The following is a 288358-nucleotide window of genomic DNA, read 5'->3' on the forward strand; positions in this document are numbered from 1 at the left end:
ATCTGAGTAAGTTAGCTATCTGGATTAAGGCTGTCTGTGTTTATGCATTCGGTATGTTTATACATTATCCTGGATGCCGAGAGCGACCCCTTAGTGTTGTGGGTTTGTGTTATGGTGACGAGCACGCCCTCTCTCGACCAATGAAGCCACCTCGGCCGTAAGCCACATCGGCCATAAAGCAAAACAGCTGTTGCCGCGCGTCGAGGAAGTCCGCGTGGCTTGCCGCGGCAAAAAGCGCGTGCAGGCAAGCTCACGTGACTGAAGAGAGAAGAACAAAGGGGCGTAGGAGCGAGGAAGCTTCGCACGCGCTTTTGATAACGACTGGCTTCGTTGGTCGGCGCGGTTCGGCGTGTTTTGGCGCGCGCACACGCGCGCGCGAACGCCTACGGTGCTTGCGGAATGGCTGGCGGTGAGGGAAGCGGCGCAGCGCGTCTGGTCTGCGTGTAGTAGAGGGAGCTCCATTCGACAGCTGGAGCCTTGGATCTCAACGCGCAGAAAAGACGGCAGAAAACGTACGTATTCGACGTGCGCGCGTAGCTCCGTATGTGGTTGCTACGAGACGTTGTATCTACGTGCAAAAGAAAGATATAGGACAGGGGGAACTCAGTTGACACTGTTGCGAGTGGAGCCTCTTGCGAGATAACGTACAGCGATGGCCGCAATCTTCGCAGTTCCGCTTTCGGAAGCCACGCTCGAACATTAGATACGCTCTGGTTTGTGATTGTAAAGGTGTGTTGCTGCAAGGCTTCACTGAGCGTAGGTATGCAGACGTAGCGCGTCGTACGAACCGCGCCTCAGAGCGCCTGATGAATTGATATGCTCCTAGTGTTGCAGGTGTTACGCTCAGCGAATGCTTCGTTCTATGTGACACAATCGTTGGTCACAGCTGGACTCTCTTAAGCTGACCTATGGGCCGCCCGTGCTCTGGAAATCGGCCTAGTTGTAACACGCTGTATACTTGTGAATAGCATCACTCACTAACGAAATTCCAGAAAATTGCACAGCATAGTACTGTGCGTGTTACTCCAAAATCACTATATACCCTTGTTGTATCGACTTCTTTCTATTAGTGAGAGCCGCCTATAGAGAGCCGCAGAGCAACGCGGAGCACAGGATTTGAATCGTCTCTGAGGTGTAGTCAAAAGTAATCAAAGATGTACGTGCAGAACACTAGTCAAACTAATCGGATTCATGAGTAGATATCCAACAATGGCAAGGGAGGATGGCCATTTCGGCGGTGATCCATTCATTCGCTGAGCGTAACAAAAAAAAAAAAAAAAAATCTCGTCACCAGCACATTTTCTTGCAGCGCTCTGGCGGTGAGTGAGATGGTGCCGGAAGCTTTCATCGAGAGGAATGTGTAGGTAACACGTGTCAGCGTAACACATATGTTACACTGACACAAATGTTAGAAATCAGCAACGTTTCCGAGAACCGCATGAATTTGAGCTCTCAATTCTTCGCGCTAGCATCAAGGCAGAGACTAATACGTGCAAATGTTGTCTACAAGACCAACATCACATGCAATATTGGTGCTCTTGTGCACGCGTGCCCATCGTAGCACGTAATGGCATTCTATTAGACACTTCCTAAAACAAGGGTTCTGTATATAAAGATGAAAGATGTAGAGAATGCAATGTCGACCGCTTTTAGAGACGGGAAGGAGCACTACCTGTCACACTTCACTGTGGGCACCTGAACCGTAAAGGAAGCGAGGATAGTGGGAGTAAAAGAAGAGAGAAATAGGTGCTGGTGGTGAGGGGCTTCGAATTTGACCATTTGAGAATCTTTATTATGTTCTCACAAAGCATATAACTCGGACGGCTTTGCATTTCGCCTCCATCGAAACGCGGCCGCCGCGGTCGGGTTCGAACCTATAGGCACTCCGATTCATTAGCCGAGCGTATTACCCACTGAGCCACCGCGGCGGGCTACTCTTTACTCTTTGGCACACTATGTATTATTGACATATGCTAACAGTGCATATGCTGCACCTAGCAGATGAGTCTCGCATCCTTCGTGTTGCAAATTCGGTGGTCTTCAATGTCATACAGCAAACTCGGTAAATATTATTTCATGAAACAGGGATTGGGGCTGGCATGACGTCCGCCATTTTGTGAGACATATAATGTCAAAAGCAGTAACATCATTTTTTTTTTCGCAATTTCAAGCGCAATACGCGTAAGCGTAATAATTTCCGCGATCCTTCGGGAGTTTAAATGAGGAGTCGCGAAAATTCCGAGGCTTTTTTGTTTTAATGAATTATACCACTCGGAATAAAATTTTGCGCACAATTTCAAAACAATCACCGCTGGTGTTTTGCATCTCAAATCCAGCTAACTGCCTTTTTTTTTTTTTGAGCCACGAATACACTATTAAGGTAAAAAATATTTACTTTCGACTAAAATAAAAAATAGCATCTGAAAGATTCCTTCAAACCTGAATATGTTACTAGTCGACGAGGCGTTTATCGTCCTACTAAGAGGATTCCCTTTGGCCTTTCGACGACCCCGTAAAGCATTTTCCCCAGCTGTTTTTGCTGCTGTTTCACCCGTACACGGCCAGCGTTGTTTTCGATTCTTGTATAAACGAGGCGGCACGCTGCTGCTGCTACGTCTAAAAGTTGCGTAATATGGTGAAAGGACTCCCGGCAACTGCGGCTTCTCTTTACATCCTCCCGCTTTATGCGATGACCGAGCGACGCACGATGGCTGGGCAGCAGTGAAACAACGCTTACGAAAGCATCAGCTGAAAATATAGCAAGCACAGAGTGCGCGAAACGTTCCCAAGTCACATGATATTGTTTTCAGCCGCGAAGTCAGAAATTTATGACTCCTATAAGTCTCAGAATCTTTGGACGGGGCAGCGGAAGTATCCTTCGAACACCTCAGTGCCGTGGTATAGCGTTAAAGGTGCCGTAAATGCAAAAGTGTAGATGTACTTCTTTGAAAACTGCCACTGTTGTCTCTCGGCGCATCTTTTTCGTATAATGCAGAGACGCGGCAAGATGAAAGAAACGCTGGAATATATTTAGCAGGTTTTATTGAAAGAGAGAGAGAATTAGCTTTATTGATACAAAGTGATTACGCGGGTGGTTCACCCAGGTCCGGGAAACCATTGCCCAATACGGCCCTCCAGGCCTGACCGATCAGCTGGCGCTGAAGGGGGAGCTCTGTGTGAGCCAGCTTCGCCTCCCACTGCTCATGACTAATTTTCTGTAAACCGTGTGATTTAACTTGTTTGAGGCAGTTCCAAACCATGTGGAGGATGTCGGACGTCTCTCCGCAGGCCGGACATGCATTTGTGGGGTATTGCGCGGGCCAAACCTTATTGTGTCGGGTTGGGTTTGGTAGAGTGCGAGCTTGCATGTTTCGCCATATTGCGGCTTCCTGACGGGTGAGGTCTTTGTGGGGATCTGCATATGTTTTGCGATAAAGTCGGTGGTACTTCATTATTTCGCTTTATGTTAGTGGAGATGAAGGGTCAGAGGTGGACGTCGACGGGGCTCGGAATGTATGACCTCGAGCTTGTCTGTCAGCCGCCTCATTGCCCTCTATGTCTTCGTGTGCCGGGATCCACATAATACTGTGGCGAATGTGCGTACCAGGAGCGTGATTTGTCATGATATGAGCGCCCGCATGGCATTGTTCCCCATTTACGTACGCCTTGCAGGCTTGCTGCGAGTCGCTCAAGATTGTATTTATTTGTTCGGTATGGGCGTGCTTGATGGCAAGCGCGATTGCGACTTCCTCAGCGTCATCTATGCTTCGGCTTTGGACCGTGGCACTGGCTATTTCGTCTCCGAGGTCGGTTGTGACGGTTGCTACTGCAGCCGCCCGACCTTGATAGCGGCTGGCGTCAGTGTACAGAATGTTTGTTTTGCGTCGTATGACATATTGTTGAATTTGCTTGGCTCGGGCCTCTCGCAGACTAAAAACAGCAATGAAAGGCTCAGTCCATTGGTCTCGGCCCTTACTATATTTTTTTTCTTGCGGCCACTATTTGCTCTCATCACACCAAGGTTAAAGGTTAGGGTGTGGGAAGAAAATAAAGCGGAAGGAACGGTAAGAAAATTGTGGTAAAGTAATTCTCCTGGAATTGAAAAGCAGAGGTCCGTTAAGAACCAACTGTTCTAGACATGCGAGGAGTTGAGAGCAGCGTTTGAGAAGGAAACGAGAAAAAAACAGTCGCATCAGGACACCTTCCTCTTATTTCGAGTTTCGGTATGTTTCGGGATTGTGTTTTCTCTGGAGCCGTTTACCCTATAGGTTGTCAAACAGACAGAATAGATAATGTGGCGACGAGCTGAATGTATAAAGGACTACAAACAAGTATACGTCGAGATATGTCATGCACTGCGGGTGACCGAGCGTTCTTATTCTTCTTCGTCTTCGTCTTCTTCGCGGCTGTTTAAAGTCATTCGTGACTGCGGCCACGGACTACGCGATGGGCCGAAACCTGGCGTAGTGTTGCTTTCACAATAAAAGTTCGTGTCTCGCAGAAGCATAGTAAAGATGTAGGGAGGAGGGTGGCTGCTCCTGCCCGGCGCTGGGAATGGTACGCCATCGTCATTTGCAGCGGTGGCTCACCTGCCACCAGCGGTTGTATCTGTTGTAGGCCGTCATTGCGCCCGCCATCGTGGACGACGGCTGTTGCGACGCGCGTCTTTCTCGCTCCTCTCTCTTTTTCTTTCTTTCTTCTCTATGTTCTCCTCTTTCCGCGCGAGGCGGCGGAGGTGGCTCAGTTACAGAGCCAGTAGCACGCCCGTGTATTTTCTTTTCATTTTCATTTTCGTGCATTTTCAGTGGCCTCGTTCCCCCTCAAGCCCTCGTGGCCTGGGGCCCATATGATTCGTTTTAATGCACGAGTGGAGAATTTCGCTAGCGAAGGGGAAACCTCGCCTGCTGGATATTTCTCACGCACTTTGCGAGGGACCGTGACAACGCTTCAGTATGCATAAAAAAAAAAAAGAAAAAGCAGCCAGTGCAATGGCAACCTCCTGGAATGCGTCTACTGAATTAGGAGCACAGCACATTGGCCCCTTGCGTTACGCCTTAATCGAGGGTGAAGGTTCGATCCTGGGACCAAATGGGCGTCCTCGGACTGAGCAGCCAAGTGCGCTGGGCTGGTGAATGATGGAGTATACGGTGAAATGTAAGGGCATGAAATAAAGTAATAATAGTAAACCAGGTGGTAGAAACTGACTCGAAGCCTACCACTACTGCTCCGCTTTCTCTAAACGCGCATTGTGGCGGTTACTGCGTAGTCTTAACTACGATACTCAGTACCAAAGCGTCCCTCAAGTACACCATAGCTCCAAGACTTAGACCCGATCTTGATACCCTTCCGCGGGCTCTGCGATGTCCGTGCACACTGAAGATTCCCAACTTGTCCAAATAGGGAAATGAGAGAGCTCATAACCTTGCCCGCGGTCTCACCTTCCGGGTATGCTCTGATCCTCAGTACACTCTTAGCAGGGACAGGCTAGTCAGCTACAAAGAGGTTGCAGATCACTATCGGCTAAATACCCACCGGCAGATAGGACACTAAATAATATCCAAGAAAGCATTTGAAGGCGCTTACAAACAAGGACTTCTCCGAACCCAGCTACCCTAAGTCAGTGGTACCCGGCGCAATTCTCAGATAGGTGCAAACTATGTCAGGATAAGACGGATCTGGTACATATTATATGGACGTGTCCAGAAATCGAAAATATAAATGAACAGAGAAAGACGGTAGAATTTCGGGAGACTCTACTGTTGAGCTCACACCCCGAGACTCAGCTAGGTGTAACCCGACTGGCCGAACACGCCGCCCGGGTCCAAGGACTCCAGGCCGTCGTGTGGGCGGAGAGGTTGACGCCTATCCTGTATCTGTTGGAAATTAAACATTTACCACCACCACCTCAGCCCTCCAGTACGCCGCGTAGTCTTTGCCGCGCCCTTCATTTCCTCCTCAATTCTATTCCTCCTTATTTTTTCGTCTTCACAAGTTGCGCACTGTTTGCAACGCCTTCTGTAAAATCAACACGTCCAATGTCTCACGTACCCGAATCTGTCTTTTGGCAGTAGGCAAAGGAGAGAGCGGAATACTCTCAGTGGTTTCTGATAATTTCGCCAGAGAATTTCCCTTTGAACTTGTCACAAAATGCCTCGGCAATCGTCTCTTCCGCCTTCTCCGGAATCGACACACCTCTCACGTCTTCGCTTTTGTCTTCTGCCATCAAGTTATACTCAGTTTTGGCAATTTCTAGGAATTCACTGAAACCTTTTGAACCCAGAGCATTGACTAGCGGCTTTTAAAGGCATTTGCACTAAATGCAAAATTAGAAACAAGCCCCACACAAAAGTACTTGGCCCTCCTGCCGCATGAAAGACAAGTGCCTTCGCGAGTGGAAAAGGGGAAAAATGTAAAAAAAAAAAAAAAAAAAAAAAACATTCATTTGGCACAACACAGCCCCACACTGCGCAACGATGCACCTAGAGTTAGGTGAATCGGTTGTCAAACACTTAAACGCAGCAGCCAAGAAGGGGGCGGTGTAGTAAAGTTGGGCTTTTTTGAGAAACCGCTCAGCAAATCAGGCAAGACACGCTTTTGCGTCGAACGCACCGTCCATCAAACAGCTGTCAGTGCTGAATATACTTACTGTTCGACGTTTGAAATCTTGCCTGCGAGCTCTGCCGTAAACAAAATGGTGTCTTGGGGGCAACCTGTGGAGGGTGGGCGTGGCTGCAGGAATCGATGAAATCTTCTGCGAGGACAGACAACAACCCGCGCTGTTAGACGACATAGGTCAAAAACGAGGGGACATACTTCAACTACGCTTCAGACAAATGGTGTTCGTGCATCATATTTATCACCTAAGTGTCCCATCGGTTACTGCATCATGATACTATTAGCGTACGAATGAGATATATCGCGCGGGAACAGCCATTGCTCGTCTATGTCGCCGACTGGAAGACTAGAACAAGTGATGAAGTCGCAGCATTGTGTCCCAGAATCTCTATGTGATGTTTACCGTCACGAAGCTGTATGTAGAGCAATGAATTAGTTCAGTATATAGTGCTTGGGACTGGGATCTGACCATCTGGGGTTCTTTGTGTCCTGATGTTTCAAAACACAAACGAGCATGCTCACACTGCGCCTCCATCTTCGCGCAAATGGCGCGCTTTTCTGAGGGCTCCAGCGGCTGCCGGTCATGTTCAGAAGTGGCAACGATGCCGCTGCTTGGAGACCGCGTGCGTGCGTGATGTGCGTGCGTTTTTGTGTTCTTCTTGTCTTTTTCACATGCGTGGCCTCGGCATTACCAACATGCGCGCGCCTGGCGACAAACTCGGTGAGGCATCATCATCACAATCATCCGGACTACACACACTGAAGGACGAAGGCCTCTCCCATTTTCCTCCAATTAACCCGGTCCTGTGCTGGCTGCATCCACTTGCCCCTGCGAACTTCTTAATCTCATCCACCCACCTAATTTTCTGCCGTTCCCTACTAGCTTGCCCCCTTGGAATTCAATTGGTCACTCTTAGAAACCATCCGTTAACCTCTCTTAGAACTTGCAAGCAGGATGATGCTATACCTGTAATAAAAATATATAGGGTTAATTTACCATTCCCAAGCAGTCAGTTCATAACAAAAACAATTTGCGCATAGCATTGCAATGCTTGCCATAAGCTTTTGTTCGCTCTTGCATAAACTGCATATCCTGCACATGCTCGTTTCTTCTTGATTTCCGTTAGAATGTCAATAACTTGAGGTATTTCTCTGACCCACTCTGTACGCTTCCTATCTCAACATTACACCTATGCATTTTCCGTTCCATGGCCCTCTGCGTAGTCCTCAACTTGAGCAGAACCCTTTATGTTTTGGAGACGCATTTTCGAACAATGAATGCATCGTGCGTGGCGTGTGCGCCCCCCCCCCCCCCCTCCTTCCCCCTCTTTCGCACTTCCACGATACTCAGCGTCAGCGTGACGCGCCGGAAGGACAGAATGGGCAATCCTGCAGATTTATGCGCCCGCGCGTTATGTCCGCGCTGACTCCTTCGCCTAAGACAATCGCTGACCAGCGTCGTGGTCATGAACATATTTTATTGTTCTTTTTTGCATGTTCTTACTCTGTCCTTTCTCAATCTGTCTCTGAGTTTCCCTCGCTGTCTTCTCGCTGTTCCTATATTTAAGTCGCCGCCGCTCAAGTGGCTGAGTGCTGAACGGCGAATGCCGCGGCCGACAAAAATATTTCCTTCCTCGTTATGAGCTAATAAAATAGCGACTTGCTACGACTATTACACTCCTATCGAAACGTGGCCGTGAGGTCCGTGGTTCGGATTCACGGCTTCGGGCTCACTAGCCAGTCGCCAAAGCCATCACTATGCCGCCACGGCAAATCCATATCAGCCGATGTTCTCTGGTCGAACACATGGCAGCGTTTCTTTGGCGCCGCGTCAGCGTGCGCCGGAGATGGTGACCAAACACATGACGGCATACAAACTGGCGTCTGCAAGTCGAGACAAAGGGGAACCCTGGTCCGCAGCTAAAATCGTCCTATTCAGCGACGACGGGAACTTACTGATGAGGGTGGCGAAGGCAAGGGGAATAAAAGCGCAGGAATTCTAGCGGACAAAAGAGGAGCTCTCGCTTTCTCGGAAATGAGTTGCGCCAGTGGCGGTGCGTCCTGCACCTGCCCATGGGTGGCTTGTCATTGGTCCCGCCTGAGAAGAATTTCCGGCATCGACGCTAATATCTGGCATTCCAGATACCTGCGTCTTTCAGCATCGCCTCGATTCAATGGACACAATTGCGCCTCCGGCGACGCCGATAGCCGAGACGCTGACGAGGCGCCGAAGAAATGCTGTCATGTTGTTCGGAACGAAGACTGCTGCTAAGCCATTGCTCGCCTAACGATCATGTGTTTCTAGAGACATATCGTATGGCTCGTATGGCTGAAGAGGAAGGGGGGGGGGGGGGGGAAAGAAATCGAGTATTGATGGTTTTTAAACGCAACGTAACCTGAGTCTGCATCGTTGTGCTGCACGTACACTGCCCCGGATGCGACCCACTTGGCGAGGTTTCAGGAGTGTGTCCTTCGGCGGTAAACGGGCGAGGGCTAGTCGGCTGGCCGTCGTGCGCGCGCTCACATTGCTGCACAATGGATGACCTCGTCACGCGAAAAGTCGCCCCCCCCCCCCCCCCCCTCCCCCTTCCGCTCGCTTGCCTTCCGCCTTTCAGAAAAGTAAACTCGACACTCCGAGGTCCCTGCAGACCTCCTTTTTAAAAGCACACAGAACTCCTTCCGTGGCGACAAATCGGTATGATGGCAGGGAAAAACTAATGGTTGAATCGTGAAACGTGTATGGCACCTTGTCAACCAAACTTATACTCGCTGCAATCAGGCTGGAACTATAGCGACATTGATACTCTGGTAAGGGCAGGCGAGTAACATGGCCGCTGATCCAATGCATTCACTAAGGGTTGTGCCGATGGCGGAAACGATATCTGCTATCAGACGCGATGTGGTGTGTTATCTTTATAGTGCGTCCTTCCTGAACTGACCGCTGCGGCAACGGCTGCTGTCGGGGCGACCCGCAGTGCTACGGCGCATGCCAGTCAAAGCTGCTATTGCTCGCGTCGCTAGTGAGAGCGGCGAGGATTTAGGCAACCAATTTTTTTTCCTCCAAACTGTTTGGTGAGTAAATATTTCCACTCCATTCCCTCATTCTCTTTTGGACCGTTTGTGCACGCTGTAATGCGGGAAGCGAAATAGGTCATGAGGTGCTCAGTGACACCACTAATACTTACAAATGAGACTGTGGTGGCTTCGTAAGCAAAGAAAAAAAGGCGTAAGCGATTTTCCCAGAGTACACGGCTGTAAAAGCGAAGTTTCCTGCGCAAACCTGTGTGTGATCGGGATCGATGTTTTTATAACGCGCCCGCAGCGTAGTGACCATGCCGAAAAAAAAAAGGGGGGGGGGGGGGGGAAGGGCAAGGATCAGGTGACCACCTTGCGCACAGCTCGTCGTCCCTTGTACCTTCTTCTAACTCTCCCGCAACGAGTGGTACGAAGATTGCCAGAAAATTCACCTTTGAGTACGTACTCATGCAGTGAATGCGTAGATCGATGAAGTGCCACGGCCGCAACTTTGCACTGGCGTCAAGTACAAGCTGCATCTTCCTGCTCTGCGCAATCGTCATCGCATATCAACTAGATCCGAGTTTCCGCACTGCCACTTCCTTAATCTGCATGCACTTTTTTGCTCGCCAATTCCACGAGTGAAACGAACTGACGCTGTACATATATCCACGCAAAAGTCTTGTTTCGTTGTAATATTAAGCGTGAAACATTTCCTCGGTTGGTTAACCAAAGCCTATTGGTCCGTGAGCATGGTCCGAGGCTACGCAAGCCCACCGTGATCGGGGAGGAAGGCGTGTAAAATGAGGGACTGAATGGCAGCAAGGGAATAAAATATGAAAAGTTCTTTAAAAATCAAGTGCCGTATACGACACATAAAAGAGCGAAGACTAAAAGCTACGAGGTGGAACGAAAAGGCACTATCGACGGCGATAGAGGAAGAAGAGAAGAAGGAGGAAAATATATTTCTCCATTAAGCTCTTAAGCGAAGCAAAGTAAAATCCTGCCATTTTTTTTTTTTTAATTTTGATCTTGAAATACCTTCATATCAGCCCTGAGAAGTGGCTTGAGATGTCGATCAAAAGTGTTAGCAAATCGAAATATGATTTAAAAATTCCTGCACAGTAACGAAATGAACCATAAAATGCGCGTGAGGTGAGCAGTCTTAGCTCTCGTCTCTAGCATGTGGATCGGAAATTACTTGGTAATAATGTATGCGCACAAAGTGCCTGGACAATGTACTCGGATCTTCGCGTTGCCATGAGGTTAAAGCGAGTTACATCCGAGATGATAGAAATTGAGTCATTTTAGTTGGACGCGTTTCAGTTTGACCATCCTAATATTAAAACATATCCACAGATTTCAAATATCCTACTTGAGTACACGCTTTATGTTGAACAAAAATCATGCCAACTTTCATTAAAATATTTCTATACATTAAAAAGATATGTGTTCGCGTAGTAACGCGGGACATCCAAAACGAAACTTTGAGAACAAGGTTTCAATCGTGCACCCGGCCTGTATACAATATCAGATTAGCTGAAACTCGCCATGCACATATCAGGCTCCCTTCGTACCTTTTGCGAGTAAATTTCTTGCTCGTTTTGCAGCTATTGTGTTTCACTGCCAATCAAATCATGTTATGCCCTTATGTCCTTTTGACGGTCCCTGTTGATGCAAGCAATTGGTTTGTGGTAGCGAGGGTCAACTGTAAGTTACCCCAAGATAATCGCTGTGCCTCCCTTTCCGTCACTGAAATTAGGAAGGCCTGCACTGTTCTTGCAGCGTCATGTACTCAGTGATGTCGCGTGATTGAACACAAATCATCTTTTATAAACGAGCGGGCACAGGTCAGGCCTTAAGTTTCATCGATTCAGCTGCACTGAGGGTTAGGAAAAAAATATGGCTTAACTTTTGAACGAAAGATGACATAGACATAATTCGTTCTGCAACATATCTCTTCAATGCCACAGGATGGGAGAGACATCAAAAACAATTTAAAATATTTCAAAAAAAAATATTGTTCTCAATGCTGGCCACATATACCTCAAGGTATGCATCAAACGTATTTACCTGTGTCCCTTCTCAGTGCCATACTAATGCATGTCACAGATATTAAATTTTACTGAGCTGTATGCAGCATTCGGTTGCACACATGAACCCCTTTGGAAACTCACTTCTCCTTTGTCACCTCTTACGTATCCTGTGTCTAAATTAAAACCATTCCTTCAACGTCACTCTGCTGCTGCGTGGCGAACTAATCTAAGAAAGTTATCAGCGGGTGAAATCATACCGTCTTCTTTGTTTCGGGAGCGTGTTCGTGGATAAGCCTGCACGCTGCGCTCGAAAGTTTCGCCATAAAAGATGCATAATAATGAATTAAAATTATTGCTACATTGGTGATTGCATGTTGACGTGGTACACGAGGCAGCAAGTGCTACTGCGCGAGTTTTACGATGTTAGCAATACAAATGGAGCATCGGTTCAGTTCAGTCGTTCAGTCGTGTCCGACTCTTCGTGACCTTATAGACCATGTCACGCCACGCTTTCCGGTCTCTCACTATCTTCGTAACATCACATAACTTCATCTGCAGCGCCTCGAGGATGCCATCTAACCATCGCGTTCGCTGCCTACCCCTTCTCCGTCGACCCTCAACCTTTCCCAACATCAAATCTTTCTCCAGCGACTCCTCTCCTCATCAGATGACCAAAGTAGCTGAGCTTTAACTTTAGAATTTGACCCTCCAATGAGCAGTCAAGGTTTATGGTCGACAATATCGACTGATTGATCTTCTGGCAGTCCAAGGAACTATCAAGAGTCTCCGCCAGCACCACAATTCAAACGCGTCGATTCTTCGCCGGTCAGCCTTCTTCACAGTCCAACTCTCGCATCCATACATCACAACCGGAAAGACCATAGCATGAGTCAGGGGCAGACAATTTCCCCGTTTTTTGGTGAAGCGCTTGTAGGACCGCGAAAGTGCAGTTCCTCTCAGACACAGCTTCTATTTCTAAAGATGAATTGTTTCGGCCTGTGCGAGTACAAATTATTTATTAACAACTGTCACTGTGCACCCACAGCTGAAGTAAATGCAAGGAGTATTATGCATGAGTACCCCTGTAATGGCAGGCCTTATTATGGCATGTCTATGCTGATTTCTTACCTACGGAGGAAACAGAGAGAGGAAGAGTGTGTGTGTGGGTGAGGGGAGGGGGGCAGGGAAGGGGGAAGTGGCGAGGTATATATTGATGATATATAATAATGATTAGCTCGAACTCTATTTAGTTGCCATTCTTTTTTTTAACTTCTTTCCAGCCTTTCATGCTTTCGCTATGACTGACAACATGCGGTAATAAGAGTGGATGGTAGGGTTCGAAAAGACTGTCATGGTGGACGTAACTTTATGTTGCGCCTTCCACTGAACAGAAACAGATCACAAGGTGCGATTGATCTATACCGCGCGGAAAAGGCGGCGCGCTATATTGTTCTCGCTCTCCGCCAAAACATACGATTCTAAATCTACATCTAAGAGACGCTTGATTATAAATTATTGAGCGCAAAAAAAAAGGAAACGAAAAACCAGGGGACGTTTACCAGTTCATTAATAAAATAATACAACGGCGCTAACAAGGCTCAAGGCTAAGTCAAATGAACAGGAAGAAAAGGACGAGCTCCGAATGCGCTTTCCTGTTGATGTACGTCCGCTGTCCTTTCGCCGCAGGCCATGCGAAGGGAGTGTTGAAAGAAAGTAGCTTGCCGCCATCACTATGACCTTGCGGAACGGCGCAACCCTTAACACTTTGAGGGTTGAATTTAAAAAAAAAACAGCTTTCCCAGATGGTCAAATTACTTTATTGCTGATTTTGAAACTTCAATATGAGTTAAGTCAAGGAAAAGTTGCAGAAAAATATTAGGAACCGTATTTTGGTGTCAACGTTGCTCCACACTGCAAATTCAGGAACCTCAGGACACCACAAGGAGAGCAGGAATACCTCGTGAGCGTCGATGATAAACAAGCTAACAGCAGCCCCTATAAAGATGGAAGTCGGGTTCTGTGGCCCCTGCACCGGGAGTGGCCATAAAGATAAAAGTGAAGTTTTGTGCGCCTCCATTGCGATCACGGGGGGGGGGGGGGGGGGGGGGGGGCAACCGAAACCATGCAAGGGCATTGACGCGGACAAGCTGCAGCTAGGTATCAGTTCTGTTTATCTCTCAAGATCAAGTTTTGCGCCTCTGTTGCGATCACGTGGCAAAAGGGAAACCGCGATAGGGCGGCGGTGTTGCCGCAGGCCGGGAGACACGCTGCAGCTAGGAATCACTTCTTTTTATTTTCGCAGGAAGGCAGCGCAATACATTTCAAGCGCTTCTTGTAAGTCCTAGGAGGTGGCAGCACCTCCCATAAGCATGCATCGTCATTAAGGCGCGAAATTTCAAACGGAGGATTGAAACCGTACCGGTACGGCAAAAACCTTGCGGCGCGGAAAACAGCCGCCGTACATTTACAGCAAAAACTCCCAAAGGGTTAACGGCCCATGGCAACTTGCAGAAAGCCGAAGAGCGCTTTCGTGCATATACAACTGCGGGTGCCGTTCTTTCATTTCCGAGTCTTTTATTTCCGATACGAGTCTTGAAGAATTAATGTTTAATTACCGATGCTATACATGCAGAGAGAGACCACGGAGCCCGGCTGCAGAAGGAATGTACTGTAGTAAGGCAGCAAGTTGGGCGCATTAATGTTGCTTTATTACCAAAGGAACATTTCGCACTAACAAGTCATGAGTCAATACCAACTCGCTCTTTGGCTGCCTTAATATTCATACCCAGACGTTCTAAACGAATTCCCGGAAAGAGCTCTTGAATGTGATTTTTTCAGATACTCAGCTACCATAGGGATAACAGTCTATATAACCCCAGATCCTCCCGCGGAAGGGTTATAGTTTTCGCTATTTAAAAAACATACTTTTTCTGTGGCAGTCCTAATTAACATTTCTCAAGCCGCAGGACAAACTTCAGAAACAGATTTTGCCTTCACAACTGAAGCTTAAACCACTCCGGTCAGCATGAGAGTTCAGCATGGGCGTTATAGTATCTCACAGTATTTCAGAGTTGCTTCACAACTGTAAGATGTCTCTGAAAACTGAACTAAAAAAATAGAAGGATAATAATTTTTCTAACTTCTTTTCTGCGAGTATTTGCTTGCTTGCGTCTGAATTTGCTGATTATCACTGGCGTGCTGAAAAGAAAAAAAAATGATTTGGCTTATGTGATTTAAGATTTGCGTGAGGCTTTGGGATTATATGGCGACAAAGAGCGGGAGTGCTGCAGTCGAAAATGATGTCGACAATGGGAGTAGGAGCAGAAACAATAAATCAAGAAGGTACTCAGGGAAAAAAAGAAAAGAGAACACCGGTTAGCATGTGAATTTGCATGACCTCGCTAGAGGTCATGATACGATGAGACCGAAGGAGAGGGGGGGTGGGTGTAGTATCGTTCCATATGAGTGCCGAGTTGCACTATTGAAGTCTTCCTTTTTTAAACCAGACATAACTACGTAACTGGGCTCTGCACTGAAACATTTTAGTACGCTCTGCTGGCTTGCGTAATCCGCTGACATTTTTTTAATTTCCAAGCGTAAGCTGATTTTAAAAATCGTATGTGGAGTATAAGTGCGCATGCGCTGGGGAGTTAGGTGACATTTCAGTGCGAAACCAGCGCGCATAGATGCAGAAAACGCATTGTTGATTGTCCATTCTTCGCCCGGCGCTGAAGGCTTAGTGCGTCTAGATATTCCTCGAAAATCTCGTAACTCTTATTGAATTTCAGTGGTGTATGTACGACTGTGGGTTAACTCGATTCGAAGATTGTCCGCGATGACACTGACAAGCATCTCATACCGCGAACATCCATGCCCATGCAGAAACACAGCCGTCGCCTGCTGGCGCCACCTGGTGACGCCTGCCGGTGGTGATGTCCGAGCTGCACGGGGTGGCATCTAATTTGGGGTCCACCAACAGTGACCTTGCGTGGGATTTCGAGAGTGGCGCATTATTGGAAAGCGACGCTTCCGAACCCCTCATCAGAGGCAACGCACGCAGGATGCTGAACCACCGTTCACTCTGGGCCAAGCTCAAGGAGAGGGCATGGCTCCTGCCAGTCATCTACACGCAGTTTTGGTCTGCGGCCGTCGTCTCACTCGTGGCGCCTTTTTTTCCGCCCCTTGTAAGTATTTTGCTGATATGTGTTGATTAAACTGAGTTGCTGGTTTAAAGAGAAATCAAGGTCAAAGCCACCCACCTTTTTTTTTTTTTTTGGTAGTAATACTAGATTATAGGGCTCTTGCTTGCTATGATGATATTTCTCCAGTAGCAAAAGCCATTCTTTTTTGTAAATGTCTGAATTTAACAATGGAACAGTACTGCCGGCACTTAACTCACACTGGTTACCTCTTGACCGAACAGGACTCCATGGCTGCCAATTTCCAAGAGAATGGGTGCATCAGAGTCATCAGAGCTTAAGTGCGGACATTGATACAGAATGATACATTGATAGAGAGTGATACAGATACTGTGCCCTCCTTTCACCAGAAAATTAACTCAAACAAAAACATAAAAGAAATTCGCGGAATGAAAAGGAGGTGTTAGAGGAACTATCGCACCTAACTTTAAGACGAATCTAGAATGTGCCAAAATTTTTAAATACATTCTTCTGGTTTCTAAAAACATCGTTTTCAAAAAGAGTGCCACATTCCTTCATCACAAAGCAGTAATCAATCGATAGAAGCCAATTTCAATTTGCCCTGACTATCTTAAAGGTAAACCATGGAGCTTAAAAGCGTGTCTAACTTAGCGAGCGCCAGGATAAACATCGGTAAGAAAAACAGTGTAGGTGTGCAAAGTCGCCAGCGAAAACGACTATAGAGATGCGACTAAAACGACCAACGGAGCGGAGCGCTTATGTATTTCGGCTCGTTTTTCCTGGAAAACGCCTCGAGCGTTTTGCAGCTTCATACGGCAAGCGCGCGCCCCACCAGATGACGTCAAGGTCGTGAAACGTGAGCCATGTGTGTCGTGCTGAGGCTCACCATATGATCTCGGATGCTGGAAGTATTAAGCGAAACGCCGGAATCATACCTGCTACTGACAGCTAACCATTTCAAATAACTCACTTCTGAAATAACAGTGGCATTTACGATGCTGCCAGCCATTGTTTTGCCGCGCCTCAGTTTGCACTGCACGATATGCTATCAGTATGCCTCGACATAAAGCACGGATTTTATGTTTGTGCGACAGAAATCTGATGCTACGAAAAAAAAAAAAAATGCGTATGAGGTTCGTTAGAGTTTGATATTTTCTTTTGTTTGCCAGCACGCGGAAGTAACAAAGGCAGCAGAGTCCAAGCCCTATAATGAACAGCGGACGCTACAAAAACGGCCGCTATTTTGGCCTTAATTACTGCACACGTTGTTGGCTATAATGACAAAAAAAAAAGATCAAAAACTGGCCAGGAATGGTATTAGTTCTGCGGGCTCTTTTGTTCACACGCTGCTTTTCGGGTATTGAGCTCACTTATCTGCTAGCATTTGCTGCAACAGATAAGTACTGAAATATTTTCCTTGCTTTATCTATTCTACCTTCCTTTTTCTATTTTTTTTTTTTGCTTACTGTTGGCTCAAATTATGTCTGGTGACATGCAGTGGTCAAGTATACTAAGCGAGGCTCTGCGCCCCTTGCGGCCCTTGCAATACCGCTGACTGTCGAGGCACTAAACAAGCAAAGGAGCATGTAATCAAGTATCATGCGTCATTCTCTGCAGGCTGACTCCAGAGGCATATTGGCTTGGGAGTACGGCTTTTTCTTCTCGACCATGAAACTGATGATGCTACCAGGAGCTGTGATAGCCGAAAAAATGGTGAGCGCGGAAATATGCAGGGACGATGTCTCGCTGCTAGGTTTTTCATACCCGTAATCGGGCGGGAAGTGTCGTATGGCTTGTCTGTGTACGTTTTATGAAAGTGCTGTCTCTGTCTTCCTGCCATTTAGGCGCCGTTGATAATAGAAAAGAGTGGGGTACAGTGGCCGAATTAAACTATTTCTCAAAGAAGGAAGACCTTCGTAACTGGAAAAGAAAAATAGCACACTCGGACTTTCATCAGCTTTCCTCAGCAAGATAACATGCCCGACTGGCCTAATTGCAGGTGGTGTTTTCTTACGTTGGCTTAGGATCCGCTTTACATGGACAATGCAAACAAATATCGGCACTCATTTTCCTCCTGCAATACATATGAACCAGGTACATTTGTTCGGCATTTCTTTTTCTTTTTTTGTTGTTGTTAATTGTTTCTATTTACACAATTTCTTTCGCGAACGCTGGTACCCCCCCCCCCTTTTTTTTAACCTTTTTTCGGCTGTTACGCCGCCATGACATAAAAAAAAGAGTTGCTTCTCGGCGCACGCCATTGGATGAAAGTATAAAATTATCCGGCGTCAAAACTGAAGCTAACAGATATAAACTACATTAAATGCATGCCAGTACTAAACATAAAGCAGCACATTCGTCTACTGGGCAAGTTACAACTTAATATCAATGTCCACAAAATTAATGGCAGAAAGGAACGGCCAAGACATCGTACTGTAAGATATTGTAAGGCTGTGAGTGTACGTCACCTTCATCTGCACGTATTCGTCATCATTGGTCATCTGGCTCTAAGAGGAAGACGAAGTGTGGATGAAGTGTGTCTTATGATAGCTGCTGCTTCGGCTCATATCTGGTGAATCTGCCAGTTAATTGTTAATTGAGCATAATTGACAGCATGAGCTTGCGGAGAACGATGGTTTAGCTGGAGAGATATAGGTGTGGTATGAGGGGTTAGACGTACCAAAGCAACTCAGGCTATGAGAGACGCCGTAGTGGAGGACTCTGGAAATTTCGACCACCAGGGTTCTTTAACGTGTACAAACGTCGCACAGCACACGGGTGCCTTGCTTTTCGCCTCCATTGAAAAGCTGCCGCCGAGGCCGGGAGAGAAATAGGAAAAGCAAATGAATCCACACTACAGGTGCTCAGTAAAAGACAAAGTGCAACAATATCATGAAACAGAGTTGCACCAATCGTACGATTTCCCAGGCAAGCAAACGTTTGCACTTCCAGCAGTGTTCCATCATATGCTGTCGGTCACGTGACGTCATACTGACATGATCCAGATTCGAGAAGGAGCGCTCCGCTTGTGGGGTGTATGTTCTGGATCATAATGACCGGATGAATAATGCAATACGAAAAAAAATTGCAGTGTCATAAGTGGCGAATGTAAACTTCTTGCTTGATTGGCACGACTACAGAAAGGAAATCGAGTGTCAGTTGCCAAAGACACAGATAATAAAAGAATTAATACCTCAGGTGTGGCCTCTTCGCCATACACATCCGCACATGTTTTTTTTTTTTTTTTTTTATATAACCGTGGTGCCAATCACTATAGTAACGCTTATTCACGCCCTGCATGCACAGCGCGTACTGATCTGCCAGCATCAACCTCTAATCACTTGATTCTAAACGGTTTGGTATGGTATGGTTTATAGGGTCCAAAGCATCTCAGACTATGAGCAATGCCATAGTGCAGGGCTCCGGAAATGTCGACCACATGGGATTCTTTAAAAAGCACTGACATCACACAACACAAGACGCCTTCTTTCCGCCTCCATGGAAAAATGGCCGCTGCAACCGGGTTTCCAACCTGCATGCTTGAGCACAGCAGATTCTAAGCTGTATCGCATTTCCTTTAATTACTATTACTGTGGTTATGGTTAGCTTTGGTAGCTGTGGTTAGCGAGCTCGACTGTGCCCAAGGACGCGAGATCATATCCCAGACGTGCCGGCCGCTTTTCGGTGGAGGCGAGAAGCTATGGCGCCCGTTTGATGTGAGATGCCAGTGCTCGTTAAAGACCCCCAGGTGGGCGAACTTTCCGGACCCCTCCACTTCGGCGTCTCTAATAGCCTGAGTCGCTTTGGGAAGTAAAACCCCATAAACCAAGCCAAACCATTACGAAAGTTACAGACATTTCTTACACTGTTTTTATGACAGGCCGTTGAGAAGCGGGAAGAAAATGTATTTTAGTAAAATACTGAAGCAGCCCACCTATAACTCCTGTACCACTTCGCTTTTGAAGAAAATAAATGTGTTGGCCACCGTTTGGGCGGCAACAAGATCACGTCGTGTTGCCGTCACGTCTATCATAGCTTCTTCGCTCTCCAGTCAAGAACACTTGATTAAAAGTACTTATAGTCATACGTTTCACTACTTGCCGCTTAAATCATTTTCCAACTTTTCGATTCGACCATTGTTCATTATAAAAGCATCATGGAGTCAGGATAGCGTGTAGGAAACTGGTAAACCATGTCTTATGCCCTTATTTTATTTTATTTCAGTTAAGCTCCTCCGTCGTCACTTTTACAGATTGGGCAAGGGTGGCGCGTCTGGAGAACTTGACTTATTCGCCAAGCTACCAACAAACAACGCCTAGCTGCCTCTTTTTTAAATTTTTCCTAGTACCGGCACAAGCTCTTTCGTGCTGTCTCAAGAAACGAGAGCTAGGAAAACTGAAAGGCCTTTGTCGCACGTCATCATTTAGGCTTGTTTTCGATCCCACGTTGACGCCAGAGTCCGAATGCTGTCAGGCGCTTAGTGATGATCAATGTTCATCGCTCGAATTGTGTTGCTAGCAGCAAACGAGGCTTTTTTATTTGCATCCATTTTGCACCTTTACCCATATAGTTTTCTTTTTCTTTTTTGATATGTACACCAGTACAAAAACAAAAGAAAGAAACTCTCTTAAATCGTTGTCAAAGAAAACGTTTTCTGATTTACGTTACCTGAAGCAGCGCTAATTTCCAAATTTGATATGCGGAGACCTAGCGCGCTAGCTATCTTGTTGCACATAGTATTGCTCGCGGCAACTTCCTTAACGAAGTTCCTTATGGACCATTCCGGCCTGTGTCATTATGAGAACGCCACACAGACAATGTTATCACAGGTGCTTCTATTTTTACCACATTTAAGCTAACGTTGAGCTTATTACAAGGAGTAAATAAGGCACCGACGTACTGCGACACTGCGCGTCGCTGGCCAATCCCTGCAGCGATATTACGAGGCTTATTTCACATGCTGCCTCCCGCATCGTGCAAAACGCTCATCCCCATTATTTTCCTAGCAGCTTATCCGACAGTCTGCCGCCTCAAGTGGTGCATATATCAGTGCTCCTGAAATGAAAAACAAAATATGCGAAAACGTACAGATATCCCTATCTTCTCTTTGCTCTCTGCGTGATCTAGTCACAGGCGTTCGCAAGTGACCACTACAGGAGACGCATTAGACAGCTACCTGGGCCTGTGAAGGAAAGAAAAAAGGCAGAGAGTGACCAATAGGAAGGGTTGCCACTGAGTTTTGGGCCAATGTCGCCAGATGGCGGACAAAATGTCGCCAAAATAGCCATTCTTCATTGAAATGTCGCCTAAAATGTAAAAAAGGTTTAGAGCACTTGCTAAGTATGGACAATTGCATGCGGCGTGTGTATTACTCCGCTCTACAGTAAAATAACTCATTTTTGATATTTGACTATTACAAACAAGGCACATGCATCTAACTTTTCGAGCTTATAATTTGGTATGATGATTAACTTTGTATTTAAGTAGCTAGAAAAGTTTAAACGGGCAACTATATGTTGTTTTTTGTTTTTTGCCACCGGAGAATTGTGTGTGGCGTATGCGGCAGACTTGATTTGTATCTGACTCTAGTAAGAACTATCAGTAAGATGAAGTCCAAAGTCAGACTCCTCTCAAACATTAATAATACAATCCAAATTATGTACAAGACCGTTTATCAAACGAACATGTCAAATGCACCCGCGACGGCGACGCCAGTTTAGCGCTGCTACTGAGAGCGCTTTTGTCAACTGATTTCTCGTGAATGCCACGTCCTGAATTTGCTGCCCTCTGTACCCTTATTCTTTTCATCAAAAGCGATATTCTTTAATGGCTTTTATTGCAGATAACGTGCAAGCGGCCTTATGACAGCAAAAGGTGAAATATAATACAAAGAGTGCGTTTGATATGTTACATTTCTTCGGCTGAAATGTACACTGTAGCTAAGGCGCACGACTCCTTAGGCACACCGTCTCCTTGTCGGTGAGCAGGATTTATCGTACGTCAAAAACAGCATTTGTAGAACATTCCTATGTAAGTCAGGCGAGTGTGAAAAACACTCGTGCCGTTAAACTTTATGCGTTCTTTCTCCGGGACCTTGGAGTATTGGCAGATCTCGTTACCCACCATTTGTACCTTCGTACAAATGTAACGAGGGACGACAGCGCATGCTCGCGAGATGCTATGATTGTGGCGGTTCAGCTTTGTAGGGCACCACACCAGCACAAATAAATTTTTGCTGCTATTGCTACAAGATGAAACATTTATTTCAGATGGGCCAATTGATACGCTTCGTCTCTTTTTTTTTTTTTTTCTCGATCTTCGTCAAAGTTTTATCTCAGTCATTAAGAGTGAAACACCGCTACACTGAGAAGTGCATCTGTCAGCAATCGCTGCACGAAGGGATTTTACCACGCTCCACCACGAGGCAGCCACGGTGCGTGGCACTCGGTTCGAACATGTCCCAGCTGCAAGTACGGTACTGCAAGAGTGGCGGCCAGCCGAACGCGTGGCAGCGCATGAGCACGCAGAAACAAGTGCCGTTGAGTCGGCTGAATTCATGGAGCCAAAGCAGATATGTGACCCCACAATCGCATTCTTACAGCCCTAAAAGCGTGAAGAGAACGTTGATATTCGTAAGTTTGGAAGATATTGGGCTTAGAACCCACATCGCGAGACCTTATTCGAAAATCGCCAAAAATTCGCCACGTCGCCAATAATAATATTGGTTGCCACGGACCTCTGAACTTCGACAATTTGGCGAAAATTAGCCATCAGTGGCCACATACCCACTGACGAAAACTCGCAACGCACAATTCTTCTTCGGCCATAAAGCAGTATTTGTAGTGGAAATGACAAACTGCAGCTTCGGCGGAGAGGGTAAATAGCGCGCTTCAGACAAGGGGAGACGTATACTAAGCTCGACGTATGCGGGCATACCGAATGCTTACTGGGTACGCACAGTAACAAGAGCTGCTTCGCGGTCCGCCAACTGCTCGTGCTCAGTAGACATACACTATACGCCTACACTTGTACGCCTCCTCTATGCTAAGCTGTCCGATGTAGAGATTAAGCATAGTGGAGGTCCATTACCAGGGATATATACCGCGAACGAACACGTCTACTGCACAGGTGCAGTTGAATACTCAGGTACGGAATGCCGCTGCCACTACATGGGTAGATGTATCACTCATGCCAGAGGCGGAATATTTGCGCTTGCCATTTCGGAACTCGAATGCTATTTTGCGGGCTAGCTTTCGCGACGTTTACGCACGCACGACACACACACACACACACACACACACACACACACACACACACACACACACACACACACACACACACACACACACACACACACACACACACACACACACACACACACACACACACACACACACACACACACACACACACACACACACACACACACACACACACACACACACACACACACACACACACACACGCACGCACACACGCACACACACAAATGCATACATACATACATACATACATACATACATACATACATACATACATACATACATACATACATACATACATACATACATACATACATACATACATACATACATACATACATACATACATACATACATACATACATATATACATACGTACGTACGTACGTACGTACATACATACATACATACATACATACATACATACATACATACATACATACATACATACATACATACATACATACATACATACATACATACATACATACATACATACATACATACATACATACATACATACATACATACATACATAGTTTACCCTATAGTGCTATGTAGTTTTCGAAATGATTCGCCTCCTAGCACAAGACTGCACGCACTTACGTTCGTAAAACCTTGATGGTAAATGGAAACTATATATATATATATATATATATATATATATATATATATATATATATATATATATTAATCAGGGAGGAATAAGTGAATGTTACAGCAGGGCGGACATCATATACGTGGCAGAGCTAATAATAAGACAAAAGATGACTCAAATTAACTAATGAACTTGTTTGCTTTAGTGAACGAGGTCATACTGCGAAATTAGAGGCCGTCAACATCGAGTGAGAAGCCCAGTCTATTTCTTTCGTTATTGTTTTGTTTACATGATTTAACATCCCAAAGTGACCCGCGCTATGAGACACGCCATAGCGAAGGGCTCTGGTGTTCTTTAACGTGCACTGGCATAGCAGAGCACTCGGTCGCCTTGCTTTTCACATCCACCGGAAAGCGGCCGCCGCAACTGGGATTTGGTCCCGCGTCCTTGGGGGAAGCAGTCGAGCGTCTTAACTACCAAGCCACCGGGGCGGAACTTAAAATTTTTGCAATCGGCAATGTGGCCGGAAATATCGAATGTAAAATCTACGCATTTCAAAGCTCACCGTGTTGGTTCTCTCTCGTCACACACCTGTAAAATGATGTCGTTGTGCGTTGTGTATCATGTTACCTGTTTCACCGGCATGAAAACTCATATAGAAGGACCGCATTCGGTGCGTTATAATTTCAAGAGACGCCATAAGTATGAAGTGTTTTTAGGCCCTGTTCAGCTCACCCGCTGCTGTCTGCATGTTGTGCTGCCGCACAGCAACGTCTCTGTAATCTGGTACGCTGGCTACTGCGCATTGTTGAGTTCGTGGACCCCGCTGTTTGCCGGACAAATTCCACCCGGAAATCCGAGCGTTCCCAGCAAGCCATACCGTCGATGCCGCTGCCTCGAGGCGACGACGCGGCGCCAGCAGCCGGCATTTGTGGCTGCAGCGAAAACACCATTCTTCATGGCTACGTTCTCCAGCAGCGCATCCACAACGCCATCCGAGACGGGTGTACAAAGGTTGGAACGATGTGTACCGTCGCGGCGGAAGCGGTAGAACACATCCCCCTCTCCCTTCGTTTTGGACCTACGAAACTCGGATACTTGCCCGAGCAGCGATTGCCTCCCTGCCTGAAATGCTTGAGACACATGACGGCTGCGCGTCTGTTCGTGTCAGAACAGCAAATTCTAAAGAAGAGCCCCCAGCAACGGGCTTGGACCTATCCGCCTCTTCGACTGTTTGCAGCGTCAACGCAGAAGAGAGAGCTCCGCTGATTGGTAGAAAAGGGCGTGATCTGAAGGACTGAACTCTATATAAGAGCGCCCGACCCCATTGTTCTTCTATTTCCCCTTTGTGGTCTTTGTCGTTGCCATGTGACGTCTACTTCTATGCTACTCTTTGTGTTAATAATGAGAATACAGTTTTCTGAATGCTCTCTGTTCCTGAGCCCATGTCTCTTCTTCACTTCTGCTGGTCAGCCCCCAGAGGACCCGAGCCACAGCCAATACAGGGCCCTCGACACGCAACAGCATGCTTGAGTCGGACAGCTGATCGCAGTGTTCGACATGAATGCATAGTGTCGCAGCAACCCCGCTAATCCAAACGATTGCTGCAGCAACCCCCATCGCCGCCCTCTCTTTGTTTTTTTTGTTTTGTAAAAAAACAAATGGAGAAACTGGGAAGAATAGACTCGCAGTAGCAACCACGTGTGAGATCGTTGGTTAGGAAAAGCGGTTGATTGCCCCTCAAGATTCCAGTGCAGCTCCTTCCATCTGTGGGCCACTCTGCAACTTCGTACGCCTTTCCTTCAGTGCATTTCAGGCTTTTATTTACTCTCGGCGATGAGATGTACTGTCAATTTTTGAAAACTGAGAACGCAGGAAAGCTAACTCAACGACCTTTCAAGAACGCAATTATGATCGTCGACATCTCGAATCACACTGCCCTCCTAAGAAAATTTCAACTCAGCTCACGTGACTTCGATGTTAAGGCCAATTTATTTCGCAATATTAGCGCTTGCCCACTAAAATTAAAGATAATAGCAATCCTTAATAATGTTGAAGCACTTGCGCATGGCTAAGATTATTCGAGATAAATCTGGTCGCATCTTGCGTCACAAGCATAAAGCCCCGCCCTGGCGGTGCAGTGGTTAGGGCTGGGCTCGTACATCCTTGTGTACTACTGTACACAAGGATGTGAGATCGAATCCCGTCTGCGACAGCCGTTTTTCGATGAAGGCGAAAAGTATAAGGCACCCTTGTGCTGTGCGATGTCAGTGCACGTTAAAGAACCTCAGGTGGTCGAAATTTCCGGAGCCTTCCACTACGGTGTCTCTCATAACCTAAGTTGCCTTTTGACCTTGAGCTTCACGAACCATGACAAATTTATAAAGCCGCGAAGTCGTGGCTTTTAGCGCCAGCAAACAAACAGTACAAAGTTTCGCACTAATAATATCCGCCTTACCGCAAAAGACTTCTCCGGTGCATTTCTCGAAGTCTTTACAAAAAATATCTGTAAACTTTAATTACAGTCGCTGGGTATAATGTAGATGGAGGATAATTTGTGTGCCCAGATAAATGCACTCAAAGTCACTTGCGATGCAAGATTTCCGAGTATTTTCAGCTTGAAAAACGACAGGATGCATACCTTAGAAAGGGAAGAGCTCAGGCTAGTTAACGTGAGGTTCCATAGCTCGAAAAACAGAGTAACAATAAATAAGCGCTTTGTGTGTTGTCCCCTTGCGGTTCGCGTTATGGGACCTCCCATTGAACGCAGTCCTCAGACGAAGGAAGCAAGGATTAGGTCAGGGAAAGGTTTGCCTAAAATGTAATAATGGTATATCACAAATTTACTACAACACATGCAGTGAAGTATATCCGCAGTTTTGCTTGCACGTGATGCCTGTCCTTCAAGAATTGGACCTGTTGGAGAATGTTGCTATTGTTTTAACGCCCGCTATAGTGACGTCCGTACCTCACTTGAGATAGGAGCTCATTATCAAGGGGATAAGGAGGCCGCGCAACTGATACCGATTGCGCTGCACGTCGCTGACGCACGTTATTTATTAACCAGAAAGGGATATCTTCTTTTTGTAGCGCTTCTTTCGACTAAGGTTATTGAAAATGAACTGTCATTGAATACAATCGTCATAATATTCTACTTGGAATAGGTCTAAAAAAAAAATGCGCTTAAAGGAGTCCGCGTCTTTATACGCGGAATAAATAATATTGGACGGTATATATTTTGCGAAGATTGACCGCCAAATTATCATATCAACAACTGTACTGTTATTATTTTTTCATTTTGATTCATTCGGAACTTTCTTGGCTTTTAATTCCTAGAAGACTTGGCGGCAAAGTGTTTTATTTCTCCCGCTTTGCATTCTTATTGTTGCGATAATCAGTGACGCTGGCATATGACGGTCCGCAACACACATAACTTCTCTTTTCCTCCTCTGTGGCTGCAGATCTCAAATGTCTCGGCCAGGGCAGGCTACCTGGGCGGACAGGTGACCACAGTATTGTTCTCAGTCACGTGCGGGTAAGATAATTATTGTTTCTTTTGCAGCTATCAGTGAGGAGTGCGTCATATATTAAGGCAAACTAACGTCGAAATGACTAAGCATTTGTTTTATCGTTTCTTCCTTGCCGCTTATCAGTGTATCCCTGCTATTTTCGCCAAGGTTCCTTGTTGCGTATCATTGTATGCCCCTGTGAATTACACCACAGGGACACAAGGACTGCGTTCCTGGGAGAGATAAAAAAAAAATGAACAAATGAGAAAAGCTGCGTAAAACGCGCAGAGAGGCGTGTTCGCGCTGAGCAACAGTGAATTATCCGGACGAGGCTACTTTGACGGTTGATCAAGTTTGTTTCCAAACATATTAATATAATTCTTTGGTCGGCGAAAGCATGTTAGCATGTTACATTAAGCTTCTATTGTAGACGGTGGAAAGCATGGCTTCGGAACCACATAACTTTACGAAGGCAGATAGGTCACTTGGTGAGACATTGGCAAATAGAAAATGCAGCAGACACAGGAAAGAGTGACACATGACCGCCCTGTGACTTTTCCTTCTTCCGTCCTGTGTCTGCTGCGGTTTTTAAATTTTCAAAATCACCATTTATAAATTATGATCACCATTTATAAATTATGCTAGCTGTCATTTCTGCTTTTGTAAATTTCACGGTATACTGCTAGGTGTATACTTTTGATCTTTGTACAAATGCCCTGTGATGTGGCGATCATAAATTGCGTTGTCTTGATGTGTCAAAAATAGAAAACCAAACTTGTTCTAAGTACCGCAACGCTAAGAATAAGCAAGAAATATGTCTGGTTCTGCGGTTTTCTCAAGTCCAGTTTTTTTTTTATCTTTTTTGCCCGCTTTGTCAGCATATAGTGCTATACCTGCAACTGAGCATATTTACTAACAAGTCTTTTTTTTTTGTTTCTAAATCGCTAACTAATTGTTGAGTTAGATTCCTTTCGTTACTGCTGCTTAAGGCTGCATTCCGTACCATAAGCAGTCTGTAATATACGAGCCATTGCATGACAACATCTTCGCAGCTTCCTCTACTGGGTGAAAGGCGGCAATCTTCTGCTCGGATTGTCCCTGGCGGTGGCTGCTTTGGGCGGCTGCTCCAGCACAGTGTACAGCGTCTGTCTATACACACTACTTACCTCACGGTTTCAAGATGACGGTGGCATGTTTATAGTGAGTGCGAATTTCTGTTAATTCCATAGGAGCACACTTTAATTCACAAATTTTTCATAGTTTTCCTTTATGCTAATAGAGACGCCTTGTTTTATATTCATTGGTGTCATGATGCCTCTTTTATTTCTATGGAGCATACTTTTGGAATTCGCTTAGTGCCTTCAGAGCAAATTTGACTCCCATGTCTTTAATTATCATGGCTACAATGCTTAAAAGAGCATCAATTGCGATTTCATTCGTGTTTTTGCAATAATGCATGTTTGAAGCCTTAATTTGAATTTATGTTAATGCCTTTGGAGCACATTTTGATTCACAAGTTTCTTATAGTTTGCCTTTATGCTTATAGATACCCCTTGTTTTATATTCCTTGGTGACATGATGCCTCTTTAATTTCTATGGAGCATACTTTTGGAATTCTCTTAGTGCCTTAAGAGCAAAGATGAAATACACGATATGTTTCATTATATGCTGCGGTTTTGTGAGTACATGTCATAGACAACGTAAGTTCCGCGTAACTGGAATTAACCTGCAAAAGAAATCGCTGCTGCGCAGGTCATTGCTGGTTTCGCTGGCTCTGAATAAAAGTAATTCTTTGTTTTTATTCTGTTGCAAATCGGCATTAACATTTTGCGTAACTTATACAGCACATTGTAAACAGCACCTTCGAGGCTGATGTGTTTGGCAGATATACGTATAGCCCTCTTATGCTACCCATACATGGCAGTAACTGAAATATAGTAATGAAATTACGGTAATTCCTTGCTTTGTCCAGTAATTTTCATGTAATAAATTACTTTTTGGGTCTCGTAATTTATTAATTAATGGATTACTTTTGGCACTAATCTTGCAGCAAAAGTAATTATTTGCTTTCAAAATTGTTTTTTTTTTTTTTTTTTTTTTCAAAGTGCATCACTGCTATTTCACTAGACAACACTGTAGAGTACCGCGAAAGCACGGCAAGCCTGGGCCAGCTTAACGGATCTGCAAAAAGAGACTGGATTGAGCAGAACTATGCGTCTGAGACCTCCTGTGTCCTGGGTCACTTGCGTGTGGCTATCCTATGAGTAGTTGCGAACACTTCTTTTAGCACCGTTGTTGCAACCATTCCCCAAGCTTCAGGATGTAAGGCGTCAAGGGGCTGCTGAAGGATACATGGTGCAAGACGGCCGGAGTTCAAATCTTGTTGGGAGAGCGCAGTGGCACTTCCTGTTGCGTCGGCTAGGACAAAGTGGTACCTGGTTACGCTCGCTGCCGTGGGGCGAGGGAGGGTGCGAGTGGGGGAAGACAGTCGGAAGGGTTCACGGCGTAAGCATGACATAGCGGAAGGTGCCGAGGTCGATTCTTTGGACCAGGAAAGCAATAAACAACCTAGCTTTTTCGGGGCCTTCAAATGATGGAGACAGGTCTGAACCAACAACACGCTCGATGCACCCCTCATTTCAAGAGTGTTCAATAATGCATCAGTTTTTGTTGTTTTGTTGCCGTTGTCTTATTTTTGTAATGACTGGAGGCAAGAGGGGGGGAATACTTGTCTGCGGTGGAATTTGGCGGGAACACGAAATAATATGTGCGTCGAGTCTGGAGTGAAGTTGTTTTGTTTACTAGCTTTACTTGGTTTTTGTATAGATGAAAATTAGAAAGTATTTTCAAAGTCCTTGAATTACTCAGCATAAGTGATTTATTAAAATTTCATTACTTCTAGGGGGGAAATATCTAGGGATTGTAAAGAAGACAAAGAACAGAAAACGCTGCGGCATCGCCATCACCATCGCTTGTCTCCGGCGCCCATCTCGCTCGCGCTGAAGCTGTGCCCTGCGGCTGGTAATTCGATCCCTTGTGCCCAAAGTACTGCCAGCGCTAGACGTTCCAACCAACCATTAAATCCACATTTCACTTGGTGGAGGTCAATCTGAAGTTCCCTGTACCCATCTCGCCCTGGAACTTCGCAGCAGAACATTGACCCCAATGACGGAGCCGACTTCATTGCACCTGCCTCCGCCCGTCACCTGCACAGGTGCGCTCCGTCAACGGGACCCGACTACCTTCAGCGGAAGCAGCGATGACGACGTCGACGATTGGCTGACCACTTACGAACGGGTCAGCCGTCACAATAACTGGGACGACAACCGTAAGCTCACCAATGTCATCTTTTACTTGAGCGACGTCGCTAATCTGTGGTTTCGAAACCACGAGTCGGACTTTTCCACCTGGGCGAATTTCAAGACTAAATTTTCTGATGTCTTTGGCCGCCCCGCCGTCCGAAAACTCCGCGCGGAACAGCGTCTTCGATCGCGACTACAGCTGCCCGGTGAAACGTTCACCAGTTATATTGAGGACATTGTTGATTTGTGTCGCCGCGTTGACCCGACCATGACCGAGGCCGTTAAGATACGTCATGTCCTCACAGGAATTGATGCCGGCGCTTTCAACATGCTTATCGCCAAAGGTCCCAATACGGTCAAGGAAATATACGACCTATGTCAAAGCTACGACGAACTCCGCAAGGAGCGTGCTTTGATTCGCCAGCCTGATGAATCACTCGCTGGATTAGCCGCGGAGAGGGAGTCATCTAGCCTCTCTGAAGACATCAAGGCTTTTATACGTCAGGAGGTCGCGCGCCAACTGTCCCTACAGCCATATCTTAAGGAGTCGTCAACAACAGGCCTTGTTCCGGAGCTTCGCCATGCAATCCAGCAGCATGTCTCTGAAGTCCTCCCTAATCCTGTTCCTCAATCAGCTCCGGTCGCACCCTCAATGCCGTTACTCACGCCCACAGTTTCATCGTCCGGCGTTGCGCCACTGAGCTACGCTCCAGCATTCGCGCCGGCTCCTCCTCAAGTATTGCGTCGCACGTATGCCGAAGTCACTTCAAGTCCACCGCCTGAGCCAGCATATGCCTATGCTTCGCCCCCCATGCGGTCCGCACCAACAGCCTTTGCTCCCCCCTTGCGTCAGACACCATCTCCATGGCGCACTGCGGACAACAGGCCTATTTGCTACCACTGCGGCATCCCCGGACACACTACACGCTACTGCCGGCGCCGAATAAATATGGCCTTTGCTGCACGGCCTGCGCCACCTTATTTGGCCCCCCAGTTCCCAGTCCCATCGGGTCCTCCAACAGCACCCCCTGAACCTCCGGACTTCCGCCCTCGTCGTTCGCCATCACCACGTCGCCGCTCCATTTCGCCAATGCGCCGACGACCCGCTACCCAGCCGGAAAACTGCCCGCCGCAGTTCGCGAGGCACGAACTGCGTATCCGACCGAATTTCAAAGTCCTCGTCTTAATCCCGCGAATGTTATTCCTGTCATCGTTGAAGGTGTTCATACTCTTGCGCTCGTCGACACCGGTGCCGCTGTATCAGTTATCAGCCAAAAACTCTGCCGCTCCATCCGAAAGGTGACTACGCCTCTCGAGGGACTATCGCTTCGTACCGCATCCGCTCACAGTATACAGCCGACAGCTATCTGCACTGCTCGCGTCGTCATTGCTGCAGCCTTGTACATCATCGAATTCGTCGTTCTCCCCACATGTTCTCATGACGTCATTCTCGGCTGGGATTTCCTGTCCCAGCATCATGCTATCATTGACTGCGCCATTCCTCAAGTAGAGCTTATTGAATCGAGTGATGCACCGTCTGATGCCCTGCTCCACGAGCCGTGTCCTCGTTTTGCGACCAAACTCCTCGTAGCACATGACACAACCATCCCACCCGTTAGCGCTGTTCTGGTTCCCCTCACTGCCTCTTTTACCACCGCCGCGACAGTCCTCTTTGTGCCCTCTAACGTTGTCTGCCGCCGCCGCCACTTACCGCTGCCGTTTGCCGTCCTTGACATGAAAAACGGCGCTAGCACACTTCTGGTATCCAATCCTCTTCCCTCTCCAGCTATGTTGATCGAAGGGGAGTGCCTCGGCCGCATCGAGCCCGTGGACCTTCTGTTCACCTTTGATGATGTGTCATTCCCTGTTTGCCAAGTTGACGCCTTGACTCCAACTCGTGTGGCTTCAGATCCGCTACAGCGGGACCTTTTTGACCATTCCGTGGACAGCGCTCTAGAACCGCGCCACCGCGAGCAACTTCTTGACCTTCTACACCAATTCCGCGCCTCCTTCGACATTCCGCAATCTTCCTTGGGCCGCACGACGACCGTTTCCCACCTCATCGACACTGGCGCTCACCCACCTCTCCATCAGCGGCCGTATCGGGTGTCCCCGACTGAGCGCCGTGTTATTGCCCAACAAGTCGATGACATGCTGCAACGCGGAGTAATTAGAGAATCCTGTAGCCCATGGTCGTCTCCTGTGGTTCTAGTTAAAAAGAAGGATGGCTCCATACGATTTTGTGTTGATTATCGCCGCCTCAACAAAATCACTCGTCGTGATGTGTACCCCCTCCCACGAATCGACGATGCCCTAGACTGTTTGCAAGGCGCAGAATTCTTTTCCTCACTCGATTTACGCTCCGGGTATTGGCAGGTGCCCATGGCAGAGGCGGATCGTCCTAAGACCGCCTTTATTACTCCAGACGGACTATACGAATTTAATGTTATGCCATTCGGACTCTGTAACGCCCCAGCCACATTTGAAAGAATGATGGACACTGTACTGCGCGGCCTGAAATGGAACATCTGTTTATGCTACCTCGATGATATCGTCGTCTTTTCAACCGACTTCCCGACCCACCTGACTCGACTTCGCCAGGTCTTCACCTGCCTAACCCGCGCCGGTCTTCAACTCAACCTCAAAAAGTGCCGCTTTGGTGCCCGCCAGCTCACAATACTCGGACATGTTGTGTGTAAAGATGGAGTTCTGCCTGATCCTGAGAAGCTGCGCGCCGTCGCTGACTTTCCGAAGCCGACCACTTTGAAACAACTGCGAAGCTTCGTGGGCCTCTGCTCGTACTTTCGTCGTTTTGTTCGGAATTTCGCAACCATCATAGCCCCCCTTACACAGCTCTTGAAAGGCACCCCTAACCTCTCCTCTTGGTCGCCAGCCTGCGATGATGCATTCGCGACACTGCGCAATGTTCTCACGTCACCCCCAATCCTTCGCCATTACGACCCTACTGCACCTACAGAACTTCACACCGATGCCAGTGGTGTCGGCCTCGGCGGCGTATATCTGATCCCAACAAACGGATGCGGCGCGAGGGGGAAAACGAAGATGGAGAGGGAGAAGAGGCCGTCGGCTGGCTGTTACGAGCTGCGGCCGGCACCCCCATTCCATGATAGCGACGCAAGGCATGGTAGGGACTCTAGCATGGGCCTCGGATAGCCTCGGCGACCGTGTTGTGGCAGCGTGCAATGCGCGTTGTCGCGTGGATGTGTGTGCGCGCTCTTGTGCTATACTTGTGCCGCGAGTCTTCTCCAAAGACCGCATGAGGCTAGTCGTCTTGTCTTGCCCCGGATGAACTAAATGCGATTTGTGCATTGGCCCTTCGTGGCTCAGACGCAGGTTTGGTACATACCGCTTGCATGCAAATCGGCCCCGAAATGCGATCTATTTTATGAGGGAACGCAAGCCTTGTATTTCCGCAAGATCCCTCGTGCTGACTGCTAGAGTTTGTTCTAGTAACGTTGCTGCTAGCCGTTGGATGTGCGTGCGTGATGTGCCGCGAGACTACCCCCAAAGACTGCATGAGGCTAGTGCTCTAGTTTCAATCGCTGGCGCACGGCCGCGCCATGAAACCCGTCGTGGCGCTCAGACGCAGGTTTGTGTTACATATCGTTAACATATGCAAATCGGCTCCGAAATGCTATCGCACGCCTTGTATTTAGGTGAGAACCCCACCTAAACCGTCCGGTGAAGCAAAGGCCTGCATCAAAAAAAAAAAAAAAAAAATAGAGAAAAAAGGTGACCGTCCGTAGCTGTGCTTCAACCCCAAAAGCTGATACATTACTTTTCTGAGTGCCTCTTCCGCCGTGCATGTAGTGAAAATGGTTTGTGTATTTTGCAAGTGGCTTTAAACAGCTCTTGCAGCTGTTGCTTAGGTATTGCAGCAATGTGGCACTTTTCAAAGCTATCTTGTTTGCTTCTTAGTTTCGCAGGGTAGTAGATAAGAGTGAAAGGGTGCTCACAGTGTCATAAATGGCAATATAGCATCAACAAAACCTGCAGATGTTGCCCTTCATCAACAATTTTCTTTCAAGAGATTTACTTTCAGATTAAAACAAGCATTCATTGAATATCCATGCCCAGGTGGAAATTGCCACCACCAGCTGCTGCCTCTGAATATACTTTCTTTCCTTCAACATCAGGGTTAAAGGCCAGGGCAATCGCGAGTTTTGTTTCTTTTTCATTTATTTGGTCAGTAAAGTAAGTGTTGTTCCTCCTTCGGTGTGGTATATGGTGTTTAACTTCCATAAGTAATATAGAAAAACTGCCTATAAGAGATGTCATAGTGGACAGCTCTGCATTAATGCCATTGATTTGAGGTTCTTCGTGTGCACTGACATTGCAAGTGTGCCTTGCATTTCACCTTCATTGATATGTAACGACCACTATGGCTGGAACTGAACCCAGGTCCTCGGCCTAGCATGTCTTAATATGAGTACTATTTTCTTTTGCAAATGCAGTCCTTAGAAATGTAGTCTGTTGATTGCAGACAGCAGCAGAAACAAAGCCTAGCACAAACACAGACTAGAAATCACTTTTTTCACTGGTACACACTATGTTACTTTATCTGTGTCAATGTGATGTGGGCATTAACAAAATCAGCCTTGCATGTTACACACATTTGCAAAAATGTTTTTTTTCTTGCAAACAAAGTGGTAAAAGTTTAATAATAATTTATTGGTACAATATATTAATCCATTTATTTCTGCTACCAGCCCGAAGTGCAATGTCTGGTGAAGGTATGTGTCTAATACTGATCAGTTAAGCGAGGCAAAATGCATGAAACAAAGTCTATTACTGTTTTCACATAGAGGAGAAGTAATTCATTTGTAGTCAGTGTGCACGAAGCAAGAAAGGTATTAACTTTGGCATGTTTTAACCTTGACAGTGTATTCCCTTGCAGCATACTTGCGCTCTTGCTGCCCATGCAGTCATGAGGGAGCTGCACTAGTTGCTACTGTTATCATATGGGCAAACTGTCCCGATGAACTAAAATGCTGGCAGGGGTATGTCGCTGTAGGTCGCTGTATGTGAGCAATCCTTCCATTTCAAGTTCCTCGGCATTAGGTCTCACCGCTCGGCCGACAAAACCTCGAGCGTGTTGATGAGCAGCCTCATTGCCTCGGTACCCTGAGTGGGCAGGTGTCCATACGAGTTCTATCTCTCTGTCGAGTCTGATATCCGTGAGGTTGTTTCTGGCAGTATTTGATATTCTGCTACGCGAGAAGTTACGTATAGCAGTTTTTGAATCAGTAACAATTATGTCCGCATCTGCTGTAGCGATGGCTAAAGCGATTGCGGCTTCTTCCTCCTGGTCCGAGTAGCGGACTTTGACCGAAGCGGCTGATACGCATTTACTTACTGTACTGCTTAATTACAAAGATAGCAACGGCACCGTCAGCCATATAGTAATCCAAGGCGTTGGTATACACCACCCCATCGTGATTTCGGTATTTTCTGTTTAAGGCCCTAGCTCTAGCTTTCCTCCTGCCTTCATGGAAGGAGGGATGCATGTTTTTGGGCACAGGTTTGGAGATAATTTTGTCGCCAGCTCCTCTTGGTAGTGGTCCTGGTGGTTGGCTAGTGGTTCGGCATTAATTCCCATGCGGTTGAGAATTTGTCTGCCTGCTTTAGAGTTTGTTAGTCTTTGTAGCTGCAATCAGCTCCTCTACATTGTTGTGCATCCCAAGTGAGAGAAGTTTTTCGGTTGCAGTGTTTCTGGGTAGACCTAGCCCAGCCTTGTAGGTGCTTCTAATGAGTGTCTAATTTCTCCTCGTCAGATTGAATGAGGCGGAGATAAGGGACAGAGTATGTGAATCGACTTAGTACAAAGGCATGGATAAGACGACAAATGTCAGCCTCTTTCTTGCCGTTACTCTGTGTATCAGTCTAGTGATTTATCGCACAGTCATTTCCAGCCTGTTGATAGTAACATTGCTCTTCCTATTGCTCTGGATGTAGAGCCCGAACACTCTAATAGTATCGACTGTGGGTATGGGTAGTCCGTGCAGGCAGACTTTTATCTCTACTTTGTCTTGCGTTTTCCTTCTCACTGCTAGTAGTTCAGACTTATGTTGTGAGCATTTCAGCCCAATCTGGTTAGTGTATGACTGGACTACATTCACTGCTTCTTGAAGCGTTTCCTCTATGTGAGCGTCCGAACCTTTTGCTACCCACAAGGAGACATCGTCAGCATTTAGGGAGTGTTGAAGATCTTGGATTTCTTCAAGTTTGGGAGGCAGACCTATCATTGCTAGGTTGAACAAGGGAGAGAGGACTGATCCTTGCGGGGTTCCTCTGTCTCCTATTGCTATTTTGTCCGATGCAAGTCCTGCGATACTTAGCTCCGCAGTCCTTCCCGAGAGAAAGGAAGGAATGTAATTAAAGGTTTTGTTCCCTGTGTTTATGTTGGCGAGGGTTTGGAGAATGGCTTCATGAGAGACATTGTCGAAGGCTTTTTCCAGATCCAAGGCAAAAATCGCTTTGGTTCCGGTTTTGTTAGGGGGATCTATCACTTCTGCATGCAACTGAAGCATTACGTCCTGAGTAGAGAGCTGAGTTTTGAAGCCAATCATTGAGCTGGGCAGAAGGTCATTCTCTTCTGCGTAGTTCTAAAGCCTATTTAGAATAACATGTTCCATAAGTTTACCTAAGCACGACGTAAGAGAGATGGGCCTTAAGTTCTCTATGCTTAGTTTCTTTTTGTGTTTAGGAATAAAGACAACCTTCACGTTTTTCCACATCTGCGAAAGTTCACCTTTGTTCCAATATTCATTCATTAAGTCGTTAATTGCTGAGAGTGACTTTAGGTGTAAGTTGGCATTTTATTGGTTACGCCATCTGGCCCTGGCGCCAAGGTAGTATGTAAATGGCTAATCGCGGCCCAAATTTCCGCTTCCGCGATCTCTCTGTCGAAGTCTTCATTAAGAACCCCTTTGTACTCATAGGTGGCATTGGGGTTGCTACCGGTATTGAGATATCTGCTTCGGAGTTCGCTTAGCAGATCTGCATCTGTACTTGGGTATTCTTGTATGATTTGATTCATAATAGCATAATAATAACATAATAGCAGCGAAATGGCTGAACACAATCACTATAATATTTGGCTTCTGCTGTGCCTTGGTTGTATAGTCCTTCCCCCTAGCAATAGCAACACACTTTCACCACTAGTGCAGTCGTCGGCACGTCTACAATGCTGGAGAGGTGTGCTGCGGAGCGAACAAAGTGAAATTTTGTCTGGGCTGCTCTATTAGTGGTAAAGTGTAGTTGTCAGTGCAAGTAGTATGCCTATGCACCTTCAGTATAGCGCCATCATTGTTCCTAGAATTGGGCCCCTGCTCAAAAATTTCATTTTCTTTGTGCGACAGGTTGGTGTTCGAGCACTCCGGGCAGACTTGCTGACGTCTGTACATCAGTCTGTACATCAAAAGTTGCTGGTTTACCTCGTGCCCCCCACAGTACCAACTTTGTGCCATTGAACTTCTAGCTGCTTCCTAGACTAAATTAAATCATCAACTGCTGCTCACTGATAGTTTAGTCAACAGATGCACCAGTAACAGTTAGCGTGCTGCCACCAGTGAAGACTGAATCAAAATGTGTGAAGTAGGACTGAGCTCATGAGTCATTTCTAAGCGTTATTTTAAATGTAAATTCTTTCAGTTCCATCATGTAATGAGTTACAGGACAAAAAGCAATACGTTTTTTAATGCACACTGTATTAGGAACAAAAGTGTTCCTTTGACACAAACAGCCAGTGGTTAATAAAGCCATTCGGAGCTGCCTAGCTGTGTCATCGTGCGGAAGAGTTAGACTTTTTTCTATGGCTATAGTGGATAATATGATGGGCTTTCGAGTTTTTCCTCCTCAGCTATTTATATCTCTCATTTTTTTTGTTTACACCTTAGTGAATTTACGTCCTATGAGAACTGCAGATTGCAAACTTTTTATGGCTGCAACGTGCAACAACAATGGCTTTGCAAAATGAGTACATTTCTCACACCTTACAACACCTAATCTTTTCGGCACAACGAAAAACATACTTCTAAGGTAATCATTCCATGAAATTTTTGTTAGAAATGCTGTAGAAAAGTTTTTACCAAGAATATTTTCATCAGTAGATATTACTGATGTCTTTTGTTTGTACGAAGAAGCTGGAAACCATGATAAATGAGCACAATGTCATTCACAGGCCGGCAAAAAGGATGTATTGAAAGCTAATATAAAAAGAAAGCTCTGCTGCCAGACATTCATTTTTTATTACAGAAGAGAATAATATATATATGAGTTCCCGCACCCAACCGTTATGGCACTTTGACAAACACCTAAGTCTATGCAAGCATTAAATGACCGTGGTCGCCGTTGCAGCCAAAAAATGCAAAACGTGGTTCCACTGAGTGACAGAAGCTAGACGCACTTCACTGGCGAAGTGAAGGGAGCATTTATAATCAGCAGAGTGATGGCCAGAGAGTGCATAAACTAAAATAGAACATGAACACTCGTGAAAGAAAAAAAAAATCATGTGCACTCTAATACTCCACCGAGATGCGGTCATATGGTGGGATGCACCGGTAACGGCAAGGTTTTACAGCAATGTGACACTCTAGCTCATTTGATAAGATTTTCAGTGATAAATAAATCCTTTTGCTTCCTATACTGCTGTCCTCAATTGCAAGGCAAGAGCTTGCCATTTCCATCATAATCTATGACACATTTTGGTCTGTTAGTCTCTTGAATGTGAATGTGAAGAAACCATCTACACATATTTCAGCCACTTTGTGATTCTGCCAAAAACAAATTCCGATAAATGAAGAATACAATCAGTTCGCAACTGCGTTTAAGATAGTTAGTGTATAGTGAGAACTCGGTATTTTCCTGTATTTCTACCCAAGCATGCTTCGTGAATGTGCGGACAAACCCAATCATTATCCGAAAATTCTCTGCATCAACTCAGCTGCGTTTTCAACTGTTGAGGACGGTATAAAAAAAAAATCGGAGTGAGAAAAGCATAACAGAGAGATTGCTGGCAGCACTCCCAGGCTTTTCACATTAGGTGTGCTGTAGATGCAAGATGTGTAGTGCTGAATGACCCTATAATTTGTCTCTTGTGCTTGATTGTACAAGTGCAAAACTAAAGGAAGTGCAAGTTGCTTTAAGGTCATTCATAAGGCAAAGCCACTTGCCTATGTCGCAAGGAACCCATCACAGAAAGAGCACAATACAGGAGCCTCGGAGGCACAACATACACTGACACGTGACCAAGAGAAGATGGTTTGTACTTATCGTGTTAATACAGTTCTTTACAGCTTTTGCTTAACAAAACTTTTCAGAGTTGTATATAATTCATCATTAAAAACTACCTAGCACTAGTTTTAAGGAAAGTTCACACTTTTACAGCCATCTTCTACAAAATATAACTTGCCACTACAATAATCTCAAAGCAGTGCACAAAAGCAGCTTTTGATAACTGCATCTCCCGAATGCAATTTCAGCGATTTCAGAGAAAGTTGCAAATTCCCTGCAGTATACCTTTAACAGTGGCCCTGGCTAGAACCCTTTGGTGCTCCTAGAGGAGGACTAAAGGGTTCTGGTACAGCTGCTACTCTCACCACTCAATCGCATTCCAAGTGGCACTTGTGGTATTAGACCTATTGCCGCTTTGGTTGGGGGTGACCCTTGTGAGCAATCTCAATATTCGGCTATGCACAACCGAATTAGTATACTCTCTCCTACTTCCACCGTAATCTTTCAGGTAAAAAACGATTAAAGTAATAATTTTCCATTGAATATCCTGTGAAACAACAATAATAAAAATTTCCATATGCTTTACTTGATTTCAATCACTTTTGGCTTTTTTCATATGCATGTCGTCACGAGCCATTCATTTTCCTACCCTTGTCTGTGCACGAAAGGAATGAAGTTGTTATAAAACTGCAGCATGGAAACCACAACAAAGAAGGAACAAATAGATGAAAGCAAAGCTGCATACATTTTTGTGATAATGAACGAACTAGTTCAGCTCGATTAAAGGAACAATGAAAAGATATTTGCTGTGGCTAGAAAAGGTGCACTAACGATTAGTATTTCATCACTCATTTCCACAACACAAATTCTTAAGCTGGTTTTACTAACATAGATGCCGGTAAAAAATAATGCCCCTCCTTTCCCTTCAACTCGACACATGCCGATTAGAAAAGTAAAGAAAATGTCACAAGCATTCCCCACTGTGGCCCATTTTGCCTGCATCATTTGGTCCCAGATGGCCAAGTTTATGTCAGTAGGGGGCAGCTAAGAGTAGGCCGTGAGATGATGTCCAAATAGACTGCGAAAAGCAATTTTGAGAAATTTGTAAATTAAAGGGGGTATGCAGAGACATCTAAAATTTGACTTGAATACCAACAAAGAAAATCCTAGAAATGTACTGCATTACAATGACAATAATTACCTTTATAGGTTCCTTTTAGCATATTTCCTCAAAAATAAAAAAAAAATCAAACCTTAAAAAAAACGCAAGAAATGAGAAAAAACCTGGAAGACATCAGCCCTAATGCAGATCCTCATTACTTAACAACTCGCTGAATCACCAATTGCTGAATTTGTGACACTATCATCCCACACCTACTCATTAGCTTATACTCGTGAGCTACCACATTACGTGAAACACCAACAGCCATAGCTAAAAAGACCTGCTTCAACCAAGAACGTGCCTGCATGGCATAGGAGTAATGTGCTTGACTCGTTATCTGTTTCATGCCTGTTTAGTACGGATGAATTACTCGAGCAGTTTTTAAATGGGCATAACAGGTTCAACTAGTCTAGGCTACACAGGTGTGGGCCTGCTGTGTTGCAGCTAGAGAAGAGACCATGTAACGTCAGTTGTCTGCTCTGTGTGAGGAGGGAGACAATGGCTGCCAACCACTCCACTCGGCGCACGGCACTCAGTTGGGGCTCCCAGCTGGCTGTTCCGATCGATGCGGATACGATGCATCGCTGTTGTAGCTTGCGCCATCAATGGGAGCTTCTTGTTACAGTATAGAAGGCTTCCGGTGGGTCCGATTCTCATTTCCCCCTCCATCTCAAAGGAGCTGCTTGAGTCAGGAGTTCCAAGTCGGCCATGTCTTGTGGCTTCGTGGCGACAGACAACCTGCTGACCAGTCAGTGCACGGCCTTCTCACCTGCCAACTGCTACCTGCCAGAGGCATGCCCATGATTTTTCGCTCACATCAATATTGCTGCTGTTGCTGGATTTTCTGGAAAACGAAGTCTTTAAGCTATCATATCAAAACAATGCCGCAGAAGCTAAATGCTACTTGGGCTCGAGGCAAGGCTGGCATTATGCAAAAAGGAACAGGGGCCGAATACATTGTAGGCTGAAGACCTCGGGAGCGAAGGACGAGACAGCTGATAAGGATCTAGACTAGAACAGACCAGCCAACTGTGGTTTCACGTGCCACTGCCAGCCTGCGTCCTTTTTCATTTTTCCAGTGGCTATGCTTTGGCTGCAGTCTTTGCGCAGCCAAGGGAAGGCGCTACACCATAAAACTTTGATTTGGAACTGGCTCGCTTTGCCGCAATGCCATTTTGACATTGGCATAGGTGAGCAAACATTTTGGTAGGACAAAAAGGCAACAGCAGCCAATCGGCCATCGAGCGAGCTTTATTCTGCACTCACGAGAAGGTACCACTCAACTGAATTTGCGTGGGAAGCCTGTAAAACTTTTAACACAACAAAATTTTTGCAGTGTTTTGCAGAAAATCTGCTGTCAGCGTTATGGAATGTGTCAGCATCATGAGCGAAAAATCACATGCCATTGCCAGAAAAAAATATGCATCTCAGTGCAAAAAACACAGGGCGAAGAAAGGAGACAGACGCAGGGCAAATGCTTCAAAGGATCGAGGACGAAGCATTCATCCTGCGTCTGTCTCCTTCCTTCATCCTGTGTTTTTGCACTCGCAGTCGTCATACCAATACCAACTAGCCCGTCTTTCCACTTTAACTTTGTCAGAAAGTAGTTGGCAGCTGTCATGGCCGGGCGCTTACTGGGTATCAGGTTGTCTGATGGCAGAAGACTATATATACGGCATGGCCACTTTGGCAAGTGCTGCAAACTCAGACTTTGCCTTTGAGATAAGAGGGTGAGATCGGAATCCAGCCCTCCAAGACTCTTGGATCTTGAGTAGGACACACTGCTTCTAGGCCCAGGTAGGACAAAGGTCTCTCCCATATTTCTCGAATTAACCAGGTCCTGCACTAGTTGAATCCACTTGACCCCTGCAAATGTCTTAGCTTCATCAGTCCACTTAAGGGCAACGCTTGGCATCCATTGGAAAAAGAAATTGTTACCTTTGCAAGTGGAAAGGACTATTCCAGTTAATGCAAGAAGGAAATGACCCCGAACTAAACATTGTCTCTGTTATGTCAGGCCCGCTGTAATGTTAATACTTTGTGGAAGTGGTGCTGTTGAACACATAAACAAGTGTGATGTGAGTGGTGCCCTAGGAGACCTAGCATATCATTGAAAAATGGGGGTGAATGTGCGTCAGTGCTTGAGAAAGTAGGCTTTGACATGTGGCAAACGCAACGACAATCAGGAAAATTTGTGAAGCATTTAACACAGCCCAGAAAGGCATTTTCATAGGTCCTTTATGACTATCATTCAACAGGAAAGAATTCATGTTCATTGCGGGCACAGGCAAGCAAAAGAATGAAGCAGATGGACATGCTCAGAGGTATCGTCGCACCCCTCACAAAGCTTCAAGAATTGCTTGATTAAGCTAGTACAGTCACAGTCTACAAAGTTGTCCTACCTGCTTGAAGCTGATAAACATGCTGAGCTGATGAGTGCTTCAATGGTCTCTGAAATGGTACCTATGGTAATATTCTAATGCAAGAAGTTCACGGAGGTGGTCTTTGTGAGCACTCAAGTCAAATTTCAAGCTTTGCAGATAATGTTTAAAAAGTGCTCCTGGCAACTGCTCGCAATCAATTAAGGTGACGCCTCTCATGCGCTCACTCTTCAATGATGTTATTGGGGTCTGCTGGGTGCACAAAATAACTGGACACTCCCAGGTGATGCAGGCAGGCAGGCGGGACAGGGCATAGTGGCATGCGCTGAGTTGATGGGGACAAGAGTAATTTTTTGCACCGATACGATCAGTGCTAATGCAGGTAGCTTGAAAATGTTTGCATTGCTTGCACGCGTTTTCTAGTTTTAATAAATGGCTTTTCGTGGGCCCTTTCAGTAACAATTCCAAAGCAATTATGTGTGAGACGAGACACTTATTTAACAAACACAGTTCCACTGTAAAGATATAAGAATGTAGCCTATACCATGTTTTGTCATAACTCACTAGGCACGTCAAGGTGTTAAATCATTTGCATGAAATGTCAACCACGATATTGCACATGAAAGAACTGAGCAATTGATTGCTACAAACTTGGCTTGACACTGCATTTAATCTTTGTTTCATCAAGATTTGTTATAACAGGAAACTTTTTATGGGGCAGTTTGAGTCTAGAATCAATGTGTACCTGATAGCAAGGTATTACTAATTGTACTGGTGTTATCAAATGCTTTGGAAGCAATAACAGGCACACAATGCATGCTCATAACTGGGAGCTGAAAGAAGCTTGCTTGTGAGAACTTTATGCAAAACTGTGCAAAATATGAGCGCTCGTTACATTTGTGCAGTTGTGGAAGATGGTGGCTTAATTATTTCTTCCTTGTCCCTATATTTCACGCAATTACCTTTGAATCAAGATTGCTGAATAATTCAGCTATAATTCAGTTTGCAGCATGAAGTTCATACTTACCTAGAGAGCATGTGTACCATGGTTGCATTATCTAGCTCTCTTATTTTGCGCATTTTGAAATGCAGCTTTTGAAAATTTGCACAAAGCCATGGCAGCACTCGCGCATCGTCAGAGTATCACCAACGAAACAGCCGCAGGCATCTGAAAAAAGCTGCAGTACGCTAGTCTTTTTAGGACAGCAGGCCCCGTCTCAAATATTAGGTTGTTTACAGCCTTGCCAGAGACGTGTGCTTCGGAATAAGCCCTGAGCTGCGTTCTAGCTACAACACCCGTATGGAGTCCTAAACGAAGGGTCTTCTTTTAGTTATCACTGCATGGAACACATCGCGCCTACGCTGCTCGTCGTCCTCGGGTCTCCGTCCGCTGGTCCGAACCATGATCCACTGCCGAAGTTTACAACGTTCCTGATGATGGAAGCTCTATGGCTCCACTTTGATGATGTCCGAATTCAAAACCACCGTGTACAAGTTTCTTCCCGTGCTGCGCCACAATGCGCCATGCTGCTAATGTCGCTGTGGTTGCGTTGTGTTGCTACGCTGCTTACTGCTACTGTTCACATACAATCATGTGCCTTTAGAAACATTACAAATTATTTTGTTTACTCCTCATAACACAAAATACAATATAATTCACTACTTTGCGTGCATGGTTTGGAACAGTTAAATGTGGCTATATTTGACACATTTTGTTTTTTCTCCTAGTGTCATTGATGTTATTTTGCAAGATGGCTGCGCCCAGTATAGCGAGCTCGCTATCTCCTCAGAATATCTCAGAGGTTTGTTTTGCTCCTCCCGGTTTGCAAAGCATTTCTTGTGAAATTAACCTTAAACGAGTGTGGAAACAGTTGCGCTGCAAGTTCACATTTTTTCCCAGCAATAGTGCTGAAGCGATGTTGGTTTTCTGGTGACCACTTCAGGCACCGTCTGCTTCCACATTAAGCCGGATTTTAAACTATTGGCTTTCGTGAATTGTCTTGTGCTTACGGAAATGGACTACAGATATTTATGTTCTGAATGTATGCGGTTTTCACGGACGCGGTCCGCTGTTACCATAGGGTGTCTACGGCTGTTGCCGCATGTGTTGCCCGCAAATACTTGGCTCTGGCTAGTAGCATAATGTTAATCCGAGTTTTAAAGCGTCTGCCTGTCTGGTTTGACTGCACTGGCGCTAGATCCATATAGTTCTTTGGTGGTGCCACGAAATGTGCGTCATTAATTGAAGTTTCTACTGTTATACTTGTACTACTGCTTCGAGATTTGAGCGCTCATGCTTCAAACTGTGCGATTGAGACTTGTGCTGTTGGGCAAGTTGGTTCGACTTCAAGGCCAAAATGGACAACACACACGACTCAATTTCGTCGTTGCCTTGGCGCTGGTTGCCTAAATCATTATTTTTTATCCTTTACTCTGTAAGCGGTCACACATCGATAATAAGTATTTTTGTGGGGGTTTGGTATGTCGTTGCTATCTTTATTTGTAGCTGTGGGGCCGACCAGTTGTAACTTACTGCCTCCCCCGTTAGATATCCACTGCAAGGCAGTACAAACTACAATCGAAACATGCATATTCTAGCTTTGTAAAACATATGTACACTTGGTTAACGAGCCTGGCTTTTTGCTTGATGGTAATAGAGTGTTTGTTTGTAAATAGATGAAGAGCCGCAAAGCGGTTCGCTCTCCCTAAGCCAGGGAAGCCACATTTTGGTCAAAGTGTTTTTTTCTTTAGAAATAGCTATACAGCATACCCTACATACATATACCTGAGCAGATGCATGCAACTTTTTTTTTTTACCAAATTATAACAGCTCGTGCGTGCTGTTCAGATGTCATTGCCGTGCAGTAAGCAAATTGAAGGAAATTGCCTGTCTTTGTTGAAATTGTGTGTTCTTGTGTTTTTCACCGGTACATTAGCAAATCAATAATGCTTCAATCAGTTTGACTTCTGCTGTGTAATTTAAGATGTCGTAAAGTCCTTGTTAAATTTAATACTGGAGTGCTCATGCCAGTAGTCATCTTAAATATTGTGGTTATCCAATCCTTTCATGCCACAACAAAAAGGAAACATACTAAATGTATATGCAGCATGAATGAACACGAGAGTTCGGTTGCTAAGAAAGGGGACAGCTGGACAACTGCCATAATGTGGGTGCAGACCTCTTCAGACGAGTTGCAGGTAGGATATGGCCTACAAAGCACAGTTCAAGGAAGGATGCTGACAATTGTTTGTTGCTGCTAGGCTAAATGTACCTTTTTGGCCCAGAAACTATAGTCTCCAGATTTCATAACATTTTCACAACCATTTCAAGCTTATTGGTTCCATCAAAACCTATGGTACCTACCAGGCTGTTTGATAACACACATCCACAAGCTTTTGTTTGTAGAGGGTGCTAGGAAGCTGCTAACAGATATGGCCTACAAAGCACAGTTAAAGGAAGGATACTGACAATTGTTCATTGCTGCTAGGTTAAATGTACCTTTTTGGTCCAGAAACTGTAGTCACCCGAGTTCAAAGTGCATGAATGCATATTCATGTGACAGCCTAAGAGGCCCTCTTGTCTAGAAAATCCTTCCAACTGTGTTGTGAGCAAAAAATTACAACCTGATGGTAGTTGGCAGGTGACATGGCTAGGCACTGATTGGGCAGCTCCTTTAAAGATGAGGGCAGTTAATTAAACCCACTGGGATCCTTGAATAACAAATCACACATGTGAGAAAAAGTAGACACACTCAAACTTCACCTTAAGAGTAAATGTGATAGTGCCTTTAGTACCGCCTTTCCATTCCGTGAAATTTTTTATGTGTGAGTGATGCCGTAGTGGAGGGCCTCAATTAATTTTGAGAACATGGGACTCTAACCTGCACTGATATCCGAAATTGCATGGGCACCTTGCTTCTCGCTCCATTGAAATGCAGCCGCTGCGACCAGGCTCAAACCTATGTCCCCCGACTCGGTACTTGAATGCCTAACCACTGAGCCACTTCTGCAGAGTTGTCATCGCATGTTGAAGACAGCATTTCTCAGACTTTAGTGCTGCAAGGACGTGGGCTGAAGGCAGGTCACATGAATATCCCAGGCTGAGCATAAGTAAAATTTAATGCTTTTATTCACGGTGCAAGTCAAGCAGAATTGCTGGACATGTTGCTGTACAATGCACATGACACGACAAAAAATACAAGTCTTCTTGGCGGGCGAGATTGGTTCTTTCTGGGAAAGTTCTCTTCGGCAGGCTATACAGTAATGCTGTGCAAGATAGTTTCGCACTGCCGTCTAATAACTACAGTAGTAAACTCTGCTGTAGTAAAAACTCAATATAGTGAAGCGAAATATCTCAGCTTGTCTTCCGTACACTACTGTAAAGAAGGGGACAGAACAACTGAAAGCTCGCAGCACGAGGCAGCGGTAGCAAGTGGAGACGTGACGTACAGTTTTGCCACACTTGACTATGTCACGCGCATTTCTCAGCTAATGCCTCTTGAATGAGAGAAAAAGCAGAAGACAACATTGTGTTCATGCTAAGCTTTCATTTTTTTTATAAACCTACAAGACATGTTAATAAGCAGCCATTTAATTACCAGATAGCATCTTCAGGCCCATATCATCATAAAAAACTAATATTGTAAGGACCCCAATATAGTGGATTTTTGCCAGTTCGAGTGACTTTACTACGGAGGGGTTCTACTGTATCAGCAGAACTAGGCAAAAGTTTCATCTTATTTACTTTTACAAAGCATACACAAGAATGTTAGTGCTGACAGGGCATGAGAGTTGGTTAGCGTGGTATATTCTTGTCAATGCTGGGAAAGGTGTGCCCCTTTTAACATCAAGAAGTACTTTTTGTGAGTGACACAGCCGATGTTGGAAGGAAGAGGACAGTATCCAAGTACAGTAATGCTGAGCATGGATTTCCTGATGCGACGAGTTTCACAAGGCACCTGTTGTGTAAGAGATTTTGGCTGGACATGAAGGACATTCACTTCAGTTTAACAAATTACAAGGGTGAACAATATTATTTATCAGCGCAGCTGCCAATATTATTTATCAGCGCAGCTGCCAAGAAGTGATTTGTTACATTGTAGAGTCAAAGAACAGCACCCATTGCCCCCCAAAAGTCAAGGTGGCTGCATTTTTTCTAGGCCTTATCACTCCAGAGCCGCAAAGCCAGATGGATGCTTCCTTAGCTCAAGCTTCTCGATACTTTCCGAGTGCAACTTTGTGGGTGTGATGTACCAGCAGCAATGGTCTCCCGCAGCACAGGGGGCACCAGCTGCCAATAGCACCGAAGTGCAGTCGAACTGAGCTCTTGCCTTTCAGTTCTGACTGGCTGAAAGGTTTGCCTTCATTGCGCCAGCCTCATTCTGGTTGGTGCCACAGATTGACGCCACGTGAGCTCAAGCTTCTGAGTACCTACTAAGTGGAACTTTGCTTGACCTGAAGTACACGTGAGTGAAGAATCATAGAGGAGACCTTGAAAAATGCTTCATTTCAAATGGTTTTGAAAGCCAGATTGACTAACATGCACAGTGAGGCACTCATAAATTTGGTTGTGAATGCATAAACCAAAACCATTAATCAACTGATAGTCAAAACAGGCAACAATCATCACACTGAAATGTAGTGGTTTATGTAGCTGGGGAGATGCTTTGAGTGACTGAAATCCTGAGAATATAGTAGTGGCATTAATCGCAGCAACGTCAGCAGCATAAAAGCAGCCTGTGGTATTGTTGCAAGCGCATATCACATGTTTTGAATATGTGTCTCATGGCCTAAACTTGCTTATGAATGATCTGATAAAGCTTGTCATTATTAAGTCATGCTTTTTAGCAAATAACTCCATACTGTTCTTGTCATGTTTTTTCCAAAATGTTTAATTTGTTAGAAGAACTTGGGGAAAAAAATTTCTTAAGCCATACAAAATTTCTAGATATTTAGCATTCCTAGTTCAGATCCCTTCAAAGGCATGTGATTGTCTTTTGTTCTAATTTTAATCTTTCATTTCTCAGATTAACAATAATTGCATTGCGAAATTTTCAGTGAGCAACACAATAAAATCTATAAGAGCGAATTGGCGGGCTAGTTGGTTTTGCATGATGAAAGAACAGCGCAAGGCATGGGACACAGTGACACGAGGTGTATGAGTGTTTGCGCTTCCTCGTGTCACTGTGTCCCGTCCCTTGCACTGTTCCTTCACCATGCAATAAAATTGACAAAAATTTTCTAGTGTTTATAATAAAACTATTGTGGAACTGAATAACTTAGACCTATGTTTTCCATTGTGTTCGAAAAAAGTCTAACCTTTTTAAGCTGCAAGAAATGTGCACATTCTGCAAAGGTATTGCTTTCACATTGGCTTTGTATGTGCATTGCAGACAAAAAATTTCCCCTTTCTGCAGGTCTCATAGGACATAAATTGATTGGATAACGCATCATATTAAAAAGTTCAGGTGGTTAGCACAAAGTGGAAGAGGGTATGTCCTATGATATGGCTATGAGTACTGCTTTTATAAAGTACAAAATTTCTATCACCCTACTAGGTTCTTAGTTTATGAGAACCGAATTTGCATTGTCAACAAAAAAGAAACAGCAGTCATGATCTTCTGTTTTTACCATGTCTTCTGGCGAGGTTTTTCCATTATGTAATTTGATTGCTTTGATAATTTGGTTTGTGTACTACTTTGGAGCCGAAGACTTTCCTTACCTTCACCATCGCTCTTAAAGACTGCAAGACGGGAGTACAAGTCCAGATTAGTAAAGGTTAAAACTCGGTTGTCGGCACCCTGGCTGATTGAAATAAAAGGTGATGCTGTGAAGACTCATACAGTTTGGATCTTTGAGAATATATATACTCAGGATAACTTTGCAGTGCATGATGAATCCTGCATCAAACATCAAGTGTGCATTTGTCAAGACCTAACTCACATGAGCTGTCATAGCCTCCTTAATGGAACTGTGAATAGAAGCAACTGTGTTGATACTTGCATGCCACAGATTATAAGGCGCCTGTCTATCAGCCAACAGGGCAGGTGTTCTGTTCATGAAAGGATGATTGCAGCCATGACTAAACCCATCAGAAACATGCCAAAAAGCCCCAGACTCTCCAGCAACATGGCAAGTACCATTCTCACATTCGGTTCTCTTTAGAACAGTAGTCGGTGAGAATGGTACTTGGCAGCATGTTCTCAGCAAATAATGCAGAAGCAGCTCACTTTTCTTAATGTTCATTATCCATTTGATACCAAAAGTTAAAAAGATGTTAAGTTTCTCGAGGGAAATGCATCCATTGGATATGTGTTTTCAGTCAATGTCGAGAACTTGTTTTATTCTGTGCCCCATGATGCCTTCCTTGTTCACTTCTGTAAGGGATGCCATAGAGAAGAGCGGCACAGTTGATTTCAGAACTCCTCAGGTGTGTCAATTAGTAACTTTATGAAGCTGCTATAATTTCATCTCAGTGTGACATTTGTATCTTTCGATAACCGCTTTTACCGATAAAGACAAAGGATTTGCATCAGATCCAGCGTAGCCCCTGTGCTAACATTTTTTTAGCCTTTAATGACCGCACCCTAGAACTCAGTTTGACTGAGAAGGAAGTACTAAACGTTTTCAGGTATGTTGCTGATTTTCTAATAGTTATTAAAGAACAGAAAGATTTGACCTACACAGATGCTGTACGCCCAGTTTTAGCCAACTTTCAAGAAAAGGGGCAGGGATTGTGTTTTACCCGTGAACTCCCTTTGCGAGGATGTTTTCAGTTTAAGTATAGATTTAAGTATTACCTTGGGCGAGCATCATGTTATTTGGCAATACTCGAGCACGGAAGGAGCTGCTGCCTTATTCCTCGGCTCATTCAAAGACTGTGAAACGCGCTATTGCTAACCTCTGCCTTGGGTCTGCTCTTGTGAAGTCGTGTGAACATACTATGCAGGCGAGCTTTGAAAAGCAAGTGGATTGATTTGCTATGGCGGGGTTCCCAAGCTCGGTAATCACTGGTGATGCTGAAGCCTTCCTAAGGAAAACCAAACTTGTAATGTTCAAAAAGTTGTGCGAGACAAGAAAGCCAAGCGTGAAACCAGAAGTGGTACCCTATGTTCACAGGGTTCCGCACAATGTGAAAAAGGTTCCACGAAAGCTTGCGCCAATTATGCGCGCGCATTGCGAGCAATGAAAAGGAGGGCGCTTGCAGCAAAAAACATGGCAAGCAGTACGTGCCATAGTGCTGCATAGTAGTATATGAGATACCACTGGCCTGCGGAAAAGCCTATGTGGGCCAATCGAGGCGCCGTGTGAATGACCGTGCAGCTGAACATGCACTATCACAAAAAGAACCAGGAGGTGCACATCTTTCACAGCATTGTGCAAATTGCTTCGTGTGCAACCGAGCGGCAAAACATGCGCCGGGGGAAAAATATGCGTGCACTGAAAGATATGTGAACCACGGCTTCATGAGATAGATTCTGGGCAGAAGTAGAGATATGAAGGCACGCGAGGTCTTGGAGGCGTTTCACATAAGAAAGAGAGCTAAAGCGTGTGAGTGGTTCACCTTTTCAAGACCGAGATGACATATATCTTGAACGGTTTGTTTAATGCGTCGTGTTGTTGTTCATGCGCATCCCTTAAAATTTCTATATATTTGCTGCCATAGCAGTGAATAAAGGTCAGATGAATTTAGCGCTCGTCCTGCGTCATTCTCTCTTGTGTCACTTCTTAGCACTATTATTTTCAGTCTCGAACAGTATGCACTATTTAGCCCAAATTGACATTCTTTTAATCATGTTGGCTATAGGGGCCATATGTGACAGAAAATATATTTAGAAAGCTGTGTATTCATAAGTCACTGAGAACAAAATATATCAAAAAGGCTGCGTTAATCATGTCTGGTTCACTTTTCATACCCTTCTACTTTAAGATGACAGACATGGAGTACGACTGAAATCGACAATATGCAGAGATTGTCTGCCAACTTGAGCATCACAAGAATTTTGTACCTTTTTTCCAGCTTTACAGGACACAATAACAGATATTTTTGCAGATAGTGACAGTGTAGGGCAGTATTGTTTATGCATCCAGAAATTACGACACCAGAGCTTAATGGTTTTTGCTTGGTGCATGTGAAGAAATGTAGCAGGAATAAGTTCTTAACAGAGGTCCATATTTTAAAGCAATGAAATTGCTCATGGATTTTTTTCTCAATGTGAAAAATACAGGTTTATGTTAATGAAGCAATGAAACTGAGTTGAAAATGAAAAATAAGTTATGTATAAACAAAGACGGAGGGTAAAAAAAGTAGGAAAGGAAAAGCTCGGAAGCACTTCACATTTTCCACTGTGGCCATGGAAAAAGTCTGGCTCTTCTGGACGATGACACCGGCTAGGCAGTTTCCATCAACCTTAGCCTCAGACCATTTGTGCCAAGTGAACACTTTACTGCAACATTTCTAACTAAAGACCACTATTGATGATACGTCTATGGAAAAGTTTCACTTCTCATCTTGCAACTCATTACATGATGGAGCTGAAATACGTTCCGCTTATAATAAAGTTGGCTATGAGCTTCTCACACTTTTTGACAGTTTTCACTGGTGCAGTATGCTACTGTGAATGGTACATCTGGGCACTCTATTGATGTGCACTCCACTGGTGTCTTATTTATCACATGCAGTGTTTATTCCCTTCAAATTTAATTTATCCTAAGAGTGGCACAAGGTTGCTGCTGCAAGGTGCATGATGCAAACCAGCAACTTTCACTTGATGTACTAGTGGTGAAAGTGTGTTGCTATTGCTAGGGGGAAGGACTATACAACCAAGGCACAGCAGAAGCAGAAGCCAAATATTATAGTGATTGTGGATAATCCTGCCAGAATTCTAGTTCATCGGGATAGTTTGTCCATATCGTAACAGTAGCAACTAGTGGCTGCATGGGCAGCAAGAGCGCAGGTATGCTGCAAAGGTTAAAACATGTCAATGATAGTACCTTTTTTGCTTCATGCACATTGGCTACAAATGAATTACTTCTTCTCTATTCCTCTATGTGAAAACAGTCACTGACTTTGTTTCATGCATTCTGTCTCGCTTAACTGATCAGACACCAGACACGGCACTTTGGGCTGGTGGCGGAGAGAAATGGATTAATATATTGTAGCAACAAATTGTCATTAAACTTTTATCACTTACATTGCAAAAAAAAAAAGAAACTTGCTTTTAGAAGTTGAACCCCTTATACCACACCAAAAGAGCAACAAAACGCTGTTTAGTAACCAAATTAACGAAACAAAACTTGCGAGTGCAGTCAGAGGCAGCAGATGGCGACGGGGCATAACGCAAACAAGATTGTTCTGAAAAGTGCCACATGGCTGTCATTTATCGAAAAAGTAGCATACAAAAACAATGTTTCATACTGTAAAGGTCACTTCCTCTGATGATAGTGCGGGCGATCTCCAAATTTTGGAATTGGTTTCCAAGATCAAATAAAAAAGGGCGTGCATGTCATTCATGAAAGCGGACGAGTAACGAACTTCGTGCTTTACACATAACCAAACTTCAATCACAGCTGTTTCATTTAGAGCTTGCAGAAGCCGCACATTACTATCAGTAGAACAAAACACGTCATCCCGAAAGCAGCCAAGTGCTTTTGACCTCCGCACTTTCATTTCATTGTCGCCTTGCGAAATGCACAAATCACTCTCACTGCGTGCACGGCGGAACGTGTCTGCACGCAGTAGAGGCTGTCAGAAAGCACAGCTGCGGACGGTTTGCTTTTTTTTAAATGCAGGTCTTTTCTTCACCGGAGGGCGTAAGTAATACAGTCGTACCTTAGTGGGGATCTTGCCGAAATACAAGGCTTGGGTTACCTCATAAAATAGATCGCATTTCGGGGCCGATTTGCATGTAAGCGGTATGTAACAAACCTGCGTCTGAGCCACGAAGGGCTTCGTGGAGCGGCCGTGCGCCAGCGATTGAATCAATGCACAAATCGCATTTAGTTCATCCGGGGCAAGACAAGATGACTAGCCTCATGCGGTCTTTGGAGAACACTCGCGGCACAAGTGTAGCACAAGAGCGCGCACACACATCCACGCAACAACGCACATTGCACGCTGCCACAACACGGTCGCCGAGGCTATCCGAGGCCCATGCCTTGCGTCGCTATTATGGAATGGGGGTGCCGGCCGCAGCTCGTAACAGCCAGCCGACGGCCTCTTCTCCCTCTCCATCTTTGTTTTCCCCCTCGCGCCGCATCCGTTTGTTGGGATCAGATATACGCGCCTCGGCGCCGTCCTCGCCCAGCGCAAGCCTGGCTTCTCCGAATACGTTGTCGCATACGCAAGCCGTGCTCTCACCAAAGCCGAGTCCAACTACTCCGTTACCGAAAAAGAGTGCTTAGCAATCGTGTGGGCTGTAACGAAGTTCCGCCCTTACTTATACGGCCACTCCTTCGAGGTAGTTACAGATCATCACGCTCTCTGCTGGCTCGCGTCTCTCAAGGATCCGTCTGGCCGTCTCGGGCGCTGGGCTCTCAGGCTTCAGGAATACGACATCCGTGTAGTGTACCGCTCTGGCCGCAAGCACTCTGACGCCGACGCTCTTTCTCGGTCACCGGTGCGCTCGCTTAACTCATCGTCCCCTCCTCAAGCATTCTTGTCAGCACTCACCATTGAGGATATGCCTTTCGAGCAACGACAAGATCCTTGGGTTTCTAACCTGCTGGATATCCTTGGCACTACTTCCGCGGCTACGCATCCTCGGGCACTCCGCCGACAGGCCTCCCATTTCGCCATTCGGGACGGCCTTCTCTACCGCAGGAACTACAACTCAGACGGCAGAACGTGGCTTCTTGTCATTCCGCGCCACCTCCGCTCCGAGGTTTGTGCCCACCATCACATTGACCCTCAAAGCGCTCATGCCGGCGTCCTCAAAACCTATGATCGAATTCGTCAGAGGTACTACTGGCGGGGAATGTACAATTTCGTACGGCGCTACATTCGCTCTTGTACCGCCTGTCAACAACGCAAGATTCCTCGCCACCCCGCTGGCCCTCTCCAGCCTTTACCTTGTCCAGCTCGCCCGTTTGATCGCGTGGGAATCGACCTTTATGGTCCGCTACCATGCACGGCCGCTGGTAACCGATGGGTCATCGTCGCAGTCGATCACCTGACCCGTTACGCCGAGACTGCTGCACTTTCCGCGGCGACAGCCCGAGAGGTAGCCCATTTTCTTCTACACCACTTCATTCTTCGACACGGCGCCCCTCGCGAGCTACTGAGTGACAGAGGTCGTGTCTTTCTTTCCGAAGTAGTTCAAGAGCTCCTGTCGTCTTGCAAATCGATACATCGGGCTACAACCGCGTACCACCCACAAACAAACGGCCTCACGGAGCGCTTCAACCGTACGCTTGGGGACATGCTCGCAATGTATGTTACATCTGAATCGGGAAGCTCCAACTGGGACCAGGTACTGCCATTCGTAACGTTCGCGTACAACACAGCCACCCAAGCAACAACTGGGTTTTCGCCCTTCTTTCTCTTATATGGCCGTGAACCATCTTGTACTCTGGACACAATTTTGCCATACCATCCAGATGCCTCTGAGTACAGTGCCTTGTCAGATATTGCACAGAAGGCCGAGGAATGCCGGCAGCTAGCTCGCACGTTTACCTCCAACACTCAAGGCTATCGCAAAGATCAGCATGATACCGATACCCCTGCTCCCACGTTCCTGACCGACAGCTTCGTTTGGCTATGCGTTCCTGCCACCAACAAACTAGACACCAAATACCACGGACCTTATCGCGTCTTGGAACGCACATCCCCTGTGAACTACGTCATCGAGCCAGTCACCCCTTCTTCCGACCACCGCCGTCGCGGCCGCGAGGTTGTCCACGTTAGCCGCCTCAAGCCATATTACAACCCTCTGGTCGTCTCTTCTCCCTGAGTCGCCAGGATGGCGACTTCTTCACGCGGGGGAAATGTAAAGAAGACAAAGAACAGAAAACGCTGCGGCATCGCCATCACCATCGCTTGTCTCCGGCGCCCATCTCGCTCGCGCTGAAGCTGTGCCCTGCGGCTGGTAATTCGATCCCTTGTGCCCAAAGTACTGCCAGCGCTAGACGTTCCAACCAACCATTAAATCCACATTTCAGGATGTAATTTAATAGCATTTCTGCGAATAATTGGTAATGTAATTTAATTCCTTTTCAAAAGCAATTTCCCCGTGCATGAGTCTACCTATGGCACCTCTGTCAGAAATAAGGCCTTATATATACGTAAAGTATTCATTGTAGCTAGAATATCTCCGAGCACTTCAACCTCTAACTCCAGCGGCGAAATTCTCGATCAACAGGGTACAAATCAAGTGTTAAATTATAACACAATGTTTACACTTTATCGCGTAACTGAGCGAGAGCTGTGTTACAGGTGTGTATTTCTTTTATCGATGTGTGAACACAGACTTGCAGACTTTTCTGGGCAGCGCTTTTCTGCACCATACGTAGCGCGTGTTGTTTGTTCGGAGCAGCCTGCGAGAGGTGTTTCCAAGTGTCCAGTAGCACATTTCGATGTCGAGTCCTACCCAGCGATGCTAAGAGTTTAAGCAAGCACCAGGCTCTGAAAGCGAGCAAATAATTGTCTAGTGGTCACGGGTCGCCCACGTGCTCACCCGAAAACGACTAAGGTTGTGCTCGCAGCTCGGCTCCCGTACCTCAGGCCTGCATGGCGGCGGCGGGGATTGGGGACATCCTTACCTGGTGGAAAAATAAAGTTATCACATCACAACTGCTTTCCTTATCCGCGGACGTTTTTTTCGTGTGTTTCGGAAGGCATCTCATATAGTAGGTACGTACAACTCTGGCTGTTAACTAAGCCACGGAACAGACCGGCAGCACCGTGCATGCTGCCTGCGTTTCTGCACCACGTTGGCGTGTAATAGTGTCCAACTCGACTGCATTTACGAGGGCACATATTTGGTCACAAAGTAGAAGCATCACCAGCTCTACATTTTTAGAGAGCACCTGTTGACGAGGAACAGCAAGAGCCCGCTACTTGCGAAGTCGCGCTTTTAACCTCTGCGCCGTGGAGACTCTGTGGTTAGAGCACTCGACTGCTGTACGCAAGGGCACAGGGTTCATGCGCGGTCGTGGCGGCCGCTTTTCCGTGGAGGCGAGAAGCAAGGCGCCCGTGTACTGTGTGATGTCAGGGCACTAAAAGATCTGCAGATAGTCGAAATTTCCAGAGCCCTCCACTATTGCTTCCCTCACAGCCTGAGTCACGTTAGGAGAAACCCTAAAAAAGAAATAACATAAACCTTCTGACCCCCTCCCTCACGCCATCGCGCTCTTGTTATAGCTTGGCAGCGCCATCTTCCAGCAAGAATCATACGAAGAGAACACTGGAAACATTTTCTTTCATTTGCTTGCGGACAAAATTCGTGTGTGCAGAAGAATGTCGACCCCTTCACGCGACATCACTTTCACGATGAGCGACTTCCGCGTAACGCTACTTTGGGACCCCTCCAACATGAGCTACCTACGTCCCGTGTCGTGCAACTTCGATGTGCGTCCTATAACTCTTCCTGTCTGTCACCTGTTCCGATTAGCCACCTGTAACGCTTCTTATTCGTGAAAAGACCTAACGCCAAAGACTCGATTGTCTGAGTTACCAGATGGCACCATTTAAGACTACAGGGCCTCTTAGTGCAGGGAGTAGATTTCTTTCAGTACGGGTAGCAGCATGCTTGACGTATGCCCTGAATGCTGCATCTAGCGAACCACTCAAAGGACATTCATTTCACCAAAAGTGAACGCTGTGGTCTGAGGACATTTGAGGGGATGTACCTTCAAGACTGCACTGCACACAAAGTATTTTGTGAAGCTAAACGGCCATCGCTTTCTTCTCGCCATCTCCACACCCTGAATCGCTCAAGGTGCCGCTAACAGCTCTTACATTGCGCCGGCCTTCTCAGTTCGCCCCGCTATATATTCAGAGATCATAGTCAATCGAGATATGCTTACGCGAATGTTCTGAGATTTCGTATAACGCTTCAAGGCCCCAACCCACATCTTTCCAGCATGAATACTACCACGTGCAACGCTTGCTTTACACTTTTACACTATTTTCGCTTCCATAACCCGGTGGCTGCTCGAGTATATCGCACTGCTCTTCTCAGCGTAACCTCAGCAACGTTTTACGATCGTTTCTGCGAAGATTGCACGAGAACCCAGTTAAGCTAAACGGGCGGTAGGCGGGGGGGATAGATAGGCTTCCCTATCCTGCAGGCGTTCGTGCTGTTTCTTCTGCTGCCTTCGCTCGTACCGAGTGGTGTTGCTGACCACCGCTGCGTCCGTGGCTCAGTGACACATTGCGGTGCGGAGATGACGACTTCTCTTCTCGGACTGTACACGTTTATTTACACTTTTTACAATTGGCATATTTACACAAATGTCGTCGGATGCGACATCAAACGTAGAGGGCTAACTGCGACTGGTGAACGAACTGAGGTCAGAGGCTAGCAGGATCAGGCCTTGGCCTCCTGCTACACTTTAGGCCGGAGTCCCTTGAGATCTCCGTCAGCCTAGCCTCCCTCTCGAACAACCCGTCTGCCCTCCACTCACGTCCGAGCCCCACCTCTCTTCCAAACCCAACTCTCCAACGCTCGCTTTCTTAGCGTTACCCAAAATTCCAGTTTTGTCCGTTGACCAATCAACGTACGCCACTCTGTGGCCAATAACATGCAGTCCTTTAAAATGGGCTGGCCAATCATTGTGCCACACATACCCTCTCCTACGCATGTCAAATAAAACACACACAAAGCACGCACTAAGCGGCGAGTGGTTGCGCACACAAACACATACATCTGCAACTTTTCCCTCTCCAAAATCCTCCCACGCAAGTGGCGCCAAGCAGTCGCAAAGACAAACGGCGTCAACGGTTACACTTCCGAAAATACATAAAAACACACACGCGCAAACCTCAGGCCCAAATATTCCGATCCCTGCTCTTGGTCGGTTGCGCGCGGGCGGTGGATTCACAGGGACACACAGGCGTCTTCCCGGGAAGACATGTCAACAGCGCGTTCTCCCCAGGCCTGTGTTACGCCGCGTTTCGGGATTTATGGCCTCCGCGCCCTCTCCACTCGAACCGGGAGACACCGCAGTTAGCGCCGAACCCACAACCACTGCGCTTATGCTGTGCGCTCTAACTGCACTGTTCTGCCTCCCTCGCGGCTCGGGGCGGAGAGAGCCGGCGGCGTCGCCCGCTGCCATGTGTTCTGGGCTCACTTCCGAGAAGCGGTCGCCCGCGCGACCGTCATAAATCTGCCCGCGTCACACTGCCCCTTGTCCCCTTCGGAATCTCGCTTCTGTGCGAAGCCCGCAAACTTAACTCCTCCCCATCGAGAATGTTGCGCGTACACTTGCTGTACGCTCAACATAAAACTCCTCCAACGGGGGAAGGAGGGGGGGGGGGGGGGGCACTGTGGTGTGGCGCACGCCAAACAAACAAAGCAACGCAGCATACAAACAATAGTGCAACGCTCCGTACAGAGGCGCGCGCGCCCTGAATGACAATCTCCGTGTGCACGTTCACAAACGGTAACTAAACCATACGCCATACAAGGCAACACAGCTTGGCATACATAACACCAAATCAAGCAATAAACACCGCATAATCAAACACAAATCAATACAAGGTAACACGTGTAAACCACATCATACACAGAACATAGGAGTGCCAGATACTGATACACACAGACAAACTAACAGTCCTTATTCAACGCTCAAGTGAAGGCAGGACCCTGCCCTGTACGTTCCTTGGTCCACCATGGTAATTTCACCCACCAATATTAGGTGAATAGCACAATCACCGCAATCTTCCCCATACTCAACAAGCCAACGGAGCTTGTTACAACTTCCAACACCCCGATGAGCGGCGACCTGAGCCGTCCACTCTAGATACCACTCTCTAGTCTAGACAGAGCATCGGCACACCGGTTAAGCGATCCTTTGATGTGCGAAAACTCCAGATCATATTTTTGCAGCGCTAAAACCCAGCGAGTTAGGCGCGCACTGGAGGGTGTGGACTGGGTCAGATAAGTCAGAGGATTATGGTCCGTGACCACTTTGATCTTAGCACCGAAAAGCCATGTGTCAAGGCGGCTCAGCGCCCACACAATTGCAAAGGCCTCACGCTCGATAGCAGACCACTTCGCCTGTTGCGGCGTTAGCTTTTTACTGAGGAAGACGATAGGTTTCTCAGAACCATCCAGCTCCTGACTCAGACATGCACCTACCCCTTTTTCCGAGGCATCAGTAGTTAGCACGAATGCCTTACCTGTCTGTGGGGCACTTAATGTCGGAATTGCCTTCAACGCAAGCTTTACATTGTTAAAGGCTCTTTCAGCCTCTGAGCTCCATGAAAGATTGTTCGGCACCAAAGGTGGGCATTTGACCTCAAAAACTTCGACCTCACCTCAAACTCAAAAAATATTTGGCGACCTCACTCAACCTCAACCTCATAAATTGAGGTTGAGGTCCCCCAGACGATCTCACCTCACTTTTCAGGTGACCATTGGCGACCTCACTCAACCTCACCTCAAACTCAAAATGTGAGGTTGAGGTCGGGCACTCGACCTCAAAAAAAAAAAAAATCATCAAATTAAACTGTAACTTAACGCAAATATACATTTCTCGGTAATCCTAGCATATATAGGCAAGCCAGAATTTTGTCGTATGAAGGCTGTATTTTACTCTTAATTTTATGCAACAATTAATATCCCGGATAAAAGAAAAACTCCGGAGACTCCATGTCAAATCCTGCACTAAAGTAGCAATCCTCTCCCCCTCTTCGCCTACCATTTTTTGGTCCGTTTTATTCTAAGGCCTACATGGGTACCACATTACTACGCATAGGCCCATAATGCAATACAAAGAGTTTATCCCATCCGACCAACATGAATAAAATCCGTATTAGAAATAAAACAAGACAGTTCTTACTATATACTGAAAAGACAAATGCTGTTGACCCTAGTGACGATGGCAACAATAACGATATGCTCTGTTTCTTAATTCGAAAAGAAACAAATGGTTGATTGCCAAGCATTGTTTTTTAATACACTGTACATTGTCTTGCGACCGTGCACATCAAATTGGGGAAAAAAATAAGAATACAGTCGTGCATCGCTAGTATGGACACTTTGGTTTCCGACCAAAACTGTCCATAACGCGAGTCATCCATAATAATGAGTCATGATAAAAATGAAAAGTATTTTTTAGAAAAAACTTTATAATTAATGACAGCTTTTTAAATTAAATTTCTGATTAAAAACAGCCGAGCTGTCGATGTTACCCCCTTCTCCATGAATCCGTCGACCCAAAATGTCATGTCTGTTCTTAAATCTTGTCAGCTATCCTCATGAGTAGCTGAAGTTAGTAATGCCTATACATAGCGTAGAATAATTTTTCTCACGGTAAACATCCCTGTTTTACTGAACAAAAATTCCGTAAGTCATCACAGGTAAGACCTATCAAGACGAAGGAGAAGGAAGGGTGCGCACCCATAATGTTACCGAGGCAGCGAGCCTTCTGTTGAAGCATTTCGTCGCTCACGGCAGCACCATTTGCGCACACATTTCCGAACCACATTAACAAGGCTGACTCCATTTCTTCGAACTGTGCTGGGCGCTGTCGGACTGTAGCTGACGCTGCGATGAGCGATGCCGACGTTGAGCCATTTATCAAAGCCCTGTAGTATCGATGCTACCGCCGACCTGGCGAGGCTGAGGCCTAGTTGAACTTGGGTCCAGTTCCTCACGGCTTGGATTAACTGAGATGGCTTTTGCCGCTTGTATTCACAGATGTCCCGCTTCGCGCCTACGTTCAGTTCCTTTTTTTTTTTTTTTTTGCGTTTAACTTCCGCCATGCCAAAAGTCAGACTAAAGTTGAGGGTTACAGGCTCCTGATTCTTTGCACACTTTTTGCTTAATTATCCTCCCCGCCTTTCCGTTCTTCTGATTCTTTTTTTTTCTGCCTTGTACTGTTTATGTGAGGAAGCGAGGGAGTCAAGTTGGCAGGCTGCTGAGGGCTGTCGAACAGCCCTTTCCTGTGCCGTTTGTATGTGTTCCTATGAAACAAACACTGCAAGCTGAAGTACAGTTTAGAATGGCGGCGAGCTGACTACGAAGAGCTCAGACCTTGTCAAGGCCGCATCGTTGACTCAAGGCGAAGCCGACATGCGGACCGCTCGGGGCGCGAAATGGGGCAGTTCGGCACCCCAACAGTGATGAAAACCAGGAGCATGAGAAGGAAGGGCGTCCAGGACGGGACGCCCGGTCCTGGTTGCGTGCTCGCCGCCTTTCTTTTGTCGCTCTACTTCGTGAGTGTGTTTTAACTCTGACCGAAAAGCGTTAACGGCTTCATGGAACACACTTTGTGTTTTGGGAAAGAAAAACTTCAGTTCCCACCCCCACTTTTTGGCGCTTGTCTTTCTTCCTATTATTTCTTTCCTACGCTTTTACCGGCCTCTCTGTTCACGTTCAGCAGAATTTATTGCGACCACATGTTGCTGTTTTCTCGACTGCGGCCTCTCGTTGCGGCGCTGCCGCTGCACCCAGAAATCTCCCGGTTCCCTCCATTCAGGGTCTTTCTTACTTAGCTGACCCTCAGTTTTCTGTGTACGTTCCTTTCCGCTCTTGCGTCCCTCCCCTTCCTAAAACGACCACACGCCCGCTTTGGTTCTTTCCAACTCCACAGGACTCGTTCAGGCGTCCGACCGTATCGGCTGTCACATAGGTTCCCGGCCTGCGCGCCCTCCTTTAAAACTTGCGTTCGGACTTCCCTGCTTTTTTCAAAAGATGTCCATATTAACGAGACAAAAATACATGGGCCCAAGTGGGCTCTATGCATTCTTCCCCTGTCCATTGTTCAAACAGCGAGTTTTTACATTAATGAGGCATAAATACATTGAAAAAATTTCGTCCCCAGAAAAATTTCATAATTCGGGTCGTCCATATTAACGGGGCACGAATTTTCCATAAAAGCTACTTATGAAACAATCTGTCGTGATGACTAAATCCCCAACAAAACAAACAAAAGAGGAAAGACAGCAACACACCGAATAATCACAAAACTCGGCCAACGCCGAGTAAACAAATGTACCTTCAGAAAATTTCAGATGAACACTGTGGATGTTACGAGGTCCCAACCGGTCACTCCTAGGTGTTTGTCTATAATTCTGTGATCCCGAGGCGTATTGCAAGAATTGGCGAAATTGCTTCTTCGAACACCACGCTTACATTAAAAAATTACAGGGTTCGAAACTGCTAGGAGAGAGGGCTAAACGTGAACCATTTTGCAGTCAAATTTCGCCGGACCAAAATGTCCAACTCCCCTCCCCCCCACCCCCACCCCCCCCCCCCCAAAAAAAAAAACGACAATACAAATACTTGTACATCTGAACAGAATACTGGATACCATTTCTCCAACAAGTCTGAGACGAGCTTCTTTGTGTTATTCACTTGTTTTCATTTAAAGACTGAACTAATAGATCACACGGTGGTGTCTCCGAAGCTGTTTCGTCGCATGCACTACACGTGCATCCAGAGAAACCGTTTCCCCGTTAGTGTCGTAAAATTACAGCACATCAACGTAAAATAAAGACGAACAACAGAAAGGAGGCGATCAAGCAGTCTGGAGGGACCACGCTCCCTGCTGTGCACGCGTTCCTCCCTTCGCCGTCCGTCTCTAGGCTCTAGGTTTTGCTCATGCAGTGAATGCCGAACTGTCACCAATACACACCAAAGGCAGCAGCGAATGTGTCAGCTTCGTTTTCAGAGACTACATCGCGCTTTGCAATACTTGCAAAAAAATAAACAGAGAAACTAAATGACCGCTCCGGTAAGTGGAAAGGAGGGTTGTGCTATGGGCCTCTGGAAAGATGCCAAAGAAAGAGCCAAATGTGAGGGAAGAAGCCTGTTCTCTGTTCGCCAGTACGCGAACGTAAATGTCATACAAGAAAATATATATAAAGAAATACCATGTTGACGATAGCATACGAAATTTCGCACACTAAGAAAAGAAGAGAACTGCGCTGCCCAGAGGGTATAGAAGGCTTGAGACATCGACTTAGTACTGCATTCCTCAGTGCCAGCATGTAATTGGTTTCATTCACATATATTTCAATGGATTTTTAAAGAAAAAACGAATGTCTGAATATATTACTCCGATATCTGACCACACAAATTTTCATCCGATTGATTTGTCCGTCTCGAGCAGACGGCAGCACAAAAGAGACACGCTCAGTTTGCCACACTAATTCGTCTGTCTAGACACCAAAATGTTGAGTCAGAAAACATCTCAGTAGTTTTTAACTTATAAAAACATGTAGGAAAACGCTTTTTTTTTTTCCTGCGCCTAAAGAGATTTCAAGATAGACCTGATATTATGAAATTAAGAATCTCTTACCATCATCCTTCCTCCTGCATTGCTTGGTTTCACGAGAATTTGAGAGAGAAACAAAGGGCCTTAGCGGAGCAAAAAGATTTTTGTTTTCATTGGGCTTTACTGTATACAAGCCCCATATAATTTTTTTTGCCTCTTCTACCTCGGCAAATGGTTAACATGCGCAGGCTTCTTTCCTGTATACCAGTTGCGTCTTATAAGCTGTGCCGTCCGTCTCATCCTCTTGCATGTTTTACCGCTATATTGGTGATGTAAGAAACGCTAGTATCTTCATCCCATGCAATTTCGCTGCACCATTTTCTGTTAAGGTTCCGTGTAATGTACAGCGGGATCCTTCATCGAATGTAAAGCAGCAGCCGTGACGTCAGCGCCTGGGAACGGGGATGCATATGACAAACAGTTCTGCTTTGCGCCGTCTGCGCAAAAGACAATTTGCTTCGCTTTTAATTTGCTTGTTTGTTTGCGGCATCCGACAAAAGCATCGCGGGTCAGAGTGAGTTATGCGCTTTGCGCGCTCCTGGGTGTTTGAGCCGGCGGCAAGCATCAGCACAAACAAGTCAGAGAAAACGGGGGTGGCGGGCGGGGGGCACGAGGAGTTCGTGTCGTAAAAAAAAAAAAAAAAAAAAAAAATCTTCCAAGAAGACTATAGGAAAGCCTGGGCAGGGGCTACGGCATCCGGTCGTCCGAACGGGGGGTAACCGAACACCAAGAGTCGACGGGCACACCGCGGCAGTACGCTCGAACTCCGCGTCAAAAGGGGCGCTCTTCGAAGTAAGCCGCGGCAACAGCAAAAAGCCTGGACCTCACAATTTCGACCTCACACAATTACGACCTCACTCAACCTCAAACTCACGCGTGAGGTTGAGGTTCAATTTCGTGACCTCACTCAAAATATTTTGAGCTATTGCCGACCTCACCTCAACCTCACCTCACTCCGTGAGGTTGAGGTCATTTTGAGGTTGAGGTCGACCTCATGAGGTCGAAACCTCATGAGGTTGCCCACCTCTGTTCGGCACGCGTCGGTTCGTGAGATCGGTAAGAGGGCGTACAACTTCGGAGTAAGATGGTATGTACTCCCGGTAGTAGTTGAAGAGGCCCAAAGCGCTACGTAGTTCCCTTTTCGTTGAGGGACTCTTAAGCTCTGCTACAGCGCTCACTCTCTCCGGATCTGGGGAGTGTGTGCCAGATCCGACCACATGCCCAAGGTACCTGACTTTAGGCTGAGCTAAGCGGCATTTTTCCGGGTTAATCGTTAGCCCCACAGATGCTATCGTGGCAAGAACCGCTTCCAGGTGCTGCATATGTAGCTCCCAAGTCTCAGAGTAGACGGCTACATCATATATGTAGGCGCACGAATAGTCTCGGTGCTTTCGCAGGATCTCGTTCATGATCCTTTGAAACGTTGCCGCCGAGTTACGAAGTCCGTACGGCATCACTCTCCACGCGTAAAGACCACTGGTGGTCGCAAATGCGGTATGCTTCTGAGAGCCTGGTTCAATCGCGATTTGCCAGTAACCTCTCGTCATATCTAGAATGGATATGTATCGGGCCCTGGCTACCTCGTAAAGCAGCTCACTGGTTTTTCCCATCGGGAAGCTATCCGCTTCAGTGACAGCGTTCAAGCGACGGTAGTCAATGCACATTCTTACTGTACCATCCTTTTTAGCAACACACACAACCGGATGCGCGAGGCTACTTTCTACGGGATATATGAGTCCCCATTCTTTCAGTTGCTCCACCTGCCGTTCTACCTCTCCTCTCAGTGCTATCGGCACACGATAGGGATACGCCTTGGTAGCTTTAGCCCCTTGAAGCAAGATGATTTTGTGCTCACCGACGTTACACCTTCCCGGCCTTTCAGAAAATGTACTGCCGTACCGTCTCAGCAGGCGATCTAGCTCCGTCAACTGTCGGTTTGACAAGTGCGTGCTTTCCTCTAGCAGTGCAGCCACTGTCCTCCCGTTTTCACTAAATTGCGGGGTTGTTTCAATCTCGCCAAACTCTTCGTCTGAGTCAAAGACCACGCCGACGTTATTCACCCGAGCGTAGTACTTCCTGAGGCGGTTCGCGTGCACCCATTTTTCTACGTCTCCCGGGAGCTGTACGATATAGCTGTCTGGCCTCACCTGCTGTTTCACTTCGGCAGGTCCGATCCATTTGGGCTGCATTTTCGCGACCTGTCCTGTTTCTAGGATCAGTACCTGATCGCCCGCCTCAAATGATTTCGGCCTCGCCCTGAGGTTGTACCTATCAGTGTATAACTGTTGCATTTGCTCACCTCGTTGATCTGCGGCACGGGCTGCTTCAGCCATTCTCTCTCGGAGCTCGGTCAAATACGCAGATGCGACTTTATTCAACCCTGTCGGGGGCTCCCACGCTCCGGTCCACGTCTTTTGTAGTATGCTAAGAGGCCCCTGTGCCACCCTACCATACATAAGCTCGAAAGGGGGTATTCCTGTGATCTCGTGCGGCAGCTCACGGTACGCCCAAAGTAGACAGGGTATATATCTATCCCAGTCCCTGGCATGGTCGTGAATCACGTGTCTCAGCATGGACTTGAACACTCCATTCCACCTCTCTACGAGCCCATTGCTCTGCGGGTGTTCCGGCGTAGAGAAGCGTACTTGTGCTCCCAATCGCTCTGCCAACTCTTTTGTTAGCCCTGCCGTGAAATTAGCCCCTTGATCACTGCACACCAGCTCTGGTACGCCGAAGCGCGCAAAAATGTCCAGCAACGCCTGACAGGTGGCTTTAGCAGTTAGTGCTCGCAGTGGAATTACCTCAGGCCACCTCGTGCAAAGGTCGATTAAACACAATGCATACCGATGTCCGCGCGCAGAAGCCGGCTCAATAGGCCCTATGCAGTCAAGGTAGACAACCTGAAATGGCTGCTGCGGCCGTGTCAACGGGGTTATCGGAACTCGGTCCGTCACCTTCCTGTTAGCGAATGTCTGACACGTGTGACACGACTGGCAATGCTTTCTCACATCTGCAGACATTGTTGGCCAAAAGAAGGCACTGCGAATACGTTGCTTTGTCTTTTTCTCTGAAAAATGCCCGCCGCACGCTTTATCGTGGGCTAGTATCAACACTTCCCTTCGACGCATCTCGGGTAGGACCAGTTGTTTGCACTGCCTGCCATTCATGTCATCTTTGTGAAATAAGAGTCCTCCTTCAATCACCATGCCATGCGTTCCATCGCGTCCCTGTGCCCATGAGCTTTCTAATGACGCATCTTCTCTCTGCTCTTTCGCGAACGTGTCAGCGCATTGCTCGCCGTTCGGCCCCGACGATTCTGCTGCAACTGCTCCGTCCTGAACACCCGTAGGACCGCTTTCTATCGCCTCGTCTTCGGCTACCTCTCTAGGACGCACGCTCTCATCAACCGCTTCACGGGCGGCTTCTTCTGCCTGCACAATGCGCACGGCTAGCTCAGTGGCTTGTCTCTGCACTTTCCTCAGCTCATCAAACGCATCTGGAGTTAGAAGCGCATCTATCCCTTCCGTTAAATGGTCCGTTACTGCGCACAGTGTCATAAGCTGAGGGGCTACGCCCTTGTCATTAGCAGACAGGCTCAGTGGGACATACATCAAATCGGCTGGAACTGTCTTACCAAATGCTCCTTTAAGGCGAACTTTACCTGCACCCTGAATGTCTGCCTCAGCCGGGATGACATTCCTTCTCAGGATAGTAATGTCAGCACCTGAGTCCAAACAAGCCGTAAATGGGCGCCCCGCAGACGTGAGCTCAACCCAAGTTAATTTCGACGTAGAAACGGTGTCTGTTGGCGTTGCCGCGCACTCGTACACATCACATGCAGCTCTGGCAGTCAGCTTTTCCGGTGCGGAGCCCTTGGCGCGCTGCCCACCCATTATTGCTTTAGGCCTCGTTTGGTTGCACTGCCATTGGTAGTGACCCATCTCACCGCAGGTGAAGCACCTAGAAGACGGCTTCCGATCGATCCCATGGAACCTTCCTTTTCCTACGGGGTCCCGCCAACTGTGTGAATCAACCTTACTCGCTTCAGCAACCTTCCGAGAATTTGGGCGTTTGAAAGCTCTGCTTTCCTCGTATCCCTGTGCTAACTTGGCAACATCCTCAGGTTTTAGCCATTCCCCTGTCTCATGCTGTAAGACATACGTGCGCATGTCATCCTCCATTAGCTGTTTAACGCGATCTGCAATCAGTAGCGCCCGTAGATCTTCCAAGCTTGTTATGTCTCTACTACGCATGTAGTAATCAAGCAACCCTTCTAGTTTCGTGACAAACTGTCCCCATGTTTCGCCGCCTTTCCGACAAGCATAGAACCTACGCTTATATTCCTCAGGTGTGAGCTTTAACTCACCCAGAATATAATCACGCACTTCCTCGTAGGACTGCCTTCCGCTTACTGCCCTATTTGCTATCAGCATGCGGCTGATTCTACAACTCGCGTCTCCTCAACGCGAACTTCAACTGCACGTGGCTCAGTGACACATTGCGGTGCGGAGATGACGACTTCTCTTCTCGGACTGTACACGTTTATTTACACTTTTTACAATTGGCGTATTTACACAAATGTCGTCGGATGCGACATCAAACGTAGAGGGCTAACTGCGACTGGTGAACGAACTGAGGTCAGAGGCTAGCAGGATCAGGCCTTGGCCTCCTGCTACACTTTAGGCCGGAGTCCCTTGAGATCTCCGTCAGCCTAGCCTCCCTCTCGAACAACCCGTCTGCCCTCCACTCACGTCCGAGCCCCACCTCTCTTCCAAACCCAACTCTCCAACGCTCGCTTTCTTAGCGTTACCCAAAATTCCAGTTTTGTCCGTTGACCAATCAACGTACGCCACTCTGTGGCCAATAACATGCAGTCCTTTAAAATGGGCTGGCCAATCATTGTGCCACACATACCCTCTCCTACGCATGTCAAATAAAACACACACAAAGCACGCACTAAGCGGGGAGTGGTTGCGCACACAAACACATACATCTGCAACTTTTCCCTCTCCAAAATCCTCCCACGCAAGTGGCGCCAAGCAGTCGCAAAGACAAACGGCGTCAACGGTTACACTTCCGAAAATACATAAAAACACACACGCGCAAACCTCAGGCCCAAACATTCCGATCCCTGCTCTTGGTCGGTTGCGCGCGGGCGGTGGATTCACAGGGACACACAGGCGTCTTCCCGGGAAGACATGTCAACAGCGCGTTCTCCCCAGGCCTGTGTTACGCCGCGTTTCGGGATTTATGGCCTTCGCGCCCTCTCCACTCGAACCGGGAGACACCGCAGTTAGCGCCGAACCCACAACCACTGCGCTTATGCTGTGCGCTCTAACTGCACTGTTCTGCCTCCCTCACGGCTCGGGGCGGAGAGAGCCGGCGGCGTCGCCCGCTGCCATGTGTTCTGGGCTCACTTCCGAGAAGCGGTCGCCCGCGCGACCGTCATAAATCTGCCCGCGTCAAACTGCCCCTTGGCCCCTTCGGAATCTCGCTTCTGTGCGAAGCCCGCAAACTTAACTAACCCATGGCTGATGCAACCATTTGCGAAAAAATGCAACAATAGTGTTGACCTCTTCCAGCGGGCAGTGATCAAGGTACATATTACATTTGCAGGGCGTTATGGAGTTCCTGTGGGGAGCAGGCACGCTGGTCGGATCCTCCCTCGGCGGAGCTCTTATCGACGTAAGTATTCCTTGACTACTACCTCTAAGAGTGTCCTCCCAATCAAGTGCCGATTGAAGCGGTCTTCTTGCAGGCCTTGTCTATCAATGAGCACGATGGCGAAGCAAGCCCAAATGTTGCATCCGATGTTTGCAATAACATCTTGCAGTTCTACACTCTGACAAGTACTCACATTTATTTTTGTGCCTGTTCGCCTCAAATATCAGTCGCAGAATCAAATAATGCAAAGGGAACCTGCGCGTGCGCCTGATCGCTAAGTTGCTTAAAACTCTAAGCTCGTAACGTTTCGTACAGAGAAGAGACCGGATAGACAAGCGCGTCTGGCTTGGTTTGGTTTTAGGGTTTAATGTCCCAAAGCGACTCAAGCTATGAAAGACGTCGTAATGGAGGGCTGCGAAATTTCGACAGCCTGCAGTTATGTAGCGTGCACTGATATCGCACAGTATATGGGAGCCTTGCTTTTCGCCTCCATCAAAAAACAGCCGCTGAGACCAGGATTAGATACCGCATTCTAGGGTACAGCAGTCGGCCGCCCTAACCACTGCGCCACCGCTGCGGGAAAGGAGAGCATCTGTTATTAAAATAAATAAATTAGCCAGTCTTCTTGTTACGTGGAAGTTTGTATTTATTGATTAATTTATTTATTTATTTCAACACCCTCATGACCTGAAGGCATTACAGAGGGGAGCGGGAGGAAATACATAGCATGAAACACCTGCCCAGCAATAGAAAAACGAGTTAAGCTTTAGGTGTCAAAAATTGAAACAAACACACTTTATTGAGAAAATAGAAGCAGTGTAAGCAGACGCAAAGGAAATTGAGAAGTATTTAGAATGCTATTGCATACGGCAGCCTTAGAAGTGAAGTCAGTAATGTCAACTAAATACCTGGGAAGTTAGTTCAACTGTCAGTCATGATGCGTCAGTGTCGCGATGCGTGACTTGATAACGTTGCAGTGTTACGAGGTGCTACGTTTGTGAGCCGCTGCTGATACTGGCGTCCCAGGAAAGAAAACGAAGAGCGAAAGGGAAGGACCGGTATAGTTACTGACCCAGCCTCCACGAGCAGAGTGTTTTCTCGCTGATAAGCAACTAATTCTACCTTCAAATTGAGACTGTCATATTGCCTTTGTTCTGGAAGGCCTGCAGTTATCTTTGGTACCTCGGTTTGGCATGTTCGCCTCCATCAAATGAGCACTACATAGCACACATCTGCGTCCTGCTGTTATAGATAAGCCACACAGCCAACCTCAAAAAATCTTAAAACTTCTCCAATCCTAAAAAATCACGCGGCCTAAGTAGTAAGGATGCATATTCGGTTGCCGAAATATTTTGCGTCGTTTTTTGTTCTTTGTTAAGTTTACGTACAAAATGAAGCATCGGTAATTGTCTCACTCTCAGTGGACACCCGACCCCGTTGTTCAGAAGGAATCAAGATGTTTCAGGAGGGAGAAGGAAATCTGTGCTTTGCTGAACACATGCATATACCTGAGCACAGTAGCAAAACCCATATCTAGCGACGCGCCCGTCAAATTAAAGAAATACAATGAATAGACACCAGAAAGCGACAACGTGGCCGTCATCACCTCGGTCCGTGATCACCCCCACCGTAACCATGTCATTGGTCTATACGTTCATTCTTTGTTGATTTTTATGTTCTGGCTTCGCTTTCTAGCGTAGTACAATAACAAAACATTTTTCTTGATTCTAACAAGCTTTTGTCATGCTGTGTCTCTGCAAGAGATCCAAACTCGGGAGCCCTTAGCACTCGAAGCACGCGCAGTCCTTCACGTCAAGCGTGACACAGGGCAGATCTGAGAGACAATCTGAAGTTGCGGCTGTAACCTATTGTGCTACCTTTTGGAAGCATCAGTAATAAAGCTGTAGTAATAAATCTTTTCAAGGCACTTTGGACCACTAAAGTGCTATGAGGCGAAAGCCTTTGTTTGAAATGCCGCTGATTTTTGCTTTACTACACCTGATTCTGTGTTCTGAGCGATGCGGCGTTCAAGAAAGCGCCAAGTGAAAAGCACAGCATGGGCGCCCAGATCGCATGCCTGACGGGGACAGCTTCGTATATATCCATGTTCGTAAACTTCCGTGAATCACTTCGTGATGTCATCGGTCATGCTCGGATGTGGCATTATGATGACACCACATTCAGTCATGACGTCATGGCCGATGACGTCACCACGTGAAGTCACAATCTCGCGGTATTCCGCGGAATATCGGTTTTCGAGGAAGCGTCAAATGAAAGGCGCAGCACGGACGCCTGGATCGGACGCCCGGCGGAGTCAGCTTCCTATGAATCACCTGGTGATACCATCAGTCATGACCGGACGTGACGTCCTGATGACGTCATTTCCGGTTATTAGATGTGATCGGATGTGACGTCATGATGACGACATGTGCGGTCAAGGCGGATGACCTCACCAGGTATGACGTCACAGTCTCGCGACACTTCTCGCGATCGGGCACGCTGGCGAGTCATGAGCCTATAAAGGCTTTTGCCTTAAAAGCGTCAAGCTGTTATATTAAGCGCTAAACTCATAAATTTTCAGTTGGTACTATGTCTCACAAAATGGAAACATCTAGACTGAAAAGCACAAGACGTGCGAGGAAATCGGGCGGCATGATTTTGGAAATTTTAAGTAGTCGATTTACTACAGCCAAAGCGTAAGCCATGGAGTCATGCCGGCCTTCTCTAAATAATTGATTGATCAAGCAGTATGAAAGCCCTCAGTGTGAGTTTTCTTTTTTTTTTTTTTCTCTCGACAGCTTTGGGCCTTTCCGCTTCCCTTCTTCGTTATCGGCGGCCTGCTCGTCCTGTCATTGCCACTGATGGCATCAATAAATCCCAGGAGCTCCAAGCAAGGTAAGGGAAGCTATAGTCTTTACATATTTGGACTGATTGGGTTCGAGCACAGATGCTCGCCTTCCTTGCTGCGTAATGATTTCGTGAATGTCATTGCCATTGCCAACTCACACTAGCTGTAGTGATGCGCTTCCTTGACCTGTAATTAGTCATATTTAGATCGTGTTTGCAACATCATGTGATTAGTATAAAACCGGACTCATTTATAAGTCTCTAGGAATAAATAAAAAAAAGAGAACTTGTCAAAACATGGTCCCTTTCTACTTCTGTGCGCTTCCAGCTGAGTGTACACGCAGCCTAAAAAGAAAAGTCTGGTAAACCGGTGCGTTTATCCGCTTGTGCACAACCGATGAATCTGCACTATCACCATGACACTTCTCGGCACCGGCGTAGAATCACAAAGACTGGAATTTTCGATGGCTCGAGGCCGTGTGAATACTGAGGATGCCAGGTGAAACCGAACCGCCGCAGCGCTGTCAGTGATATTGCTGTTCTAGCAGTTCCTTGCATCTCATTTCCATGGTGGAGACAGGAACCGCATCATCAGCCTGCACTGTTCTTGAGGAACGACTAAAGAGTTGTTTAACAAGTTTGAGTAGGCACACTGATCACCATACTTCGTGTGGAAATATGATGCTATAGAATTGGTCACCAGCTGTCCTCCTCAACGATAAAGAAAAGATTTTACTGTAGTACCCGCATCTTCGGCTTTAAAGACAGCATGTCCCCACAAAATGCTTTATCGCTTTTGTTCTGGCCCTCATCTCCTTTTGTGAAACTATGAAGATAAGGTACCCCATAAGCTTGATAACGACGGGAAAGCCGCTAACAAGGGTCCACTCGTCTTTTTATCTCTTGCGTGAGCTGCTTGTGCGCTTATCTGGCACGCACCTTCCGGGGGCTCTGATCGTCATACGCAATCTGGCAGTCTTACATAGCAGCAATCTCCGAATGGGTGTGCCACCTCCTAGAACGTGACCGATACTGTTAAATGCCTCCCCAATAGTTTTGCCTGCGTTTTTGCGTCGGATTAAGAAGTACGCTAGAAAATGGAATGACCAGCGCGCGAACGTTTCGTTGCAAAATCAGGAAGGCGACCTTTGGTGACTCAGGGTCGTCCGTCACCTGCAAGGATGTTCCGAGCATTTCTGTATATGTGTTCTGTGCTCCAGGCGTGATTCCTGTCGCCATCTGTCTACTCTGTTGTCGCTCCATTCTTTGTTGTCTCGAGCGATAAATGTGCGTAGCACGTGCTAGTCCCAGAGGAAACAAGTCATCCGATCTCCTAGTGGTGGCTGTAAACACAGCATACCTGTAAACTTGTGCGTGGCTAATATTATTACTAGTACACCGAACAGCCATCTCACAATCGAAATGAATACGTTTCACACCTTCATTAAGGAGTAATACTGAAATACTGACCCACCATTGCTTGTTTCAATGCTTCAAAGGCGCGACAGCCTTCTTGAATGGAAATTTCCTGGTCTCTTTGTCGGCCTCAGAAATGCTTACGCCATCTATCGATAACTCGAGATACTTGCCCTCGCGTAGTCACTTGCGGAAATATTGGTGATGCACTCTGCTTTCAGTGCAGCTTTTTAGGTTTCCTTTTAAACGAACGGCTGCACCATCATCGATAACAATCTTCGAGCACCAAAACAGGTTTATGCTTTGAGGTCAATTGCGCAGCCCTCACGTTCTAATACAGTCACGTCATGACAGGGAGCAGACAAGCAATCGTCACCCTGCAAGCATTTTAAACTCCAGAGGAGAATCTTCAGTGTACAGCAGAAATTTAGATTGGCTTAAACCAAAAGATGTGAATGTGTCGCTAAGGTGATCATCATCATCATCATCAGCCTGACTATACCGACTGCAGGGCGAAGGCCTCTCCCATATTTCCCCATATGTCGTTAAGGTACTATGCGATTAATCATTTCGCCACCGATTGCCTCAGTGTCCTGAGACAAAGATTCAATGTACGCCAATTCAATAGAAACTAGAAAAAAAAGAAGAGAAAGCGGCCCAGAGGTTCAGAAATGATGCAAGCCATGCTGTGTCCACACATATTGTGCCAACAAAAACTTCTACCATGAACATGTGCTAGTTCGGTGCCGTTTAAAAATGTGTAGCATTGTCCTGTTGTCATTAACAGGAAGCCTGACCATCCAGACGGAATCCCAGCCACAGGGTCCGGAAAAGAAATACTCTCACCTGCTCTACGATGTCGTGTTCGTAGCAAACCTCATCACCGTCACATTAAGTTGGTCTATGACCGGCTTCAACGAACCAACGTTGGAGCCTTTCCTGCGTCAAGTAAGGAACTCTTTACTAAAGCACACAGACAGACACGTGATCACTGCTTTGAGCCTTAGTCTAGTGTGTGAAAAAATCCTACATCATATGTTTCAAGCTTCGTGGGGTAAATTTCTAAATAAGGTATTGTAGTCTAATAGGTTTTTCACTAATTTGTAACACGAGGAAATGCTACAAAAATAAGAAAACGAAAAACAAAACGCTGCTTTTTTTTTTTTTTCAGAAGTCGTGTACTATTTATCTGTCCAAAGTACCATGCAATAATACAAGGTTATTAAAGGTCATAAGTAATATTTGCTATGCTCTCACCTGCTTCCCGACTTTTCAACACGAGCCCTTATTCGAACCTCTATTTCCTCATGTAAGAGTACTTTATACAAAAGCGCATTGAAATATAGTGAAGTAAATCGTTCCGGTCTCTCTCTCTCTCTCTCTCTCTCTCTCTCTCTCTCTCTCTCTCTCTCTGTCTTAGTTGATCATGCTCCCGGCGCCTCTCGTGAAATCATGCAAATGTATAAGATTTTAAAAATAATGCGCCGTAATTTCAAGGGAAATTATTCATGAATGCTTGAGCAGTCTTGCCGTGATTAATCTTTTCTCGCGATTTTTGTGATTGGTTCGAGCAGATCGAAGATGCGATAGTATTGAATTAAGTTCCTTTATTTTGTCTTTTTCTTGTCCTGTGGCGCGTATAATTAGTAACCTAATATTAATTAACTGTTCACTAATTAAATAATACCAATTGCTCTAATATAAAATTAATAATTACGATTTAATAACTAAGTGCATCCTAACCGTTTAAGCATCACTAATTCTTAATTCACGCATCACAGCCAGTTCAGTGTGATTATTTGGTAGTGACCGTTGTGCATTGCAGCCATGCTGTCATCTGGTTTCTTTTACAATGTTTAACGTCACAAAACGAGATTCGGATGTTGTAGTGAAGGGCTCTGGACGTTTTAGCCACCAGGGATCATGTAACTTGCATTGACCGCCGCACAGTATAAATAGACTCAGGTGGTGTGTTTTTTTTTTTTGCATGGATGGATGGGCATTATTACATCTTGAATTATGCATTGTATTTCGATAACCAGCGCTTACAGATTCATAACACAAAGCAGGATTCCTCTTCTTTCGCAGTTCAAGTTGTCTAACACGGAAATTGGAACCGTATTCACAGTCCAGTTTGTTGGATACTCCATAGGAGCTCTACTCTCTGGCGTCTTCGCGAAGTTCAAGGTAAGGCAAAAAAAAAAAGTGAAGTCGAATCTCACCGCACAGTTCTGCGCTGCTCGCCTTCAATTTGTGTTAATAAGCACAGAAAAAAATGGGGAAGAATGTTTTACACTACGCGTTGAGCTGCTATAGCATTGACGTCAGAAGTCCGCGCGGCCTTCTCGTCCTCGTCCGTCACTGCTGCTCACCGCACGTAATGTGTGTGTGTGTATGTATGTATGTATGTATGTATGTATGTATGTATGTATGTATGTATGTATGTATGTATGTATGTATGTATGTATGTATGTATGTATGTATGTATGTATGTATGTATGTATGTATGTATGTATGTATGTATGTATGTATGTATGTATGTATGTATGTATGTATGTATGTATGTATGTATGTATGTATGTATGTATGTATGTATGTATGTATGTATGTATGTATGTATGTATGTATGTATGTATGTATGTATGTATGTATGTATGTATGTATGTATGTATGTATGTATGTATGTATGTATGTATGTATGTATGTATGAGGAAATATATTGGTTTTCATACCGTAGAAGGCGTAACAGGGGCTTTTATATTACCGCTGCTGCTTACCGCAGCCGTCTACCACTACCGCGCGCCGTCAGCATAGCACGCTTGATTGGTCCCTGCGTGCGGAGTCCCTGAAATTTAACAGGTACGTGGCCCCATCTGTCGCTCACGGGGTGTTCTGCGCATGCGTGCTGACGGTCGCGAGGTAGCGGTAGCGCTAAACTAAAAGTCTCTAATACCTGCCTCGTTTCACAATGGACTCCTCAACATCGCCGCGGTTAAAGGGAGGAAGGGCAGAGCGAAGAAAGAAAGTGCGAAAGAGGTGCCGTACTGCAGCGGCTCGGAACAAGTATGACCACCTGAGGATCTTAAACGCGCGTTCATATCGCACAGCATGCTTGTGCCTTCTACGTTTAGTACACATTGCAACAGAAAAACTGCTCACCATTCCATGCTTACCGCATATCCTGTGCCTGCCTAGGGATCAATTTTCTGTATTAATGTTTGCTTGCTCGTGTTGTGAGCTTTGTCATGCGTATACCCTCCTTGTTCTTCCTTAGCTCATGTCTGCTGTTTTGTACATTTTGTGTCCAAAAAATTTTGTCACGCATTCCATGAAGAGGTTTTATTTTTATGTGCTGCGTTGAGGACAACGCAGAGGGCTATGGAACGAAAAATGGTTGGGTAACTTTAAGAGATAGGAAGCTGCAGAGTGGGTCAGTGAAATAACTCAAGTTCCTCACATTCCAGTGCAAATCAATAGAAGAAATGGGCGTGGGCAGGACATGTAGTGCGAAGAGAGGATGAGCGATGGTCACATAGTGTAACAAACTGAATTCCAAGGGAAGGAAAGCGTAGCAGGGGGCAGCAGAAAGTTAGGTTGGCGGACGAGGTTAAGAAGTTCGTAAGGGTCAGGTGGATGCAGCTAGCACAGGGTAATTGGAAAAATATGGGAGAGGCCTTCGCCCTGCAGTGGGTATACTGAGGCTGATGATGATGATTATGACGACGACGCGAGTGTGCTGCACCGGCATGGGCTTATATATGCATATAGTGCTTCCTCGTGCTCGCTAGGCAAGACGTGAGAACAGCCTAATTGCTAAAACGTGATCAGTAATGTAATCAAAAGGAGGAATGTGCTTGTTGGAGTTCTATAATTACGGGATTAATTAACACAGCTAATTATCTTTTTGTTGTTTTGTTATATTGCGAAACTGAATGCGGTTGACATCGAAGCCAAGACTAGTTTCTAAATTTTCTGAATCGGCACCATGGCTTCCGGGTACCGAGTGCTGAGTTGGCTTTCCCGCTTTCCACATGTATAAAATGGTGTAGCTTAATGTAGTATTGTCGCCGAAATCTCGTTGATATCTTCATTGTAAAATAAGCAAGCGTTTCTTTCTATTAGTGGCATTGGAAATTTGATCGACGCATTTTATCAACGCCGGAACGCCAACTGACAAATTTTCGATCTTTCAAATGCACATTTTTCACACTGGACATATTTAGGCGATCTAAGCTGAATGCCGTTGCTAAAAAAAATAAAGGCTGAGTTCACCTTTAATAGGGACGGTTTCAAATTAGGCAATATAACATTGCGCCTTAAAACAAAATTAATGGTTAGTTAAGGTAATCAACCGTTGATTAAGTGATATCTGTCACGTGTGTAATGCCCGCCTTGCATGCTCTGCAAGTCGTTTGCGAAGAGCGCACTATAGTCTTTCTCACAGTTTCAAGAAATGTTTGTAAAGGGGTTTAAAAAAGGCCACCGGTATACTGTTTGGTATAATACGTTCATGCGTTGACAACTAAAGTGTAAAGAAATGTATAACTAACCAAAAGCGGTAATATTAAACACGTTAGGTAGGATGTTCCTTCCAAAAGTATACTACGACAAAGTGTTTTCGCAAATTAGGAAATACATTAATCATGCAGTCATGCTGTTTCTCACTATGCACATTTGGAGTAACTATTTATATAGATAATGGATGGTACTAAATTCACGCAGAGTGAGCGTGGCAGCCTGATATATCATTTCCTGTTCGGCTGCGCTCATTTTTTGTTAGGAAATTGTATATCCGCTCCTTGTGAGCGGTTGGTTCACAAAAAGCCTATTATTCTGCGCTAGGTTAAGTACAACCACGCAGCGGCAAGAAAATGGCCGTTTGTAGAGAATCCTCGATGCAACTGCTGAAGAAACGTGTTTGAGGAATAGACGGTATCCTTTACAGATATTGTTTAGTAAGATAACGCATTCGGGCCACGGTCATTCGGGCACAGTGTATTACAGGAGTTATACGTCTTGAATTACCGAACCTCGTTACACGAGACACTCAAGGGACCCGAAAAACATGTCTCTTGTAAGCAAGGTCTCTTGTAACCAAAAATTCTAAAATCACTGTGTTGATCAGTTTACTGCACATCAGTATATAAATGCATTCACATGCATTAACAGGAAATTGTTCAGGAAAGCTTAATTTTGACTTTCCAATCCTGAGGAAGCGCTCCTCAGTTCCTGACATACACAACAAAAAGGACGCTGATATGGAACAGAATTTAGTTAAGGGAATCTGAAGTGCATCATATACGAGTTGGTACACTTCAGCTGCATTGCATGAGCACACCTGGGTTGTGTCTCTTCTAAATAGTGAAGAATTTACTCCACGGACCTGAAAAAGTTGTCCTTAGTAACCGAGTGACTCTTGTAACCATGTCTCTTGTATGCAATGTTGTTAACATGGCAGACATAGGAAAACCAACCAAACCATTTTCAAATGTCTCTTATAACCGAGTGTCTCTTGTAACAGTGTCTCTTGTAACGAGATTTAACTGTATCTGCTCACACTGGCAAACCGGATGGAAAAACAGCGCAAAAGACGAACACCACAGCAAAGAAACACAATCTGCGTTTGACAGTTGAGACGGGCCATATCTGCTGGGAATACCTACCTAGGATAGAGAAACCATTGTTAAATTTTAAATCGCATCTCTAAGATAGTAAAAACAGGAATTGTGGTCTCATCTTTGATGTCTGCTTTATCAAAATCTTGTGAGCATATGGTAATCGGCAGCTTCAATGATCAGATTGGAAGACTCAAGGCATCTATCTAGCTACCTGGATGATATTTTATTGTTGGGTTGTAACAAGATAGCCAAAAAGTTTAAAAGTCCAGCCTTGGTGCCTGGTGCGGAAAAATGGGAGGAAAGGAAAAAGTTTGCCGTTCTGCCTTATGTACACCGCCTGTCACACAATCTTAAAAATGTGGCAAAAAGATATGGCATAGAGGTTGTTTTTTCTGCACCTAAAAATTTTAAAAGTGTTTGTGCTATTTTGGAAAGAAAAGCTGAGCATCAGAAAAAAACATGAACCAGCATGTGGGGTTAAGCATGAAACAAAGTATGTGCCGTGTGCTGAAGGTGTAGTCTACAAAACCCCACTATCATGTGGACAAGTGTACATTGGGCAGACGGGGCGGTGCATTAATACACGTTTGAAAGAACATGAAAATAACTTAGACGTTAACAAATCTACTAAAAAAAAAAGCGCTCGTCTTGTGTTTCTTTGCTGTGGTGTTCATCTTTTGCGTTGTTTTTCCATCCAATATGTTCCACCAACTCACCCGTTTGACTATAGCGTTGGGAAAACGGCGCGAAAAGCGGCAGAATGTTGAAAACGAGCGCTGTCACGGTTAACAAAAGCAGTGCAAAACAACACGAAGACGCAATAAAAAAAAAAAAAAGAGAAGCACAAGCGAACGCTTGCGCTTGTCTTTTTTCTCGTCTCTTCGTATTGTTTTCGCTGCTTTTGTTTATCGTAACGAACCAACTAGCGCGAATTTTAACCCTCTATGAGGGCACTTCCACCTATATTCTACAATTCTGCCACTAACACACGTAGGGAAAATGAGTGGCTCGTTATGAGAACCGTACAAAGGGAGCCAAAAGCCACTAACACCAAGGAAATCACAGAGGATTTTTTCGTTATGCGGCCGAACGCTAATTACAATGTAATCATGGGGATATGAGATAAGAAAGTAGAAAAACTCCACATGCCGCTGGTGTCATCCGAAACCGCGACCTTTGAATTGCGCATCCGCTGCTCTATCGACTGAGCTAATGTGACGGACGTACAATATCCTACATTTTTAGCTATTTATCTCTATTTATCTTGCTTGTAATCTATCCTTGATAGTGGTCGCCAAGGCCACCCTCCACAATGTAGCGGTGGACGTGGAACGTGCTGTGTTAACGCACGTGGCTACCACATACTTCAAGGCTGCCAGATTCTAGACCCTCATTAGCCATTTAACTGGAAAACGAGGAGCTCATTATGAAGTAAGCATACGAAAGGAGTCAACAGATACTATTGCTTTCTGACTGCTTTCTTCTACTCTTTTTCAATAAATTGTCTCCATGATTACATTATTAGCATTTATCAACAACAAAAAAACACACCTATGCCTTCATTGGTGTCACTGTTTGCTGGCTACCTTTGTAGTTATTCATACGTCATTATTTGTGTAGAAACAAAGCACGCCTAAAAATATATACGCCGTTTTCCTTGGTCGAAAAATAATCTACTTGTTCAAATTTTATTCCTTCTGATTACCCGGGCACTGATTACCCGTGTGTGCCTATTTTCTACCCCTTTCTCTCAACGCAGATGGAGCCGTTCATGAACTTTTTCAGTATGCTGCTATCCGTGGTAGGCTACAGCATGGTCGGACCGATATCGATCATACCGATTGAACCGTAAGACAAAGTTGTTATATGCTTTCCTCACGCCACGTAATAACGCCCGTTGTGAACGCCGCATTTGTTATAACTGGTACTGAAAATTGCGCTCCTTAGGCGGCACTGTGGAAACCGGTGATCTACCATGATCCTTGCTTATAACCAGTGCCCACTTTTACACAAATGACCCTGTCAAGTGTAAAACGAAACTGGAGTACCGCGTCCCTTAGCACACTCCCAAATAACGGCAGAGTATGTTGCAAAGCCACGAGTTTGACCTCCATCATTCAAAAACAGATTACAAAAAAAGTGCGAAGCTCTCGCGGTTAAAAAGATTTTAACCGAGGTTTCATTATCCTCTATTTGCTAACCTAAGAGCCCTGGCGTCACGGTTAAATGTTTCTTTGTATTGATAACCGTATAAATTATTACAGCCTGACGGGCGAATGTGACCTTGTCGTCAGCAGTACAGAATTCCCAACATAGTGACCGATATCTACCTTGGACATAGGGCAGTATGCCCGGGCCCTTTTGGGAGAACGCTAAAGATCCTGTTAGACCTACTTTATTCCCTTATAGGATAATTTTTGCCCACAGTTTAGGTCTATGGTAGATTTTATCCGCTATTAAAGTACATCTTCAGTTGGCTTTTATGACATGCAATGGTTATAAAAAACATCTTGTGACTGTCATGCCTCGTGCATCATAACAATGAAGAATGGAAATGCGAGCAGTCAGCGCAGACTTTCCCACAACTTACTGGGTAGGGGAGAAGGCCTAGAGAAACACACCACTTCTGCAACTGCCTGGCAGGGCTTACAGTTCCAGACAAGCCTTTATTTTAGCTTTTTGGTAACGTGTTCAACCAACACTGCATTGCTGTCGAACAAAATGTAGTCTGAAAAAAAAATAAAAGACTACAAAAGTAATGAAAAGTGACCCAAGTAAAACGATTCATAAATGTATTGTTATGCCTAATATTACCTTCATAGCCACCATAATCACGAGCCTGACTACACCTACTATAGTAAAAAAGCCTTGTTCTTGCATATCTCTCCAATTATCTCGTCCCCAGTCAGCTGAGGTCATTCTGATGGACAAAAATTTCCGAATCTTACACGCCCCTCCTACATTCCGCATCCCTCTGCTACGTTTGTCTTATCTTAAAATGTGTACAATAAAGTCTTATACTGTCATTTGTCGCACTTGATGCTGACAGCGGTAAATCAAAGTGACCAGAGGCAACATACCTGATGATTCACGATGCGGAACAGAAAACGCTTACTATAACTATACTGGGCAGGTTAAGGTCACGGCACCTGTATTTCCGAAATCTCTTTCCACGCTCCTAACGTACATATACCACATTGCTTCATTAACGGTGCGCGCAGGGAACCACTACTTTTGAAACGAGAGCTTCACTACGCCGTGTATCAGCTAAAGTCAGTCTGGAAGGAAGCTTGATCTTGAACAAGCCAGAGGTCACAGTGTGGCTATATAGCTTAACCCTGGTGTCACCTATAGTGTAGCAGCACTTGACTTAACCTTTGACGGCAGATACAGCATTACGTGTTCCCTCTTGTAGTTGACGGCGTCCTTTACTCCACAGTCACTTTAAACACTTTAAAATCATGTCTGCCCAATATCTAAACCTAAGCCTATAACAAAGCAAAACCAAGCAAAACAACGCTTTCGCTTCGCGAGGAACGCCGCTCCTGCATTCCGTCGATGTTTATTTGTCCGGTCCTCCTTACAAGCATACCTCTTGCAGATAGTAGTTCACAAGGGACACGCAGGTGCACTGATTGATCGGCGGATTGCATGACGTCACTAGACCCTGTGACACGACCAATTTGGCAGGAGGGGCCTATTTTGGCAGTACTTCTGAGGTGTAATCGAACTCATCGTTAACCTGGGAGCAAGTTACTCCAAGGCCATGTAGCAAGTCCGTATGATTTGGTTAAAGCGGAGCTTTACGTCTGTGTTATTTCTTGTTTAACATAATGCGCTAGGTTACGACTGTTTTTTAATAAGTATGGGCGACCCGAAACCGAAACTGAAACCGAAGCGGAAGCGCACTTAACTTGTATTTGGCCTCACTAAGCTAAATAGGCAGTCATTTTTTTCACCATGCTTTGCTTCCAGGAACCTGTTCTTCGTGTACATGTCCCAAGTCTTCATAGGCGTCGGATTGTCTGCCACATATGTCAGCCCCTACATGCACGCTATTAGATATGCCGTGTAAGTACCACCATAATCTGCATATTTATTAAACAAAAACAAATAATTTATGCGCATATAAGGTCTCACCTACCTGACGGGCCTGCTTAAATATTTCAAAAGCTACCATGTCAATAGCGGACTCCAATCCAGTCTATGATCTGAAAATATTTGTTTATGCCAACTAATATTTCTGACATAGATTGAATCGAAACTTTTTCTGTCGATTGATTAACTGTTTGCTTTATTCACAAAATTAAGTTTAGCTGAAATTATCAAGATATCGTTTGCATGACTTTCCATGACAGTCATTTTGCACGCTAAAGTACGGCAGTACGCCCTCGTGAGGGACGTTTTCAAGACACTCGCTCTTTTAGCAGTCTGCGGTACTGCAACAAAAATGATAATTTTTTGCCCGCAATGTAACCGGTCTTCTACTGATCAGATTTATTAACAAAGAAAGAAGAGCCTGTTTGTAAATGAGAGGGCTGAACCTTATGTGAATCATATGAGATCAACACACGTGGGCAGTGGCAGGGTGTATAGGTAAATACAAAATTGTTTCGTGGGCCATTAATTCTGTTTGAACAAGCGACGAATACATGTGAACATGCGCACTGCTGAAATCGATTAGCACACTTGACAGTTATTAGAGATTTAGCATACCGTGGTCCGCGATCCGCCACTGTAACCCTCTACCACTCATGGGCGGGGCGCACAAGCTGATTGGTTGCAATGCGGCAGGTCTATGTACCTGCATCTATTATGTGGCGCCATATATCGGTATCAAAGTGGTCTGAGCATGCGCAGTGGAACGCGCGGTGGCGGATCACGGTAGCGGATCGCAGATCACGGTGTGCTAAATCTCTCTATTGACTCCTGTGTAACTGCATCCTAGCATAGGAGATTAAGTTTTAAAATATTCAGAGAATGAGCAAAGAAAACTGAAAAAAAAAAAAAGAAAGGTATTCGTTTAAAGGCCCAGAGGCAAGAGGAAAGTCTTCTTCTATAAGAAGAGCGTGTAGAGAAATTCAGCGCTCAATATATCAGTCTTGGTTTTTCCAGTGAAAATGCCGGATATCCGGACAGCGAGAAAACGCACGGTGTCGTCACAAGTGCCACATACCAGTTCATGGTCGTCGGGTAAGGAGCATGAACACTTCAAATGTCCAATACAGATGTCTGGTGCACGTTAAAAAATGGTTTCTTCCTTGTCCAGCGCCGTCGTAACTTCTCCGTTGGCGGGATTAACGACTCAGAAACTCGGATTCCGATTCTCATCGATGATTTTCACTGGCGTCCTGGCTTTCTGGGTAAGTTTGCTGTCCCTCGTCTACCTAGCATCGATTTATGCGTATCGCATGTAGCAGGTTTTTATTCATCAATTGTTTCATTCGAAACTGTATTTAGTTCCTGGTTATTTCTTGCGGGATTAAATATTTACGCAAGCACTCATCAGTGTGGTCCAAAATTCAGTTGTTTTCCTCGAAATAACTTTTGAATAATAAATGAAGAAACAGACCTCTTAAGGCTGTTCGTGGATTGTGTGCAGGAAAACTAGCCATGACGCGCACGTCTGTCACGTGGGTTAGTATATCCACAAATTTATGAACGATATAGAAGGTTAATGAGTCGTTCTACGGGCATGCGTTAATTATGTTGCAAGAGTCCTGACAACAATGAGATTCGTCATATATTGAATGCATTCTGCAGCTTGTTTAGAACTCTATGCCCGTTTAAGCATGGGACTAAATTCACAAAAGTGTCTCTGCTTTCTAATTGGCTGTATCGCCATTCGTATCTCCGTTGGCTGTCGTCACTACCAGACTAGCCAATCACGGACATCGTGAGCATTACAGGACAAGCCAAATCCATTTAAATAACTGTGGAGAAGTGCGGTTTCTTGTCAATATAGTTAATATAATGTAATAATTTAGTTAATATATTAATATAATAATGTTAATATAATAATAATAATATATAATGATAATATAATATTGTTAATATAAAATATAATGTAATATAATAATGTTAATATAATAATATAGTTAATATAGTCAGTGCAGCGTTGTCCTTGTGTGCGTGTGTGTGCTTCTTATGCTTTGTGTTGTTACCTGCTCTGCTGCCTTCTTCCAAGAGATGTGGTTATCTCGGTGGTTATCTGTGGTTATCTCGGCTCAGGAAGCGTAGCATTGGCACCTCCGTTACTGTCGCTAATTTCTCTAGCTAGTGACTGTGTATGTGTTTCGATGGCCGTCGATTACATTGCCGTTCTCTTGGTAGAAACTCGCAATGCTTGTTTACTGGTGTTCTCATACTGATCATTATTAGTTGTAGTTATGCATAAGCATTATTTCATCTAAACTTGCAGAGGACCCAACCAGCCGTGACCTAAACTCGTATGCCAGTAGCTTCTTTGGTCAAATATTTAAAAGAATTGACATCCACCCAAGCGCAGCCGGATGTCAATGAGTAATTACTACCTTATTACAAATCTACTCCACTTTGGGAGATTCCCCCTAAATATCTGACAAACACCATTCGAGTTATAGATAAATTCGCTCTCGTCCTAGGCCTGTTCTGGTGACCGTCCTGGTAAGCTCAGGTGGCAGAGCAACTGCCCCGGAAAGACGGTGGTCCCGGACTCGATTCCCGGACCAGGACAAATTTTTCTTTAACTACGAAGTTTCTGAGAAAGCTGTATGGCTTTCCTTTGTAGCCGTATGGCTGCACTTTGGTGGATCTCACTGACTTATTTACTCCCTTATTACTAGTAGCTTCATTCGTGTGTAACCGTATCAAGCCACGCACATTACTACCACTTGCACTAGATACGCCTCCTGATATCAATTCTCACGTCTAATTTTGCGCAAAATACGAGCAGTGGCCGTGATATGGCACATAAGCTGATAATAGTGCAAGCGCACATAAGAATACGCAGTGAGAAAGTTGCTCTCGTGAATACCTGAGAACAGCTGAGGCCCCGGTAACTGGTAAAGCATTGGTCAAATGTATGAGAGCACTAATTTCGTCGGAGCTGCAACAAAATTATCGCCAAAAGTAAAAGCGCTGCTCTGCTTAGAGTATTACCAAGATACTTTGCTGGGCGAGTTGGTAGTTATTCATTATTAATTTAAACAGCGCGAATACGAAGACAAAGGAGAAAATAAAATAAAGCCACATTACAAGCACTGCCTCACAACTCACTACTCCATGGGCGTAGATAAACACAAACATGATTAAAACGAAGCAATCACGTGAAACAACCCCTGGGTTCACCTGCTGCACAAAAAGTCACTCAAAAATTACACCTATTCGCTTGAAAGAGCAAGAGAAGTCTTGCTGACACACTTATTGTCCGTTGAAATAAAATATGATTCCACTATCTCTCTCGTCATCTTTCCTTTGCGGTGATACAAAATCCTAACCTGGTCAAACTTAGGAGTGCACTTCTTCTCCTTCTTCATTGTTTCACATGAATGGCAATGTGATACCAGAAAGCAAAGAGGTGTCTTTTTTGAGTGACTTTTTGTGCAGCAGGTAAACCCAGGGGCTGTTTCACATGATTGTTTCGTTTTCTTCATGTTTGTGTTTATCTGCGCCTTGGAGTAAAGGGCTTAGGCACAGTTGTGAGTCAGCGCTTGTACTGTGGCTTTCTTTTATCTTGTCCTTTGTCTTCGTGTTCGCGCTGTTTAAATTAATCATGAATCTGCTAAGAGCGCCTTTTTTTTTTTTTTAAGAATGCAGCTTCTGCAATAACATAAGTGGCAACTTGAAGCCCTGTAAGGTTAAATTCCCCTAAATACGTCATTACTAAAATTCTGTACACGCTCCATGAATTAAGCGAGCTTTCTGACCCACGAGTGCTGCTGTTCATGACAGAGAAAGCTTGTTAAAGAAAGAAGGCGAAAGCTCCAGTTGGTTGACCAACATTTCGCGCTCAGACACGTGAAGTAGAAGTTGTAGCACCTGAGGCCATATCCAAGCTCTTGTTCAAGATTGTGTTTTAAGAATTCTTCGATGATACGGGATGGCAGCCAAGAATAATCCCTGAATAATTTTACGTTTCCCCCAAGAATAATCTGGAGAAACGCAAAATTCCCTATATTAAATCTCTATACATCGGAATTCCCATGTTGGGTGCCAGGTGTGCGATGTCTCTGCACAAAGCCCACCAGAATCGCCGTGCCAGCTACACCCAGGTGTTTCTTCAACCTCCCTTAATTTGTATCTATTACTCGTGCCATTGCTACGTTCGCGCTTCCAGGACGAAGACGACGTTCAAGCAGTGTCGGCTGGTGCCTGCAGGAAAGGCCTGTTGTATGCAAGCCTTGTCTGAAAGCCTGTGGAGGTTTCCGAACGTCTGAAGCTAGCGCTCTTCCACCTTTCTGGATTTTATATCGCTGTGAGCTATTTGTGATCTCGACATCCTTCGGGATGGCGGGCGCACGACCCCTGTGCCCACCCACCACCATCGAACAGGCTACGGCATACTCGACGGGTCACCTTGACGTCGCGGACGTGGAGCTTCCAGACTCGGCAGATGACTCCGCAGTGACTGAGATGGATTCTGACAACAGCTACACGCCTGTACAGTCGCGCCGCCTGAAAAGGAAGCTGCGCCGAACATCAGTAATGAGTGAGACACCAAAGAAGAATGCTGAAAAGCAAGGGATCTTTTCCGTGGCCTTCGTACTAACAATGGCAACGGCGAATCTGAATGTGATGAACAGACAGCACCTGACCCAGTTTTTCGACCAGCTGGTTCCCGGTGAAGTTGACGAAGTCAGAATTAATCTCTGGAAGAATGTCCTGACCGTGGATGTCAAATCCCAGGCTACAGTGGACAAGCTGAAAGGAATTTGTGCGCTAGGCAACATGCCGGTCCGTTCCTTTCTTGCACAGGGGAAAAAGACTACTGCAGGTGTAATCACCGACGTTGACCCCGAGATAAGTGGAAGCGATCTCTGCACGCTGATCAAATCTACGGCGCGCACTGTGGATGTTCATCGTTTCGGCCGCTCAAAGTGCGTTAAATTAGTATTTGAAACTGAATCCCTCCCTTCCCACGTTAAAGTGGGCTATATATGAGACACCCAGTTCGGATGTATGTTCCAAGACCTGTTCAGTGCCACAAATGCCACAAGATCGGACATGTGAGCGCCGTTTGTCGAAACGAGGTATCCTGCCGTCGATGCGGCGGTACGCATCCTCGTGACACATGCCAGACGGAGACTGTCAAGCGTGCGAACTGCTCGGGTGCCCATGAAGCGACGGCTAAGGACTGTCCTAAAATTCGGAACGAAGAACGTATACTAAAAAAGATGATGAGAGATAACTCAACTCGTCAAGAAGCGGCCGCTTCTATTCGTCGTCGCAAGCACCGTTCTCGACGCCGACGCAAGGAATCGCAAGGCAAGCCTAGCCTGGATAAGTCAACGTCATACTTAACGTCAGCTCAGGTGCCACAACAGATTGAGTCTAATCCCGTTAAGAGTACTCTTGCTGTAATGTCGCAGACAGTGTCACAAGCCAAGGATCAGACAGAAGCTGTTGTATTACCTACCGCCTCTGATGTTGAGTGGCCTGCTCTACCATCAAAGGCCAACGCCAGGCCCCATCCCAGTTTGATCGCCACACGTGCTGAAAATTCCGACAATCCCGACAGCCAGCATGTAAAAGATATGCTGAAACAGCAGGTTCGTTCAATGCGGGTGCTGCTCTCCAGCATCAACACGCAAACAGCAAAGTTTGCTGTTCAGTTTTTGGACGTATTTGAGCCGCTCTTGGCGGCATTGCAATAATTCGCAATAGAGCAACAAACTAACCCCACCTCTGTGACGATGCACTTGCGTCGCAGTGTAGTGATGCAATGGAATTCCCGAGGCCTGCGTGGTCGGCTGAGTGACTTCCGACCGCGGGCACAGAAGTACCGCTTTCCTGTGATTGTGATCTGTGAGCCCAACATGCCGGCTGCTTTCCGCCTTTCTGGATATGTTCTGCTATGGTCTAGAGAAGCAGACGAAACAAGCAAAGTGCTGGTATGTGTACGCCAAGACATTGCGCACGTCCGCCATGCTCTGCAGCCCCACAACACGAACCACTACATTTGTTTGACGTTAAACCTGAAAGGACGAGTATGTTCTGTAATTGGCGCTTATATTCCACCGAGGGATGGCTTGGACAAATCATATCTATTTTCAACAATCCAGTGTTGTGCAGCTCCTCGTATTATTGTGGGGGACTTTAATGCTCACCACCCTCAGTGGGGTAGTGCCATAATGAGCAATAGAGGAAGAGACCTGGCAGACTTTATGCATACGCAAGATCTTGTCAATATAAACGACGGCTCACCGACGTTTCTACGCGGAACAACCTACAGCAGCTGCTTGGATGTGGCGTTTGTTTCCAGAATCCTCCATCCCTCCGTTTCTTGGTGTAGTGATGTGGAAACACATGGGAGTGATCACATACCAACGTACATATGCATCAAGTGGTTTGCACCTGCCACTTCACCTCGTGTGCAATACACAGACTGGCCCGCTTTTAGGGCAGCGGTGGAGACTTCCAGCGTGGACCTCCAGTCACCATCTCAAATAGAGGGACTCATTACTTCCTCTCTCAGTGAGAACACTCGCTATGTTAGTGTGCCGGTGTCAGTGTCCAGCATCGACGTGGAATTCGAGCGGCTCCGCGCGATCCGTCGGCGGGCTGAAAGGAAGTACAGAAGAACGAAATCCGCGCAAGATCTCGCACTGTCTCGCCGAGCTAAACGACAAGTTTTGCGCCACCTGGAGAGGTTAGGACGACCACGTTGGAGACAGTTCTGCTCATCACTGGATCCCCGTAAGCCCCTGTCGCGTATCTGGCATGTTGCGAGAAGCTTGCGCACACCTCCGCGAGAAAGGCACCCTTTTCGTGCCCTGGCCCTTTACCAACGCCGCAATGAAGTTGACGTAGCTGAAGATTTTTGTAAAATGGTTGTGGGCACAAACCAGGCACAGTTACCAATTTCAGAGGTTTTTGCACCACCTTCGCCGAATGATCAATACGACCTGCCCTTTACAATAGCTGAATTAGACGCCGCTCTTGCTTCTTGTCGGCATTCATCTGCACCTGGTCCTGACGAGACTACTTATTCAACGTTATGAAACCTAGGCATGGATGGTAGAACTGCACTACTTAAATATTTCAGTGATATATGGGCTTCTTGTACTGTTCCTGAACACTGGAAAATTAGCCGCCTGGTTGCTCTTTTGAAGCCTGGAAAGCCTCCTCTCGAACTTACCTCATACCGGCCAGTTGCCCTAGCAAGCTGTGTTGGAAAAGTTATGGAGCGCATGGTGCTGGCAAGACTTGAGTGGTATCTAGAGAGTAATGATCTTTTATCCGAATATGATGACTGGATTTCGCCGCGGACGCTCTTCCATTGACAGCGTCATCGACCTTGTGGCGACAGTAGAACACGAAAAGCGTCACCGTCGACTAGTAGCTGCTGCATTTTTAGATATAAAGGGAGCTTACGACAACGTCCTCCATGAAGCTATTCTTGATGGACTTGACGACGTGGGAGTTGGTGGCCGGCTGTACTTGTGGATTGTAAGCTATCTCAGCGGCCGCTCTGTTTACATGACTACGCCTGGAGGAGATACTACCCGCTTTCAGGTCGATCGTGGAGTTCCACAGGGAGGAGTTCTCAGCCCAACTTTATTTAACGTTGCGCTAATTGGCCTGGTGAGTGAACTGCCAACTAACATCCACATAAGTGCATATGCTGACGACATCTCCATCTGGGCCTCTGGTTCGACGCGCCCACAACTACGTGCGAGACTGCAACGAGCTGTGTCATCAACATCGATGTACTTACGGCGTCAAGGTTTATTTTTAGCGGCAGAAAAATGTGCAGTGATCGCGTTTACGGGAAAATGTGTCAGCCGCTACCCTATAATAAATACCGCCGTAACCATTCTTCAACAGACCTCTGCCAACAAGCCCAACTACCAATGTTAGAAAGCAGAACCAGGTATGAAAGACACAAAACTCTTTACCTCATTATCAATAATTACCTAAAAATTAATAAATCAGACTATTTTGAGATCAAAACTAATGAGACATCAAGGCATCGTCATAGTAGGTTCATTCCATTGCCGGCTATAAAAAATAATTGCTTCAAGTTTAGTTATTTCCCGCGAACTTGTAAGGACTGGAACTCTCTTCCAGATTCTGCTGTTCGATCATCATCATTATCTGAATTTGTGCGCCATTTAGAAAATTTCATCTATGGCTCTACCACAGGGTGATGAGGTTCTATTGCTGTTGTGTAGGATGGCTGTTGTTCTGATTCCTGTGTAATTCATTTTTGTTTTGTTTGTGTGTGTATTCAGAGACAATTTTTGATTGACTATTGATTTTCATCGTCTTCTATATTGCTCATTTTTTGTTTTGTATTTTTCACTCCTGTTACAGCCCCTTATGGTGGCTGACAGTATTAATAAATGAAATGAATGAATTACCCTTCATGGAGTCGTAATACCATACGTCTTCAAGCACAGATTCTTGGTAGTAATTATTGACCACTGATATCTTGGTCGAAACATATTGCTATGGTTAAGAAAACGCTAATTAATTTTTGCCATGTACTTCGTTACATAGCTGGCATCAAATGGGGTCCAACTGAGCGCTCCTTAATACGGCTTTACGAGGCTCTGTTTGTTGGCTACATCCGGTACAGTCTCCGAGTACTCTCTAGTATGAGCATTTTCTGCTTGCGGACTTTAGAGAGCGTGCAAGCGCAGGCACTGAAAATATGCCTTATACTGCCCAGATGCACCTCTAACAAAGGCACAACTGAAGAGGCACACGCTCGCCCAATGTCCATATACTTGTCACACGAACGACTTCGTGTATATTTACGAGCACTTACAAGACACCGTTTTCACCCACTCAGCAAGATTCTGGATGAGAGGCCGGACTGCAGTTTTATAAGTGCACTCCGCTGCCATCAGTCGCAAGTACCGACAGGATATGCCCTCCCATATCGTCCCACCCAATCACCATGGACGATGGATAAACCTTTGGTGCACCTTCGTGTTCCCGGAATACTAAAGAAATCAATGGTGCCAATAAGTGGACTCAAACAACTTACTCTGGCACACATCTGGTCAGAATTTTCCAATTATATTCACGTATACACCGATGGATCTGTGTCAGCACAGGCATCCGCTGCAGCTGTGGTCATACCAGCTCAGAAAACGACTCTGCATTTCCTTTTGGGACATACATCTACATCAACCGCTGCCGAACTTGTAACCATTAGGCAATCTATTCGCTATATATGTGGGAAACCACCTCAAAAATGGTGTATATTCACGGACTCGAAGACTGCATTACAAATTTTGGAAAACTTCTTACGCCACACTGCATATCAGTCCCTGGCACTAAACATTATGGAGCTCATCACATCTGCCCAGCTGCAAGGCCACATGATAATGTTTCAATGGATCCCTACCCACTGCGGCCTCCATGGGAATGAGCAGGCCGATGTTGAAGCGAAAAGCGCACTCATCAATGGCTTCCAAACAGCTGTGCCTTTTTCAAGAGCGGATACGACGTGTCTTCTAAAGAGTTGTATGAATATTGCTACAGCAGCTTACTGGGATCAACCAGACGCCCGACACATCCGTCTAAGAAGCTCGATCGAACATTTAAATTTAATGTTCCGCGTGATATTCCGCGTCATCAAGCATGCTTGATACATAGACTTCGTTTAAACGTGGCTTTCACGCGCAAGTACTTACATTTAATTGGACAGATGGACTCACCGGAATGTTCAACTTGTGGCATCCCAGAGACTGTGGACCATGTATTATTGGTGTGCCCAGAGTATGCGAACGAAATAAATGTGCTAGCTGCTTCCTTGAAGCGTTTAGATAAGAAGCCTCTGTCGGAGGAACTGCTGCTGGGCGCTTGGCAGGACTAGGGGAAGGGCGTCCAGGCAGTGCGTGCTCTTTGCCGTTATTTGAGCGCCAGCGGACTTGATTTGCGCTTGTAAAGCAAGCTGCTGTGTCTGTATATATATATATTTCATATGCCTTCTCCCACATCGTCACCCATCATGACCTTCCTTCTCCTCTCCTTCCCCTTCCCCAGTGCAGAGTAGCAGGCCAGATTTGAATTATTCGGGCCAACCTCTCTGCCTTTTCCTTTCAATAAATCCATCTGCCTATCTTCGCGCTTCCACCTTTTCAACTTTAACTAGAGCTTAATGTTGAACCATTCCATGAGACAAAATGTATGTTCTTTACAAGCATAATTTACACTTTGTTCACAGACCATTGTGACGGCCGTCGTATGGCTGCACCTTGATTACTCGCTGTTCAGAGATCCACGGAAACCATCGCTGATGCAACCCAGTGCAACAGAGGACGAAGACAAAGCCCAAATGCCCCAGCCTTCGTGACGTTTGACAATTGCAAACGCGAAACAATTGGTGTGCCAGAGAGGTTCTCCGGTTGCCAAGAACCTGTGATTGTGATTTCCACCTTAAGACTGTTTAATACTTTCGACCAGAAATTCTGTCTGTGATCGCAAGTGACGATGGTTGTGCTGATGCGCCTCACTCGATCTGGGACCACTAGTGCTTCTTGAAAGCGTTCATCCCAATCTTGTGTTACATCTGACGTGCATCACGATTTTCTGGTCTCATTCATCACTGAACACGAAACCACGAAAAGTGTTTCTCGAATTGTGCTTTAATAAAAGCATTTATGTTGTATTATGTAAGGTTGAATTTTCTTGCGGCCAGCTCAATTGTGTACGGAGCAGTCGTGCGAACTGGGAGAACACTTAAGCTCCGCCGTTAAAGGTAAGGCGCGAAAGTGTCATTTGCTTCCGTCTGTGACTACTCTTAGGGGTCCCGTTTGCGTACACTCAGCCCTAACCGACACATGCACTATGCGATCTGAATAATCAGTAATTTCTTAATTTGTGCTCCTGTTACGTCACACGTAGTGACTGAAACAGTCTTAAGCTACCCCATTATGTTCAAGACCACCCGAGAGAGAGATAGAGCCCCGCTTCAAACAAGCCGCACGAAGGTGCCTGCGTGGCCTGGGGTAACATGTCTGACTCGCGACTAGAGTGTCCCATCTTCAATTCCTATCTCCTCCTAATCAAAAAGCTCCTGTAAAATCGGCCATGTGAAGTTTTCTCGTGACGTCACTCCATCCGTTGACCAATCACCGTTCAGCCATGTGACCTGCCAACTACCACTTGTCAGTAGCATGCTCGCGATTTTTTGCTTAGAAAGCTGACGCAGAGGACAGAAGCCTTAATCCTGTCATCTAAGACAACCCCAAACAACACATGACAGAGCTGCGGGGCTATGAACTTCACATAGCCAAACTTTAACTGGCCTAACGCCTTCTGTTAAAAAAAGCAACATATTGTGTTTCTGCATGCGTAATGTAGTCCGTTTAATACCAAGCTTTAGCAGCTTTTACGCGAGAGTGTATTACAGCTCGTATGGGCGAAAAGCCTTCGCCGTACCCTAGTTTCGGCTCGAATTTTTGTCGAAAGTGTTCGGAACGCGGCAAAGTGTAGGTTTCCACCGAGAAGTGAGGCAGATACTGCGCCTTCCGTTCCTCAAAAACGAACTTAAAAACAAACTTTAAATCGAGAAATGAAAAGGCGGTATTAACGGATATACCGCGTCTACTCTAACAAACTTTGAGAGTCCTCCCCATTCTTTCAAATTTAATGTCGTAATTTCACAAACGTCATATGCCACCAAAACTTCAAGCCCCGCCCGAAATGCTGTCAGACGTGGTAAAACTGAAACCTTGTAGCATAACTTCGAAGCTGAAGCTTAATGTCTGCTACTTAGGAACCGACACATATGCAACTCGCGTCAATCACTGAGGGGTCTATTCATATCAAAAGCTGAAAGAGCTTGTCAGCGCATATATATATATATATATATATATATATATATATATATATATATATATATAAGCGGATCAATTAAGGGGAAATGAGGATGCTCGTTATAATACATGAAGGAAAGAAGCCAACAGTCGGCGAGGCCAAGGAAAGCGTTGGGGATTGTACTTTATGTCTTTTTTTTAATGTTCACTTGGATAATCACAGAAATTAGTAATGTAATCTCTTTAGGGGAAAGATAATTAAACACAAAGTAGAAGAAAAAACAACGTGCCGATGGTGGGAACCGAACCCACGACCTCCGAATATCGCGTCCGGTGCTCTTCCAACAGAGCTACATCGGCCGCTGTCCCCCCTGCTACTTGCTTGGGTATTTGTGTTGTCTGCATACGAACCTTGAGAGTGTTCACCAGCGCCACCCTCAGCCATAGCGGCGGACGTAGAACGTCCTTTGTTACCGCCAGCGTCACGTAGAACGTGATCAAGAGCGAGGGCGAAAGACGGTTTTTTCTTCTATTTGTGTAGCTATGGCTGAGGGTGGCGCTGGTGAACACTCTCAAGGTTCGTATACAGACAACATAAATACGCAAGCAAGTAGCAGGGGGGGACAGCGGCCGATGTAGCTCAGTACTTATTCCAAAAACTGATGATCCGGAGAAACGCCTGTTGGTGAAGTCCTATAGGCCAATAAGCCTGACAAATGTTGATTACAAAATCTTCATGAAGGTTTTAGCGAAGAGATTGCAGAGTGTAATAGCCAAATTAGTCGGACCGCACCAAACGTGCGGCATAAGAGGTCGCAGCATCGCCACAAATGTACATGTGGCACGAACCGTACTGGAATGTGTAGACACGCTTGGAAGTCAGGTTGCCATGATTCAGCTGGATTTTGGAAAAAGCGTTCGATCGCGTATCACACGACATCCTTTTCTCCATTCTAGAGCATTGTAACCTGGGCTCGGTAATCGTGGAGGGAGTGAGAATGGCGTACGCAAACTGCTCGACGCGTATTATAGTGAATGGCGATCTCACTGACAGTCTCGCAGTGCGTTCTTCGGTGAGGCAAGGATGCCCACTCTCTCCTCTGCTTTTTGCAGCCTATCTCGAGCCATTATGCTTGGCCATTCTCAATAATGAATGCATCTCGGGTTTCAAGCTTCAATCGGCTCATGTGAAGCTACTTGCATACGCGGACGACATTGCAGTATTTTGTGAAAACAGAGAAAGCATTTGTGAATTGGTTAACGTTGTTGAAAAGTTTTGTGACAGACTGGATGTCGGGTTAACTGGGAAAAAAGCTCCGATTTTGGCACGGCTTATGGGATGCTGAACTGGCTTCTTTCTCCCGATTGCAATGGTCTTCCGTGCCAATGCAGTATCTGGGTGTGCCCCTACAATGTTATCGCGATCCTAGCTTACATTGGAAGGAAGAAACAAATAGAGTGCGAGAGAAAGCGGAAGCATGGAAGGGAAGGCAACTGTCAATCTTTTCACGCGCGTTCATCTGCAATGTTTTTTTTTTATTATTATTTCAAAGATATGGTATGTAATGAATGTTCTATGTGCGTCACGAACTGCCATTCAAAAAATTCATCGTGTGTTTGCGGTTTTTCTTTGGGCTTCGACCTGGGAAAAGACGAGGCGAACGAATTTATTTTTTTCTTTAAAAAGCGGAGGAGTCGGTTTGATTCATTTGTTTCTGCGCCAAGTGGTATCGCGCTTTTTTTTTCTTCGCGACCAAAATGACACCTTTTTAAGAACAGTCATGCAAGTGCGGCTGCAAAGGCTGTTGTTACCCGGATTTGTTGTCTCCTCAAGTGAAAACATGCGTGGTGCTGTCACAGGATATTTGCGCGAGGTAGTTCTCTCTTACAAGTTGTTAGAAGTGCGTTTTTCCCGTGAATATTTGTACAGTGTTGGCAAGAAAAAGCTGTATAAGGACCTAGTGGAAATAATGCTGCCGGCACCTTTGTATCGAGAGCCCTACCGTGGAGGCCCAGGGCAGGATATTTTAAAACGAGTGAAGAGGATGCCAGTTCGACCGGCTGCCAAAACGTTCTTTTTTAAGTTGCACTCGAACACTCTACCCGTCAAAACCTGGCTTCACGAAAAAGGAATCTATGTCCCTTGGACGACAAACTGCCTGCTTTGCAAGAAGCCAGAGACAATTGAACACATATTCTTAGACTGCTGGGATGCAGTATTTCATTGGGACGTGCTACAAAGAACAATTAAAAAAGAGCTACCACTAAACCCTTATGGCATCCGGCTTTTACCAGCGGAGAACGAAGACGTACCCTATGATTTAATAATGCTTCCTGGCCTCCACAGCTTGTGGAAAACACGGATGCAAGTAAGGCATGAAGATATTAACATTCGCAGTGTACTTGAAAATTTTGTTGAAAGTGCTGTTTATCTACGGGAATGTATCTGCTCGCTCCCCGACCCACCACAGTGGGCTGAAGTTCTGGATGACCTGGTAAAATTGAAGAAATTTTAACCTCACACGCGTCAGTTCAAGGGCAGCTGAAGTGTTTTATTAAGTGTGACAATTTGTTGTTCATGTATACCTCGGAAATAAAGAAAAAAAAAAGCCGATGTAGCTCAGTTGGAAGAGCGCCGGACTCGATATTCGGAGGTCGTGGGTTCGGTTCCCACCATCGGCACGTTGTTTTTTCTTCTACTTTGTGTTTAATTATCTTTCCCCTAAAGAGATTACATTACTAATTTCTGTGATTATCAAAGTAAACATTAAAAAAAAAGACAAAGTACCATCGCTTTCCTTGGCCTCGCCGACTGTTGGCTTCTTTCCTTCATATATATATATATATATATATATATATATATATATATATATATATATATATATATATATATATGTATATATATATATATATATATATATATATATATATATATATATATATATACGCCTGTAAGTTTTCGTCGAGTGTGAACAAAATATTTTACAGTCGTAGGCCTAACGATTTTTCGTCTAATTTTTCTGCCTGTTTTGTGCTACGACGACATTTTCGCCGTCTCCTTCTAAATACACCTCTCTTGCCGCGGATTGGCTGACGCCAAACAATACGTTAAATCACTACCATCTGACGTGTACAAATAAAGCGTATACTCTTCCTCGCTAACAGCGTTCCCGCTCTCAGGTATGTGGCCCTTGCCCTTGCACACACTTATTGCACCTACCCACGCGCTAGTCGGTCACTGCACTATACTTCCAACGCAAACTCTTTCTACCCCACGTATCTTACTGCTAGGACATCTGGACCGTTCTACGTAACGCACTACGCCCAACGCTGTGTGCTCGTCGCCTACATCACAGACGTGTGGAGGCAACAACCGTACCGCCCGAGCAACAGCCTAACTCATCGGCGCTTGAAATAGCGACCCGAACATGGGTCGCGAAATATATTTCTCTCTCTCCTCTCTCTCTGCTACGGATATCCCTGCTTTAAAAAAGTGACAGCGACATATTGTGAAAAATATGTACTAAATACGTATATGGTAGGCAATGTGTTTAAATAAAAATGCAAATCAGTTCATCATGCACAGAATGCGGCATTTTCTTGGCTGCCGTGAGCTCAAACTTTATTTACACATGGCGATACCCCTTCGAAAGGCAGTACATGTTCCTCCTTAGCAGCAAAAGCCTTGAATAATGAACCCTTCCGAGCGCAGTGTGGTAGGTCCTGTGATCTCCAACGGTATTTAGGCTACATCATCATCATCATCATCATCAGCCTGACTATACCCACTGCAGGGCGAAGAAGGCCTCTCTCATATTTCTCCAATTAACCCGGTTCTGTGCTAGCTACATCCACTTGACTCCTGCGAACTTCTGCGAACCTCATCCACCCACCTAACTTTCTGCCGCCCCCTGCTATGCTTTCCTTCCCTTGGAATCCAGTCTGTTACCCTAAGCGACCATCGGTCATCCTCTCTTCGCACTACATGTCCATTTCTTCTTCTTAATTTCCACTAGAATGTCGGTAACTTGAGTTATTTCTCTGACCCACTCTGCACGCGTCCTATCTCTTAATGTTACCCCTACCATTTTTCATTCCATAGCCCTCTGAGTTGTCCTCAACTTAAGTAGAACCCTCTTGGTTTTTTTATTTTTTTTTTGCGAATTTTATTGCCTCAGGGCATAAAAGGAATGTTATGATGGATGAAGGGTGTGGTCAAATAAATGAAAAAAGGTTGGCTGATGCAATGAAATCGAGGAGTGAACGATGATGCGGTCCCAGTGTCCACACAGCATATGACTGCGGATTATGGGGGGAGAGGCCAGCTGCCACCAGGTGCCGGATCCGCGTTGGCTTCAACGCTGGACACAGTAGGTGATGGATGTCAGCTTCTATATTTCTAGACTTGCAGATGGGGCACCCAGGGTGTGGATATAAATACCAAAATTGTGGCCACTTTCGGATCACTGCTGGTGTTAGGGCCACCCCAACTCTAATCCTCCGAAGCGCCGCCTCCTCTGCACGGGTTAGACCGCGGGGGAGGCTTACCTCCTCCACGTTTCAGCCCCATAGGTGAGTACTGGTAAGATGCTACTGTTCTATAATTTCCTCTTGAGCGATACCGGTAAGGCGCTAGTCATAATCTGCGAGGGCTTGCCAAATGCGCTCTATCCCAATCTTATTCTTCTTGTTATTTCCTTTTCATGGTCCGGATCTGCGGTTACTACCTGTCCTAAGTAGACATATTCGCCTACTACTTCCAGCACTCCGCTACCTAAAGTAAACTGCTGTTCCTTCCCGAGGCTATTGAACATTACCTTAGTCTTCTGCATATTGATTTTTAAGCCTACCTTTCTACTTTTCCTGTCTAGGTCATCAATCATTATATGCAGTTCATCCCCTGAGTTACTTAGCAAGGCAATGTCATCAGCAAATCGCAAACTACTGAGGTATTCTCCATCTACCCTTATCCCTAACTGCTCCCATTCCAAGTCTCTGAATACTTCCTCTAAACAAGCTGTGAATAGTACTGGGAAGATTGTGTCTCCTTGCCTAACATCTTTCTTTATGGGTATTTTGTTACTTTCTTTATGCAGAACTATGGTCGCTGTGCAGCCACTATATACATATCTTCCAGCACTTTCACGTAAGGCTCGTCTACCCCCTGATTTCGCAATGCCTCCATCACCGCCGAGGTTTCAACTGAGTCAAATGCTTTTTCGTAATCAATGAATGCTAGGTATAAGGGCTGGTTATATTCCGAGCATGTTTCCATCACCTGGTTGATGTTATGGATATGATCGATAGTAGAGTACCGTTTCCGAAGACCTGCTTGAACCTTTGCTTGATGGCAGTCTAGGTTGTCCTGATTCTATTAGCGATTACCTTAGTAAATGCCTTATACGTAACAGACAGTAAGCTGATTGGTCTGTAATTCTGTAACTTTTAAGGTCCTTAGAGTCCCCTTTATTATGAATGAGGATAATGTTTGCATTCTTCCATGGTTCCGGTACCATCGATGACACCAGGCACTGCGTATACAGGCCCAGTCGGAAAAAACTACAGAAAAATTTCTGATGTTTTGACAGAATTTCTGTGCGGGTTTTGACGGGAAACCTGTTGTGACAACAGAACATTCTGTAGTAACATCAGAAATTTCTGTAGTTACAGCAGAAAAGTGCTACAGAACAACAGACAACAGAAATATACTACAGAAAAACTACAGAACTATAGAAAAGTACTATAGAACTACAGAAAAACCTGATGGTTATGACAGAACTACAGGATATTTTGCCGTATTTTTGACACAGTTCTGTAGTTTTTTTTCGACTGGGGGTTGCCAGTTTTTCTAGCACGATATCCCCCTCCCCCCCCCCCCCCTCCCCTCGTCCTTTAACAAATCTGTAGTTATCTGATCCTCTCCAGCTGATTTCCCCTTTTTCATAGTTTCTAATGGTTTCTTGACTTCGTCCTTCGTCACTGGTGTTTTTCTCTACCGCCAATCTCATTACGGTCCTGACTACTTTGGCTACTGTAGAGATGTGTATAGAACTCCTCGGCTACTTTGACTATCTTGTCCATATTCGTGATGACGTTGCCCTCCTTGTCCCTTATCGCATACATCTGGTTTTTGCCTATGCCTAATTTCTTTTTGCCGCTTTAAGGCTTCCCCCGTTCTTTACAGCATGCTCAATTTTCTCCATGTTATACTTCCTTATATCGGCCACCTTGCGCTTATTGGTTAGCTTTGATATCTCGGCAAATTCTATCTGGTCTGTTGGATTGGAAGCTTTCATACTCTGGCGTTTCTTAATCAAATCTTTCGTCTCCTTAGACAGCTTACCGGTATCCTCTCTAACTATCCTACCGCCTACTTCTATAGCGCACTCAGTAATGCTATCTCTGAAATTATCGTTCATTGCTTCTAGGGCAATGTCGCTATCCTCGGTTAGAGCTGAATATCTATTCTGTAGCGAGATCCTGAACTCTTCTGCCCTCCCCCAGGCTACATAAGTGTTTTTAAAAGAATCATAGACGATCAGTGCGATTTGTGGGGTAGGGTTTGGGTTATCATTGGTGTACTCCGGAGACAGCAGCCTTTGTCGATGACGGGTTCAGGCCATGTGAGCGGATGGAATGATCCGTTCTGTCAATCAACATCCTCAGCTCCACTTTTTCGATCTAATCTGGCAACCGTAGTCCAACGAGTTCTGCCCTATCTAATATCCCCCACGGTCCACCTGTTGTATCGTACCCTTCCTTCGTCTTCCCTATCCCAATTCTCTCCTCTTTCCACCATGCCCTCAAACCTAAAACAAAATTTTCCAAATTGGAGGTTCCTGTACTAACTCATTGAAAAGGAGGTGAAGAAAAAAGAATAGGGGAGGTAGTAACCCCCCCCCCCTCCCCCATAAACCTGGTTATATGGATTGAAACCGCCCGCCGCGGTGGCTCAGTGGTTAGCACTCCCGGCTACTGAAACCGAGTACCAGAGTTCGAACCGGACCATTTCGAATTCAGTGTTTACTTTCAGTGTTAATGCATAACACGCAGACTAGTCAAATCACCACCAATACCAGTTTGACCTTGCAAGGCCTTGAAAGTCATTCTCCGACACCTGGAGAACTCCGGAGTTGAAGCCGGGAGAACGGAGCTACCGCTATAATACAATGCTGCGTTATGTACGCTGGCAGAGACGAGGCTTCATACATTTACTTTTAATTCAGGACAGGTCTTCGCAAAAAGAAAAAAAAAAGGCGCCGACTGGCGATTCTGACCTGCGCAGGCACTATGCCTACCACCACCAGCAGCAGCCTTCTCAAAACAAAAGACTTTGCGGATTTTGAACCCTCTACGTCGCACGTGCTACATTAGCAGGGACGGCGCAATCTATCAGCGCCTCCATGACCTGTGGTGGACTCAGGGGGCTTCTAGAGGGCAGGAAACGAACTATGGGCGCCTTGGAGTATACTGCGTGATAAATAAATAGTTGGTTCACAGGAAAGGAAAGGCGCAGTACCTAGCTGTCACACTAGTTTCCGGGGACACCTGAACCACGCCGTAAGGGCAGGGAATTCTACGTGATTGAAGTGGTTTTTAAAGAACGTCTGTCAAATACTGTGTATGAAACACTGACCGTTCCAGGTGGGGGCACGAGTAGCGATGTCACCGCCGCGAAAGGGAATTTATTTGTCATGAAGCCCTTCTTAAAACTTGTGGCTTAGTTATATATCCGCTCATTAAAACGATATTTCACTCGCAGTGCTCTTCTTAAAGAAGTAAAAATGTCATAAGACTGGCCGCTTTGGAAGTGCCTTCTAGGACAGTGATTTACGCAGTGTATGAAAAAAAAAAAAAGTTCGATTTCCACTGGAGGCATGTGACTGATTTTTTTTTTCTACTTCCTAATCGAACACCTTCATGATTACATTCTTTCACATTGATCAACATATGGATAAAAAAAAATGTATCCTATGCTTTCCTTGGTTTAAGTGGCTGTTGGACCCTGTGTACAGTAATGGGCGATAAGAAAGTGACGGTTACGACTGGTTATACCATTTATAGCGTTAGTACGAAAAGCAACAAACATTACACTTTACATTATCATGGCCATATTGTTTCAACGCCATGCTGGCCATAAGCAATAAGGCCACATTTTTATTTATTCGCAACATTTTCTTCAGGAACAATTTCGTCTTCGATAACAGGACAAAGAACAGATTCTGTCCGTATGACAAGCATCCTGTCATTCATACACTACTCAATAACTACTAGTAAAAGAATGCACCATTATAGAGTCGGCGACAGCCCAGATATTTTATGCGTATCTAAACGTGCCGAAAGGTTAACCACAGCCAGCCAACTCATTAAGCACCAATGACTTACGAGACGTGCATACAACTTAAACCACCGTAAAGTGATACGAACGTTATGAATAAGCTAAACGTGCGAAGCTTGTGAAGAAACTGCAGCTCACTAGCAAGCATACGCGGCACTCGCAGCGCCCCATGAACGGCACCGTTCAGACACAATACTGGAGCTGCTCCGAAGTTCAGTGTAAATGTACAATGCATGCCTTGTAACCGAAACCAACAATCTGGGGAATACAGACCTTACGCCTGGATCAAGTTACCAAAGCTAGCTAGCCACTTCTTTTTACTCCTGAGCAGGTCTACGCCAAAATGCTGCACACTGAAATTCTTAGAAATCCCAGCCATTGGCCACAGTACGAAAGCGTCTTAAGCATGTTCATTATTACTCCCGATAACTACTGAAGAGGTTGTTGGCCAGTAAATCACCAAGGCGGAAATGCAGAATCGCCATGTATTCGCTTTGTCGGTAGGCATACGTGCAGAATCGTCACCCACGTGTTTTGTTCATAATGGCGCGCACTCTAAGTTAAATAAAGGTTGATTGGTTGGTTTAACGTCCTGGGGTTCTTTAACGTTTCTGGGGTTTAACGTCCCAAAGCGACTCAGGCTATGAGAGACGTCGCAGTTGAGGGCTTCGGCCGCCTGGGGTTCTTTAACGTGGCTGGCATCGCACAGCGCACGGGTGCCTTGCGATTGATCGTGCTCTAAATGTGCAAGAATTCGCAAGTGCACTTTTTACTGAAAACAAATATGTCGGACGCTGAAGAACAGACTTAACGTAACGAGACGATCTGAAGTTCTCCCCACCGCCGACACCCCCCTTTCAGGACGTACCTTATAAGTGTTCTAGCGGTCGCTGGCGATGGTATAGTGATAAGGAGCTGACGAAATCATCCCTTACATTGATCGCATGCAACTATTCCAGGTGTCTCGTAACCTAACTAAAATATATTTTTGTCCCTTGCGCCAGGACTATTCTGCCGTTTAAAAATTTTCGAAACTAGCATTCGCCACTGCGCACTTTCCACAACGATCTTGATCTGCAGTGCCAACAGAGCGGAATCGCGTTTCACTTCGTCATAACAGTCTGTCCTCCCCCCGAATCGCGCGTATCTGTTCGGTGCCGTTTAGACTCTCGCCAAGGGCGTCACGTGACCTCTTCACGCTAAGCACAGCTGTTGCCGGCACGGCGCACGCGTGCGTCTGCGTGCACGCGCGTCGCTCGTGCTGGAGTCGAGCGAACGGGCGAGCAGGCAGGCAGGCGAACGCACCCGCGCGTACGGCGAGACAGTTGGGACAAAGCGACGTGCAGCGCGCGTCGACACGAAGCGCGGCATTCCGGCGCGGAGGAAAGGAACGCGAGATCGAACAGTAGTGGCATCTGCCGCCGTAGAGGTACTGACTGCGACCCTTGGCCGTTCGTTTCCTCATGAAAGAGACCGGAGCGACGACTGGCGGAGTTTCCACCTAAGCACTGACCGCGCATACCGCCGAGACGGAACCGTTCCGACAGGAGCCCCGTTCTTCTCGCCGAAAGATGCTGCTGGCCAGTGAGAGGTGAGAGCGCAGCAAACTGCGTCACCACTGCTCCCCGTCCTCCGTTTTCCTTGAGAGAGTTGCTAGTCTCAGGGACTTCGAAATTTACACTTTCTCATAAGCGTTCGACTGTGTTAACGTTAACCGGAATATCCAGCAGGCTTTTCTACGAATTAAACGCATCGGTGGAGCTGATTTTCTTGTGAACCCCGCTCGGCTGAATATCCGTTTCGAAGCAATGTCACGTCCGTGGCATTATCCAGCTGCTTTGGAGGTCTGGTTCCGCCTAGTATGGAGACTGCGATATTCTCTACAGCCGGACAAGAGGTTCACCATGGAAAGTGATCGTATAGCTAAACTAATATATGCGGGTGCTATACGATAGCCCCAAAAACGAGAGCAGCTGACAGCGTGGGCCCAGGAAGTCCATTTTTGAAACTGCGGCGGAAGCCTTACAATAACATAGAAGATCGATAAAGCAGGAGAATTTGGAATAAACAGAAGTACTAGTCAAGCTCAGAATGGGCACTTTTCAAAAGTTGGGCACTCTCCACATGCCGCAGCTCAGCTGGCGCGATTCGGCAAATTTCAAATATGCGAATATATATAAGCAGTTATCAGTATGTCCAGGACCACGGCAGGAAAGAAAACAAAAAGACAAGCAAGGAGATAAACCTCTGTACAACAGTCTGTGGGTTTAGTTTCCTCACTCCACTTATATGCTGGTGCTCTTAAAAATTAAATATGCTAGCAAAACAGTGCGCCCAGAGAAACCATTTTTCGACTGCTCAAAGCACGTTTGCAGAAAACAAAGCTGCAACATTCATCTGTTTGACTAGTAGTGCAGACAGAACATGTATAATTAATTCGTGTACCTACGCCCAGAAGACGCTATATCGGGCATCACACTGAATACGTTAACATACACTATAAGCACGCTGCATATTTAATAAAACATTCGAGCTGTCGCATTCAATCAGCACAACAAACGTCAGAAGCAGAAAGTGAGCTTGAAGATTCCGCCGCCGTATGCATCACTGTCGACGATAATATGTTAATTTGATAGTGGCACCATTAGGTCACCGGACTTAAGAAAAAGTGTCAAGTAATTTCATATTTGTTTTTAATAAAATGACGTTTTAGTCTGGGAAGAACATCTGTATTACTAAATTATTGTTGCAACAGCATGTGTATACACTTCAAACATAGGATACCGGATGACTGCAGACACTGGTACAAAAAGAATACCAATGTAAGCTAATAAAATTGGCTGCCCTCTGAGTAACCTTCGTTTAATACTCTCAAAATAATAGCAGTTGAAGTGGCTACGGATAAGGCGTGGTTACTAATATCTATACGGCATCATCACCACGCTTTTAGCGTAGGTAACAATTGCGAAAACTTCTTAACAGTAATGCCACTCAGATGATGTTTGCTAGGAACCAGTTCCAGCAGAATAAACACAGCAAAGTCTCGCGTTTAGATGGTTCTACTCCGTCTCAAAATAAAAAAAAAAAAAAATAACGAAACACTGTAAACGTTAGGTTTCGCTGAAATCACTCAGAACAATGTGTTCTGGGATAGCGATGGTGTTTTCTCTTGCAGCTGTATCGTTTAAAAGTTCGCGTTTTTCTGGATCGACCTATTCGGATCAAGGCCCAGCATAGAGCACTTCGAAGGAGGCTAATGTGGTGACATTAAGCGCATGCGAGGCGGTACAAGTACGTGTAAAACGTCCGCACAGAAACAGGCTGTCGCTTCTGAGAGCTTTCACAACGCGTATCAAAGCGGATACGGAGAAACAAAAATAAAAAGGACTGCCACAGATGGCGACGCCACTGAGCTCAACGCGGCTTTACAGACCGCTGATACGATCGGTCCTGAATCAAGAAAAAGTAATTATATATATATATATATATATATATATATATATATATATATATATATATATATATATATATATATAAAACTATAAAACGAGAGTACAGGTATAACCCAAAAAAAAAAGTAACTCTTCCCGCCTCTAGACGTGCATGATTGCTTAGACAAAACATGTGTCGAACGAAAGAAATAAACATAAGGGGACAAAAAATCCTTGCCAAAAAATTCCATTGAGTGATAAGATCTAACGCGACAGCCTACGCTGGAGAAATTTGCTAATATATCTGCACTTTTTATTTATTTATTTATTTATTTATTTATTTATTTATTTATTTATTTATTTATTTATTTATTTATTTATTTATTTATTTATTTATTTATTTATTTATTTATTTATTTATTTATTTTTTTGCCAACGTACCCTTCCAACAGTTTATGACTATATCTGATGAAGTTGTATAGCTGTGTTCAGGGGGGCAAAATAAATTTCACAACAATATTACGGTAACGCAACGCCGACAGCGAGAGTAATCCTCCTTTCCGATGTGTATGCGACCAGCCAATTATTTTTAATTTCTTTTTTTCTTAGCGGGTCCAGTCACCAAATGTTTGCGTATTGCGTAGTTCATGCTCGCTTCAGCTAAAGTGCCTCCTTTCTGACCAAACGCGGTTGTGAGTTCGTATATTATACTAATCGATGACGAGGACAGCGTAGCAGAGGGTGACAGAACGTTAGGTGGGCGGATGAGATAAAGAAGTTCGCAGGGATCAAGTGGATTCAGCTGGCACAGGACAGGACTAATTGAAAACGTACGGGAGAGGCCTTAGCCCTGCAGTGGACATAGTCGAAGTGATTATTATTATTATTATTATTATTATTATTATTATTATTATTATTATTATTATTATTATTATTATTATTATTATTATTATTATTATTATTATTATTATTATTATTATTATTATTATTATTATTATTATTATTATTATGAAACGACCATTATGCCGCGGTAGCTGAGTCGTTATAGGGACTCGTCTGGCGATCCCAAGGACATGGGCTTTACCCGGGCCGCCGCGGCCGCTTCCCGATGGAGGCCGAAAGCAAGGCACCCGTGCAAGTGCGATGTGGATGCACGTTAAGGAATAACAACTAGTTAAAATTTCCGGAGCCCTTCAGTAAGTCATTCCTCATAGCATGTGACTGTTTGGGACGTTAACATTCATTCCATTGCATGAAGAAAACCAGTTTCAATTTAGCAGCCATTCACAATATATTTAATGATGATTCCCACATTCTGGAAACACTTGTCAAGGCACAGATAAGCCAAGAGAATGGTGCCGTACTTGAAATAGCTATAATAGATGCACAGATGCTTTAACCTACAAATCAAAGAAATACTTTTGTCTTTACTTCGGCATCACGCTTGAAACGAGTCTCACGGTACCACTTGTGCACAGAATTCAGAAAAACAAAAACAGAACTCATAAAGCTTGTTTCCGCTTCTGCGTATGTATTAAGCCTCACTAGCTGAGTAAACGTCTTCCATACCATATTTTCTTGCATGGGTAAACTTGCGTGACCTATGCGAAACATAACAAGTAGTGTCCGCTCTCTTTCTCTCTCTCCCAGAAAAACAATCACTGTGAAATTGAACCTGAACTTTCGACCTTTTAACGAATTTCAAACATCCATCGCTATTTTTTCATTTCATTATTTCGCCTCTGTCTGTTCTTTCTTCTTTTCTTTTCTTTTTTTAATAACGTAGGATCGCCCTCCCATTATTTTGGTACGTCCGACACTCTTCGAATTCCGCGTGTCAGCTCTGGGGAGTACGCTCGTTCTTCGCACGCACGTGCACACACGTCCATGAACGCACGCACACACGAACACATGGGGCAGCGCGAAAACGCAAGCAACATGTCACGAGTAGCTTCAAAGAAAAAAGAGCGGCAGAGATCGCGCGCTGATGAAGGCGCAGCTGGCTCGCATTGTGGAGGCTCAGAATCGTGCGTCAGCGAATGCTCTTCATTAGTCTACACAGGTACGCGTTCAGCGACTGTTTCTATCCAGACAAAAGGATTGGTGGAATGGCTGCCTCGCTAGGTGTTCACTTGTGCACGTTCTTCTGGTGTTAGGATGTCTGACTGCCCAACGCGAGGCCGTCAGCTTCGCCAGAGAACTATCCCACTTTCCGCGCTTCGACTCTGAAAGCGACTACCCCAATTGCACGGACTCGTCACTTGCCAAAGTCACGGCGTCAGTTGTACCCGGCCAAATATGCAAACCGATTTCTTCAAAACTATCAATATTTCATACGATTTGCTTCAGCAGCCGCCCCAAGATGCACTATTTCTATCTTAATCTGTTTTTCACTTCCCCGTGCGACTTTCTCAGAATTTTTTCTTTTCTCCCTTAAATCCGATTTCTCTGTTGCTTGGTGGGCATAAATGAGAAACTGTAGATTATGCTTCATCAGCTATCATGGTTAATCTCTTGATCAGAGATTTTTTCTCTGGCTCACTACATTTCGTTCTGCATAGGAGAGGTGGTTTAGAAATGTAAAGGCCGTTACAAAATGATGTAGAGAACAGCTAAGGGGCAGATATATGTGACAAAACAAATGCTAAAAGATAGGGGGAACGAATAATTTTTGAGGAGGACACGGACAAGCCTTAGAGCTCTTCCATTTAATTTCAATGTCCTAGAAAAAGTGCAACATAACATTCGAACGATGGTACTGTTGCTTAGCGCAAGGCGAGATGTTCAATACACATTTCATTTTCCGCGGCGCTTCCGTAAGAGTCTCAAACTTCAACTCATAAATTGTCGCAATTTACGGCTATGATATCTGGTAAGCCTCACGTTGCTACGCTTGGACTACGTGGCACGCTGTAATCGAGGGCTCCGGAACAGCAGCGACGCTCATGCGACACGCTGGTGTCTATGTCGGTCATTTGCGTGACGTCACAAGACCCAATGTCACGGTCACACTGGCAGGAACTGTCAAATCGAGTTGCACTCTCGAGATCAGAGTCGAAGTCACAGAGTACCCTGGAACCCATGTCAGACACGCCACTTCTAGGCTACTCAGGCACGTTCGTACGCCTCGTTTAAATCATATGGCTGAATATCCATGTCGGCAAGTCTTCCGAAATGGTAGGAGCTGCCAACTTGGTCAACACGTAAGAATCGGACCCACAGGAATCCTTAATGACGAGTTAAAAATTAATTAATTATTAATTGTTTATTAATTAATTAATTCGCCTTTGGATAAAAACGATCACTAGATCGAACGTCTTTTTTTTTTTTTTTACATCCGCTAACATCACACGTTACGCGGGTGTTTTTGTATTTTGCCTCTAATGAAAAATGACTGCCGCGGACATGATTCGATCCCATTATGGCCTTGAAATATGCAGCGGTGCACCAAATTCGCTAAGCACAACGGCGGATTTGCCGTAGCTGATACTCTACTATTTTCGCATTTGCATTTCACAAGTCCTACTTTTCTATGCTGTTAATCGCTCTAACGGCACAGGATGCCACATTTCTTCGCCTAAATACATCGCCTTAACACTCCAGACGCACGGGTTTGACCACAACTATACGCAAGGGAGCAACGGAACTATAATTACGCCCCTTCGCAAGTCTATTCGCGCCAACACATTAGAATCGTGTTCACCGTAAAATCCCGGATAGAAAGCAGTACACACGCTCAATCTGCTATTTCCTGCCGACCTCTAAACAAGAACTCCGGGAACAAAGCTCCATGATAAGCACAGCTGTGACTTCCTACAGGAAATAGGTACTACTCATCTATTGGGGGACATTGCTTTTCATTCCGGTGAAGCTAGGTAAGAGTTAGCATCACGCCCATTTCACCTGTCGAATCTGAGTTGACCCAAGTGCCTTCTTGAGTTGAAAGACTTCCAATTCACCTCACCTATTTCCTTAGCTCTTTCCCGGTGCCATATGTTCCTTCTGACACCTCTCTCATTTGGCAGCTATAAATTTGATATTTAGTCTTAAAAAAAATTAATTAATTCATTCATTCATTCATTCATTCATTCATTCATTCATTCATTCATTCATTACACAGCGAACGGCAAGGCCCATGGGCGCTTTCTACTGCCTAAACAGGCGTTGTGCCGTCGTATGTCGCAACAAGATAGCCTAGGCCACCTTGTTAGACCATGTGCGCCTGAGCTCACTAGAGTCGAACGTCGAAGCCACTGAGATAACTCGGCGGTTTTGTTTAAGACCCTTTTTCACCGAAAAACCGGATAGTGCCTTGTAAAGGCACTGAGGATCAAGCCCGGCACCTGCTGCAGGTGAAGCGTGTTAAAACTACTTAGTCATCGGTGCGGGGCCTGAGCTCACTTGCGTCCGTCTGGGAGACGCTGCTGTGTGGACGTTCCATGGTCAACCAAAACACGGTCCGCTCACTGAGGGTGTTGAAAACAGTTAGCAATCGGCGCGGGGCCTAAGCCCACTTGTGTCTGCCAGGGCGACGCTGTGTGTACGTTCCATGCGCATCATATGGACACCATGACATCTATGTGACATAGTGCACTCCATTATTGCAAATATACTCCGCCTTGGGGAACTCCCCTAAATATTTGACCAACACCACTCCCACTTCGAGTTATTGATCAATTCGCTCTCGCCCAATCATCCGTTCTGCTCACCGTCCTGGTTAGCTCAGTTGGTAGAGCGACTGCCCCGGATAGGCGGTGGTCCCAGGTTCTATCCCCAACCAGGATGAATTCTTTATGAGACCGGGATGAGAAAGCTTTATAGCTTTCCTCCGTAGCCATATGGCTGCGCTTGGGTGGATGTGAGGGAGTAATTACTACCTTATTACGCTCATTGAGCTATCCGAAGTGTACTATAGCAGAGCCGTCCCGTCCGCGCCACAAGAAAAGACAGCAAATATTGCAGCTTTCTTTCCTTTCCTCTTTCACTCATTTATCCGTTCTTCCGTTCGCTGACGCTGTTTTCCTAGACACAGCGGCGGGGCTCCGCACGTATAACGGGCGCCTACATGGAGGCTTCGCAGAACTGACGGAGATGTTTTTGATCGGAGTATTCCACGCCCGCGTGATCCAGTTGGTTACTCGCGCGAGGTACAGACCGCGCGCAGCTCTACAAACGCCCATACAAAACGGAAGCATGGTTCGTTTCATCTAACGGGGAATGCGGCCGTTTCGACGCGATGTGGCCTGTGTACTAGCCCTTCCCTGCTAAAGCAAACACTTTCCGCCATGTCACACAGCCAAGTTTGGCGGGCGGGTGATTCCGCCGCGCATGCGCAAAGTGAGACTAATAATGTAAGGCGCATTCGGGTCGTTACATGGTAGGGAATAGAAAGCGACAGGTAATATGAGATGCGGGCTGCGCTGATATATGTCTGGCGTACGATTTCCGAGAGCAGTAAGAGAAGGTAGCGTGCGTTTACATGAATGGAGTGAAAGGTAAGGCGTGTCGCTCAGATAAAACGTTTAAGAGGCATTTGCCATATGAATTCTCTTTCACACATATTATAGCTATGAAAATGCTTCAGAGCGATCATTTTTATTCCGCCCTTACATTGAAAGCCTTGTTGCAAATCAATGCGGCATGTGGATTTTCACGGACACATCGATTTGCATGGTGAAAAATCATATCGAATTCTTACTGCTCCGTTTCCTAACCGGTTGACGATCAGAGCAGCAGGACATTGCGATGTTACACAATGTACACCAAGGATAAGTATAGGCGGCCTTATAAAAACTGGCCTAATTCACACAGAGAGGTCAATTAGGCCCTTCAGTAGCTGAGCCGATTACACAAGTCGGAATTCAAAAAGCGTGAGGTGACTTTCCATCTCTTTAGGTTGATTATAGCCTTCCCATGAATCATTTTAGCGCTCTAGATGCTTTTGATCTGTTACCTGAAGTTTATACAGAAAAAATATCATAAAACAATACAGCAGCGAGGTTCTTAAAATTTGCTGTACCTGCGAAACCGGCCGTCTTTTCACCAGTGCATACTCTAGAATGTTGCCTCTCGCACGCTTACAACCGCTACTATATGAACAATGACATCGGTGGCTAGAAGAAGCCATTTTGTGTCCAGATCGCTATCGGCGCAAGCGTTGGGAGGAATTACTTTGCCGCGTCGCCCTACGGATGACGTCTAAACAAAAGAGCTGTCTGTTCGGAAACGTGTTAGGATCCAGACAAGCAGCATGAGTAGTATCTGCTGATCCGTACTGGAGAAGGAAGTGGGCACAGTCAGAGAAAGAGAAAGACAGAAAACGGGAGGTAATGATGTCTCAGTATAATATGCTACACGCCCGGTGCTATACGTTCAGTTCTAACGCACATGTGCACGCTTACCTCCCCCACCTGTACTCTTCATACACCTGTTAAGACGGGCGTCCGCTATCACACGCAGTTTTCCAGCTAGGATAGCCCTATAGTTCAGATAATCAGGTCATTCAATTATCTAGGCAAACCAAAGTTTCAATCGATCTCCCATGAGTATGACGTCGAAGTGATTGAAGCCACGTTGAAGTAGAGGTTTTCTCAGGTCTCTTATGACAGGTCTGGGTCATGCGCTCATCTGATAAAAAGGCAGGGTTTGATACCACAATAGACGCACATTCAAGCGTAAAGCATACGCGCCTCGTAGTGCAGTGAGAGTAGTCAAATGCCACTCTTTGGTGCATAAATTCAGGCAATAGTCTATGTATGTACAGTGCAGCCATAAACGGCTTTTTTCTATCCTTCGGCGACAGACACTGTGTCGACAGAACACAACCGCTGACGGAGGCAAACTTGTGTGGGACTTGGGCTCGCTTTTCATCGCACGTGATATGAGCGACTGCATTTCTATGATAGCTTAATCAGGTTTGTATGCACGTCAAGCACAAATTTCGGCACACTCATCTTTATTATCCCTTTCCTCGCGCTCCTCGTCACGTGTGCGCGATAACTAACAAAGAAACGACGTGACAGGACGATCTTTGAGCATGCTTACACTCTCATACCAGCCTCTTTCGCCTTCATCTTTCGCACCGCCGTAACTAAATTATGATTTAGCAGTCAGCCATCATTTTTCATCCGGTAACTGGTTATTTCACTGCGATTTTATTTTTACTAACACATCGCAGTGTCACACTATGACATTCGGCTTTTAAGCCGAAAGTCGCCGAATCCAATCCCGTCCAATGCCGGCTGACTTTAAAGGAGAATAAATTTAAAAAAAATGTCCGTGTTGTGGGCGGTGCCAATACACGTTAAAGGGTCACGGGTGGTCGAATCGATTCCAGCGCTCTGCACTGCTGCGTCCCTAAAATCCCTACATGCAGTTTTGGGAAGCTAAACCAAACGGTGATTCAAAACGCATCAAAGAATGCTTTTCTCTGCTTCCAATCCATCCCGTCTTTGATGCTCGGTTAATGCTCCTTAACCACGTTCCAATTCAGTCTAATTACAGCTTCAGTTAATGTTAAATCTCACATTGCACATATATCGCAACTTATTCTTCCTCTCTCATCATATGCGCAGGAAATCAGCACCAGACGCTTTCTAGCCAGATCGACGATTGACGTGCGGCATTCTCGAACAAGCAGTCAAGAGCCATGCGACAGGAAGGCGGGGGCGGTAGCGGCGGCCGCGCCGTCAATGGGCCTAAGATTCGAAAGGATTCTGCGTCACCCGGAAGCGAGGCCTCACCGGAGGACCCTCACCATCCGCATGGTCCGCTATGGGCGGGACATCGCACATTCCTCAGCATCTATCGAGACGATGACGGCAAGCTATTCGCCCACCGGGATTCCTCGTTTAACAGCGCCCCCGGTGAGGAAAGGAGCATCGCCTGGCTCTGGATGGTCGTGTGGTGCAACTGCTTCATCGTCATGGGCATCTCCCTTCAAGGCTTCAGCCTCGACACACTGGTGAGGCTCGTTCAGCGTGAAAACTGAAGTGAAGCTGTTTGGATGAGCCTCAGATGGTCTGAATAATTATATTAGTTGCAAAATTTTTTGTACTTTTTTTTTTCTGAGCCCAATTTTTCGTCCGCACAAAAGCTCGCCTCAGTAAGGGCAAATCTTATATGGATGACAGTCCAGATAGCGTCGCCTGCATAACTATAAGAGCTCTCAGCTTACTTTATGCGGACAACGTTTAAAAATTACGAGAGCACTGTGGAATCTGCACTGCAGAAATGCGAACGCCTAAGCATTGCTGGTGCTCACGGTGCATCACGTTTGCTCTCATTATCATTTCAACAAAATGCACAGTCATTAACACTGCTAATGTCATCATTGTTATCTGCAGCGTCATTTTCATCACTAGAATTATGATGCGGATTTCCTGATCCCGAACGTGGCGCAGTTGGTTAAAGCGCTCGGCTGGGGATCCAAGGATTGGAGGTTCGATTCCCGATAGAGACAATATTTGTTTTTTTTTTTATTCTTAACTATCTTCCTCACGGCAGACAAGGAGAATTATGATATGCGTTTCATGATACCGGGCGTGGCCCAGTTGGTTAAAGCGCTCAGCTGGAGATCCGAGGGATGGAGGTTCTAGTCCTCAGGAGGTGGAGACCATATTTTTTTACTAGCACTAGTTAAGGTGTTACATGTTCTTTTCCGGACGGACAGGGTCATGACCGAGAGTATGCGTCATTAAAAGATTTTTCATCCACGCCTAACTACGCCCATGGCACGATTATACCTCACCCGACGTCGAAGTAAGGTCGCAATCGGGGGGATAATTCCGATCTCTGACCATGTTTGCAGTCTTCTGAAGTAACGTATCTGATTGGCTGGAGCGGTCTATTAAATATACGTCATAAATATGGCACCACTGAGCTCACTCCTCGCAGACAGTTTGAATGTGGAAGGATTTCGGGGTTTTCGTTTTCGATTTTCCCAGCAGCACAGTAGCCGTTCCGCGGAGAAGGATAAGTTAGTAGTTTTCCTAAAACAACGTATCCGTCCTGACTAGTTAGAAATTTCCTTTTAGCGTCTCTTTATTATTACGCCTTTCATTTTCCTTCCCATAAATCAACAAGCCGTCCACAATTTGATGTGGCCTTCGCGTTAGCGTCCATGTTTTTTTTCCGTAGCTCAGTGCCCGAATATACATATAATTTTTCCCTGTGTGATATTGGTCAACTGTTGTTCATCACCCGAGAGGGCCTGCCAAATTCATTCCGTCCCGTTCTTATTCATAATTCTAGTTTATCACTTTCGTGGCCCGCATATGTGCTAACTACAATCCCTGATACTACCTGCACTTCCAGTACTTCACTGCGCGTCGTAAAGGTTTGTTTTCTACAGACACCTGATCTAGATTTCTTCACATAATTTTTAAACCTCTCGTTCTGTCTGACCGTCTACATTCTCGATTATTCTTCTCGCTTCGGCCTCTGAGTTACTTACCAAAATCTGTGCCATCATCAAACCTGCAGTTGGTAACGTATTATTCAATGGTTTTCATTCCCAACTGCTCCTAATCCACCTTTATGGCTTCTGCAAAAATGGGAATGCAAAACAGGCATCGTGTCTCCTAGCTTGATACCATTCGTTATTAGTAGTCTATCACTCTCCTTGTAGAGCATTACGGTTGCTCTCTGAGAGCTACAGATACAGCTTCTACGCCTTTGCTACGATAATGCCCGCTGGTGAGGTTTCGGCTGAATGGGATACTTGCACGTAATCTATGAAGGCTGCAGACCTCTTCTTCAAGGGCTCCGTGGGCGTCACGATATTGTTCACTGGGCTGCTGCATGCGGCTGATGCTAGCACATTGATAGCAGCAGAACAAGTTTGCAATAACCTAGACAATAGGCGTTTCGGCGTCTCCCTCGCCTGATGTGAAAGTCTGATCGTACATAGTATAAAGACTTGCTATGTTCTGCCTAAGTCTACGTGGCCTGATCGATGGCTTGAATGTTGTTTATTGCGAACACTGTCCTTACAAAAGCCAGCCTGGACATTTGAAAGACTAAAGGCTAACGTCGCTCTGATGCTTTTAACGATTATCTTACTAAATACCTTGTTAACAATGGACCGTAACTGATCGATTTGTGATTTTTCAATTACTGAATGCCCCACGTCTTATGGATTAAGATGATTCTGGTGTTTTTCGCACACTGCGGTAGTCTCGATGTTGCGAGGCATTTGATTGTCAGAGCGGCAAGTTATTTAGCGCAACGTGCCCACTGTTTGCCAGCAAATATGCAAGCACGTGATCCTTGCCTGCCACTAATCCTCATGGCGTTTCGCTTTCAAAGCTTTCCTTACTACCTGTGGCGTGCGCAATGCGACGGCACCATTAACTTCACCATTAATATGTCGATTAATTCTGCTGCTGTTGAGATTTGTGCAGAATTATTCGCCTGGTTTAACTATCTTATAGATATTGGCAATGGCACTGCCCTTAGATTTTTTGCCGCACATCTAACTTTTGAGAAATGGATGATTTTCTCTTGGGCCCTTTTATGCACCCGTCCCTATGTATGCCCAGCCCGACCCTATCCGTATTTTAATTTCTTTCTTCACTTGATCATCATCATCATTCCGCACTCTTTACCAGCTCTAGCCTAGCTATGGGGTTGGAGGCCTCTAAGTAATATTTTTTTCAGGCAACCCCTACTTCTATTACGCCAACAAGACATTCCGCAATTATGTCTGTGAGATTCAGATTATCATTATTCACTTGAAACTAAGGATATCGCCTTTCGCTACACCGCATCTGCTCTTCAGTGAGATCCTGAATACCGCTTTCCATCTTACCGCTATATCAAAGACGAATGTACCCCTTCTTATCAGTTTCCCCACTGCTCAGCTTAAATCCAGCCTACGTTTGTACCTCATGTACCTCAAATAACTGAGTCCCATCGCGCCCTGCACTATGCCAGCATGGACGCGCAATATCAAATCTGTCCCATTTTTAGTCTCGCCGTTCAGGCTCTTCTAAGTTCACGTTTGCGGACGGAATTATTCATCACCCGTGAGCTCTAATAGAAACTTCTCCTGCACTATTCCTAGAACCCCCGCCATCGACTCCAGCTGCGTGGTCATCTGCATGCTTCTTGCATTCTTTGGTTTTGAAACCGCCGATAAGCAGAGAGCACGGATTTTTCCGTGCTGACTGTTGATACATGGCCGGGTCTCGATCACACTTAATTCACTGCAGAGAAGTAAGGAGTACAACTAGCTACTGCTGCTCCTGCTGCATGGAATTTAACGTCCCAAAGCGACTCAGGCTATGAGAGACGTCCTAGTGGAAGACTCCGGAAATTTCGACCACCTGGGCTATTATTTTAACGTGCACTGATATCGCGCAGCAGACGGACGTCTTGCTTTTCACATCAATCTAAAAGGGAGGACAGCTATCTCTGTTATCCACATGATCTTCGACTGAAAAGCGGGAAGAAGAGGAAGGGTCGTAGTGGACGAAGAAGATAGCGGCGATAGGATGCTAGGGTAATTAGTGCACGCACACACACACACACACACAGTGTGTGTGTATATGTATATATATATATATATTGTTCTTTTAATGCGCTTCGCCGGGCGTTTTCCCTCTCCTCCCTCTCCTGGTGTGCGTGTGTATACTGTTTGTTGTCGCCGCGGCAGGTAACATCTCTGCCTCACCCGTTTCCTTCCCCCTTTTCATCCTCTCTGTGAGCGGTGTTAAGAAGATGCGTGTAAGTTCCTGTACTTCGTCCTTGAAAAAGACCGAAGCCCGAATATATATATATATATATATATATATATATATATATATATATATATATATATAAAATGAGGAACTAGACGTGTACTTTTATACTTGATTGCTAGATGTATGCACAAGTCAGTAACCGCGTCATACTGATCCAGTTTTCTTTGAGTATTGAGAAAGGCAGGGCTATATATAGACATGTGAGGAGGGAGGGAGAGGATTCAAGCGCCTTATTATAAGCAGCGTGAGCCAAGATAAGGCGTGTGAATTTATGACAGGTAATGTTTCGACATATATAGTTACGACAGCATGCTGGGTCACTTCTCTGAAGTATCACACCAGGCTTTATACGTCGTGCAAACATGGACTGAGCAATGGCACTCACTTCCGGCGTTGCTTTTTACCGTGAATTTTCCATGCGTTCTCACCGGAAGAACCTTAGGTGTGACGCTCTGCGAAGGACTTCACATGGTACCGGTACTGTGAGATCTTCCTGCGTGATAACATTGTAGTCACAGTGACGTAAAACTAATAGGATGGGAGAGTGCTGCTCTGACATGGCGTCTGTGCAGAACGAGTTCCTGCTTCTGTGTTCGGTTTCGCCCACAGGCTGTCAGCCTTTACCCTTTCTATTTTTTTTCTTCTTTTTCTTGCGTTTGCACGCCATGGACGTCATTGTGCCTCTACTGCTAACTTCAAAGGCCGAAATGTGTCTTTGACGTCAAGGCACCACGTCAAGGTAAAATAGTTATTTTATTTTAGTGCAAGGTCTCTGCAAGTTCGTTTCGCCTGCGTCGTATACGCAAGTGACCCAGAAAGTAGAAACATTTTAATGAATATCTGATTTAATGAAATAGCGTCAAAAGTCTCGTTCTCTATGAAATAAGGCGACGACGCTGTTGACGTTGGCGGTGTTGACTTTGCGATCCAAAAATCACGGGCACGTCTCTGGCAGGTGGCAGCTGACAAGGCTGTGCAGTGATTGTTCGTAGAATTGTGCTACGTCAAGCTGGGCTTTACATCTATGTCGTGTGCTCTCTCACATAATATTGTAGTTCTTAAGCTCCAACAATATGTGAACTCGAATGAGCATGCGCGAGATAATAGAGGCACAAATAAAAGATAGGTGAAAAAGGTAGTTGCAAAATCCATGTACGAGAACGAGAATCCTTAAATGAAGCAGCGGATGGGAGCTGTTACCCAGGCAGCACAAACTATTGGTCCAATATCGATACAATGTTGCTAATGTCGGCCCAACATAGTACCAGTGCATTGCCGACGCAGTGTCGATGTTGAGCCGATGGTTCCTACTGCCTGGGTAACACTGCCGCTTCATACCCTTAAAGGCGGGGCTGAAAGGGGCACTGAAGACTTGTATCGATAGAATACCAGCTCCCAATACAACACTGCTACTGAAACGAAAGTTCTTATAATTAAAAAAAGAGCGAGAACGGAAATGCATATATCGCTGCCACAGTCTATTCTCGCAAGTACAAGTCACATGACCGGCAAGGCATTCCGTATAGACTTCCTAATGCGCATTAAGGTTATGTGTCTTGCATTGTTAAGTAGGTTTTTTTTTTTTTTTTCATGCGCATTTTTTTCATGCAAAGGAGACGGCAAAAAAGAAAGCCTAAATGTTGGAAGGCAGAGAGAAGCTGCGCTTGGCGGCGTCACAGGGGTTCAGTTTCGGTGTGTTTCGGTTTCCGCTATTCGCAATCACAGATAAGCTCATTGCATGTATACGTTGTTTCGTTTTTGACCTGCCTCGGTTTAAAAACACGAAGCAACAAGGGAAGCCCAAGTTCTCCTCTTACGAAGTTCATGCCTCCAAGCATTTCCCTGTGCTATATTTATATGAACTCTTTTAAGAGGTTTCATGAAGTGCCGCAAAAGACAAATCAAAGCACAGGGTAACAGACGCCCACTTTTTTGTTTCATGTTTAAGTTTTGTTTTATATCAGTCAAATGCGGCTACCCATTCTTCTGTATATATTCTAAATTTCGACTGTAATAACAAAATTGCGCTTCGCCGCCGCTCGAACGATTTGTTTTATTGCAGGTGCACCGTAACTGCTTTTTTTACTCCTATTCTCCTTAAGATTTGAAGTTGCGAATGATAGTAAACGATCACCCCCCAAGCATGCCGAAACTTTCGGCTGGCTGTTCGGCGGCGCCACCGATTCCCCTCATGTATAATAAGAATGGGAGTTTGCCGGAGTATCGCAGAAATTTTTTTAATTTCTCGATGTTCGCTGTACTGTCGCGTCTCAGTACGTATGCAGGATGCTATCTGGAGCTTCAGTTGATAGCCTACCGAGTACATCAGCTTAACATGCGCCCTGCGAAATAGCGACGCCGACAGCTTTCCAGTAAGGCACTTAAAGTATAAACAACCAAGGAACCGTTCAACGATGGGCAGCTCGGTTGGTTCATAATTCATTTTCAATTCAATTCAATTCTTTATTTCCTTTTCCAGAAGAGGAGATAGGAAAAAAAAGCAGTGATAACGGCTTGACGTGGGTCCTACTCCCTTACAAATTGACATACATACAGATACCAGATATGGCAATTCCAGAATAAATTCACAGGTAAACAGAAATACAACGAAAAAAATTCACAAAACGAAATACCGAAGAATGTACCCGAAATGGACTTGAATAAACAGTGGTCATCAGAAACAAATTAGAAATGCAACGGCGAAAAAATGAAGAATTTCGCAGAATAGGCCCTGTGTCCCACTTTATCTCCTGCCACAATGTATGGTTAAACCCTTCAGTTCAGTTCAGTCGTTCAATCGTGTTCGACTCTTCATGACCCTATGAACCATGTCACGCCAAGCTTTCCGGTCTTTATCTTCCTAACATCACATAACTTCATCTGCAGCGCCTCGAGGATGCCATCTAACCATCGCGTTCGCTGCCTGTCCCTTCTCCGGTGATCCTCAACCTTTCCCAACATCAAATCTTTGTCCAGCGACTCCTCTCTTCTCATCAGATGTCCAAAGTAGCTGAGCTTCAACTGTAGAATTTGGCCCTCCAATGAGCAGTCAGGGTTCATGGTCGACAATATCGACTGATTTGATCTTGTGGCTTTCCAAGGAACTCTCAAAAGTCTCCGCCAGCACCACAATTCAAACGCGTCAATTCTTCGGCGGTCAGCCTTCTTCATAGTCCAACTCTCGCATCCATACATTACAACTGGAAAGACCATAGCACGAGTTATACGGATCTTGGTTGGCAGTCTAATGTCTCTGCTCTTTACTAGGCGGCCAAGGCTAGCCATGGCTCTCTTTCCCAGAAGCAGGCGTCTCCTAATTTCATGGCTGCAGTCACCTTCCAGGGCAATCTTGGAGCCAAAGAAAAGAAAATCCGGCACGGCTTCCACTTCTTGTCCCTGTATGTTCCAGGACTTGTTAGGGCAAGACGCCATGATCTTTGTCTTTTTAATGTTCAGTTTAAGTCCAAACTTCTCACTCTCTTCTTGTACGCGCATCAGAAGTCTCTTGAGTTCCACTTGACTTTCTGCCATTTAAGTGGTATCATCCGAATATCTAGGGTTGTTACGTTTTCCAGCAATCTTAACTCCAGCTGAAGACTCGTCCAGACCGGCCTTCCTCATGATGCACTCTGCATATAGGTTAAATAGGCAGGGCGACAGTATGCAGCCTTGTCTCACACCTTTCTCAATCGGAAACCAATCAGTAAGACCATTCCTAGTTTGACTGTGGCCTCTTGTCCTTCATACAGGTTCCTGAGGAGACAGATGAGGTGAACTGGAACTCCCATCTCTTGAAGAGCTTGCCACCATCTGTTGTGATCTATGCAATCAAACGTCTTCGCATAATCAATAAAGCAAAAGTAGATGGGTTTTTGGAACTCTCTTGCTTTTTCACCCTTTAGTAGTATCTAAAATGTTAGATGGGTTCAATGCTGCCGAACCTAACCCGGAGCGAAAGCTTTCGCTGCGGGCGACTGAGCTTTGCATCGAACACAACCACCGTTCCATTGAACGCATCGAAGTTCACGGGCGTTCTAGGCAGAATCCACTTTCATGCCCTGCGCATGCGATGCCGGCATCCGCTTTCGTGCTCTCCACTCGGTCAGCTCTCAACGGCGGCGCGCGCATGTACAGTGTGGAAACTACCTTACTCCCAAACTGACAAAGAACGTTTTCATCTTTTTATTTCCAGGCGATGCGTCACGGGCTTAACTACTTCGAGACAGGGTCACTCTTCAGCGCAACCAGAGCCACCGCCATAGTCGGGTCTTTACTGTCGCATTGTTTGGTACGTCCCGCCTGTCTATTGCATGAAATAGAGCAATGTCTCTTTAGACCTGTTGCGCCGCAAAATTAGAAACATGTTAATTGACATATTTGCTGTTGCGCTTTCTTGCTCGGATGGTTAGCTTATTTCTTCATGACTTTTTGTTTTTGTTTTTCAGATGTCTGTCATCTACCCGAGTCATCTTCTGGTTTGCGGAGTGGTGCTGAAAGCATTAGCTGTCGTAGCACTGGGGTAATTACCTCCGTCCTAATCGTGATAACGAAGCCAAACCTGAGCCGCGATAATTTAACGAAAATGTCACTTCTGTGCCCATGCTGTCCGGCGTGCCTCTTAGTTGAGCATATATAATAGTAGAGGCAAATAGTAGAAGCAATAGTAGAAGCAATAGTAGAGGCAAATAGTAGAAGCAATCGCAGTGAATGAAAAGGATAAACATAAAACAAACCTGAAATATAGTTTTTAAATTAACCCAGCGTGAAAGTCGTTAACTCTGAAGCGATATGATGTGGAGATTATCGGTCAAGTAGCAACTGAGCCCGACTTACGCGAACTTTGTGGCTCGACGGTGGTTTGTGTCGGAAATAGATCGCCGGTGCAGCATAGAATGTGCAAGTGGCTCAATTAACTGAAGTAAGCAAAATATGCGGAGGCATCAATCCACTTTCCCTCGAAGTCAAATCTTTCTGATCCCAAGCTTCATCTAAACGTAGGATTTTATGCTTAAAAGAAGAAAAAGCTTTTAACAATAAAGGGACTCCACAGTAGCAAATGGTGTCGACCGATTCTTATGGCTCCTTGAATAAACCAATCTTCTTGCTGACGCGGCAGTGCAGGGTGCGGAAGATTCATGGGGATACATCATGGCTTGACCTGATTAATTTGGTTGACGTTAGATGGCAAATGCCTCTTTTGACAAGAGTCTGCCACTTTTTCTCTTGAGTTGTATCCGACTAATGGTAATATATATTGAATCGAAGTAGCTAGGACAACTTCACAGGAGAGCAAAGGAGATGGAAAGCGAGATATCGCGGTGTTCCCGCTGCCTTCCTCTAAAGACTTTCACGCGCTTGTACGCGCATTTTCCGCCACAAAGCAAGAAAAACAATGCCGTGAAAAGGGGAATATGTACGGCGGGGATTTCCACGCCGCGGAAGCATCATGTAATTGTCGGTTTAAACAATTGAAATCACGTAATAAATACCACCTGCAGTGCCCTACACTGGTTACCCGTCAACCAGACCATGTTCATGGCCCTTGGCGCGACGGTGAAGTCCATCGGAGGCGTGGGCCTCTCCCTCTACTTCACGGCCATGTACAGCCTGCTCTTCTACAAGCACCAGAGCGCCTACGTCGTGCCACTGGTGAGTTCTGCGCCACGCTTTGTGGGGAAACTGGGGGCAATCACGAATGGGATTGCAGTAATAAGGGCACAGATTTCTACGCAAAGAGATAACTCTTAGCAAAAGCGGAGTTTGCGTATGCTAGAAAAGAATTTTAAAAAACGGAACCACTGATATCGGCATCACCGGTTCATTTTGGAAGTAAAGTGCGTGCGTCGACCGACTTGTGGTCTCGAACCTCGGAGGCTTCACAATGCCGCTATTCACTTCACGTTGGCTGCAACCAAGTCCTTTTTCGGCGATGACGTCACTAGCTTGAGTCGAGTTATCGGAAGATTTTACGGCTAAGGCTAGTTAAGGCTGCCGTTAAGCGGAAAACCCGGCGTCATCTCGGCGGTAGCGTTGCAGAATCAGAAAACCCAAGTCAATCGTGGATGTCTTGAACAAATATAATTAAAAAAAGGAATTGTATTGTGAAGTAAAAGTCGGCGCATGCCCCATACGACTTAAGTCTACAAAGTAGTTAATATTTTACGTAAAATAACATTTCAATATATTAGTCGGGTTTTGAACCAAAGATCTTTGGGTCGACAGCACGTACGGACTAGGAGACACGGGCACTATTTTTTTTTCTTAATGGCATCGAAGTGTAACAACACTGACTATACTTGATTCTAGCCTTGCTTAACCAAGCCGCATACTACGAACCTGTCGTAGCTAGTCACAGTAACATCTGGTTGTCATTCTGACAGCATATCAAAATTCCGCGAAACGCACAAATAGATTTAGTAAAGGGAGGTCTATATTGCACAGCATACAGCCCTCGAATGAATCCGCAGTCTTCTATGAACAAAGACTTCGTTGAACGTGAATGCTGTGCGTGTTTATTGATCCATTATGCGGCTCTTCCACAGGCGAAACAGTCCCATGAGCACAAAATAATGATATTAAACCCCGAAGAACTTCACTGCAGGTCAAACTGTTATAGTATAGGGACATATTCATTTGGCTGAGGTATGGCTGGGATGATGGGTGTGTGGCGTCGTCTTCATTGAAGGCTAGTAATATGGCCGTGTGGACAAAGAACAGTGACTGCTTGTGAAAAGAAATTTCCAAAAGAAGCATTAGAGCTGTACCATGAAAGTAGGGCGTAAGTGTCCCCCTGAGTTCTTTTTTTTTTTTTTCATCCAGCTTTCTCGTCGTTTGCTGTCGGCAAAGGAAGTCAGAAAATTAATTTTCACTGTAGTTAATAAAATAATGAAGTTGCTGTCAGTGCCCTGCATTCGTGAGTTTTGTAAGCATTCAGTTTTATAAGCTCCAAAGAGTTCTGTAAGTTGTGAGCATCAGTTTAGTGCAGTTTAGGGAGGAACACCGGCCTAAGAGACTACATGTAAAACAGGACACAGTAAACAGTACTAACAGGTGAAATTATTTCATCATCATCATCAGTCTGACTATACCCACTGCAGGGCGAAGGCCTCTCCCATATTTCTCCACTTAACCCGATTCTGTGCTAGCTGCATCCACTTGACCCCTGCGAACTTCTTAACCTCATCCGCCCACCTAACTTTCTGCCGCCCCCTGCTACGCTTTCCTTCCCTTGGAATCCAGTTTGTTATCCTAAGCGACCATCGGTTATCCTCTCTTCGCACTACATTTCCTGCCCATGTCCATTTCTACTTAATTTCCACCAGAATGTCGGTAACTTGAGTTATTTTCTCTGACCCACTCTTAATGTTACCCCTACAGTTTTCGTTCCATAGCCCTCTGAGTTGTCCTCAACTTAAGTAGAACTCTCTTGTTTAGCCTCCACGTTTCAGCCCCATAGGTGAGTGCAGGTAAGATGCAACTGTTGCATACTTTCCTCTTGAGCGATACCGGCAAGCTGCTAGTCATAATCTGCGAGTGCTTGCCAAATTCGTTCCATCCCAACCTTATTCTTCTTGTTATTTCCTTTTCATGGTCCCAATCTGCGGTTACTACCTGTCCTAAGTAGACATATTCGCCACTACTTCCAATACTTCGCTACCTAATGTAAACTGCTGTTCCTTCCCGAGGCTGTTGAACATTACCTTAGTCTTCTGCATATTGATTTTCAAGCTCACCTTTCTACTTTTCCTGTCTAGGTCATCAATCATTATTTGCAGTTCATCCCCCGAGTTGCTTAGCAAGGCAATGTCAACAGCAAATCGCAGATTACTGAGGTATTCTCCATCTACCCTTATCCCTAACTGTTCCCATTCCAAGTCTCTGAATACTTCCTCTAAGCAAGCTGTGAATAGTACTGGGGAGATTGTGTCTCCTTGCCTAACACCTTTCTTTATGGGAATTTTGTTACTTTTTTTATGCAGAACTATGGTTGCTGTGCAGCCACTATATATATCTTCCAGCACTTCCACGTAAGGCTCGTCTAATCCCTGATTTCGTGAAATTATTTACTTCTTGGTAAACAAAAAGCGGCACTCCTCAATACGCTCAGAGACTGCGTGAGTATTGTAGTCCGCTAGTCTTTTTTTTTTTATGAATCATTTAACAGACTACAAAAAAAGTATGAAAGTCTCCAGATGGCAGCATCTCATGAATTTAAATTTTAGAAACGCAGGGACAGCTGTGATATGGTAAGTAGGCAAGACATGTTATGAGGGCAACAACCCCTGCCCGCTCCCATGATTACAATTAGCTTTATCGCTTAAGGACAAAGAGAGGCTCTCTCAACTAAAAAGGACTAGTGATGGTTCTGACGCATAACTTTGTTATCCTGGGATCCGCCGGTACACTTGAGAGTGATTCATTGCTATTTCCTATTACTCAGCGCAAAAGTTTCATGTTTGCTGAAAATTTGTGCAATGAACTTCAACGCCGCTACTCCGCCTTATGAAAGGTGCGGTTCAGCGAGCACGAAGGAAAATGTTTAAAGAATGGTTTTACAGCCCCAGCGGTAATTCAACCTTGCAGTCCTTTATGGGTTTCAAAAGGAGTAGGGATTGTTATGATGTTCTTACTTTCTTAAATTGAAAAGGGGGGGTGGGGGGGGGGGGGTACAATGACCTTTGTCAAGGAAAGCAGTTCAGGAGAGCGTGTTGTCGGGCTAGTTGGTTCTGCATAGTATATAAGAGAAATGCGCAACAACTTGCGCATTTCTCTTATATACTATGTCAAGGAAAGGCTTTCGGGGATCATCGAACACTTTTTTTTTTCTTTAGAAAATGTCACAGAATTACTATATAAAATACTGCTCAGCACACGTGTGCCATTATATCGGGCCAGTTTGCGAAGCAGATTACGACGGCCTAAACAGCGTGATTTGTTATCTCCGCGGGTTTGTGTGGATGGACGGAGGGATGGAATGGAGGGAAGGGACGGATTTGTTGGAAAGCTTTGTTGGAAAGCAAGTGCGTGATTCACGAACGCGTTGCCTATTGTAGTAATTATGCGCTATTGTTATATCACTCCTGTAAACACTCACCAGTCTCGTCGGATTGGGCCGAGGCAGGAGCTTCGCATACTTGTGAAAGCAAAAATGTCCCATTTAGAAACTCCTTGAAAACGCATTTTAAAACGTTTAGAAAGCAGGTGAAATGAATATATCTATTCACCGGTTTTCAGAAGCCTTCCGTATTGGTAATCTAAAGCGATTAGCTTAATTAGCGACGACAGGATCTGAAAAGAGAAAGTACCACAAACAGGACACGCAGTATAGTGTTATGAATATAGAATGTACCGTTGACGCGTTTAAACATCGGTTCCATAGTGTATGTGTGGAGAAGACAGAGTCGGCGATGTCATCTACGAAATATAGCTGAGCTACTTCAAGCTCGAATTTGAGACAATGGATTGGATGATAGTAGTGGAGCACACAACCCAGTCTTGTGCCGTGCCTTTCTGCGTGCCTGTCCGCCGACTAAGGTGGCCTCATCTAATTGAACGAAGGTCACGTGGGCCGCAGCAGAGAATGCGAATGTATTACGGGTATTTCGAGCGGTATTTGCAGTGGGGCGGGCCGTCACAATCCTGGAATAGATGTTGAATCTAGTGGTCGGAGATGGGGAATTTCACTACGCCCGTCCGTTCTGTAACCCCGACTTCATAAGTATAATGATACATCGAAACGGTACATTAGTAGATGTAAATTACTTTTTTGTTTTACATTTTTACTTATTGCTTTTTTCTATTTGTGCCTTCCTGAAATTAGAAGAAAAAAAGAAACAGAAGGCGAACTGAAATGATTGATTCGTCCAAAAGGTCAGGATTTGAAACAGTATTTCTACGTTATGCTTGTCTGTTCAGATCTTGTCAGAAGTCGCAGTCGGCATCGGCGGTGTGCTGGGTCCCATTCTGGGGTACGAACTTATTCAGGTAAGAAAAACACGTCCTCTCTTCGAAATGAAAAACCTAAACGCCTAAAATATTCCCATTAACTGCACTTACTTTACAATAATTTGTTCGTTTGTTAGTCATTACGAACAATGACAACTTCACCTGTTTATAGTGTCATGAGACAAAGATTTGTTTTGATAAAATTCAGGTTTTCCACATCGTATTCATTCCGAAGATTGAATGCCCTTATTGTCTCAGTTCTCTGTCTCAACTATTACCTCTCTAAGTGGCAAGCTGTTCGTGTCACTCAAGAGATGAAAAATTCTTTTTCTCACTATCTGACTTACCAGCAAATGAAAACTATGTAGGAAATAACGTGCAATGTTCGATATAATGTACAGCTTCCGCGATTGAGCTAAGTAAGCTTACAGATTGTAGGTCAGTAAATTTTTCATCCCCCATAGCAACACAATGATATATATTTATGAGCAAGCTGACGTTATAGACCGCATTGACTTGTATGCGAGGAATCATGTTTCTTTCCTTTTTTTACCGTCGATAGGCGCATGACAGCAAAGTGATTCAGTGCTAACCCACTCAAGCTTCGGTAAAAACTTCCCTAAAAATGTCTCGTCTCAACTGCAACAGGAAATACCGCGTGATGTTCGCTCTGAAGTGCAGTCGTCTAAAGCACACGCGCACACAAAAAAAAAATTTAGCTGCTTGCGACCAGGTTGGCAACGCCGAACGCGCGAAAAACAGCAAGCGAAGGTCGCTGCCGGGAACATGTGCGGGAACTGTGATGTCACAAAAACGCGTATATGTGCGCAGGTGTGGATCTACCCACTTCCCTACTTCGCCGTTGGTGGCTGCATGCTGCTGAGCATCCTGATCGCGGTCGCTCTGCCCCTGGACTCATGTGAGGACACGTGAGAGCTGCTATGCCTGTCGACCGCAGTGCGCATGCGCCAATGACACTCCCTAAGGAAAAGCACAAGCGTGTTAAGCGCAGACCCCACTCAATGCCCTTGCACACCGGCAGCCATGTTCTTTGATTCTTCAATTCGTTTAGCGGCTGCTCAGGATTGGTCGCAGCATCGGCCATGATGGCTGGATGGTGTGAATGACCTGATGACAGACGTCACACAACTATTAAATGGTCCCTAGTGCGGTCAATTTTATGAGTATGTTGCCGTTCGGACACTGGTATTCAGCCTCGCAGTGGTTTGCTCGAATGAGATGGAGAGTGCCGTCTTCTGTCTGGCAATAATATTTTTGTCCTATTTTGTTTGTTTTCCGTTTATTCTGAGTCTAGTTCACAAAACTGCGGGAATCGAGTAAAGACTGACTTCGCTGCTTCTTTAACATTTCATTCAATTTAATTCACTCGATGGAGCGTGCGTAGACAGCATTGTGTGTCCACGAAGCCTGGCAAACGAAGATTGCCTGTATTCTGACGAGGCCTTTGATTACGATTGCGCGTCAATTACGGCACTTTCTGCGCGTTATACTTCCCACCATGCGCAATAATGCGCAATTATTAAGTAAGCAGAGAAATCACTGGATGTTTGAAATAATACTTGCTGCTTTACACACTATGCAGGCACATTAAAATATGGCTCATTTTTACATTGCTCACAAATAATTTCATACACAGCTCGGGGATCTAGTTGTGGTCACTCAAGATTAAAGAGATAAAGAAAGTAAAGAGTGCAGAAAAAGAAGCACCTAATTATTTTTTTCTTAATGAGGACTTATTTTAATTTCCTGGATGCAGTCGATCGTAGATGGATATGAATTACACAAAATTGGTATATGGTTATCTATGTTCGCAGCCCCTAAACGTGTATTTGGCTTAGTCAAACTAAGGGCATGGTACTAAATTTGTGTGCAAGATCTCTGTATAGATGCTTAGCTCAAACTACTTATCAAGGCGATTCTTAATAGCGTACAGCTACTGCAAGTCAGCTGGTCAACTTGATTTTAAGGCAAGAGCTTATATTGCACGAAGAAGCTAATGCAGGTTGCTTAAATGAATATATAATATTTTGTCTGAACCTACGATGCGGTTGCGACTGACCTTTGTGCGTGTGGCGCGCGAGGCTAGGAAGGTAAAAGGCATGTCTAGCAAGCAGTATGCATCCTCCATCGTTTCTATTCCGAAAGAGAATGAATTCATGGGCAAACTTTTTGCAAGAATACTAGGATAGCTAACGTCTAAGGTAGCTAAAGTCGTAGGATAGCTAAGGTTTGAAACTAAAAATAAAAACTCAAATATCATCTATACATAGGGGCTTGGTAAGCAAACCGCTCTATGTCCAGCGTGTGGGGAGTACACGGCAGCACTAGGCGACTTTTGCGTGTGCTGAAAGAAAACGAAAAGAAGAAAAAAGAAAGAGAACAGATAGATATGCGCCCGGTAGGCGTCCTCCAAAGCAGCATGGCTTGCATCAGAAACAAGGGCTCGTCTGTGAAGCTTCCTTTACCGTGTTTCTTTATCCAACATCAGCTTTGGTCTGTGTTGCAATGCCGCAACTGAAGGCCACCAGCTGTAGCCTACAAATAAAAAAAAAAAAAGAAAGAAACAGTACGGGGAGCAGGTCTGATCGACTGGCTCACCTTACCGTGAACCAATGCAAACGAATAAATGCGAACCATAAATCGTTTGTAGGTTCGACAGAGACGAAGAAAATTCTAAATGCATTACCGAAAGGCGCTATTCGTGGGGGCGCTTGAATTGCACGCAATTCAGTTCAGTTCAGTCGTTCAGTCGTGTCCGACTCTTCGTGACCCTATGTACCATATCACGCCAAGCTTTCGGGTCTCTCACTATCTTTCTAACATCACATAACTTCACCTGCAGCGCCTCGAGGATGCCATCTAACCACCGCGCTCGCTGCCTACCCCTTCTCCGGTGACCCTCAACCTTTCCCAACATCAAATCTTTCTCCAGCGAGTCCTCTCTTCTCATCAGATGACCAAAGTAGCTGAGCTTTAACTTCAGAATTTGACCGTCCAATGAGCAGTCAGGGTTTATGGTCGACAATATCGACTTATTTGATCTTCTGACAGTTCAAGGAACTCTCAAGAGTCACCGCCAGCACCACAAATCACACGCGTCAATTCTTCGGTGGTCAGCCTTCTTCACAGTCCAACTCTCGCATCCATACATCACAACTGGAAAGACCATAGCACAAGTTATACGGATCTTGGTTGGCAGACTAATGTCTCTGCTCTTTACTAGGCGGTCAAGGCTAGCCATGGCTCTCTTTCCCAGAAGCAAGCGTCTCCTAATTTCATGGCTGCAGTCTCCTTCCGGGGTAATATTGGAGCCCAAGAAGAGAAAATCTGTCACAGCTTCCACTTCTTGTCCCTTGATGCTAGGGACTTGATAGGGCAAGACGCCATGATCTTTGTCTTTTTAATGTTCAGTTTAAGTCCAAACTTCTCACTCTCTTCTTGAACGCGCATCAGAAGTCTCTTGAGTTCCACTTGACATTCTGCCATTTAAGTGGTATCATCCGAATATCTAAGGTTGTTGATATGTTTTCGAGCAATTAAGAAAAATTGTGAGTTTAAAGTAGGAAAAAAACTATTTACACAACTATTCAGCCATAAATCATAGAAAATACGAGTTTGTGATGCCACTGCATCACCCCTTTCTCTCTCCTCTTCAAAAAATATACTGCCGCCGCAATCTTAATAATCTTGTTTGCAAGAAGCTCAAAACGGTTGGATCGAGAACCTGGCAACTATTACACCAGAAAGCAATCATTTATGAAGTCATTAGATCCGCTGGCTTAAAAAATCATGGAACCTTGGGCTCTATGTGGACCTCATTTTCTGACCAAGTTTCGAACCACTAAACGCTAGATAGCATCAAGCGTGTAGGGTCAAGCATTGCTGATAGGCACGGTATACATCTAGAACTGTTCTGTGCTGAATGGACAGTATATCACTCCTATGTATCAACTTATTACAGGGCGCCCAAGCTGACTTTAGCCTATACAGGGTGTCTCAAGTAAGACTTTACATAATTTAAGTTTAAAGTAGAAAGAAAAATATTTACACAGACTCTCCTGCGCGGAAGACACAATACGCTACGAATTCCTCTAAATTTTCTTGTAATTAGTTAAAACTCAATTATTATCATTTTAATTGTAGCCGTAAGCAAGATATTGCCATATCAGTTTTATTGCATAAGCAATACTAGGCCAGGTTTCCGCCCATCGTGTAAACCTAGCTGGTAGCCACGCTTCACCTTTAGAGCAACTGCAGATGGGGCCCTACTTTAAGCCGTCGGGTAAACCCGGTCGGTAGTCACGCCACGCTGAAGAAGAAGGAAAAGAAGAAGAAGAAGGACAAGAAGGAGAAGAAGAACAAGGAAAAGAAAAAAAAGAGGGAAAAGAAGGAGAAGAAGGAGGACAAGAAGGAGAAGAATGACAAGAAGAAGAAGAAGGAAAGGAAGAAGGAGAAGAAGCTACGTCAGCTTTGCTTACGCAACCTACCGAGTTTAACTAAAGCTAAACCCCAGCTAATTTTTTTTTAAACGAAGAGAAACTCATTTGCTTAGCTTCACAGCGCGAGAAGATGCGGTGCTTTTTCCGCACGAAACCTAAATGGAGGCTCAAAATACGCGTAGGAACCTCGGTACAGAAGCGACGTAATGCAGTGGAAACAGCACCAAATTCGAACTGCCTGCTCTACTGTGACACGTTATGGACATTTTTTTTTTTTTTTTCGCTCCGTCGCTCCTAAATATAACAACCGCGCATCTGGCAATGACTGGCCTATGCCTTGGACCAAGGTGCGAGACAAAAGAAATACGTGCGAACTTGACAAAGCGTGGCCGAGTAAAGTCAGTGACTTTATGGCCGAACTCCGCGGAGCGCCGGCGCATCCGGTGTAACCACGTATCGAAGCTAAGCGGCGAAGGCACACAAGAGACACGAGAGACAGCGCGGAAGCGCGCCGTGCTCATAGTACCCGGTGCATAACTCGGTGGCACATGACAGGCGCTCCATCAACGTTATATGAAAGCCGGACGCTTATGCAATCCGGTGTATGTATTATAAGCTTTTGAGATGAAGTGGAAGCGCACATCGGTACGCCGCCTCGCCGGTGGTCAGACCCTTACGCGCTCGGCCGTGAAACGGCTCGAGTGCCCGCTCTTTACGTATTTTTATTCCATAAGCAATACTACGTCAGGTTGCAGCCCGTCGCGTAAACCCGGCCGGTAGCCACGTTTGACCTTTAGAGCGACCGCAGATGGGGCCCCTCTTCAAGCCGTTGGGTAAACCGGGTCGGTAACCACGCCGCGCCGCAGAATAATAAGAACTAGACGAAGCAGAAAAAAAAAGGAGAAGAAAGAAGAAAAAGAAAGAAGTAGAAGAAGCAGCTATGTCGGCTTTGCTTAAGCAACCTACCGGGTTTAACTGAAGCTAAATCCCGGATAATGTTTTTCTCTATGGCGCAACCGCATCAGAAGTGCCGTATTATTAGAAGCGCCGTATTAGAAGAGCCGTATAAACGCATATTTTGGAGGGCCCTGTACATAACGTGGCGCAGTACCGTTTGCAGTCCGAAATGAGCGCCTTTGCCGCTGCACACGTGGTCCCCTGATATCGCTTCTGTAGTGAGCTACCTGCGTGCATCTAGCACTCCGTTTCCGTTTCGCACGAAAAGAAAAAAAAAAAAAGAGCTTCGAAAATGAGATTTTCTTCATTTAAAAACCGTATCATCTTGTTCAAGGATTCAGGCTCCCAAATGAGACTAGCCATTCAGTTGCGATAAGTAAAGAGCTATTAGTTGGTTTTAGGTAATTAGCTGGATAATTAAATGTGTGCTGCAGGATTTTGTGTCGGCCGCGACACAGAATTCATTCCTGCAAACATTTTCTCTTTTTTGAAGCCATTATATTAAGGTTAATTAAGTCTACCTTTAAACATATGCATAGTTTCTAAAACGATTCGCCCCCTATAGCACACAGCTGCACGCACTTACGTTCGTGAAACCTTGTACGGTAAGTGGAAGCTGCACGTTTTGGGTATTAAGTACTCCACAATGGAGGTGTCCGAATAAATGCCAACCAGCTTATTTGCATTTTATCTCCATCGAAACGTGGTCCCCGCTTTCTGGATTCGCTCCCACGACCTTGTAACGGGAGCGTGGTTCCCATCAAGCCGACAATTTTGTTGGCCTTTTGGGCGCGCTTCCAGTAGTACGATGAGGTGCCGAACGAATAAATTGGACTGAAATGAACTGACATCGGCATCCACTGAGCCACCTTGGCAGGAGTTTTAGTGGAAGCTGTCAGTTAGTGTCGAAGTTCTAAAACGCGTCATCTTCATAGAGAAGAGAACGATAGCGTGGGAAGGCATCTTGAGGGCGCCAACCCTTGCGCGCGCCGTTTGCAGGCGTTCCCCACGAGAAGTCTCTGAACCTGGGCTCCTGCAGCGCCTTCGCTTTCCTGGGAGACGTCCGGGTGCTGGTTGATCTGGTGACCCTGGCCCTGGGGGGCATCACTATGGCCCACTTCGACACCACGCTCATCGCACACCTCACCTCGGTGAGTGCCGCTGCTGGTGCGAAGCATTCATTACCAACAGCAAAGCGAAGGCAGTACATGCTGGCTTCGCAAAAAGAAAATTGATGTGGGGAAGCTGATGAAGATTAACGTTACAGGTTCGATATTAAATTTGCCTTTGTTTTATTCAGTCTTTTGTGTGCAGTACAAACAAGCGTATACACCGAGAGTGTAATTCGTAAGGTGAAGGGAGACCGCTTAACACATTGCTGACTTGCTCCAGGGATTGGCGTCCAGTGTAAATACATTATTACCATTGCTCTCCGCCACTCGCTGAAGCACTCTTTACCTTGAAAAGGGCTCTCACTCAAGTCATTTGCATTTATCTCCCCTCAATCCGACTAGTGACTTTATCAGTCAAAACACCGGTGGGAGAGACTATAGTGCCTAGAATATAGCGAGACGCAAACGACATCTTTCATAATAGGCGCGTCTGCATGGAATCGGTTTATTTGTTCTTGATCATTTCGATGAAGGCGAAACGAAGTGGCGTCCGTGTGCTGTGTGATGTCAGCGCACGTTAAAAATCCTCAGGTGGTCGAAATTACTCCGTAGCCCTCCACTACGGCTCCCCTTTCTCTCTTTCTGCCTTCACTCCCACCGTCCTCCTTCCCTTACGGCGCGGTTCAGGTGTCCACAGAGCAAGTGTGACAGATACTGCGCGTTTCCCTTCCTGTGACCCAATTATTATTATTGTTGTTGTTCTTGATAATGAAGGCTTCGAGCAGCTACAGATGAAATAACATAGCTGAGAATGTGCATCAGGAATAAAGCCAAAAGCTGTTCTAAATGCAGCCTACAGTAGCTTACTCCATTGAGTTTCAGGAGCGATAAATGTTTTGAAGTGCAGCTTCAAAGTAAACTACAACTTCTTATCGGAGCTTTACTTTACTGTAAAGTATAGCTGTGAGTTTAGTTTAGTTTAGTTTAGTTTAGTTTAGTTTATAGGATTTAACGTCCCAAAGCGACTCAGGTTATAAGGGGCGGTGTAGTCGAGGACTCCGGGAATTTCGACCGCCTGGGGATCTTTAGCGTGCACTGACATCGCACAGCACACGAGCGATTCACTTTTCGCTTCCATCGAAAAGCGGCCGCGGCGGCCGGGATTCGATTCCGCATCCTTGGGCACAGTAGCCGAGCACTCTAACCACTGTACCACCCCGGCGGCGCAGGCTATGAACGCGCTCAGTAGTAGATAGCTGCGGCTAGTTTCAATCCCCTGAAGATGTTTAGCGCGAGAAAATGGGAGACCAATTGGGAAGAGCAAAAGGACTGTCACTTCTGTTCATTGTCCAAACGCAACCACTGCAACCGAAATTCGGTCCAGAGCTGTCGTGACCAGCTGTCGAACGCCGCCTTTGATACTGAATACCCGCATCGGTTCTCAGGTAACATTTTAAGGCGAAAGCCTTTAATGGCTCATGCTGTCGTGGACAAAACGTGTTCCGCTGTTGCGGCGGCTCTGATTGGCCGAGGCGGGATGACGTCAAAGAGGTCTCGACCAATCACAGAGTACAACCATAGTATGCGCAAATGCGTGCCTTATATGGCGATATGCCAGTCAATGATCAATTACTAATTAATGACTAAATAATTATAACCAATTAGTGCCAGATGCGTAGCAGAATGCAGCACTCGGGCTTTTTACTTTCACTATTTTAGTCGTCAAAGTTCCTCGTAATTTTATTGCTTACTGCAGCAAAACAGGGATTTAAAGCAAATCATTATAAAGCTAACAAAACTCTCTTTGTAATGCGTGAGAAACAAGCAACAAAAGAGAAAATTGGGTTGCGAGAAAAAGAATGACTGGCTAAACTTGAAACCCAGAAAATCAAACCAAACATCCAGAACATATGTTTCATGCTTTACTGCGCCAGAAACCAGTAAGGAATGTTAGAGAACTTTTCACTCTAAACTTTCCGATCATAAAAAAGTTGCTCGTGCGAAGCCCTTCGCTATGCTCCGCAATGCAGTGCAAAGATCTATTCCGGGCTGACTTGAAAAAAACTCGATCCGCCACACTGTTGCAGGGAATCGTTCAGAACATGTCCAGTACACCATTGCTCGACGGGCGATTTGGTGGCACATCATCAGGCCAACACTGCAACGGACAAGGACGTCTTATATTTCTTGCTTCGCACATGTCCATTACGCTGTTTCCCTAATAATATCTGGTACCATGAGAGCGGCTCTGAAAGCAAAAAATCTCGCGACAGCAAAAGCGAGAGTCAGAGACGGGTGCCTATATGTCCGAAGAAAAAAAAAAAAAACAAAAAAAATACAGACGAATGGACATGATTTGCTCTCACTCAACTGCGGCTTGTCAGTACACGTTAAAGAACCCGAGGAAGTTAAAATATCTGGAGCCCACTAAGGCGTCTCTCATAGCCCGAGTCAGTAAAATGAACTCTTCTGCGGCCCAACAAAATACACGAGTTACTGTCCTTGGTGCGGTGCAAGCCCCACACTCTTTCACATCTCTTGGGAATGCCAGGACAAACCTGACCCAACGTTAATAGTGCCATGCCCGACACACGAGTAGTGGGAGGCGGCCCTGACCAGCGACAACCTGGACCAGCAAGCCTGGATTATCCAGCTAGTCCGCAAGTCAGCTGCTGCCAGCGGAGCCCTGGACTAGGGGCACCGACCACCCAGCTCCTGCGCATATTTACTGATTATATGCTCATTAAAAGTTCTCTCTCTCTCTCTCTCTCTCTCTCTCTCTCTCTCTCTCTCTCTCTCTCTCTCTCTCTGCGGCTTGCAGCCGCAACGCAAATGTCGACACTGTTAAATCACTAGGATAATGCCGCTGCTGAGCATGGCCGATCGCTCCTAAATGAGGACGCCGCCGTAGACGCATGCAAGTTGTTCTTCGCGTGCCCTTTTTGTCACGTGACTGTATTTTTTCCTATAGGCTGCTTTATCGTTGCGCTGTTGTGGCGTAGGCTGTCCTTTTTCACAGGCGGCCCGTATCGAGCTGGACAGCTCATTTGGCCCACCGTCGAAGTTGAACAATTTGAACAGGAACGTTAATGAAAAAGCTAAAACACGATCGCACCCACTTTCGTGTAAACAGTGAGGCAATAATAAAAATCCATATAACAGCACTCCTTAACAAATTCGTACCAAGAGCAAGCAATAACGCCTGGTTTGCGTGAGATTTGCGGTTCCTGCCGTCGTTGATGGCTTTTTGACGAATAGGGATCGCAGTTTCCACCTCAATGGTCGCAGTTCAGTCCTGTTAAAATCAGTGTTTAAGAACGCTGCCATTCATTACCGTTATCGGTATGCAAATCATTCGTTAATTATTCAAATTAGAAGTGACCGCCCCTTAAGTCGTAAATGTGTTCAACTTCGCAGATGAAAGAAACCGACCATCGTGTCGATTACTCGTTTGCCGTCATCTTCGGAGCTTATGCCTTCGGAGCCATGTTCTTCGGACTCATCACAGCAAAATTCGTAAGTCGACCTGCTCTGCCGTTAGAGCTCCGTATAATACAGAGACTGCAGCTTTTTTTTTTTTTTTTTTTACTTCTTTCTTCTGTAATTGATAAGACCAGCACTATATTACAGCAGTTCTTTGGGCATTGAAATTATGGAAGAAGGGGGGAAATACGGCCTCATCTGGCCGTCATAGCAATGTAAGACTAACAGTGGCATCAAGGTTTCACAAAGAGTAATGCTTAATCGCTGACGGAGGTTTTACGAAATGAGTTCTGCTAAAGCAACATCTGGCGCCCGGTTCGCTCACACAGTAGAGTGGAGACCGATCGATGTTGTACTCGGTTAAATATTTGTCTACAATAGTTATATGAATATAACATCTCACGCATATTCAATATTGTTTTCGCTCTAAAAGTAAGAACGCAAAAAGAAATTATTGATGAACTAGCCAAAAAAAGCGAATAATTTCAATGCGTTCACATGAATGTATACCAAAGATGGCGTCTATATCGAGTCGAATGTATTAGAGGACGAATTCTCGTTAGAGGAAGTTTGTCTTATTTGCTCCCGTCACGTCAATGTCGAACTTAGCACACAACGTAAATAGAGGAGCACTGTCACCCACTCGGGGATGGCAGTAAAGTTCGGACTCGCAAAATTTGTCAAGGCATAATCCTCGCTTGTTATATTCCCGTGCGTAAGCATAGCTTTTTCTCACATTAGATGCATGTCTCACGATGCCAGAATGCATATACCTTGTGCGGTACAGTACGATGCGGTATGCCATAGTTATGGTGTGATGTGATGCGGTGCAGTGCGCTGTGGTGTAGTGTGCCGTGGTGCGGTATGGTATGGTATGGTATGGTATGGTATGGTATGGTATGGTATGGTATGGTATGGTATGGTATGGTATGGTGTGGTACGGTACGGTACGGTACGGTACGGTATGGTATGGTATGGTATGGTATGGTATGGTATGGTATGGTATGGTATGGTATGGTATGGTGCGGTATGGTATGGTATGGTGCGGTATGGTATGGTATGGTATGGTATGGTATGGTATGGTATGGTATGGTATGGTATGGTATGGTGTGGTGTGGTGTGGTGTGGTACGGTACGGTATGGTATGGTATGGTATGGTATGGTATGGTATGGTATGGTATGGTATGGTATGGTATGGTATGGTATGGCATGGTATGGTATGGTATGGTATGGTATGGTGTGGTATGGTATGGTATGGTATGGTATGGTATGGTATGGTATGGTATGGTATGGTATGGTATGGTACGGCGCCACAAGTCACGGCACGCGGTCTTCTAAGTGCCGAAACTACGTGAGTGTTGTGAGGGACTCTACAGTGAAGTTCTTCGACAAAAGCAGCTGTTGGACGAGTTGGTGTTTTTTATGATTCATAACTACAGCACAAAAGACGAGACAAATATTGAGGAGAGACACCACACATTGCTGTGTGGCGTCCCTCCTTCATCTTTTTCCCGTCTTTTGCTCTGTAGTTGCAGAGTTCTTCGAATTAGTTCTGGCCACTGGGGTTACGGAATTAAATCAGAATGCACGCTAACTTCTTGTCCCCCATTTGCTTTCTCTCCTTTCGTCTCTCTTTACCTTATTATCATGTCGAATCTGCCTCTCATAGCGATGTGTATTCCTAAAGGTGCCGCACAGCAGCGCTTCCACATGACCACTTTACACCGCAATTTCCTTTCCCTTATTTTGTCCCCCTCCCCACAGGTTTTATTCCAAAGGCTAGGATCCTTTATTTTACTTTTTTTTTTTTTTTCAATCCCTGCTTACCGCTTGTCCAAAGAAGTGCGATTTTCTGCGCTGAATCTGGTTTTATTTGCGCAGGCAAGCCTACCTCCGCCGCATATGCCAGTCGGTCTATACTCTCGACCGCACAAGCTTAATCGTGAGCAATTACACAGTAAACATTGCGTCAGGAGTGTCACACTGCATATATACATTCAGCCTTGGTGCACGTACCAACCACAGAACCCATCGAACAAAGTAAAAAAAAACAAACAAAAAAAAACGTTCTGACACAGATGAAGTCGAGCAGGCAGTCACTACTATAACATTCTGCAGCGAAGTACCTGCGCGAAGGGCTTTCGCCATCCATGCAGCGTGTATCGAATCGATATGCCATGTGCATAGAAGCGGCATCGGTAAACAGCCAACCCTTCCGTTCGCAGGAAGCCGACGCCCTTATCGTTTTCATCGCCCAACTGGTTTCCTGCGTGGCGTTCCTGTTCGTCGGTCCGGTCCACTTCATCCCGATTCCAGCGTGAGTATAAAAATAAGCTAAGCGGGGTAATCATTGAATAAAGAATAAAGAATAACCCCGCACATCTCCGCATCAGAAAAAAAAAGGGCATACAGCCCATCATTAGGCACAAAAAGGGTACTCGAAAATGAGGTTTTTTGTAGTTATCATTCCAAGCGAGCCCAGCCTTCATAAAAAAAAAAAAAAAAAAAAAAAAAAGCACATTAGAAAAAGCTGGCATTAGCGTTGTAGCAAAGTTGGAATCTGGGTCATTCGGCACATGTTCCTGAAAAAATAAACCAGTCAAAAGATTTGGATTGGTTTGTGGGGTTTAACGTTCCAAAGCGACTCAGGCTATGAGAGACGCCATAGTGGAGGACTCCGGAAATTTCGACCACCTGAGGTTCTTTAACGTGCACTGACATCGCACAGCACACGGGCGCCTAGCTTTTCGCCTCCATCGAAGGGCAGCCGCCGAGGCCGGGATTCGAACCCGAGGGCGAACCAGTCAAAAGACGAAGGACATATACCTAGTCAATGTGTGTCCCTTGTCTCCTCTCTGTCTTTCGCCTTTTGTCTGGTCTATTATTATTTATTTATTTATTGATACTGTCAGCCTTAAGGCCGTTACAGGCCGTGATGATTATTATTATTATTATTATTATTATTATTATTATTATTATTATTATTATTATTATTATTATTATTATTATTATTATTATTATTATTATTATTATTATTATTGTTATTGTTATTATTATTATTAATATTATTATTATTATTATTATTATTATTATTATTATTATTATTATTATTATTATTATTATTATTATTATTATTATTATTATTATTATTATTATTATTATTATTATTATTATTATTATTATTATTATTATTCAGTTGGCTTTTTCCTGTGTACAGCTAGAAGCAATATAAGAGGGAGCATGGGAGCGGGCGGCCTTCTCATTTCGCAAGCGCTGCTACCAACAGAAGACGAGAATGGGTAGCACCAAGGGCATGCTCGGAAAAAGCAGCCGACCAAGCTCACTTTGCATGAGCCTTTACCGCTGATTCTTATCACCTGCCGGTGGCAGCTCCTTGTAAAGCGTGGAAGGCTACGCGCTCACGTGTTTGCTCTCATATTTCTTCTATAGCTGTAATTCTTGTACTTCCGTTTGTTGTTGCTGCGGATAACATCATGTTTCAACGACATTGACTAGCCCGCATGGTAACCCGTTCGTGTGGAGTGATCCACGTCGGCATTCTCGCTTACCGCATTCTGATTAACCGCATTCGTATCAGCGCTGAATTTTTGGGCCGCATCCGACTGCTATCATAACCAGAGCATCGTTAACACATGACGTACGCTGGCCTTACGCGCAGTACCGCAGTAGTCGCCAGGAGCAACCTCCCCCAATCTTGGCGTCATGCCAAAGTTATATTTATTCCCAAACCAAATAAACCACTCACACTAGCAAACCTCCGACCCATCTCCCTCACTTCGTGTCTGGGAAAACTTTTCGAACACGTCGTGCTGGCGAGACTCACTCAGCACATGACGGACAATGACCTCTACCCCCACAGCATGGTCGGCTTCCGCCCCCGTTTGTCCGCGCAGGATGCCATGCTGCAGCTCACCACCGACATTTTTGACCCGGCAATCCCGGGCCATACAAAGGCTGTCCTGGCTTTGGATTTATCTAATAGGAACATGAACGTTTGAGTGTAGTGGGGCCGTGCGGGGGCCCAGGGGCCTTGCGTGCCCCGAACTCCTCTGTTAAAATAAATGTTTTTACTTCTACTACCCGCCAGGAGCCTAATCACGTTGTTGCACAATGCTCCTCTTTCCAGGAAACTATGGCTTACGCGCCTTGGCGTAGGCCTCGCCGGATTCGCTGCGGCGGGCCAGTTCCTGCCCGTCATCGCCAGAGTCGTTCACAGCGCAACGTAGGTCGCCTCCGAACGTCTCCTTTTTCAATGCCAACCCATTCTGTCTGTCACTCTAGCAAAACCCTCCCGCTGATCTTGGTAATCCAAAGCAAGACAGGATATTGTGCATAGTGAAAGTGTGTCTGCTTTTTAAGCTGTAATTTCTCCACGCATATATCTACCATGTCGAATTTACGTCGAATATCTGTGCAGCTTCGACGCAGAGCTCTGAAATTTCTACCATTCTTGCGTGCCCTACCTGTCTCGGGTCCATGCCAGCATGCTTTGGTTACTAAGAAATGCTAGCTTATTGGGCATTCGTTCCGCAAAATGTGATCACCAAACCACTCTCGAATCAAATCAGCTTGCTCTCATATGCAGTTGACAAATAGCTTAGAGCCCCAGGGAAATAAGCAAGCTAATTAGGTTCCGCTTGTGCAAGGTCTATAAGCCAATGAATGCGCGAAAGGAAGCAACAGCTCTGCAGTGTAATTGTCACTTCTGTAAGCGGTCTAGCAAATGAAGTTCATTCAGAGTAATACCGCCATCCTGGGCAAGGATTCACCTTCGACTGCCTGGCTTTGTGACAGAGAGAGAGAGAGAGAAAACAGAAGGTTTAGATTTATAGGCTTTTATCATCCCAAAGCCACTTAAGCTGTGAGGGACGCAGTAGTGAAGGGCTTCGGACATTTCGACCACCTGGGGTTTAACATCCACTGACTTCGCACAGCACATGGGGGTCTTGTTTTTCGCCTCCATCGAGGAGCAACCGCTGCGGGAAGAGGGGGGGGGGGGGGGGGGGATTCAATCCCGCGTCCTTAGATTCAGCAGTAATTAAAGAGCCTTAACCACTGCGACACCGTGGCAAGACGGCTCAGACCAAACGAAAAAAAAAAAAAACTGAACATCTATATTAAGAATATGCTGCCCCATCAGAACTACCGATCAGACATTCGCGTTACAAGATAACTTCTGTGAATGTTTGTGTTTTTTTTTTTCGGCAGATGGCGCGGTCAATCCAGTGACCTGTGGACTATAACGGCAGCAGTGGCCGTTTCTTATGCCTCCTACCAACTGGGGTATGCACTTCTTAAACTCTTGAATATAGCTCAGTTCGATCCCATCACGCTGTTTTCAGCAATAGCAATCATGTTTCTGGAACTAAGCCTCCAGCTTGTGGTAGTCACCGTTTCGCTGAAAATGTGCTATTTGCGTGCTGTTATTCGAAAATGCAAAAACGAACAGTAAATTACGCTTTCTTTCAGGGGTTGACTTCGGATTTTAAATCAGCTCGCCATATAAAACAAAAATATTTCGTGCACTCATATATACCTCCACAACGTACGTCACGCGTTTTTTCCCTTCTTTCTATTCTTTCTCTTTCTCTCAGAGGCCTTGCATCATCGTTATTTTCGGCGTACATAGCTGATATCAGCGGGCCAGCAGCTGCCTGTACCGTTTTGCTCATCATACAGGCATCGTGGGTAAGGGCATCTGTTATTTCCATTCTCCTGAGATGCGACACCTGAAGGCGCATCAGCAATATAGTCTCCCATTTTTCATACTTTCTTAAACAACAGGCTGTAAGTTAACCTAGTCAAACAAAGAGAACAGCGAAATGGCCACAAAACCAGCCGTGAACAGAGCCACAAAGTGAAATTCTGACAACGGTAACACTATTTATTTTAACCGTAATCATTCCCTGCCTTTAGTGAGTGTATGTTACCTTTAGGCTGCGTTCAGAGACACCTCTCGATAACAATCGCAGTTTAACCCGCTGAGAGGCAGCCAGTGAGGAGAAAGAAGTTGTAGGACCCTACCGTTGAGGAGATAGAATTACGCAGCTGGGCCAAGAGTTGGAGGACGAAAGAAGAAGAAGAGAAAGAGGAAGAAGAAAAAATAAGAAAAAGAAGAAGAATTTAAATAAGCAGCAGTTAAAGAAGAAGCAGCGAAGAAGATGAAGGCAGACAACTTGGTAGATGGTAGAGGCGAACGACAACAGCGAGTTGAGGACAGAAGGTTCGTTCGAATGTTGTGACGACGGCACATTAAAGCCAGGTGTCCGCAGAAAAATTCGCTGCAACACTCCCAACTTTCGTTCTCTCACTAGGTTCAAGCGATGCTTAAACCCCGCAATTTTTTTAATAGGTGAAAATAAAGATGCTTTTTAATCGGATTTAGACATATTATATTCAGAAGTTACACTAGTTACACCTAAGCTGTTACACCACAAATATATGTGGGCATGTTACTCCGTATTGCGGCTTGATAACGATGGTGATTCTTTTTAGCCACGGAGAATCAGCTAAGATTAAAGAAATCAAGCGCCACCAGCGATTGTTTTATGCCGTAGCCGACAAACACGTCAATTAAACCCCTAATTCTCTTTCCAGACCCTTCGTTTCCAGCAGCCGCTTAAAACTTTGTCAGTTTGAAAAAGAAAAAGAGAGAGGAGGGCGTTTCTTTTTTTTTTTTTTTTTAACCTCGTCAATACCAACAAAATTACCCTTTCACTGAATCTTTCCCCTTAAATCACCTGAAAAGGTGAAAATCCTCCGAACGCAGCATTACTGCAAGCCACAAGGTCAGATTTTTTTTACAAGCCTGTGGTCACGAAAGATAACCGGTTGTAATAGTAGACAGACGAGAAAATATATATATAGAGAGAGAAATGATTTGACATGAGCAGGGCCGCCAACGGGGGTGATGCGCAGCCTGTGGTTACAGAGCAGTGCCTTCTTTTTTGTCTTCTGATAGCTAAACAGGTAGGCAGGCATATGATAGGCGATAGAACACCCGCGTAGGTCTTACCGAGCCTGCAGCAGCACTCCTATAATTGGCCATGTGTACGCGGTCCCCTCTGACTGTCGTTCGCTGTGCTTTTTCTTCCAGGCCGTGGCCCGCTTCCTGGTTTGGATAACAGAGTGCGCGATGCAAGCTCACGCACGCCGCATACTGTCCTAAATTACACCTGCCACCCCAGCAGGGTCGCTCTGCGTGCACATGTCGACCATCTTGGTGTTCCGTCCCCACACTGTCGCCATTTGTGGCACTAGTCTGAGCTGTGTACAAGCAAAGGTGTGCCCACAGAAGTTTGACTGCATTTACCAATAAATATTGAAAAGCAAGCGAGCTTCCTGACCTTTTCGTTTATGTCAAGAAAAGCGCTTACGCTCACAATTACGTCAACGTTCTGTCCCGTAGTGTGTTAGATGGTATTACGATAGCGCAACGCTTCTGGTCAGACGTTATATTGTCGTCTAAGGCGGCTACAGTGCAGAAGACAGGACGGTGGCATGAGGTAAAAGGAAGGCACGCTAGCGAAAAAAACTCTGAGTCACAATAACCTCATACAGATTTCTCATATTAAACTCTTATAATTCTCATATAATCTCACACAAATATCATTCAACATATGAGAAATATATGAGATTGTATGGGATTTGTGATTTGTATGAGTTTAATATGAGTTTTTATGAGAAATCTGTATGAGGTTATTGTGACACGCGATTTTTTCGCTAGGGCAGGGCAGGCGTGAGCAAAACACAGCCAACACTGAACCTATTCGTGGGTTGGTTCAACCTTTACATAGAAGCGTATAGGCAGTAGTTTTGTTTTCAGGCAACACCCTACTCGCTTCTGATCGCGTGAAAAACTACCACGTCTGTAAGAAAACACTTCCAAATTCACCACGCCACACAACGAAGTGCACGGTTGCTGTCAGCAACAAACTCGCTCAAATCATGAAAACTGCTCACGCTTCAATCAGTGGCGCTTATCGCTAGCTGAAAGGTGGTGTAAATGCGTGACAAGAGATGCTCAGTTGTGCCCACTACGGTGCACGGCTTAATGGTTAGGACGTTCGACTGAACAGCCGGATGAAGCGGTTTCAGTACCGGCCGCGGTGGCTACGTTTCGATGTATAGGCAAAACGCAAGACACTCATGTACTGGTTTAGTTTGGTTTGTAAGGTTTAACATCCCAAAGCGACTCAGGCTATCAAAGACGCCGTAGTGGAAGACTCCGGAAATTTTGACCACCTGGGGTTCTTTAACGTGCACTGACATCGCAGAGCACACGGGTGCCTTGTCAGTGTACGTTAAAGAACCCCAGGTGGTCGAAATTTCCGGAGTCCTCCACTACGGCGTCTCTCATAGCCTGAGTTGCTTTGGGACGTTAAACCCCACTAATCAAACCAGTAAGGAGTGCCTTGCGTTTTGTACGGTGTAAATGCATGTTAAAAAAAAAAAAAACCCAACTTGTCGAAATTACGCGAAGCTTTCCATTACCATGTCCCTCATGCATCGAGTCACACTGGGACATTAAGTTCTATACAGAAACGAAACCAAACCCAGCCCAAGTATACTGCGCTAAAGTAATCGGCACCCGTAGACGACAAGTGAATAATTACGAGGAATGAAAACACGCGACAGGCAACGAAGAGTTCAACCAAACTGGCAGCGCCCTTTCTCAAAAAGATAAAAATTCTGGAAGCTAGCGCTGGCGTTTCTTCAAGCATCCAGGCCTCAAAATATCACATGAACGATACTGGGGACCACGTCAAGTATCACGAGTCCACGTCAAGTATCACGAGTAGTGTTCAGTAGCGCAAAGCAGAACTGCAGACACAGTGCATAAGACAGCTCTATGGAAGTTCCACTTGGCAATCCGCGACGTTGCCTAACATTAGCTACCGCCAGTTTTCCTGTTCATCAGCGTAGAAGTGGCCTTCTGGATAGGCTTCCCTGACTTAATTCGCTATAGACTGAATCACATTATTGTAATTGCTATTAGCATTCGATTCGGGACATTAAAAAAAAACGAATCGGCATCCAGTCAACAAAAGCAACTCACCGCTTTACTTAACAAAAATCATGCCCCTCCCCCGCCCCCCCTCCTCCCTCTCCTTTGTAGTCATGACACTCAGAAGTCCTCGTACAAAATGTACTCCTGCAGCGACCGTGGCAGCGGCAGCTGCCCAACACCCACAGGCATCACTCGGCGCCTGATCAGTACCGCTCGAAGTTTCAGCCGGCACAGGTGCTGAAGGCTAGCTTTCATCCGCTGCACACACTCGTACTCGGAAGCGGGCGTCACCGACCTGGCGAATGACAGACAAGCCTCGTTCAGGGCAACGGCCTCAGACGGCATCACAAGCATGGCGAGCTGGTGGCACCGCACGAACCCCTGACCGTGCGAATCGTCTCCAGACAGAAGCGTGGGCTGCCAACGAGTGGTGCTCAGCGAACCGTACACTCTTACCAGCGGGTGAGACAGGTACGGGTTGACGCACCGACAAGCGTCCCCGGTCCACACTTCGGCGCCGTAGCGCAGAAGGAGCTTGAGCAGTTCCAGGTTGCCGTAGTAGATGGCAGTGTACAAAGGGCGCAGGACGCATCCGCAAAGACCGAGGATGACACAAGGGAAGTCCACCAGGCTACACATACCACCGTAGAAGCAAGGCAGACACGTCCGGGTGGCGCGGCTCAGGACGGCTTCGAATGTGCTCGTGTACGGGACGCGGATCGGCGCTGAGGGCGGCATGTGGAATGTGAAGAGGACAAGTCGATAGAGGGCCTCACTCCTGGCGGCCGTCAAGGTACACAGCTCACTCATGCACGCGGGACAAGTGAGTAGAAGGCTGAGACTTCGCTCCATGATCTCGGAGTCGCGGCCGGAGAGGGAACAGGCCAGGTAGGCCTCGACAGCCGTGGCGCGATGCCTCCGAAGCGTGCTGCTAGCGGCCTCCGACCTGTCGGCCAGGAAGCCGTCCAGGCTGCTGTGACAGGTGTGGGTACGGAATGCCCTCGCCACAGGGTCCTTACGGGCATGGATTCGCCGGCACGATGGCAGCCAGGCGGAGAGCGCCGAACGCGTCGACGACGCGGCGCCCATCCGAAACTTGAGTGGAACAAAGTAGTAGCGGCTTTTCTCCAAGTCCGAATTCGGAAGCGCACCGGCGAGGACTTGGTGTGTTCTAGCCATGGGAAGGGCAGCGGCGGGATAATCCCAGTGTCCGAGACGGCGCGGCAGAGATTCGATTTGCAGAAGCCTCACGCGGCTCGAAGCTCAGATGGTGCTGCTGCTGCCGGGCTGCACGAACGGGCGCGCGCACACAAGTGCGTGCAGCAGTCTCGCATCGTGCTTTCGACTCGGCGGAGCTGCCTCCCGGAAGCAAGTTTCGCGCACTGGCTTGGGGTCGGTGCGCTCGCGGTCGGCATCCCCACAAGAGGCAAGAGATTTGCGCTTGCGGGCTTCTTTTTCGGGACACAATGAGCCTTTTGGAAGCCAGTCTTGTGCATTACGTCTGGTTCTGAGGGCCATCGTTCGTAGGACAGGTGTGCCACAAGACGTTCAAGACAGTCTTTGTGGGCAGCAATGGACTTAAATGTCGCTTGTTTTCCCTATGGTGAGCTACATTTGCTCCGAGCTCCAGCCACTCTCCGAATGGCAACTAACCGACATACAGCGATAGGAGATAGCGCTGTCCAGCTCGGATCCGGCAGCACAAAAGCAGCTGGTGGGCTGGGGTGAGAGTCGCTGAGAGCCACAATCTCGCGGCCACCTTACGCTATATCACGGTAATTGTAAAGCTCAAGATTCAATAAATGTTTTCACCATCACCACCATCACAACAGCGCTTGGCCTACAATGTTTTCTGCGAGTAGAAGGCGGATATGGTTTACGACGTTATGTGGGGATTAACGTCCCAAAGTACGTGACTCCAGCTGCGAGGAACGCCACGGACTCCGAAATAATCTCGCAAGCAGAGTAGCATTTCTGAAAAAGGACTTAGATTGGCCTCCATCGAAACGCAATCGCCGGCGGTCGGGACCGAACCCGGGCTGCGGCACAGCAGTCGCGCATCTTAATCACTGCACCACAGCGGCAGGGTATAAACGAAGAGGGGTCCGTGTCTTGTGCGATGTCAGTGCACGTTAAAGATCCCTAGGTGGTCGAAATTACTCCGGAACCCTCCACTACGGCGTCTCTTTCCACTTTCACTCCTACCTTCCTCCCTTCCTTTACGGCGCGGGTCAGGTGTCGATAGAAGTGCGACAGATACTGCGTCTTTCCTTTCCTGTAAACCAGAAGGTCTGTTCGATTCAGAACTTGTTCTCGGCACCAATTCTGAAAAAGTTCCGCTGGTGCCAGTCAGGTGCCGGCGGTACAGCGCGTCAGCAGCGCCACACATTACTGGTGCGACATTTTCAATCGAGCCTTGTCGTCTGCTGGCTCGTTTCCGTTGGCCGCGAGCTGTAAATTTTCGGGGTGCAGTTATTTTTGTGCCTCGTGAGGCCGTGGACGACAACATCGCCGAAGTCATTTTTAAGGAATTTCTGGAGTCCTCCGACAGTGAAAACGGGGAACCCGACGCCGTGCTTTCCTTCACAACACAGTTATTACATCGTGATTCTTACCGAGACCGACCGACTGGACAGACCGCAATTTACCAAGTTCCCAAACAACTGAAGCGCTCTCGCTAGATATTTCAACTTTGAACTCAGGAGGCTATTCAGGTTGTCACAAGAAAGGAACTCGCGATTTTCCCGTATAATGACACCGGATCCGTCGACGACGAGAAAAAATGTCCGGACCAAGATGTTTACAAGCATCTCATCGGCAGCGCGCTTCGTCTGCTAGCGCCGTCAACACGTGCACCACTTTTCTGCACCTCCTCCTCGGAGGGTGCCGCGGTTCTTTGCATCGGAGCGGGACCACGACTGCACCAAAATCAATCGCGGACGATGGTGCCGGGAATGCTGTGAATCGAGCGCTTTGGTGCAGCGCACCGTAAACCGGTTCCGGTGGTGCAGAGAACCACGGCTGAACCGAACGCAGCTAATAGAGAGATTTAGCATACCGTGATCCGCGATCCGCCACCGTGATCCTCTACCGCTCGTGGGCTGCACAAGCTTATTGGTTCCGATGCGGCAGGTCAATGTGCCGACATCAAGTATGTGGCGCCATCTGTCGGCATCAAAGTGATCCGAGGATGCGCAATGGAACGCGCGGTGGCGGATCACGGTTGCGGATCGCGGATCCCGGTGTGCTAAATATCTCTAATAACACTGCTCGTTCCTACCGACAACGTGCTACCAGATAACCATTTAATGTTTTACTCTCGATTATGGGAGGGGCAGCTAGCTCCACTTCTCGCATACAGAGATGAAGGTGAAATGACGCTCAGAAATGACGTCTACGGCTTAGCTCAGGAGTACGCGATCGAAGTCCGAAGATATTGCTCCTTTGGTTGCTATAAATCATTACGTTAGAAGCCATTTGAAAGTAACCTTTACCCCCATCCATGGGCATGAGCCTTCCTATTAAATAAAGGACGCTCAATCAATCAATCAACCAATTAATCCATGTGCTGCTATTTTCAGTGACGCCACAAAGAACGCGAGTATTCGCCGCGAGATCGATCTAGAGGTGGCGCCACCGTCGCTTCAATAGTGGGGATCGGCAGCCGGCGGCGCTCGCAGAAACCCACGCGGCGCATGTCTGCCTCCGAATTTACGGCGGGTTTGTTGGCGATGAAAACGTGCCTTATGCAATGCATTAGCTATTTACTGTTTAGTGTGTTCCAATATTGCAGAAAAAAATCCGTAGATTTCGTCAATGCAGCAAAAAAAAAAAAAAAAAAAGGACGCGTGGATTTCAGCAAAACAAGGCACGCAACCACACGTATTTTAGATTTACTGGCATCGCTTTGCACGCTTTTTGCGCTGTACGACGCTCACAGGCCTGATAATTCGGTCTGAACATAACATATCGCCTTTTCAACAGCGTGCGCGTGTCTTATATGAGTGAGACCGACAAATTTAGTGTCAGGCGCACAGAGATACAAGGTTCGTGCTCTTGCTCTGACCTGCAGTACTTTAGAATGAATCGAGGCAGCCTGGTTCACTATATCGTATTTTATTCGAAGATTAAGCAGGTTAAATGTAGCGCTGACAGCGTACTGCCGGCTGGTTGCCGTAGACTGAGTGGACATAAACTCTGGATAGACAACCAGGCACATGTATTCCCCAAAAATGAGATTACGCCCACACTGTACAGGAAACTTCGCCGCACATGAAAGCTCACGTGTAGAGCGGTGAGTGGATTGAGTTTGGACAAAATTTAGGACTATCAGCGATTAATTTTCAGTAACGTTAAAGTGCAAGCTACGTATCAGCTAGTAGCTGCGAAGGCATCGTGAAAACTGCGCCTGGTCACTGTCATGCTCTGGCAAGGAATTTTGAAGGTTGAAGATTTTCTTATCATTGTAATTATTGTTGAGCAGTTACTTGGGGGCGCTTCTGTAGTTTACTTCCAAAACAGGTGCCGGACATAAAACTATCCTGAAAGATATGAAGTTCATCTTATCATGTGACTATAATATATATTTATTCCCCAACTAAACACCGATGGTTAAGCCAGTATGAAGCTATTTTACTCCCCTTGTCAGAAACAATCCGTTTGCTCGAAAGACAGCATAGACGAAAATGAGTTCTAATTATTCTAATGGGCTACTAGTGTGCATGGATCTATGTGTATTACGTAATATTTAGTGTAACAGGTACTGCGAAGATTTCTTTCTCAAATGTTCGAGCATTTCTCTAAAGCAACATGTGCTCATTGCCACTGTCATGGATGCGCAGCATCCTTCAACAGAAAAAAAAAAAAAGAAACGAAATGCATATATAGGTTTAACGAAGAAATTGGGCATAGGCAAAAACCAGATGCACGCGATAAGGGACAAGGCGGGCAATGTCACCACGATTATGGACAAGATAGTCAAAGTAGCCTAGGAGTTCTATACAGATCTCTACAGTAGCCAAAGTAGTCAGGACTGTAACGAGATTGGCGGTAGGGAAAAACAGTCAGACGTTCCACCAGTGACGAAGGACGAGGTCAAGAAAGCATTAGAAACTATGAAAAGGGGGAAATCAGCTGGAGAGGATCAGATAACTACTGATTTGTTGAAGGACGGGGAAGGGGAAGGGAGGGGGGGATATCGTACTAGAAAAACTGGCCACCCTGTATACGCAGTGCCTGGTGTCTTCGATGGTACCGGAACCATAGAAGAATGCAAACATTATCCTCATTCATAAGAAAGGGGACTCTAAGGACCTTAAAAATTACAGACCAATCAGCTTACTGTCTGTTACGCATAAGGTACTTACTAAGGTAATCGCTAATAGAATCAGGGCAACCTTAGACTGCAATCAAGCAAAGGATCAAGCAGGTTTTCGGAAACGGTACTCTACTATCAATCATATCCATACTATCAACCAGGTAATAGAAAAATGCTCGGAATAAAATCAGCCCTTGTACTAGCATTCATTGATTGCGAAAAAGCATTTGACTCGGTTGAAACCTCGGCGGTGATGCAGGCATTGCGAAATCAGGGGGTAGACGAGCCGTACGTGAAAGTGCTGGAAGATATATATATAGTGGCTGCACAGCAACCATAGTTCTGCATAAAGAAAGTAACAAAATTCCCATAAAGAAAGGTGTTAAGCAAGGAGACACAATCTCCCCAGTACTATTCACAGCTTGCTTAGAGGAAGTATTCAGAGACTTGGAATGGGAGCAGTTAGGGATAAGGGTAGATGGAGAATACCTCAGTAATCTGCGATTTCCTGATGACATTGCCTTGCTAAGCAACTCGGGAGATGAACTGCAAATAATGATTGATGACCTAGACAGGAAAAGTAGAAAGGTAGGCTTGAAAATCAATATGCAGAAGACTAAGGTACTAATGTTCAACAGCCCCGGGACTATATATATATATATATATATATATATATATATATATATATATATATATATATATATATATATATATATATATATATATATATATATATATGTGTGTGTGTGTGTGTGTGTGTGTGTGTGTGTGTGTGTGTGTGTGTGTGTGTGTGTGTGTGTGTGTGTGTGTGTGTGTGTGTGTGTGTGTGTGTGTGTGTGTGTGTGTGTGTGTGTGTGTGTGTGTGTGTGTGTGTGTGTGTGTGTGTGTGTGTGTGTGTGTGTGTGTGTGTGTGTGTGTGTGTGTGTGTGTGTGTGTGTGTGTGTGTGTGTGTGTGTGTGTGTGTGTGTGTGTGTGTGTGTGTGTGTGTGTGTGTGTGTGTGTGTGTGTGTGTGTGTGTGTGTGTGTGTGTGTGTGTGTGTGTGTGTGTGTGTGTGTGTGTGTGTGTGTGTGTGTGTGTGTGTGTGTGTGTGTGTGTGTGTGTGTGTGTGTGTGTGTGTGTGTGTGTGTGTGTGTGTGTGTGTGTGTGTGTGTGTGTGTGTGTGTGTGTGTGTGTGTGTGTGTGTGTGTGTGTGTGTGTGTGTGTGTGTGTGTGTGTGTGTGTGTGTGTGTGTGTGTGTGTGTGTGTGTGTGTGTGTGTGTGTGTGTGTGTGTGTGTGTGTGTGTGTGTGTGTGTGTGTGTGTGTGTGTGTGTGTGTGTGTGTGTGTGTGTGTGTGTGTGTGTGTGTGTGTGTGTGTGTGTGTGTGTGTGTGTGTGTGTGTGTGTGTGTGTGTGTGTGTGTGTGTGTGTGTGTGTGTGTGTGTGTGTGTGTGTGTGTGTGTGTGTGTGTGTGTGTGTGTGTGTGTGTGTGTGTGTGTGTGTGTGTGTGTGTAGTGGCTGCACAGCAACCATAGTTCTACATAAAGAAAGTAACAAAATTCCCATAAAGAAAGGAGTTAGGCAAGGAGACACAATCTCCCCAGTACTATTCACAGCTTGCTTCCTCATTCCCCTTCCCCAGTGCAGGGTAGCAAACCGGAAGCTTTCCTGGTTAACCTCTCTGCCTTCTCTCTCTTTCTCTCTCTCTCCCTCTCTTAGAGGAAGTGTTAAGAGACCTGGAATGGGAGCAGTTAGGGATAAGAGTAGATGGAGAATACCTCAGTAGTCTACGATTTGCTGATGACATTGCCTTGCTAAGCAACTCGGGGGATTAACTGCAAATATTGATTGATGACCTAGACAGGAAAAGTATAAAGGTAGGCTTGAAAATCAATATGCACAAGACTAAGGTAATGTTCAACAGCCTCGGGAAGGATCAGCAGTTTACATAAGGTAGCGAAGTACTGGAAGTAGTAGGCGAATATGTCTACTTAGAACAGGTAGTAACCGCAGATCCGGACCATGAAAAGGAAATAACAAGAAGAATAAGATTGGGATGGAGCGCATTTCGCAAGCACTCGCAGATTATGACTAGCAGCTTACCGGTATCGCTCAAGAGGAAAGTATACAACAGTTGCATCTTACCTGTACTCACCTATAGGGCTGAAACGTGGGGGCTAACCAAGAGGGTTTTACTTAAGTTGAGGACAACCCAGAGGGTTATGGAACGAAAAATGGTAGGGGTAACATTAAGAGATAGGAAGCGTGCAGAGTGGGTCAAAGAAATAACTCAAGTTACCGACATTCCAGTGGAAATTAAGAAGAAGAAATGGACATGGGCAGGACATGTAGTGCGAAGAGAGGATAACCGATGGTCGCTTAGGGTAACAAACTGGATTCCAATGGAAGGAAAGCGTAGCAGCGTGCGACAGAAAGTTAGGTGGGCGGATGAGATTAAGAAGTTCGCAGGGGTCAAGTGTATGCAGCTAGCACAGAACTGGGTTAATTGGAGAAATATGGGAGAGGTCTTCGCCCTGCAGTGGGTATAGTCAGGCTGATGATGATGATGATAAGTTTAACGCGCTATGCGACATCTATATGACGGTTGATGTAGGGGTGCACTCGATCGGTGTCGTTGACCATGTGGGATTGTTTAACGTGCATTCAAATCCCACAGCCGAGGAGCGCCTTTCGAAACGTCTGGGATCGAACCCCCCGCTTTCAAAATCAGCTGTGGAGCACCCCTACCACTGAGACACCACGACAGGGGATTAACAGCAAAAATAAATAAATAAATAAATAAAAAATAAAAAATACTCCGACAACTCTATCGTGGATACAGAAGGCACAGAGTGGCTTCTTCAAACTGGATTTTGCTATGGAGCAGTCTGCGGTCGCATGTTTCAGTAACTGCGGTATTCCAAACAGAAACTAGAATATACGATTTTTGAGCGTTTGCATTAAGTTGTATTGACGGAAGCAACCTGCTTTGCTTTGACATGGCGCCTAACGACAGCAGCGCTTCGCTTGAGACATCGCTTGTCAAAGAATCTCAAGCGCCGAAGACCGCGACTGATGATGTCCTTTCCAGCGTGACATACTTCATATGAACAAGTAATTTTTTTTTCTTAATGGAGCGTGGGGTAATGGCCTGTTCATATTTATTTTGCGAGAGGCAGATATATAAGCAAAAGCGCACAGGAACTGCGAAACAAACAAAAAGCACTCTTGTACACGCCGCACGCGCGAACGTAAATCACTGCAGGCTAGTGTTCCTGTATAGCACTTACAGGAATACTACTGCGGGCTGGCACGCAACGCCTATAAGCATCCACACTGGGTAGGGTTCGCCGCTATGACGCTAGCTGGCGCAACGTTAATAGCAATGAGCCGGTGACTGCTCGACTTCGAGGCCATAGCTGTAGTGAAAGTACGTACCATTGAAGGTGTACAAGTCGTCGGTTGCTTCCACGGTGCTGGTCCCGAAAGCGAGAGGAGTCCGCTTTACGCACCGCATCACAAATAGATGTTCGCCGCAGAGCAGTTTTGTTTTCCGAGGTGCACACACTGAATTGTCTCCCTTCATGTCGCCCATCTTCAGAATATTGCGCAGTTGCGCGGTTTGGGGTGCGCGAATGTTTCGCGTTTCCGAGCTGCACAGTAATTTCCGGTCCCTCTTCTGCCAGGCTCAATTACACTACAGACTCAGCGTCTGGGTTTAGCAATCGTTTCTCGAAGCAGTCTGAAATCTGAGCGTCGAAAATGTGAGGCGCAGATTGTGGAGTGACTGGAAATCGCGGTAGTGTACCAGTCATGATTTTAAATTGCCTTCAGCCATCGTTCACTAAACCGGTTCGTCAGCTGGCTCACGTTAAAAAGGTATACATCGAGTTCTTTTCTTCCATAAGTCGACTTAGGACTGATAGCGCTGATAGGTGGTGTTGGTCTGGTCCGCATGAAGCGTTGTTCTGCCCGCGAATTTGTTCCGCGCATGAAACGCACGCCGCCGAGAACTTTCTATATCGCGGGCGTTCATCGCACCGGCTTCAAGCGTCCGTGATGATGCAAATTTGGCGACGCCGATCCTTTTCTCTCCGGCTGCGTGCGTTTTACACGCGATCATTGTGCGGGCCAGGCTTTATTATGCGGAACGCGGCTATGACGTACCACGACACTATACAAGCTTCGTGCAACATTCATCAGCAAAGAAAAAGCACGAACAAAATGTGAACCAGACATAGGCATGCATAGGCATGCAGCTGCAAACTCCAAGCGCTGGCACTCAGCAGACGGAATTGCGGCAGGGCTATACGGCTGACATTAAGAACAGCAAGACCATTTTAACTGAAGGTCTGAGGCGGTCAAAAATAAAATTGAGATTTTCGTTGCTTCATATGGGGAGAGTGTGAGAGAAAATGAAACGTAAAACGCGAAATGCGCAGAAAAAAAGTGCATGTTTTCAACACTTCATTTTTAGACGTGGCTTCTGGCAAACAAGACAGAAGTGCGCCTGACCGAGTGTAGGTGAAAACGTCTCCGGAAGATACTTTTTTGTTTGATATTATGTTATGGTATGAATATATTCATCTTCAACTATCCTTATTACTGACCACGTTCACCGTCCCGTCATATTACAAGCAATGGATCCGATCATTGCTCGAAGACCCCGGGTATCTCTTTTACTGATTTTATCCCGCTATCCCTCATGTAATACCCCACTCCTGGGGCCTTTGAGGTGTATTCTAAATAAATACTGCCCCGGAAAAAAACGTCCTCGGAAGAAACGGCCCCTGAAGAAGCAGCAACCAGGAAAAAACGTCCCCAAGGAAAGAACTAGAGTTAAAATGCTTTCTTCGGGTACTCGCATGAAAAACAAAGTAGACATTTTATGCCATTCTCTTTGCTATGAATTAAATGTAATTATCATATGGAACCTGTGTCCTCTGGACGCCCGAGATGTTTACAATAACTGCGTAATAGCATGGTGAAAGATCTATCTGGATCTTTACACGTTGCGTAGTTCCTAGCACCGCAGCTGGTTAAGTAATCATTAAGACAGGTCTAATCATCTTGGTAGTACTGCCCACTGAGAACGGTACAAGCGGATCGGTGCATGGTAGTCTCGGGGAACCGCCCAAAGCAGAAGACGTCACTAGAATTACCTCAAAGACCTCCTGGTGACGAGGGCTAACCGTTCGACTGATGAGGGCGTAGAATAGCGATAGTAGTAAAATACTTTATTGAAGCGCGACACTGAAGCGCCGAATAGATCGATGGCCTGCTGGACGAACAGGCGCTGTTCCTCTTCACCCTCCGCACCAAGCCAGTCCACCCAGGTCCAGATAATCTTATGGTAGGAGGTGGGAAAGAATCCCGACTGCAATGCAACCGGACATGAAAATAGGCAGTGTGAAAGGTTGACATGAGGGGAGGGGAAGGGCGGTTGGGGCATGATGGACCCCGACGGAATTTGTAGAGATATAGCCGTGCAGAGCTTATATGAGTGTATTCAACTGTATTTGCCGAAGGATATGAGCCTCCCGAACGGAAAGATTAGGATGAGGGTCGGGGTAGAGCTAGCGGTCTAAGCGAGCAGCATTGTAATATTCGCTTATGGTGGTGCGAAGAGACAGTCTCGACCCACCCTCCAAGGATCTTGGCCAGGGGTTGAACGGTGCCCAGTTACGAGTTTCACGGGCAAGCTGGTTCGCCAGCTAATTGCCGTCAATCCTCGAGTGTCCAGGGTTTCATCGGAGGAAGACGGGGCAGGGCTGCAGCGCAACAAGCCTCGAGCTCCGTGGACAGATGATGTGTTAGACGTTTAGACTGAATGGCACGGACAGCAGCATGAGAGTCAGTGTATATAATATACTGAGGCACAGGTGGGAGAGAATGGAAACTTTGAATGGCATGAATGATGGAGAGGACCTCAAGCGAGATAATATCCGGAGGATGGAGAAAGGGGCCGCTAGCGTTTGTGACAGGGGTAGACAGACGAAGATGAAAGAGGACCTGGCTTCCGGACCCGCGAGGAGCCACATAAAAGGCATTCGTGTAAGCGACTCCATGGGTATTGAAGGGCGGACTATGATGAGAGGCAGCAGCATGTCGGCGGCTAGCATGCAGGACCGGCGACATATTCGCTTGAAGAGGTAAAAGGAGGTTAGTGGCCTCTGGAGGGGAAGGAGTTGGCAAAGGGACTGACTGGATGGGGGAAATGTTAGCCTGGTTGAGAAGCCAGCGTCCATGAACTGTGCAGGAGAGGCGAGCTATCTGTCGGTCACGGTGAAGGGAAAGGAGACTGCGAAGAGGATGAAAAAGCCCGGTGGCATAAAGCTTATTGGTGGAAGTGGCTATGGGAAGACAAAAAGCAGCTTTATAAAGACCGTGAAGAGCTGTTGCAAGTGTCTGGCTGGCCCTGGGTGAATTAAAGATATGATATAAAGTAAAGGAATTTGTTAAGAGCTAGAGTGTGAGCCAGTCGACAGGCGTGAGCTTCCCTCAGGCCAGAGGACCGTCTCACAACTCGGCGAAGTAAATGCGACAGACTGACAGGTAGCAACAGCCGCATGGAGAGCCCGGACATTTTTGGCGGCATGCAGAGGCATATGCCAAGAACACGACATTGAGAAACTTTGGGGATTGGGGAGCCGCCCAATGTAAGGGAGATCAGTGAGTTGTGAGCTCGTTGAAAGCAGTGTGAGTCAAAAGTAGGAGTTTGACTTCTCGGGCGCGGGAGACAGACCTGCATGGTCAAGAAAGCAAGAAATGATATCCAATCCCTGCTGAATGGTGTCTTGAACGTGACCAGGAGATCCACGCGAGCACTACAGTGTAATGTCGTCAGCGTAAAAAAAAAGCGCTGAAGATCGGGAATAGATGATAACTGAGCCGCGAGAGGAGACATGGCGATACTAAAAAGGGTGGGTGAAAAAATGGCTCCCTGCGGGGTTCCGCGGGTGAGACGGTGGGGTGTAGAAGTGAAGTTCAATATTCGAAAACTGGCTTCGCGATTAGAAAGAAAAGCTCGAATGTAGTTATACACGCGGGAGCCGCAGTGGGTGCTGGAAAGGCAGGTAAGAATATGGTCATGGGAGACGCAATCGAATGCCTTGCGGACATCGACTGTGACTAGGGCGTGAAGCTGAGAGCTACCACAGGTAAAGAAAGTATGCTGAAGTATGAGAAAAGGTCCTGTGCAGATACGCGCGAACGAAAACCAATGAGGGAATAAGGGAGCGAGTTCGAAACCTCCAAATGCCTACTAAGCCTGGTGAGCGCCAGTCTTTTCATCGTCTTGCCGACACAGGAGGTTAGAGAAATGGGCCGGAGATTTGAAAGGGCTGGATGCTTACCAGGTTTAGTAATGAGAGAAATAAGTGAGGAAGTCCAGGACGGTGAGGTCGTTACTGGAGCGTTCAGAGCGGCGGGAGCTGGAGCCCGACCGATATTACGTCCAGGCGAGATCTGGCAGGCTTCGCGGCCTTGGCAGTGGTGCCGACAGTTTCCCAGCCGTCGTCCGGGGATGGAGTGAAGTCCATGGTCGGGTGGAGTGCAGCAGCCATGAGATCCAGCGGGTCAGAAGAGGCGCCAGCCATCACTTCATGGAGAGGAGGCCAGTCTGAAGCAGACGACACAGCTGGTGGACCGTGAGGCGGCGGCGCAGGCATTTGAGACACGGGCTCCCGGGTGCGCGTCTGAGATGTATGGACGACGTTCGGCGGCGATAAGGCGGGTACAGCAGCCACCTGCGGCTGATGCAGGGTGCGACCAGGCATGCCGGCAGTGTGCGCTCCTGTCGGCTTAGCGCGGCGTGGCACCGCTTCAGTCCTCTTAGAAGTCCTGGCTAGATGTTCAAAGGCCTGACCTTGGTAAAGATGGTATCACCAACGTTAGGGATCGCTTGATGCGAGACTCGAAGCGTTTAAGTGATAAAAGTAATGACGGTGTGAGTAGGGCGAGGATTAACCGGTCGTGCACCATGCCCACCCTAAAGCATCACTCCAAGCTTTTGATCTGGTAAAGCCGGTGGTCAGCTCGCCTTTTCCCCGCAAAAAAGCGAAGACGAAGCGCTGTCACCACATTACCGCTGCCATCATTTTTCTTTTTTTTTTTTTTTGTTATGAATGCCCGCCTCAGTTCGATGTTCACGGTCACCTCCAAGCCGGCAAGTGAAACCGCTGTAATAAGTTAACATACATCAATCAACATTGCAGCTCGTCACGGGGAAGTGCAGGTCTTCAGCCGGCCGTTCGGAGACATTTTTGCCTACTTCGCCAAAAGGGACATTTTTTTCGGGGCCGGTTCTTCCGGGGACATTTTTTACGAGGAGGTTTACTCAGGGCTTTTTTTTTTTTTTTCCGGGGACGTTTTTACCGGATCTCGCGCCTGACTACGCTTGCTTTGCTGAACGTCCACAGGGATGTCCATGTTGACACATCACGTATCATAGACTGCTTCTGAAAATAAATGAAAAAAGAACAAACCCGGAGGACTGAATTTTTGTGAAATGAGTGTCCGCGGAAAGCAGTAAGGTTCGAAGCAAGAGCTATATTGGGCGAAGATGCCTGTCTCACTTTTTGCTTAGTTACCTTTTCACTTCATGACTGGCGCCATCATTTAAGTTATTAGTAATGTATGATAAATATAAACTGATTACATGAGAATATTGCTCATGTGACTATTAATATTCAAAGCATCTTCATTTATTGTTCAATAACAAAGCGCACAAAAAATTGTAGCACAAGGAGTAAAAATAAAAAGTTTGTATTTTTTTTTGCAGACAGAGAGAGAGAGTCACTTCAGTCTTTCAGCACAGTATTAAGTGCTCAGTAAGTCGGTGGCTTGTATAATACGCTTTAACCAAAGCTGTACGGACATGTCTGTGGCCTAGCGGTACAGCCTCTGACTTCAGATTCAAGAGAGGGTTCTGGGTTGAATTGCCATCTCACCTACCACTTCAGAGGCTACCCAAGTAGACCACTTCTGCCAACTCGGCCAAGTCATGTGGCCTTGTGACATCACACAACCTGCCAACCAACAGGTGCACTGTCGTGTCACCTGCCAAGGCATGCTCGTGGCTTATCTCTCTCCAAACGCCAACAGATTTTCTAGAAAATGGGGTCTTTATGGCGTTTACATTAAAATGTATTTACCAAGGGCTAGAAAATGTGCATGAATGTGCTATTTCACCACTTACGTCTCTGCAAGACAAAATCCCTACACTGACACCGAACATATTAAAAATCATAATGTTCTTCCCCTCAACTAGGAACACCACGAACGGTTAATAAAAAGAAAAGCAACAACTGCCCACCACACGATCAAAACCACAGGTGGACTAAGTGCGCAAAGGCCCTTAGCGAACGGTATAGCTTCCAGACAGTTTGCATAGCAGGGCCGGGGCCGGCATACAGGTAAGAGTCATGCACCAAGGTTCGCGAGCAAGTGCAGCAAGCGAAGGCAACCAGATGGGTTGAAGCGGCAAGGAAAAAGCCCATCACACCGTGGCATCCAATGGAAGCAGTCCATTGCAAAGATGGACTGCTATGCCAACATGAGAGGAAGTGGCTGCTGGCGGAGGCACGCTGTGGTGCTCTACGGACGAGAATGTGGCGAGCACGCTTCATGGCAAACTAAAGACATGCTCCATTTGTGGTGCAGAAGAAACACTGCAACACGTGGTGATAAGCTTCAGTACAGTTATACCTTGGGCCAGCACGGATTCAGTGTCGGCGGCTGAGTCTCACGACGGACGCGCGAAGCAACAAATCATCCTGCACATTGGTGGAGTGAGGCCTCAGTGGGGAGGTCTGCTCCTGTTGGACCTCAAACGTGCCTGTGAGGATCTGAACTTTGTGGACATTTATTTATTTTATTTTTTACCTTGTCTTAATCACGTGGTTGACGTCGCAGTCTGCCCGTTAAAAAGGGTATAGCCACTATCACAATCACCGTGCCCCATTCTGCCCAAATAAAATGAGCGCACCAGGAGGATCCACCCTATGTTAACAGATCAGGATGACTAAGAATCCGTGGAGAGGTGTTGCCTTAATCAGTTTCGAGCGATAGCAAGGAGCAATTTTTAAGAATTTGTAAGTTATGTCCATGCAGAGCTTTAAAGTTGACTATAAAAGCTTTTCAGTGCCTCATTACGAAACTGCACGTTTTACAGCAGGTCCCCCCCCCCCCCCCTTCCCTTCACCTAACTTTATAAATCTGCAGCCCTAGAGCATTTAAATTATTTACGCGTCGGAGGTGAGTCGTGCGGAGATGGTGCTGCATGGGCTCCACTAATTATAGTTTTTTAAGACATACTTTTTTATCACAGCCGGACTAGCTGTATAAGGAACCGTGAAGTTGTCCGGAATATGTGAATATCCTTTGTTTACCAGGCAAATAGTCCATCTGCCCTTTTCGACTCTTTTATGATCCCCGACCAAGAGGAGACAGCTAAGCCTAACCAACGGGCAAGCCGGCCGAGACACACTCGGAGCCGGCATTTACCCCAAGCCATCAGAAAGTTAGATGTCGTTGAACGTCAACTTGTTCCAGAGGCGGAGCTCCAGGGTAACAGTTGGATCCTAGCTGAATTTGCTACGCAGAAGAAATACAAGAAGAAACGTCAGCTGAGACGCCCATACAAAAGAATGACAAGTCAACCAATGAGGGAAGTAGCTGTCAAACCGAATCCACCGCCGTATACAAAAGGCAGGAATTTACCAAGGCTACGACTACACAGTTGTACTATGACCAAGGACTCCAATAGACCTCAAGCTAATCTCCAAAGTTGAGGTGGCGGAGTCAATTAATATGTACCACCCAATGGCTTTCCGCTGTCGAAGCGGTTACCGAAGACCGTTTCAGGGTACAGCCTAGCAATAACACCTTGACAATCAGCACCCCAAATCTGGACCGGGCCAAACCCTACCGGAAACTGCGATAACAGACCGAGATGTCGAAGTTGCTATATCCACTCCCCGCAGGCTGAAGACTGTTCGAGGAATTGTCTTCAATTCTTATACCAGAGAAACAGACCAAGAAGTTCTCTGAGAACTTTGAGCCAGAAATATGGACCTCACTATCCTCAATGCCAGAAGAATGGGCAAGACCAAACATTTCTCCATAACATTTGCCAGGCAGACGCTCCCTAAAACCATTCAATACCTAATATTAGACGATTTCATGTACCCCTTCCACGAGAGCCGAAGCATGTTACAACTGCAGCAAAGTGGGCCACCGTGAGGACATCTGTCCTGCAACCAGAAAGCGACTATGCTGTCGATGTGGCAATGACTACGCACCACCGAATGAGGGAGAAGACCACACCTGTACCTTTTCGTGTATCACATGCGGAGGGAAACAATTCACCGGAAGTAAAGAACTGCAAGTTCCGGTTCCAATATCAGCTACTGGGAGCGCACGAAAAAAAAGAAAGCAAGCAAGAGACAGTCGAGATCTTACAACAAAGACGAATCTACAGCGAACCCAAGAGAATCCTCACCCTTCCCACAGTGCCTCTGACACCTCGTCCAGGAGCAACAGTCACTCTCCCAGTTGAAGACGAAGCCAGAGCCCGAGAGTTAAGGGCGTCTTTTTTAACCATGATGGCGAAATTGAAGACCTCAATATGCAGGTGAGGGAGCCAATGCGAGCCTTAAAGCAGAACTTGCTGCATTTCGATTCCCAAACTCGGGGGACAACACATGCTACCCCTTCTTCATAATCCTACACAGCTGCTGTCCAGGCACAGCCAGAAAATAGGAACGCATCACCCAAGCCTAAACTGTCTAATCTTAGACCCTCCATACCTACTGATAAGGCTATGGAAGTCGAAACCCACCAGAGACAGATCTGATAAGAGAACTCCAAAGCAGATATCTCAATACCGGTAGCAACTCCAATGCCACCTATGAAGAACAAAGGAGTTCCTAACGAAGGCTTAGCCATAGATATCGTGGACGCAGAAATTTAGGCCACTATTGACCACTCACGTGCTACCTCGGCACCACAGCCAGATGGCGTAACCTATAAAATGCTAAGAAGCTTAGACCTAAAGTCATTCTCAGCAATTAAGGACTTACTGGACATTGGAACAAAGGTGAACTTCCGCAGATGTGGAAACACGAGAAGTTTGTCTTTATTCCTAAACCCAAAAAGAAAATAGGCAGAAAACTTAAGGCCCATCGCTCTTATGTCGTGCCTAGGTAAATTTATGAAACATGTTATTCTAAATAGGCTTCTGAACTACATAGAAGAGAATGACCTACTGCCCAGCTCAATGATTGGTTTCAGAAGTCAACTCCTACACAGGACGTAATGCTTCAGTTGCATGAAGTAAAAGACCCCCTAACAAAACCATTCTTGCCTTGGATTTGGAAAAAGCTTTCGACACCTCTCACGAAACCATTCTCCAAACCTCTTCAACATCAATGCAGAGAAAAAAACCTTTTTTTTACATTCGCTCCTTTTCTCAAGAAGGACTACGGAGCTAAGTATCGCAGGACTTAGACCGGACAAAATAGCAATAGGAGAAAGAGAAACCTCATAAGGATCAGTCCTCTCTCCCTTCTGATTCGATGTTACCTAATGGGTAAGAAAAGGATCGGATGCTCGCTCACACAGAGGAAACGCTTCGAGAAACATTGAATGTAGTCCTGTCATACGCTAACCAGATTGGGCTGAAATGCTCAAAACCCAATTCTGAACTACTAGCAGTCGGAAGGAAAACGCAAGAAAGGAGACATCTGCACGGACTACCCATACCTACAGTCAATGCTCTAAGAGTACTCGGGCTCTATATCCAGAGCAATGTCATTATTAACAGGCTGGAAATAACTGTGCAATAAATCACAAAACTGATACACAAAATAACGGCTAGAAAGAGAGGAATAAAAGAGGCAGACATTTGTCGTCTTATCCATGCCTTTTTACTAAGCAGATTCATATACTCAGCCAATCTGATAGAGAAATTGAGTCATTAGAAGCACCTACAAGGCCGGGCTAAGCCTACCCAGAAACTTGATCAAAGACCCGATCACAGCACATGGGACAGCACAGCTACAAACGACTAAAGCAGGCAGACAAACTCTCAACCATATGGGAATCAATCCTAGCCACTAGCCAATCACCCAGGGCTATTACCAAGGAGTGCGTGACAAAATTACCTCCAAATCTTTGCCCAAAAACATGCATCCCACATTCCATGTAGGCAGGGGGAAAGCTAGAGCTAGGACCCTAAATAGAAAATAATCTCAATCATGATGAGGTGGTGTACACAGACACCTTGGACTACAGTACAGCTGAAGGTGCTTTTGCCATCTGTGTAATTAAGCCGCTTCAGTCAGTCCGCTACTCGGACCAAGCCGAACAAGCCGCAATCGCTTTAGCCATTGCTACAACAGATGCGGATATAATTGTAAGCGGTTCAAAAACGGCCGTACATAACTTCTCGCGTGGCAGAATATCAAATACTGCTAGAAACATCCTCACGTATAACAGACTAGACAGAGATATAGAACTCATATGGACACCTGCCTACTCAGGAAACAGAGGCAATGAGGCTGCTCATAAGCATGCTCCAGGCTTTGCCGGCCAAGCGGCAAGACCTAATGACGAGGAACCCGAAATGAAAGGATTGCTCACATACAGCTACCTTAAACAACATTTAAAACTCTCTAGAGAAGTATACCCACCACCACACAAATCACTAACAAGACAAGAAACTGTCTCACGAAAACTACAAACCAACACCTTCCTCAACCCTGCAATTTACACACATTTCCAGACAGCATAAGGACATCCTGTGCTAGGTGCAGAGAAAGAGACCTTAATCATATTCTACAGGACTGCTCAGGGGGGACACCTCCGAAGGCTGTCATAGAAAACCACTTCAGAGCACCCATCCCATATCTTCACCAGTGCCAACACAGCTCTATATATTGTTTAGTGAAGTGGTAACCTGGGCTAGTTGATTAACATTCATCTTTTCCACAAAGGGGTTACTGCGCTAAAAAATACACAGACAAAAAAAGGAGTGGACAGGACGTGCTTGTTTATATTGTTTATGCTGTTTAGTTTTGTTGGTTCAATTTATAAAGTTTGAAGTTCCAAAGCAACTCGGGCTACGAGGCACCTAGTAGAGGCCTCCAAAAATTGTACATTTCTTCCTTGTGCACGGACATCCCACAGTATGTGGGCACGTTGCCTTTTGCCTCCATCTAAAACAGGCAACTGTAGCCAAATGTGCACACCCTTAGGTCAGCAGTTGGGCGTCCCAACCACTGAGCCATTGTAGTGGGGCATTGTGCAACGGTTTAATTTACATTGGAATAAACGGAACCATGCGGTAGGATTTACTTCGTTCTTCCCTTCAGGGATTACAATGCGAATGCAGAGTACTACGATGTAGTCTCGGAGGCCTACTACTAAGTAGATCATTGTAACTGCTCTAATTGGCTGCTTCTGTGTATATGTCCTCAAATGAGAGGCTGGCAAGGAATGAGACCACCACTGATGCAAGTTGCAGAAAATCTGCCTTTATTCTGTGAAATCATCACCCCCCTCCCCAATTCACACAAGAGTGAAAAAAAAAAAAAAAAAAAAATAAAGACAATCTGAGAGGGGTCTAAGGTATTACGATGACCGTGTGCGTATGGCAGGATGGCCCGCTCGCAAAGCATGCGTCATGTGCACAGCTCCACCAAGCCCCCCATCCAACATTTTATGCTTTATACAAGAGACATTGACGCAATTCCATTTCATCATCATCATCATCATACAATGCTTACAAGAACTAGAAGATGCATCTAAGGGAAGCCGCAAGTTCAGGATCCACAATGAAGAGCAGACGCCCTAGGTCTATCGACATGCAATTCTCGTGAAATACAACCAGGGAATCTTATTACGTTTTTTGATTTCAGGAGGAGTACCGACAGAACCATCAATTCATGCTACCAGAGACATCACACTTAATCCCATTCACTACTGCGGAAAAAGCAAGCGCAATAGTCACTGAAATTTGAGCAAAAAGTCTCTATGGACTGCCTCGCATGATGCAAGCGACACGGAAACATTGTAATCTCAGAGGCTGTACACAAAGCATGAATTCCAAATGCAATACAAATGTATTAGAAGCGTATTACAATACACGAAGCTTTAATCAGAATTAACAGAATCGACCTGCCCACCAATTATGCAGATACAGGGACAGCTTTTGGTTCTGAATAACTCTGATACCAATGTTGCCACAGCACAGTCCATTCCACAGAATCAGTGTAACAGAAATACTGACTGTACAAACACAAACGCAGCAAGACCTATTTTTGGTAACAAACTCTACAGAAGAAGTCGTCCAGATTAAACGAGGATCGAAACTGTGGACAACAGGTGGTTAGAAGGGAATCGCACATACTATACACACGCAGACACACACAATACCCACTGCAGAACGTGAACAGGCCGCTTCCCCGGAGAATAGCATCACCTCTGTGCGACCGTTCGAGTCTTTCCCCTCCCGCCAATTTCAGTTAGCCACGCTCACAAATGCTGCCGCAGAGCTGCCTTGGGAATCATCGCAAGAGTGACTGCTGGCCCGGGCCTTATTCAGCGACCGGAGGGCCTTTTCGCGCAACTTTCGCTCCAACTCCTCGGCAGTCTCTTCTTCTGACCTCTGGAAGGAAGAGTGGCTCCCCGTAAGACACACGCGACTTTTTTTTTTTGATCTGCAAAGATTTGAATGCCCTCTACTTTATCCCATGCGGCCCCAGCTTCTTCTCTAATCAGACCTTTCAAACAAACATGAGTGAACAAAGGAGTTTGCTTAACGAAGCACAAAAGAACTGCGCACATTTGGCTGTAAATCGAAGAGAGCTTGAAACAAAGGGCAGTTGTCAATAAAGTGGAAATTGTCTACCTTGTAGCTGGTGCCTCCGAAGCTTTTAATCCATGAATAAAAAATGTACACAAAGTCTAGTCATCAGTGTTTACATCTTCCAAAGCTGAAACTCATATCTGATCACATCTTCCTCTTCCCAGAGATTACGACCGCTATGTACGTAATAACCCATGTACACAGAAATCAGAAAAAAATATTTTTTAACAACTTCAAAGCAGCAGTCAATAACATGTGACTATGCAAGACACCACATGTATTGATAACAGGACAGGAATAACTACTGCACCACGGGTGTGCACAAAGAAGGTTCCCGCCATACACAGCATCGTGAACCTAACGACATAAAAGATACTAATCATGACGGAAACTTTCAGACATCGGAACTTTGGGGTGCTTCAGAGTAGCGTGTACAAGGCACGCTTAGGCTTAGGGTGCAAGGCTGGATATACAAAACACTTCCCCACACCCCTGTACAGAAAACTTGTTGAATGGCTTCGGCAAATAAAAACAAACAAAGGCGCAACCTGGGTGACGTCTGATGAGAGGCATCCACTATGTAGCTAGATCTGAAAGAAATAGCGAATTTGGCCACCTTCAGCAAAATCACAGAACAGCCCTACTACAAGAAATGACAAGCATGCTTAGAATTTCAAAAATGCAAATTTCCATACTAGCGCAACCTCCACACCTTTTTTTTTCACAAACATTTCAATGATAAGCAGCGTACCTTACCCCACGTAATCAGCAATCTTTTTCCTAAGCTGACGTAATTTGAGGCTATTGTGAATAAGGCACATTTCCACACTCTCACCCCTCCACTCCATCCTTCTTGAAAAGGTCAAGCAAGGTTTGTCCATATTTAACTCTGTGTTAGATATCATCACACAGCTCCAGTAATTCGCTGAAACTGCTGCGGTTGTGGAAAAATTGGTTGTGCTCAGCATCTAGACTAATTTGCATAGTTGTTGAAGTAGTTCAGAAAGTACAGAGGCAAAGATAACGAAACATATGCGGAAGGATAAAAGGAAGGAATGTTTCCTTAACTCTCTCACTCACAAGCAGTCGGTGATCCCTGGCTACATGGGACGCTACAGTGCCCAACTATTTTGTGAACAGGCCAAAGCGGCGACTCTATCGACACTTGACCTCCATTGTGCTCTGCCATGAGCCACCTCTATAATCTGTTTTTGTGTCGTCTGCAGCTAAATCGCCAAAAATATTTATTGAGATAGACAAGGTCTGTACAATGTTAAAGCACTCACTGTGGAAACAGGTCATGCAAGCTTCTCGTGCATGCTCATTTTATGAGACACTCAGACCCACTTTGCCTCAGGGAGGGGGAAAGCCACAAGGCTTTTTACCACTACTCGTGACACATGATGAAGCAATCCTGAAAACAAAACACGGCAGAGGCAGAGGCAGATGCCAAGCATTACATCTAAAACCCGCTACGACAATTTCCATCAGGCCCTATGGGCGCATATACTTCACTGCCAGTGTTGTCGAACTCCCTTGACCAGCGGAATTCCCAACAAGAAAGTGATGTTAGCAGGTAGGTAGTATCTGAGCAAAGTTGAGTTCACAGTGCGCCGGACACATGAGCAATCCTACCGCAGGTCCGTTTTGCCAGTACAAACTAATGTTTCTGTTCAAAACCATGACACAAATGAATAACCGAGGTAGATGCTGGCAGCCACAAAACTATACTTGCAGCGCTTGCCAGTCAAGGGTTACCAATGGTAACAAATCATACCTAGTACAAACGTGAAGGACCCAAAATACATAATTATACACACTGCATAAAAATGAAAAAGCAAGGGCCTTTTCTCCTTACCTCTCGCAAGCACTCAGTCACTACCAAGATGTCGCATTAGCTAAAGGTGAGCTGGGCATAGCGAGCCAAGTGTAGTAGTTTAACGTGGTTAGTGAGACTTGGACTACCGGCGAGTCACGTCGTTTATTCATGCTGCGCTACCACGAGCAGCTGATCACACGATAAAGCCTAGAGACAGATTTTATTACAAGATTCTCCTACCTGTGACACCTGACCCAGTACTCGCGGCCGCACTGCATAAATTATGCAACCTACTGGTGACCTATGCCACACTGAACGTGCGGAGGTTGCCGGTTCAAAACATTCCACTAGCACAAGCACACCCACTTTGCATGTCTGAAAACCAACATACATTACTCAGTGCTTCGAGCAGGGTGACCACACAGAAACGGTAGGGCACAAAGCAAAAATACACAACTAAGGCATGCTCACCTCCTCATCAACTTCCTCTCCTTCTTCGTCGTCTTCGTTGTCATCACTCTTCCGGCTAGACTTCTTGTGCTTCCTGTGCTTCTTGTGTTTCTTGTGCTTCTTGTGTTTTTTCCTCCGCTTTCGAGAGCTCCCCTCGGACTGCATGCAAGCAAAGGTCACCATCACTCCCGCACTAAAAACAAGTGCCTCAAGGCCGGCACAAATAGAGCATTAACAACAACCATGCAAGACTTTCAGCGAACTGTGTGGCACGACTGTACAATAGGACTACTGAACAAACTCACATCACTCGATTCAGAGTCCCTCCGCCGCTTTTTCTTTGGCTTCTTTGAAGAAAGTCGGTCAGAGGAGGCCGGGGGGCTCTTGGCAACCACCTCCACCTCTTCGTACTCCGATTCAGATTCAGACTCCGTCTCCGACTCTGGTTCCTGTCTTGCCGCTGGCTTTGTCGGGGGTTCCGGCTTTGCAGCGGGCCGCCTCGCCTCGGCGGATTCTCGCTCCTAAACAGAGAGCAACAGCACCGGATGATTGACGCTGATAAATTTTTTCAATTTTAGCTTCACCGATTCTCTTTGCTTGCACGTAAACTCACCACTTCTTGGCCAATTTCATGCTGATTAAGCAATTTAACACATGGACGAAGTGAGAGCACACTTTGCGACTAAAATAAGTTTGACAAGCCATATACAACCTCACTATTATGCAGGGTAAGCACAATCTTCACAAGGACGCCCAGACACATTAAAGTCGAGTCCACTTATAACAATATTCAAGTGCCACAAAATTTCCATTGTTATAACCTATAATTGTTATAAACAATTTGCACGAAAAAACAGCATAACAACTGCAGAAACTGCAACTGCAGTGAGATGCGAGCTCCGCCGAGACATCGTTTGGTGGCCCCGAAAGGGTTCTTGTAAAAAATACGAGAAGGTCGACGCGGCTGCCCCTCAGCTTGAAAAATCCCGAAGTAACGCAGGGGTGAAGAGAAAGAGAGAAAGACGATACTTTTATTTAAAAGCAGAGGAGATTGGAGCACTCAGGCCCCTGGGGTGAAATCGCCGCAAGCATCTCACCACGTACATCTCACTGGCTTGCACGAGAAAACCCCATGTCCGTTAACCTTGCTTGCCTCACGTGAAGCATGTCGACATCCTTCTCCATGGCATCTAAATACACCACGTAGTGCAGCGGAAGGTCCCTCGCGAAAACAAAGCCCCAGAGGGACTGAATCAACTGCAGGGCCTCTTGCAAGAACAACGTTGAGGCAGCCTGCCCTACCGCGTCATCGTCGCTGTCGTCGTCAGGCGCCTTGTCGAAGGCGTTTGCGCCCACTGTCAAGCGAGAACTTTTCTTTGTCGAACTTCTCAGAGGAGCGGGTGATCGTCGACACCGTCGGTTGCGATAGTGCGTACTCCTTCGCGATACTGCACTTGTCGTCTCCAAATCGATAGCCGTGCCATGCGCTTTCTTTTCACTGGCAACCTTGTCCGATAATCAGCGGATGAATCAGCCATCTTACGTTTCGGCGGAGATTCAAACGAGACAAAGAAACCGCGTGGCCAGGAACGACTTCGACGCAATCAACTTGTACAAACAACCAAATCCGTTTGCAGAACTGCGCAAAATGAGGGGCGAGCGGGTAAGTGAGTGGATCAGCGCTGTCGGCGCGTTGGCGAAGTCCATTTGTGTTTCGGAGGGTGGCGCAGCGCAGAGCTATGGGCGCAGTCCATTTGTGTTCCGAGGGGTGGAAGGGCAGCGGGAGAAAGGCGCGCGGGCTTACAATGCGGAGAAGGCAAGAAACAGGTTCTATTGTATGAGCGTGCGGCGGGGAGGGTGCAGAAGCTGGAATTTCTATCTGTTTTTTTTTTCTTTTCAAGGATTTCGCATTCAACTAACTTTTGGCACGAGAACTCAGGAGCGAGACTTCATTGTTATAACCAATAATGTGGTACATTGTAGTAAGCGGGTTATTTTACTATAGAAAACAAAAAAGTCGATGGTACAGCAGGTTTTCATTGTTGTGACCGATATATTGTTAAAACTGGTATCGTTATAAGTGGACTCGACTGTATATCTAAAGGTAACAAGATGGCCGGATAAAGTGTGTTATGAGATCATAGTGAAAGCGGAAAGATATGGCTTACAGGGGTCAATCACTGAGACACAATCAAATCCGCATACAGTCGAACCAGGCTATATCGAACCCGGATATTTCGAATTTGGGTTATATCGAACTCACATAATATCCCATTGAAAATCCCATGCAAAAGTATAGAAAAGCTGCATCATATATCGAACTCAATTTCACCGGTCTTTCGATATACTGAACTCCGCACTACGCATAGCACGGTGCGCCTTCCCCAAAGACGATTGCATCACCCTCGGCCGTTTGCCCCGTGACGTTTTCAAGCCACGCGCGGAAGGAATGAGAGAGCACTGTTCGGCGGCGGTTGGTCTAGGACAGCGCCGCGCCCTTTCCCCAAGGGCACCCGCATCTGCCGCGCCCCAGCACGTGACGTTTGCAAGTCACGTGCGTGAAGGAATGAGAGGGAACCAATGCAGCCATGGTGTTCAAGAAAGAGGAAAAAAGCAATAGAGCGAAGCGCGAGAGTGTGCCCACTCTTCTGCCAAGCTTTATCTCTCCTCTTCCACTCTCTTTTCCGGTCTTCGTTCGCAGCGGCATGCACTACGCATGCGCGGACAAGCCAGCTCAGCCCATTGCAGATGCTTTCTTAAGTGTGTGTTGTGAACACTCTGCGCGCGGCGGCTGATGTGAAATGCGCGTGTCTCGTGTCGTCGTGCTGCACGTGCGTCAGCTACGGCGGCTGTGGACGCAGAAGCGGCAGTTTTTTTCTTCCTTTTTTTTTTTTGCGGGAGTCATTTATCTTTGCAGTCTTGCTGAACATGCGGTGTAGCCTAATCTATGACGGCAGAGGATGTTAAGAAGCTACAATCCTTTTTTTTTTTCTTCTTTCGCGAGTCATCCTTATTTAGGCTGAACATGCCGCGCAGCGTAAGCGATGGCGGCTGCGAACGTTATGAAGCAGCAGACTTTTTTATTTTTGAGAGTCGTCCATTCTTACATCTCTGAATCAACGAAAGCACGCGGTCAGCTGGGATCATGACACTGACTTAGCATTGTTTTCTTCAAATGACATTTGCAGCTATCACGCTTCCAATGATTTTGTGGCAGTGCACTACGCCCGCCCCAAGCGCGGCGTGATAAATCGAACCAGGCACGCTGCCAAGTTCGCTCCCTCCCACCGCAACATCTATTAAAAGTATAGACAAAAGATAAAACACACCGTGACGTTATCGCTGCATAGCATCTTGCCGCGCTGCCAATAAATGAGCAGTGGATGCGACGGTCGAAATGGAGGGACGTGCCTCCGAACTTCGTTTTTTCGAATTCTCGGGAGCAAAAGTAGGGGATGGGTTCATTAAGCGACTGGGCTGATTACGTGACAAATACAGTATCATTTTTCATGATCACAAGCGGTGTCTCAAGCCGATTTCTGCATATCAAATTATCAATATATCAAACTATTTCACGATCCCCTTCAAGTTCGATATATCCGGGTTCAACTGTATATCAAACTCGCAAAAAACAAAAAGAAAAAAGAGGGGAATTGGTTTGATATACTATTGCTTAACTCGATACAAATCATTTAACGAATTAGACAAATTCACAAACCACACCTTATTAGAAAGGGTCCATTATTTGTTAAATGCATGCAACGCGGGAGTATTAGCGTGAGAAATAGTTGCCGATCTTCTTTTGCTTTTTAACTTTGAAAGCATTACTTAATATGCACTTCTCAATGTTGTCAAGTGACTGAGAGCAGCTGAGCCCCCAGCCTTCTATGGACGCACAGTGGCGGCGAACAACGCTCAGCACACGAAATACATCGGAACATGATGGTAGGTCGGAACTCGTTGGGTTCTCGCAGTTACTGCTGCCAGCGAGATCCCTAGCCAGATCGGCAACGATCTTTCCGTCAGCGAGCTCTTTGGTAGTCGCAACATGGTCGTCGACGGAGACGAAGTCTGTTGCTGTAGTTCCATCGCAAACGGCACCTGGGAACTCTCACAAAACTTGGACAAGCGGCCGAAGCTTGGTTGACCCGTCGACGTTGGTGGCGAGTAACACTGATATTCGGTCGGGCTTTACAGACTTTCCTGCCGCGGGCCTTGTCATCAAGACAGGACAGCGTTTCTTTGTTTGAAAGCATTTGCCAAAACAAAGCAGTCTCATCGGCACTAAAAATATCAAGGGGATGGTACCTTGTCATAATGTCGCTCCAGTTTTCTTCAATCTATTTGTGCATGCTGCCCACGTCCACCGTGCAGCTTTCACCGGTGGCAGCATAGCTGATAATGCTGTGATTCTCTTGAAATGCTGCAGCCAAGCTGAGCCAGTCAGGTCTGTTGAGCGAAGGATTTTGCTTTCTGTTCAATCGCTGGGCCAGAAACAGGGACCTAACACCCACGAACCACTTATACACCATTGCCTCCACGTCTTCATATGCAGCCGTCCGTACTCGTCGAGCGCTGGTAGCAGCAGGCCTATTGTCTGCATTAGACCCGATGTCTGGCTTAATTTTCAGTACCATACTCAGCATGCTTCTAGGGATGCTGTACACTGCGGCGACATCAGTCTTTTTTTCTCTCCGACTTACACTCTCCTGATTATCTTGGCTTTGAGGATATTGGTAAGTTCTGACATTTCGTGGCAGCCCATCTCTAACAGAGTGGACGAGCACTACATTTCTACAACGCAATAAAGCGCACAATCTTCAGCAGTTAGTGAGGTGATCGCACGTAGGCACACGTGGCTGTGAGTGAACACGAGAGAGAAAGAGAGCGGTCGAACCACTTTTGTTAGGGGGTGGCCGTGGGGCTATCCAAGGGAGCAAGTGGAGAGGAGGTGGTGACAAAGACTGCCCGGCCGCCTTGCAAGAAAGCCAACTTCTCGGGCGGTTTCGCGCTTCTTGAAGTTCAATATATCGCTCGTGGCAGCTACTTTTGTTTGATTTATCTGTACTTTTTGCTATATATTCTCACTGCAACATTACGGTGTTCATAAATTGTTTGATACAGGGGATAATTCGATGTAGACAGGTTCAATATAGTCGGGCTTGACTTATGAAAAAAAAAACGAAGGTTTGTACAATTTTATTTACACACTGAGAATTAAATAAATCTGTGAAGCTGCACCAAGCATTAAAACTCGCCACTATTGTCGTATCTCGCCACATCGTGGTAAAATGTTGCTCGTATGTCGTTGAGCGAGTATTTTTTTCGATCTCAAGGAGACATTAACTCGAAAACATCACTACAAGAAAGCTCGTCAACTCAGCAGCAGGCAGTTCAGGTGTGAAAACGGCTATTTTTCTGCGAGTAGTGCTTTTTACGTATCGAATCAAATATTCATCATGTCACTTCACTATCAAACTGAATACTTAGTACACGTCGCGATGGAAGAACGAGCTTCAGAGATCGTAGAGTGACCTCACTTACTCGTGATAAACCATGGTCTCTGCTAGGCTGCCTCTCGGGATCCCTGCTCTTCTTGGCTGGCGGAGATGCCTCCTTGGAGGCTGGCCTTCTGTGCGGAGGTGAGTTTTGATGCCGTTGGCTGCCCGAGTCTGGTGGTCTCACCTGCACAAAGGCATAACACAACATGTACACTAGCTCGGCCAATCCCCGTCGCACATAAGTGAGTAATCAATGCACCTCAACATTACAAAGGGCACCAGAGAGTGCCGAACATCAACCAAAGGTCGGAAGTGGGGTTTGTTTGGATTAACATGTGTGCACAAATGATAAACAAGTTTAGTATGACAAGGCACTAACAAAGCTAGGAAAAAGACTCTGCCCCAAAGTGCAAATGGGACTTCAAATGGAAATGCCTCAGCGGCCTCAGCGCACTGAACAAGAAAGGAGTGACTTGAAGCTCAAAACATGGCTCGAGTTCTTTGAAATTTTTAAAGAGGGACACGAATATTTCGGATAAAAAAAAAAGAAAAAATCGTGAAAACATCCAGTTTTAGAAAATGAGATTGTCGAAATCAGTAGCTCTTTACCTACATGCTAAGTTTCTTGTCTCTAAGATCAGTATTTTAGTCACAATGCCAATTTATATGATCGGTGTCACCCGAATTCGGGCCGAAAATAGCCCCAAAACAACCGTATTCAGCGATACATAGCTCCCACTTCTTAAGTGGCACCGTAGCCATCTTGGTCTCATTCGAAAGAACCACCTTTCGTCTTCAAACTGTCACCTCTGCTGCTTCCACTCGCCTATCGGTAGCATAAATAAAATACCAAAAAGAAATGTGGCATTTGCACTCCCATTGGCTTTCGGGGGGGAAGCATGTGACGGCAGGGTGTCATCGCATTGGTGGAGCCGGCTGGCAGTGTCAGCTCGGCGCACCCGAGCCGCAGGCAGACGGTGGAATGTGATGCCAGCAACGCTTGGTTCCGAACCGCGAAGGCCATTCACAGCAACAATAAGCCTTTTTCACAAGGCTCTCTCTGCTGGTTGACAACAAACCACCAACCCCAGCTGCGCATGCTCAGTTCTGGGCCTCTGCGATCGGCGCAGCCGGAGCTGATCTCGGAGGCCATGTGCAGCTAATATTCAGGACAGGTGTATGCGACAGATGGCGGTAGCCGTAAACAATAAGCATCGCTATTTCGCTCGCGGCTCAGTCACCCAAGGACGTTTTCAACCAGTAGCAGACGAATTTTCAACTACTTTCAGAGGGCGCCACATTTTATGAAAAAAGCAAATTTTGGAGAAAAAGAAAAAAATATTGTTATTAATAATTACAAGTGATGCCCTGCCCCGGTTGTGTGCGATCAGGCCAACGAAGATTGTGCACAAGCGATTGAACACACGAACCTGAAGTAGGCCTAGCATGTTCCCCAGCACTGGAGACTGCTGCTACTGCCAGTGGTCGCGCCTGCCGTAACAGTGACATCGCAGGCCTCAGATGGGCAGCAAGACAAGCTCAAAACAGAGAAAGCTTAACTCGCAGCATTTCCAGCAATGAAGCGGTAGTCGGGATTGTTTTCGTGATGATGGCAGCGCACTGGACAGTCCGCTCGGTGAGGCAGAGCTCCCGATCGTCAGTCACAATTTACTGAAACTGGCGAATTGTGAAACATACGGCGGCGATATTCGCGTTGAAGAAGGTGAGCATGGATAAGAAATTGTCATCGAACTTATCCAGTGCGTAAACTGCGGAGACACATCGTCTTCATAGAGCTCGCCGCGCATGTACGCTGATCGGATCGCTTTCGTAGTACAGTAGAACCCCGCTGTTGCGTTCCCGGGTGCTACGTTCTTAAGATCTAGTCCCGGCATGACCCACATAGTGTTCTATGCATTAGAAACCCCGCCGTTACATTGGAACTTCAGGCACATTCCCGCATCATACATCGCGAACTGGCAGGCATGTGTAACAAGTAGCGACGGCCATGTTTACTTTTAAGGCCAATTGACTTGGCTTGACTTGACCTGGCTTGGCCTGTCGTTGCTGGCGTGTCTACAGAAGGCGCTCGCGGCGCCCGGGCAGGCGACGTCATCATCAGCAGCAGCAGTCTCATTACCAATCCAATCCAATCCAATTCTGCATCTTTTTTACCTATTATCGTGCGACGTACCATTTTTCGTTCTCCCATGCTGCTTCCTTTGTGCGGTTGGTGCTTGCGCGGCTGACTTCATGCTTCGGACTCCTTCCACATATCATTGCATCGTTTCGCGCCTCCGGCTAGGAATCATGTCGCGTGTATTTTCCTGCTGTGGGATATGCAAGAAGTGAATTTGTACCGTGGTTGTGTGCACACGCGTCCAGCGCACTCAATCGCCCACCTGACGCCGTGCCGACCCTTTCATGTTGCAACGTAGATCGCTGTGGGTTAGCGCTGCCTCATTCCGCAGCAGCGCGGGAATTTGTTACAGTGATGGAATCAAGAAAGCGCAAAGCGCTCTCCTTGGAGGAAAAGCTGAACATTCTTCGCACCGTGGATGCAAACCCAACACAGAAGCGGCTGTGCATCGCAAAAGATCTTGGACTCGCATCCACCTTGAACTCCATTGTTTTGAAAAGAAACGAGCTGGAAGGAAACGCCCGGTCATTCGACATCAAAAGCAAGCAAGCCCGCAGTGCGGGGCACGTGCAGCTTAATGAGGCTGTTTACACATAGTTCAAGCAAGCCAGAGCTGCAGGTGTGAATTTTGACGGCACCATTTTGCGCAAAAAAGCGCTGGAGATAGCAGACAAGCTTGGGATCGACGATTTGAGTGCGTCAAACGGTTGGATCGATCGCTTTAAGAGAAGGCACCGAATTTGCTATCGAACCGTGAACGGGGAGGATGCTAGCGTGGACACTGCTATCGTAGACAACTGGAAAGAGTCCATAACGGGCATTATCAAGGGCTACGAACCCAGGGATATTTTCAATGCCGATGAAGCGGGCCTCTTTTATAAGGTACAGCCATTAAAGACGCTGAGCTTTAAAGGCGACGCTTGCCACGGCGGGAAAAGCAACAAAGAACACTCACTGTGTTGTTGTGTTGCGACTCGGATAGCTCCGAGATGATGAAGCCACGGGTCATTGGAAAATTTCGAAGCCCACGGTGCCTGAATACCTGCCCTGCTACTACAAGAACAACAGCAAAGTCTGGATGGCGTGCGCAATTTTTGAGGATTTCTTGTCCTACGTGGACTCGAAAATGGGCAGCCGGAAAAGAAAGGTTTTTTTTTTTTTGTTTAAGACAACTGCTCCGCGCACCCTAAGGACACTACGTTGCGGCGGAATGTCAAGGTGGTGTACCTTCCGGCCAACACAACAAGCCATCTTCAACCATCATAAAAAATGTCAAGCATTTTAAAAGAAAGTGCATAGTGAAGCGATCTGTGGCCTCAGTGGATCGCGGGCAGCAGCCGACTGGCATTACAGTTCTTGATGCCATGCCCTATTTGGCTACGACATGGAGCGCTGTCACTGCCGCAACGATTAAAACCTGTTTTGCGAAGTGTTTCAGCGATGCAAACTGCGCAGCAGAACATGTAAGCTCCGAGCGACCTCGACACGACCATGGAAGCAGTTGGTGCCTACGGGATCGTGTACAGCGATTATGTTTCTGTAGACGACGCCGTTGTCACCTCCGAATGATGACCATTGACCAGATCGCGGCTGAGTGTGTCGGCCCGCACAACAGTGGCGACGAAGAGGAAGAGGTTGAGCCGCTGCCTGAACCCACCTTCACTTCGGCTGTAGCGGCATTAGACCTTCTCAGAAGGTATGTTTGCGACGACCGCAAGAGCAACACGGCACTGCAAGTATTGGAAGAACGAGTTGTGCTCACGGGACGCAAGAAAATGAGACAGACAACGCTGCACGACTTTTTTTAAGCGTCAGCATGGTAATAAACATGCGTTCATTTGCCCACTACTGTCATTTTTCAATTTGTCGTTCTTCCCGGCTCTTACTTTTCCCGGCTGTCACGTTTTTTTTTTTATGGTCCCATGAAAAATGTATCAGCGGGGTTCTACTGTATCCGGGTTCGAACCGTATGTGTACAATTTAAATCTGAATGCAACCATTTGTTGCTCAAACGCTCGGAAGTGCCTACGGGAAAACAACCGTGTCGCAAGGCGGATAGCTGGCGCATGCGACAAAGCAGCCCCTCCGTGGCACTTCACTCAAAAAGAGTTACTGAAATCTATACGCTCATAAGAAACCTGCCTTCAGGACCGTGCCGGACAAAAAGACATTTGACATCATTTATACTAAATATTCCATCTCAACTGACGCTCATACGCGTAAAAGTGCAGTCTTCTCAATGTAAAGGGAGAACTGAAATCGAAACCGCAGCCAAGACCAGGAACTCAGAACTACATTGCCTAGTAACACAGTTAGGAAAGCCCTACCCCTGTAGCTTTGGCTTTATTGCCACAGAAAGTTGTCCCAGCTCATAAGGTCATGCCATAGTGATAATGACGCGTGTGCACGCCACTCAAGAAAAAAGAAATGGTTTTGTTTAAAAAAAAAAAAAAAAAAAAGGAAACAAAAAGAGCTCACCGGCCTCTCGGGAGATGGAGATGCTGACGAGGAAGAACTCGAACCAGAATCGTCAATGTTCTCGTGCGGTGCCTCCTCTTCTGCGGATGATGACGACGATGACTCTGAAGGCTCTACAGGTACAGGCTTTCTATGCGGTTGCCTACTGCAAAAGCCAACACCAGCGAAAAAAAAAAAAAAAAAAAAAAAACGAAGCTGTTATATCTGGTTACCAAGGAGCCTGCCACAGCTGGCGATAGACACCACTTCAATAACACATTGCCCCCCATAGAAGTCCTTTCTCATGGCCTCACTTAAAACAGAAAGCAACTTATGTTGACTCTGCGTAACGGGGAAATACTCGAACAAATTGCACTTTCCTCTGTACCAGTTTTTCAACTAGATGATACACTTGTGAAGCAAATTTCTTCACGACGGCTTTATATATTTGGACCCAGTTTGTTTCTTTGCATTCGAGGATGCTGCAGGACATTCATTATTTTTCAAACATTTTTCAATTCATACAGCATCAAATTTTCTGCTCAGTCTAGACACGTTCGCCTGCACTGCAAAAATTCAAAACTGAAAAATTGTGCCTAATTGGGGGAAAAAAATCTAGTAATACAGTCGAACCCGGATATATCGAACTCGAAGGGGATCGCGAAAAAGTTCGATATATCGATAATTCGATATACAGAAATTGGCTTGTGACGGCACTTACAATGCGAAAAAACGATACCTTATTTGCCGCGTAATCAACCCACTCGCATAATGAACCCACTTCCACTTTTGCACCCGAGAATTTGAAAAAAAAAAAAAAAAATGCGTTAAGGCCAGCTCGCTCACATGCAAGCGGTTGAGTTATCTCAGCGACGAGCCGCAGCGACAGAGCGAAAAATTTCACTTGTTGGAACTTCGTCCCTCTCGCCGCTGGAGCCACAGCCACCCCGACAGTTCAATACAAGGTTTCTGTGTCGCTGCGGCAGAAAATCGCGAGCGTTTTCGCTTGCATGTCGATGGCGCATGTCACTCTGTTTCGGTCGTCGCATCCACAGCTCATTTCTTGGCAGCGTGCCAAGATGTTGGGCAGCGATAACGTCAGGGCGCGTTTATCTTTTTATAGCTGCTCTGGTGGCGGGGAGCGAGCTTGGCAGAGTGCCCGTGATGGCTTGATTGCACAAGCCTGATTTGATTTATCACGCCGCGCTTGGGGCGGGCGTCATGATCGCAGCAGCTGACGGCGTGCTTCCCTTGATTCATACATGCAAAGATAAATGGCTCCCGCCAAAAAAAAAAAAAAAAGCCTGCCGCTTCTTAACGTCCGCAGCCCCCATATCTTACGCTACGTCGCGTGTACAGCACAACGATAAGAAAGAATGACTCTCGCAAAAAAAAAAAAAGAGAGAGAGAGAGTTCCGCTTCTTAACGTCCGCAGGCGCCATGGCCACGTCAGTCGTCAGTCGCCGCGCTCAGAGGGTTCAGAGGGTTCGCAACACACGCTGGAGAAAGAGAAAGCGTCCCACGTCTGTCTGAAAACGGGCTGAGCTGGCTTGGCTAGCGCGTGCTGAAGGAGAGAGCTCGGCAAAAGAATGGGCACACCCTCGCACATGGCTTGCAAACGTCATGTGTTGGCGCGCAAGAAACGATAACTGCAGATGCGCGCGTCTTTGGGGAATGGGCGCGGCGCTATCCAGAACTGTCCCCTCTCATTCCTTCCGTGCGTGGCTTGAAAACGTCGCACGGCAAACGACCAAGGGTGATGCGATCGTCATTGGGGAAGGCACACTTTCTGTGCGTGGTGCAGAGTTCGATATATCGAACGACCCGCGAAATTGAGTTCGATATATGACGCGGCTTTCCTATACTTTTACATGGGATTTTCAAGGGGATATTCCGTGAGTTCGATATAACCAAAATTCGATATATCCGGGTTCGATCTCGACCAGTAGCACGTCGGCAGAAATAGTACAAGGAATGCTGAGCCAGCCTTCCGCTACCTTTTGTTCACTCTTCAAACTTTCCATAAGATTCGAGAAATTTATTGCAGAAAAAAAAAAATGCTGTTCGAGATGTAACCACATGATTTTATAAGAGCAATTATGATACTTCCAATAAATTCAAAAAGTGCTGCAAAAACTGAGCCAGAGCTATCAAAATTGAAGGAGGACGTTGGGTGCTAAAGTGTAAATCAAGAAAAAGTCCCATTTCTGGCATGTTACCTGTTACAGTAAAATCTCGGTGATATGAATCCAGTCGATACGAATTTCGGTATGATACATTTCGCGAGATTCTTTGGCCGGAGTGCATTGTAAAGAATGTGCAAAATTTCGGATGTTCCGAATACTCTCCCGCGCCAGTATGGATGATACGAAGGCGCAAACTGTGATCGCAACCTTGAGCACTACGGATTGCTCGCACATCTTTGACTCTGCAATCACCAGACGCGCCGTATCTACGCATCACGAGCAGTTTGCAGTGGCACGTGATCCGCATCTTGCCAACGTCACAATTGTCTGTCGTGCTCATTTCATGAAAAGCTTTCAGCAACGCGTTACCCACAAACCGCAGACATCGCTACCGCAGCAGCTGGCAGTGGCGTATGCAGCAGGCGCGCACGGACCACACATCGCTGGCTCGTGATCCGCGAGCAGTTTACCGACGCCGTGCGGCCCACATGTCGGCATCTTCTGCCATGCTGTACGCGCCGCGAGAAGTACTTGGGGGCGGGACAACTGCACATGGCCGGCATCACGATCGTTTTCCACACCCCGAAAAGTTTACAGCGGCGTGCGGCCGTGAGTAGTAGTCAGCGGTGCACGCGGCGAGCATGTATGGGCTGCAAATCATAGACTTCGCGATAGCTAGCCGCGCTGTATACATCACGAGCAGTCTGTGGCGTGCTGTACGCACCGCTAGAAGTCCGCGGAGGCACGCGGCCCGCACGTCGCTGACGTCACAATCGTTTGCCGCGCGACAATAATAAACCTTCTCGGACGTAAACAGATCTGTGCGACTGCATTTCTCATGCTTCTGCATATTTATGCTATTTTGTTTTGGCGATACGAATGTTTGGATGATGCAAATATTTTCGTGACCCCGTGAAATTCGTATCACTGAGGTTCTACTGTAGAAAATATTTGCGTCATAATATTTAAGTCCAACTCAAACCAGAAGCAACAACAAAAAGTTTTATGCAGCCATGCGACCAAGAATGGTCTCCCCTCCTCCTTCCTCGAGATACTTCAAATCTAAATGTGCATTTGAAATAAGCATTCCATAAGCAAGATACATTGACAAATGAAAATATTTCATGATCCTCGTTCCCTTCTTAAGGGGGGACGCAGGTCTTAAACTGGTCAAAAATGGGCGAAAAATTGATTTTGAGAAAAATGCATTTTCGGAATGTCTGTACCTTTGAGCACTAGCCTTCAAAATATCAACACTGAATTCGATCGGGAAATACGGTAAAATCGACTTTTAAAACGCCACGGGAGCCTCGAAATGGCCAAAAAAGGGGTGAAAATTGTTCGAACTTCCCGCGCGCGCAGCGGGTGAAGCAGCCGGCTGGCCGCCGCCATCTTGGACTTGTTTTGAAGCTTGTTTCTTTGTGCGCATTTTGCGAGATCTCCAAATGACGTCGCTCAAACAGAACGACCACCATCGCGGGTTTTCCGAAAGCCGTTTCCGGTCCGCTGATTGGCTGGAGCGCGCGCTCGCGAAGCGAGCCCCTCGTCTCGCGCTTCCCATTGGCCAGCGTGACTGACGCCATTTTTTTTTGTTTGTTTTTAACGTTCTTCGTCGCGGCTGCTGCTTCGTTCGTTTATGATGCGCTTTCGCGATCGTTATCAGTCGTTCCCGCAGCCGGTGTTGGTCTTTTAAACGTAGCTCGGTAGACTTAGCCGCATCAGGAGTGTATTGGAAACGGAAGCGCCTAGCGAGTGCGCGTCGAAGAACGAGTGCGGCAGCGCGCTGCCAGGGTCGCGCGGCGTGTTCTCGACCTAGCTGCAGCACGTCTGGCGGCGTATAATTGTTTGCGAGCGGTTCAGAGGCTCAAAGATAGCATCGATAGATTGAACTGTTCAGCTGATACTCATGGTCCTCACCGACGCTACCACTTCGTTGCTTTTTTATCGCGTCGCTTCAGACGACAGGCGAGCCTGACATCGCGCCGTTGCCCGCGTTCATTTTCCGCAAACGGTTTCGCTTTTTTTTTTTTTTCAGTGTCTAAGTAATTGCGTCGCTGCGCTCAAGGGGTGTGAAAGTTCGAGCTTTAGCTCCATCAAGGGACTCCGCGTGCGGCCCTGCATGCGCTGTACAGCAAAGTAGCAAAGTTTCATTCTGCAACATTAGCCAATTTATTAGGTCATTCCAGTATGCCGCTGTGCTTTAGCCTTAAACTTTGTGCAGGTTTATTAATATTGCAAGACCGTTTTATCGTAATTTTGATTATCTGTTTGCCTTGAAGGGCACTGCCACAGGCATATGAAGTTGTAAATAACGCTTCTCCCGCTGGTTCTAGTGGCGGAATATTTAGACTTTGTGGCAAGCTTTTACCAGTATTTGGGGAGGGTACTGTTATATGTTTAGTATATAGCCTTTCTCATAAAGAACAAAGCCTCACAACGATTCTATTTATATTACCATAGCTGCAGTGTAGCAAAAGTTAAAGGTTGCCTCAAAATGCAAATACGTTTTTCTCAGTGCTGTTTCTGGACACTGCACTCAGCCTTACTGTGCTTTTTCTCTACATAGTCGCCGAGTGACAATGACAAATTTAGCACCACTGCAGTCATATTGAAAAGATCAGGGGGTGATCCAAAACTTACATCACTCTATCGAGATTTTTTCAAATCGCCATTAAAATACAGTTGAATCCCGCTATAACGAAATTCACGGTGCACGAAAAAAAATTCGTTCTCGCGGATCTTCGTTATCGCAAAAATTTGACGTGAAACGCAGAAAGAATTGCCCAAGCAGCAGCAAAGGCGTTTAATGCCAAAAATCTGTAAGCTTGGTTTGCTTACGCTTCACGGCGAGCAACGCCGTCACGCGATTTTCGCACTCGGTCAGCAAACCCATTGCAACATCGTCGTCTCGGACAGCAACGAAATTCCTGATGACATCAAAAGCGTCCATCACCTGTACGGCGGTTGCCGCAGCCGGCGCTTCCTGTACGTCGTCGTCTTCTTCATCGGAAGAGTCCTTATCATTCCGGGCAGCTTTTATGATCTGCTCATCACTCACATCTTCGTGAACAACAACACAAGCGTCAGCGCCGATGTATTCGTCGAGCTCGAGATTAGGCGGCACGGTTCCTATTTCTCCCAGCGTTTTCCAGGCGGCCGCGATCCCCGGAGCCGGTGACGCCTCTTCGTCGTCGTCTGTAACGCCTGGTGTTAGGCCAGCAGAGTGTACGGGTCGACCTTCGGCAAATCCGGCGTGCCTGAAACAGTTCACAATTACTGAGCGCCCCAGTGTGCTCCAGGCAGCAGACATAATCTGCAGTGCCACGTACAAGTCCACCTTCGTGTCTCGGCCGGTTTCAGTGTTAAAAAGCAGCCGCTGAATTAACCTCCCGCGGTAAGCGCGCTTCAGGCTAAGAATCACGCCCTGATCGAGAGGCTGTAAGACAGACGTGCAATTGGGAGGGAAAAACCTCAGCTCCGTGTTAGTGAGCTTGACTTCGTCGGAGTGATGCGCTGAACAATTGTCCAAAAGCAAGCAAACTTTACGGCCCTGCCGCTTCATGTCGCGGTCGAATGCCATCATCCACTCGGTGAAAATAGCGCGGGTCATCCATGACTTGTTGTTCGCCTTGTACTGCACAGGTAGGCTACGAGTTCCCTTAAAACAGCGCGGCTTGGCACTTTTGCCTATGACTAACGGCGGACGCTTGTCCGAGCCATCCATGTTTGTGCAAAGCAGCACTGTGATGCGTTTTTTGCTGTGTTTGCTGCCGTGACAGCGCTGCCCCTTGAAGTCGAGCGTCCTAGCCGGCAACATCTCGTAGAATAGCCCGGTCTCGTCGGCGTTGTAAATGTCTGCAGGCGCGAAGTTGCTTAAAATTCCGGCCATGTTACTCGCCTTCCAAGCAGCTGCTCCGTCCACGTCTGCTGACATTGACTCGCCGCACAACACTTTTCCAACGATGTTATGGCGGGCCTTGAAACGGTTTAGCCAGCCAATGCTGGCTTTAAAATCATCAATGCCAAGTAGGCATGCATAGTTCAAGGCTTTCTGCTGGACGATGCTTCCGGACAGGGGGACGTTGCTGGCTCGTGCTTCCACAAACCACGCATGCACTGCTTTGTCCAACTCTTCATGGAGGGGCCGCGTCACCTTTTTGTGCTTCGAGGATGTGCCTGAAGCAAGTGCCATTCTCACGCTGTCCTTATTGCCTAGAATCGTTGACAGCGAACTTGCAGGAATTCCGAAGTCTTCAGCAATTGCCGCTTTCTTCCTTCCGCTTTCTGCTTGGGCGATTATTTGAGCTTTTTGCTCAAGGGAAAGAGTTTTGCGTTTTTTCACTTGCGTTGCCATCGTGTCCTGCGGATGAAAACTCGTCGTTGTCGAAGAGAAAGGCAGCGAGTGAACAACGCGACCACGACACAAAGCCAAAATGGCGGAACTGCAATCACGTGATTTCATGCTTAATGTGGCTTTGGATTTGACTTGGACTTCTCGCCAATAAAACTAGTTTCGGTTTCGATTTTGAACGCGAAAATTTCGTTGAAGCGGAAACGCTCTGCAAAAATGTTTCGTTGTGCAGAGAAATTTAGGCCATTAATTCTTATAGGATACTCGCGGGGAATAAAAAATTATTCGTTGTCGCGGAAATTTCGTTGTGGCGGTATTCGTTGTGGCGGGATTCAACTGTAATATTGCATGTCAAAAAATTTTGCCGATTTCCTAATGGCATACACTACCTTGGCCATGGGTAATGGTGATAGTTTGTTTTATTTGACATAATCAAAATCCAAAGACAGTTTTGGAAATGGGAAGAGCATGACATTTTTGGTGAGAAATATCACAGTGAGACTACTGATTGTTCAAGTTATAATATGTAGTCAAACTTCAAATGCCGTTTTCTCAGTTTCATATTTTTGGTCGATCTCTACAGTCTTACGCAGGGTTTTGATAACTTCTTTTTAGTTCACACAAATAACTTTGGTACCATTTTCTTCAGAGAGAAATGAAGTACCCGATGACATTTTTAGTTTTTTAGTTTAGGCAATGGATAAATGTCAATTTGAGATTAGCTTAATGAGTTCGTTTCAAATAATGCAGCCTATTACTCTCACCATAGTATGTGAGAATGACATGCCTTTTTGAGGAAAACGAAGGATGTCATCGGGTATGGGAAGGCTTTGGCTATCAATCTATGTAATTAAAAGCAACGAAATGCAATGAGAAAGTTCATTAAAGCTGCGTAAGAAATTCACTAATTATGCTCTGGACTTTGTTAGATAACTTTTGATCTAATACCACCAAGCTCAATTATAATTACATTTTTGAAATCGGGAGAGAAAACCACATCTGTATGCAAAGTTTCGTGAGATTCTAGCCATAACTAAAAAAGTTAGCTTTAAGACCCTCGTCCCCCCTTAAGGAACCATGCCCCACAACCCTACGAAGCAAAGCAGAATTTTACTCACACGGGATGGTTGTTATGAGGGGGTACTTGTCGCGCTGAATTGGCTTCTCTGTACCGTTCTGCCACTTCGGATGGGGTACGAGATCTCCGAGTCTGGCCTCTTGAAAACTGGGCGGCCGAACCTGTACAAAGAAAGAACAAAGCAATGCGGCAGCCATATGCAGCGAATCTGCCGCAGTGTTCACACTGTCTGTACCCTTCTCTGGCTTGCAGTGCTACAAACAAGCAGGGAGTGCACAACAGAAGTTGCACACAGAACGGGAACAATTAGTGTCGATAAATTATACGGTAAAAATCTCGGCTGATAACAAATTTCGGGATGTACACGAGTTCGTGATATTGGCCGGCGACAGTTCAGTAAATATGAAGTGCAAAATTTTTGATGCTCTAACACTCTCTCGCACCCCTACAGGTGATATGAGTATGGCTAGCCGAGAACGCAGCCTCGAGTGCTATACACCGCACACAACACTGACTCCACGACCGCTAGTTGTGAGCTACGCACTAAAAGCAGCATGCAATGATGCGCGTCCTTCACATCGACATCGCGCTGTACGGAAAACTGCGAGAAGTGGCCTTGCTTGAAAGATTCTGACAGCACCGACAGCGAAGAGGAGAGGACAGGAGTATCCTCGCTCTCCTTTCATTTTCTCTCTGGCTGCACACAGGGCTGCTTGAATGCCTTTTCCATGCTTCTGCACACTGTATTTTTGTTCATTTTGGTAAAACATACTTTCGGATGACATGAAATTTTTTCAGGACCCCGTGAGATTCATATCGAGATTCTACAATACTGAAGGTAAACCTGGAATATCGAACCTCCATATACAGTCACATCTTGTTAAACGCTGATAAACCCAATTCTTGGATAAAACGAAGTGAACTGAGAGACAGGCTGGTCCACGCCTTATCTACAGTTGAACCACTTTATAAGGGACATGCACTGGGGAGCACTTTTTGTCTCTTATATGAGAGGTCCCTTATAAGCAGGGTACCACGTTTACACTTTTTAACAAGACCTTATTTCAGTTCAGGCATCTTGCGGCTAAAATACGCAAAAGAGAACGATACATCATGTCGCAAAAGCGTTATTATAGCTTTCACTTACATATTGCATTTGCTTGGTGGACCACCACACTGACTACACCTTGCAACTTTCTTACATTTATTTACTGCTGAAATAGTTGTAAATCGTCTGCTTCATGGCTGCACTGATGCTGTTCAACACAGCCTCTCCAAGCTTGAAAATCAGGCCAAGAGCCTTATGGCCGACGTGCAAACTATGTTTGCAGCGATTGCAAAGTGCGATCGTGATGTCACTTGGCATCGAAACTAGTGATTTGCAACTAAGTTATGTGTCTGGTAGCACTACAAGAATTCAAGTAAAAAAAAAAAGCCACGAAATCATAAAAATAACTAGGTTACCACCAGGGTTTTAGAAGCAGGCAAAGCTATAAAACATCACCAGCAGCAATATCCCTCAGAAATTTATGCTTGTTTGACAAAAGGTAACAGTGGCTGCGAGTGTCGCAATTGAGATGAAAAATAAATGAAAAGCAAACGAGGCATTTGGAGTTGAAACTGGTCGAACAGCAAACCGAGCAGTTTGTTCTCACCAGAGCAGAACCACTTGTGTTTTTATGTCATTTGTTTTGATCTTGGCTTAGCTATGTCTCGCTTTCTAGACACAATGACTTGTTTATGTCAGCGCCATCAGCTGAGCACTTTCTTTGCATTTACAAGATAGATTTGTCACTCATACTGAAATGCAACATAATAGACAATTTTTGCTATATTCTTCAGACTAGCGGACAAAACACCTATGATAATTCGTAATAGGAAGTTCTACAAATTGGAGAACCCAACGCGCACACCCAATGCTAGCATATGCAGTCGCACTTATGCTCTTCGTGGCAAGCCTGAAGAGCTTCTCTATGTTGCATTCCCACTGCAGGGGCTTCTTTTAGTCATTTCATAGCTGACTGATCTGTTCTTTGTTTTCTGAAGTTATAATTAATAATAACGGCACAGGTGTGTCTCTCTTTTATTTTCACAGTAGCAGCTACTGAACCTGGCGATGGATGGTGCTGCATATATTGTTAAAATGTCTGTTATAAGCGAGACTGAGTAGCAAACTTTAAGGCTAATTTGTCCTTTATAGCCAGTTGTCTTCTGCATCCAATGTCTGTTAAAAAGGAGGTCCAATTAATGAAACTCATAGGGTGGCCAACCATTTGGGTGAATGGAGTCTCGTATAGCCGATTGTCTGTTACATCCATGACTCTTATAACGGGGTTCAGCTGCATCTGCATAACCAATACAAAAAAAAAATCCAAGATATTACACTCGACTAGTCATAACGAAGCAGTATTTTGTATTCATTTGGCTAAAGATGTATACAGTGCAATCCACTTATAACGATATTGAGAAAACGGGAAAATCCGATCGTTATAACCGATTATCGTTATATCTGGACCGGCAAAAAAAAAGTAAAGAAAAAAAAAAAAGCAAGAGAGCGCACATACCCGTGCATTCAGACTTACCTACTTGCCAGCGACGATTCAATCGGATAAAACAAAGCTAGTCACTAAAGAACACTCAACACTTTATTGCTGTACTATATATAAAGGGAATAAATAACTTAATCTCGCTTAAAGAAGTCTGAAATGCGCGCTTGCTTGAGCGGCAGCTGACGCTTGATAATTTCAGTCTGCATAGTCTCCAGTTGTTGCGCGTACGTGTGCGGAAGTCCTGTAGCATGGATGAAGCCTATCAGCGACTGGATGGACTGTACGGCACTTCGTGACGACAATGGAGCTGGCGTGGTGGTGTCACTGCCATCGTTGTCCATGGTGCCGTCATCGTCGTCACTATTTTCACCATCGCTCGATGCCGCTTTTTGTCGCTGCTCCTCGGCAATGGCCTCATCGGTAAATTCCTCACACGAAGCAGCAGCGCTGTCAGCGTTTAAAAAGTCGTCCAAGAGCGCTCCGCCGGCATTGTCGGAAGATGCAACATGATCCCATAGTGCACACACATCGGCAGTTTCGGGAAGCAAGTCATCTGTATCTGTCCCTTCTGAGACCGCACAGTCGTGGCGCACGAAGCCTGCTTTTCTAAAGCAGTTCTGGATTGTGGACTGCTTCACTTCGTACCACGCACCATACACAAACCGCACCGCTTCGATCAAGCTCACCTTCAGGTGAGCAGGCCCGGAAGCATCCTCTGGCGATCCCAAACGGTCTATTTTTAAGATCAGCCATTCGAGCATACGACGCCTATAGAGGGCCTTGAAATTGGCAATTACGCCTGCGTCCATGGGCTGCAGACCTGCCGTGGTGTTCGGGGGCAGGAAGAGCAACTCGACAGACGTCAGCTTCACGCTGACGCTGTGTGCTGTGCAATTGTCGAGGACTAGAACCACTTTCCTCTTCTTTTGCTCCATTAGGCCGTCAAATTCAAGCAGCCATTCCTGAAACAGGTCGCGAGTCATCCACACTTTCTTGTTATTCCGATAGCGGACCGGAATGTGTTGGTTCCTGAAGCAGTGGGGCCTCTTCGATTTCCCAATCACAAAAGGCTTCAGACGCTCGCTACCGTCCATGCTGGCGCACAAAAACACAGTCACTCGGACCTTGCTGTGCTTCCCACCGCTGCACGGATCTCCTTTGAGAGCGTGCGTCCTTGAAGGCAGCATTTCGTAGAAAAGCGCTGTCTCGTCCCCATTGAAAATGTCCTTCTGTTCATAGCGCTCCAACAGCTCGGGCAGTTTCGTTGCCAGCCACTCGTCTTTCGCCGACACGTCCAGCGAGGCAGCCTCCCCGACCACGTTTTTATAAACAATGCCGTGGCGATCTTTGAATCTTTGGATCCATCCTCCGCCGGGCTCGAAGTTTTCTCGTCCCAGAAGAAAAGCGAATTTCTTCGCCTTTGCACAAAGAATCGGTCCTGTGATGGGAACATTCTGGTTGCGAGCGTTCAGAAACCACTGGTAGAGAGACTCTTCCACATCACTGTACAAAGGGTCTCTAACCCTCTTTCGCTGGTCGTCGTGGCCGCTGGAGCCGGCTTTCTCGAGGACATCTGCAGCCTTGATTATGGTTGAAACCGTCGACTGCGAAAGCCCATACTTTTTAGTGAGGCTTCCCACCTTGAAGCCCCGCCGAAAATCCTGGTGAATTTGGTGCTTCACCTCGAGAGAGATTGCCTTCCGCTTAGTCGGCGCCATCTTCCACGTACAACGGCCAAGGACGCGCTCCCCTTCTCCCCACCTTCTCTCTTCAGCGATTGCGATGATGATGGCGCTCGCTTCCAAAGGCCGTACGCATCGCCTCCTTGCGGATTTCTCCACAACGGTCTATTTGCGGCACTTTTCGCGTCATTCTAATCAAATCATTTTATTTTTCGCAAATATTTATACGAAATTTGCTAGTAAATATTTTCCAGGCGGTCAAAATTCTATCGTATCCGATATATCGCCGATAATCGTATCGTTATATGTGGTTTATTTTTACATAGGGGCAATGGGAAAATTGATAAATCTAAATTATTTGATCGTTATAACCGATATATCGTTATATATGGTATCGTTATAAGTGGATTACACTGTAATAGAGCTCAAATAAACTGTTACACGTTGAACATGTACACTGTCATGGCAGATATTCTATACTCTGCGCAGCCGAAACGTTAGATTTTGTGGACTAAAATTGGCGGCAGCAATACAATGCAGATCAATTTTCGGCCCGAGGCTCAATTTTTTCGGCATGATATAGACGCGAGTGGGCATCACAGCATCAACTGACCGGTTTTGCGCGGCCATGAAAGGCGCCATGTTGGATTTAAGTGGAGCCATTTAAACAAATTAGTTTGTCTCTTTGTTAATCATTGCCATTTGAAGGGCAGTGGCGATAACAGTACACTTTTCGTCATCATCGCGGTGCTCTAAAACGAGCGCGCAATCAGCAGAAAATGAGACGTAATCATCGAGGCGCTGCGGTTTCGACTACGCCGTCCACCCATAGGGCGTGAGTGTGATAGGAGAGTTATTAAAGAAAGACCAAATTTCCATTCCAAATCCAACTTCGCTTCCATGGGTTCGACCGCATGTTTATGCACTCAAACAAAAGAGCCACAGCAAAAGAAGCTCACGCTGCTCCCTGGGGGGACTCATGGTCCCGCGAGGTGGTGGTCTCCGTTCATGGGGGGGTGAAGGCATCCTACGACGATCCTCACGCGAGGGCGAAGGCCTGTACCTTCTACCGGGACTCATGCTCCTCCTGTGTTTGTAGCGATGCCTTGGGGATGGACTCCTGTGTGGCCTATGCATAAAGAAAAGGAAAGAAGAAAACAAACGAAAAAGCAAAAAAAAGATGTCAGCCTGGTTGCTGAAAGCAGCTAGTACCAGCACAAAATACTTAGCAAAAGGCGGCTGGAACAAGTAGGGCAACACACAACAAACTTAGCAGCAATGATCAAGCATTATAATCACAGCTGGGGTGTTATTTTGATGCAGCACAACCTGAAAGAAAATACACGCGGAAATGATAAAAGCCCCTGGCCTGCGCTGATTAGGGCTACACTACTGAGACACTGAGACACTACCTTTTTCCTCACTAACTGTTAAACAGCAAAAACGTTCAGATTGAGAGGCAGCATGCCTCACACAGAGAAGGAAACAGAACTACCACAATTAACTCGTAATTGATGAAACCAGATTAACAGGCATACCTGCCACGTGGAGGGCTCGGCCGCGGCCGGCGTCTCTCCGGTGACATGGAGGCACCAGAAGCGGAGGAAGACGCCGAGCGACTCCGGCGGTGGCCACCCTGCACCACAACAAAGCCAAGCAAAATGGTGATATCAGACTTTTGTTTTCATCAACAGCAATCGTTACAAAAAAAATTGTAAACAAGATGGCAGCATGCGACGTAGTTTATTCCTCTTACTACTGAACGGTTCTCCTTGTGTTATGTACAGTGCAGTCCACTTCTAACGATACCAGATATAACGATGTCACTTATAACAATCAAATTCTTAGGATTTATCAATTTTCCTATTGGCCCAATGTAAAAATAAATCAGATATAACAATCATTATCGGCGGTACATCGGATACGATAGCTTTATCGCCACCCAGTAGATGTTAAACACCAAAATTTGAATGTTAATTAAAAGATAAACTAATAAGGAGAAAATGAAGTGAAAACTCGACATGCGGCGAAAACGGACCGTCGCGGAGAAATCCGCAAGCGTCATTGCGTGCGGTTAGAAAATCAGCATTATCGTTATCACAGTCGCCGACTGTTGCCATGCAGAGGGTGCGGCCGTATCGTCGTCGCCAATTGTGCATCCGTGGAAGATAGCGCCGACTGCATTTACGGCGCGATAGCTTCCACGAAACAGCAGATTCCTCGGGATTTCTGGCAGGCTTTCAAGTTGGAAGCCCCGTGAAAAAATACGGGCATTCATACTCTAAGATTTTAACGGTCATCAAAGCTGGGGATGTCCTGCAGTTCATCCAGTTGCTAATTGGTTTTGCGCACACAAGAGCTACTGCCGCCAGTATGCACGCTATTGGAAGCGGTGTTCACAGCGATTGTCAAGCTTGAGCTGCTGCTCAAGCGACCGTGAATTACGACTTTTTATGTAGGCTTTATTTTATGGCTGTTTACGATGATTAGCAGTGTTCAACTCGATTTACTCATTGCTGGCAAGTAGGCATGCCTACATGCATGGTTAAATACGTGCTTTTTTTTTTTCTTCCCTCCCCCCTCCCCGATCCAGATGTAACGCTAATCGGTTACATCGATCGGATTTTCTGGTTTTTCTCAATATCGTTATAAGTAGACTGTCCTGCAACACCTGTTAGGCCTTATAGGATAACAAATTATCTCGATTGACGACAACAATTTGCTTTGCAATACAATGGTTTTCATACGTCATATTGAAAGTTCGTAGTAAGTGAACTTGGCCTATTTAAAAAAAAATGCAGTTCGACAAAAATGGCATTTGTGCCCTTATAATGTCACTTCTGAAGTGTTTTTTTCAAAGCACGACGCCATCGAGCTGCTTTTCAAGCTCTCCAAAATGATCATACGCAACACGGCCTACTAATGTCTTGCTTCCGCATTGAACGCTTTACCTTACCGGGCTACGGCATATACAGCCAGTCCCATATGAGGGTCGACCCTTTCTTTGTAAGGGACAGGGGGGGTCCTGGGAGATGCTCCCCAGTCTCCGAGTCTCCCCAGTTGTTAATATCAAGTGGCACATATTTTGATGATAGCTTCTCCACCCTTGCTCATAATAGGCAAGTGTTTATTATAGCTGCAGTCATTGCAAGTGAGCTCTACTATCTCTTCCCCTTCACTGCTGTTTTCTATAGACAAACATTTCTCTTTGTTTTCAACTATCGGTACTAATTGCTGAAATTTTTGAAATGATTCAAAAATACTCAATTTATTTGAAAACCAATATATACATATTTTTTTATTCATACTCACTTTGCATCCAGAAGTGTGCTTTGCACACACGTAATAAATTTGCATTTTCTTGGCCATGTTTGGCAAAAATTAATCTACAAATAAAGTCGCCGTATTAAAATTTTCCGATTCAAATCCAAGTCAGTTCTGAATATTCAAATTCGCTTGCCCTTAAATCTTTACTATTTGTACAGCTCTGATGCTAAGGCTTTGAAAGCCCCTTCACCACCTGCACCACTACTTTCAGTGCCATCACTCAAAGCATGAACCGACCCTTCTCGAGCGTCCTCCACCGCTTCTTGGCTTGTCGCCTTGCCTCCGAGCAGCCGTCGGGCTTTCATCCGAGCTGCTGATCGACTCCTCCTGGCCTTGGGACCGGTAGTGGCGCTTTTGCTGCACCGAGTTCTTGCGCTGCCCCAGCTTCTCCAGGAGTGGTGACACCTGAGCACGGACGCGACACTACATGCTGAAGTTTCAGTACGCTGTGCACAACAGTATAAGCAGGTTTTTTTACTCCAGTTTAATGAAGGTATCACCGACAATAATAAAAGCCGTCAATGACTCCAAAGGTGAGAGAGGCAGCAAAAATTCTCATCAAGCTAACTTGTTACTCGAACAGTGAGCCTTTCACAAGTTCAGATGTCGATCCACTGCGTCATGAAAAACATGGCAATGTTTTTCATGATATGGTTATGATATGGTTAGGACACAAAATCAAGAAAGCAAAGACTGTTAAACCCTACACACAACAGATCTGACAATGACAAAGGCTGCGCATGAGACAAAGAGCACTTATGCTGCGCAGTAAGAAAATTAATAGTTATTTTTAGTAAAGAAATACCTAAGCTTTGAGAAGCACTTGTTGTGACCAAGGATTGAAATAATCTCCTCATAACCATAAGGGCACAGGATATGGATAAAGTATAATAATTAGTATATTAACCATCGCTCAGCAGAAGCAACACCATTAAGCATTTAAGTAGTTACCATATTCAGCACCTTGAATACCGCAATGCCGGTTATAGCTATTCGCAAACCATAGCTCAAAAGAACGCTTTCAGTGAAACCAAACTAGTGACAAAGCAAAACGAAGTGCTGAAATCATATACAGCTCTACAACCGTGATGCAGGCTTTCTTGGCTACACACAAGGACAAACTGTCACTATGAAAGCCAAGCTATAATAATTAAGAAAGATCATAACTAGAGGTGAGCAAGAGAATGCTTATGAAGCAAGGTGTCCAAGGAGGTGAGCTTAGGTACAGTACATTCTGAAATGTTGCATAGACCGTTCATCTTTAACTTTACTGTGCCCTTCTCAAAGTTGCAAATGACTGTCCCGTTGAGCCTGAAGAAATTCAACATCAGTGGGTGCCTAAAACACTTAACATGCGTTCAGTGGCAGAGCGGGTGTGAAGCCATTAAAAAAAAGTAAACCTCAAATAAGAATAAAAAAAAAAGTGCAAGTCAGAAAAATTACAGGCCAAGCACAATCACTACAATTGTAGCTCTGGCAATTATGCGTACACCTTCCTACTGTCATTTTTATAATGTAACAGCACACACCAATCATTGTCAATGGACACAGTACCGGACTTGAATAACATCAAGAGGCCCAAGGCAAAATGGTAAAGAATAGTTTATTTGAACAGAGAATCATGCAAATGCAGACTGCAAGCAATGTCTTCGCACCAAGCGTTCAGCCTCAGCACAGCAATGTTTTTCATCACTAAGAAAGTCTCAAATTTCATGCCACTCAAGTTTTAAAGTTCAAAGCCAGAGTCAGTGAATGGCAGAGAAAAAAGCCATCAGGCAAAGAAGCACATGGGAGGGTTCCAGCAAGCAGTCACACATGCAGAGCAGCCACCAAGCCCAACAAGTCCGGAGCAGTCCCTCTCAAGAGGAAGCATATGGTCATACCGCTTGCTGCTTCTCGGGCTTGGCCTTCTTGGCAGAACCATGGCTCGAGGCAGACGACGACGAGGAACTAGAGCTGGACCTTGCTGGGGACTCTGAATGACGCCTGTTGGAAAACAAAAAAGACAGGATTAAAAAAATGACAGAACATATTCAATAATCTCGAGCCCTCAACCATCGGTACCTTTACCTGTTCAGAACAAAAGGCCTCCATCAGTGAATGCGGAGGACCTATAGATGCTAACATGACCCTCGAAGAAACCGGTTTGACTGGACTGTTAAGGTGGACAGTCATTGGCTCTTTCCTTCACTAAGAGAGCAGCCCAGCACCCAATGTGGCAGCCTTGCTCACCTATACATGAAATTGCGTATCAGCTTGAAAATGGCAAAAGATGGAAAGCTATTTCCATAAGCCGTTTTCACAACTATGCGGCTGCGACGCCAAGACTTCTTTTTGTGCGCTAAGCAGGAAAGCTAGGGTACAGCGCAATGCACTTGGACAATCAACACGAAGACTTGCATAGTCTCAACCTCACAAGTTTCAAGAAAGTGGCGGAAAAACAAAATGATCTCCCATTTTAATCCAATTTCCTCAGCAATGAATGCTGCTTTTTTTGCTACCAAACAAACATAACCACAAGGAGCTACAAAACACATTTTTACTGTAAAAATAAAAACGAGATGAAACAGTTTTCAGTGCCCCTTGCGACAACTGTACGATGCAACATACTGGCCATTGGTGAAGTGCTGAAATTTTTCGGAGCATTAGCAATCATTCATCAGGAAGCCTTGCTACCATGCTGTGCTTCTTTCACTCATTACAGTAGACAGCTTGAAGGCACAATTACCTTTCCCTTTGTTTGCCTTTATTAACCACATCGACCCTTTAATGCCATAAAGAGTAAAGGTTTGACTAGTGTGTGTGCAAGATCAAAGGGCTTTCAATAGGGCCCTATAGGGTTTCCAAGTCCTGCTTTCTTAAGTCGTAAGCTGCGCATGAATACGAGAAGCATTTCTGTTCATGTCGAAAACTAATAGCGAGGTCGAAATTTGCACCAACCATCAATTATAACCTTCGTGATATGAACACATTCACTTTCCTTTCTTTTTAAGGAACATTGTGCTTGGACAGCAAGGTTTGGATCAATACTATGTTTTGTAGCAGAAAAAAAGGCAGAAAAAAGGAAACTAAACAAATGGGAGGAACTAAAATTCTGCCTTTACAGCAGTGTTACTTTGTGAAGTCCCCCCGCCCCCTTTTTTTTTTTAGAAAATGACCTTCCGAAATTTTGTGGGGTCAAAAGTAGTTTCGCCCGAGCTATGGGTAATATCATGTGCGTTCACGCAATATTCTGCAATAGTTGTTACATGTGGCACGAAAGTGGACTGTTTAAAGAACAGGAATTTATCTAAATATACACCCTTAATTTTTACCATATGACGGAAGCACTTTGTAGACGAAATGTGAGCATTATACGTAAAAGGTGCCAATGCCGCGCCCCAGATCCAATCCAATCCCAAACCGTATGACCAGTCATGTGCTCTCAGAAGTGCCTGCACACATTTTTTTCACACCTAGCCGCCATTTCTGTGTTTCGCTTCGCTGACGTCTGATCGCCGACTGTCAGCGGTTTTTGTGTGGTTTTTGTGCCCGACAGATGTCAATGGCTCACCGGAATGCTGACAACAGTACAGCGCGGCTTTCAAACTGCGAGTAATCCTTTATGCAGAATCAGTAAACGCTGCAGCAGGGTGTTGAATACGCCGGAGAAGTGCGTGAGAGATTAGAGAAAGCAACAAAGTAAGACCTTTGCATACACTGCTGCATGTCGTTCCTTTCCTGGACCACAGACCAGACAATAACCTGCCGTCGAAAATACCGTTAGGGACTCGATGCTTGCTGCAGTGACAGCGTAACAAAGGCACATGCTTCAGCGAAGCATGGTACAGATTGGCAAACTACACGGCCTCTTTGGGCGTTCACCACGAAGAGCATCTCATCACTGCTTCGGACAGCCAGCAGCAGCAGCGGCTGAGATGACCGTGACTGCGTCCCATATTGCGAGCAACGACGAATCGCAAGAGGAATTTCATGTATGAATAAACGCCCGTGAATGACTCGGTCCTCTAGAAAACTTACTGCTGAGCTACGGTCACAGCAAAATTTACCATCAACCTAAATTTGTGGGTAATTTTTTTTTCCTAAGAAGGTCTCACGAGCGGGAAGGTCGACTTACAATCAGCAATATATGATATACAGTCCCCGACCGATATTTCTGATGCCCAATTTTCCGAACCTTGGCATAGCAGCGCCACGCACTCCGTAGAGTCAACTTAAAACACCGACCAAAATTCGGATGTTTGAAATCCTTCTCGTTCGTTTTCTGGACTTTTTCTTTCGATTCGCTACTCAGGAGCTACCGAAAACGCATAGAACGCCGGTGCCATTTTGCTTTTCTGGCCATTGCCATTTCGGTTTTCTGCAACATCGAACCTACGTGTCATATTGTCCGCCATCGGAACCTCGCATACCCGGTATAGCCTCGACAGCAGGCACCGCTTGCTGCACTGTCCCGCCAGTGCCAGCTCTACCGTCGCGAACAGTCGTCAGTCGCCGCAGTCGCCATTCATGTGTGATGTGCTGTTTACATCGCCGTGTCAACTACAGAAAGTTACCGATGGTGCTGACACCGCTGTCCTCATCTGCCTCCTCGACAAAACCATCAAAGCGAAGAAATTACAGCCGTTTGACTCTGGAAAAGAAGGCTGCCATTACCAGGCAAGTGGAAAGTGGCTGGTCGCAAGCGGACGTTGCAATGCAATTTGCTATCTCGAAGCACACTATCTCTGATTACCTAAAAAACAAGGTAAGAATTCTAGAAAACGCTGAGAGGTCATCTGGATCCCGCCAAAAGAATATCAGCCAAGGTGCCCACCCGAAGCTGGAGGAAGCCATTCTGGTGTGGCTGATAGCCATGATTGCCAAACACTTGCCGATGTTTTAGATATCTTGACAAAAAAAAAAGTTAGCATTCTTTCAACCTTCTAAGGCAGTTTTCTCAGAATCACTTTTTTGCCTAGTGTGGCTGCTTAGGACAGCCGTATCTCGGGAACCACTTATCAGATTTTCATAAGTTTCTTTTATTCCATATCTCAATACATTTCGGAGGGCAACACAATTTTATTTTTTCAAGATGCTGTGTCGGGAATTAATGACAAACAATTAAACTTTGGTTAATGCGGGTCTGATTAATAACACTGAATTTTGGGCTGTGCTAAAATCTTTCTGCGAAGAAATTTGAAAAAAAGGGAATTGTCTTCCACGGAGAAACTATACAGGAATGACCATGATGATGATTATGTTGGATTTTAATGGCGCAAGGGCGACTCAGGCCAAAGAGCGCCAAACCCAAGGTAGGAATGACCATAACGGATTTCACAGTGCCAGCATGTTTTGCATATTCTCCAGACCTGCCCCAAGGGACCTACGTAAACCATCTTGATATACTTCTCTAACTTGAGAACCAATGAGCCCAGCTCAATGAAACTTGTTAGTTCTTCATATGTTTGTACTGAGCCCACCTGAAAATTTCATGCAAATATCTCAAGAAATAAAAAGTTGATGTTCAAGGATAGCCTCCCCCTTAAGGGGAGACGCGGGTCTTAAAACGGTCGAAAATGGTCAAAAAGTCGATTTTGGGAAAAACTCATTTTCGGAAGGTTTATCCTTTCGAGCATCTACAGTAAAATTATTAACGCTGAATTCGGTCGGGAAATGCGATAAAATCGGCTTTCAAAACACCACGGCAGCGACGAAATGGCCCCGAAAAGAGAGACTTTGTTCGAACTTCCCGCGCGCGCCGCCGGCGTTGCAGCCGGCCGATCGCCGCCATCTTGGGCTTGTTTTGAAGCTGGTTTCTTTGTGCGCAATTTGAGCTATCTCAAAATGGCGTCGCTCAAGCCGAGCGGCGGTTCGGGCCGGTTTCCCGAAGGCCGTTTTCGGGTCGCTGATTGGCTCGCACGCGGCGCGCGAAGCGCGCGCGCCGTTCTGCGCCTCCCATTGGCTGGTGTGACCGTCTACGTCATTTTTTTTTCTTTCTCTTGCGTTCGCCGCTATGGCTGTCGCTTCGTGCGCGTCTGTTTTTGCGCTCGTGTTTCTCTACACGCCGTGTTTCCGCCTTGTGCCGGGAGTTTCTCTTTGCGATCGAGATGCCGGGAGACAGTCGATTGAAACCGAGCACGCAACGAGCTTTTGGAAGCCGGAAGAAACGTCCGTGGAACAAAAAACAGCAGGCAGCGGCCACCAGTGCGTCGCCGGGGCCTGCAGTGCCGGACTCGTTGGATCCGCCGGGTACATCAAGCACGCTGCCCGATGACGACACCGCGGGACCAAGTTGCAGCACGAAACGTATCTCGGATCGTGGTACACTTCGTGTTGATGCTGTGTACTATTCGTCGACCGAGCAGGCGCAGCGTGTTGAGCGATCGGCGCAAGCAAAGTCCGTTCTGTCGGAAAAGTCAGCAACCCAGCGCAAGTTTGACCTTCTTGGCGTCAGTGCGGATTACCAGACAGCTGATGCCGGTACCCAGTTCGTGATTGTGGACTTGAAGGTTTTGAACAATTTTTTCGCGCAAGCGAAGTGCGGAACCTGCGGCGCAGGAAGTCTGCGTTTGAGCAAGGCAACAGATAAGAAGTACGGCCTTGCTGTAAAGCTTCTGCTTGTCTGCGAAAACTGCGATTTCGAACAGAAGCAGTTCTCTTCCCCAAGAATAAGCGAAGCAGTTCTCTTCCCCAACTGTTTGCCCGGTGGAGCTCTCGTCTCCTTGGCTCCGGTCCTCACTTTCACCTCAAAAAAAAACAAAACAAAACAAAAAAACAAAAAGTCAACCCCTAACTTCTCGAAAGTAACCTCTATAATTTCATCACACTTACACATTCGACATTTTTTTTTTTTAAATGTTTCCTTGGATGGAATAAGACACTTTGTTTTGTTTTGTAGGGAAACTGATAGGGAACATCTGAGTAACATCCGTTGTCGAAGATTCTTCCCAATATTTTCTGCACTCAGTGTCAAAACTTCAAACGAGTTTTTCTCAGCTTCATGTTTTTTGGTGACATGACTAGCCTTACGGAACTTTTCATTGGGTTTTTGTGGTGCAATTTTAATAAATGTTATACCGTTGAATTCAGAAAGGTTTGAACTGTGGAGCTATGCTATTTTTATATTGCTAAGTTGAACATATCAAATTTATTGAACAATAATGTCAGCTAATTATATTTTCGAATTGTGGGGCATCTACATAATTGAATATTTTTATACTGTGATGTACATCAATGATAATATAAATAGCATAGCTCCACATGGCAGGTCTTTGGCTACAACTACATTTTAATCGGAACGAAAAAATATTGAGGGAAACTGTCCTAACGACCCGTAAGAAATTACCAAATTAGGCTTTGGTTATTTCCCAATAACATTAGAACTAATTGAGATAGAGTAAAACTAATTACATTTTTGAAAACAGGAGGAAGAAATACATATACACACCCAATTTCGTTATTATATCTCTAAAAATAAAAATTTTCATTTTAAGACCAGTGTCTCCCCTTAAAGAAAAGGCAGAAACCTTGGCGCTGCAGATGAATATTGAAGGCCGCAAGTTTAGCGATGGTTGGGTTCGGAATTTAAAGAGAAGACACGACCTCAGCTTCAAAAAAATGTGCTGTAAGAGTGCCGCGATTGACGTGACGGCTGTTGAAAGCTATCGGTGTGGCAGACTGCAGTCATTGCTCCAGCAGTTCGCGCCAGAAGATACATTTAACTGCGATGAAACAGGGCTGTTTTACAAGCTGTTACCGGAAAAAGCCCTTGCTTTCACTGATGACCCTTGCCACGGCGGTGTTGTGCCCGGCTAAAGCCGCCCAGAAATTCAGCCGGACGGCAAACTTCTCCGGCGAATGCCTCCTTCACAAAATCCGGATACTGCTCTGCAAATCACCGGTGCACTGGAGGCAAGCAGTGCCAAGGGGAGAGAAAAGTCGTGTTTCAACATAAGCCGAGCCTCCAGACAGCTCGGCGCCGTGGCCCTGGCGGTGGACCCCTTCTCGCCCCGTGGCATATTTGAAGCACGAGTGCAGCAAGCTCTCCCATTGGCCCTGCGAAAGTGCTGCCATCGGATTGGACCATTTGAGCGTCAACGGATTCTCGGTTTACAGAGACTCAAGTGGTTCCGCTCGGGACCCCGAGAGTGAGTTCGTCACTAGCGTTCATCGGGAGCAGTTCGCCCCCCGAGAGAGCGGACGTGCCGGAATCTCCCCGGCCGTCACTGCGCGAGAACTGTCGCGTATGGCTATGTTAGCTTTTGGCCCCAGAGCCGAACTCGTTGTGTAAATGCCTGTGAATAGTGTATAAAGCTTTTTCTTCATCTCACCAGCGCCGACTCAGATCCATCGCTACCGCCAAGGGAACCAACAGCCCTCGTTCACGAAACGGGTGACGAGAGCTACGCAACCAACTCCTTGGCACAACCCTGTTGACGGTGGGATACTGTGTGATAACCCTACCGGCACAACAGTGGCAAGCACAGCAAAGAACGGCTAACAGTCCTTGTCGGCTGCAACATACTTGGCCCCAAAAAACTCCAAATGCTTGTGATCGAAAAATGAAAAAAATCCAAGACGTCCCAATGCCTGTGATCGAACAATGAAAAAATCCAAGACGTTTTAAAGCAGCGCGCGTTCCAGTGCTGTACGAAGCCAACAAGAAAGCCTGGATAACACAGCAGATTTCCGAAGATTACATTCCGAAGCTGGACAAAAAGTTTGAGTGCCAAGAGCGCCAAGTTCTAATGCTGGTGGACATCTGCGCCGCACATGGCCACATCAAGAATCTGAAAGCCATGCAGCTGGTTCTTGCCGCCGAACACGATGTCGCTGCCACAGCCCATGGACCCAGGCATTATCCGGACACTCAAGCACCTCTATTGGTCACGCGTACTTAGTCACATGGTGTTATGCGTGGAAAGCAGCAAAACCTACAGTCGACTTGTCTGCACTGATCATGTTTTCCGATGCATGGAAGGCGGTGACCGAGGAGAGACTGTGAAACTGCTTCCGCCATGCTGATTTCGTGATCAGAGATGAAGTGTCGTCATCTGATGATAGCGCCAGTGAATCCCATCAGTCGTCTTTATCTGCTGACCTCATCGAGCACTTGCGCACTGCAGGAGCCGTTCCCATGGAAGTGATGCTGGAGCAGTTTGCTAACGCTGATAGCGAGATCGGCTCTGAACTCCGACAGTAAGGAGCCAGAAGCTGTGCTGCCAAATAGCAGTGAACTAACCCAAGCTCTGATGGAGCTTTCGGCTGTGTACAGAGAGAACGTTAGCTTTGCCAACGTGCAAGCCGATTTACTTGTAAGGCACGTAGCGTCCCTCAGAGGCATATTGACGTTTTCAAGCCGCTTGCTAAATAAAGTGACTGTCTTCGTGAATTCGTTTTTTCGGACTGCCCAATTTTCTGGACGCTCGGCACCTTGAGGGTCCGAAAAATTGGTCGGAAACTGTATCCACATATCCTTGAAGCCCCGTCAACATTCTTCAATACTTCTAGCCTAGATAATGCAATTTTTGAGATGGCAACCAGAGGGGGCACAAAGAAGATGCTGCAAGACTTGCAAGCGAGATTGCGCTAACAACACAGTGTAATTGCTACACCGAAGTAAGTGCACAGATCTGAAGATCCGAAGACAATGCATAAGCACCACCATATTCTTAATATGCAGGAACGTAGGCCGACCCCCCCCCCCCCCATGCTTTTGTCGTCATAGATTACTTCTCTCTGCTCAATGTGGAAGAGGATATGCAGTTTATAGATGCCAATAAAGCTAAAAAGAGTGTAAGGTGAAAATAGTCCCCACAAACATATAGCTGCAGTGGCCGCACGCTGCTTCAACACGCCCTATGTCTCTAACCACAGCAAGTGAAAAAAACTGCGAGGGCACGCACACTGGTATTGAACTCATGGAACTGGCGGCCAGCTGATAATAGTTTGCCTTGCATTTCCACACTAAGTTACAACTGATGAGCGGCTTCTCCAGCATTCATACTGAAATTGCAGCTGTAATGCATCCATCCACAGTCGCGCAATCCGAAACTGCAATCTTTAATTTCAGTGTCGTTCTCACCACCAAAGCTTGTCATCCGCCCTTTGGTGCAAACGTGATGCAAAACAAGCAATGACTGCATTATTATTCCCACAATATATCTGCCTTCTGCTGTGTTGCAGTAAATGCTGACAGTAAATTAATATGTTCCCCAATGCTCAAAGTTTACTGAACACCTTCCCACAATAACTCAAGTCCATTGGGAACAGCTAGCATTCAAGTTTGGCACTACCTAGCAGCAGAGGTGTCACAAAATTGGCGCACATTGTTATCAAGCCAGCTTGGCGCGGAGGAGTGTCCGCTCCATCAGAGCTTGGGTTAGTTCACTGCTATTTGGCAGCACAGCTTCTGGCTCCTTACTGTCGGAGTTCAGAGCCGATCTCGCTATCAGCGTTAGCAAACTGCTCCAGCGTCACTTCCATGGGAACCACGCCTAATCAATGATGACACGCGGCTCGGCAGGAAGAAAAAGGGGACGCTCAAAAGAACAAAGTTAAATATGTGAGCGCTGGCCCTGGCATGTTGTAACAGACATGTGCGGCATGCCCTATTTATTGAAGTCGAGTCACTTGTGCGAGTCAGCCAGTGTATGAGTTAGTGTTGCGGCGCGCCAGTCTGCACTACTACGGGGTTCACCCGCTGCTCGTCAAGCCCACAGATCTGCAAGGAAGCGGCGCTAGTCTTACATGGCGGCCACATTGTTACTCTCCAGACGTTGGTCTGCAACAGTGGCAGTGAACCATTTTGTGTTTTTGTTTGTTTGACTCTCTCGTGTATTGTTCAGTGTTGTAAAGCCTCCGTGTTACTGAATGCCTGTTTAGTTGCATGCTTAGCATTGCCTTCCTGTGAACCTCTAGTCTGTGTATTTCAAGTGTTAGTGTGAATTTCTCTGTATCGTCTCTTGCTGTGTATAAAGTTTGTGCTACTTGTTAATTCTGACCCCGCCCCTTTCTACGGCTTGGACTGGCGAAAGCTGGGTGCCAAACGCCCCGCCCCCCTCACTACAGGTAGCTGACTTCCGGCTGAGCTTGCCACGCAAGTTGAGGGCATCTCCTTTGAGACCGGAACAGGTACCCCCACTCACTCTAAGGATGTTTGGGAGTGTGCGCACCATTACTGGCGCATAGTTAGCAACTTCATATTTATTAACGGGTGACAAGAGGTTGATCTCCGAACTTCCTTTTGCATAAACTACTATCATTCAGAGTTGCATCCCCTGGCAACAAGACAACTATAAATGCAAATAAATAAACCATGGCTTTCTAGTGAGCATCCAGAAGGACACCAGGATCAAATATGCCAGCGTGCTTAAAAGAGCATGGGCAACTTACCGCCTGTGCCTCCTAGGGTCGGGACTTCTGCGGTGATGAGGAGGAGGGGAGTGCCTCCCGTGGTGCGGGGACCTCCGCCTGCGTGGGCTGCGTGACCGCCTCTGGGGAGAGCGTGACCTGCAGCCAAGTGCATCAAACTGCAAGTGAGCTACACGGTGCCACAGTGAGCTACAGAGCACATCCGTACCCTGCACTTAGCGTAATAAACCACAGTGCATACCTGCCAGCCTAGTAAAAAAAAAAAAATTGGGATTTTACGAGATGCACAGCAGTGGTCGTACAATCGGAGAGTGCAGTCAAAATTCTGGAGTCTCCCATGTGAATCGGAAGGACTAGCAGATATGACAGTGGAACCCCTATTACCAGACTTTGGGGTACTATGGGAAGCTGTCGTATAATGAAAAAAAAATCCGATAACGTTGGCAGCGGTGACCACCCCTGTATTGGCAAACTTTATAACCGAGTGAACTGCGGCTGGTGTGAAGGACATCTGGATAGGACAGACTCAAGCACGTGGCCAATAACCTAATCCGCGTTTCACTACAGGGCCTTTTCAGAAGTGAACGCCATACCTGCGACGCCGCTCCTTAGGTGGCGAAAGGCGCTGCTTGCGCGGTGGACTCTCGGCTCTGTGCTTCTCGACGGGCTCCTTTTGCACTTCCACAGGTGGTGAAGCGGGCCTGAGGAAAATCGAATGTGACGACCATGTATAATGACCTAAGGCACACAAGCATTCCATTTCCCGCCATTAGATTTTTTACACGTTTATAAATTGTGACACAATGTAGTACGACAAATTGCAGGAGTCTGCAGGAAATCTTGAACACCTGCTTGCATGCAGTTTACATGGGACGAGTTAATTTGTTTGGCTTGACATGCTCTTCATTCTTGACAATCCCGATGCCACCTGATCCCTGGGCCCTAAAAAAAACATTATTAAAATTCAAGTTAAACCTAATGTGTCCCGACAATGCAACACCTGGTAGCGCATGAAATTGAAGGCACAGCACAGGAATTGAAGTCTTCAATTTTCAATGCAAGGGCATTTAAATTGCTAGGTAATGATTTCTTATCATGACACCAAGAAACTGCCCCAGGAGCGTTTCACAGCCCTTTAGTCCTTAATGACTCAGTGATGGCTTCGTTTTGAGGCAGAGACGAAAATCCTTTGCCTTCAGAACTTTCAGCCAAGTCTGCACACTGCCTGTAGGTGGCATCAGCACAGGAGCAGGAAATTCACTTGGGCAGGTGACGGCAGTGGCAGGTAGGCCAGTATAACAGCAGCTAGGATGAGATGCTCTTTGGTCCCCGTACCAGCAGGCGTTTTTAAACAGCAGGGGCAAGTTTACCAGCGCCTCTTCGTTTGTTACATAGTGGAGTGGTGTGGAGTTGTTCATTTTATGCTCGATGCATTGCGCTCGACTGTATAGACTGTTTTGCTCGATGGCAGTGTGTTTGGAATGGCTACTTCTGCCCTTTCACAAATATTTCAAAAAGGAGCAGGTCAATTTTATTGGATCTTTTCATTTCTGCGTTCTTGCAAGGTTTCACTCAGAAACATTTATGCGTATGTTGCCTTTCTGGCTATTTTCGCTGTCTGCAGCTTCCGTTCCAACGCTACAGCGATTTTGGCAATGAGGTTAGTTGCACATAATACATGAATAAAACAATAGAACACAGAAATGAGAGTGCTCAAGTAAAACTGTAACCTCTATGCAAAACTACTTGGCTTTGCATTTGAGGTGGAGTCTGTTCATCCACTAAGTGCAAGATTAAAACTTTGCAGCAAGGTACTTAAGTTTTACTAGAGTAGTGATACGGAGCCGCCAGGAACAAGGCTAGGAAGACAGCGTTGGGACGACGGTGGAGTCGTGCATAATTTGCGGTGCGTGGCGATGGAGCCCATCGCACGGCAGAGCGGACTTTCGGGCGACGACCAGTTCGACGTGGACACTCCACAAGAAATCACTGCAACAAACGTGTTCCGCAACCCGCAAACAAGGCCATGCATAATTTGAGCACCTTATCCCCACTGCTGTTCCAACAGTTCAAAAGCAATCATGGTAATGATTAAATTCGGCAGGGATGAATAGGAAGAGCTAAGGAGCAATTGTATTCAACGTAAAAAAGACAGCAATATAATTACAGACGGCGCCAGTAACAAGCCCAGGACAATAGCATTCGGCGCAGAGAAACACCAATTTCAAAGCTTGCTGAGCCTAAGGCACTTTAAAAGAATGCAAGGCTGTTAGCAGACTCACTTTTCTCGGGGTTTGGGCTCCACAACTGGATCTTTCCTGGGCAGGGGCTCCAGATCGCGCTCGACGAACACCCTTGGTGGCTTCTCCTCGGCAGGCTTCACCTTTGGCTTTGTCTCGGCATGGTTTGTGCGCTCTTTCGGTTTCTCGGGCGTCCTGTCCCGAAAAGATGCGGCGGCGGCTTCTCTCGCCCTCTCGACCATCTTCTCACGCTCTCGTTCTTCAGCGCGCTTTGCACTGTCGTGCATCCTCTCTTGCTCTTCCTAACGGTGCCACGACAAAAGAAAAAGGGAAAAGTTTCCAATCTGAGTTCAAGGAACAACAGCCAAAAAGATAAATTACTAATAATTGAGCTCCAACCAATTCTATTATGTAAGCAAATGCCTGATTAAAGGGAAGGAGGGCTTACTATCTGAACGAGCACAAGCTCTGATGCACGGAAATATTTGTTCGAATTAACGCGTTTCGCACCACAGACTCCTATATATAATTACAGGGACCTTGCGTGCACGTCGAATCATCAGATTTTCCGAATTAATGGGGGTCGAATTAATGAGCTTTCATTGTACAATAAGAATGTACAGAACCGTGCCCCAAAGCGTCAGTCGGCTAAGTGACAGCCCGACAAACTGTTCATACTCTGAACTTCTGGCACATTTACGGGCGCAACTGTGTCTAGTGAAGGAACGTCTGTTTTCTCCAACCAAAGAAGCAGAGATGGGGCATCCAGTCAAGACACACTTGTGAACATGGGCGTTAGCCATGTTAAAACTTTTTATTTTGAATTGCTTTTGTTTCCAAGCTTGGACTCAAACCGAAGAATTGCATTTCATTGATGACACAACAAACTGTGTCCTGATTCTTAAAGAACAGTACATATAAACCTATAAACAGAGGAAAACAATGCCCAACAAAGCATAGTTTCTAGCATGCCCCACCTCTTATTACTAGATGGCTTCACGATTAAATTCCGGCAATTACGCACACACTTTCTAGCTGTGAAGCAATAGACTGCCCGGAATTTCGCATTCTTTTGCCACTTTTACACAGGCCCAAATTCGGGCCAATGCACCAAGTCGTACATTCCCGTGACAAACTTCACCTGGATAACGACACTAAATACAAGCTTGCTTGATCAGATTAATTTGCTTGAATAAAGGAAGTGCCCACACGCTGACAATATACAGTAGAATCTCGTTAAACGGAACTACCGCTTCAACGGAACAAACGCCTCGCGATTGGTTGGTTTTGTATTAAGCCAATGTAAAAAAAATCTTAATCAGAACTCAAATTTTGCGACCACCGCGTTAACAGAACCGAAAAACTCGAAACCGCAACTAGTTGGACAAGCGCAGTGCCATCGCGGTACGCATCAATGCTCCCCTCCTTCTCCTCCCCACGTCACCACTCCGGTTTCCGTCTCCGGCGGTTTCCGGTTTGCTCGTACACTGCCCTCCGCATCGCTCGCTCGCGTTCACGGCGGTTGTGTTCAGTTAGGCCTAAGCCCTAGAGCCCTAGAGCTTTTGTTCAGTCCGATGGCAGCGCAAAAACGACCGCACAATGCACTTGCGTTGGAAAGGAAGATGGAGGTCATCAACGACTTCGAGAGTGGTGGCTTCACGAAAACGGCGCTAGTGACGAAGTACGCCGTCCCCAAAAGCAGCCTAACAAAAATTCTTCAGGAATTCTTCAGGAATCCTTTTTCACTAACCAATAAGTGGTAATTCCCACTCTTTTGACATTTTTTTTTTTTAAATTTCAGTACTAGTACTACTGGAACTAAAATTCACTGCTTATTTTTCTCTAATAAAGTTTGTTCTCATAGTGTACCGTTCTCCTTATTACCTAGATTTCGCAAATTGAGATCCGCTGAGACTGCCAACTGCGCGCGCGCGCGTCAGCCGCGTAGGGTTCACGTGGAAGCGGATTGCACAATGCTGAACCTCTTCTCTCTTTAAACGAAACTCCTGATAAACGGAACATATTTTCCCGGTCCCTTGAGGTTCCGTTTATCGAGATTCTACTGTACCACCTACATGGTCACTTAGACAAGCGAAGCTTACGTGTCCCTCTAAAATATTCTACTTGTCCACCAATTAGCTCAATAGTGCCGAAGGTAACGCCAAACCTTGCAATGTCAACCCTCTCGGGGAGAGCTTGCAGCTCTCATCGCAAGAACTTACGCACTGGCTTGTGGACGGTGATTCTAGTACCATTCTGCTCTTTCTCCTCTGTTCAGCACAGTGAAAGTAACAGTTACAATATCGCAAACGCTAAAAAAGCAGAGACAAAAAAAGCAGACAGACACAGATTAAAAGGCTTTGCCTAATGTATACATAGGTTTGCATCATGTAATGTATAAAGCCAAAAGTGACTTTGGCAAACAAATTATTTGCCACCCTGGATCAGTCATTCATATGCCAAAAACTGGACTAAATTAACTACAACCAAGGTTCATGGTCGCTTTGAAAGTTCACCTTAACTGAGCGCCACTCTAAATGGCTCACTGCCGTTATCTGAGAATTTATCTTAACAGAGTTCATCTTAACGGGAGTCTACTAATTTAAGCAGTGAAGGTGCGAAAAAGGGTATACACGAGGCCTAACCCTCGCAGAAGCAGATAGGCTACGAGATGACGCAATGGACTTGAAGTTTAATTTAGACTATTTGCGTTTTTTTGTCAAGAAACACAGTACGTGGCGTTTGCAAAGCATCAAAACAAGGCTGACCAACCGGGATTCGATCCTGCAAATGCCATAGTCGCTAATCTGGAGCAGACAGCACACACTGTCACTAAAAAGCCAATTAAATATGAGTTACGATGGGCTACACCACCATGTCATAAAGCAAAACTATATGTGCATTCGTGTTTATGTATCAAACTCAAAGGGGTAACAAAACAGTTCAATGAATCGACAACTTAATACACAAGACATTCCAACAAATATAAACTTCTCTGCAACCCAAAGGCGCAGAATATGATGCATCCTCACTACTGGCGTGCGTCCTCCAGAAACGTGTTGCTCACGAGCGTTGCAGCAGCAAACCGCTCGTCACAACTGAGAACTGCTTTTCAAGAAAAACCGATGAAACAAATGACTAAATGCCCGAAACTATACAGGCTTGTTTCGGCAGGTTAAACTGAGAAGCTATGTTTACTTATCTCAGCAGAAAGGCACCGAACTGTAGAGCTGTGTAATCCCTAACTCCTCACAAGAGTTTCTTGACCTATGTGCAAGCACACTCTAGTTCTGTCAATTTCGCTAACCTAGAAATGTCAATTGACAAGTTACCACAAGCTGTCCAAAGCATCAATGTCATCATTAGAAAACTGATCGACCATGCATCCCAGTCGGCAAACTGTCGGCATAGAATGACGAGCCATTTGTAAAAGCAGTAGTTGCCATGAAGCATGAATACTGTGAACTCTGTGACCCGCTTCAGTTAAAGTCACGGTCATGAAACACACAAAGATCACTCTTTCCTCATGTCACAAAGTACACTGCCCTACTTGCGCCATGCAAACAGTCTAAGGAATGGGCTGGATTAGAGCGATGCGTCAAAATTCATAGATTTAGTCATTACCTTACAGTGAGATCACTCTTTCCTCATGTCACAGTCAAAGTATACTGCCCTACTTGTGCCACGCAAGTCTAAGGAATGGGCTGGATTAGAGCGATGCACCAAAATTCATAGATTTAGTCATTACCTTACAGTGGTACAGTACATGAAAATTATAGCATTTTCCTGAAAGTAGGAACACACTTGTCAAACCAGCGCAGCATTAAAACCGTCACCTCGACCAGTTTTAATTTTATCCAAACCAACTAAACATCAGAAGCAAATCTGGAAAACTGAACACACAGAAACGTAATTATGACTGCCACACATCGCTCAAAAATGTTTTTAGTCCAAATCTATGCAGGTCTAAAGGAATCTAATCAGTTTTCTTTGAAATGTGAAACGCCCACTTTTCAGGCATGTATACTGTACAAGTGTACAAAAACAGTCAAAACAACTGCAAAATTGTAAAATGTTTCAAAGAAGCAAAGAGAATTGAAAAACCATAGAATCACATTAAGAGATCAGCCAGAGCAAGCCTACCTGTCGCCTCCTGATCTCTGCCTTCTTCTCCTCGAGGATTTCTGCGGGAATACCCCCGACAGTCTCCTGGGCGCTAAGGAGTAGCCCCCACAAGTCACCCATAAAGTCACGGGCATTCTTGCCATTCAGGAAGCCTGTCAGGTTGATCTGCATCATCCGTGGGTCAGGGTGCTGGGGATAGAAGAAAGGACAGCGCCAAGATGGTCAGCACACCTTCTATAATGGCTTGGACGAACACTACTCTACCCAGAATTAGGAAGCCTAAGTTCAAGTACACCATGAACGCAATTACACTTCAAAATGCAAGGTTTAGATGCACGCAACAATGCGCTAAGGTGGGGAGGTTCCTCTGCTGACCAACCAGATGGCATAACAAATCTGGACTGTTCATGTTCATGGACAAGGGTGTCCAAAAAAGAGCCTAGCAAAAGGCTATATGCTATACTTGGGCATAGCTTTCGTTTCCTGGTACAAAAGTAAGAGGTTGGCATCGAAAGGACAAAATTCTGCGAGAACTACAGCATAAGCCAACCATGTACTAAGATCACAGTGTCCTTTACCACAGCTCCAGGATGTTTACAAGCAATCTTTAGCATGCGTCCTTTAAAAAGGAGATAAATTAATTTAAAAATTCACACCCCTCTTCCCATTTACTTCAGCCTATAAATCAATAAGTAGTCATACTTGCTTTATACACACTGGAAACACTAATGGCAGAAGAAGAGCAGCCTGAAAGTATAATTGAAGATTTTTCTCAGATATCTGATTTGAGCAAAACTGGATCGCTCATACTAAAACCAATATCAGATCACGCATATCAATGCACAACCTTTATAAAATTCGTATGTTAATGTGTTACAGCTGAACACGCAAAAATTCACTTTTTCCTCTTTTTTTTTTTTTACAGAAATGCACTGCAAGCAAGCAGGTGTATATCTCCACCTTTTACTGCACAATTCAAGGCTTTTTTATCCGAGAAACTTGAAAAAAAAGAAACGCAAATCTTTTGGCTGGCTGCAGTCAATGCTGAGCACGCGCGAACGAAAGAGCATGAGCTGCGCAGAATGACGCCAAGCAACACTGGGAAAGAGAACCATTACCACCTCATCAGACGAGCACCACCTGTGAAGGCCGGAAACAAGAGGCGCCCGTGGCCAATAGCAGACATAGCCTAAAAAGACTGAACAAAGGCTACGTAAGGGCAATGTTTTCTCTTGCCTCCCCCACCAGACAAGTACATACATGGGCACTTGGGGTCCAAAGGAATCTTAGTTTGGATGCAAGAGGTCCTTAGCTGTGAATGTGTTGGACTGAAAGATTCAACAGACCCCATTAGTTTGCCTCTGTTCCAAGCACTGAAAGATTCAACAGACCCCATTAGTTTGCCTCTGTTCCAAGCATCAGCTGCCTAGACTGGCCTGGACACAATACACCTACACTCTACAGTAAAATTATCGATACAATATTTCCATACAGTTTAGCTTCTTGCCAACTCATCGTAGCACGAGCAAAAAAGTGTGAGATTCCTGCCCTGTCACAAGGAATGCTGGATAGTTAGACCGTCGTAATAATAGCAATAAGCACTGCATTTAACGCTGGGTTCAGATACATTATGAATGTTATCTTAATACCATTAAATCATGCTTTGTAACAACGTGCACAAAATAAGCTACATGTAATAGTGTTCAAATCCAATAAAGAGTGGCCGCAAGTAGACATGCACGATAACAGCTTATCACCCACCTTGTCTGCCTCTAGCTGGTTAAAGACAAACTCGACAACAACTTCATCCTCCATCCCAAGGAATTCCGTTATCCTTTTGGTGATCCATGGCTTGATGGTGTCCAGGTTCACTTTGGTCATGTCAACCTACATGACAATATTGATTACGTTAATCATCGCTTGGCTTCAGTAAGCGTCTCAAGTATAATTGGCGGGAAATAGTCCAGCAACCTACCCGCTTGGTGAGGACATCGTGAAATCTCAGCTGCTTCAAAAGCTTCTTCTGTTTGTCAGTGAAGCGGTTATCTTGTTCGGCGCTAGTACCCTGTAAACAAAGCAGTTACGTGCTGCAGAACCCAGATATTTGCAAAACCGGAAACAGCGGTTATGCAGCGGCGATACGCGCACTGCGAAGCCGTACCTAACGGCGCACCACATGTGCGTCGGTACAATTACCACACCAAAAAGCAAACCCTTCCTGTTATTTGTTATCGGTTCGCAAGAATCAGACTTGCGAACCGGACTTACTGCGGTACTCGGACAGCGTTCGTCAGCTCAAGCACTTCGCAGCCCTCAATGTATCAAGCATACTGACATAATCGATCTTATATGCGGGTACACTCGCACCAAAACTTTAGGCATGATAAATAACGGCACCGATAAGGCAGCAAACAAATTTCCTGGCACGTCGACGACACAACTCAGTGCCTCAGTTGTTAGGCCTAGTGACTTCGGTGCACACACTGGAACTGCTAAGCAACACTACTCGCGACACTTCACATCTAAGAATAATCTTAACGATACTACCTTTAAGAACATTTCTTGACCGTGTGATCAGGGGAAACTGTTGGTGAAAGTGGAAAGACTTACGCGAAAAAAACCGGCATCGGTCATTGTTTTCAGTCACGACGACGGGTACAGCGCATAGTTGGCCGACGGCGTGAGAAGTCGGCCGCACCAAGTAGCAAATCAATCCGAAGATAGAAAGCAGGAACCGAAACTTCTGATTCAAGTCCGGCAGAATACAGCATTTTATTTGAGGAATATTTTTATAATATGCATAAGTTTTCCAAGACAATTCACAATTTATCCACGCGCCGGCTTCATTGTTTCGTGATTACATAAGGTTTAAAGGGGTAGGGACACCAAATTTTTGTGCTGTATTTTTGTATTGTGTATATACCTGACTGACTGAAAAAAACTTTATTGCAGGAGGAAGCTTGAGGTGACCGGGGCCACCATTGACCTTGGCTCGGGCTCGGTGGACCAGGGCCTTTCGCCACGTCGGAGCAGCCGAGCAAGGCTGCCTCCCAGTCCGCCCGGGTGGAGCTGGGGTTTTGGTTTGGGGGCGTGGTTCGGCATGCCCACACCATATATGTGGAAGATGTCCGAAGACCTCCGCACAGCAGCGTTTTGGTGTAAAACGGAGGAGTACGCGTTACTCCACCTTTGTGAGGCCCTTACAAGGCTTGTGATAAGTTGCATGGCCGAATTGGTATAACTCAGTGAAGATATACTAAACCAATTTATGAATACGGCTCGGAAGAATTAGCACACGCGTTTTTACCGAGTGCATTTGCACAAGTTCGCACAAAGACGGCAGATCGAAATATGTGGCTTTTTAAAAATGAGACGTGCTGTAGCAGCGCCATTATTACTTGTATTTCTCATTTTTGAAATAAAAAGTTTAGAAATGATTAAAATAACTTGACATTGCGAGTGTCACTGGCACTAAAATGAGGCACTCGTGTGCAGTGACTTTACGGTGGGGAACTGACTGAAACACTTTATTGGGCAGAGATGAGTGAGGGGAATGTGTAGGTGGGGTCCTTAGTCCCGCGGGACTCCAGCGGCTGCCGCTGCTTTCCGCGCGCGTGTCACGAGGGGGGCCGTTGGGCCTCTAGTCCAGAGCTGGATAGGGCAACCTCCCACCTCTCAACAGTTGGCACTGCATTTGGTCATCAGGTGGATTGTATGGGCAGGTTCACACCATGTGGTGCAGGCTTGCCTTTAAAAAAAAAAAAAGAAAAAAAAGGCAAGCCTGCAATATTTACATTTGGGGTCGCAGAACTCGGGCTATAAATGATCGAATATTTAAGGGAATCAACCCCACAAGGTGGAGTCGCTTTCATGTAAGTCGCTCCCATGTAAGCGCTGCGCGATATGCTGTTTCCGGAAACGCCGGAACATGATATGCCCCGCCGGGGTGGTGCAGTGGTAAGTCGCCTCCATCGAAACGCAGCCGCCGAGGTCGGGTTCGAACCCGGGAACTCCGGACAGTGGTCGGGCTCGGCGGCTGCGTTTCGATGGAGGCAAAACGAAGTGGCGTCCGTGTGCTGTGCGATGTCAGCGCACGTTAAAGATCCCCAGGTTATGGTGGCTACCCAGGTGGTCGAAATTACTCCTAGCCCTCCACTACGGCTCCTCTTTCTCTCTTTCCACTTTCATTCCCACCTTCCTCCCTTCCTTTACGGCGCGGTTCGGGTGTCCACAGAGCAAGTGTGACAGTTACTGCGCCTTTCCCTTCCTGTGAACCAATTTAACTTTAACTCCACTACGGCTTCCCTTTCTCTCTTTACACTTTCACTCCCACCTTCATCCCTTCCTTTACGGCGCGGTTCAGGTGTCCACAGAGTAAGTGTAACAGATACTGCGCCTTTCCCTTCCTGTGGACCAATTATATATATATATATATATATATATATATATATATATATATATATATATATATATATATATATATAAGCAGATCAATCAAGGGGAAATGAGGGTGCTCGTTAAATTACATGAAGGAAAGAAGCCAACAGTCGGCGAGGCCAAGGAAAGCGTTGCCTTCCAGTTCCGTAATGGCACCACCCGCGGTTCCGGTTCCGGCGTTTCAACCAATCAGATGGCTCGAGGTCACGTGAAATAGTGACTTTTCGATATAACGATGCAAACTCAGAATACATGACCCTATATATAGGGTCATGTTTTTTACAACACACACAGTGTTCGTGTTTTGCCGAACTGCTGACATGTTATGCGGCAACGTTATTTGGCTCACTTCTTGGCAATTGATGCAAAGTTAAAATAATTTCATACCAATGTTGCTCAAATATGTTGCTACTGATACTCTCTAATTTATTACCTGCCGATTAAAAAAAGTGACACGCACTACATTTATGCAACTTGTGGAGCAGACATCTGAAACTATATGGCTTTGGGAACGGTGTGTTTATATGGTTTCTGTTCCCAAACTGTATGGTTTGGGAACAGAAAACCCGGCTTTGTGTTGAAATTAATACAGCTTTCATTACATCAGTAGTATTTTACACTCATTGCAGGATCAGAACAAAAGAACGTTGGGGGAAATCTGCCGGCTTATCTTTATCGGCTTCTCTCTAATTACGTAATTCTCCAAGCGATGCTCACATTTCTCGTGAAAAAATCGACGTCATAATTCGAAAATGCGTCAAACGCGCACTAGGCCTCCCTGTCTCCACATCAACAGAGAAGCTGGAGAAAATGGGGATTCATAATACATGGCAAGAGCTCACTGAAGCTGTCAGAATCTCTCAACTGGAAAGACTAAGTCAGACCGAGACAGGCAGAATCATCCTAGACTGGGTCGGACTCCAGTCAGACAGAGGCCCACAGACGAAAACATCTATCCCACCCAACATAAGGGAACACATACTGGTACCACCTTTACCTCGAAACATGCACCCAGACTACAACAAAGAACGCAGAGAACACAGAGCCAAAGCCATCGCTAAAAGAATGAAACGCAAAGCAGTCGATGAAGTTGCTTATGTAGACGCATCATGCGGACGACACGGAGCAGCTGTCTCGGCAGTAGTAAATGAAGAAGGCGCACCTAAAATTGCGGCCTCAACACGCACCCGTGACATTAGTACAGCTGAAGAGGTCGCAATAGCGCTCGCATGCACTGGTACACAGGCCAAAAGTATAATCAGCGACAGCAAAACGGCTGTCTAGAATTTTGCAAAAGGACGGATCTCAGAGGAGGCCAAAAAGATTCTTCTCACAAATCCCATTACTAGAACCATATCCATCATATGAATACCAGCACACGAGTCTGTCCCTGGCAACGAAGCTGCGCACCTGCTGGCCCGAGATCTCTACCACCGGGCAGCGGTAGAACAGCCCGAATGCAAGGGAGTTCAAGATTGCGCTATCACATACGATGAGATCACAGAATCTTACAAATTAGATCGAAAAGTATACCCTCCCCCAGATCGGTCTCTCACTAACAATGAAGCACGCATCTGGAGGCGATTACAAGCCGATAACTACATCTGCCCTGTTTGGGTTTTCTTAACACAGACCGGGGAGGAAGCAGATTCTAAATGTAAAAATTGCGGACAAAAAGGCACGCTAGATCATATAATACGACAATGCGCCGATTCCCCAGGCGCCGGCATTAACATTGATAGTAGAGAAGCCTGGGAGGTTTGGCTGCGGAGCGGAGATACCACCGTTCAGCGGCACGCGACCCGCCTGGCGGCTGAGGCCGTGAAGAGTGCTTGTAACCTCACCTGACCTCAGCCTGCGGGGCCCTCCTGACCCGCTCCCCGGCCTGCGTGCCGGGGGCGGGAGATGAAGGGCTCCTTTTCGGTGGAAATAAAGTTTTCATTCATTCATTCGGGTTCAGCTTGCATATTTGTTTGATATAACAGCGGATATCCCATGAGGACAATACTAAACACTGCAAACAAAAGGCCAGAAGTCGCGAGTTTTGCAATGAAATACACGGCAGGCAGGACGAGCAGTCCGACTTCCGGTGGCTTTACTCGGGCTCACCTTGAAAAGCGGGAATGCGGCATATATTCATTTGCAGTGCCTTTTCTACAGCAAAAGTTTATGGCGGCCGCTTGCTGCGCGGAATGGCGTGTGTTAAAAAATCACGCGGCTCGATCCCACAGAGGGCGCCAAAACGTGGTCTCGGAATTCTGGGCGTCGAAGCTTCTTCACGAAAATGCATTGATCAAAACGAAGAGGCGTTCGTGTGTTGTGCAATGTCAGCGCCTAGCTGTAAGATCGACGGCGGCGTTGGTGTATCGGGGCACCCTAAAGATCCCCAGGTGGTCGAAATTACTCTGCAGCACTCATCTGCGGCTCCTCTTTCTCTATTTCCACCTTCACTTCCATCTTCCTCCCTTCCATTACGGCGCGGTTCAAATGTCCACACAAACAAGTGTGACAGATACGGCACCTTCCCTTTCTGTGTACGAATTATTATTGCGAAAGCAATACTATACTTGCACTTTCAAGCATTTGCCGTACCGTGGCGGTGCCACCATTGACCTTTCGCGTGACCTCTGTGTGACGTCACGCCGAATAGTGGCAGTGGCGACCATCTCGCGCTGTCTGCGAGTAGTGGCGGTGCCACCACCGGCGGCCTAACTCCCGCGCTGTCCGCCAGGAGCGCAACAGGTGTTGTGACGTCACGTCGAAGAGCTGGGCGACTATCTGGTGGTGAAAACGTTTATTGAATCTTGAACCTTATTGATTGTTTTGATGGGTCGGCTCGATATCGCGTAGGGTGGCCGGGAGCTTGTGGCTCTCAGAGCCCAGCCCACCAGCTCCTTTTGTGCAGCTGGGTCCGAGCTGGACACCGCGATCTCCCATCGCTCTGTCTGTTAGCTGCAAATTGCGGGGTGGCTAGAGCTCAGAGCACATGCAGAGGATGTGATGAAAGTCTGCTTTGGGTGCCCCGCAGAGTGGGCATATAGGGGAGAAAAGGCCGGGGTGGATATGGGCAAGGTGTGCTGGAGATAGGAAGGTACGGATCTAGAGCTGGCGCCAGGTCACCTGCTCGAGTTTAGATATAGCTGATTGGCGTGGGGGCGGATACTGGAGTCGTTGCTCCCTGTAGTGGAGAGTAATTTTGTTATAGGTAGCCAGGCGTTCGCGTGCACTGCCTGGGTCTGTAGCTGGCCCTGCTCGGTTGACGTGCGCTCGAACTAGTTGAGCTGTGTTGTGGGCAGCTTCATTCCCAGGGTTGCCCGCATGAGCAGGTACCCATAGGAGTTCAACTGATCTGGTCAGGGGTTGAATAGAATTGAGAATTTTGAAAGCAGGCGTGTGAATCCTGCCTCGTGCGAAATTGCGGATTGCTGTTTTTGAGTCACTAAAGATTAGTGTGGCAGTGGTTGAGGAGATTGCCAGTGCAATTGCAGCTTCTTCTGCCTCTGACGAGGATGCAGCTTTAACCGAACCAGAAATTATAGGGTGAAGTGTGTTGGAAACCACGCTCAAGGCATAGGCTTGATGAGTAGCATATTCTGCAGCGTCCACATAGACTGCACTGGTATCAGCATGGTATTGTTTGTGCAGCGCCGCGGCTCTAGCTTCTCGCCAGGTGATGGACCGGGTGGACGTTTTTCGGGAGTGGATGGATTGTTAAAAGAGATTGAATTTCTCTCGGGGTTGAATGCATGGGTTTGAGGAAGCTCATAGGGTTGAGGCCTAGGGACGAGAAAATATGCCTCCCTGTTGTGGTGGATGATAGGCGTTCAACTTGTGCTGTGCGAGTGGCTTCGCTAAGCTCATCTAGGATATTGTGAACCCTTAGAAGGAGCAGGCGGGCATTCTTCGTGTGTCTGGGTAGATTTAGGGCTGCTTTATAGGCTTGCCTGATTAGTGAATTTACGTTTTCTTTTTCCACCATGGAAAGAAACAAATATGGAAGAGAGTACACTACTCGACTCACCGCGAATGCTTGTATAAGACGGCGGAGGTCGTGCTCCCGCATTCCCCGGTGACGGTTCGCAATTCGTGTAATCAGTCTCATGGTCTGGTGGACTGTGTTTCTGAGCCTCGTAATAGTGGCAGTATTCTTGCCGTTGTTCTGAATAATGATGGCCAGTATATGCACCTTATCAACCTCGGGGACTTTTTGGTCATCAATGTTGACTCTGATATTAGGCGGTGGACCCATGTCTGTGCGGCGCCTTGAAGGGTGCAAGAGCAACAGTTCTGATTTACTCGGTGAGCAGTTGAGGCCCACCGCCGCGGCATGCGCCGCGACGATGTCCTCCCCAGCCTGGAGGGTTTCCTCCATTTGACCGACATTACCCGTTGATGTCCAAAGAGTAATGTCATCCGCGTAGAATGAATGGGAGAGATGAGGGATAACTGTCAGGGCTTTTGCCATTGGAATGAGCGTAATATTGAAAAGAAATGGAGAGAGGACTGAACCTTGAGGTGTACCTCTGCTACCTAGTTGTAAGGTTGGTGACGATAGTGAACCTAATGTTAGTTCTGCCGTTCGGTTGCGAAGGAAGGCCGCTACATAGGCTTGTGTCCTTCCTCCCACTGAAATATCCGAGAGAGCGTCCATAATGGCCGAATGGTGAACATTGTCAAATGCCTTGGTGAGATCCAAGACCAAGATGGCCCTGGTGCGTTTAGCGTTCCTGTGTGTAGAATCTCTTCCGAGATCTGTAACATAACGTCTTGAGTGGAGAGATGGCTGCGGAATCCAATCATAGAGTGAGGGAATAGGTCTCTCTTGCATGTGTACCTGCAAGCGGGCCAGAACCACATGTTCAAGAAGTTTCCCTAAGCAGGATGTTAAAGAGATGGATCGGAGATTTTTGAGACCCAAAGGTTTTCCTGGTTTAGGAATGAAGGTGATTTTCGCATGTGTCCATTGCGCTGGGAGCATTCCATTTTCCCAGCACTCGTTGAAAAGGTCTGTAATGGCCTGTATGGAGTTCTCATCCAGGTTCTTGAGCATTTTGTTAGTAATTTTGTCTGCCCCAGGTGCTGATGTCGGTCTGAGCTTGTGCATGGCTGCCCGTACTTCCCATGGCGAAATGCCTTCGTCCAATTTGGGGTTCGGGTTGCCGCGGTAGTCAGGTAGTGGTGTGCGAGTAGTGGTAGATAGGTATTGTTCTTTTAAGGCTTCGAGAAGGGCGTCATCTTGTAGGGGGATTTTTTGGAGGACTAGACTAACATTTTCCCGCTGGTTGTTCTTGGTGTGATCTGGATCTAGCAGACAACGGAGAAATGTCCACGTATCTTTCAAACCGAGATTTCCGCTCATGCGGTCGCATAGCTGACCCTACTGCTGGAGTGCCAACTGTCCTGCATAGGCTTCAATTTCTTTTGTGAGTGTTGCGTTGCGAATCCTGAGTGTTCTGTTATGATTGTTTGCTAACCATCGTTTTTGCAGGCTGGCGTGGGCCTCCCACATGTGCAGGAGGCGGTTGTCTGCGATGTCGGTATCAATAGTGAGTGGGATTGTGGAGGTAGCTAATGCCCCATCCTGGGAGAGGCAATGAGCTCATTTGTCGAGATCGTCAATGGTTTTGGGAGCTGAATTTCGAATCTGGCGAAATTTATCCCAGTTTACAATTTCTATGGGGCGCCGAGTATATCGAGCTAGTGAACTGAGCTGAATACCTGTATTTACGATGTAGTGGTCGCTCCCGAAGTTGTTGTACGTGTTGCTCCAGCGGCTGTGTGGTATGTTCTTAGTCAAAGTGAGGTCTGGACTGGTGTTAGTTTGGACACTGTTGCCTATCCTTGTTGGGTGGCCTAGATCATTGATTAAGGATAAGCCCTCATTCTGGATGAATATCCAAAGTGCAGTGCTCTTTCTGCAGTTCTTCTTGTAACCCCAACTCGTGTGATTGACATTGAATTCACCGAGAAATGGCCTTTCGGAGGGCTGCTAATAGAGGGGCTGTAGGGCTGTGTGGTATGTTCTTAGTCAAAGTGAGGTCTGGACTGGTGTTAGTTTGGACACTGTTGCCTATCCTTGTTGGGTGGCCTAAATCATTGATTAAGGATAAGCCCTCATTCTGGATGAATATCCAAAGTGCAGTGCTCTTTCTGCAGTTCTTCTTGTAACCCCAACTCGTGTGATTGACATTGAAGTCACCGAGAAATGGCCTTTCGGAGGGCTGCTAATAGAGGGGCTGTAGGGCCTTTGGGCGGGCTGTATATATTTAGAACGAATAGGCTGCTGCCTGTGCGAGTTCTCGGGAGAAGCTCGACTAGGTGGCTGTCTATATCCTTTAATTCCAGGTGGTGGTCCGTAGCCGTTAGGTTACGATGCACCAGTGTGGCGACCCGTGGGAGTGTCGTTCCCTCTGGTTCATGCGTGGTGTAGTTACAAAGTTTTGTCTTTGTTGGTGTTTCTTGGCGATAATGGTGGGAGTGTTGGCATTCGAAAGTGTTTGTAGGTGGAGTTGTAAGTTGTCTCGTTTTGCACGGAAACTCCTACAATTCCACTGCCACACATGTATCCCATTACGGTGTGCAGCCATGTTGTGTTTGGGGTGGGCGCTGGTTGGCTCGTGCCGATCCTGTTTTCGGGGGTTAAGAGCCCATTAAGCTGGGTCTGCATTTGAGCCGTGGTCGCCTCTTGTACTCCTTGACGCCGCTCGAGCGCTGTCAACCGGTCGAATATGTTGGTCATCCAGGCTGTGTTGTCTTTTTACATTGAGGCTATGCTAGCCTGCATGGCTTCGATGGCTGCAGTTAAAACAGCCATCGGATCGGTGTCCATAGGGGTAGGATTGTCAGCCTCTGCTTGTGCTTTGAGCTTAGGGGAAGGTTTGCGAGCAGGTGACGCCGTGCGCGTAGAGGAGGTGGAAGAAGGCGGCAAGATGATCTGTTTAGGTGTTATAGGTGTTTGGGTGGGGCATGCAGGGGAGTCATCCCTTTGGGAGGAAGATCTTTTTTGAGAAATATTTGTAACTGTTGTTTGAGCTCCGCGATTCCGAGGCTTTGTCCCTGTAGTTGTGCTCTGAGCTCCGCGTTTTCCTGAGAGAGCGAAGGTGATCGCGATCTCCAGTTAACCTGTTTTTCGGCGGGCTGGGTCCTCTGGCCAGGGAGGAGCGGGAAGGAGGAGGGCGACAGACTCCTGTTGCGGCCCTTTCTTGAGGTGGATCTGGACTTGGATCGGGCATGGCCTCGGCTCAGGATTTCTTTTCCTCTGCTGTTCGAGCGGCTCCTGATCCGCAGCCGTGATGGGCGTTCGGTGGCGTTTTGCAGCGCGTTCCGTGATGCAAGTTGGTTAGCGTCTGTCTCCGCGTGGTTATCCTCGTTCTTCTTTTTCTTTGGTTGCATTTTGAAACGCTTCTTGCAGACGACCATCTCGCGCCGTCTGCGAGTAGTGGCGGTGCCTCCGCCGGTGGTTTAACATCTGCTTCGACGATTCCCCCTACCGCTAGGGAAGCTCGTCCCAATGAGCGTATAAGAGACAGCAGCGAGCTACAGAGACGGAGGAACAGCGCGAGAGAAGACTTTCTAAGAGGCGTGCTCAGTATGCAGCTTTGCGTGGACGTGCAACCTCTTCAGTGGAAACAGTGGAAGATGTAACGGATGTTACTGATTCGCTCAATGCCATGGACAGTGATGCAAAAGCCAGGTGTAGTCTCAGCAGTGATGAACGTTGGAACTTGACGAAATGACTGCGACGTGCCCAGGAAACCCAGGAACAACGACAGGAGCGGCTTGAGAAGGAACGTCCGTCGCGGATTAAGGAAAGTGAACGCCAAAGGAAGACACGCGCCGAAGAAGTGACGCCATATCGTATCCAGAGTGAATCATTGTATAACCACCACAGTCTAACCATAACAAGCATATACATAAGCCCCACCACCAGCTGAACATTAGCTGAACCTGGGCGTAGCCATGGGTATTGCTTTCGCAACCTACCTGGCTTAACCAAGCTAAGCCTCTGCCAATTTTTTATTATTCATCGAGCTCCAGTTAGTCGACCATATCACGCTGCTGGAATGAGGTAACATAGCCGGCTGTGTTGTTGTTGTTGTGGCTGTAGGAAGAAGAAAAAGAAAATGCACGAGCCTGCTACTCCAGGCTCTGTAGCTGAGCCATAGAGAAACATACTTCTCTATGGCTGAGCCACCTCCGCTGCCTCGTGCAGGCGGGTGCAATGACGGCTTACAACAGATAAACATTCTGCGGCAGGCCAGCCCCACCGCAAACGGCGGTGATCGACCTTCCTCAGCCCCATCAGGGGAATACTGGCGCCGGCTGTGAAGAATTGAAGTGTTGCACCATTGAAGAACATGAGAGAAATGGCTGGGGCTTAGCTCAGCTAAGCCAGGTTATACAAGCGAAATATTTAATATTCTCGGTCATGCTGTGTTGCTAAGCTAGGTAGACTAGTCTCTACCTCTAGCTATATACTTACATGATTGGCAACGTTAATCAGATGATGAGATCCAGCCCGTCGTCTACAAGACCGTCTCGACGGAGTATACGTCCCCGCCGACGAGGTGGATGTGTGTATCGTGGATGTGTGCGCGAAACTACGAGGTGTGTGTGGTTGTTGTTGTTGTTGTGGCTGTAGGAAGAAGGAAAGAAAATGCACGGGCCTGCTACTGGCTCTGTAGCTGAGCCACCTCCGCTGCCTCGTGCGGACATAAGAGAAAATACAGAAGGAAAAAAAAAAGAAAAGGGGAGAAAGACGCGCGCCGCAACAACGGAACGGCCGTCGTCCACCACCACCATTGAAGCGGTGGCGGGTGCAATGACGGCCTACAACAGATGAAAATTCGGATGGCTGGCTAGCCCCCGCCGCGACCGGCGTTGGCCCACCGTCCCAACTCCGTAGGGCCAGGTACTGCCACCAGCTCTACGAGGTGTGCGTGTGTGTATGCACGCTCTTATACATTGTGTTATGTACCCTAAGGATCGTCAGATTCAGGCCTGGCGCCTGTTATGTAAGTAGTAGTGCCCCCTGAGAATCCCTTTGATGTTTACTCAATGAACGCCAGTCCCAATATGGAGTAGGCCAGAGTCACCTCATCTTCTCACTATGGCTTCCATTTTCTGTCGTATCATCTGTCAGAATCATAACCTGTAGTTACCCAGATATATCATGGTGTCAGCAGTAAAGTAACGCAACGTAGCACCTCAAGTGATGCGGCGGCAGCAATCCCGCGGAAGCGTGGCCGGAATGGAAGACAGCCTACCAGCTTTACGAAGCAGCATGCGAATATACCACAAAGTCAAAAGCAACACGGCCCCGCCGGGGTGGTGCAGTGGTAAGACGCCCGTCTACTGTGCCGGAGTACCTGGGCTCGAACCCGACCTCGGCGGCTGCGTTTCGATGGAGGCGAAACGGAGTGGAGTCCATGTGCTGTGCGATGTCAGTGCACGTTAAAGAACCCCAGGTGGTCGAAATTTCCGGAGTCTTCCACTACGGCGTCTCTTATAGCCTTAGTCGCTTTGGGACGTTAAACCCCACAAACCAAACCAAACCAAAAGCTACACGGCGAGTACTGCTACTTCATGTCATGGGCCCAACAGCGCGGAAAGTCGTGGAGACATTCCGTTTTCTTCAGCCAGCCGGAGGTGAGCAGAGAAGCGTCACGGTAGCAGCATTTTTGTGAAGTTCGACGATAGGTACCTTCCTTACAGAAATATGACGCAAGCGACCGCCATCTTCAACAGCATGAGTCAGAAACAAAACCAGCCGATCGACGAGTTTATTGCTGAACTTTAGCACCAAGCAGCAAGGCGGGACATCGGTGACAAGCATGACCGCCTCCTGGGTGACAGGATCATCATCGGCATTTGTGACGTACAGCACTACGAGAAAGAAGGCTGTTCCGCAAGAGACATTTGACACTGGAGAAAATAATCGCTAATTGCGGAGCGGCGGAAATCTCCAAGCAGTATATGTTCTCGATAGCACTGACAGCATATGGAAAAGAAACGACGGTGGACAACCTGAACAGAAAATACAAGCACGTTCGGCAACAATTAGCTGGCAAGCAACAGCCGAGAGGACAACCGGCGTTTCATCGAAGAAACAGTCAGCCCAAAGAAAGAGCCTCAGCGTACATGCGGCAGGTGTGGAACCGTACACCAACCCCGACAACTTCCTGCCTACGGCTCTACTTGCTGCGCTTGCGGGAAGTTCGGACACAACGCGAGTGTTGCATGACAGAAGCAACGAACAACGCAGAGAAAAGTTTGGATGCTTTTGGAAACCTCTCATCGTCCTTCAACGTAAGGACTTCCACAAAATCTCCCCTAGGCTGCAACGCCTACTGCTTCGGCTCTAGCACTAACATTGTGAAGTTGGTGTACGTACCTTGTGAGCACCTGATAGCTGCGGACACACTGTCTCGAGCTCCTGATCCATCAGTCACCATTAAAACCTCGGACCAAGAGTATCAGGATTGGCGTGTATATTGGTGGAAGCATCAACCACGAAGCAAGCTGAGATAAGAAACTGCATAGCTACTGATATCACAATCCAACGTGTAGCCACATACATTTAGAAGGGCTGGCCTGACAAGATCTCAAAAGTTGCTCCAGAAGTGAAGCTCTACTACTCCATCAAGAGTGGACTATACACAACTGATGGTTTTCTGTGTTTTGGTAAACTTGTCGTGCACCAGACATGCCAAAAGGAGGTGCTCTCTAACGTCCAATGACCCGTCGAGGCGTCGTCTCATGCAAGAACACAGCTCGCCAGACTGTCTACTAGCCCGGAATAAACCAAGACATTGAGGAGATTATATCTAATTGCGAGGTCTACTAAAGCCATCAAAGAGCTAACCAGCGAGAGAAACTCCTTGACAGAACTACCAACACGTCCATGGGAGAAATTGGCAGTGGACTTCTTCCACCACAGTGGCGCTACTTATTTGTTCTCAGTGGACTACTATTCAAAGTTTGTGGAGGTCAAGAAAATGTCAACAACCTCAGCCTGATCGGTGATCACAGTGCTCAAGGGTATGTATGCACGCTTTGCAATACCTTCAGAAGTTGAGAGTGATAAAGGCCCTCTATTTGACTCCACGGAATTTAGAAACTTCAACAAGGAATGGGACATTATCCACAAACCTACATCACCGCCTTTCTCTCGCTCAAATGGACAAATTGAGAGAACCATCCAATGACAAAAGCGCTGTCCGAAGACAAGGAAGTCGCAGTGGTACTGTTGAACCATAGAACAGCTCTAATGAATGGCCTCCTATCCCCACTAGAGATGCCTATGGGAAGAAAGATAAGAATGTTTATTCCAGCCCATCCCAGTACTTTGTTACCGCACTACCCTCCCAAGGAGCTACAGAAAAAAACTTCAAACGAGGCAGCAGGCACAGCACGAGCACGCAGGCCAGCATGCTCAAGCTCTGCCCCCGTTAAGTAAAAACCAGCCAGTGTGGTTTTGGCATGGAAAGAAATGGAAGAAATCAGTCATAACGCAATTAGGCCCAGAGCTACGAAGGTATAGTTGCAGCAGCCAATGGTCAAGCGTACATGGGCAACCGACATTACCCACGAGTGCGGCGTTGCTTAAGAAATCACCAGACAACACCTAAAGGCTACTATTCTGTTGAGTCGACAAAAGAAAATGAGCCGCACCATTTCTCACACACGTGAGCCCTGCCTGACTGTCCTTTTTTTTTTTGATTGATTTATAGGAAGGGAAAGGCGCGGTAACTGTCTCACTTGTTTTCTGTCGACACCTCAACCGCGCCGTAAGGGAAGGGAGGAAGGTGGGAGAGAAAGTGGAAAGAGAGAAATATGGCCGTAGTGGAGGGCTACGGAGTAATTTCGACCACCTGGGGATCTTTAACGTGCGCTGACTGTCCTTTATTCGTGGGAGGCCAAACAGGGCATGGAACGTCGACTTAAAAGGCAAGGCAGAAACAACAAAAATCTCAGAAGAAGACTGGCGCGTCATAACAAAGAAATAGAAGATTACGCCTTTAAACTATGTGAACAAAATTGGACTAACAAATGTGGCGACATGGAAAGGAATATGAACCTCCCGCAGACGTGGAATATCCTAAGACATTTAATAGACCCTGAAACGTCCAAAACACAAGCACGAGTCAAAATGGCTAAGGTTAGACACGCATGCGAAGAGCAGGACGATGACATATTCATGAAGAAACTCGTCGAGACATACATAGGGGACACCGAAATTAGAGAGCTACCCGACTACCAGGGAATTCCAAATGAGAAGTTAGATGCGCCCATCACGATAGCTGAAGTAAGGGCGGAGATAGCGAAACTCAAAACCAAGTCAGCTCCAGGGCCAGATGGAGTCACGAATAAGATGCTCAGGAATTTAGATGACAACTCGATAGAGGCCCTTACCAGCTACATGCAGAAATGCTGGGAAAAAGGGGAGATCCCACCGCTGTGGAAAGAGGCTACCGTGATCCTGATCCCAAAACCCGGGAAGCAACCGAAACTGGAAAATCTCCGGCCTATATCGCTCACGTCATGTGTAGGAAAGTTAATGGAACACATCATTCAGACCAGAATTTCAAATTATATGGAGGAAAAAGAGAAATGGCCAGACGAGATGTATGGCTTCAGGCCCCATCTGAGCACACAGGACGTCATGCTGCGGCTGCAGCAAGACATAATTAATTCCAGAACCAAAGATGCGAAAGTCATTATGGGACTGGACCTAAAAAGGGCCTTCGACAACGTCAAGCACGAAGCCATCTTGGAAGGGCTCCAGCAGGCAGGAATAGGGCTAAAAACTTATCGCTATGTCAGAAATTTCTTAACGGACCGCACGGCGGTTATAACTTTCCAGGAAATACAATCTGGGGTGATCAGGCTAGGCAACAGGGGGACACCTCAGGGATCGGTACTGTCACCCACCCTTTTCAACATGGCCATGAGAGGGCTCCCGAAGGAACTGCGGAAAATTGGGAATTACAACTTAAATTACAGCCTGTACGCGGACGACATCAATCTCTGGATCAACAGAGGGAGCGACGCAGAGATCAATGAAACGCTGCAGGCGGCAGCAGATGTCATCTCTAAGTACGCGGCGGACAGAGGACTTAAATGTGCGCCTGAAAAATCAGAAATCTTCGTGTATAATGACAAGGCACTCAGGAATAAACCTCCCTCTGACCCACAGGTGTACGTGGAAGGAAGGGAGATACCAAAAGTAGAGACAATACGAATATTGGGACTCCACTTACAAACACACGGAAGGAACACGATCACCATTAAAAAGTTAGAAAACCACGCGACCCAGACATTAAACCTCATCAGGAGGGTCTCACGTAATGGAGGCGGCCTCAAGGAAAAAAACCTCCTGAGATTGGTACAAGCCTTCATCATTAGCAGAGTGGGCTACGCCACGCCATATCTGAACCTAAAGGCAGATGAGAGGAGAAAGATAGACGCGCTCATCAGAAAATGCGTTAAAAAGGCCCTAGTCCTCCCAACATGTACATCGACGGAGCAGCTACTGGCCCTAGGACTGCACAATACGATTTCAGAAATCACGGAAGCGGTTAAAACCTCGCAACTTGAAAGACTCAGCACGACGCGAGTGGGAAGAGCTACGCTAAGTAACCTTGGAATAGCCACAGACAGGGGGCAAAAGGAAAGGGTTGACATTGACAGGAAAATCAGGGCGCACCTAAGAATCCCTCCCCTACCCAAAAACATGCACCCTGAGTTTAATAGGGAAAGGCGACAGAAAAGGGCGGAAGCGATAGAAACAATATATCGGAGCAAACCCCCAAATGAAGTTGCCTACGTAGATGCGGCAGGAAACAGCCGCAGTCGATACATGACCATAGCGGCGGTAGATGGGGGAGGCACCCTCATCACGGCGGCTACCATACTAGGGAAAGAAACCGAGATAGCGGAGGAAGCTGCGATAGCGATCGCTTGCGTTGGCACCAAAGCTAGATATATTATTAGCGACAGTAAAACTGCAATCCAAAATTTCAGTAGGGGGAGGGTAAACCCCCTCACCACCAAAATTTTAACGCAAGGAGTGATTGATAGGACGATCAACATCATCTGGACCCCGGCGCACGAATCTGTCAGCGGTAACGAGGCGGCCCACAGTGCAGCTCGAGATCTCTACCTCCGAGCTGTACAGGATGGCTCGGCTCAGGCAGAACATAATAGAGAAGGGCGATTAATCTCGTATCAAGACATTACAGAACACTACAGGCAATGCCGGAGGCGTTTCCCCCCACCAAACAAGGCGTTAAATAGAGGTCAGGCAATGGCGTGGAGACGCCTGCAGACTGGAGTATACCCAAACCCAGTACTAAATAAACATATCCGATCGGACTGCGAGGACGATAAATGTAAAAGGTGTGGGGCGAGAGGAACCCTCGACCATATAATTTGGGAGTGCGCTTACTCCCCAGGCAGGGCGCAAAACATTAGCAGTAGGGAAGCCTGGGAAACCTTATTGCGAAGCTCAGACCCTGAGCTCCAACTCACCGCCGTCCAACTGGCAGCAGAGGCCGCCGGCGAAACCAAACCGGCCAGCATCTAATGCGACCATCCCGTGCGGCTGGGCCGCTAAGTCCCCTCCCCCTTACAGGGGGGTGAGACAGAGCGGCCCAGGCGGTGTGGTCCTTCTCTGTTGGACAATAAAAGTTTTCAACAACAACAACAACATCGCGTTGTTGTGGCTGTAGAAAGAAGGGAAAGAAAATGCACGGGCCTGCTACTGGCTCTGTAGCTGAGCCACCTCCGCTGCCTCGTGCGGAGAGAGAGAGAAAGTAGAGAAGAAAGAAAAAGAGGAGGGAGAGAAAGACGCGCGCCGCAACAGCCATCATCCACCCCCTAAGTGGTGTCTGGTGCAATGACGGCCTACAACAGATAAAAATTCGGCGGCAGGCTAGCCACCGCCGCAAGCGGCGTTGACCTACCGTCCCAACCCCGTAGGGCCAGGAACAGCCACCCTTCACCACCTCTTCCCTACCCTTTAATCCCGCGAACTGTGCACTGCAAGCCCTCCCTAGAAGACGCGCTCAGGAAGGCCAATGAGAATTCCTTCAAGATTCCTCATGTGATCAATTTTTTTTTTCGTTTTGGTATTTCTTGTGTGGTGGGTGTTATGTAATTAGCAGTGCCCTCTAAGAATCCCTTTGTTGTTTACTCAGTAAACACCACTCCCAACATTGAGTAGCCAGAGTCATGTCATCCCTTCACCATGGCGTCCGCTTTCTGTCGTATCATCTTTCCTAATCATAATCTGCAGTCATCCAGATATGTATATCAGCGCCTACGAGACACAACAAATATCTGGTTCCAGAACGTGGCTCCTCTCTGGCTGTCTGCGTACGTCACGCAGACGCCTCGCACTTTTATTTCGGCGAGCGGCGAAACACGTGGTTCCGCGTTGATAACGTAGATGCGAGGTTCAGCGTAGATGCGAGGCGAGTGCCGGTTAGTGCCGCTGGCTCCACGCACTGCAGCGAGTCACGTGGTACTGACACACCTCCACTCCTCCAGGTCAAATTTACCGCGCCAATTACCCTGGCTCGACTAGAATATAGTTAAAGTTCCGCTTTAAAAGACGAAAGTGAACGTGCGGAGTCAGTTCGACTTTGAAGCGACTTGCCTGTAGTACTGAATAAAGCTGTGCACAATGCTTCACACTTTTCAAAACAGCCGGAAGTCCTCATGCACTAGCCTCTTTCTCAACACGCTGGCCTCTCCGAAGAGCCTTTAATTTTGAGAGCGCCCTGGGGCATCTCACGTTGAGGTCCGGATGTCTGTGCGCACAGAGTTGCACAGGGGGACGATTTCAGAATGCTGGTTATCCAATCCGATCAGACAGAAGTGGCTGGCCGGTATAATCCACCCGTCTTTGACAAAGCACCTGTAATTCCACACCGGAGCACAGCACCCAGTGAAAGTGCCACACAGATAGCAGTTATGTTTTGCAATGTTTCCAGACAAATAACGTTTAACCGAGTGGAGACTGGAGAATAGTATTTCTTACGTGTAATATTATCTAGATTGGTATAGATATATATACACTACCCTGCTCAATGCCCATTTTGCTTATAAATATTGTTATAATTTCAGATTCGCAGTTTCTGCTCTCAATTGCTTTTCTTTTTTGGCTCTCGCCCTCCCGTTTGTACCGTATTTGGTGCTGAGTATTTGAGAAAAATGTATATATAAAAAAGTTTCTCAGTTCCACAATTAGATGTAGCACACATTCTTCCATGTTATACAAGCAGCTCATAAATAATAAAAGAGCATAAGTGCATTCATACAGCAAATAGAAGTTATCATGCATATATTTAGCACAGTATCTGTCGAATTAAAAAAAAAAAAGATATTTTCGACAGGAAATTACTCCCGCGTTTAGTATCAGCCCAGCAATTGTTAAGCGTTCGATTTACAGTGGGAAACCTTGCAATGGTTCTTCAGATCCTCAGCTTTTACAAATATCAGGTCTAAAGGAATGTCAACGACTACACCATAACTGACATCACAGCACGACGGACGGTCAGATGGTCGGACGGACGGACGCGAAGACAGATTATCAGCCCCTTTCAATCGAGGGGGGGGGAGTATCACCTGTAGCTGAAAAGCGTCACCTCATTATTACCTCTGCAGAGCCTAAACCTACTGCATCAAGTTAGCTTAACTGAATGCACGCAGGATAGTAAAGGTATTGCGTTAACAGCTGAACGGATTTCAACAAGATGGCTTTGCCTATCATCAGTTTATGTATACAGATGTGCCAGCATATATTAGCTAATATTCGATGAGTGCAATCGAAGGCTGCACGTTTCTTTGTAGCAAACCAAAAACGCTGGGCATATACGTTTTACTCCATCTTTGTGTGGCAAGAAAGAAAAAGCAGTGACAGCAAGAGACAGCAGCGAAGCGCAAGCGCGACCGCTCATGCCAAAAGTAACTCCGAACTCGTTTTCCTTTCTCGCAAAAAGAAGGGAGAGCAAACAGAACCGCTGGCTGCGAAGCGAAGGCAGCTTCACGCGCCATCAGTGCAGGCTTTCATTCGCCTCCTCTCCGGAGCCAGGCTCGGATTAGGACGGCGCGGAGAAGCTGTCAGCCTCAGTGCCCAGGCGCAGTGAGGCATAGGGCCCAGTATAAAAGAAAGATGTCTGCCAAACTCTTCCTTGATCAGTTCGCAGTGGCTTTAGTGACTAGTGTGGCTGGCTGAGGTCCCCGCTGCGACAATCTGTTTGGCAGCGATTATGAAGGTGGTTCAGGTAATGATCATCATTTATTTATGGATGAAGTAATCATTCGTCGTAATGAACAGCTGAGGACAGGTTTTCCTACGATTATCGCGATAGAGTACGTGCGAGTTGTTTTCGGGTTCTATACTTCACTGTTGCCAAGCCTATCACAGCTCCTCTTTCCGAGTTCGAGTGGGTTTTCAAGTAACGCTAAGTCCGTTGAGCCGAGTGTCTATACAACAAAGCTGAGCGCACACACTTGTTTCACAAGAGACCAAAAGGGGGCGGCTTGGAAACATAAATTACATGCCGAAATATTTATATCCAGCATCTAACAGATTTAGTCCTGTAATATTTTGTGTGTAGTTCAGGTTTTTGAAACAGCAAAAAGAAAGAAAAAAAAATAGACGGTACACATGTGGCAGAGGAGTGTGCGAGAGCACAGAAATATTTCGCACGCGTCATACATAATGTCCTTCGTTTAGAGGCATTTCCAGATGCAAATTAATCATGACGAAACTCAGCTCGAAGACGAGGGCGAAAGACACGACGACCGCTTTCGCCCAGATCCCTCTATCCCTGCCGAGAGGGAGCCATCACAACATCGGAAGTTAGCATGTCTCAGGTCGGCCCTTCTCGCCAGGAACCTTTCATATTGCAAAGCATATTCGTGATAGTGTTGGATGGCAGACTCGTGTACACGAGATCTTTAGACTTTCGGAGGAAAAGCGTTGGAAAAACAGAACGAGCGAAATAAACAGCAGGAAGACCCGGTCAACATTTCCAGGGCAAAGTTTCAGAAAAAAAAATTGAGACAAAAAAAAAACAACCTCAAAGGACCTAGAAACTGGTGACTAAATACCTCATACCTGTGGCTGCAGGTACGCAAGTCCGTAGTACATTCCTTGTTATCTACAAAATGTCGCTAGATCCTCATCGCAGATATGGTGGCATCTGTACTGAACTAGTATATGTGCTGACGTGACAGATGAATGTACGTTGCATCGGCATGTTCCGAGTACCGAATTTTTTTTCTTACATTGCGGAAGTTAAAGCCAGGTCCTTTCTTCGTAAGTGTACCTTTTCTGATAGTGGGGCGAGTCTAGAGAGGGGTTCGAAATTTCCCTCACACACGTCGAGACCCCAGTTGTGAGCCATCAGCACGAATGGGTTCTAGAGTGTTGTTATTCCAAGCATTTTATGTATCTTTATGGAGCCGAAATGCAGAAACACTATGGCTTGTTAATATACTGATCCGCATACAAGGCAGAATGAATATACGGCCCTTCACTATAGAACATTACATGCCTCATATCTAATATCAGCATGCATTGCTTTAGCGTACACACACAAAAAAAAAAATCCTCATAAGAAATGCTTTAAACGTGGCATATTGCAGTACATTTTGTAATTTCGCGCACCCACCTTACAAAGAACGATATACTTTTATTTGACTGCATGAACAACTATGATTTGTACTTTCTTGCAGGCCTCTTACAGTTGAGTGCATGCTTTTGCCTCATTGATCAACAGATTCATCAGCATAGAAAAGAAGATAGACAAAATTTCTGATCAGGAACTCGGGAAGTCCGTAATGAAATGTCCGTTGCTGCAGCTTCTGTGCAGGGTTCGATAGTCCGATAGCAATATTTCTCCTGCCTTAATGAAGTCGCCCAGAAGAAAGTAAAATCCGGCGCTGGCAGGTCGTCTGATGAAAAAAAAAAAAAAAAAAAAAAAAAAGAAAAAAAAAGAGAAGAAAAATAAGAACAGGCATAAAAAAGTTATAATAATAATGGCTGAAGCTGCAGAAAGCTCAATCATGATAAAAATGTTCCTTTAAGCATGCAACCGAGTTATGAGCAAGATATAGGCGTTTTTAATTAAACGTGCCCTGAGATCTTTTGGCGCTGTCATAGGAGTGCAGGCCACATCGCTATATGTCGATAAATAAAAACTCCTACGAACACATGAATAGACACTTCGAGATATCAGTACTGTATGGCGGAAAGCGCACTCAGCTGAATTATACCCCGAAAAAATGCAATACAAAAATGGCCTTGCCAAGATGCTTCTCTGTTCACATACCTATAGAAACGTCACTGAAGAACGCCTGCAAACAATGATTCCAAAATTGCGAGAGCAATAGTATAATTAACTTAATTGTCCATTTCATATTTCGCTTCGATAGCAGCGATGGAGCCAGGAATCAACTGGGGGCACACAATCATCTGCATTAGTTTTGCGTAATGAGAAGCATACTACGGTGCGTGTCGAGTGATGCACAAAAAACTGGGAATTGCAGTACGTGTTGAAGGAGTGGGAGCATCCCTGTTGGTTGAAGGGGAGGAACGGGAGCGGTGAAGGGTCGAAGAGAAGCGTTTACTGCGGGCTGCTCGCTGGCACTAAAGGTCTGGCACTAAAATCAGCTTTCGTGAAACGATGAGCAAGCCAATGTCCAGACCTGGTATCGACGTTGCGTCCGGATGGAGTATCAGGACGAGGCGTACGTATCGGTGTACTAGTGCCCCCAAACTAAAAAGGAGCATGGCCTTGTGGAAAAATTTCCCTCTTTCGTCCGGGCTGCTCATGAGGCGGGCACCAAGAGTATCCAGCTTAACATCCGGGTTATTCCACATGCACACAAACTACACATGCGCATCCGCTTGAAGGGCGTGCCGTGAAACAAATTTTTGTTCTTTCGTGTGCTCCGTTTTTATTTTGGGGGCACTAGTACATGTCGTCTTGCCTATATCGCCTTATGTACGTACGCTATGTATTGAGGAATGTCCTACTAAGGAATTCAGTGCGAACCGCATGACCGTTGGAGCTGTAGTGCGTGAGAACATTGTCTGCACTTAAGAACATAAAAAAACCCGCACTTTTAATGCGAAAGCATTGGTGTTTCCATGAGGTCGAAAACTGTAAGGAAAATAGAGATCATTATCTGAGGCCGACCTCGGACTTGCGACTCAGATCGAAATATTAAGTTCTGATTCATTCGTGACTCATATCACGATCTGAGTGAAATTGCAGACCACGGGCGGATTTATAAATTATGGGCCCCGTTAGTAGGGGGCATACAGGGAGAAGGGAGGAGGACAGGTTTGATTTGGACCATGCGTTCTGGACCTTTTGTTTAGTTAAAGAAAAATAAAGTATTTCAGCGCTCTATGTATCTTGTCTTCCCTTTCTTGTCTTTGTCCACGTGGTGCTGTTCTGCTTTGTGATGAACCAACTAGCACGAGATGTGTTATTCAACTTCGTCATGGTTTTTCATATACAATTTCTGGCGCCCCCGCCCCATCAAAAATAAATAAATAAATAAATAAATAAATAAATAAATAAATAAATAAATAAATAAATAAATAAATAAATAAATAAATAAATAAATAAATAAATAAATAAATAAATAAATAAATAAAAATAAAAATAAAAATAAAAGTCTCTCCTCAAGACAGAGATTATGACCTTAATGTGGACTTGAGTGAGCCCCTGAGTTGATTCATGAGTGATTCCGGCGACCTGTGCATTTGGTCAGCGTTCTTTTATTTTTTTTATGAATTTACTCCACCAGATGACATTTTTCTCAAAGCTGACATTTCAACATGCTGAAATAGTCGCATGGCAAACCCCTCATCACGTCAACCAGGCATTTTTAATGAAGCCAAAACGTCTAACATTTTAAAGCTACCTTTTTGGTCGGTATTTTCCCTTTCCTTGGAGGTGTGCCCTGAGAATGCGCCGCCAAGAGAAGCGACAGGCCTCGCTAGTCAATTCTTTCTCCAGAAGTAGAGCGGAAAGTCATCCAGATAGCTTTTCCTTGTATCATCTGGCACTGATTATACACAGAAAATAAAAGTGGATTTTTTTTTTCTCCACCAGACATTGGCGTTGGCTGTAGCGCTGGTCGCAGTCCGCAGTAGCGCCAGCCAAGGAAGCAAGGCCAAAGTACTGCTAGCCTCAAACGACTGGAAAGGTGAGGCTGTCCTGTCGCAGTCGATACGAGTCGCCGCGGACCCGAAGAAAGCGGCCGTCACCAAGCGGCACGGAGCGCCATCCCGACAGTACGCCAGCTCGTCGGAGGCAGCAAACTTCGTCCAGCCAGAGGCAGTCCTGCGGTCGGCGGCGGCTTCGGGCGTCACGTATCTAACCGAACCCACCAGAGCTGAAGGCACGTCCACAGAGACGGTATCCAAGGCCGAGCCATCGGCAGCTGCAACCGGCTACGGGGGTGGTCACGGTGGGGGTCACGGCGGTGGGCACGGAGGTGGTCACGGCGGAGGCCATGGAGGTTATGGCGGATACTTCCAGTGAGTTAGCATGTGATTTTCCACTGACTCTAACCATCTATTCATGCGATTGTTCCTTAAAAGGAAGAGATAGGGAGAAAGAAATAGGCTGGGAGGTCAACTAAAAGGTTGCTCCGGTTGGCTACCTTGCAACGGGGGAAGGAAAGAGTTAATATAAAAGAAACGGAGGAATGGAGTATGTGGTGTGCTGCAAAGAGCTATAGTATGTCACAAAAGAACGCGTCTGGAGCCGAACAGCGTTTGACCAGCCATTTTGCTGACATTTTGCTCTCTGTGAGGGACAAGAACTAATGTTTATTAGTGTAAGCCTGAAAGCCTTATAAGCAGGGAGCTAAACAAGTCAGTCGAGTTCTCGCACAATGTCGGAATAGCTCCTGCATGTTCTTGCAGTGTCTATGATAACAGCAGCAGACATGCCACCGTGTCGGACAAATCTGAAATAAAAAAAACAGGTGTGAAAGAAAGCTTGTAGCTGTTACTCAGTATCGGTAAAGCTGCCATTTCGGATTCATGCAAACTAGACCTGCGTCAATGATTCTCTGCGTTTGATTCGAAGACTAAAACAATGATATAAAGTCGCCACGGCAAACCCGGCAATGCTCGCAAAACCATACAAGAGAGGTCGTTCTCAAGAATACCCGTGAAGGGAACGAGGAAACGCGCTGGAATGGATGAGAACGCGTGATCGGAGAAAGATGCCATTGGTCATACGAACAAATAGTCCTCCACTTCTGGGTCATCAGCATCGTGCCAAGCAAGCTGATCTGGACGGGTGCCTGGCCTGATGTTTTGCTCTATAGACCACTCGTATAGCTCTCTGCTCAATTAAGATACCTCGCTTAATTTTGTCCCAATGTATAGGACGGCTGCCACAGGTCTTGCGAATAAAACCGTTCAGCCGGGAAACAAACTGTCACTAAATGAGGCACTCAGCTGCAAGTATTTTTTTGCTCATTACAGAATCAGTGTCAAGAAATGGAACACAAAGAAGCTTATCATCACCACTATTCTTTCTGGAGCGCTCAAGCTTCTATATTCTAGAACGATCCAGCGCCACCTCTAATGCAGCAGACAATGGCTCTTCTACAAAAGACCCTTAGCTCGTGGATGCTCTGCGCCACAAATGCATCAAAGGAGGATCCGCCTTTGTGGCTTGTATGTATTTTCAACTGGAGCTGACGGGTTCCAGCGCGGGCTGGATGGCCGCATTTCGGTATCGCGGTCTTTCTATTGCCTAATTCGAGTCCCTGAGTGGAAGAGCCGGGCGTTATTTTATTTTCCGTCTTTAGCCGATGACTTGCGTCTGACAGCACATCAGCAAAGAAGGTGCAATATACTTGATAAATGGCCGTATCGTATACATATAGTTGGCTTCAATTATAAACACCCCACCCTTACTCTGAGCGCATGCTTATAGCATCAACCGAGCTTCTTTTGGTTGCAGGTATGCCCGTGTCCCAGGCTACAACACGTACGAGTTCGGCTACCGCAAGGGGAACCCGTATCACTTCCAGGAGCGCCACGAGACTCGTCACGGGCCCCATTTCCGCACTAAGCAGCGCTGGGGGGACAAGCATGGCGGCTACGGTGAACACTACTGGGAGTACAATCACGCGCCCAAGTACCACTGATGACCAGTCCGAGGGGTTCTTCTCTCACCTGCCCGCATCCAGGGACACAACCACACGTACTGACGATGGCTCCGTCACGCATTGTGAAGCCGTGGGATTCTGACATATGCCTCTCCGTCCGCTTTTCAACCTTCGCAGAAAGAAAAAAAGAGACAGAGAGAATGTGTCTCCCTTTTGACAGGAGATCGACAACTTTGCGATCGTTGTGCAAACATTCACACTTAACGCACAGTGCCACGGTCGCTGAGCCTTTTCAGTGCAGGGTTGACAATTAACGGAGGACACACAAGATGAAAACTTGGTTATGATCAGCGATACAAGTGAAAAGTTCTAGCGTTGCACTACAGTGAACCCCTACTGCAAATAGCATGTACACACACTAGCTACCGATGATCATGGCATGCGGCAGCGCTGCATACTAACGTTTTAGCATCATGCTGCAAGGTTTGTAGCATTACAACGATCAGCAGCTAGATGTCGATACCTGTACGCAGGGGCTAATTTCTGACACGGAAAGGGGGAGGGGGTGTGGCTTATGTGAGATATTTTTTATAAAGCAACATGCCGGAGTCACTCCATTCTTTTTTTTTTTGGAAAACAAATTTCAACGTAAATACTGGGCTGTAATGCCCCACTCCCCCCCCCCCTCCTCCTTCCCCTCGCCCTTTCTCCTACCGCCCCTCCAATATTAACATATAAATTCACCCCTACCTCTATAAGCCAAAATATGATGGATACAAGTGAAAACATATGATCTTATATCTTATGAAAAGTTCTTAAAACTGGCGCGACCCGCTCTTGGTTGGCCTGGCCAATCACAAAGTCTGAAGGTTTGTTAATACCTCCAGTTGGAATGCATAAAATCTGCTCTTTGATAAACATTGATGTCATATACGAAGCCAGTATGTGCAATATATAAGTTTACAACTTATATAAATATGTAAATTTCAGCTGTTTATATTGTAGCTCACACCAAAGTTTTCTCAGCGAATGTGCACTTTGTTTGTAACTTGTCAAGCGTGCACATTACCTCTGGTTTTCTCATGTATTACGTATTTATATCCTGTCAGGTCTGAAGTTCTTCATTTAATTGGTATAAAACTGCGTGTTGTAGATTTCTGTGTTCCATGTAAAGCACCTTTCAGAAAATATTGTGTTGTACAGTCTGGGTTGTGTAACATTTTTAAAGCCTGATATGATGAGTTGAACTTGCTTTTGTCACACTTATTTTTCTTCACGTTTTACCTGCAGCCTAAGGTGGGAGCACATCACCTAAAGGGAGCCTCCTCTTACAGGCTCTGTATTGCAACCGAAAACCCTCAAGCAATCTCAAACAACGCACAAAAAATATCAAAGCATCAGTAAACAGAAAACAAATATAATTCAGAGGAAATTATTATATTTTGAAAACGACATATCAGAAGAAGCTACAGAAGAAGACATGCACTCTTGTAATAATATGGGTCGAAATTTACCATACGTTCAAATAATCGGATGGACTATAAAACTGTCAAGAACCATCCGCATCGACTTAAGTATGTTTGGAGAAAAACTGGAAACTGATTATTTGATTTTTAGATGAAAACTATACGCAGCGGTGACAAGTTTTCCAAACTAAGCGAAATATTCGTCTGAGGGCGCACTGTTAGGAGTGTTGAAGCAGAACTCTTCTAAAGCAGTACATAGCGAAGTCTGCGTCCGCATTCATGGTGTGACGCGATAATAGTCAATATTCAATAAGTTTATTTCCAGGTTCGACTGGAGGGTTTCACGGCTAAAAGCTGCCTAGGCAGCTTTACAGTGTCCAGGAAACTCATACAAGCAGGAGCACACGACTGGTGAAGGAAATTTTCAGATCAGTCATACATACAGTCGTCACATTCAATAAGAAGAAACTTCAATACATATGCACACTGACTAATAAACTTTACACTAAATGGCACAAAGATGAAAACATTTAAAATGTGAACTAATTTTAGAGAAAACGTTAACAACTAAGCAAACGTTCAACAATCTACAAGTTGAGGCATAAAATAACATTTCAACAAAATATTTGTGTAGTTTGCGCACAAAATATTATATTTGAGGACAAAATATTTGCGCGGTTGAAGATCCTCACGACTGACAGCTTCGTTGAACGAAGAGCGACCAACACAAAACGAGTGCGAGTTTAATCCCCTTACTGACACATAACAGAAAGACGTCTTACTGAAACAAAATACCGGCAGGGCTCAATCATAGTCGGAAATACCGCTCAGCCGGGATTGGATGTCATGCTGATCAGCGGCCGACGATCGACCCTCACCGTGGGACGGGGTTGAAGCTTAGAAAACGAAACTACACAAGCGAATCAATTTTCAAGATCATCGACGTGCCTGCGATTACGTTCTTATCAGAGGCCCACTCAAGGCTGCACGCGGTTCAGCTTCATCGATTAGCTGGAGTGGTGATACCTCGATACGGCCCCCTCTGCGGAGCTTGTGCGAATTAAACTGCGAGGCCGCAAGCGTCCGAATTAACCAAATTCAACGTCGTAAACTTACGTGTGGATCGGCCTAGACCACTCCAAAGGCAGAATTGTCTTTATTTTCGAATTGACGGAGGCAGAATACCAAGGCTTCGCTCTATTACGCATAATTTATTTCTTGGTCTGTTGCTTCAATTTTAAGAATTAGCCTAGTTTTTCTGATATGCGCGTTTAGGTATCCATTAAGGTCATAATAACTCTTCCTTATTTTAACTTCAACACTACGCTAACAGCGAGTCGTGGTAAAGCATGCAGGTGATACAGAATCATATGTGATGCTTGACACCAGTTTTGTCTGTCAAGACTTAACATCATCCCATGATTATTGCAAAACTATTGTAGTGTTCGACACGGCGCTTTCTTATCTTCATGTGTCTGATTCTTTACTGTCCTGGAGTTGAACACATAACCCAGACTTTACTTTTTCACTATATGGCGATATACTGCAGTGAGTGGTACGATCATCACAGGGACTGAACGACTGCATGAGCCATCAAGAGCGCCAGAGCTTAAAATGTTTCATATGCCCTCAAATGCTTTTTTTTTTTGTGCGTGTTGAGAGCTCACATCCGATCTATTTGTAGTGCCACAGGTTTGTGTTCTCCAGGTCGGTTTTTGTGTACGGTTGAGCGTGTGATCCGGGACGTTACGCAACTTACGCAAACCGCAGGCAATTGTACGCAGAAGAGTGAAAAACGTTGACATGACATTTGATGAACTAGAAAGATAAAAATTTTGTGAGGAGGGGGGGGGGGTGGCGGGATAGTTTATCTCTTTTACTCTTATGTGCGAATGAAGAGGGGGGGACATGACATTTGACGGAATAGAAAGATAAAACTTTTGTGAGGAGAGTGGGGGGGGGGGGGATAGTTTATCCCTATTATGTGCGAATGAAAAGGGGGGGGGGGAGAGAGAGCAAGAGGAGGGAATATTTTTTTATTTAGTTGCCACAGCACTGATTTTCAGTGGTCGAATTTTCTGGAACTAGCTGGGCAGGCCCCAGGCTCGAGTAGCCACAGGGTGGGCTCTGCTGCGCTGTGAGAAATGTGATTCATTGAAAGTCGTTAATATTTTGTACATATTTCCTGGCTGTAAATAATTTGCTTTTGATGTCTCTCGAGTTTCCGTAAAGCCTGTAAATTCGAAAGGGAATACAATGGGAATGTAGAACCCATCTTTGCAGTCAATATAATCCCACCCGTATACATGATATCGACTTTTGCATGCTAATTTGTGCTAGGCAGGCTATTCGAGTGAGGGAAATTTATGTTTTGGAAAGTAAAAGACGTATGCACATTTATAAAGGAACATGTAATTGAAACCTTATACGCTGCAATAAGAAACGAGACAACTCGTGAGCTGAAAAAAAAAAAAAGTAGGGCATTGAAAACGCGAGCGTTTTATAGTAGAAGAGCAGGGAACAGTAAGTGCCGCTATCCAACATGAGGGCTGCAGCGATCAGCATTTTGCTAATTCTGCAAATCAGTAATATATGCTAGTTTGGCCCTGCATATAAAACAATGAGAAAACAAGAGATTTCCATGATACTCATTATTGTCAATATAGTTAGATTAAAAACACACTTATTTAAACAGAGAAAAACTAGATCAAAAACAAAGAAAAATAATTAAAGGAGACTTCTCACTCCAGTAACCAGACGGACACCCCTTTTAACCAATGCGTCTTCGCTGCGAAGCTCGCGGACAGCTTCAGCTAACGGATGAATATGCTGTAATAGATAACGATCTCATTAAAGCGTTTTCGGTTCGGAGCAGTTCAAAGGCATATTTAGTGCAACTGAACAAGCAAGCACCTCTGTGAACTTACTGGACTTATTTTGCAGGAGTCGAAATTGTGGACACTTTCGGGTCTTTTTAATTATGTCATTAAGTTAAGTGGAAACCATTCATCTGAGTAGCTCACTATTTCCCTCCAAGCTGCATGCTCGTTTTGGTTGCTTTTATAGTGCTATGTACCTCGCCCGCTCAGTGATACTCTCACCTAAGCACACATATTCTTGCAGATAAATATTCGAATTAAATTTTATTTTCCCTTCCGAGGCATTGAGGAAAACTTCGCATGAGGAGTTTTTAGATTAAGGTAGCGGATAACGCATGGTAAATTTTAGCAACCTCGCGCAGCACTACAGACTCGAGAGCAGGAAGATGGCACCTACAGATGCATCTCTCAATAATCAACAAGCTATCGCATGGAGACGACTTCAGGCGTACAATTTCACCAAACCAATGAATGGAAACCGCTTGCTATACAGAAATAAGATCGCATCAATGTTATCATTACGGGGCAAAAGGGTTCCTCACCGAAATTCCCTCGGAAATGCTCCTTCTCCCCAGGGAGGGCTGTAAATACCAATAACGGAAAAATCTGAGAGACTTTGCTGCGCAGCTCGGACGCCGAGACTCAGCAGGGACTAGTCTGACTGGCCGCCAAGGAACAGTACTCCCGGCCACCATCCGAGGCGGAGCTATACTTTAGGCCTAGAGCCGCGAGTGTATGGGAGCTACGCCCCTTTATTTGTTGGAGAATAAAAAGTTTATTCCCCTTTCAGCCTACGAACAAATCCAACACTGTGGCACGGCCATTTTGCTTGTAATTTGAAACGATTACTTAGTGGTGATTTATAAGTAGCATGGAAACCGATGGTCACGACAGTGGTGGTGGGTTTTATAAGTAAAACCAGGAGCGCAGCCGGCAGCGTCGTCTGGTTGCCATGCACCTACGCAGTAGTCCCGGAATTCGTTTTCCCAAGGTGTTTGTATCGCTACATAAGGAGCATCCGCTGTCAATGCCGTTTGACCCAAACCAACAAACATCGGGGCATCCCCAGAAATAGTTTTTCGTTGGGTAAATGTTCAAGCGCTTAAAAAATGCGCTTGAGGTTATATTCACTCGTCTCAGCTCGATAAGCAGCACGATAGAGAGGATATTGTTTCACATAATATCTTTTTAACAGATCACTTATTATTGCTGTCTTATGTTTTGATGCGAAAGTATTCAAGCGATATCGATGCATCGCCAAGAATTTTTATAGCGTTCGCTAACATTCGCGATTCGGAATAGGCAACGCAAAATGTTGGTTACTGCGTAATCCTGTAATAGTTTATTTGTGTATAGCGTTGTGCTGCATATTTGTGTGGCGTCTAATTCTTCAAGTCATTTCATAGGTATTAAGTGCAAAGTGAAGGTACAGCTAATGGACGGGGGCTACAAGATTTAAGAATAAAACAAGGTTCTCTGAGCTCATGATTTAACGGCGTGTACAGTGCCTGTTGAGTCATTTCTACAGACATTTTTGGACCTATAACGAAGCGCTTATGTCTTACGAAGCGCCGAAATTACTGAAAATTACTGCTGTCGGGTTAGAACTGGACGCAGCAGCCTCCCATCGCTCGTGGTCTGTGAGCTATCAGTGGCTTGGGGAAAGGAGCTTAGAATAAGAATGAAGTATGTGTGCAGGATCCGCTTTGAGAGCACCACAGAGGGCGCTTCGCGATCTCGCGAGTTATCGTGAGTCTCCCCAGGCGTTGCAGGCTCAGAGTAGAAAAAATCGGCAGGAACTAGAAAACAAAAAGTATTGGGACGTTCAAGCTCCGCCTTAAGAGTATTCGCAATGGCGTCTTTAACACCGCCTTTTCATTCCGGCCTTAACGTTTTTTGTTATATTTTTGTTCAATTTGATTTTGGGCGAAAGGAATTCGCAGTATCTAGCTAACTTCTAGATGGCACATACACTTACAGTTAGCGGCATATAAAATCGGCGGCACAGATGTTGTCGGTTCGAATCCCTGTCACAAAATAGCCTCTAAGCCGAGTGCAGGGGGACACAACTTATGAAAACAGCAGTTGTTAACTGCTGTTTGGTACGCAGCGTGTGCATAAGTCTGCTGAATAGTAAACAAAACTAATTTTTAATACTTGATTCCGCCAAACAAGCCAGATACATTGAAATTATCGCGCATGTAAAGGCGTGATGGCTTGCTTTTTTTGTTGTTCTTGTTTAGAAAAGCAGAAAAGTTTTAACAGTGGACTACTTTCTGTCACGGAGAAATTCGTTGGAGGGGTTAACGCAGACAAGTTGTATCATACACTAATGGATGAATCCTAAATGATAAGCGAAATTGTGTCTGTGGCGTCATACCACGTTACATGCCGTGTCTTCCCGCTGCAGGCGCGATGCGCGGAGCCGCCGCCGCGCGAAGCCATGAATTTGCAATGAGGTTTAAACCAAGCGCAACAAACGCATTTAACTATGCTTAGCCGAGCTTCCATTCTGCATAACTAGATTCAGCCTAACTAAACGAAAGCTAATTTTTCCCCGATCCTACGCAAAATGTTAAATGAATGTTACTTAAGTACCGTGATTGCTTTTAGCAGTTCTTGCATCGGCTCTCTTCATACGACCGGCTTTTGTTCAGTTTTCCTTCTTCAGAGAAAGGATCCATGTTATACCGCATATGTTAATCGAAGTTTGCTTTGAAGAGAGGCTGTTTAAACTGAACTGCACGAGTGGGTGGTTTCATTGTTTTAGCACTGACGAACGAGTTTTAGTTTGGTCCTTACTTCAGCTTCGAAGCTGAAAATGTTCCACAGATATTATCCTTCTAGAGAAAAGCTATATATTAACAAAGAAAAGAAGAACTGCCTCCTCATGCTACGAGGAATCATGTATTGAAAACAATTGATACGTCCTCTGCTGCCTGAATTTTTGCGCGGGACGACGCCCCAGCTCAAAGGGTTCAGTGAAAGGCGTATTCTCTTATTGAGTTTGTTGCGCTGACAGAGGAACAAGGGGCAAGTTTTGCAAATATAGTTAAATTTAGTATTGCGAATTTTAATGAGATCGAAAATGTGTTTAATTTATCCACTCGACACCTCTCCTGAATTTATTTACATCTGGGGAGGCTTTGTTTTTACGCGCGGGGTTGCTGGGTGTGAGTGCAAATTCCAATGAGTGGAGGAGCGCATTAAATCAGCTCGAATTAACAAAACTTATCCCCACTCATTGTGAAACACCGTTTGATTTGTCGCTGTCCATTATGCTTGAGACGTCCACTTTCAGGTCATCATTGTTGGCCGACAACAACGCGCTGCCCTGTCCAAATTCTCATGAACACATGATACGTTCTGCGAATTAATGCTCACTCTTCCTGGATACCGTACAAAGGGACCGTTACTTGGAAGACCTGCTCTACTGTCCTGAGCTCAAGGACACTTAAGTGGCCATTCATATTTAAATCGAAGCAATGCTTATTGTGAGGGCCCTTTCATACATTTCGACTTTCGTGGCTTCGTACATCCGTGCCACAGTTTTCCCCTGCTGCCGATAGATGGCAACAGCTGGTTCGAAAAAGCGAATCTCCGCAAGCGCCGATGTGAGGAGCGCAGGCAGGGGAGCCGGTTTTCCGGACTTAGGGAAGTAAACAAAGCAAGCTGCGCTATGGTTCCGTTTTGTTGATCTGTTTATTTTCCTGCGCTGACCGCTCTGCCGGTCAGGAAGCAACACGAGCGGAAAGAACCCAAAAGACTGTGGAATAATCGAGCGCGACCCGGAAATACTGGATGATGTACGTGACCACCGCGCTTAGTATTTGTTTGCCCCTGTTTTGCGTCGGCATGACGTGGATATTTTTGCCGTCTCGCGATATTGATTTATGCTGATGTTATATTCGTGTTCAACAAATCAAAGCGTACTTTTTTCTTCCGTTTGTCCTCCGGTGGGCTCTACCGTTGACGATTCCGGACAACAAATTGGAATGGTGCGTAGCACGTCTGAGTTGGAAGCGACAATGACGTGCTGGTATTGATAAGCGATTGGGATAATACATTTCGCCCGATCTCGGTGCAAGCCACTCGTGGACCGAGCGAGGAATAAATAACCCCTTTCAGAGAGAAAGATGATGGGCGTACGAGTTTGCTCGTGAGGGGCTAAATGAGGCCCTTATCGCATAATTAAAGAAAAAAAAAACAGCGGTATGTATATGAGAGGGAATCTACACAACAAATTGAGCAGTAGGGGAGGTGGAGATTTTCCGCTGGCCCCGCAAAAATAGAGCTCACGCCGCACGAAGATAAATCTTATCGAAGAGTTCGTCTCTGGACTTCCTCCCTTCCCGCCTCTTGTTCATTTCATGCAGAATAGGATGCAACCAGCGGAGATTCTATAGGTATAATATCGAGGCTAAATCTAAGGAAAAAGAACACTTGAGCGACCAAATACAGGTTCTTAGCATTAAACCAAAAAGCGAAGGAATATTTTAGCTTTTGATCGAGAGCCAAAATTTAACGGTTTTGTAACATTTTGTTTAACGCGCAACAAGGCCGAGGTGAAAAGCAATATCGGATACTTTTCCTGGCATCGTAATTTTTTGTGTGGGTGTCATGTAGAGACTTGTTTACGTAAAATGTAGTTTATTGTGGGATACAAGGCGTAATTATAAATTGAGGACGGTAGAGTGGGCCCTTCGTTTTGTACATCCGTTGTTCTCATATAGTCGAAATCAAACGGATGTATTTCCGTGTATGAGCTTGCGGACCTTGTATATATGCTTAAAATTAATAAATTTTGGAAGAGAAGGACAGTTAACCTCTGACAGAAGAGACATGAAACCGATAACGGCTGAAGAAAACTTTGAAACCACAGATAGCTCCTTAAAGATATATTTTCGGAAATAACAGATAGCTTCAATGGTGTCGCTGATGAATTCAGAGGCAGATTTATAGGCCTCTCTTGGATAGCTCTGTCGAAAGTGAGCGGCGTTATCCCATTGTTCTCATTTGAATGCACGTATTTTTTTTTACTTCTATTTCAAAGAACACGGTCCAGCATGTTTAAAATAATCCACCCGTGAACACGATCAAGAGCTGAGAGTTGATTTTCGTGCGCAGGAATGCATGTTTGTTTCAATTCCGCTTGGCACTATATAGTCGAATCTTAGATTTACCAGGTTTTGTAAATAGGTGGTCTTTCAATTTGACCAACTCAAAAAAAAAAGAAAAAAAAAGAACAGGGCATTTACGGACTGAAATATATTTCACACACTTTTCGCGGATGCTATAAGAAACCAGCTATGGCGGGGTTGCCACTGGACGCTCAGGCGCTTCCCGTATGCTTCTCCGAGCTGTGCAGAATGCCGTATTTAATTGCATTTTTTTTCCATACCGCGCTGATGAAGCTGCCATTCTTTTTTTTCTTTTTTTACTGTTATCTAGTGTCTGTTGCCCATGAAAAAACACCAACATGAACTCTCTACCTTCGTTATGCTCTGCAAAAACTAGAACGTGAAGCTCATCGCTCTATTACCGGCCGGTGTTTCCTTACCCTGGTGTACAATAAACGTGACATTGCATGCGGCGAAAACTCTTTGTGAGACACCTTCAGTCATGGATCAGACGTGCGTAGCTCTTCCCGGAGATCATGTGAGCAACCCGTACATGCAGGTCGTGCCTACCGTACGTTCCTCATAGTCATATAACGCCTCAGAGTGCTTTGAAACACTTATAAAAAAATTGCGCGTGCGTGCGGAAACAATAATATAGGCGGACGCTGTCAGCGCTAGAGTATAGCTGGAAGCAGTGATAAGGGCAAATATTAAAAAAAAAAAGAAAAGTGAACATTTGCTCCTGCCTTCACTTTTCCGCCACATGGGAAGCGCTACGCAAGCGAGTATTTTTTTTTTTTTTTAGTACGCTGAACAGTGAGAAGGACCGAAATTTAAATTATTTAGGTGTGGAAGTAATTGTTCTCGTCTTCGAGCTTGTTCTCTTTTTTTTTTTTTTTTAGAGCTTTTAATGCAAATATGCTACCGATTCTCACAATACAAGTATTTTATGCCAGAAGAATGGGCATACGGCTGGTCGATAGATAGATCAATAAATCAGTCAACTACTTACTCAATCTAGCAATGAATCGACCAATTGAGTCCACATTTCTTTGTTCGACAGTTTTTTTTTTTGCTATCATTAACCAAGTGTATTGTGTGGAACTGCTTTGGATTGGTTTGGTTTGGTTTGTGGGGTTTAACGTCCCAAAGTGACTCAGGCTATGAGAGGCGCCGTAGTGGAGGACTCCAGAAATTTCGACCACCTGGGGTTCTTTAACATGCACTGACATCGTATAGCACATGGGCGCCTTGCTTTCTGCCTCCAAAGAAAAGCGGTCGCCGAGAACGGCATTCAATCCCGCGTCCTTGGGAACAGTAGTCGAGCGCCGTAACCACTGTGCCACCCACCCAGGCGGTCTTTATTGTAAATCCTATAGTGTGAGATGTATTTGATATATACCTGTAACTCGTTGAACTGAAATAAACGGAGAACAGCCTTTTAAAGGTTACTTTTTCTTTTTTGCTTCAGCAGAAGATTTTCTCCCTCCTTATTCAATCCTCGTCCCCGCATACGTACGGCACCCCAGAAAACTTTGAAATAATGGAGAAAACAGCTTCTCATTGTTTGGGGCTATCTTCCTGTTTCTTTTGTGTTTCCAGCAAAACATTTACCACCTCGTTCCTCCTCCACCCCCCATACCGTACCCCTGAAATCTCTTGCAGTTTTTTTTTTGGTCTTTTTTTGCAAATATATTCAAACAGCCCATGAGGTAAGGAGGTAAGCCCGTGAGGGCAGACTCGTAAAGAGGGAATTTACAATCTTCCCGTCCGCAATTACATAAACAAGAGTGCAAGCGCTGGTGGAAGTTAGGAGCGATTTGTTTTGCCTTTGAAGCGTTTCGTAACCTATGATTATGTTCTACAATAAGTGAATGCAAGAAGAGATTGCAAGACGGGTGTCTGCAGCTTCGAAGTCATGCATGCGCATCTAGCGGAAGCGTTGCGTGTGAAATGAAAGGCGCTAGTTCCCCGAACGATTCTTCGAAGTTTGTTTAACGCTTCTTACAGCCGGTATAACTAAAGCGAGCAAGCATATGCTTAAGCCGACGGCGTGTGCAGGCATACGCGAATTTTATATGTACGATCAAGGCGTAACGTTTACGGCCTCATGGATGTCATGCGAACCTAACGGCCAAGTGTGAAAGTTCAATAGGGAAAAGAACGATGAAAAAAAAAGCACATATAAGAGGAAATGCTGTTGCATAGCGAGATAACACTGTAAGAGCGGCCTTCTTTGATGTCGGATATCTCGCTTTCTTCTTTTCTTCCACCCGGCAGTCTCTATAACGTAGAGAAAGAAGCTAAAGGAGACAACAATGCAAAAAACAACAACAACAACAACAACAACAACAATAAATGTGCGAGGAAAGAGGTGAGCAGTTATACGTAGGGGCTTCCGAAAGCAGAACCCTTCAATAAATATAGAAAAAAAAAAAAAGAAGAGCCTCTGCGTTCTCGTATACGTAAAAATAAAAAAAAAAAAACCCAAGAAAACGGGCAAATCCTTCCAGCATGCATAGGACATGTCTCTCTTTGACGAGGGAAATAAAACCCGGGCGTATATAGTGCCGAGTTCTGCGGCGGTAGCGGAGCATGGAGTATCGTATATGCGCGGGGTCGTAAAGCCAAACCGAAATAAAAACACAACGCGTTGTCCAAAACAAGAGTGTGGCGGCGGTCGTCAGTTCCAGGTTGATTCACCCGACTTCCTTCTGCACTAGCAGCGGGCGCGGAATCTACATTTTCCGTACCACGACGCGTCACGGGCTTCTGACGCGTGCGACCATGTGCACGGCAACAGCCCCCCAAACAGCACCCTTTCTCCAAAAAGGGATTCACCCAGATTCTCCCCCTTTTTTCTTTCGCCTTTATTTTTGTTTTCTTTCTTGTCTTCCTTTCTTCCTTCTTAGTGAAGAGCATGTGCGTGCGGAAGGATCGCCTCTTCCTCTTGTTTGTGCTTGTCCGCGCGTTTTTGTCTTGCGTTCACGGGCGTATGCAAATGACACGTGTCTAGCCCTATACTCGTGGCGTGAGGATGCATGTGTAGCCCATCTGAGACTAGAAGTCGGTGACGCGACTGCGGTGAAACAATAATAATAAAAAAAAAAGCGCATGCGTTAAAGTTCAGCAGTTCCGGCGAACGTTACCGCAGTGCCTCGTACGTGCATTGAGGTCTGGTAATAAGAAGAGAGAGAAACGGATGTGGACGTTAAGCTGAAGTTTCTCCCTTTGTGCGTTGAAAAAGAAGAAACAAAGACCAAAGACGATAACAAAAGAGTAAGCCCTATTTCTATTTATTTTGTTTCCTTTTTTAAAATTTAACTTTACTGCCTTAAATTCTGGTAGCTTCAAAAACTAGACAAGCTTCATCCTCTTCGCCAGCGCGTCGTCGCCTTCCGATGAGAGTTCTCGAGGCATAGCTTTCACCATTACGTAAGACTCTGCTCGCCTTTGTGCACCTTGCGGGAAAGCCCCTTGATTAAGAATCAAGGGGACACTGGTAAGTAATCGGTATGCATTGCTGTATTATGCCTTTCTATTGCAACGACATTGTGTAACATTTTAGTAAACATTTATGCCTTGATAATAAATAGCGAAATTCTAACACGTTCTTCGTAGCTGCTTTCTCATGGACAAGCGTGCTAGAGACGAGCCTGTTAAAGCCGTTTCTTTTCTGGCATTTTCCAGTCCTCTGAGTAACCCGTCAAACGTGCCGTCTAGCGCATTTAGGTTAGTTTGTGGGGTTTAACCTCCCAAAGCGACTCAGGCTATGAGAGACGCCGTAGTGGAGGGCTCCGGAAATTACGACCACCTGGGATTCTTTAACGTGCACTGGCATCGTACAACACACGGGCGCCTTGCTTTTTGCCTCCATCTCAAAGCGGCCGCCGAGGCCGGGATTCGATCCCGCGTCCTTGAGAACAGTAGTCGAGCGCCGTAACCACTGGGGTTAGCGCATTTATAAAGAGTATTCAATTCGCTGGTTACGATGCAAACGTGAGCTTTATCTGGGAAAAAAAATGAGGTGTAGTGTTTTCTCATCTTGCCGTCTTTCGACGGCGAACGGCATTTAAAACAAGGCGGGGTAATTTGGGCGGAAGCTCTCACATTTCTGGTTGTACAACATACTGGCTCTGAGAAATGCATTCATTAGCGAAAATGTGGCCGCACTCGCTAATTACAAGCTGAGTGACGACAACATTCCACGAGTATGATGGAGCTCTTCAGCGGCTATAGGTTGGGCAAATTTTCGAAAGTTAAGCGTGTAGAGTTTGATGAATAAAGCTTTTTGGGAACACGCATAGGTCTGTCACTGAAAAATAACACAAACATTGTATAATACCCTGAAGAAGCAATCTATCAAGAGAAATCGCCACTACGCATGCAATGCCAGAGAAAACCGTTTCACGCACTCTTATAACGTCATTCTTCCATGGCCTCCCCTCTCTGTTCCTGAATGAGGCGGTCTACTTTATACTCCGCGTACCGATTCCTGCTCATTTCCCCGTGCAAAATCTTCCTGTTTATAAAACATGAATTCTAGGGAGCTAAGAAGTTTTCAGTCAGTGATGACGCGTGCCGTTTTGTGAGGGAAATTAGCGCTCATAATGTCCACGCTCTTCTTGATAATGCTTCTCCTTCCTCGTGAAAAACAAATAAACAATAAACAGCAACAAATATTCAGCTACATAATGAGGAACCACACCTTAAGATATACTTGACGTGCTTTTTAGAGGCACTTCACGATTGCGCAGCCTGGGATGCAATTGCAGGGGAGTCCTACTAAGTCCGTGCTTCTTGAGCCCCTTGAAGGTGAGCCATATGCATGGACTAGATATGCTCCGCATAGAGTAAACGCTTTCCTTTTTGTCGCTGCTGGTCTTTTTAAGAGCACGCTGTGCACAATCCGGCGTAACGCGTACACAGAGATGCCGCTCCCGAGGGGTTAGGCGCACATTTGGCGTTCGCCGGTGGCGGATTCTGCGTACGCGCTCAGCGCGCACCTTCCTGATGTTTCGGCAATCGTGTACACTTGAGAGGCTGAGCTCATAACACGGCTTCGCTCTCTCGCGTGCTCTTGCAACAGATGCGCGTTCGCACACGCGCACAGACAGACGTGTGGGTACATTCGCTTAACCCGATTTCGGCGCAGGCGACCGAGGCCCGAGAAACGGAAGTGGAAAGGCACGCCGGGGACTGCCCGCCGAGCCAGCGGCTTCTTCGGCCACGATGGTCAGCGCCGTTGATGTCGAGCATCACAGGCTCGGGCACAGTCGCGTGCCAGCAACGGTCGGACTACGTGACAGAGAGAACGGCAGGTGTTGCTCGTGCGTGCTGCTTTCCTATCATCCAGAACTTCTGGCGAAAGTATCCAAAGTTAAAGTTAAATTGGTTCACAGGAAGGGAAAGGCGCAGTAACTGTCACACTTGCTCTGTGGACACCCGAACCGCGCCGTAAGGGAAGGGAGGGAGGTGGGAATGAAAGTGGAAAGAGAGAAAGAGGAGCCGTAGTGGAGGGCTACGGAGTAATTTCGACCACCTGGGGATCTTTAACGTGCGCTGACATCGCACAGCACACGGAGCGAAAGTATCCAATGGCTAATGTTTCGGAGCGAGTGACGTAAAAAGGTACATACATGACGTAACCACCGAACTGAGCTGAAATCAAACTTGGCTGTAGCCTCAAGCTTTCTTTTTATTTTTATGAGTGTGATTGCCGTCAATCTCGACGATTTCAGATTGGTACGCTTCCAGAAGAGCTCCTGACAAAACCTAAACTGCCGATGCGTACTCGGAAGCAAGGTGCAAATGTTTTAGATGTATTTCTACCGTCTGCCCTTAGAAGCTTGACAGAGGTTGAATAGAAAGAACTCTGCCCGCAGAAGTCGCTATTGCATCATGTCGAGGCAGGCTGATTTTTTTTTCTCGGTCTACTATTCTCTAGCTCTTCATACTTCTTCAGAGTTCCCCTATATGACGGTAATAACTCATCTTGCTGCCTTCGTTGCCGCATGTTCAGCGTCCGCTTTTAAAGACCTTTAATTGCTATCAAGTTGAGCTCTGCAGTGTGCACGTATAGCTAAGTGGAACAAAAAGCTCGGAGTAAAAGGCTCACAATGCGTTTCCGCACGACAGGATGGGAGGTGCATGCGATAATGATACTAGGTACAGGTGTCTTCGCCCAGAGAAAGTGAGTCGCCAATTAAACGCGCCGGGTGGGTTGTTACTGCACGTAATTGGCGCTTGCCTAACATGTGCTTGCCTAACGGACAAATGTCACGCGAAAGGGAGAGGGGAAAATACAGTGGCCCATCGCTCCCCTCTCCACAAGCCTACGGTGTGAAGTATATCCGGGTGTTAAACAACTTCCCATGTTCTCAATCGTTATTCGAATGACAGGTTATCGATGTGAACCTGAACGAATCAGCTTAAGAAGCCGCCATGCACCGTACAATTTCCCCTCGCAAAGGTGCTGCCGTCACTTGCAGAAGCGAACGAGAAACGAGCGTGAAAGATCCGCAGTATACTTCACAGCCCCGTCGAAGGTTGGGTCAAGGTATGTCGCAGTAGGTTACGACGGAATTATCCCTACTTATGAAACAGTCATTCAGTTTTAGATGAAAGTTCTTTATGCAGGGTTGCCACCCCTACCACTTTCTCGACTTGAAGCTATTTTGCGCAAAAACCTGTCCTGCTTCTTACGGGTCAGTGGGAAAGAGTTACACGCGCATTCATTCATCAGTTTTATGTCAAAGGCAGATGGCAGCTTCTACTCCTGCTGCACGGTTCCAGGTCACCCGATTAGCCTCTCAAGCGTCTTTGTTTTTGGTTTGCATTGAAGAAGTCCTACTGTAATTACGAACAAAGGACAACACTGCGTTTCCAGAGACCACCGTGGAGCAAAAAATCTCATTTACACATTCGCTCTCTACAAAGTGTCTCGGCATCCTCTTATTCGTGACTTCAAGCATCATTCGCATTTTCTCACGCTTGCTCATGTGTGCAAGACGTGCTTTGTCATTAGTGAGCGTATACAAAGCCCATAGCCGACGCGCACGGCACCTTGAAATTGAGAGTAATGTACGCGCGCGAGCGTACAAAAATGTCCGCGTCAGCCGTGCGTTTGTTGTTTTTGTTGCGGTCCTGTGTATTTGACTTTTCTTCTTCTTTTCTGTCGCTCTTTTCTTCCACGGCCTCCTTCTTTCCGGGGCTCACGCTTCGGTCAGAAAGGGTTGCGCGCGCGTGGCTGCCGTGTGCCGAACTCACGAGCTGCACGCGTTGCATCAGGTGTGCAGTGCCCGTATTACCTGGACGTGATGCACGTGGTTGTGGAGCGAGGGGGGAATGTAGCAACGGTCGCGCCCTTTGACTGCGTCCAGAAGGCGGTTCCGGCGTCGTGTTCCGGGATCATAGGGGTCCCCCACGTGGCCCCTGCCGGATAAGGATGATGCGATTCCCCGCGAAAGCCGCAAATGCTGTGGGATTATGCGCTATTGCGGGGCTCCGGCGTGAGCGTCGTGATTACACGAGAGCCGGCGAACGGAAGCGGGAGGATAACAAGTGAGAGAGCTGTAGGAAGTGCAAAGCTGGAGATTCAGAAGCACCGATTCAAGCGTGTGCTCCGGTTCATTCAGTTGGAGGAGGAGAAGGAAGAGAAGAAGACTTGAACGCTGTATTCAGGATTCTACCTCTATAGATCCCAGTGCCAACTGTCAGCTTTGGGTTATTTTTGTAATTATCCTGAAAATTTATCTCACTGCTTCCTCATTTGCCCCCGATTAACCTCGATCCGAAATTTTGCTTTCAAATCTCTTTGCTGCTCCTGAGGCCCCACTTCGTAAGCAGTACATTTGCTCTAATATGGAAATGCGCAGTTAAGCTTTAGCCACGTAGTATTTTGCTCCAGTGTTGCAAGTTTATCGTCCCGCATATGCAAGGATCTCCTGCTATGGGCGCCGACAACACTGCATTCTTTACTTTTCACCACCAAGCCCTCTATTTAATTGTTCTAATGGGCATGGCAGTTGCTTTAGCTTACGATGGAAAAATAGGGCTTCCATCAAACTGTCGTCCTTTTTATAATTCACCAACATATTCAGTAATGACGAGCTTCGAATCACTTTTTTTGTGACGCATCCCACTCCGTGCTTGTGAGCCATCACTCGAGTCCCCAGCAATAACGTTTTCTGTTGTTACGTATGTTTTCCAGCTTTTTCCACCACCTTGTTTGCTTTTGCGTCTTTGATTACTTGTGCGATAAGAGACAATAGCAAGAGTTTTTAGGGGCGAACACTATTTTAATGCTTCAGAGATTTTTATTTTGAAAAACCTCCAAGGTTTTCTTTTTGCGCAGAATGCACCCGCACTGCTAGTATACTATTAATAGTTTCGCTGTCTTGCACGTGAGTACAGCCACGGCAGCTGTTGACTGCGTTTTATTTGTAGCATTTCATCTCGAACAACACAATCTTGAGAAATTATGCAGCCGTATGCAGAGTGGTCTGAAAAGGTTTACTCTTCCAAGTTCAGTAAAAGTTGCTTACTGAGCGAGTTCACATTTTTGCATATGCTTAGCAGAGGAAAGAAACTTCTCACACTGCTCCGTGAGTGTTTTTTCTACTCCCTCGTGCCTAGTCCGCACATAAAAAAAAAGGGAGTTCTTTAAACTTTTTATCGCTTACTGAGCTCACGAGCGCTGGTATCTATAACGCTGTTCTCAACTACGTTCACAACTTTTGGTTGTTTGTGAAAGCGACGATTTCGAGCATGCCTACGGACAGGCTTTCTGCTGTTGCCGTGTCGTGTAGACGAGGAAGCCTTTAATGGACGGTGCAAATGCTAGTACTATTAAACAAAAGGAAACGAAAGAAATGCGTGAACAATAGAAACTTGGGTATCGAAAAACTTGATGTTTTACGTTTGTAAACTCGGTTTGCTTGTAAACTTCGTTCGAGAAGCTATCGATATGGGAGAACGTGTGTATCCAAAGAGGGCCCACAGTTTAGATCACCATAAAAGGCTGAAACAAGGGCGCAAAATTGTAAACGGTATAGCGCCGAAACGGAGTGTATACACCGCGGTATTTTGCACAAAACGAATAAGAAAGGAGACGCGATCGGAAAACCTTGTACACAGAATAAACACAAAGCGAAGACCGAAGACTGCCAGATTGGCCTGTCATCGAGGCTCCAAATATAATCCCTGTTGCAAGGAGACAGCAGCACGCTCGCACACTTGCGCCCCTCTGCCAGGGGTCTCACGACGAACAGGTACAAATTACGGGCAGACCGGGAAGAGTAAGGCATAGGCCAACTTCATCGACCGGTAACCCAGTTGCATTCAAATCGCGCGCGGGAGAAATGTGTGCGGCGCCCTATACGGCAGGAAGACCAAATTGCTCCTGCTTTGGTGTTCTATATCCAATCGCTGACCCGGAGAGCTTTACTTTTGCATTCATTCACTTTCGACTCTATCGCACAGGTAGGGTGTGTGGGGAGAAATAAAAACAACAAAAAAACATCGATCTTTATTGTAAGGCAGATTCGGTGGACCCAAATGAAAGGCAAATAGAGGCATGGAGATTTTTATTGATCAGCCCTTTGTTGCTTTTGGTTCTCTTTCTCTTAGGCAATCGTCAGGCTGCAGCGCGATGTACCGGAAATAAGTACAGGCGCGATAAGGGATCTCTGCACGGGGCCTGATTACCGGGGAGGTCTAACGGCTTTCTCTCATCCGCTGTGACGAATAGGTCTCCGAAGGAGGCGTCTGGTTTGCATTTGTTCATGAGGAGGGACGTAGAGGAAGGCGCGGCAGAAGTGGCCAAATGGCCTTTGGAGCCTAAACGCCCCACTTCGTGTCCTACGATTCGGGAGATCTTACTGTATAGCTTTTGAAGCAGATAAAAATGTTGGGGGCAAGATATAACCAGCCTCTGAACTGCGCTAAGGAACTGGTGTTATTCATGTAAAAACATAAACAATCAATTGTGCAGTAATACAGAGTAAATAGCAGTCGCTCTAATTAATGCTAATAACTGAAGCCTGGCCTACTGCTAGTAACGCTTTGCTGATGGTTATATTTCCCTGGAACCTTTCTTTTTCATGAAATTTGAGACTGTCCTAAAATTGAGGATGACGTTTCTGGTTTAAGCTGTGATTGCATGAGAGTGTTTAATGATGAAGTTATCATCATGCAAACTAGAGTAACTGGTTTCAATGATGAGCACGACAGGTGACAACACAGAGTATTAGCGAAATTTTTGGAGTCTGACCATAGGGCACTTTGCAAACTAGGTGGATACGAAGCGGGTGTTATTGTCTTCACATAGCGCAGTTGGCATCACTGCAAACACTGCCACTCTCTGCATGCCAGTATTGGTAGGGTAGACGGGCGCACTTGTAAGTGCAAGTTACGCGCATCAAAACAGACCTGTGCCTTATTCCGAGTTTGCAACGTTTTCAAAAGTGTCGTTTTCACGGTTTTCGCCCTCGTGTGATTGGGGGGAACGCCGGAACCGAAAGTGGTGGCAATCGAACTAAAATCCAGTTTCAGCGTTTTCACCAATCAGAGGAATCGAGGTCAGGGCGAAAGCGATGAAAACTCGGAATACGGATCCCGTTTACACTTGCGCAGGGCGTAGACGGGATGCGCTGTGTAGCAAAGAAGACAACGAATTCAGCTCGCCGTAGCTGCATATGTTTTGAGAGGCAATGCGAGCGAGAAATAGCCGCAGCATAGAGATAGAATTCACATTAACATGTGTTCACTGTCTCAAATCGAACGGCTGCTGCCTGAAGAACCCCGAGAAGCATGCAGCAATAATGCGAAGGGACTCTCAGGACAAACTGACAAAAGACGTGTTTGAAAACGCGAACACTTGAGGCTTGGCTACACCGCCATAAGCTTCCAAACGCTTATGACAGAGTCGTTCACGGTCTATGTATGACGTCATTAACTTCGAGTGACGGAAAAATTAAAAATTCAGACCAAAAATATGTCGCTTGCTGACGGACAAGCATTAGCGCAAAGTTAACTTTCCGTGAGAACGGAAACAGGACTTCGTTGTGTTCGTTTAAACAGCCGTTATTCAGTCTGACCATGCAAACAGCTTGAACTTTACAGAGCTAATGAATCATTGGATCCTGTTGAAATAACGGTACCTCAACAACTCTGGCTTCTTTCTCCAAGCCTCTGCATGAAAAGCGTGAGGAGTTAACATTGAAAATTCGCTACAAATGAACTAGAGGTGCATATGGCTTGTCTAGAAGTAACCGGAGACGGTGTTCTTGTACCTTCTCTTTAGATTCAGTTCATCAACTGAACGTTGATCCTAAACTACTTGCTTAGTTCGGGTGCTTTCTTTTTACCTGCTAACAATTTGTTTTGGCTAATGAACTTAACTCGAAACCATATGGATAAGTATGATGCGCGTGAAGGGTCCGTACTATCTTGTTATTTTCTTAATGAAAATTAATAATTTACCCTCCTATGTTTATTCTAACATTCACTCATTTGCAGATGACTGTTCAATATGAGAAATAATATCTGATGCTGACATATCTACCCTTCAAACTGTCCTTAACGCCATTTCTGCTTAGTGTAAACCATCCTCAGTGAATTCAAGAATAAAAAAATTAGAAGGGTTCAACGCTGCTGGACCAAATATTGAGCGAAAGCATTAGCTGCGGGTGACCGAGCGTTCTTCTTCTCTTCTTTTCTTCTTCCTCAGTCCACCATATAAAGCCCCGCTTTAACCAAGCCGCATGAACGTGCCTTATAGGGGTAACGTGAATGCCACGCTCCTAGCAGGCTGATTCTGAAATAACCGTCCCATGTGAAACGAGAGACCCAAGTTGACAGCTCCTGCCGACCGCTCGATTTGGTAGCCCAGCTCTCTCTTTAGTGTCACGTGGAGTATGACGTCACAATGTCACGTGGGTAAGCACGTGGCTACCAGCCGTGCTACGCCGAAGGCTCGAAACGTAAAGTAGTATTGCTTTCGCAATAAAAAGAATTGCTTTGGTTTAGCTTTAGTTAACCCGGTAGGCATGCGTAAGCAATACTGCATGGCTACGCTCAGGTTCAGCATGTAGTGTAGCCAAGCGTGGCGCGATATGTTTAGGCTGCGGCGCGGCGTGGTTACCGACCGGGTTTATCCTAGGACTTGAAGAGGGGGGCATATTTGGGGTCGCTTTTGTTGCTATGGCAACGATGCTCCATCTGTGGCTCGGCGTGGCTACCGATCGGGTTTACCCGACTGCTTGAAGAGGGGGCCCATCTGTGGTCACTATAAAGGTCAAAAGTGGCTACCGGTCGAGTTTACGCGACGGGCTAAAACTTACGCAATTGCTAATTTCCGCTTGCTTTCAAAACTTACCATCTGCCTTCTTACTGCCTGAATACTGCCCATCCTGACCCTGTTTCTGTTCTGGCGTCCCTATTAGTACAAACCTTACTTGGTCGTAAACATTCCTTGTGTAATTAATAACGTTACTCGCATGCCGGGACATCAACGCGATAGCGTTAAAGGCCCCGTTCACCAAAAATCCGGCGTAAGCGGCCGGCATCAGCGGCCGTCCCCCGTCGTTGGTGTTGCGGCAGTTGGCAGCTGACATGACCGAGCGCTAACTGGGCCTAGGGCTTCCAGGAATCACGTTTGCAGGAGCTGTCAACTCGGGTCTCTCCTTCCATATGTGAAGGTGGTATCAGAATCAGCCTGACAGGAGCCTTACATTCACGTCACTCTTAGGCCACGCAGGCACGTTCATAAGGCTTGGTTGAAGCGGGGACTTTATATATGGGCTGGTAGCGTGCGCTATAACGCCGTACCTATAAAAGGCGGAGCTTAAATGAACCTTATATTATTTTTAAAGAGAAATTTCGCTAAAGCAACTTCTTCAATAATGCTCCGTTTACATAAATCATTAGCCCGGCCGAGTCTCGAATATGTTGTAGCAATTTGGGGCCCCTTTCAGCAAAACCTATATAGTGCGCTTATTAGAAATGGTAGTGAACAACTCTGTGCGTTTTGTTCTGTGTAATTACAAGCGGACTTTCATCATTTCTACAATAAAACCAAGTCTTACCCTGTCACCTTTAGCATCTCGCCGTAAAATTCCTAGGCTTTCATTTCTTTTTAACAAGCTATTTCATCATTATCTCATCGTGATGGACTTATTTCTCCCCCCCCCCCCCTCATTCATAATAACGCAATCTGTAGTCCGTTATGCAACACTAAAGTCTTGCTTCAGTCATTCCTTCTACGCATATCTGTTGAGTTAAATGATCTTCACTCACTACTATTGTCAATAGCCAGGGCTTCAAGACGCGCATTAGACAACACAGTATAAATAGGAGTCTATAATTTTTTCATTACCATGTACTACGCTGCATTTATTGTGCTGTATACCTTGAATTAAAATGTATTAACCAGGATTTCAACAGTTCATTAGACGATCTGTCTAACTAGAAGCAAACTATTTCTGAAATATCAATAACTCTGTTGCATTTTAAATTTTTGCATTTTTTTCTGTAACCACTCCCCTCTATAATAACTGTGGCGGTGAGGGCATGCAAAAGAATTAAATTATATAGCTGTTTTGCTGCTTGATAGACGCAGACACTTCTCGCGAAAAATTCTCGCTTTAGCAGCATACCCGCGAAACTCATGGGGGCGTATCAATACCAGAACTTTGTAAAAAAGTTCTGGCATTGATTCAAAAGTTTCGGCAACTGTAAAAACATCATGACATTTGGAATTATTCTGAACAGGTTAAAGCAAGTAAGTCTTCCTTTCATCACTGTATCTTCAATTGTCTATGTGAAGTCCATACATTAAGCACTATGCTTAGTCGCATGGCCTCACGGCTATTTCCATTTGCAATCACCGAAGCATCAAGCTATTTATTTGGTTTGAGTGAAGACATAACAGCGCGTGGGTTCTCTATAAAGTACTACCAAAAGAGTTCAATACGCTGGACCAATCTGCGAGAGCGTATATCAAGCGGACCACGCTTTCGCTTGCCCAGAGTCTGCAGTTGTTTATTTGCTACACACGGATTTCAATCTCAACGGACGCCATGAGAGAGGTAAACCTATATTTGCGTACTCATAGAATCTCACAACACGCAAACATGATCGGCCACTCCGCGAACCCCGTCGAACGCTCGGTACTTTCATCACAATGTCATGCAGGAGGGGGAAGAAAACGTCCCTGTGGACTTGACAAGCAGTTCCAAGATCAGAGCGTCGTGAATTATATATAACCATAACTACCACGCAGTCTTTTCTACTTCCCTACAGGCGCCGTCTACTCGTGCAAGAAGGAGCCGAGCAGAAAAAATAAATAAAATATTATAAAACAGGAGTCTGTGGTGTTAGTCTACGTCTGCATAAGCGAGCCGCTCCATCTCAGCTGGCGTGCCTTCAGAGAGGCGGGTGGACCTTCAATCTGCTCATCACGAGGCCCCTTTTCTGGGGACGGGTGTCAAAGGTGACGTGTGCCCCTCTACTAACAGCGGCCCGTATACCGTCTGATCTCCGCCCCTTTCCTGCTTTTCAGCTCCGCCACAGCAGGGCGCGAGTGCGCGCATTTTGACAGCGACTTCGTTCCCGGACGTCTAGAGCGCAGGAAAGTCCGACGACGCCCTAGAGCGAGGGTCAACAGCGGCCAACATTTAGGATGACGGGAAGCCATGATTTCTTTTCTTGCTTTCCTTCGCTCTATATTTGTGGCGCGCATAAGTCTGGGGCGGCGGCGGCGATGGCCTTGGTGCGTCACGTGGATCTCCCGGGGTATTTTGCAGAGCCGTCTGCAGGCGCTTTTCGGCGATCTCGGTCCGTCCACACTTGGGGGTTGAAGTGTTTCGTGGCCTCTGACTCGCTGGCGGTTTCGCCCTTGAAAGGGTCAGGACCTCACAGGGTGTGAGTGCTGGCCAGCCTATGCCATCGGTAGATGGCACTGCCGTCATGAAGCGAGGAAATAAACCGCAAAGAATTGGATGTAAATGACAGGGGCGAGCTTGTGCGGTGCATATGTCCCATTTCGTAGGTGCTTCAAAGACGTCTTTGTAGGTTCCTGCTATGAGCTGATCTTTCTGGCTCTAAGAAGCGTGGATCGTACCTTGAGCATGCAGTGCCCGAAAATGTCTGCTCGCTTCAACCTCAAGGTTTTCTAGATCCTCTTTTCAAGATCCTCTTAAAGGATCAGCTGAACGAGCAGAAGAGCAAAGGTTTACAAATAGTCTAAACATGTGTACTACATCAAATTATTATATTGTATTAAAATATAGTTTTATATCCTGAACAGAGCTGCGCAAATTGATCTATTTCTTTAGTTTTCCGCAAAAGCTTTTCATCATTTTCCATTTTTGTGCGCAAAAAAAAAAACAAAAAAAAAAAAACGCCAGAAGTAAAGGACAGATGGAGAAGAAACATGAAGTGCACACGTAGGTTTACTTTTTTGCGCCTTGTTCCCAAAATGCCATATCAATTCGCCCAACAGAACTTCCAAAGAGTGTTTCATCTGGGAAATTTTACTTTTGCTTGGTTGGCTTATAGGGTTTAACGTCCCAAAGCGATTCAAGTTATGAGAGACGCCGTAGTGGAAGGCTCTGGAAATTTCAACCACCTGGGGTTCTTTAACGTGCGCTGACATCATACAGCACACGGGCGCCTTGCTTTTCGCCTCCTTCGAAAAGCGACTGCCGCTTTTCGATGGAGTACCTTTCTTCTGGTAGTCCGGATATCTCTTTACCTCATCTACTTCAATTTACCATGCCAACTTGTCTCAGGCGGCTTTTAATTACAATTAAGGATTGTACGACTTCGTTGTTTACATGCTTACAGCACTCGCAGGCATTTTTAATGCCGGTGGCGCTTTTATTCTCAAAACACACACACACACACACACACACACACACACACACACACACACACACACACACACACACACACACACACACACACACACACACACACACACACACACACACACACACACACACACACACACACACACACACACACACACACACACACACACACACACACACACACACACACACACACACACACACACACACACACAACCCCGCTCGAATGCTGTTCCCAAGGATGCGGGATCGAATCCCGGCCTCGGCGGCCGCTTTTCATTGCAGGCGCGAAAAGCAGGCGCCCGTGTGCTGTGCGATGTCAGCGCACGTTAAAGAACCCCAGGTGGTCGAAATTTCCGGAGTCCGTGCTCCACTACAGCGTCTCTTATAGCCCGAGTTGCTTAGGGACGTTACCCCCTCCCACGCACATACATACATACATACATACATACATACATACATACATACATACATACATACATACATACATACATACATACATACATACATACATACATACATACATACATACATACATACATACATACATACATACATACATACATACATACATACATACATACATACATACATACATACATACATACATACATACATACATACATACATACATACATACATACATACATACATACATACATACATGTATATGGGTTGGTTACATTGTGTACTTCTCTGTCACCTGGATGTTAATGTGGATATTGTCTAGTCTAGTATTGTCTATTGTCCAGTAGCCTTCACGAAAGTCGGACCCTTTGGTTGATTGGCGTCTAAAGTATATAGCTAGCTCTATTAGTGACTGCTACAGTAAATACTAAATACCTTCTAGGTACCGGCCAGTAGGCTGCAATCGATCCGTAATTTTTAAACTCATTGACGCTATCTTTTTTTTTTGTAATAACATGATAGCATTATTCTAAGATTCCGGCATTCTCGACGTCATGAGGCCTTGCGTATACAAGCCGTCCAGTATTTCTGGCATGATTTTTCCGTCCTCCATTATCAAATCACCAGTTACCTGCTCCTCCCTAACAATACTGCAGCTTTTTATTGCTTCTATTGCTTCTAATGCTTCTATTGCTTTTTTTACTTCGTTCTTCGTTACCGGTGGAACGTCAGATTGATTTACTCTACTGCCACTCTCATTATCGTCCTGATTACTTCGGCTCATGTATACATCAGTGTAGAAGAACCGGGCTATATTGACTACTTTATAGATACCGGTAATGAGAATGCTCGTCTTGTCTCTGAGTAGGCACACCTCATTTTTGCCTGTAGCTAGTGTCCTTTTTACCGCTTTCAGGCTGATCAGTTCTTTGGAACACGATCAATTTTCTCCGTATACTTCCTTAGGTCAGGCACATTGCACTTACTGATTAGCTTTGGTATCTTTACCAGTTATATCCTGTCTTTTGGGTTTGAGGCTTTCATGCTTTGGCATTGCTTAATCAGATCATTTGTCTCCATTCTTTAATGACATCCTGTGTACACATATCCTTCCTCATACTTCCACTGCACACTAAATATTGATATCTTCCAAGCACTCGTTGATTATCTGTACACTAAGGTCAACTTTCTCGGCTAATGCCGGATATCTGTTCTGAAGCGAAATTCTGGTTCTTCTGCGTTCCTTCTTACGGCTAATTCACTGACGAGATTCTTCTTTACTTGTCTTTTCCGCTCCCCACATTAAGTCTAAATTAACTAAAGACTTAGCAATTGTAAGGTTATTACATCGCTTATCTATTCCACGCCGTAGTGTTCGTTTTCAACTGCTCCTAAACCAAAGCCTATACTGCAACACCGCACAGCTATACTGTCGTGATCGGTTTGGACATGAAGAAGCGCTCAACGCTGCAACGTGGTCATTCGATTCGTGACTTCGTAATGCTAATTTTATGCATAAAGCTCAGTCTTATACTTATGCGAAGCCATGCTTTGGCCCAGGAAAAGTGACTAAGATCAGGAAAGAAAAAACAAGTTTGTGGCAGGTTGGAATCGCTTGAAATTGCGAAAATAGCAGCTCAATGTTCTTTACTTCCTTATTTCGCTCTTTATAATATATATTTATTTTTAACCAATACCTCGTTTTTTTTTTTATTTGCGTGCACGTAAACGATGTTCGAATAGAGCTGCGCAGAAAGCAGAACAAGCGCACTTGCTACAACCCTGCTGACAACCACGCATATTTTACAGGTCGCTTTATCACGCCTGTCTCGGCAATTTGAGATCAAACCGCTGATTAAACGTCGAGGAAACATTGTTATCTTATGCAAATGCACGCCTGCTACAGCAACGGCGAGTTCAAAGCAATATATACAGCCCCACCTCTATCTCACTATCGATATCAAGCACACGCTCTTAAAACCGTGAACACGTGTACGCGTATTTTATTCGCTTGCTCGAAAACGCCGCGGGCTTGCTTGAGATCTTCCAATTGCGCAACGGAGACCCAGCGTATGCAGTCCGGAAAGACGACGCGCACGCGAACACGGGGCGGCAAACAGAAATTCGACTCTCCCGAGAAATGGCAAGGAGAAGAAAAAGGAAGCATTAAGAGGTTGTGATTTCACTGCCGATAAAGGCACGTGCTCCCGCGTTGGAACCAAAAACTGCAGTGGAAAACATTACGTGATGCACCTTACGAGGACTCAGAGCGCCAAACGACCTCCCCCCCCCCCCCCCCCCCCTTCTCCTCTTCGCTAAAGAGCTTAGCGAAGGACTGGGGAGTCGGTATGCCTGAAAAGGCCGCTCAGCAGAGCAAATATGGTTTTCTTGCCATTCAACAGCGCACCGCTTCCGAAACACTTTTTCCTTTATTTCCCTGGCTCTCATTTTTTGCTATGAGATAACAGGCTTGCAGCGAATATGCTCAAAGAGTTAAGCAGGCAGAAAACAGAGGATTCTTATGGACGCCGACAAGTCGTTACGCTAACAACGAGATTAGGCACCGAGAATATGTTTACTGCCCTTGAAGAATAAAGAGAAATGTGGACTCAGAAATGGCGGCTGGAAGAAATCTCGTTTGCCCTGGGCTCAGGCGCTTTAGTCACTCGAGGCGGAAATTGCGAGAACTGTCCAAGTTTACTATGTTTTCTAAGAACGTGCTTCTCATGGATTCGCTGGCGCAAAGGTGTGGTCCGGCACGGTGAATCAAATTCAGTGTATAGTTACGCAAGAATGGTACGCACACGGATGCGATAGAAGGAAGCTTTCTTGTAACCTTTCAGCATAGTTATGGGCCGAGCAATGTGCGACTTGTTCAACGCCCCGTAAACGAGTGATTTTCGGTTTGCAGCTCACACATTCTTTTAGACAGTGTAGGCATCACTGAATCGGCATTCAATAATCAAGTACAACGGTATTCTTATTTTACTCGTTACCGGTGCTTGCATCGCTACAGGTTTTAGAATTCATTTTATAGCTGTTCATGAATACACGCTCTGTATGGGAGCAGCATGAACATCAGCACTATAGTGGAAAGAGTAGGCGGTTGTCTACAGCTTCTCTTTCACGCGTTGCGTTACGTGATATTTATTTGAGTGCCATGAATCAGAAAAAAAAAAGTCTGTGCGTGCGTGGAGAGGAAGACGATGTGCGGAAAATGAAGAAAATTTTGAGAATAAGACTGAAATAAACAATAAAGAAAGTGTTAGCACTATGAAAAGCAAAGGGTAAAAATAAAATGGAAGATTATGTCTACGTAGGAAAAAGCTTACGCTAGCAAGAGAAGGAGCGTAGAGACAAAAGAGACAGGGAGCGCATTTAAAAGCGAACAGAGACGGCGCTGCAACATAAAGCTATATAGGGGATAGTGGTTTCGGCGAGACAAACCATAGATAACCGCGAACTACAAGTAAGCACGCGTACAGGAAGAAAATCAAGAAATTTGCACAGTAATTAAGAAAGCCTGGTTTTATTAGGCAATTTCGCTTTGCTAAACAAATAAGTGCATTCCGGGCGTTCAGAACGCCTAATAAAATTCTGCATACTTGTTATGTAGGCCTACTGGCTCAGTAAAGCTTTGATAACAGCCGGCGTTCCATTCGCGTTTCTAGTTTGTCTCGTGCTTGTTCTCTTTTCCTGTTAGTTGTATCGGAACCCGTACACTCTCAGTTCTCCAGATGAACCGGTGATCTAAACGTTCTAGTCAGAACACCTTTGCAACCGTGGCCGGAAGCCTATTGGACAGCCGTAGGTTCGGAGCCAAATTAATGCATAGCTAAAAAAAAAATGTGAGAAAGCAAGGAAAGCCAAGAAAATCGACTGCGAGGAAGGGAATGGAACGCCAGGCATGAAACAGCCGGGTATTGCTCCGGCAAATGTGAAGTATAATGTCGCACCTGCTTGACCCGACAGCGGGTGGGAGGGGGGGGGGGGGGGGCGAGTTTTGTAACGAAACAAAAAGGAAATAATTTCGTGAGTCGGAGCCGATGGGCGAATGAGATGGCGAGAAGGTACGGGCGACGTAGGAGGAGGAGGGGGTGAAACCGCGCGCTTCTTGGTGCACAAACGTTTCGTGCGAACAGTCGACACGCTATATCCTCCCTCGGTCCATGCGGCGAGCAAAGGTTCGTTTCGTGCAGAGTGCGCGAATCACGACTTCTTTTATACGCCTTTTTTTTTTTTTTCGTCGTCGCCTGGACCCGAAACTCCCTTCTAGATCACGCGATGTTTGGTCTACGCGAAGCGTGCAAAAACGGACTGCCCCCAAAATCAATATAGAAGAAAGCGAAGCGTGTAATATTGTTGCTGTGGTGCATGGCGAAATGCTGCCCGCAATATGGACCGGAAGGGCGGGAAGCCATCTGTGGGCTTGTATTGTTTTGTGTTTGTTTTCTTTAGATTAGCTACATAAGCGCCACGAGTTTTAAAAAATAGCACAGCGAGTAGTGGCTGAACTAAGAGAGGCTAAATAACTCTTGTGAGACCGATTGCTACCAAAATGGGACGTCCTTACGCGCGTCTCCAGCAGGTAAGGAATCGACGTAAAAGCTGAGAAAGTCCGAGGAGTCCCACTGCTCCGTTTTCTTGGTCGTTTATTATGTGGGATCCGGTAGAAGGGCACGTAGCCTTTGATTAAACAGCTTTTCAAATGCTTCTCAACTTCGGTCGCGATTCCCAGAAGGCTAAGCCAAGAACCAGTTTATTTAGGGCCTCAATTTTACGACTCCCGCGCCTTCATCATTAGGAACGACGGAGGAGCTTATATCTTTTCCATCATAGGGCTCATTATTTATACTGAGAATGCATACCGTGACCGTGACATACAAATAGATGGAAAAAAGAGATGAACGTTTGCGTGCGCCAAAGTTTTGAAGATAACCATGCCTGCAACGAGCACGTAATGCAAACACAGTAGTTGTAAAGAAGCCTTCGTGACATATTTATGTCTGCTCTACGTCGTTCCGGACAAAGTTGGCGAGGAAGTTTACGTCGTCTCTTACTAGCGTGATATCATGTTCTCGTACCCAGAACCAAAGAGTAATGTGCATTCCGGAGTAAAAAGGTCTCCTGGTACTCGCAAGATTTTCACTGCCGTGCTGCGCCTGGAAATTACGGGGTCAAATTTGAGGATTTACGTTCCTCGAAAAGCGAGCTGGCGGGAATAATATACGAACATTGCTGTGAATATCCGGTAATCTCCGAGCGCCTTCCGGACACGTGGGCGGAAGGACGGAATGAAATTTTTTATCCCATATTCGTAAAAGTATTTTTCTTGAGAAAAAAAAAATGCCTCCATTTTGGTTACGGTTTTATTCCGTGTTTTTTTTTTTTCATTTTTTTTTCATGCAGAACGCACTGAAGTAAGTATGTGCGAGCAAACGAGATGTCTTCAGAACAAAGGAATACAAAAAGAAAGAAGACAGAGTAGAGGGAAGCAGTGCAAGCTCCAATTCGGCAAGCCTCGTTCCGAGAGAAAGACGCCGCATGCAGGAGCGCATAAGTCAAGTTTTGTCAAAATGCAAATGGCCTGAGAGAGCTCCCGAGGGGGAGGCAGATTTCCTGAGGGTTTCAGCGGGGCCTTTGAAGAAAACGCGCATCGCCCGGAATAGATGCGCCGGCTCATTTGGTCGCCCGCGCGAGCGACCGGACAAACAGGAAGCCGCAGAGTCCGAGAAACCTCCCTTCCGCAGTGCACGTTCCTTATTTTTCTTTTTCGCTTGTTTTTTTTTTTTTTTTTCGACAAGACGCTTCTCTGAATGCAAAAGTTGCACCTACCGTTCCGCCTACGAAACTTGCCCGGAAACCGCGGCACTCGGAACTGAGGTCCAGCCAGCGTACAAAGTTGACCGCACGAATTGCGGCCACTGTGGGCAGAGCGCGGCGGCGCAAGGCTACTTGACTTCAAAGAACTGATGCGTGATGAGTACACCACGGAAATTAAAATAAAAAGAAAAGAAAACACCGTATATAATCGTACTTGTTGGGAACTCTCAATTGCCATCTTGTTGGCACCTCATTTTGTCTGCTGTGTCTAACAGATTAAATGCAGGGGCGGCATTGACGCCCGCACTCTATGCCTGTTCGCCACAAACGTTTCTCACCGTGATGTCCCCTATGTCCTGATGCTCCTCCTGATGTTTTCTTTTTTCTGCAATATTATTCAATCCAAAAGAAGTTAATCTCCAATCACACCGGGCGGATTTACGTATACAAAGATTCACAAAGCGAAACCCGGAGAACGGTTTGTACGAAAGAAATCATGAGCCTCATTAGGCTTGACTTCGTCCAGTGCGGGAGAAAGGTCTCTCTAATGTCCAACTAGTTAACCCGGTCATGTACCAACCACACCCATCTAATATCTGTAAACTTCCTAAACCTATCCGCCCTCTTGACTGTCTGCCGCCCCCTGCTACGCCTTGCTTCCCTAGTAAGTTATGTTGCCTTTAGAGACAGTTAGTTATTTTGACTTCGCATTCCATCCCCTCTTCATGCTCATTTTTTTCTAATTAATTTCGACTAGAACGTCGGTAACTTGCGTTTGTTCCCTGGCCTTCTGCGCATGCTTCTCGTCTTTTAAGCTATCTGCTTCGTTTTCTTAGATCCTTGCGTTGTCCTCAATTTAAGCTAAACTCAATTTAGTTAACATTGTCATTAGTTAAGTGCCCGAAAGGTACAGCTGCTTTGTGCATTCTTCTCGAGGCATAGCCTCGTCGGTGTGGCGCAGTGGCTACGGCGCTCGATTACTGTTCCCAAGGATGCGGGATCGAATCCCGGCCTCAGCGGCAGCTTTTTCATGGAGGCAAAAAGCAAGGCGCCCGAGTGCTGTACGATATAAGTGCACGTTTAAATAACCCCATGTGGTCGAAATTTCCGGAGTACTCCATAAGGCGTCTCTCATAGCATGAGTCGCTTTGGGACGTTAAACCCCACAAACCAAATCAAATCAAATCAAAACAAACCAAACCTTCTTGAGGCATAGCTGTAAACTATCTGAGAGTGCTTGTCAAAGAACTCCGTATTACATTGTATATCTCGTATTAAAATCTCGTGACTTGGACCTGGAGTCGCTATGTCCCACATAGGTGTCTAATCGCCTCTAACGCTTCGCTACGTATCGCAAAGTTTTATATAAAGCAAATAGTTGCCTTTTATAAAACTGCAAAAAGCTGACTAGATTATCACTGCAACTGCTGTGTTAAAGTACGCTACCTGTGATTACACTTTCAAGTCTGGGACGAACAAAGTATGGCGCAGCTGTGAAGCGCCAATTCATCTTTGACACATTTCTTATCGTGCGGGTGTTTATCTGCGGCATAGATCAATACTTCTGCTTTGTGCTTCTTTGGTCTCGTATGCACCCCTTGTCCTGCGAAGCGCGTCTAGATGAATATCACTGTCTGGCCGGTATCATTATCTTGCACTCTGTTTTTGCACTCTGATTTAGCATGTCTGTACTCCAGACATGTCTGTACTGTAGACCCCTCAGCTACAAACAGCTTCTGGAAGGCACTCAGATGACGCCGCAGCCGCGTATGTTCGCAATGTAGATCCATGCGTGATTATCAGGACACCATTGCATTTAATTGCCGGCTGTCTTAACGCATATATGGCAAAGATCAAAGCTGCGCTGCACTTGTCGCGACAAAGCAGCGCACACTTTCTCTGCATACAAGGAAGGAATAGCATTATCCAGAAAAGAAAAGTAAACGCCCTAAGGTGTGTTGCCAGCCAGAGGCGCTGGTAAGTGCATCTTTGAGCACACGGTCACTTTTAGCTTTCTCAGCCGAGCGGACAAAGGGAGAACATCGACCAGCGGCAACAGGGATCAATAAAGAAGACAGACGCATAGTGATCCGAGGACACTAAAGAAGAAGCGATGCATGTGATCGCCCTTATCTCTTTTTCACTTTCATATTGCGCGGAAACGCTGTTTCCTTGATGAAGATGAAAGACCCTGGTAACTATCGCTTACGTCAGAACCAATCGACCCTATTCTCGTGCTTTCTCGCGAGTGATGATGCCCATTTAAAGCGTACACAGGCGAGCCTCCCTGCCGCGTGCATAATGCGCCGGCGCTTCAGCCGGTTCTAAAGCCGCACATCGGGGAAACGAGGCGGCGGGTGCAGGTCGCCGCGGTCCAGGAGCGCACGCTCGGCATCCCCTTTTATGCGGCTTTTAATATGCGGAAACGAAGGTGTTAAGCGCGAGTCCGACCTCACTGAGTTTCCTTGAATGCAAAGGAAATCTCGGCTGCTTAATATCCGGTCAGTTCGTTTTCAGGTTAGGCGACTAAGGTCCTTTTTTCTCCTACTCTAAAAATGTCTCTTTTTTTTTTTTTTTCGTTCTTTCAACACGACGCGAAAGGGCAGCTTATAAGAGGCACAGCAGGTGATTCGAAATGCTTTATGAAGAACTTTACCGTAGCTGGCAACCCCGCGTTTTAGAGATGCCATCCTCCTCGGAGCTTCAGAAAAAATACTGCCTAGGAAGAAAGCGCGGGATAAATTTTTCTTTTCGTGTGAAAGAGGTCGGGGGAACCCCGCGTGAGCTACGTGACGTGAATTCCGTGAGCCTTCAAGGTGGCTTGTGTGCGGGAGATGAAGGAGGCAGTTCACTGAGCTTAACTAGAAATCAGACAGGTTAATGTCGCATCATGCTGACGGACATAATTGTGAAAGAAGCTTCATCGACACGTCACATGTGCCTCCAAGCATAGTTGGACCGCCTTGCTGAGGAGCTTATTCACGAAGAGTCGCTTACAGCGCATGACGACAAAGGTCAAGAATAGCGCGGCCGATATTAAAGTCGGTAACTAGGTTAGAATTTCTCTTGTTTTTTCTGCCTACTGCGCAGTTGTTAGAGGAAAGGCATACAGACCAAACAAGCAAGCGAAAATAAGGAGGTCAGTGCATTGATTGCTTTGTGAAAACGCTACACGTTTCATATAACCTCACAGTCCGGCTTCGGCCTCCGAGCACGAGAGGCCAGCCCTGGTTCCGGCCAGTGCAGGCGTATGACGATGAACGCGAACTGCAAGAAAATCCATGTACTGGGAATAATGTGCATGTTAAATAATTAAAAAAAAATATTACGACAGACTTTAGCGACTAAAGTAATGAAAGGCGAAGCCTGAGTGCCGCATTCTGCTACGCGACTGACACTAATTAACAATTAATTATTTAATAATTAGCCCTTGCCTAATTAATCAGTCATTAATTAATAATCGCTCACTGATTGGCATATGGTCATATAAGGCACGCATGCGCGCATACTATGCTGGCGCTCTGGGATTGGTAGAGACCTCTGTGACTTCATCCCGCCTGGGCCAATCATAGCCACCGCAAAAGCGGGATCTATTTGGTCCACGACAGCATGAGCCATTAAAGGATTTCGCCTTAAAATGAAACAATCAATCAATATACAGGGGCGTTTAACGTAACTTTTACCAATTATTTAAAAGTTTTAGCGACGGTGTAGCTTGGCCGAGTAGCGTTATTTAGAAGCTCCGTAACCCCCGCTGCGCGCCCCTCCTCCGCAGTGGGCCCAAACCCAGTTTCGAACCTCGCAGCCTGCAAAGGTGGTTCTGTTTGTCTTTCAAAGGTACTTCCTTTGACCCCTCACCTGAAGTGCTCCCTTAGAGCCTCAGCTGCAGCAGTCCTAAAAAAAAAAAAGGGCCACATAATTGGCTGTTGCCGCGCAAGGCGGACTTATTGTTGTCCGATGGCGGAACGAATCACTGCCACATCGGCGCAACTATTTGGGCCGTGACCCCTTTTCCCAAGCATTTCACCCCAGAAGAGCCGAGCACCAGGCCGGGGGAAAGATTGTACCCATTTAAAACCGGTGGGTACCCGGCGGCACCAGGGATCGAACCCGGTACCTCCCGAATGCGAGGCGGATGCTCTACCACAAGGCCACCGCTTCGGTCACCCGTGACAAACTCGTTTAGATTTGCTTTGTCCAGTCTTGCCACGCTTAGTGAGGTATTTAACGGGTTCTTGAGGCTTTAATAAAAACGAAGTAGGCCTAATTAAGACACTTTACTAAGCTCTGTCAGTGGCGACGAGCACGACTACATCCGAAGAGCAGCGCGACAGACTGGCAGCTTAGCTAAGCTCTAGGTTTGCTAGGTTGCTTCTTTTGCATGGGTGTCATTATTACTGACCGAGAGAAAATTTTGTTGCTGTCAACGTGCGATATCCTCACCCGAATTCCGACAATCCTGAGGGGTGCCCCAAGGTGCGGTTCTCTCTCCCATGCGTTTCAATATTTTATCGAATTCTATTCCGACCTCTCCTGATGTGTCTCCATATGTGTATGCTGACGACATAGCTTTCTTTGCTGCAGCTGGTGGCTTATATACCCTTTAAAAAGTGTTGCAGTATACTTAGATGCCCTTGACCGATGTTTAGGAGATATCCCCTTATGTCTTAATCTAGATAAGTGCGCATTTTTACTTTTCCCCATCTGTAACCAGGCTCAGCAAGTTAGCATCTCACTTACTCACCGGTATAACGTGATACCAAAGGTCTGCTCTTTAAAGTACCTCGGTGTTACATATGACGCCTCTCTTACTTGGCATAGAGCAAGTTGCTGCGAAAGGAGTGAGGGAGGTTGGAATGCTGCGTAGGTTGAGCAGCCCGCGCTACGGTATGCACAGGCACGCTCGTCTGATGATTTATAATATGTAAATTTGCCCAATTTTAAAATTTGGCTGTGTCCTGTTCTCTGGAGCGGCTACAAGTAAACTGTGTCCTCTTCTACTTTTAGAGAGAGAAGCTCTTCGTGTCTGCTTGGGACTCCCTAAGTTTGCGTTCAACAATGTTTTATACCTTGAAGCACGGTTGCCATCTCTTAACTCGAGGTTTCGCCTTCTGACGGTCCAAGCATCTTAAAGTTATGTGATTCGGAGAGGCATGCGACCAAGTTGGTTTTCCTTATTCACCGAGGGAAATTCTTTACTGTAAGGTGGTCTCACTTTCAGTCTCCTCAAATATATTTAGTTGAATCCTTGCTGGGGCCACTGAATGTGCGAATGCCTGAAAGTATTCCGCTGCGATCAATCCCGTCATTTGTGAATATAATTGTCGATCATATTTATCCACCTAATGTCAAATTACGGGTCCCTTTGATAAACGGCATGCTACAAGACTACTTGATGATCTTTCGCTCAGATGTTACAATTGCGACTGATGCCTCAGTGTGTGAAGAAAGGCAGGTTTGAGCATTTGCTCTCAGTTTCTTGACATATCTTTTTCTCTCCTTCTTCCAGATTTCACCCCTATTTATTCGGCTGAGTTCCTAGCAGTGGTTCTTGACCTGCGGAAGCTCCCGAGTTCCTTTTCACGCACTCAATATTTTTGTGCATTTCCCTATCTGCGTCTAATGAGTCGCAGTTAGATTGCAAATTTTAGTTTGTCGTCCCTGTTCATGCACAATCGATTAGGATGTTTTAAATTCATGTACACAGGGGCCTTCATTTCAATGAATTCGCCGATGTTTTAGAGAAAGCAGATCTGTGTGGACCGATCTTTGACCACCTTCCAACCTGTGCGTTTGTCACGGGAGCACGTTTTCGAATGCATACTTTAGTGCGAGAATTTAGCACCTCAGCGCTTACATCCCAGGATAATTTTCATCACCTTCTATTCCCTTAAAGAAGTAAAGCCTGGCGGCCTCGCAAACTTGAGGTTTCCTTAACGCGACCTCGTTATCGTATTATTGAGCTAAATTTTTACCTATACAGGCCTGGTCTTACAACCTCTCCTTTGTGCCAGTACTGTGCTGATCCAAAAACAACTGAACATTTCTTTTTCTCTTTTGTCGAGATATACATATGCCTCCGGATGCGGCTGTTAGAAATGCCATCACAGGTACTTAGTTTGTGCTTGTCTTCAGCGGTTATTTTTTCAATTGGCGCTTCTATGCTGGGGCGTAACCGATGGGAATGTTTGCTCTGCCATACAAATTTTCCTCTAAAATTAAAACGTTTGACATCATAATTGGTTGCTATAATTCTTCGTCCATTAGTTTCGATTTTGTTCTTGATATTTTTAAATATGTCTTCCTTGGTTTTTTAATCTCAAAACTTAAAGCTTTAAGCCCCAGTACCACCCTCAACCATTTTTTTTTTTTTTCAGTGAACCGGATTTTCTCAAATTTCTAATTTAAGCTGTACAGCATGGAATCTAAGAAACTGTAATCACCGCCTGGTCATAACCGACCCCTCTCGTAGGTATGCGTCATTTTTATGAGGGCAACAACAACAACAACAACAACAACAACAACAACAACAACAACAACAACAACAACAACAACAACAACAACAGCAGCAACAGCAGCAACAGCAGCAACAACAACAACATGCAGCTCAGCACGGGAAGAAACCAGCTACCGAAGTGGAGCAGTAGCCTAACGCAGTGGTTGCAGCGAAGCTTATTTCGTTGCCTCGGCCCGGGTACGAAATCTACTGGCTACGAATTTTAGCGCAAATGCATTACTACATCTCCAAACTCAGGTTTGTGTTTTCCTTGCCCTTGAAGTGACCTTGTAAGCATTGCATAGCAGCAGCCGAACGTAAATAAAGACCTTTGAAGCGGAGCTGATTCGAACCCAAGCATCCCTCGCGAGAAGCGAGCATGGAACTTCGTAGCTATCGCTGCAGCCAGATCACAACCCCTCGTGTTTTAACGCCTCTTTCGAGCTGTACATTGTGTCCCTTCTTCATCATCGTGAAATCAGCCTGAAGACATCCAATAAAGAGCAAATGACTCTCCCATATCTCTCCAATTAACGTGATGTGTGCCAGCTGCATGCACTTCCCCATTCGATCCTTGCACTTCTTAACCTCTTCCGCTCAGCTAAATTTCTGCCGCCAAATGCTACGCTTTCCTTCCAATGGAATCCAGCCTGTCACCCTTAGGCCCAATCTTAGGCATCTTATGCACTTATGCACTTGGGCACTGTATCCTGTATTCGCATTACATAACTTGTCCACGCACATTTCTTTTTAATTCTCTCAAAAGGCCATTAAGTAACGCTTTTTCTGTGACCTATTGGGCACGTTTCCCATCTCTTCCTACGCCTGAATGCGCGGTCCTTAATTCAAGTTCAACTCTTCTAGTTAGCCTCCACGTTTCTGCCCCATGGTAGAGCATAGAGCTATGATACTGCTGTGTGTATACTTTGTTCTTGAGGGGCACTGGTAACTTGTCATTCATGATCTGATAGTATTTGCCGAATGCGCTTCCGCCGCTATCTGATTCTAGTTATTTCTCTTTCGTGATTCCGATCTGCGGCCACTGCTTACCTGCCCCAAGTAGACGTATTCGCTTATCACATCTAGCATCTAGCGACCTATCGCAAACTGCTGCTCGTTTGCGAAGTTCATCAATAGTATTTTATTCGTCGGCATATTAATATTTAGGCCTACCGTTCTGCCTTTCCAGTTTGTGTCATTTATTATCTTTTGCATCTCGTGACTTGAGTTTAGCAAGGTGAAGTTATCATGAAGCGAATCTCAGAAATGAGGTATTCTCAGTAACCTGAGATTTGCTGATGACATTGCCTTGGTATGTGAGCGTCGTCTTTATCAACGTCTATGTACAAAAGAAAACCATCAGCCGTCGAGGCTAAAAACACGCCTTCGGACGTCTACTTGCTTTAACTACTTTGAAGCTCTATGCTGGAAGGAGGCTTCACAACCACCCCTGTAAAATCCAAGAATGCAGGTAGCAATGCTTCTGCATTAAAAAGAAATGTACTGTAACTAAGTGAACCTACAGCCATGTGGTGCTCCTTATAGTATTTATATTTATGCCACCAGCAACAGCTTCGGACGGTGGACCGTCCTTCATCAAGGTAAAAATGGGATTTTTTTTTTACCCCGACAAAGGGCGGTAAATATGTATATATATATATATATATATATATATATATATATATATATATATATATATATATATATATATATATATATATATATATATATATATATATATATATGTGTGTGTGTGTGTGTGTGTGTGTGTGTTGTGCGCGTGCGTGCGTGCGTGCGTGTGTGTGTGTGTGTGTGTGTGTGTGTGCGCGTGCGTGCGTGCGTGCGTGCGTGCGTGTGTGTGTGTGTGTGTGTGTGTGTGTGTGTGTGTGTGTGTGTGTGTGTGTGTGTGTGTGTGTGTGTGTGTGTGTGTGTGTGTGTGTGTGTGTGTGTGTGTGTGTGTGTGTGTGTGTGTGTGTGTGTGTGTGTGTGTGTGTGTGTGTGTGTGTGTGTGTGTGTGTGTGTGTGTGTGTGTGTGTGTGTGTGTGTGTGTGTGTGTGTGTGTGTGTGTGTGTGTGTGTGTGTGTGTGTGTGTGTGTGTGTGTGTGTGTGTGTGTGTGTGTGTGTGTGTGTGTGTGTGTGTGTGTGTGTGTGTGTGTGTGTGTGTGTGTGTGTGTGTGTGTGTGTGTGTGTGTGTGTGTGTGTGTGTGTGTGTGTGTGTGTGTGTGTGTGTGTGTGTGTGTGTGTGTGTGTGTGTGTGTGTGTGCATCTGCTGCTTTGGGAATGGTTGCGCTTATCCATACGTAGCGTCTTCGTGAAAGCGATTTTGGTTTCATCTATAGAAAGAGCCGTGGTGCACTTAATGCAAAGTAATTTCGAGAGGAAATAATTACCGTTACTGTGAAATTACTGCCCTAAAGTAAATAATTGCACTACTAAATTACCAGGCCAGTAAAGTTATTCACTACATTACAAATTAATGAGAAAAGTAACTGAATTACTGCCGTGTCTAATTCGATTATGACATGTGATCCAGCATAAGCGCGAGCGTGTCGAAAGAACATCTCAGAAGCGCGAGCTTGTAGGCCTCGGATGTCGCCTAACGCTTGGACGGCTGAGTGAAAGCTTCCCCCCCCCCCCCCCTCCAGCTCTAGTTCCCTAAAAAAAAAAAAGAAAAAGAAAAGAAAGAAAACAATTGACTTTCAGCGTGCAGCTAAAGAACATCTTTGTCATGATAATATTTTTGAAGCTAAGATCAGAAAAGGAATGAACAGAAGGAAGAAGCTACGAGAAGATAAAGAGCTGCTACGCCAGTCACATCTCTAGACGCCTACAAAATGATCCAGAAAAAAATAAGTAGCGCATCCAAGCCTCGAAGCTATAAGGGGACGTGCTCCGGACTAAACATTGCCCGATCCAAAGTGTCCGAGCTGGTCGATGCGCGGACAGCGTAACGCGTAGAGGAGACGATGTGTGCCGATGTAGACTGCGGGGGTCATCCAGAACGGCTTTGTTTGTCCTTCTGCGAAGCGTTTTTCCAGTCCGTCAGGTCGACTTTTGCTCAGTGGGTTGTGAAATGTATTGGACACTTGACAAGCGGGACGGAACGTTCACGACAATCTGAGCAAACAGGAGCATCTGCGACTCCTCAAAGTGATCGCCCACTGCTTCTAGGGCCTCTTAGATGACAGCGGCTCAACAGGCCTAAATAAGGACGCGTGGGTGGTGCTCGAGATGCCTTGTGTAATGCCCGCTCTTATACAGTGCTTTGAAGGAGACTGGATGTACTGCTTTAAGTGAATTGAAATAATGACAGACCGTCTAAGAGTGACGTGGAAAAATAGAAGAAATGAAGAAAACTGCTGCACGATCCTGTTTCTTTAGACTCTGAAAGCTGACTGGGCGCCTATAGTTGACTGCTTCACAACTAGCCAGAAATTATTTCTTAGCATCGACATATGTAGAGTCCACCTGTATATAAGAATTGCCTAAACCAGAAGCTTGGGCAGCATGGCAGTTCAGTGTGTATAAACACCACGAACTGGGGCTGGTAGAAGTAAAGAACACCAGGACAAGCGCTAGAAGTAGGAGCGCTCCTCCTCGTATTATTTCTTCACCGTACTTGCGCTTTCTTCCGTGCAACGCGACGCTAGAAGATTCAGAAGTGGCCCCGGCTACAATCACCGAACTGGGATAATTTGCCCTGAACAACGATAATGCATAATTGCTTCCTAATTGAAATTCAGTACATACGGGCGTTCTCACATTTCTCTAAAAGCTGCCATGTTGCCCCGTTCTCTATTTCCTACTCTGGTAAAGGGTAGAGGGCATGTATCACTAATGATGTTGCCCCGTCCTTTATTTCCTACTCCTGCAAAGGGTAGAGGGCATGTATCACTAATATTCTTGCTTATTGGACTCGAGCGCGATCACAATTTAGTTTTTTTTTTTTTTTGTTACTCCGCACAACTTGAGTACCGAGCACTTGCGTGCTTTGACCCCACACTCACCGGAGTGCATCGCTTTGCGGCTCACGTTTGTCGACAGAGGACGGGTCGCATAGAAAGTATTGACATGCATCTTAGCACTGAGGAGCTTTGACAGTGCTCTATCAGCGCGGTGTGTCGGTATAAACGTCACGCGAGCTGCTTCTCCATGCACTCTTAAGATTCTAAGTGTGCGTGGTCTGCCATGTGCAACATTTTCCCAGTATTAGGCGATTTTTTCTAGTTTTTTTTTTTTAACGCTAGGCCGATAGGGACATCCTGGAGAGCTGTTCCAGCATTGTGACTACCTTGTTTTGTATTTCCAAGCTGCCATGAGATGCTTCTATTCTGCACATTGTAAATTTCATTTCTTTTGTATTCATTGATCCAAAATGCTTAAAAAAATGAGAAGGGTTCAACGCTGCTGAACCGAATATGGAGTGAAAGCATTAGCTGTGGGTGCACGAGCATTCTTCTTCTTCTTCTTCTTCTTCTTCTTCTTCTTCTTCTTCTTCTTCTTCTTCTTCTTCTTCTTCTTCTTCTTCTTCTTCTTCTTCTTCTTCTTCTTCTTCTTCTTCTTCTTCTTCTTCTTCTTCTTCTTCTTCTTCTTCTTCTTCTTCTTCTTCGTCTTTGTATTCGTCTTCCACTTCTTCTTTGCGGCTGTTCAAGGTCATTCGTGATTGCGGTCATGGGCCGCAACCTGGCCGACGGGCCGAAACCTGGCGTAGTATTGCGTTCGCAATAAAAAATAATTAACGACGGTTCAGCTTTGGTTAAGCCGAGGGAGAAGCGGCAGCCCTACCATGATTTAGCCTGGCAAAGTCTTGTTCCTAGGAGCGCCGGCGCTCCTTCCGTGATGTACTGTAGGATGGCGTGACGTCACGCCCTATCACGTAAACTCCACGTTTCGGCTCCTCAGCAAGCCCACAGTCCATCACGTGACCAAGTTTTTGTTGACGTCGAACTAACCTTGACATGACCTTGACGTCCCCTGCTTGACCTTTGATATTGACCTTGACCTATGTAATGGTTTGATCATTAGTCTGACATTTGACCATCCGATGGTTCTCCTAAATTATAGACTGAAGGTTTGACCTCGGCTGGGCCTTGAAAGTCATGGGCAGCGCACACCCAAGGGAGACCGAGACTTCTAGTAGTGGAGCTATATCGCCATGCGTAAGCTGCTGGTTTCTTCTAGCATTCTTGTACTCGCTGTCCATGTTTGACGTGAGTGGCAACAAATGCAATTCGATCCGATCTCCATATTGCCGTGTTCGCCTAGAACATGCACGCATAGTATCAGCAAACACCACTAAATAATATCTTGCCGCTTGTAGTTATCGGTAACCCCAGATTTTTATTGCTGAGTTTGCCGCGGTGACTCAGTAATTATAGCGCTCGACTGATCATCACGAGGAAGCAGGTTTTCCTTCGTCCAAGGAGGCTACATTTCTATGGAAGCCAAATGCAAAAGGTTCCCGTGGGCTCTGTGGTCAGAATGATGTGCAGCCCTCCTCTACGATGTCCCCCATAGCCCATGTGCGACTTCAGGAGTTTCATCGTTAAATAATCTGTTTAAGCATCATCATCATTATCATCATCACGGCGACCATCACTATGATTACTCACACTGCAGGCCAAATACTTTTTGCATATCCTTGTCTTCCCAAGTTTCTCAGTCTCATCTGCCTACTTGATTTTGTGGCATCCGCGGCTACTGTTGCCTTTCATAGAGGGCAGTAGGTTGCCATTAGAGAAAATAGGATATTTTCACTTCGCATTACTTGCCCTGCGAATGCTCATTTCTTCCTATAGACTTTAACTAAATTGTCGTTCCTTTTCATTTGTCATCTGATGCGCACTGCTGTCCTCCAGCGTCTTGTTTCACTTCCTCTCCTCGACGCTCATCAGCGATAATACCTGCAAGACACTTCTCTGTTGTTTGAAGGTACCAGGGCGGTGCGATATGTTGCGATTTTGTTGTACTCTCTATGCTTCTTCATTTTCTCCTTCACTTCCATATACCCTCATCCCGTTGCCAAGTATATGGTAGTCAGCTGTGCTGTTTTCCGGGTTGACTCTTCCTTTTTTCCGTAAAAATAAGATATCAACATAGAGCCAGGACGGCATGACGAGTGAAAGTATATACTAAATGATTAATTCGGAACCTGCCACATCCAAACATGTGACAAAGTCAGCACGTACATGAAAGAAACTCCCACGACAGACAAGGAAATACGTGTGCTTATTATTTACCCTGCATTATAGAACTCAAATAGATTTTTTGCCTTCTTTACAAAGATATTTATAAACACGAATAAATTGAAAAAGAAATTAAGCAGCTTTTTATTTTAGGTAGAGGTTATGTTTTATTTTCATAAAAAGTATCCCACCCCACCGCGGTGGTGCTGTGTTTACGACGCCGGACTACTGTACCAGAGTACCCGAGTTCGAACCCGACTGCTGGCGGCTGCGATTGCATGGATGGGGAACGGAGTGACGTACATGTGTTGTGCTATGTCAACTAGTGCACGTTAAAGAATCCTTCGTGGTCGAAACTTCCAGAGCCCTCAATTAAGGCGTCTCTCAAAGCCTGAGTCGGTCTGGGACGTTAAACCCCACAATCCGAACCAAACCAAGCGAAGCCTTTATAAACAGTATTATACGATGCGAGGTGGTATAGCCGTGTGTTGAAGTTAGTTCGGCAGAATTAGTCGGGATGACAAACTGCTGACATCCCGATAAGTAGTTCGTGCATTGCGCTCGGTTTATGCCCCCTATCGAGCTGGTTCCTTCGAGGGCCGCCTTCGTGCGCTTACCTTCCTTATGAGGCACATGACTCCATTACTCTCGGCTAAGCGCCGGAGTTCAAAGGGTCGCTCCAGGAGCGTACTTTCCGCTTAGCGATATAAACTTTAACACACTGCGCAGTTTCCAGCCCGCGAAGTTGTCTACTCGATGATTTTGGCTCTTTATATACTGGAAGCCTAAGTTAATGTATTGCTTTAATTTGGCGCTCTGCCAAAGAATAATGGCTTCAACAGAAGGAGGAAATTGTGGTTGCTGTGTCGGAGTTAACGGCCCGAAACTTCGTGAGGGGTTGTATGAAAGAGTGTAGTGGTGCAGTTCCGCGTTACTTCTTACTGTAACGACTGGGTTCTGCAATCTACACGGGCGCTCCGAGGCCTACAGCCACTTTTAGCCACTAATGTATCCCTGCCATGGTCGGAATTCAATTTCTTGTTATGAGACTCCGCCAGCAAAACGCGTAACCCTCTGCAGTGGCGCAGTGGTTAAGGCAGCCGACTGCTCTACCTACGGATACGGGATTGAATCCCGGTCGCAGTGGCCGTTCTTCAATAAAAGCGAAAAGCAGGGATCCTGTGGATTGTGCGATGTCAGTGTATGTTAAAGAACCCCAGGTGGTTGAAATTTCCAGAGTACTCCACTATATGGCGTCTCTCGTAGCCTGAGTCGCTTTGGGACGTTACACCCGATAGACGAGACTAGACTAAAAGGATTAA

The 288358-nt window shown here is 46.0% G+C and overlaps 4 protein-coding genes, 1 long non-coding RNA gene and 1 other non-coding gene across 12 annotated transcripts in view; 4 read left to right on the forward strand and 2 right to left on the reverse strand.

Annotated features, from left to right (window-relative positions):
• Positions 1–200: 200 nt before the first annotated feature.
• LOC146208354 (MFS-type transporter SLC18B1-like) lies at positions 201–95116 on the forward strand. Of its 2 annotated transcripts, none has more exons than XM_084592885.1 (14): positions 201–512; positions 15549–15850; positions 17444–17539; positions 27148–27221; positions 28248–28395; positions 70356–70424; positions 73202–73298; positions 75454–75614; positions 76755–76853; positions 82044–82132; positions 84260–84355; positions 85400–85477; positions 85554–85647; positions 94665–95116. In XM_084592885.1, exons 2-14 carry the CDS (start codon positions 15599–15601, stop codon positions 94791–94793), a joined length of 1482 nt encoding a protein of 493 aa, XP_084449011.1. In that variant the 5' UTR covers positions 201–512; positions 15549–15598; the 3' UTR covers positions 94794–95116. The 2 variants fall into 2 exon arrangements, with proteins under 2 accessions (XP_084449011.1, XP_084449014.1); XM_084592888.1 differs by lacking the exon at positions 201–512 and adding an exon at positions 9565–9687.
• A 3751-nt stretch (positions 95117–98867) lies between these two features.
• TRNAS-CGA (transfer RNA serine (anticodon CGA)) lies at positions 98868–98940 on the forward strand. Its single transcript has one exon. It is a non-coding gene; the product is annotated as a tRNA-Ser (tRNA).
• A 6903-nt stretch (positions 98941–105843) lies between these two features.
• On the forward strand, positions 105844–147086 carry LOC146208356 (MFS-type transporter SLC18B1-like). The gene is made up of 14 exons (XM_084592896.1): positions 105844–106187; positions 115602–115990; positions 123964–124059; positions 124217–124290; positions 125270–125420; positions 129687–129755; positions 130548–130635; positions 136133–136284; positions 139663–139761; positions 141954–142045; positions 143876–143971; positions 144958–145032; positions 145344–145437; positions 146846–147086. The coding sequence occupies exons 2-14, from the start codon at positions 115676–115678 to the stop codon at positions 146915–146917; spliced, it is 1473 nt and encodes a 490-aa protein (XP_084449022.1). The 5' UTR covers positions 105844–106187; positions 115602–115675; the 3' UTR covers positions 146918–147086.
• Positions 147087–168574: 21488 nt separating this feature from the next.
• Positions 168575–217904, reverse strand: Srrm1 (Serine-arginine repetitive matrix 1). 6 transcript variants are annotated; one of them, XM_084592919.1, is made up of 18 exons: positions 217795–217904; positions 217160–217249; positions 216946–217071; positions 215203–215373; positions 211102–211361; positions 209413–209520; positions 208841–208957; positions 199348–199450; positions 197702–197869; positions 195676–195773; positions 195097–195266; positions 189947–190067; positions 182313–182457; positions 177738–177878; positions 172499–172714; positions 172215–172352; positions 170473–170514; positions 169587–169723 (listed from the first exon to the last, which is right to left on the reverse strand). In XM_084592919.1, exons 1-17 carry the CDS (start codon positions 217816–217818, stop codon positions 170509–170511), a joined length of 2202 nt encoding a protein of 733 aa, XP_084449045.1. In that variant the 5' UTR covers positions 217819–217904; the 3' UTR covers positions 169587–169723; positions 170473–170508. The 6 variants fall into 6 exon arrangements, with proteins under 6 accessions (XP_084449032.1, XP_084449037.1, XP_084449052.1 ...); XM_084592906.1 differs by lacking the exon at positions 170473–170514 and having other exon boundaries at positions 168575–169723; XM_084592911.1 differs by lacking the exon at positions 170473–170514 and having other exon boundaries at positions 168575–169723; positions 217732–217875.
• Positions 217905–236897: 18993 nt separating this feature from the next.
• Positions 236898–242823, forward strand: LOC146208358 (uncharacterized). Its single transcript, XM_084587262.1, has 3 exons — positions 236898–236912; positions 240765–241192; positions 242637–242823. The coding sequence occupies exons 1-3, from the start codon at positions 236898–236900 to the stop codon at positions 242821–242823; spliced, it is 630 nt and encodes a 209-aa protein (XP_084443388.1).
• LOC146208359 (uncharacterized) overlaps positions 241495–288358 on the reverse strand; it is a 362139-nt gene continuing 315275 nt past the window's right edge. Inside the window, exons 3-4 of the long non-coding RNA XR_014703376.1 lie at positions 242852–242953; positions 241495–241626 (exon numbers count right to left, since the gene is read on the reverse strand). This is a non-coding gene — a long non-coding RNA (uncharacterized LOC146208359). The remainder of the gene's footprint in view (positions 241627–242851; positions 242954–288358) is intronic.

The sequence above is a fragment of the Amblyomma maculatum genome, chromosome 1 (assembly GCF_055883805.1).
Source record: "Amblyomma maculatum isolate TAMU_Amacu chromosome 1, ASM5588380v1, whole genome shotgun sequence".
Lineage (NCBI taxonomy): Eukaryota > Metazoa > Arthropoda > Arachnida > Ixodida > Ixodidae > Amblyomma > Amblyomma maculatum.

Coding starts and splice junctions, on each gene's coding strand:
- LOC146208354 (XM_084592885.1), top strand. CDS start 15,599: ATGTCCGAGCTGCACGGGGTGGCATCTAATTTGGGGTCCACCAACAGT. Junction 15,851..17,443: donor CGCCTTTTTTTCCGCCCCTT/GTAAGTATTTTG, acceptor CATTCTCTGCAG/GCTGACTCCAGAGGCATATT. Junction 76,854..82,043: donor GCGTCTTCGCGAAGTTCAAG/GTAAGGCAAAAA, acceptor CTCTCAACGCAG/ATGGAGCCGTTCATGAACTT.
- LOC146208356 (XM_084592896.1), top strand. CDS start 115,676: ATGCGACAGGAAGGCGGGGGCGGTAGCGGCGGCCGCGCCGTCAATGGG. Junction 139,762..141,953: donor GACTCATCACAGCAAAATTC/GTAAGTCGACCT, acceptor TTCCGTTCGCAG/GAAGCCGACGCCCTTATCGT. Junction 145,033..145,343: donor TATGCCTCCTACCAACTGGG/GTATGCACTTCT, acceptor TCTTTCTCTCAG/AGGCCTTGCATCATCGTTAT.
- Srrm1 (XM_084592906.1), bottom strand. CDS start 217,818: ATGACCGATGCCGGTTTTTTTCGC. Junction 211,362..215,202: donor CAGAGATCAGGAGGCGACAG/GTAGGCTTGCTC, acceptor TGGCACCGTTAG/GAAGAGCAAGAGAGGATGCA. Junction 199,451..208,840: donor GACCCTAGGAGGCACAGGCG/GTAAGTTGCCCA, acceptor GTTTTCCAACAG/GCGTCATTCAGAGTCCCCAG.
- LOC146208358 (XM_084587262.1), top strand. Junction 241,193..242,636: donor GGTTATGGCGGATACTTCCA/GTGAGTTAGCAT, acceptor TTTTGGTTGCAG/GTATGCCCGTGTCCCAGGCT.